General features: G+C 44.4%; 2 protein-coding genes and 1 pseudogene across 3 annotated transcripts; 1 reads left to right on the top strand and 2 right to left on the bottom strand.

Annotated features, from left to right (window-relative positions):
• Positions 1 to 78,268: 78,268 nt before the first annotated feature.
• Positions 78,269 to 126,375, bottom strand: Snx4 (sorting nexin 4). Its single transcript, NM_080557.2, has 14 exons — positions 126,230 to 126,375; positions 113,451 to 113,572; positions 110,946 to 111,081; positions 109,664 to 109,813; positions 108,128 to 108,175; positions 100,834 to 100,889; positions 97,126 to 97,198; positions 93,360 to 93,421; positions 91,779 to 91,844; positions 90,050 to 90,139; positions 87,633 to 87,732; positions 85,945 to 86,090; positions 83,076 to 83,190; positions 78,269 to 79,400 (listed from the first exon to the last, which is right to left on the bottom strand). The coding sequence occupies exons 1-14, from the start codon at positions 126,368 to 126,370 to the stop codon at positions 79,353 to 79,355; spliced, it is 1,353 nt and encodes a 450-aa protein (NP_542124.1). The 5' UTR covers positions 126,371 to 126,375; the 3' UTR covers positions 78,269 to 79,352.
• A 5,946-nt stretch (positions 126,376 to 132,321) lies between these two features.
• Gm52274 lies at positions 132,322 to 132,454 on the top strand (annotated as a pseudogene).
• Positions 132,455 to 134,518: 2,064 nt separating this feature from the next.
• On the bottom strand, positions 134,519 to 208,068 carry Osbpl11 (oxysterol binding protein-like 11). Of its 2 annotated transcripts, none has more exons than NM_176840.3 (13): positions 191,831 to 192,760; positions 181,689 to 181,757; positions 172,984 to 173,159; positions 171,829 to 171,908; positions 167,729 to 167,905; positions 163,288 to 163,489; positions 160,972 to 161,117; positions 153,151 to 153,291; positions 150,476 to 150,974; positions 148,683 to 148,869; positions 143,226 to 143,408; positions 141,423 to 141,576; positions 134,519 to 136,095 (listed from the first exon to the last, which is right to left on the bottom strand). In NM_176840.3, exons 1-13 carry the CDS (start codon positions 192,025 to 192,027, stop codon positions 136,033 to 136,035), a joined length of 2,274 nt encoding a protein of 757 aa, NP_789810.2. In that variant the 5' UTR covers positions 192,028 to 192,760; the 3' UTR covers positions 134,519 to 136,032. The 2 variants fall into 2 exon arrangements, with proteins under 2 accessions (NP_789810.2, XP_011244099.1); XM_011245797.3 differs by lacking the exon at positions 191,831 to 192,760 and adding an exon at positions 207,813 to 208,068 and having other exon boundaries at positions 134,565 to 136,095.
• Positions 208,069 to 212,024: the final 3,956 nt, after the last annotated feature.

Genomic DNA, 212,024 nt, shown 5'->3' with positions numbered 1-212,024 from the left:
CACATAGAGAAGCCCTGTCTTGAAACAACACCACCACCACCCCCCAAGCAACCACTCTGATCACAAAAGAACCCCCTCATACCACCTGTCTGTATCTGAATGTTCCCCTACAGCTCATGTGCTGACTTAGTACTCGATGCAATGGTGTTCAGAGGTGGGGCCTTTGTGAGGTGATTAGATCCTGGGGGCGCTAACCCTAGCAAGGGATTGCTAAAGCATCATAGTTTATCATATCACTGAGAAATAGAGTAGGAAACAAACCCTGGTTGAACAAAACAGGCTGTGTGCCCTTGAAGGATGTGTTTGTTTGTTTGTTTGTTTGTTTTTTAAAGATTTATATATCTAAGTACACTGTAGTTGTCTTCAGATGCACCAGAAGAGGGTGTCAGATCTCATTATGGATGGTTGTGGGCCACCATGTGGGTGCTGGGATTTGAACTCTGAACCTTTGGAAGAGCAGTCGGTGCTCTTAACCACTGAACCATCTCTCCAGCCCCTGAAGGGTGTGTTTTATCCCTGGACACAGCCCTCTTCTCCCTTCCTTGGCCACCATGAGCTGAGCAGCTCGCTCTACCACTTGCCATGGTCTTCTTCCTCACCATGTCCAAAATTTCTTTGGCACAAGCCAAAATCAACGTTCCTCCCTTATATCAGGTAGCTATTCTCCTTCTCTTTGTTACTATTTGGTTTTTTGTTTTCAGTCCTTTTTAAAAATGCTAGATAAGCATAAATCATTTAATATATCACACACATACATATGTCACATATGTGGTTTTTTTTTAATTTATTTATTATATGTAAGTACACTGTACTTGTCTTCAGACATTCCAGAAGAGGACGTCAGATCTTGTTACAGGTGGTTGTGAGCCAACATGTGGTTGCTGGGATTTGAACTCCGGACCTTTGGAAGAGCAGTCAGGTGCTCTTACCCGCTGAGCCATCTCACCAGCCCACTCCTATGGTTTCTGAGAGCTGGGATTAAAGGCCATCACGCTCAGCAGCATACTATTCCAGGAACTGTTCTGAGTTGGAGATGTAGCACATCCCATGTTCCCAGCACTGAGCAGGAAGAGGCAGGAGGATCTCAAGTTCAAGGCACCCTCAGCCACATAGTCAGCCCAAGGCCACTTTGGAAAGTTCGAGAGCCTGTGAAAGAAGGGGGGGAGGAAAGAGAAGAGAGAGGAAGGAAAAGAAAGAGACCACTATGGTGTGTTCCTGAGTGAGTCTATCATTTAAAATAACTTTACTGTGTATGTTTATTTATTCGTGTGGTGGGGTGGTACATGTCACTTCAAATGTGTGGAGGTCAGAGGACAACTTGCTGAGGTCAGTTCTCTTCCTCTACTATGTGGGTGCTAGAGATTGAGTTCAGATCATCGTGCCATCGTGCCTGTCCCCACTGAGGCATCTCAGGCTTCTGTCCCTTCCAACCCAGTGACAATGTTTGAGACATCCAGCCATTCAGTCCTTGTAGTCATTCTCGAGTGCGCAGAGTTGACTTTATAGCATCTCATAAGCTAGCATTATTTCAGTGTAGCTCTTTTCCTTCAAAAACAAAACAAAGGCTTCTCCTCCTTTGTTAAGTGCTGAGTGGGGGACACACACACTCCCGATTCCCGCTTTCATCAATGGGCTTGTGAAAGTACACAGACACAGTTTGTTGAAAGATTTCCTTACAGGGAAAGGAATATCACTGATGAGTTAGGAAGTCTCTTAAAATAGTATAGTTTGGGTCTTTTAACTTTTTATTTTTTCGTGTCGGTGTGTGCATGGAGGTGGTGTGTGTGTCTGTGTGTGTGTGTCTATGTGTGTTGTGTGTGTTTCTGTCTGTCTGTCTGTGTGCAGCTTATGCGGCGTCACCCTGCGGATCTCAGATGACGATATCCTAGAGTCAGTTTCCCTGTCCCCCTTTATGTGGATTCCATGGCTCCAGGATCTTTCTGGTAAACGAATCCAGCACTGTTGGGAGGGAGGAGAACTAAGGTGTTCGGGGGCCACACAGGTAGCAAGCCCCATGTGCAACAAGCCACACAGGTTAAGGTGAGCAAGCGAAGCAGATGAAGCAGACGTAGAAACAACTGGTAGCGAAAGGGACAGAAGAGAGTGCTCCAACGAGCTTAACAGCCACAGCCACTCAGCATAGCTGACCGTGTCCAGGCAAGGAACAGGAAAATGAGGAAATAAGACACGTGAGGATCTGAACTGAGGGTGCACTAGTAACTATTTTTAGTGATTTTTTTATTTTTATGTGCATTAGTGTTTTACCTGCACATATGTCTGTGTGAGGGTATTGGATCTCCTGAAACTGAAGTTTCAGACAGTGGTGAGCTGCCATGTTAGTGGGAAATGAACCTAGGTCCTCTGGAATGGCCATCTCTGAGAGCTGAGTTGTCTAAGCCACCTCTCCAGCCTCCCCCTACCTCCACCTTTTTTTTTTTTTAAGTCTCATGTAGCCCAGGCTGGCTTAAAATTTGCTACAAAGCTGCTATGTAGTAGGACTGGAACTTCTGATCCTCTTGCCTCCACAGTTTGCACCAACATATTTGTAGTGTGTGTGTGTGTGTGTGTGTGTGTGTGTGTGTGTAGCTCAAAATGGCCATGAACTCTTGATCCCCTTGCCTCCAGCCTCCAAGTGCCCTGATATTTAGCACGTACTACTATACCCAACTTTCACTTCTGGAGAATACAAAAACTCGTCAGACAAAATGTGTCTGTGGGCTAGATTCAGCCTGCAGATACCAGTGTCCCCACCAGCACCCCCATGCGGCCCAACCCACCGAGAACAGCAGCTCTGGTAGAGGATTGCAGAGGCTTCCATGGCTACTCCTAGACTCCAGCTCTGGAATTTGTGCTCTTAGCTCTAGATCCCCAGGCTTCTCTCCCAGAGCAACGTACTTCTACCCCAACGCCAAAGAGTTCCCCAGGGCTCTAGACCCTCCTAAACTATCTTCTAAGCTTTCTGGGACCCAGGCTCAGGACTGTATGGGTGGCTACCTTCTCCACTCATTTGTTGGGCTAGCATAGCATGAAATTCAAGGTCTTCTAGAAGAGTGGGCCAAAGGAGCTTCCTCCACTAAACTGTCAGTCCCACAAGCTTGTCCTGATCCTAAGAGCCCCCTTTACCTGGCACACCTCTCCTAGCCCCTGCTTCAGATCTGAAGGGCAGTCCAAGGTCAGTGCTATATACTCAGCCCTCTAGGCCTTGTCAATGGACTCAATCAACTAAGAATGAAAAACACTTGGGAAACCCATTTCACCGTAGAGATTCTTTTTCCTCTTGACTTTATTCTAACACTGCTTTTGTTCAAACACTAGAGTATAAACACGTATGTTGTATGAGGTATTAAAGAAACTAGAGCTGGAGTTGGTGCTATTTTATATAAGGAATTTGAGCATCACAGATTCTGTTGTGTGTCTGTCAGACCCCTGGAACCACCCCTGACAGATACTAAGGGATGTGCGTGTGCATACCATCACTAAACCTACCTAAATGGGCTGCTCCCTCCTACTTAGGATACGAAGCATAGACCAGATCTTGAATCCAGGAGAGTAGAAAGCCCCTAGTCCCTAAATGACCTCAACGTCACACAAAGGAACACACAAAGAGTGGTTTGGCAAGGCAATCATTTTTGTAAAGGGTGCCCCAAAACCCAAACAACCTAGTAACACAGCAGGGCCAACATTTCTCCTGTCTTTAGTCCCCAACAGGGGACGGCAGTGTCTCAGCCCATCTGTGGAAGTTCTACTTCACAATCAGATGCCATTGGCTAATCAGCACAAGAGAAGCAGGGAAGGTTCAGGAAATATAAGTACTTGTTTGCTAAGTTTGGTGTTTGTTTGTTTGTTTGTTTGTTTCTCGAGACAGGGTTTCTCTGTGTAGCTCTGGCTGTCCTGGAACTCACTCTGTAGACCAGGCTGGCCTTGAACTCAGAAATCCACCTGCCTCTGCCTCCCGAGTGCTGGGATCAAAGGCGTGCACCACCACGCCCGGCTTGTTTGTTAAGTTTGATTTAACAACAACAAAAAAATTTTTTTACATTGACACCAAAGTATCAATGAGATTACCTTGATTTGAAAGAATCCGAGGGAAAGTAGAAGTTATCTTAGGGCTTCTGTGGCTGTGATGACACACCATGACAAAAGCCCCCTAGTGACAAAAGGATTGATTTCTTCTTACAGCTTGAAATCCATCCAGGCAAGTTGGAGTAGAAACCTGATGGAGAGACCATGGAGGACTGCTGCTTATTGGCTTGTCTCCCATGGCTTGCTCAGCTGGCTTTCTTACAGCATCCAGGACCAGCAGCCCAGGGGTGACAGAGTGAGCTGGTGCCACAGAGAGCTGGGCCCTCCCACTTCAATCATCAATCAAGAATGGAGAACAGGGGCTGGAGAGATGGCTCAGCGGTTAAGAGCACTGACCGCTCTTCTGAAGGTCCTGAGTTCAAACCCCAGCAACCACATGGTGGCTCACACCATCTGTCATGAGATCTGATACCCTCTTCTGGGGTGTCTGAAGACAGCTACAGTGTACTTACATATAATAAATGTTAAAAAAAAAAAAAAAGAATGGAGAACAGGCTTGCCCATAGAACAATCTGATGGGGGGGGCCATTTTCTCAATCGAAAAAGTTTTCCAACATTACTGTGGCTTGTATCAAGTTGACATAAAACCAGTCAGTATACATGTGAAAAGTCAAGTTATATAAGAAAGAGAGGAAGAGAGGAAGAAAGAGAGAAAGAGGAAGAGAGGAAGAGAGAAAGAGAGAGAGAAAGAAATAGAGAGAGAGAGAGAGAGAGAGAGAGAGAAAGAAGAAAGAAAGAAAGAAAGAAAGAAAGAAAGAAAGAAAGAAAGAAAGAAAGAAAGAAAGAAAGGAAGGAAGAAAGGAAGAAAGAAAGAAAGAAAAGCCTTAGGCCAGGCTGGGTATTAACCAAATGAAATGTGAGGAGCAACAAAATAAAGATGCTCTCCTCTAGGGCCCAGCAGTTACCACGGGGTAAAATGCACAGGCTCCCGCTGAGCCTCCTGACTGTCCACTTAGTGGCTGTACAGTCTGCCTCTCTTACTTCCTCTGTGCTGTTAAGTACCCTGACAACAAAACTCGGCCGGTGTTCTCTTAAAGCTGCAGTGAGTATTAAATATTAATACTTGTAAGTATTAATAATAGCTAGTTACATAGTTGTATGCCGTACATATTGTTGATATTATTAAGAACACAGCAGGACAAATTTCCTAAAACTAACACTTATGAATTCGGGAGGGAAAAAAAAGTTCTTGCAAGTAGATAGGGATGAGAGCAAAAGACAAAAACTATACAGATGTCTCCCCAAGCCCCATGAAAAGAACATGAGAAATATGCTTTGGGTGAGAAAACATGCAGAATGTTTAGCATGGAAGTCATATTTGGAGCTGAGGGCAAAATAAACAATGAAGCTGCAGAAAAAAAAAGCTGAACAGTTTTCAGAGGACTTATTGAGCTTGTTCTCTGGCTGACCAGTTCAGTGAGGCTCATTGTGAAGTTACTTCTATGCTGTGCCAACACACCCATGCATGCCTTTATCCCAGCACTTGGGAGGGAAAGGCAGGTGGGAGTTTGGGGCCAGCCTGTCTACATAGTAAAACCCTGTCAGGAAAAAAAAAAAAGAAGAAGAAGAAGAAGAAGAAGAAGAAGAAGAAGAAGAAGAAGAAGAAGAAGAAGGAAGTAAGGATGGAAGGAAGGGAAGGAGACCAATGAATCTGGTGCCTGCCAAGGGTTTAACCAAATAAAGACAAACTGACCACTCTTTTATACATTAGAGCTGTGGATTTCTGTTAAGCAGAAATGGTATCAATCCAAAGCGTCTCTTTTCTAGACCGTATAAACCCCACTTCTGTAAGCCACTAGAGAGGCTGAGGCAAAAGAACTGATTGAGTCTAGGATTCTGAGGCTAGCATAAGCAAACCAGTCTTTTTTTTTTTTTTTTAAGATTTATTTATTTTATATGAGTACACGGTTGCTGTCTTCAGACACACCAGAAGAGGGCATCAGATCCCATTACAGATGGTTGTGAGCCACCATGTGGTTGCTGGGATTTGAACTCAGGACCTCTGGAAGAGCAGAGAGTGCTCTTGACCACCGAGCCATCTCTCCAGCCCATACAAACCTCTCTTAAAACAACAGACAACATTTCAAAGCCTGGTATAGCAGTGCCCGCCTGTAAGCCCAGTCCTTAGGAGGTGGCGGCAGGGAGATCTGGCACTCAAGGGTATCCTTTAGCTGCATATGGAGTTCAAAGCCAGCCAGGACTAGGAAAGATTCTGTCTACATATAAGATTTCTGACAATTAAAAAACAGTAAACATAAATAAATAAATATTCCACACAATTGTTTATTGCTATTGTGTGACTATGTACACAACATCTCTATGGGTCTGTGTGCAGGCGTGCACTCCATCTGGGTGTGCTTACCTGTGCACACGTGTGGAGGCCAGAAGGATCATGTTCTTACCAACAGGATCTCTTCCCGACTCCAGAGCTCAAATCATTTAGCAGGCAGGTAGCCATCACATTTTAAAAAGGTATCAAAGCATATTAAAGTTACCCTGCTACTAAACAATTGTTTAGATCAACACAGAGGCTAGTTGGTTTGGAAAACAACAAAACAAACAAACAGACAAAAACCCAAACTTCCGGCCAGCCAGTATTCAGTCTAGGTATTAGAAGCCACATGAAAGTGAAAAGACTCTAAGAAGGGCTAAGCGAGGTACTGGGTTATGAAGTCCACAGTGTGATGTTGGAGGGCACCGGAAGAGCAAAGGGCAGGGAGGGGGCAGGGGCGGGGAGTCGGCACAGGAAGCCATGGGGGCTATTTCACCTTCTCACTCATTGGCTGGTTATCCTCAGCAGCAACCATCTCATACCTTCCTAAGGAGAGCTCTGTGGCCACAGGGAACCGAAGGGCAAGGCTAGGAGCATAGCTCAGCACTAGAGCAAGCTCTGTCTGGGTTCAACTCTAGTAACCAAATCCTAAAAACCAAGGCCAGAAAGGCCTCCAATGCTATGGTTCAGAGAGGAATTAGACTAAACTCACAGACAGCTGCAGGAGACAGAGAGGATTTAAAATGTCTAAACCCCCAGGCAAATCCCTTTCACACACCCCGTGAAGTGACTCACTTCTTTTTAATAAATACTGCTTCCTGGAGGCAGCCATTTTATTCTTTCGGAAGATTATGCATCTCTATATGTTTTGTTCTTCCCTTACAAGAGGGAGAGAGTGCTCAGAAAAAGTTCAAAAGCCAACTGGTTTGAGATGTGCTCTGTTTGTGAAAAGAAAACTTTCAGGCAAGTGTGGTGGCTCACACCTATAATCCCAGAACTCTGAAGGCTGAGGCAGAAGAATCCTGAAGGCTGAAGGTCAGCCTGGTGGACAAAATGAGTTCTTGGACAACCTGGGCTATAGAATGAGAGTCTGGCTCTAACAACAAGAAGGTAAGTTTTGGGCTGGAGAGTTGCTCCGGTTAAGAGCACTGATGGCTCTTCCAGAGGTCCTGAGTTCAATTCCCAGCAACCACATGGTGGCTCACAACCATCTGTAATGGGATCTCATGCCCTCTTCTGGTGTGTCTGAAGACAGCAACACTGTACTCATATATATAAAATAAATAAATCTAAAAAAAAAAGTTTTAGTATTACTGTTAAAATCATTACCAGGAGCTGGAGAGATGGCTCAGAAATTAAAAGCATTGACTGCTCCTCCAGAGGACCTGAGTTCAATTCCCAGCACCCACGTGGCACTCACAATTGTAACTTATATGTTCATACTAACAGACATACGCGCACGCAGGCAACAGAACAAAGCACATGAAATAAAAATAAATAATTTAAAATCATCACCCACCTGGCCTCAGGCCACACATCATCTGTTTGCATATGTCTAACCCCACATGCCCTCTCTAGCAGAGGTAGATATGACATACAAACAGCCAGCATACACAATGATAGTCCTATCAGCAAGGACAATTACTATTTAGAACACTCTGTTTTGGAAAGTCAGTGTGGGAGTGCAGAGTACTGGGAAAGTTTCCATCTCTTTCGTTTTTAAATGTTTTGCTGTTTATAAAAGTCAAGGTCAGCGTTCTGTGGAATCATTTACTCCACATTCCCCACGATGCTGGGTTGTAGGACCACCACGGAAAAGAAGCGCCAGATCTGTCCCTCTCATTATCTATCCATGGCACATCGTCACCAGTCCTACAAATCACCTCACACCGAAGGGAATAATGGTATAAAAGTCTGATTTATATATACATATATAATGTATTATGTATATATTATATATGCTATATATTTAGTATATGTATATAACACTATATACAATATAAAAATATATATGGTAACATTAAATGTACTGAAAATATACAAGAAGTATTGGCTTTACTATTTAACCAAATGTGTGATATTTGCCTGATAGCTTCTATGCACCCAAGAGGACTGCAGAGAATTCAGAGACTGTCCACATATCTGCTGTGCCCTCCCCTTCTCTGCCAGGGCAGGCTTGCATACGGAGAAACTCACAGCCTCCTAGGCTGCAGATCCACACTTTACTCCATTCCTGACCTCTGTTCAAGCAGAAAGGAGGGATAAGGCCACACAGCACAATACACTGGCACTGGAGACCACCCTCCATTTTTCCAAGGCTCCTTGGGTGAGCATCAAGACTCACATCTGTCCCCCACTCAGGAGTCGTCCCTGAGTGCTCCCTGTGTGTCGGAGAATGGACTGGTGCTGAGAATAATCATTCCACTGAGAATTCTAGACATTTGTTCTTCGATTCACAGAACAATGCTATTGAGTGTCTGGTAAGTGATGCTAGAAATACATTGACAAATAAGAGCACCTCCCAGCACAGAAAGAACCTACAGTGTCCAGCGGGAGGAGTAAAACATGTGATTCAGTCCAGGAAGTACACGCTAACCCAGGAATGAGCACAGGATGCTGGAGGAGGATACAGCCCAGCCCAGAGCCAGAACAGCTTCCCCAAGGTGACATTGAAGCTGAGACCTGAAAGGGAGTGGTAGGCAGAGCTCTGGAGGGAAAGAGAAAGGCCTGTGTAGAGCCCTATTGAGAGAAACTATACTGTATTCAGGGGCCTACAAACTATTCAGAACCTTAGGGAGTGGGAAAATGTACATATATAATAAGAAATTACTACACATAACACTATATACAATAGATAACTTTATTATATACTTTAATAGCAGTATATTATATAGCTTTATAACATATAAAATATATAACTTTGTATTCTTTCCAATTATATATAATACTATAGACTAACAATAAAAAATTATTCATTGTATAATATATAGTTATATAAAATATAATACATTTATGATGTTAGTATGTTACACAATAAAATATTTTTATTGCTACATAATAAAAATTTTAACTTTATATGTATGTGTGTGATATGTGTGTTATGTGTCAGCAGAGAACACCAACAAGTACCAGTGTACCTGAGACTAATTTAAAACAACTGACAAGGTCTCAGTGTGTATCCCTGGCTGTCCTAGAACTCTCAATAGACACCAGGCTGGCCTTGAACTTACAGATCTGCCTACCTCTGTATATCAAAGAGAGAAAGAGAAGGAAGCACCGACTTCCTTTTCTCCACCAGGCTCCCACTCTTCTTTTTAAAGGCTTGTTTTATTTTTAAATCACATATAATGTATATGTGTGTGGGTATGCCACATATGCCTCTGAAGGCCAGAGAGGGTGTTGGACTGCCTGGAACATGTAAAGGAAGCTTAATCCAGCATCCTGGCTACTATGGCAAGGTGTCACATCCAAAGACCTTCTAGGCCTATGTGATAGGCTGGAATTCTGACAAGCTCTGGATTACAGTATGATCTGGCTGGAATACAGACATACCTTTATTACACACCTTTAATCCTTAACAATAAAGGTAAGATTAGTTTGTAGAAGGAGGCAGCCATGTTTAAAAGTGATCCCTAATAGAGGGGCAGACAGAATGACAAATCAGAGAAAGATTTGACAAAATGAGTCAGAGAAAGGATATGCCCAGCTCTTCACAAGAACAGCACAGGAAAGGGAGGCGACTTAGAGCAGCGAAGAGAAAGAGAACAGGCTAGACACGGATGGTGGTATGTGATGTGTGTGTATGACAGTTTACATGAACATGTTTACAGAGACAGGTTACAGAGAGAAGAAGCTAGACACAGTGAAGACAGAAAAGGCCAGAGAATGAGAAGGAGCCAGAAGATGAGAACAGATTGTCAAAGTTAGTATGAGGCCAGGCGGAGCAATTCTGTCAGAAGCCGAGAGAAGCTGGATTGAATCAATCTGCTTGGAAGATTGGATTGTACAGAGTCTAGAAGTTTCCAGGTGTAGGCCTGGGAATGATTAGAACAGAGAAAGAAACACTCTGATCTCAGCACAAGCCACGGGCTTGGGTACAGTTCTCATCTCACCCATCATCTGAGGAAATAAAAGTGACATTTAGCTGGGTGGTGGTGGTGCACACCTTTAATCCCAGCACTTGGGAGGCAGAGGCAGGCAGATTTCTGAGTTCGAGGCCAGCCTGGTCTACAAAGTGAGTTCCAGGACAGCCAGGGCTATACAGAGAAACCCTGTCTCAAAAAAAAAAAAAAGTGACATTTATAGGAATAAGTGGTTGTTCACTACCCAACAACCACTGGGAATAGAGCTCAGGTCCTCTCCAAGCGCAGTACTTGCTCTTACCATCTCTTAGACTGCCACTCTTAATGGATCCACCATTTCTCAATGGTGCTCATAGATCAGGGTCCAAACCACTGACACATGGGCCTTTAGGGACATACCTCCAAATCACAATATACACACCCCGGCATACATGCATGCATACGAGCCTCTGCTCCCATTGTAACATACTATTCTTACCTTGGGACAGGGTCAAAGAACATTCATTTTTCATTACATTTTATTTATTTATTGGAGGTGGCACACCATGGTGCACATGTGGAAGTCAGAAAACAACTTGTGGGAATAGGTTCTCCTCTTCTGTGATATAGGTCCCAGGGAGTGAACACTGGTCCTTCAGTTTGGCAACAGCTGCCTGTAACTGCTGAGCCACCTCTCTAGTCCCACAAAGAAAGTTTCAAGCTATTGGAGTGAGATCATCCAGGAGACTCTTGCAGTTTTTCATTCATGTATTCATTCAACTAGCAGTGTTAAAGGCCCTGGGGTTAAAGATAGTGAGCCAACTAGTACTCCGGCTGAGTTTGTGATTCTTCTGGTGCTAGGGAACTAAGATCTCACATGTGCGAAGCACACACTCTCCGGCTGGGCTACACCCTAGCCCCCAAACTTCCACTTGGCTGAGAAGATACTACCGAGAGCAAGTGAGCAAATGAAGCCTTATGCAGTGTAAAAGATGACGAGCTCTTAACAAGAACCAATTCAAGCTGAGTGTGGCCGTGCATGCCTGAACCTAGCAGGCTGAAAGCTTCTGTGAATTTGAGGCCAGCCTGGTCTACATAGTAAGTTTTCCAGGATGTCAGAGGCTACATAGTGAGACCCATGCCTCAAAAGAAAACAACAACAACAATAGCAACAACCATAACAGTAAGAAATTCAAAGGAGAGCATAGGTGTCACAAAGTCAGTTTGTCATTGCTGTGCCCAAAGCTCCCAAGCCTGGAACACCATAGCCAGTCCCTCCGTGTCACCGAATGAATAATAAAATCAGGGGTGTGGCCGGTTTGACTTGAGAAGCGACAACAGAAATTGGGAGAAGCAGATGGCTCGCTACATATTTAAGAGGTGAAACAAACAGGTGAGAAAAATAGACTGAGGGCTGAGAGATAAAAACAGAACAAGGACAATTTCTCTCCAGCCCAGGCTAAACATAGTAGGCAGCGAGATCATGTGACTCCTCTGAGCAGAGCCCTCCCACAGGTCCCTGTAGTACTCTGAGTAAAAACCCCAAACCCTTGCAATAATTAAGGTGGTCCATGGTCTGGACTCATTAGTTTCCTCTCTGGTAATCTCCCCTGTTTCTCTCTGTTCTGCTACTCAGGCCTCCTTGCTCTCAAATTCCCAGTCAGGGTCCTGCTCAAGGCCTCTGACCTAACTGGTCCTTTTGCTCCAAAATATTCATAGAGCACAGTCTTGGTCTTTTAAAGGCCTCTGGTTTTTAAAGAGATCTATTTTCACCATCTGCCTGATGCTTTAACAAACGGTCCACACCATCCCTCTACCTGCTCAGTTTTCCTCCATAGCCCTTCTCGGGAGATGGATGGATAGATACATAGATTCTAACAGGCTACATAACTTTGTATAATTATCTCTCTCCCCATAGAACTTCCCTTGAGCCTAGAGAGCGACTTGGCACCTTGTAGTTTGATATCTCTCCCTCCTTAACCCCTGCAGTGGTGTGTGTGTGTGTGTGTGTGTGTGTGTGTGTGTGTGTGTGTGATATGAAGTCTCACTATGTACAGCAAGCTAACTTGTGGTGATCCTACTGCCTCCACTTCTCACGTGCTAGGATTTCGGGCATGCACCCCCAAACCCTACAGTAAACATCGCTGAATAAACAAAAGGAAACAGCTTTCTACCTTAAACAACCCAACTGAGTGACAGTCATTTGTGGAGCCGGTGTTAGAGGATGGGGAATTGGAGGGAAGTACAAATTCAGGTTTGGACAAGTTGTGTCTGGGTGTCCTGTGAGACTAGAACACAGGTGGGAATATCAGTGTGGCCTTTCAATGTATAAATCCGGTGAACCAAAGATTCAGAGATAGATTTAGGGTCCTTGGCTTATAAGTGGAAAGAAAATTTAGAGTCAAAGAAACAAAGAGAAGCTTAAGACACAGCAGGAGGTAAGAGAGTGCAGAAGCAGAAGGGAGTTAAGAGGAAAGGAAGTTGTAGCTGACCATGGAAAGTACTTTTAGAATGAAAGCCAGCACTGGGAGGCAGAGGCAGGCGGAGCTCTGTGAGTTGGAGGCCAGCCTGGTTTGCATAGTGAGTTCCAGAACAGCCAGGGCTCCACAGAGAGATCCCATCTCAAAAACAAAACAGCAACCACAAAATCAAGAAAAAGAGCTTAAAATAAAACACAATTGTCACCTAATTGTCTAATAAGACAGCCTGTTTCTGTACACTTACACTCAGAACACTCCTAATACCAACTATACAGGGTTTTCCCCCAACAGCCAATTCTCTGACACCAGCTAGGCATTCCAAACATCAATTCTGACCCTATTTACCTCACATCAAGGCCAGAGTTCACAATCTAGGGGCTCAGTACCACAGAATTCCCCTTCACCCTATGTCAAATGTCAATTTTGAGTCTAATCTTCCTGGATTGCCATTTCCTGGGCCTCCCTCCTCAGACAGGATAATTTACTAAATAGCTCACAGCTCTCTGTCCCACCTACCAGATTATTATACAGGACAGACAGACAGACAGACAGACATGCGATGAGGCTCACATGGTGAGCCCTAGGAGAGTCTGGAGTGTAGGAAACTCCACCTCTGTGGAGTTAGGATACGCTGCCCACTTGGCATGTGTTTGTGCACGCCAACCCAGAAACTCATCAAGTCTAATAGTTCAAGATTTTTTTACTATAACTTCATATCCAAAATATTACATTATTTGGGGTTGAAAGAAGGGTTTTGTTTTGTTTTATTTTGCTTTGCTTTTTTTTTTCATAACCCCACGTGGATATGAGTTAGCTCAGGGATATGGACTCTCTGGGTGTGATTTAAAAGTGGGAGAGGTGCTCATATGGGCTGGTAAGATGTCATAATGGGTTAAGGTTCTTGCAGCCAAGCCTGACAGCCTGAGATCAATACCCAGGATCCACTTGGTGGAAGGGAAAAATAATCCTCACCTGCAAGTTCTCCTCTGCACTCACACTGTGGCACATGTGCACTTACACACAAAATAAATAAATAAATGTGAAAAAAGACGGCTCGTTCTAAAGGACAAGAGACATGCTGGTCACTCAGGAGCAAGGGATCTGGTTCAGTGGTAGAACACTTCTGCTAGCGTCTTTCCTGTCGCTGTGATAAAATACTCTGACAAAAGTAACTTTAGGGGGAATGGGCTGATTTCAGCTCACAGTTCAAGGTCACAGTTCAAGGTTACAGTTTATCTCCATGAAGGAGTCACAGAGGCAGGAGCTTGAGGAAACTGGTCGCATTGCAGCCACAGGAAAGAAGCAGAGAACAGGGGATGAAGGCACGCATGTGCTCAGCTCCCTTTCTCCATTTATACAGTCTAGAACCTGGGCAGGGGATGGCGCCGCCCACAGTGGGAAAGCCTTTCCATCTCAATTTAAGTTAATTCCCCCACAGCTGTGCTCAGAGGCCCACCTCCCAGGTCATAGTAGATTTTGTCAAATTGAAATCATCATTTACATTAATAGCTTGCCCAGCAAGCTCAAGTTCTACAGCACCAGACAAAACATAAGGGGAGGGAAAAGAAGGTGGTGATGGGGAGAGGGGAGAGAGGACAGAGAAGAGATTGGGAGATAGGAGGTAGGGTGCATTATTCAGGAGACTCTCAGTGGCTTATGTCCATGGCCAGAACCTTATACAAGAACCGAACTTCTTTATTCTTCCACACACAGTTGTGTGGGTGAGGAATCTGCATTGCTTACCTGGATCCTCTCTTACAAGGTCTCTTATTAGCTGTCAAAATATCAATCAGTCCTACCCATGGTGTCATCTGCAGGCCTGACTGGAAGTGGCTCTTTTTCAAACAGTTGGCAGCACTCTGTTTCCTAGGGGTGTCAGATTGAGGACGAGGGTTCCTTCTCATGTGGGCCTCTCATGGAATAACTCACGGGGTAGGGTTGGCCTCCTCAAAGCAAAATCAAGAAGAATGAGAGAAAGAAAGCAAGCACATCTAACTAGCCTGCTCTCAGCAGGGCTATAGAGAGCAGGCAAGTCTGTATGAGTCAACGCTCTGCTGCTGTGACAAAGTACCACAACCGCAGGCAGCTTAAGGAAGAGAGAGTTTATTTGGGCTTAGATTCTAGAGGGATAAGAGCCCATCACGGTGGGAAGGCATCTCGTCAAAAGGCTGGCATGGAGGCAGGAGCTGGAAGCCCAGAGCTCATAGCTTCAAAAGCAAGTTCAAAGAAGAGAGAGCAAGCTAGACATGTGTGAGGCTATACACATACGTCTCAAAACCTCTCCTCAGTGACGTACTTCCTGCAGCAAGGATGTACCTCCTGAACATCCCCACATAGTACCACTACCAGAGACTAAATATTCAAATACCGGAGCCTATTGGGAACGTTTCTCAAACCAGCACAGAGTCTAATAGAGCCTGCTCTCGACAGAACAATGCCTTCCCGTGGCACTTTTGTCTTACTCTATTTATTTGAAGGGAGTTATTAGGTTTAGCCAACACGGGGGAAAGAGATTACAAAAGGGAGAGAATAGGAGGCGAGCATTAGGCAGCCCTGTTGATAGAGCTTCAGTGGAAGATGCATCTGAAATATTTTAAGAGCAGCCAAGACATGTGGCACTGGGGAGAGCACTCATTGCTTTAGAGAGAGGTGGAGGAGAGTTTGGGGGCAAAGGGCACACTGTGATGGATGGGCTAAAGAATGAGTCAGAATGAAAGGGGCAGAGACAGACAGCGTAGACATTTTCAGAGTGTTTTCAATGTGAAGAAAAAGACAAAGGTAGGAAGAAAGAATCCAGTTAAGGCCAGCCTGAGGATTTTAACTTTAGAGATTTGAATGTATTGGGATAATATTGAGTAGATAGAGACTGGGGGAGGGGGCAATAGAAAGCCAAGCCTGTGATCTCAGCATATGGGCAGTGGACACAGGAAGATCAAGACTTTAAGGTCATCCTTGGCAGCATGCTGAGTTTGAAGCCAGCATAGGCTACATAAGACAGAACTAAGTATAACCACCATTTAGTGGGTCTCAGTCAGAAGGACTGAGAGTTCAAGGTCACCCTGGGATGATGCATAGCAAGTTCAAAACCAGTATCACAGACGACATAACAAGAGCCTGTCTCATAAAAAGGATGGGGAGCTAGAGAGATGGCTCATCAGTAAGAGCTCTTGCAAAGGGTCCAGGTACAATTCCCAGCATCCCCTATTAGACAGTTCACAATGATTAATAACTACAGCTCCAGGGGGGTCAATGCCATCTGCTGGCCTCTGCTGGCACCTGATACATACAAATCCACATATAGATATGTACATACATACATAAAAAAATAATAAAAATGAATAGAGGAGATGGCCCTGTTGGTAAAGTACTTGGTTCATAAGGACGGGATCCATATTCAAGTTTGGGTCCCCAGCACCTATGTATATGCCGAAGCCCAGTAGTACACATATATAACCCTAGCACTCATGATAGGAGTGAAGGCAGGCAGATATCGAAGCTCACAGGCTAGCCCGCCTAGCCAAGTGGTAGCTCCTGGTTCAGTGAGAAACCTTGCCTCAAAAAGCAAGGGGACTTAATCCTAGCACTTGGGAGGCAGAGGCAGGCAGGTCTTTGTGAGTTCAAGGCCAACCTGATCTACACCAGAGAAACCTTGTCTCAGAACAAACAAACAAATAACCAAGATGGCTAGTGATAGAGGAAGACACCCAGTGTCAAGCTTTGGCCTACACACACACACACACACACACACAAGTGCACACATATGTTTGTGTGCTACATGCAAACATGCATACCCATACATGCAGACACCAAGCAACTATGTATCATACAAATAAATAAAGGGGGAAGGCTGGATTAGCTCAGGGGAGAGTGCTTATCTAGCAAGCCCAAGGCCCTAGGTCCAATCCACAGTATTGCAATCAATTAAACAACTGATTAATTAAACTACACGTTCTTCAAGAAAACAAATAGGATACAAGTTCCCACAGAGTATGAAGTAATGGTGTGGCCGTATGGCATGGTATCAACGCAGGAGTCTGAGGAGGAGGAAGCAGGCAAGCAAACAGGAATTTCTGTTTCAACTCTCGTGAGATCACCTGTCAAGGGGAAATGGAAATAATACAGCAGGGATTTTCTGCAGTTTGAACAAGATGTAACCTAAGTGGAGTCAAACAAACAGTCACAACAAGACAGCAGCGTCTGGGAAGGTGACTCCGTGGGTAAAGTGCTTGCTTTACAAGCATGAAGACCTGAGTTCGATCCCAGGAACCCTCATAAATATGCCATGCTTGCAATCCGGTGTTGAGAAGGTAAAGATGGGCAGACGCCTGGGGTTTGGTGGCCAGCCAGTTTGGCCTAACTGTCTCAAAAGAAATAGATGGTACTCCCAAGTATGAGACTCAAAGCTATCCTTTGAGACTCTCTCTCTCTCTCTCTCTCTCTCTCTCTCTCTCTCTCTCACACACACACACACACACACACACACACAAAACAAAACAAAGGAAGGAAATTCATGGGAGCTTCAAGGCCTGGGTGGCAGTGGTTTGGAGCTGTCTCTGTCTGTCTGTCTGTCTGTGTATTGTTTTTCTGGCTGCACTCTGATGCTCAGGTTTCATATCGGAGATGTCACATTGAATCCAAGTCAAGGTTTCATGGGAAAAGGGGGTTCAGCAAGAGTTGTAGGGAGGACAATCAATGATGTTGGCAAGAGGGACCGATACTGTGGGCTAGTTAGTGTTGATGCAATAGTGATCTGAATCGCCAATAAAGAAAGAATGAAAATAACAAAATCAAGTAGTGACTGTTTAAATGAAGAAAGTAGCTTATCCCAAGTCACATATAAGTGGCCATGGTCCAGGGACACAGACTCACAAGTTCCTCTGAATGACACGTAATACAAGAGGTTACACGAGCTTTTATGGTCACAGAATTCATGGCAGGAAGTCATAATTCAATGCATTTGTCAACTGCGTTGTGGAGCATCAGCTAAATGAGCTACAGGAGAGCGAAAGCTCTCTTCTCTATGGTACTTTCTAGTGTTCCTAGCATTACAAGTGGTGGAGGCTAGAATCCAGTCAAGCTTAATGATACATCACAAAAGCTTATCTGTGGGGTGGTGAGCTGTGATAGGCAGTCTGGTCCCTGGTCGAGCTCCTGCTTAAAACCCCGATGACCCAGAAGGTGACTGCAGCCTGCAGGGGACAGTAGGTGTTTTACCACATGCTCCTAGGCCCCTAGCTCCTGTCACATAGCTACAATCCACCCCCCCACAGTCCCCTGTAGAGAGGTCTGTGGCCATCAGTCACATAGGACCAGCACCCCAAGCCCTCCCACATGCAGGTAAAGTATCCCCAAGCTCTCAGACCAAGCCAATGGGAAGTACCTATTGTCAGACCCTAACCTATCCCAAAACTGTATATAAGAATCCTATCCAGAAGGAATAAAGGTGTGTGAGAACTACTGAGAGCTTCTGTCATAAGAGCTGTAACACTGCTGCTTGGGAAGAGGGTCTGCTCTCCTGAAACACCACCAGAAGCTCTCCCCCCCCCCCAACTCCTCGCTGGCTAGTGGGCCTCACAATCCAACTCAGTGCAGAGCCGGGGCGACATGGAGCAACTGAGATGGTAATGGTAGACTGAGGTGGAGCAGCGGAGGCAGCGGAGACGACTCCCCCTTCCTGCTCACACTCTCCCCCCTTTGCCTGAATCCTCGCACCTGGCCAGGCTAAAGATCTCCGTGGAAAGCCTCCAGTGCACAGGCCCACACTTATCCATCAGCTACAGCAAGATTAAACCAGATATAATAGTTAAAAGCAAATGGCTAGCAACAAACAGTTCAAGACTGCCAAGAGAGAATAACTTTGGCTCTTAACCTACAACATTCCAGTCCTCCACAATCATGATGGTCTATCCCATCAGCCAAGGTGAGGCAGCCAGTAGGGTCTTTAACACTCATGCAGTCTCTGGAGAGAACTTAGACATTAAGCTGGTAATGAGAAAGTAGCATACAGAAGACAGTCAAGAGCCAAACCCTCAATATAACTAGACCAGGCACAAGGAAGAAAATGTCACAAAGCTGAAAGTCATAGACATTGTGCTCAGAAACAGGTAATAACATGGATTCGGGCTTTATAAGGGGCAGGGAAGATCAGTGATAAGTCTGGAGAAAGATAATGAGGGCTTTAAGCCCTTACTTGGCTAGGCTTACAGCGCTGGTGTTTGACCTATATAATCTCATTTAAAAATAGTATTTTACCACCAAGTTAAAGATGAGAAAGAAGGCCAAGAGGAACTAAGGAACATGCCCAAGTTCACTCAGGATAGATGGGTAAATGTTGATTATTTATTTGTTTGGTTTTAGTTTTTAGTTTGTTTTTGTTTTTGTATGTTTTGAGACAGGGTTTCTCTGTGCAGCCCTGGCTGTGCTGGAACTCACTTTATAGACCACACTGGTCTACAACTCAGCAATTTGCCTGCCTCTGCCACCTAAGTGTTGGGAGTAAAGGCATGGCCACCACTGCTGAATTTTTTGGTTTTTTTTGTTTGTTTGTTTTTCGAGACAGGGTTTCTCTGTATAGCCCTGGCTGTCCTGGAACTCACTTTGTAGACCAGGCTGGCCTCGAATGGCAGCTGCCTCTGCCTCCCAAGTGCTGGGATTAAAGGTGAGCGCCACTACCGCTCGGCCACCGAGTTTTAAAAACTGTACAATTTGAAATCCACCTCTAGGTCATGGAGTCTCAGAGTGAGGTTGCAGGTTAGCGAAGGAACCATTCTCTAGTAGAGACTCTAGTGGACTTGTTCAGAACGTGCTGTGTCAGATGTTCAGGTATAATCTGCAGGTCAGTGCGCCTTTCAGAAACGGAAGCACTCAGAAGCTAGAGGTGACTTAGCCTCCCGGAGCCAGGCTGGTGCAGCTGTGATAAAGATCAAAGCAAAGGGCAGATCAGAGAATGATCTTAAAAGTTACAGGAAGGTGACTGTGTCATAGTTAACTTCAGCTGTCAACTTGACAACAAATCTAGAGCCACCTGCGAAGAGGGACCCTCAGCTGGAGAACCAGGACTCTGAGGCATTTGTCTTCATTGTTAGTTGATGTACTAGGGTGGACAGTGCTGGCCTGAGGCTGCCTATGGGAGATCACCAAGCAAGCCAGAGGAAACTAGCCAGCAAGCAGCATTCCTCCATGGCCTCTGCTTCTACGTCTGTGTCCAGGAATAGCTTTGAGTTCCTCCTGTCTTAGCTTCTTTCAATAACGGACTATAAGCTCTAAGTCAAATAAACCTTTTCATCCCTCACCTTGATTTTGGCCAGTGTTTATGGAAGCAACAGAAAACAAACCAGGGAAGACACTGACACCAGGAAATTGGGGTATCACTGTGGTAGAGCTCACTCACCATGCTGTTTGGGGAAGGATTATGGAGGCATTTGGAACTTGGGACTAGAAGTGTTGTGTGCTCAGAGCTTAACGAGTTGTTAGAGACAGGAATGATGGGAGAGATGCAAACCACGGAGGCCTGGCTTGTGATCTTTCAGTGGGAAGCAAAGACTCTTTGGGAGTGAGTTGTGTTACATTCTCCATTACAGACCTGCGGAAAAGTCTTGCCTTCCCAGGGACACCAGATGCTGGTTAACTGGAGCTGAAAAAATATCCACTAGTTGGTAGGAAGCCAGACCAATTGATGGAAAGTAATTTGTTCAAAGTCAGCACATGGAAGGTGTGGTCCAGGGGATGGCAAGTATGCCTCTCAGGCTGGGAGCTGAACTTGGCAGTGAGTGAGTCCCCCACATCCTGGATTTGAAAGCATAAAAGGATCACAGAAAGCCAGTGAGTCTTGGTGTTCCGAGAGACCAGGAGAGGCCGTGGCAAAGAGACAGCCTCAGTTGCAGTGGAGACCCCAGGATATTGGGAATTCCAGGACTGTTGGGTGATGACCAAGGACAGTGACACTTACAGACTGAAAACTAGCTGTGTGCTGCGGATGGCAGAGCAGGACTAGTGGATCTCCTAAGCCCTTTGAAGGCCGGAGGAACATGGGTAAGTCCAAGGCACTGAACATCGAGCTACAAGATGTGATTTAATCTACTGGATCTCGGTTCGCTTTGATATGACTCTAACTGTATCCTGGCTCTCCTTTTTAAATTAAAAGAATGTATTTATTTGTTTGTTTGTTTGTTTGAATTTAGCCCACAGTTACGAGACTGAATATTTTAAAGTGAGATTGAACCTTTAAAGCATTGAATTTCCCCCCCTGGGGGGGTGGGGGTGGGGGTTGTCCAAGACAGTGTCTCTCTGTAAAATCTTGGCTATCTTGAAACTCCCATCTATAAAACAGGCTGGCCTTCAACTCACAGAGATCCACTTGCCTCTTCCTCCCACATGTTGGAGTTAAAGGCATGGGCCACCACCACCCAGCAATCATTGGAGTCTTTTACAGAACTACAAGATTTTTGTTTGTTTGTTTTTTGAGACAGGGTTTCTCTATGAAGCCAAGAACTATAAGATTTTTAAAGTTGCATTGTATTTTATATTGTGATAACATGACATCTTGGGGACAAACAAGAAAATGAGAGGTTATGGTTTTAAAGTGACACGTTGTGTGTTGTGCTGGTTAGTCTTTATCAACTTGACACAAACTGGGGTCATCTGGAAAGAAGGGATCTGAAATCTGAAATTACCTCCATTTGATTGTCTTGTGGGCATATCTGGAGAGCATTTTCTTGATTAATGATTGGTGTGGGAGGACCCAGTTTACTGAGAGTATTGCCACCCATGTAGTCTTGAGTCATATAGAAATCAAGCTAGAAAGCTATGAAGAACAAGCCAGTAATTATCATTTTTTCCATAATCTCTGCTTCAGTTCTTAATTCTGGGCTCCTTGCATTGTATTCCTGTGTTGGTGTCCCCGAAAGGCAGCCTATAACCTAACGGCCCAACAAATTCTTGACTCTCCACTTTGCTTTTACTTACGGTGTTTGTCACAGCAACAGGAAACTTAAGTAGGACATGTGTCAAAGTTGACAAGAATGTCATAGTTAGCTCCAGCTGTCAGCTTGACACAAAACAAAAGTTATATGGGAAGAGGGAACCTCAACTGAAAAAAAATTGCTCAGTTCAGATTGGCTTCTGACCACATCTGTGAAGCATCTTCTTAATTGCTAATTGATATTGAGGAACACAGTCAACTGTGGGCGGTGTCATTCCTAGACAGATGAGCCTGGACTCAACTAAACAGGCCAGAGGAAAAGAGCAGGCAAGAAGAATCTCCTGATTCTTTCCTGATTTCCTTCAGGCTCCTGCCTTGAGTTCCTGCCCTGGCTTCCCTCAGTGGTGGACTATATAGCCTGTGAACTAAATAAGCCCTTTCCTGCCCAAGTTGGTTTTGATCAGTGTTTTTTCTTTTTTTTCTTTCTTCCTTTCTTCCTTCCTTCCTTCCTTCCTTCCTTCCTTCCTTTCTTTTTTTTTTTTTAATCAGTGTTTTTTCAAGGCTACCAGATAAACTAGAACCACCTAGGTATGGATACCAGGACGATGGTGAAGTCTTCAGAAGATGAGAAGATGAGAAGGAAGGTCCATCATAGAAAATGACTCTAAAGTTCTTATAGGCACTATTAAAGAAGTGTGTGTATATATATTCATCTACATGAACATATAAAGAAGTGAGAATATATATTCATAAAGAAGTGAATACTCATCAGAATATAGGAAGAATAGAGCTATTGAGATGGATCCGTAGGTAAACAGCACTTTGCCATACAGACAAGCTGAGGTCCATCCCTGGAAGCCGTGATGGAATGAGAAATTAACTCTCGAAAGGTGTTCTCTAAGCTCCACATATGTGCACACACACACATACACACATTAAATTTTATAAAAATGGATATAGGAAACATATGTGAAGGAAAGGCCTTGACAGAAGTGTCCTGTCCATAACATATAGAGTGCCTGAGGCAAGAACCCAAAACCTTCATAACAGACCTAACCACCTATAAATTAGTTATAAACCAAATTAATACAACACTTTTTTTTTACAGGACTAGGGATATAACTGAGGACCTTGTGTCTCCGCCACTGACCTATACCCCAAACTCTAACTTATTCCTAAATCAAATACAATGTACTCTTTCTTTTAATAAATGTATTTTATAATGATGAAATTTTTAATTAAGTCTAAAGCAATGGTTTTTTTTTAAATATGAATGGAAGTTGGGAAAGTGTTAAAGAGAAGCTAGGAATTTGTCAATGGGCTAGCAATTTTGGCATGTTTTATAAGGCTCACATAAGTCATAAATTTTTATATATTTCTTTCATTAAAGTTATTGTTTTCACTTTAGAAAATATATTCAGTATTTTATTTTTTTAAAAAACAACTAACTGTCCTGGAACTCACTTTGTAGACCAGGTTGGCCTCAAACTCAGAAATCTGCCTGCCTCTGCCTCCCAAGTGCTGGGATTAAAGGCGTGCGCCACCACGCCTGGCTTAATTTATTTTTTTACTTTATGTGCACTGATGTTTTGTTTGCATGTATATCTGTGTGAAGGTATCAGATCCCCAGGAACTAGAGTGACAGACAGGGATGAGCTGCTGTGTGGTTGCTGGGATTGAACCTGGGTCCTCTGGAAGAGCAGCCAGTGCTCTTAACCACGGAACCACCTCTCCAACCTTAATTTAATTAAAATTAAGACTTTCATATAATTTCTATTCCATTGACAAAAGGAACTTAAAAGATTAAAATGATGTGACACGGGGACAGAGAGATGGCTCAGCAGTTTAGAGTGCTTGCAGTTCTTCCAGAGAACCAGGGTTTAGTTCCCAGCATGCAAATTGGGCAGCTACCAACCGCCCGTAATTCCAACTCTTGGGCGTTTAATGCCTCTGTGAACACCTGTATCTATGTGCATCAACACGTGTACACATGCACGCATTCACACACACATAAAAATAAATCTCTAAACAAAATTATGTAAGCTCATTAAAAAATATATATAAAGGAATATGTTTTCACCAAAAATGGAAGTCAAAAAAATGAATAAATTGAAATATATCTTTTACTTATTTTTGAGACAGTCTCAAACTTGCTAGGCAGATATTACCTTGAACTCTTTGTTTGTTTGTTTGTTTGTTTGTTTGTTTGTTGAGACAGGGTTTCTCTGTATAGCCCTGGCTGTCCTGGAACTCACTCTGTAGACCAGACTGGCCGTGAACTCAGAAATCCACCTGCCTCTGCCTCCTGAGTGCTGGAATTAAAGGCATGCAATGAGTTCAAAGTCAGCATGGGCTACTAAGACTGTTGTCTCAAAAACAAACAAACAAACAAACAAACAAACAAAACATGTCTTCATTTGCAGGATTGTCGGTGAAATTAAAATTATAAGAAGCAAAATAATACAGATTCAGAAATACCACATCTCTCATATGTGGCTCCTAGATTTTAAGTTTTATATAATTGTATGCCTTTGGGGTGGGGGTGGGGGGAACCCTGAAACTAGCAGAAGGGTCAGGAGAGGGGAAAAAGGGTCTCGGGGGTGGAAAGGGACAATGGAATACACATGGGGGGAGGGATAGGATGAAAGAGTCCAGCAGGCAGAGGCAAGAGAGGAGGACAGGGAGGGGAAAGGAGGACCCTGTTCGGAGACTCTATTCTGTGGATTGTCGTCCTACTTTCTTGATAACTGTCTTTAGAAGAAGATTTTTTTTAAAACTTCTATAACATCCAATTTATAGTTTTATATATAAACATCATAATAAAACAGTTCTTTACATACTAACTTAAGGTCAAACATTTATGTCTGTACTGAGCATGTATAGACATCTTTTCTAATCACCACTGTATAAACACCACAAAGTAATTTGCATGACACTTACTTTCTATCAGTATAAAAACCCTAGAGGATTTTATGCAAATACTAATGTATGCAAATACTAAGCCCTTTTCGTTGTTGTTGTTGTTGGCTTTATTTTATTATTATTATTTTATTTTATTTTATTTTTTGCTTGTTCACAATGGCTAAGGATGCTGAACAGAGGGTAAAGGCACTTGCTGCCAAAACTGATGACCGCATTCAATCCCAGGACTCACATGGTAGATGGCCCTGTGTTCCAATTTATAGATGACTGTGAGCATCTACTTCTGTATTTGCCAGGCACTGGCATATGAGACAGCTATAACAGGGCCCCTTCAGCAAAAATCTTTCTGGCATATGCAATAGTGTCTGGGTTTGGTGGCTGATTATGGGCTGTATCCCCGGGTAAGGTATTCTCTGGATAGTCCATTCTTTCGTCTTAGCTCCAAACTTTGTCTCTGTAACTCCTTCCATGGGTATTTTGTTCCCTATTCTAAGGAGGAATGAAGTATCCACACATTGGTTTTCCCTCTTCTTGATTTTCTTGTATTTTGCAAATTGTATCTTGGGTGTTCTATGTTTCTGGACTAATATCCACTTATCAGTGAGGGTTTAGTGTTCTTTTGTTGTTGTTATTTTGGTTTGGTTTGAGACAGGTTCTCACTATGTAGTCCTATCTATCCTGAAACTCACTATGCAGACCAGACTGGCCTCAAGCTCACACATATCCTTCTGCTTCTGCCTCACAAGGGCTAAGAGGAAAGATGAGTGCCGTGTCCTTCTTGTTCATCTTAAGAGAAACTTACTGTCTGTGATGGTTTGTATATTCTTGAACCAGGGAGTGGTACCATTTTGAGGTGTGACCTGGTCGGAGTAGGTGTGTCACTGCAGGTGTGGGCTTAAAATCCTCACCCTAGTTGCCTGGAAGTCAGTCTTCCACTAGCAGCCTTTGGATGAAGATGTAGAACTCTCAGCTCTGCCTGCACCATGACAGCTTGGATGCTGCCATGCTCCCACCTTGATGATAATGGACTGAACCTCTGAACCTGTAAAGAAGCCCCAATTAAATGTTGTTGTTTTTTTTTTTTTTTATAAGACTTGCCTTGGTCATGGTGTCTGTTCACAGCAGTAAAACACTAACTAAGACACTGTCTTAGGGTTCTATTTCTGTGATGCCATGACCAAGGCAACTCTTATAAAGAAAACTATTTCAGTAGGGCTGGCTTACAGTTTCAGAGGTTCAGTCCATTATTATCATCATGGTGGGAAGCCTTCAGCGTCCAGGCAGATATGGTGCTGGAGATGGAGCTGAGAGTTCTACATCTTGATCCAAAGGAGAGGCTTTCTTCTACACTGGCTGGAGCGTGAGCATAGGACCTCAAAGCCCACCTACCTAGTGACACACTTCCTTCAACAAGGGCACACCTCCTAAGAGTGCCACTTTCTGTGAGCCAAGCATTCAAACACACAAGTCTATGGAGGCCAAACCTATTCAAACCATCACACTTACTCAAATACTTTAATTTATTTATTTATTTTGGTTTTGTCAAGACAGGATTTTTCTGTGTAGCCCTAGCTGTACTGGAATTCACTCTGTAGACCAGGCTGGCCTCAAACTCCACCTGCCTCTGCCTCCCGAGTGCTGAGCTTAAAGGTGTGTGCCACCACTACCCAGATTTTTATTTTATTTATTTATTTATTTTTATTTTTTTGGTTTTTCGAGACAGGGTTTCTCTGTATAGCCTAGCCTTAGCTGTCCTGGAACTCACTTCGTAGACCAGGCTGGCCTCGAACTCAGAAATCCGCCTGCCTTTGCCTCCCGAGTGCTGGGATTAAAGGCATGCGCCACCACACCCGGCACAAGTAACCCAATTTAAAAAAATAATAAGCTGGGCGTGGTGGCGCACACCTTTAATCCCAGCACTCGGGAGGCAAAGGCAGGCAGATTTCTGAGTTCGAGGCCAGCCTGGTCTACAAAGTGAGTTCCAGGACAGCCAAGGCTATACAGAGAAACCCTGTCTCAAAAAACAAAACAAAACAAAACAAAAAAATTGGGTTACTTGTGCTGTTGTTGTTGAGTAACAAAAATTCTTAATATATTCTGAATATTAATCCTTTATCAGATTTACAATTGTCCCTTTTCCTATTCTGTGGATTGTCGTCCTACTTTCTTGATAATTGTCTGTATAAGCACATTTTTTAAAAACTTCTATAACATCCAATTTACAGTTTTAATTGCTGAAGTTTTGAGTTTATACCTAAGACACCATTGCCTCATCCAAAGCCACAAAGCACACATCCACTTTCTTATGAGAATTTTATAGTTCCATGCTGATCGCTTTGGGTTAATTTTTATAATGGCAATAAGGCTTCATACTGCTTGTCACAATTTGATGAGGTGACATTGCTGACTATAGGCACATAGTGAGCTCTCAGTGGCTGGCAGCTGGTGCTACAATGACCTAGTCCTTTTAAAAGAACTGTCAAGCCTACAGTAATCATTGAATGGGCCACATGAAAAGAGCAATATCCCTCTCTCATGGTCATATCTTCTTTTCATAGCTAGTTCATCTTCCTTGGGTAACTCGTAATGGTTTCAAAGAGGAAGACTGGCTTCCTGTGGAAAACAGGAAACCCGGCAGCTCCTAAAGGTGACCTAGCACTGTCCTAGGTGGTGGGAACCATCGGACAACTGTATTCCAGGAAGACCATGGGAGGAAAAAGCACTTTAACATGGTTTGTTCCCAGGATGCTATGGTTTCATGTTCCATCTCTGTGCACATAGAGCCTCGGCCTTGTGCATAATGAATCAACTTGGGGGGATTCACCTGGTTTCAAGAGGCCCCAATGACAGTGTCCCAAACAGGCTATATATTCGCTCTGATCTTAGTATTTCTGTGGCCACTCTATATGGGTCTTTACATCTATACAAATTTTTTCAATATTTTAATAGGCCTTTGCCCTCAGTCGGGGTATATCTAAGAATGTCTGAGGTATGTAGGAGCATCATGAGAGGGCGCTGCTGGCCTCTGGTGGGTGAAGGAGAAGGGCACTGCCAAGCTAACAGGGTCCAATTTACCCCCCACCCAAAACTCCCCAGCCCAAGGTGTCACTGGAGCTCAGGTGAGAGACTGAGTAAGCTGACTCTGCTCACACTGACCTGGGTTCAAGTCCCAGCTGTACCACTTCCCACTTCCATGATCTGGAGTATTTAGCCTCTGGAAGCCATGGTGGTTTTTTTGTTTTGTTTTGTTTTTTGTTTTTTGTGTTTTGTCAATCTAATGCTCACTCTAAATCCACTAGCATACCTTTCAAATGTGTGCACCATGGTTGGTAAATGACAAACATTAGCCCATGCCAAGGTAGGTGATAACACCAGCATTCTATTGGGAATGCAACTTTAGAGGAATTTTCTTTCTTTTTAGATTTACATTTTGTGGGTGTGCATATCTTGCCTGCATGTGTGCATGTGCACCATGTGTGTGCCCAGTGTCTAGGGAGGCCAGATGAGAGCATCAGTCTCCCTAGAAACTGAGTTAGCAATGTTTCTGTGCCACCCTATGGGTGTTGAGAATAGAACTCAGGATATCTTCTGAGCCATCTTTCCAATCTCTAACTTTAGCTCTTGAAAATTACACTTTTATTTGCTTGTTTGTGTGCAGGGGGTGGGAAGAGCATGCTACATCACTGTTTGTGGATCAGAGACCAACATATAGGTATAGTACTCTCTTCCTGCCATGTGGGGCCTGGGGACTGAACCTGGGTCACTAACTTTGACACTGAGTCTTTCTCCACTGAGCCATCTTGCCAGTTCCCTTGGGATATTTTTTTTAATTAGGTATTTTCCTCATTTACATTTCCAATGCTATCCCAAAAGTCCCCAATACCCTCCCCACCCACTCCCACTTTTTGGCCCTGGCGTTCCCCTGTACTGGGGCATATAAAGTTTGCATGTCCAATGGGCCTCTCTTTCCAGTGATGGCCGATGACTAGGCCATCTTTTGATACATATGCAGCTAGAGTCAAGAGCTCCGGGGTACTGGTTAGTTCATAAAGTTTCCAGGGCTGGAGAGATAACATAGTAGGTAAGAATGCTTTCTGTTTTTCCACAGGGCCCAGATTCAATTCCCAGCACCCACCGTGTCTGGCAGCTCACAGATGCCTGTTAACTCCAGTTCCAGGAGATGTACATACTTCTCTGGACTCCACAGGCACCCATGCACACATGGCAAAATTCACACACACCCCCACACACCTTCTCCCACATGAAACAAAATAAACATAAACTATACTTTAAAAATTGATGTATGAGCCGGACGTGGTGGCGCACGCCTTTAATCCCAGCACTCGGGAGGCAGAGGCAGGCGGATTTCTGAGTTCGAGGCCAGCCTGGTCTACAGAGTGAGTTTCAGGACAGCCAGGGCTACACAGAGAAACCCTGTCTCGAAAAACCAAAAAAAAAAAAAAAAAAAAAAAAAAAATTGATGTATGATATTTAATGTATAGAGGATAACACTTTTTAAAGACAGAGTTTCTCTGTATTGGCTGTCCTGGAACTCGCTCTGTAAAACAAGTTGACCTTGAACTCAGAGATTCCCCTGCCTCTGCCTCCCGAGTGCTTGGATTAAGGTGTGGGCCATCAATACCAGGCGTCATTCATCTTTTTAAGTAAAATTCTTTCATTGAGCTCTGACAAATGTATACAGTTGTATAACAGATTAGCATCACCAGATTACCCTTGCAGAACATCCTCATCGAAGCCGGGGATGTAGCTCAACAGTAGCACAGATGCCCAGGGTGTGCGAAGCCCTGGGTTTGAGTCTCACCAAAAACGAAACCCCCAGTCACAGGCAGCCACTGATGGCTTCCTGTCCCTGCGGGTTTTGAAAGGCAGCATGTGAGCAGGATCCTAGAACAAGCTTTTTTTGGTTGGTTCTTGTTTTTGCAGTAGTTTCCCTATGTAGCCCAGGATGGACTTGAACTCACCCTTCTTTGGTCAAATTCTGGAATTACAGGCCCTGCCACCACTCCAGCTAAGCGTGCAGCCCTTTGGATCCGACTTCTCTTACAAGTTTAGTCTCCTCCATGGCTTTCTTCGCTTGTGGCAGTAGCTCTGCTCTTTTATATCTGAAGAGCATTTCATGGATTGCTCCTGGATTGATTTACAGTTGATGAACTCTTCAGTTACTCAATAGGAATAGGACTGCTAAGTCCTTTATTAAGGGATGGTCAGCTTTATAAAAAAATAAAATAAAATTGCCAGATTGTTTCCCAAGTGACTATTGTAAGAAACAGGTCTGAGGTCTCCAGAAGTATTCAAAGTATTTCAGTAAGGCAAAAAGCTTTGCTTCTGCAGAAGGGTGTGGAGCCACGCTAAATCAAGCAAGCAAACACAATTAGGGTTGCCATTGCTATGAAGAAACACCATGACCAAAATCAACTTAGGGAGGAAAGAATTCACTTATCTTATGCTTTCACATCATGGTTCAACACTGAAGGAAGTCAGGACAGGACCTCAAGCAGGGCAGAAACCTGGAGGCGGGGGCTGATGCAGAGGCCATGGAGGGTGCTGCTTACTGCCGTGCTCCTCATGGCTCAGCCTTTCTTAGAGAACCTGGGACCACCAGCCCAGGGATAGCCTCAATGATTAAGCGCTGCACAGTCCGACATTATGGAGGCTCCTTCCTCTTGGATGACTCTAGCTGGCGTCAAGCTGAGAGAAACCTAGGCAGCACATTCATATAGGATTGGCTAACACAGATTGGTGCTGTCTCCAGGGAGAAATGAAACTTGAGCACGTATTTTGGTTTCAAAAAGTGCTGACCCTGGATAGATTTGAATTGATGCCAAGTGACTTCTTTCCATTTTTTAAAATGGAGTTTTGTCTTATTTAACCCTTTGATAGGAAGACTGTTTACATTCCCCAGGCTTATACTTTGCTCTGTCAATCCACATCCCTGATGACAATGAAGGATTCAGAATGTTGTCTTTATGTTTTTTTCAAAATTCTTTTTTTTGAGATCATAATATAGTTATATCACTTCTCCCTTCCCTTTCCTTTCTCCAAACCCTCTCAGATATCCTTCCTTGCCCTCTTCCAAATTCAGTCTCTATTGTTATTGAGTACATAACATATCTACATCTAAATAAGACCTGGTCAGTTTATATAATATTTCTTGTATGCCTGTTGTCTTAGGGCTTTTCTATTGCTTTGACAAACACCATGACCAAAACACACGTTGGGGAGGAAAGGGTTTATATGGCTTACACTTCCACATCATTAAAGGAAGTCAGAAACTGAAACAGAGCAGGCATATGGAGGCCAGAGCTGATGCAGAAGCCCATGAGGGGTGCTGCTTACTGGCTTGCTTTTCGTGGCTTGCTCAGGTACTTTCCTAGAGAACCCAGGACCACCAGCCCAGGGTTGGCCCCACCACAATGGGCTGGGCCCTTCCCTATCATCCACTAATGTAGAACCCACTGTGAAGGCTTGCCTCCATCTTTTATGGAGGCATTGTCTCTTGGCGGTTCCCTCCTCCCTGATGACTCTGGCTTGTGTCAAGTTGACATGAAACTAGCCAGGACACACGTTTTCAGGGCTGGCCTTTTGGTACTGGGTAATTCACTGGTGTGCTTTTCTACTGGGGAACATTTTCTCTCCTGATGTCAGCATTCCTTAGTTGTCTGTTTCTTTGTGTAGGGTCAAGACCTTGTGGGCTTCCCCACCCCACCCCACCCCCACCCCTGTTCACTTTGCAATGTCTATTGGTGTCTTCCTTGTCTAGCTCATGACGAGGTGGTCGTATTAGTGAGACTTTATGGGTAGAGATTCTGTCATTTTTAGGAGACACAATATCACAGCAAACTCCCTGGGTTTCTGGCTCTCACAACCTTTCTGCTCTGTCATTCTCTGAGCCTTAGGTGTTAGAGTGTTGTCCACTGGGACTGAGATCCACAACTCTGCATTTGGGGTTGTGGCTTTCTGTAGTGGTCCCCATTTGTTGGAAAGGGAAGTTTACTTAATAAATGTTACTTTTTATTTTAAAATCAGACAGCAATTTTAATTCTAGATGGCAAATTGAATGATTTTTTTTTTCCCCTTCAAGACAGGATTTCTCTGTGTAGCCTTGGCTGACCTGGAACTCAAGTTGTAGACCAGGCAGTCCTCAGACTCAACAGAGATCCACCTGTTTCTGCCTCTGTTTTTTGTTTGTTTGTTTTTCAAGACAGGGTTTCTCTGTATAGCCCTGGCTGTCCTGAAACTCACTCTGTAGACCAGGCTGGCCTCGAACTCAGAAATCCACCTGCCTCTGCCTCCCAAGTGCTGGGATTAAAGGCATGCGCCACCACTGCCCGGCAAAAGATTTATTTATTATTATATGTAAGTACACTGAAGCTGTCTTCAGACACAGCAGAAGAGGGTGTCAGATCTCATTACAGATGGTTGTGAGCCACTGTGTAGTTGCTGGGATTTGAACTCAGGACATTCAGGAGAGCAGTCAATGCTCCTAACCACTGAGCAACCTCTCCAGCCCCCTGCCTCTGCCCCCTGAGTTCCTGGATTAAAGGCACATGTCACCACCACTACTGTGGCATTTTAGTGGGGACTGTGTTGTGCACAGGCCTGAGTCTGCCTTATATGGGTTCCAGGGATCGAACTCGGCTTGTCTGCCTTCCAGGCAGGCGTGTTTACCCACTGATCTGTCTCAGCAGCTCCATCTTACCTTTTAGACAGGGTCTCTCAGCTGAGTCTGGACATCAATGGATTAGGTAGATTGGCTGTCCAGAAAGCCCCACAGATCTTCTCTCCACTTCCTCAGGACTGGGATTACAGGCTGTGGTGTCTGGACTTCACAAGAGTGTTGACTCAGGTTCTCATGCTCCTTACTGAGCTGTCTGTCACCTCAGCCCCGCCCCCTTCCTGAGACACTGCTTCACATAGCCCAGGATTCCTGATTCCTTTAACTTCCCTAGTGCTGGGATTACAGGCATGTGCCACAGAGCCTGGCTCAGTTTTGAGACATGTAGTCAGCTTGACTGGCCTTGAACTTCTGGCCCACTGATCTTAGCCTTCCTATTGCAGAGACTACAAGATCAGAGTGTGCCCGGCTCGCTCATGTTATGTTGTTAAGTTGCATTCTCCCTAATGTCTAGAAATGTGAAGCTACTTGGTTTTGGTTTCGTTTTATAAAACACAGACCATTTTGAGTGCTTTAAAATCTTACAGAGAAACAAACAAACAAACAAACAAACAAACAATTCCAGTAAGTAGACAGTTACACACATGTTCACATTGACAATAATGACATTTCCTCTGCCCTGTTCTCTCCTTTCCAGAGGAGCTGCATCCCCGCCTCCCAGAAGGAGAGAGGCGGCAGGCTTTGTATGCTCTCAACCCGGGCTGCAGCCAATCTGCGTCATCCTCGCTGTGTAATTAGAGGCTGGAGGTGCCCACGTGTCTCATTTTTAGGATCCTGTGGGCTACATTTGGCCCAGATTGGGTTATACTTTAGGCACTTCACTGCGGATACGTCTGTGTCTTCTTCGCCACTCAGTGCTCCATGCCTCAGAAGATGCTTCAAAGGGCAAATGAATGCAGGCTGTGTGCAGAGTCCCATTCTCTGAGGACAGTGGGATGCAGAGGCCTCTGTCAGGAGCATTTTCTAAAGCAGGGAAGCAGAGAGACAATCCCCAGCCCTTGATGGCTCCCAGCCTCAGACTCCAGCTGCTGCGCTTACTAAAACTGGCCCTGTGCAAAAATCTGGTTTGTTTTACAAGTGGGCACTGGCCCTGCTCATACTGTCCCCTTTCCCCTCATCTAGAATAGAATTTGTCACCACCAACTGCTGTTCCTCCCCATCCCGGTTATGGTGGTCCCCCCACCCCAATACAGAATGCCCATTCCATTTGCATTTATTGTGTGTGTGCTGGTGCTGATCTTACACTTCACAACAGAACTAGATTCCCAACCTCAGTGTAATATCTGAGTGCAGTATCTCATGCAGAGCATGACTTCATCCACAGTAGCACTCGGGGGCCAGGTTCTCTTTATTCACAAAGTTCAGCCTTTCCTTTGGGGGCAGACAAGAGCCTACCTGACATCTTGTAGACCTAGGCTTGCTTGCTTTCAGGGACACAGGGGCTAGCTACCTACTACTGCTGTGTCTGCTATGAGGCTTTAGCAGCCTATAAAGGGCAATGACCCCTTAGAGTGTCTACCTTTCAGGAATGCACGATAGAAAACCAAAAACGTTAAGTTACGCGGAGAGGCAGGTGCAAGACTGATCACGTGGTATGGCCAGGGAAGGAAATGAGCTCATCTTTATCTTGAGACCACATCAATTCATTTCTAGGAGCCGCTCAACACAAACTCATTGCTGAAGTCTAATACTTCTAAGTCATTGCCCTGGCTAGTGGCTAGCGGCTAACAACCCTGCTGAGGTAGCTCCCTCACAGGTAAGGGTGTTAACAACAATGAGCCCTCAGCCCTTCTCCCCATAGTTCATAGCAAAGAAAAGTAGAGTATAAGTTAGTAGAGCAAGCAGCATATTTAGTGAACACCTCCTGGGAGCCTGGTCCCCTCTATTATTTCAAATATCTGAATTGAGGCTGAATTGAGTACTGGAGCCCAGTTGTAGAGCACTTGACTCTGCAGGTTTAATACCCAGAATGTGCATGTGCACACACAAACCTAACAGACCTGTAAATTGTTTGTTAAGAGACTTTGGACAGTTAAAGAATCTGCCTAGTTGGGCAGCTTGGAGTTGAGTTCAGATCAGTCTAATTCTGGGGTCAGAGGTCATCAGGGATCAGAGGTCACCTTGCTAACCCATAGAGGTTTCACACCACGCGATCATCCAGAAGAAAATAGACACTTAGGGGAAGACGGCTCAGCAGCATCTGGGAACCATCGTACTGGACCCAGCTCGCAGTCCAAAGGCAGAGCCCAGCAAACCCCAGAGCCCAGCAGGGCAGACACACAGTACAGTAAAGGGGGGCACGGGTGCCCTGGCTGACAGTTCAAAAAACAGATCCGGGCCTCCAGCAAAGGGTAGGAATAGAGCTGTTGTCCAAAGAGAACTGGTACAGGGGACAATGCAGCTGCCCCGTAATGTCCCGAAACTGAAGGAGGGGAGAGATGAGGAATCCAAGCATCCTTCTAGCCACTGAGGTAATGTCTGGGCCAGCCATGGCCAGAAACCGGGACCAGTGTCCTCAGGTGCAAACACCAAAAACAACAAAAGGGAATACTTCCCCTGGGGAGGGCAAAGGGGCAGGGGCTAGGAAGTGAGTGTGATCCAGGTGTATTATATGGAATTCCCAAATAATCAATAAAAATATTATGTTGGAAAAAAAAGAAAAAGAAACCCTTTCCCTGGACAAGCTCTGCTCTGAGAGCTGCAGATCCACTCACTCATTTATTTACAACAGTGCTTTGAGATGAATTCTCTTTGTTGGGTCTCGGATGTGGACAAGAGGCTGAGGTGCATACTTTACATACCAAAGCAGACCTGGCCTCTAGGGTCTCCCAGCATCCCTCAGTCCCTACCTGGCATTCCACACCCTCTACCTTAACCTTCCCAGCCCAGGGTCTGGGCTGTCCTTCCCCCAGAGGCTCTTCCATATATTTTCCAGATATCATTCATTTTGTTCTCTCTCTCTCTCTCTCCCCCCCCCATCCCTCTCTCCCCTTCCCCTTCCTCCTCCTCCTCTGCATGCTCTCTTTCTCAGCTCCCTCCCTCCCTATGGCAACTTCCCTGAATGGCACATTCTTTGGGCCAGTGAACGCCCCTAACCGAGAGCCATTTCCCAATAAACCTGACTTTATATATATATTAATCTGGCTTGGTTTGGCTCATTTTTACCCACAGAGAAAGAAATTATCATCCTTTTTAAGAGTATAATATTTGTATTAATTCTTTGAGAATGATATACAATGTATTTTGGTCATATTTACCCAATTCATCTTATTGACCCTCCCCTCCCCCAGATCTAACCCAATCTCCCTATTTCCCCCAATTCCATATGAGAGAATTACTCTCATACTCCTATTTGTTAATGAGGAAATTGGTGCAGAAGAGCTAAATAATCCAGGCCCCACAGTGAATAAGCAGCAGAGATGAATTCAGTTAAGAATCTTTCTAAAGGGCTGGAGAGATGGCTCCTGATTCGCAGCAACCACATGGTGGCTCACAACCATCTGTAATGGGATCCGATGTCCTCTTCTGCTGTGTCCGAAGAAAGTGACAGTGTGCTCACATACATTAAAAAAAAGAGAGAGAGAATCTTTTTGAGAATGGTCTATTTGTATCGATGTGCCTGCCACATGCATATGCCCTCTGAAGCCAGCAGAGAGTGTCGGCTTCCCCTGGAGTTAGAACTAAAGGGTTGCGAGCCTCTGACTGTGGAGGCTGGGGACTGAACTCTTGAATAGTGTAAGTGCTCTTAACTGCAGAGCCAATCTCTCCAACTGTCTTATTTAAGGTTCTATTGCTGTGGACAGACACCGTGATCCTGGCAACTCTTATAAAGTTAAGTATTTACTTGGGGCTGGCTTACAGTTTCAGAGGTTCAGTCCATTATTGTCATGGTGGGAAGCATGATGGCATGCAGGCAGAATGGTGCAGGAGTAGCCAAGAGTTCTATACCTGGATCCAAAGGCAACCAGGAGACTCTATGCCATGCTGGGCAGAGCTTGAGCATAGGACACCTCAAAACCCACCTTCACAGTGACACGCTTCCTTCAAGGCCACGATTCCTTATGGTCTTTCCTTATGTGCCAAACATTCAAACACGAATCTGTGGGGGTCATTTCTACTTAAACCACGACACTAACCACAAATAAATCCTAACCTTCAGACCAAACTGTATGTGTATGCATGGTTGTCCAGGAGTGGGAACAAGGCCATGTTAGTAAAGTCTACAGAATAGTCCGGGCAAGAGTCAGAATCAGCTTCCCACAGAAGGGCACGCATGTGGAGGAGGGGTCAACAGAGAATGGCTATAGATAAAGGAAGAGAGGAAGAAGGGAAAGCCACCAGGAAGGCTTGTGTTATCAATGTGCATCAGGAAGGGGAACGTTGGCTACAGAAATACAGGGAAATGGGGGAGAGATAGGCCTGGGACAAGGTATGGAATTGCTGAAGATCTGAGCTATTGTTCAAGAGTACTGGTATATTTACTGTAATAACCAACTACTAATAACTGAGGAGTATGTCTCCTCACAGCCTACAGTACAGCATAGCCAATTTGGAGCAGGGCAGTGTTGTTAGGGGCTCATTAGCCACCTTTCTTGTCACTGGGACAAAATACCCGGTAGAAGCAACTTCAGGTGGGAGAGCCTGATCTTGGCTCTCAGCTATGAAGGGCTCAGTCTATCATGGTGGGAAAGGTGTGGTGGCTACAGTGGATCAGCATAGAGTGGCTGGTTCTTACAGTGGTGGCTTGCGAAAGGCGCAGAACGAGAAGCAGAATGCTAGCCCAGCAGCAAAGGGAAGCTATACCTTCAAAGGCCCACCTTCAGCATCACACAAGCCAGGCCCCAAACCTCCCAAACATCACCACTAGCTGGGAACTAAGTCAAACCCATGAGTCTGTAGGGGACATTTTACATTTAAAAGGGGACAGGTTTCATCTTGTTAAAGTCAGGGTCTCACCATTTATTCCTGGTTGGCATAGAACTTGCTGTGTCGTGAACCAGGCTCACATTGAATTCATCGAGCTTCCCCTGCCTCAGACTCCTGTCCACCACCATGCCTGGCCCATGCTCCCCTTTCCCTCCATACTCCATCTTTTAAAAGTTATCCATTTGATTTGTTATGTAGGGTCTCACCCATCTCAGGCTGGCTTAATCTATGAAGCCAAGGATGCCCTTGCATCCCGATTCTCCTGGCTCCACCTCCCAAATGCTGAGATTAGGGGCACAAACTACCATATCTGATCTAACAGTCACTGGTGTTAGGAATGTAAGGCAAGCTCTCTATCAGTTGAGCTATTGCTCCCCACACCCCGCCCTTATATTCCTTCCTTCTGTCTTGTCCTGCAAGCTGCAGTCTGATGCTCCGATCTCAGATCTGAAATGATCGATTCTGGTGTTCTTTCACATCCCTGTCTCTGTGGAGATGAAAGAGAGCAAACATGGACAATGTCCACTTTCCTTTTATGGAGATGACCCCAGAAGGACAAAGATGGCAGCAACTAGCACAAGGGAACCTGGGAAACAGTCTGTTACACAGCTGGAACTGAGGGGTCTGTCTTTAAAGGAAGAGGAGAATGACAGCCAGAAGGAAAATGCTCTCTCTTGAAAAGCCAGTAGTCACCTTTGCAGGTCTGGTCCCGCTCTCTAGTCTCCAGGGAGGGGATGGACTGAACTGAGACAAAGTAGTCTCTGAGAAAGCCTGGGCTGCCTGGTAATAGAAAAGCTTGGTAGTTTGAAGAGTAACAGAATAGCAAGGTTGTTTGTGTAAGAAAGGGGGGAGGGGTGGGAACTAGGTCTGCTTATCAAAGTCAGGGGCATGGAAGAGAGAAGACAGTCCAGATGCTGGCAAGGAAGGAGTCGGTTGGTTGGTTGGTTGGTTGGTTGGTTGGTTGGTTGGTTAGTTGGTTAGTTGAGAAGGGGCTCAAATTAATCAGAAGGGGAAAGACCTGAGGACACATGGAGTGGTTAGCATTCTACACTTCTTTCTTGGGATAAAAGAGAAAGAGTAGTAGCTGGGCAGTGGTGGTGCACGCCTTTAATCCCAGCACTTGGGAGGCAGAGGCAGGAGGATTTCTGAGTTCAAGGCCAGCCTGGTCTACAGAGTGAGTTTCAGGACAGCCAGGACTACACAGAGAAACTGTCTCAAAAAAAAAAAACAAAAACAAAAACAAACAAACAAACAAAAAGAAAGAAAGAAAGAGAGAGAGAAAGAGTAGCCTATGCATCAAGAGATGGGTCCAGGGCTCAGAGACGGCTCCAAGGTTAAGAGCACTTGCTACTGTTGCAAAATACGAGCTTTTGCCTCCCAGCATCCACGCTGGGAACTCACACTGCCTGCAACTTCAGCTCTGGGGGGTCAAACACTCCTAGTTTCTGAAGACAATTGTACTCACATGTGAGCTACACACACAAGTAAAGATAAATTAAATCTTTTTAAAAACAGAGAGATGGAGACACTTGAATATAGAGTGGGAACACTGAGCAAGCCTGTATTCGGGTCATCTAATCACACCCATGCATGCGTTTCCTGCCTGCATTTGTACACATGGAGGCTGCTAAGAGCTCATGAAATTTCAGAGGGAATGTGCCGTCTTAACCAGGACTACCCTGCCCCTTGCAGAATATAAATAAATATGCTGTCCCTCCCTCAACAGAGCGAGGGACCTGAAAGCCAAACAGACACTGTGGACACAGAGTTGCCCTCAATAAATATTTGTTAAACAAGCACATGCATGAATGAATGAACAAACACATCTTGCTTCCTGTGACTCTGGACAGGCCCACATGCTCAGCACATTTAAATTCCTCCTCAAACACCATTGTTCCTCTGGGCCGATGCTCATCTCACAGAGTCTGTTTGCAAGCCTGCCTCCTTCTCTCAAAGGTGAACCTGGTATTACTGAGATAATATGGATTTTAGCAGGCAGTATTTAGGCCGCGTGTTGGAGCTATTAGAGATTGGAAGGATCCACTTGGGCCAGATGCCAGCTTCGTATGTTTAAAACCCTGGTATAGGTTAGGACTGTAGGTAGGTGGGAAGGTGCTTATGAAGGGCACAGGTTCAAGTCCCAACATAAGGGGTACAGATTTAAATAATAGGTTGAGCTTGCTGTGGTATTTTCCCCCTCCAAAAGGTGACTGGCCCTTGATGGAAGTCCTCTATGGCGGTTTCTTTTGTTGTGTTTGTGTGATTTTAATTTTTGTTGTTTTTGTTTTTCTAGACATGGGTTCTCTGTGGAATAGCCCTAGCTGTCCTGGACTTGCTTTGTAGACCTGGCTGGACTCAAACCAGCCTGCTTCTGCCTCCTGAGTGCTGGGATTAAAGGCATGCGCCACCACACCAGGCAAGATTTAAAATTTGTACTGTTATATCTACTTTGTATTTTGCATGTGCGCTTGTGGGCAAGAACTGGTGAATGTCATGTGTATAGAGGTCAGAGGCCAACTTGCAGGAACCGGTTCTTGCCTTCTAGCTGTGGGTTCTGGGGGTAGGGGTTGAACTCAGGTCATCAGACTTGAGGGTGGCGTTTGTGGGCTGAGCCCTCCCACAGACCCTGCTTCCGTCTGATTTTGAGACAGTGTTTCATGACCTCGGCACACTCAGGTAGCTCAGAAACAAACAATCAAACCAAACCAAAACAACGTCCCCCGGCACCACTTTTGCCTTCGGTTCACCTACCTTTCTTGTCTGCGCTTTTTAAATTTAGGAGAGTATTTCCAGGAGACAGTGATCCTGGAGGGAAATTAGAACAAACGCTTCCTGATCGATTACGAGTCACTCGCAAAACCAGGAAATCTCGTATTATAGAGTCATTGTAGATGGTGACGTGTTAGAGATCAAATATAAACAAACAAAAGATGGACTTGGTAGTTGTTGCTTAATGGGCTCAGGGGCGCCCTCCTGTGGGCCAGTCCCTACCCCGGGCCTCCAGAGACTGCGGCCCTCCCCTGAGCTTCCATCTGGAGCCTGGTCTGTTGAATGAAAGGTATGCACATCCTCACCGTAGAGGGAGAGTCGCCAGGTTCAGCTTTCAAACTGCAGAAATGAAGAGCAAGCCAAATGATGACATCACCGTTGGTTTGCGAGGCTGCCTGCCTCCTGGTGGAGGGCACAGAAGCTTCACTTTTGTCCTTGCTGTGGGACTGGCACTGACTGGCCACTTCTGGCTGAAGGTCAGAGCTGAAGCAGACCCACTACCCTTGGAAATCCCTGTCTTGTTTCTGTCCAGACCAAACCTCCTCCTCTTCTTTGTTTCTTTTTGTTGTGTTTTTGTTTTTTTTTTTTCAAGGCAGAGTCTCATGTGGCCCAGGCTGGTCCAGAACTTGCTTTGTAGCTTTGAACTCCCTGATCATTCTGGCTCCACCTACCAAGTGCTGGGGGTTTCAGGTGTCCGACACCATGCCGTGTAGACAGGACACTCTCTAGGCCAGTAGTTCTCAGCCTTCCTAATGCTGTGACCCTTGCATACAGTTCCTCATGTTGTAGTGACCCCCCAACCATAAAATTATTTCATTGCTACTTTGTAATTTGGCTAATTATAAATCACAGTATAAATATCTGATAGGCAACCCCCATGAAGGTCACAACCCACAGGTTGAGAACCACTGCTCTAGAGCATTCTTTAGAGCCCTGTCTCTCTGGGGCAAGACAAGAACAAGGGAGTGAGGGAGCTAAGAGAACCACCGCTTACATTTGTGGGGGGCACCGCCTTAGCCCATAGCCTGCTTCCCAGTGTTCCAGGCAGGGGGATCAGGAGACCAAAGCCAACACCCACTATTGCTCTTAGTCCCTGCCTGCCTTCTAGAATATTCTACCAGCTTCTGGCTAGGGACCAGCTAGTGATTCTATATCATTTCTAGTTTGACATCGAAACCTCTGAGTTTTCAGCCAACATCACAGCAAGGCCAGTCTCCTCCATCCCTCCCTCCCTCCCTTCCTTCCCCACACCCTTTCTTCCTCTCCCCGTCCCCCTCCCCCCCATCTCCCTTCCTCCTGTCGCCTTCCTCATTTTTTATCCTCCAGAGACTATACCTGAATAGACCACACACATTTTCATGATATTTCCTAACGAAAACTAAAGGAGTAAATTGCAAACCTGCATTCATAACTATTTCTGGGTGCTACAAATTGGTGCTAGCCCTTAGCTGTTTTTCTCTGACCACATAGTTTTCCTATCCTTGAGTGAGACCGTCTCAGTCTGCCTCAGCGCATGCCATTGTCCCAGGACTGACCCAGCCTGGGATTGGCGTCCTTTCTAATTACAGAGAAGCACACACACACCCTCCCCCGCCAGGTCCGGTGCATCTGATATTTCATACCCAGTGTTTGGTTCTGGGTGTCAGATTTTAAGATGCACACTGACAGATTGGAGAGAACAACCAGGTAGTGAGGACTCTGGAAACCATCTTATACCAAGAAGGGGAAGAAAGCAAAACAAAACAAAACAAAATGCTCACCCAGGGCTGGAGAGATGGCTCAGCGGTTAAGAGCACTGACTGCTCTTCTGAAGGTCCTGAGTTCAAATCCTAGAAACCACATGGTGGCTCACAACCATCCGTAATGAGATCTAACACCCTCTTCTGGTGGGTCTGAAGACAGCTACAGCATACTTATATATAATAATAATTTAAAAAATCTTAAAAAACAAAGAGTCAGGCAGTGATGGCACATGCCTTTAATCCCAGCACTTGGGAGGCAGAGGCAGGCAGCTACACAGAGAAATAAAAACCAAAAGTAAAGGAAGGAAGGAAGGAAGGAAGGAAGGAAGGAAGGAAGGAAGGAAATGCTCAACCAGAAGAGAGAGTTTTTTTTGGTTTTGTTTTTTTGTTTTGTTTTGTTTTGTTTTGTTTTGTTTTGTTTTTTGGTTTTTCGAGTCAGGCTTTCTCTATATAGACCTGGATATCCTGGAACTCACTTTGTAGACCAGGCTGGCCTTGAACCCAGAAATCCAGCTGCCTCTGCCTCCCGAGTGCTGGGATTAAAGGAGTGCGCCACCATGCCTGGCTAAGAGAAAGGGTTTATTGCTTGTGTCTGCATGGGTGCAGCATGGTGCTACTTTGAGGGCATCTTAAAGGACCCAGTTTAACTCACCCAGTTCTATTTAAGTGGTGTTGTGTGGCAGTTTCTTCCAAGATTAAAACCTTTCCTCCTGGAGGGAAGCTCACTGTGAGAAAGGATGCTTACAAGGAAGTGAAACACACGGAAGCTCATTAAGCTAAGAAGTGAACACCTGTAAGCTTCAGGAAGTTCCTAAAACTGATCAGATTCACTAGGCCCCTCTGTCCCTAAGCAAACGCAAGCCGTTAGAACAGAGAGACGCTCAGGGAAGCCTGGAAGAGGCTCAGACCAACTTAACTACTAGAAAGGACATTCTTCATCCTGCTGAGCTGCCTGCAGGCTGCGCAGTGCACTATAGTATTCATGAGCCGTCACCCATGCTGGGTAGGCTCTGGTGATGCAGCTGTCTCTGAGTAATTTCTGCTTCTATAAGTAACCCCTCAGCCATATTCTTTTATGCAGTATAACTCAATGGTTCTCTGAGTTGATCTCTGGTGGTATCTGATCTTTGGTCAATCTTTGGTTCCTTATTTGGGGTGAGTACATATTTGTTCACATTTCCCTGGGGAATAGTGTCACATGACAGGTAGCATGGACCTTTCTAAGAAGACATTAAGGGTCTTTTTGCTGAGACTGTTCCTAGGTCTCATCTGGCCCTACAGAGGAGTGGTTCTGGACAGTTCTCTTGTCTGGCAGAAGGCTGTCCTTGCAGTCCTATAACTCATTTCTATGCATTAAACAGAGAGACCTGGAGGTTTGGGGCGACTGTGGTCCCGTTAGCCCTTGCTGCCTCTAGACATCAGTCAGTTTTCACCTGTAATTCTTCTCCTTTGAAATCCTGACAAGCTCTTTGGGAATTTCAAATGTTCCCTTCCGTAGGGTGACACCCCGCTTGCTTTACATTTTAAACTTCAAAGCTGCTTTGGAGCATAAAGGTTTGCTTTGTAACATCTTAAAGGTTTCTAGCCACAGGGAAAGTGACTTGAACTCTTTGCTTTTGAAGTTGATACCTTGTCCACCAACTTCCTGGTTACCTTGGCCATCCTTTCAGGATGTGGAGGCATCCCTGTGAACTTGCCTTTGCTCTGGAAGAAGAGGTCTGCCTCTGACCCATCTAGCGCATCTTAGGGCATTCTAGAGCAGGGGAGGCCGGAGGTGCCCATCCCACATCTCCAAGAGATCTCAAAAGAAGGTGACTGAACACACTCAACAGCTACCCGACTATCTTAGGAGATCTGGCTTAGGCTCAGGCACGGACCCTTTTTAAACTCCCCGAGTCATTCTCATTTGCAGCCAAGGAAGGAGAAGTCCCTTCCTGAGAGGTTAGAGTCACTCCGTGGCCTATTTCCTCTCAGACATCGCTTCAGATCAGCCAGTTTACTTGGGGTCTTAGTTGGGTTTTCATTGCTGTGAAGAGACACCAGGACTACAGCAACTCTTATAAAGGCAAACTTAAGTTTAATTAGGGCTGGCTTACTGTTTCGCAGATTTAGTTCATTATCATCATGGAGGGAAGCATGGCGTCGTGCATGCAGATAGTGCAGGAGAGGTAGCTGAGAGTTCTGCCCCTGGATCCACAGGTGACGAGAAAGGGACTGTCAGCCAGTAGGCCTGGTTTGAGCTTCTGAGACCCAAAATGGTACACTTCCTTCAAAGCCACATCTATCCCAACAAGGCCACACCTCCTAACAGTGCCCTTCCCTATGAGCCTATGGGGGTCATTTTTTATTCAAACCACCACACTTGGGTTCTAGAATATTAATAGTGTTCATCTCAAAATACTATTCAGGACAGATTTTGGTTCAGATGCCTTGGAACTTGTAATCTACTTCCCGAGGGGTGAAGTCATCGGGACCTACCATCATACCTGTTCTCGTGATGCCAAGGACTGAGCCCAGGGCTTTGTGCATGCTAGGGAAGCCCTGTACCAACCGAGCCACAGCCTGTGCCCTCTTCTTCCCTCTGCCGATTCTGCCCCCGCTGCCTTCTTTTTCTCCATGCTGTGATGGAACTCTGGACCTTGGTCATGAATAAGCAGCGTTTTACCGTTGGATTATGCCCTCAGCCTCCGATGGATTATTTTTGTTGCTGTTGTCTTCTGTTTAAGACAGCGATTTCCTCTGTGTCTCAGGGCTGGCCTTTAACTCACTGCAGAACTCATGCTAATTTCAGACTTGTGGCGAGCCTCACCCCGGCCTCCCGCGCTTATAATCATGGGTGTGGCCACCATGCCCAGCTACTGACCTTTTCTTTCCATTTGTTGTTTTAATCTTCAACGGACCCAAGCCTCGTGTCCACGACATCCAGTCTGACAGTGGGCTGAAGGGAGTGGAGGCTCGGGCTGTTTTGACATCTCTCCTGACAGAAGGAAGATCTTTTAGTCAACTTTAAAATACCTACAGGAGTTTTGCCGTTCCCTTTGATGAATCTTGACAAGACGGCTTTGCCTGCGTGCATAAAACAACACCTCTTCATAAGCCTTCCCTGTTCCACAAAGGGAGCGAGGGCTGAGAGATGGCTCGGTGATTAGGAGTACCTTCTGCTGTTATCAAGGACCTCCGATCAGTCCCTAGTACCTACATGGTGGCTCACAACTGCTTGTAAAGCCAGGTCCAGGGGATCTGGTGCCCTCTTCGGACCTCTGCAGGCTCCTAACCACAGGCTGCATGTACATACAGTCAGGCACATACACAGACACAGAACATAAACTAAACACGTCTTTTTTTTCGGGGGGGGGTTCGAGACAGGGTTTCTCTGTGTAGCCCTGGCTGTCCTGGAACTCACTCTGTAGACCAGGCTGACCTCGAACTCAGAAATCCGCCTGCCTCTGCCTCCCGAGTGCTGGGATTAAAGGCGTGCGCCACCACGCCCGGCACATGTCTTTTTTTAAAAGAGAGCACACCTCTCTAGGAGGCTTGTTATTGTTGAGGTGCTGCTGCTGTTGTTGTGGTTGTTGTTAGAGTTGTGGTTGTTCTTGCTGCTGCTGTTGTTGCAGTTGTGGTGGTGGTGGTTGTTATAGTGGTTGTGATTTTGCTGTTGTGGTAGTGGTGGTGGTTGCTTGTTGCTGTTGTTGTGGTTCTTGTTATCATTGTGGTTGTGGTTATTGTTGCTGCTATTGCTGCTGCTGCTGATGGTGGTTGTTATCGTTGTGGTTGTTGCTGTTGTTGTGGTAGTGGATGTGGTTGTTAAAGACAGGGTCCTGAGATGAACTCACAATCATGTTTCTTTTCTGATTAAATCTGTTTGTTTGTTTGTTTGTTTGTTTTTCAAGACAGGGTTTCTCTGTGTAGCCCTGGCTGTCCTGGAACTCACTCTGTAGACCAGGCTGGCCTCGAACTCAGAAATCTGCCTACCTCTGCCTCCCGAGTGCTGGGATTAAAGGTGTGCGCCACCGCGCCCAGCTTCTGATTAATTCTTGAGGGAAAGTCTGTGTATCTGATCAGGTCTCAAAAAAAAAAAAAAAAAAAAAAAAAGAAAAGAAAAGAAAAAAAAAGAAAGTTAATTAAAAAGACAGGGTCTCACTATGTAGCCTCGACTAGCCTGGAACTTTCTATGTGGACTAGACTGGCCTCAAACCCACAGTGTTCTGCTTGCCTCTTGCTTGGAGTAAAGATGTACACCATCCTACCAGGAAGAAGCCTTTTTTTTTTTTTTTAAGATTTATTTATGTTATTTGCATGAGCACACTGTAGCTGCCTCCAGACACACCAGAAGAGGGCATCGTGTGGTTGCCAGGAACTGAACTCAGGACCTCTGGAAGAGCAGTGAGTGCTCTTAACCATTGAGCCATCTCTCTAGTCCAACCCCCCACCTCCTTTTTAAAACTAGGTTACACAGGGTGAGTGCTTAAGAAATGTGTTCAGTAAATGAACCAATGAATAGATAAATGAGCCAAGCAATAATCAGGGTCTAGATAGAGCTATAAATACTATCAAAAGGAAAACAAAACATTTGCCTCTACCTCCTGGTTTCCCTACAACTTTACAGAAGAGCAGAGCCAGCAGAAAGCCTTTGAACATCTCCAGGCACCAACCAAGAAAGGAATACAGTGGCCAGAACGAAGGCCAGTCACCTCGAGAAGTCTTGGACCACTCCTAAAGCACCACTCCAGCCAGGCATACACTCCTGCTGTCGTGGCATCTGAGAGGCTGAGACAGGAGAGTTCTGAGTTCAAGGCCAGGCTGGGCTACACAGCCAGCTGCAGGCTGTGGTAAGACACAGTGAGACCTGTCTAAAAATTAATAAATTGGTGGGTGAGATATCTCAGAGAATAAAGACACCTTCTGCCAAGCTTAACAGTCTCAAGACTGTTCAATCCCAAGACCCCCATGGCAGTGAGGACTAACTCCTGCAAGTTGTCCTCTGACCTCTACTATGTATGCCAGGCAAGCACACATGTGTGAGTATACCCATACACAAACGATAGACAGACAATGATTTTAAATGGCTAACTAAATAACCAGACTGTGTTGTTTTTTAATCACTGTGGACAAAAGTCCTTGAGAGAAACAATTTAAGGGATTTATTTGAGCTCCTGGTTTCAGGGCTCTCAGTCTGAGATATCACTTCTAGATGCTACGTGACATTAATTCCTGGATGCTGTGTGACATTAACTCCTGGACACTGTATGATATTAACTCCTGGATGCTGTGTGACATTAACTCTTGGATGCTGTGTGACATTAACTCCTGAATGCTGTGTGACATTAACTCCTGAATGCTGTGTGATATTAACTCCTGGATGCTGTGTGATATTAACTCCTGGATGTTGTGTGATATTAACTCCTGGATGTTGTGTGATATTAACTCCTCAAGAGACATAAACACCCACAACTCCAGTTCCTGAACCAATGACAGAGAAAAAATATTAATACTATTAGAGTCCAAATTCATGTATCCATTAACATATTATAGTTAGTTATAGGAGTACAAGTGAGGAGTTATTTAAAGGAGCATAGACAACTCCAAGCCTACCCCATGGATGCTAAGTCACAAAAGCCAGAGTGCTCTGCACGACTTGCAGGCAGTTAGGCTGGTCAGAGAGTCTCCTCTCTCCTCAACAGTCTTTACTATTTGTATAACCTGTGGGAGGGGAAGTCCTTGTGAATCTGGTAAGTTTTAGGGGCTTCCTGAGACTTGTACATCCCTTACTGCCTGAGTCCTTTATTTTTAATTTTTTATTGATTCTTTGTGAATTTCATATCATGTACCCCAATCCCACTGATCTCCCAGTCCCTCCATCTTCACCCTGAATCTTGCAACCTCTCCTCTAAAAAAAACAAAAAATAAAAAAATTTTAAAATCTTGCCAGGGAAGCAGTGGTGTGCCATGATGTGTCCCACAGTCCACCTTTTTGCCCAAAAAGCTTTACTTTCAATGAGTCATTGGTCTAATTTGAGGCCTTCTCTTTCATATCATGCCACTGGGGCCAGTTCTCCAGCACTGTCCAGGAACGGGACAGGACCAGCTCACCTGAGTGCCACAGTTGGCAAGGGGTGGGGCCAGCTCTCCCAGGTACAGCAGCCAGTGAAGGGCAGGGCCAGCTCTGCCCAGGCCTCAGCCATCAACAGGGCCCTCAGCAACAGCCCAGACTACCCATGTCCACATGGCCTTTGGTGGTAATATGGAACATGGACATTGACATAGACCCCTGCTGAAGCAGGACCGTGAACCCAGACTCTGAGACTTAATTATACATGAATAAACGCCTAGGCCATAAGCTTGGGTGTGTTCCCAGCTAGATCTTAGCTACCCAACTTAATCCTGTATAAGCCTGCCATCAGTCTAGTTACCTCTCCTCAGTTTCTTCAGTCTTCCTGAGTTTGGGGTGAATAGCTTCCTGTGCCTAATTCCATCCCCAAGTTCTCTCTCCCTACCAGAACTCCCACCTCCTATTTCCTGCCTCAACTCATTGGCAATCAGAATTTTATTGACAGGTGATTCTCCCTACCGAGCACCTCTGTCCGTGATGGTGGGTGGAATCACTGCACTGTGGTGGACTAGGAAGCAAAACAAGGCTAGAACTAAGGGCTAGCCAAACCTTCAGGGGCACACATCTTTAATCTCAGCACTTGGAGGCAGACACAGGTGGAATTCTTTTTTCTTTTTCTTTTTTGGTTTTTCCAGACAAGGTTTCTCTGTGTAGCCCTGGCTGTCCTGGAACTCACTCTGTAGACCAGGCTGGCCTTGAACTCAGAAATCCACCTACCTCTTCCTCCTGAGTGCTGGGATTAAAGGCATGCCCCACCACTGACGGGCATTTCTTTGAGTTAAAGGCCAGCCTCGTTTATATAGTAACTTCCATGCCAGCCAAGACTACACGATGAGACCTGCTAAGGCCTTCATGGCTTTGGGATTGACCTGACTGGGGTAACACTTTCCACAGAGACCCTGTCTCAGAGCTTATACATCCCAGTGGCTGCACAGACCTCTAAACACAGCCGCACAAGCATCCAAAACACAAGTCTATGGGGGACATTTCAGATTTAAATCACAACAGCCTGGATTCTGTCCTCACTGGACTCCCATAGCCCCAGGCCCTTTTAGCCTCAGCATCCCTAAAGATCCCTCCAGAGGTGCTTCCCCAGAGACAGCATTTCCTGATGCATTAGTTACCGTCCCCCTTACTGTAACCAGAAACCTGACTAAATCAACTCTGAGGGGACTGAGGTGGTTTGAATGAGAATATCCTCAAATTGGTCCTGACATCTGAATACTTGGTCCCCAGTTTGGGGAAGCTTAGAAGGTGTGGCCTTGCAGTGGAAGTGAGTCACTGGTGGCTGTCTTGAGAGTTTATAAAAGACTCATGCCATCTCAGGTTAGCTCTCTCTGCCTCCTGTTTGTGGCTTAAGATGTGAGCCCTCGGGCTGGAGAGAGTGCTGGCTGCTCTTCCAGAGGTCCTGAGTTCAATTCCCAGCAAACACATGGTGGCTCACAACCATCTATAATGAGATCTGATGCCCTCTTCTGGTGTGTCTGAAGACAGCTACAGTGTACTCACATGCATTAAATAAATAAATCCTTAATAATAATAATAATAATAATAATAAAAGATGTGAGCCCTCAGCCATCAGTTTCTAGCTCCACTTGCCAAGCCTGCCTGCTGCCTCACGTCCCTAGTGATGAACTCCTATTCCTCAGGAATTGTAGCCCCAAATGAACCCCTCTTCCTGGACTTCTTTGGTCCTGGCAATAGAAAAACACCTAAAATGGGATACAACCATGGTAGCTGGGAGTCATGGTCACAGGAGTAGGCAGTTGATGGTTATTGTTCATCCAAAGCCAGGGAGAGAGGGAGAGAGAGGGAGAGAGAGGGAGAGAGAGAGAGAGAGAGAGAGAGAGAGAGAGAGAGAGAGAGAGAGATGTTTTTCCTTTTCCCATTCTTATTAAGTTGATATTCTCAGCCCATGGAAGGGCCCTACCTTCTTTCAGGCCGAGTCAAACCTCTCTGGAAGTATCCTCAGATATCTGGCCACTTCTGTGTCTCTTAGGTGATTTAAAATCCATTTTAAATGACAATAAAGATTGACTATGCCAGGCAGTGGTGGCGCATGCCTTTAATCCCAGTACTTGGGAGGTAGAGACAGGCAGATTTCTGAGTTCAAGTCCAGCCTGGTCTATAGAGTGAGTTCCAGGACAGCCAGGGCTACACAGAGAAACCCTGTCTGGAAAAAAAAAAAAAAGATTGACTATTACACTCTATTTTTAAAGGCTTACATGTATATATGAGTATGTGCCTTCATGTACAGATGAGAACTACATCAGAGTAGTACCCAAGGAGGACGGAAGAGGGCACTGGATCCTCTGGAACTGGAGTTACATTTGGTTGTGAGCTGCTGTGTGGGTGCTTGGAACTGAACTGCCAGATCCCCTAAAAGAACGGTAACCACTCCTAACCAATGAGCGTGTCTGCAGGCCCTCACACTCTGCAGGAGTAGGACTGATGTATTCCCCCTCCCTCCATGCCTCCCTCCAGTGGAAAGCCCCGCTCCAATCTGCTTACTTTGCTCAGGTCTTAAGTCTGATCTCCACGTTGGCACAAGGCCAGTTTTACCAATAAGACCCTGCTTTGTCTGTCTATGTGATGTCTCGAATTCTCAAAGAAAGCTGCTCAAGAATTGGCACACGCCTTTAATCCCAGCACTCGGGAAGCAGAGGCAGGCGGATTTCTGAGTTCGAGGCCAGCCTGGTCTACAAAGTGAGTTCCAGGACAGCCAGAGCTATATGGAGAAACCCTGTCTCGGAAAAAAAAAAAAAAAAAAAAGAATTTCGTTATTTTAGTCTAATGAGAGAGAAAGAGAAAGAGAAAGAGAAAGAGAAAGAGAAAGAGAAAGAGAAAGAGAAAGAGAAAGAGAAAGAGAGATGGGAGGGAGAGAGAGAGAGAGTCATGTCCAGCCTGGCAGTGTGAGTACTTTGCTACCAGAGAAGCAGGAAATTTATTTGGGGGAAAAAAAGCCACACAGCTGCGTTCCCTCTGTTCAGGGCTTAACACATTCCTCACAGTGAGCAGACATTCTTCCCTAGGATACGGAATGTGGCATTCAGTGAGCATATTCCCCACCTGCTCACCTTCCTTGTGGCTCTCACATTACTCACAAGGAAGAGGCCTGTCTCTGAGAGGGAGTGTTTGACTCAGTGCGGTCTAACTCTCGATTTAGCTGGTTCTGGCCGGAGAACTTGGCAGCTTCGCCAACGTCCTTGGCTGGCACATGGAAGACGTTTTCAATGTGAGGCTCAGTGGGGACGTAAGGGTTAATGTGTACATGCAAATGGGCACACGTCAAGGGTGCACATGCAAGTGCACACATACCAAATCCCATGTTTATCATGTTCTCTGGCTGCGATTCAAAACAAGGGACTACCTGTTGCCGGCTAGGTGCTCATCTTCGAAGTGGCTCTGGAGAAGTCCCTGCTCTGTGTCATTTTAAAACGGAAGGTTGTTCAAGTTGCACCACGTCTTCAGAGGTGTGCAGACCAGGAGGGGAGCTATTAAATCCAGTCGGCCTGCATCAATAGCCCGTGGTTGCCAACTGCAGGTTGGTTGGTGTTCTGGGAAGCACAGCATACAGCTTTCTAATCAAAGGGCCCATTGTTCCAGATCCCAATTATCCCAGCCCGGCTTGTCACGAACTCTGAGGTGCACACCCTGCCTACTCTGGAAAGTGGTCATGTGTTTAGGAGATTCAAGCCTTGTCACGTTATCTCAACCCCTTGGAGGATTAGGATACACGCAGAGGCAGCTAGCTGGCAGCTTCCTGGTAGAGCTTTTACCAGTTTTCCCCTAAATGTGCACAGACTCAAAGAGGGAAAGGCCTCTCAAGTCGATCAGACAGTGAAAGCACGTGAATCCAGCAAGTACCCAGTAAACAGTCACTGCCTTTGAAAAACCTCCAGACCAGGCACTCCCCCAACCTTTGTCTTACTATTACTGTGTAAGAGATTACACGCCCCAAATTGGCCAGGTGTGGTGGTACACATTGTTAATCCCAGCACTCAGGAGGCAGAAGCAGATCTCTGTGAGTTCAAGGCCAGCCTGGTCTACATGTTGTGTTCTAGGACAGCCAGAGTTACACAGACAATCTTGTCTCAGGAGAGGAAGAAAGGAAAGGAGGGAGGGAGGGAGGGAGGGAGGGAGGGAGGGAGGGAGGGAGGGAGGGAGGGAGGAAGGAAGGAAGGAAGGAAGGAAGAAAGGAAGGAGAGAGGGAGAGAGAACAGAGAGGGAGAGGAGGGGAGAGGGAGGGGAGGAAGGGATGAAAGAAAAAGAAAACCTCCTCAAAATATAGTGTCTTAAAATGACACAGTTCTTACCATCTTGAGTCTCTGTGGGACTGGAATCCAGGTGCAGCTTTTCTGGATGCGCTGGCTTCAGGTTCGTCAAAAAGCCACAGTTATGCCAAAGCTCCCTTAAAGACATATCTTTAAGATTCAGTTCCTCGAGGGCTTTGGCACTGAGGGTCCCTGTTTCTAACAGTGCAGGTCAAACCACACCACAGAAACTTTAAATCGAGGATAAGCAGCAATGCCCCACTCACCCTCCCCACCCCCAACACACTGCTTCGAGTCCAAGGATATCTTAAAGGTGTAGAACTACACAATTGCATTTGTATCTCTTTCTATGATGTCTTCAACGATTCATCCACTCGGTGACTAGACTTGGACTTGTCCAGTATCAAGCACTATTCTCTTCCCCCTTCCCTTTCTCCCTCTTGCTCTGGCCCCGCTTGCTCGCTCTGGACTCTGCTTGCTCCCGGCTCTACTTGCCCTGAGCCCTGTTCAATCCGGGGCCCCGAAACAAGCACCATTTTGGGTAATAGGAATAGAGAAATAGGATGATAAAACAAAGTAACCTGATTATGGAGTTCACAATCCAAGAGAGAAGATAGAAAATATACAAGGGGAGAAGGATTACATAGCAACTAGTCTCTCTGTCTGTCTGTCTTTCGGATTTATTTAGGGGGCTGGAGAAATAGCTCAGCAGTTAAAAGCACTTGTTTATTCCTTTTTCTTTCTTTCTTTTTGAGAATTGGTATTTTATTTATTTTTATGTACACTGGCATTTTGCCTGCAATAGGTTTGTGTGAGGGTGTCAGATCCCCTGAAACTGCAGTTAAAGACAGTTGTAAACTGCCATGTGTGTTCTAGGAATTGAACTCAGGTCCTATGGAAGCAGCCAGTGTTCTTACCTGCTGAGCCATCTCTCCAGCCTCTGGTAGAAGACTTCACAGCCAGGCAGTGGAGGCACCTGCCTTTGATCCTAGTACTTGGGAAGGAGAGGCAGGTGAATCTCTGAGTTTGAGGTCAACTTGGGCTATAGAACAAGTTCCAGGACAGCCAGGGCTACACAGTGAGACCCAATTTGGAAAAACAAGCAAGCAAACAAGAAAGAGGACTGGAACCACTCTTTCCCCTATAAGTCCTAGTTCCTTTCCCTAACAAAACAGGAATTGAAATTATGTAGCAGATGAGATTATAAGAATCAGAAAGCTGGTTGAAGATGACAAAGACATCAATTAGCGATGCAGTTCAACTGCTGTCCACAGAAATCAGAACTGACGGAGAACCTGTCACCGCAGTCTCTCCTGTTCCTACTGACCTACTGAGCTGGAGGCAATGGTGGATGCCTCAGCAGACGGCGGCAGACCAGGCTGGACAATTCTGTCTCACTGGTTCCACATGTGCAGAACCTGGGAGGGTGAAGCCTGTGAGAAAATGCTACCAAATAAAAGAAAGGTCGAGTCTTCTCATCTCTAAAGAACGAGTCTCCTATACACACACACACACACACACACACACACATCAAATTACTGCAAAACAAGAAGAAACTGTTAGGGAATCATTTGGCGTCATCACTAGAAAGGAAAAAAAAAAGACGTCTTTCATAAAAAACAATGAAAAGAAAGCAGGGGAAAGTGATAGGTTTTCAGCTGGGACCATGAACGCCTGTGGCCAACAAACGGGGGTCATCTCAACAGCCCAGCTGGCTAATTCTAAATACATGGCTTCTCTCTCACCCACTACACCCAACAAACTACTAGAATGGGAAATACAGACTCTCTCTTCCCAACAAAATACTGTTGTTTGCACCTAAGAAGACATAAGAAATATGTTTCCGTATGTCATTAGCTACTTTTTTCTATGATATTTCTATGGCCAGACAGCATGGGCGAGTCAGCATATGCACATATGGAATTTCATTTAATTTAATCTCTTTTGGTGGAAAATTATACATTATTTGGGGCTCGGGAGATGGCTTTATCAAAAAAAGTGCTTTTGACTCAAATAAAAGAACCTGAGTCCGATTTCCCCAGAAGCCATGTTAAAAGCTGCTCAAGGCAGTGTGCACCTGTGCTCCCAGCTCTGGGGCGAGGGCAACAGGGACAGGAGGATCTCTGGGCTTGCTGCCCCGCCATCCAGCTGAATAAGCAAACTCCAGGCTCACTGAGAGACCTTGTCTCACAAAAGCAAGGTTGAGTAAGACATGGGATGTTGTCTACACACACACACACACACACACACACACACACACACACACACAGAGAGAGAGAGAGACAGAGAGACAGAGAGAGAGACAGAGAGAGACACAGAGAGAGACACAGAGAGAAAGAGAATAACTATATACACACACAGTCACACACAAAGGCACAAATATACATAAGTGCACACATACACAAATAGCCACAGGCACACATAGAGGCACAAACACACACAAGTGCACTTGGATACACACACAGACACTTACATACAAAGGCACACATATACACACAGAGGCACAACCATACACAAGTACACACAGGCACTTGCATACACACAGGCAAGGCACACATACACAAATAACCACAGGTATCCACATACACACACAGGCAAAGACACAAACTTGTCTTCATAAGTAAAGCTGCACCTCACTGCCAGCATCCTCTGCTCGTCCACTGGCCTTGCCTGAGCGGATGAACAGCTTCCTAAATGGTCTCTGTACTAATTGCGATGGGCTCCAATCCAACAGGCATTGAACTCTAGAGTTCTTCTAGAAAATTGTGCTTTATTTAGAATTAGTTCTTAAACAACACGAAGTGTACACACCCTTATACACCTGGTCCCTGACTCTGTGGCTATTTATCATCTGGTGATAATTGCACAGCGCTGCGGCTCATGACAGCAAAACCCAAAAGGTCGATACATCTTCTGTCTTCAGGGACCTTATGATCTAACAGTAGAATTCAAGAACTGACAATGATGTTTTCAGTTTCTGTGCTAAGAAGAGTATGTGTTGATAAGGAGCCATGTGGCCAGAGTGGCCAGAAAGCCTAATCTGAAAAAGTGACATCAACTTTGAGATCAGGAAATCAAGAGTCAGGCTAAGTCAGGTGAAAGGATGGGGAAGAGGGAACATCACGTTCAAAGGCCCGGCCATGGCACCCCAAGATCAAAGCAGCTTCGTGGACGCTCACAAAAGACTTCTCCTCTGAGGGCTAGAAGGGCTAAACTATTTTTACCCGTGATGTAAAAGAAGAACTCTAGAGTTCAATGCCTGTTGGATTGGAGCCCATCGCAATTAGTACAGAGACCATTTAGGAAGCTGTTCATCTGCTCAGGCAAGGCCAGTGGACGAGCAGAGGGTGCTGACAGTGAGGTGCAGCTTCTGTTTAGGAGATGCCATTTCATGTTGTGTGAGGCTTAGGGGACCGGGATCAAAGCTGGTCCTCTCCTTTCTGACCTGAGCAGCCAGTGGCACCACAGAGCACACATAAGACAAAGATTCATGAATTAGCTGAGTGATGTCCAAAGACCCTACAAAATCCCCAGCTGGGAACGTTCGCTATATGGAGCTGGGACTCTGCAGGTACAGGGGTTGCGGGTGAGGGGGTGGGGGGTGGCAGCTCTGCAGGGGGTCTGAGCTGGGAACCTGCCTGGCGTCTGCCAGGGAGAGGATTATATTCGTTACTTTACTCATGGCTGAGAGGAAGCAGAGAGATGGAGGCTGTGCTTAGCTCATTTCTGTTTGTTCAGGACAGGATCCAGGCCAGTGGACTGGCACCACCCACATTTAGGATGCAGCTCCCCATCTTGATCACCCCAACTTAGGGGACTCAGGCACACACAGGGATGGGTCTCCTGAGCAATTCTCAACCCTGTCAAGTTGACAGTCAATATTAACCCTTACGGGGCTGTCATCGGAAATCTGGGAATGAGTATAGATCTCTCAGAGAGAACATACGGAGGGAGGAGAGAAGAAACTAAGCACAAAACCCTGAGGAGAGCCAAAGTTAGGAGGCGGTCAAAGGAAAGACCTTAGAGGGAGTAACCGGAAAGGTTGGAGAAAGCCCAGAGAACACCCAGCGGGAGGCAAGGGCAAGCAGGGTGAGTCCCGGGGAGTACCCACAGGATTTCATATACAGTACTCCCTGCTCTCAGCCACAAGCAGGCCTTGGAACACCCTGCTCTCACTTCCTAGAATATTTCAATTAAATATTCCCAAGAGATTGAGAAAGACAAAGGCAGCCGGGCAGTGGTGGCCCACGCCTTTAATCCCAGCACTCAGGAGTAGGAGGCAATTTGGATCTGAGTTCAAGGCCAGCCTTGTCTACAAAGAGAGTTCCAGGACAGCCAGGACTGTTACACAGAGAAACCCTGTCTTGGGAAAAAAAAAAGACAAAGGCTAAAAGTGACCAACTATGTGACCTTCAGTTATTGTGTTGAGAACAATGTACAGTGGCAAGTAGCTGAGATACAACCAGATTTCATGGTAAAGGGTTAGTTGGCAGAAGGAGAGGCAGCCAGAGTCTGTCAGCCACTTGGTCTGTCCCCCAGCACCTCCCAGTGTGTGTGTGAGTGTGTGTGTGTGTGTGTACATGTGGGTAGGTGTAGACTTGTATGCAGGTGTGCTATATGTCTCATGACCCAAAGGTCCTCACAGATACAGCAAACTAATTTGCTCTTGTAAACATTAACACCAGGGCTGGAGAGATGGCTTAGTAGTTAAGAGCACTGGTCATTCTAGCAGATGACCTGGGCTCAGTTCCAAGCACCTACATGGTGGCTCACGACCACCTGTGAGGACAGTTCCAGGGCATCTAATGCCCTCTTTTGGCCTCTTCAGGGACACCAGACATATACTTAATATGTCTACATACATGCAGGCATTCATACATGCACATAAAATCAAAATAAATAAATCTCTTTTAAATACTAACACCAGATGAGCAAAAGGTGAACTTCCGGAGCCATCTGCAGCCCTGAGGCGTCGCCTTGTATACTCCAGGCTGTCCTCAAACTCAATATGTAACTGTGGAACTGATGACATCTGGTCTCCCTCACCAGGGCTGAGGTTCCAGTGTGCACACAGCATTGGGTGGTGCTGGGGACTAAACACGGGGACTCAGTTATGAATGCCAGGAAAACACCACACCAAACAGAGCTATACCTCTAGTCCAGGAGTGGATGAATTCTAAAGAGTTTTTAAAATATTTATCATTCTTAGGGACCTGGAGAGATGGCTCAGTTGGTAAAGGCAATGACTGCTCCTCTACAGGTCCTGAGTTCAATTCCCAGCAACCACATGGCAGCTCACAATGGTCTGATGCTGTTTTCCCATGTGCAGCATGTACATGCAAAGTACCCATATATATATAATACATACATACATGCATGCATGCACACATACACCCATATACATAAAATACATACATACACACATACATACATATATACATACATAAATCTTAAAAATATTTATCACTCTTAGCCAGGCAGTGGTGGCACACACCTTTAATCCCAGCACTTGGGAGGCAGAGGCAGGTGGATTTCTGAGTCCGAGGCCAGCCTGGTCTACAGAGTGAGTTCCAGGACAGCCAGAGCTACACAGGGAAACCCTGCCTCAACCAACCAACCAACCAATCAAACAAACAAACAAACAGACATATTTGTCATTCTTATTTCATGTGTGTTTTCCTACACAGCGTCAGAAGCAGGAAGACGGCTCCAGCCTAGGAGCTGGGGGTTTAGGTAGTTGTTGGTGCTGATGTGGGGCTGTAAGATGAAGAAACAGAGCCATCTTCCCAGCGTTCCTCCCCTCTGAAAAAAACACCTCTAGGAACTAACCAGGAAAGTCTGCACATTGGCCTTCATTGCAGTATTTTTACAAGAGTAAAAACTATTTAAATCTGCCCAAGTTTTCCTTTTGAAAAAATAAAAAATCAGGGACTAGTGTTGTAGCTCAGCTGGCTGGCAGCTTGCTGGCCCGGCATGCACAAAGCCCTGGCTTCCATCCACAGGAGCACCTAAACTGAGCAAACAGGCTGTAAGCTCAGTGCTTTGGAGCTAATGGCAGGGGGATCAGGAGTTCAAGGTGAGCCTGGGCTTCACATCAAGGGCAGACAGGACTACGTGGGGTCAGGGTAGGTGCTTCTCTCTGTTGCTTGACTTCTTTCCTCGTCTGTGATAGCTGAATTTCTATTATACTTTATCCTTCTAAAAGTTCACTGAAGCATATTTACACTAAAAGCATGCCCCCCTCCCACCCACCCCACCCACACTCTGCCAACAGTTTACAACCTAGAGCCAGATCTAGTGTACAGCGGGCAAACTGGTGGCAGGGCTGTGCATTTTCTGGCGCAGGATTGAACGTATTACAAAACTGGAGAGTTTGCCTCAAAGCTGCCTGGTAAGAAAGCAGAAAGAAACACAGTAAGTTATTTTCTTTGTCTGACGAAGACAAAGAATTCTAACCCATTGCGTGGAGGCAGCAGTGGCGGAGGTCCAGGGTCAAGTGGGGATTTATAACGTGGCTCATCACTGAGAGGGCCCTGAGGGAACCTTGGACATCTCTAACAGTTACAAGGAAATCCCCTTACAGTCATCCACCTGGGTGGCTTCGCGTGATGTGAGGTATCGGCTCCTGAGCGAGGCGAGTGTTTCTGTGGGGGAGCATTGTCTGCACGCCATAATTCACCCTCAGAGTCCCTCACCTCCAAGGCTCTTCCCCAGAGCCCGCTTCCTCAGTTTTGCCACGAAGGCACCCTCCCATGCAACCAAGTTGGAAGAGGATGAGAAGAGGCTTGTAGCCCAAAAAAAAAGGCCAGCTGTAAGCTAAAAATTTCTTTGAAAATTTGCAATTTATATTTTAAAGACCCATGTGAGTTTTACAGTTGGTTTCATAATGTGTTTATAGCAGAAAAAAAAATGTGTTTTCTTCCTTAAAACTTAGACCATAATGGGTGCTCTGAGGTTGGGCTGTAGTTACCCAATTTGAGCATCCCATGGCAAGTGATGTTGGACCTTCCTCCCCAATCCCCCACCTCCACAGACACATCATGGTAATCTGATGCTGGGCCAGGACTCTAGAGGACCAAACTGTTTCTTTTCCTTTGTTTACTATCTTGGAACAGAACCTTGTACATTCTCTGGACATCTAGAGGGAGAGGCTACAAGCTTTGGCCTCTCTCTCTCTCTCTCTCTCTCTCTCTCTCTCTCTCTCTCTCTCTCTCTCTCTCTGTAGCACTTATGAGTTAGGCTTACTTTCCAGGCAGCAGAACAAGCTGTTGTTGCACCACACAGTACAAACATCAGAGTGGTAACACAGGCACGAACCAGTATTTATTATGCAAGAAGGATCTGTGGAGCCCTGGTGTTTCCGGCCGACTGTTACCTACGATGTCCCCTGGAGAGAATGTGAGGGTGGCACTGGGTAGGGCTGACCTCACTCAAATGACAAGGCTCTGAATGAGAGGGTTGAAGGTGCCCATTTGGCACAGGCGCTGCATAAAACACGCTAAGAACTCCTATGTGCCGACCACTGAGCCTATCTACTCAGCCCCTGTCTTGGGGGCCCTTTTTCTATCCAGGACTTTTGGGTATTAAAAAAGAGAACTGTGGGATTGGGGAGATGGCTCAGTTATTGAGAGCACTAGCTGCTCTTGCAGAGGACCCAGGTATGGTTCCCTGTACCTACATGGCAACGCAGGACTGCCTATAACTCTAGTTTCAGGGACATGACGCCCTCTTCTGGCCTATTAACAACACTGCATGTACATGGTGCCCAGGTATTCACCCATACACAAAAGTAAAATAAATATTTTTATTTTATTTTATTATTTGGGGGAGGGGGTTCGAGACAGGGTTTCTCTGTGTAGCCCTGGCTGTCCTGAAACTCACTTTGTAGATCAGGCTGGCCTCAAACTCAGAAATCCACCTGCTTCTGTCTCCCGAGTGCTGGGATTAAAGGCGTGTGCCACCACGTCCGGCAATAAATATTTTTAAAACTTAAAGAGAGGGAATTGGTTCAAACAGCTCAAAAGGGAAAACCATTATACAGATTCTCTAACTGGATTCAGAGCTGATCTGGGCTGTCTACAAGTGTCTGTGCCTGGATAGACCCTAGACTCAAGGTGAGGGCACGCTCTCTGCCACCTCTTTACAAGACTCTGAGAGTGCAAAGAGTGCACCTAATGAAAATGAAAACGGTCTCAAAAAACGCCTACAGCTGATGCCGCATACATCTTCCCCAGAAGAGCCTCCAAAGGGCCAGAACAGTGTAGCTATTTTAAGCAATACTCACTGTTAGCAAGCCATCAGGATAAGTAAGCTAGCGGCGAACTGCATCCCTGAAGATCAACAAGCATCGGGTTGAACTCTGCCATACCACGTTTAAAGAGTCACTCATACCAACCAATACCTAGGACGACATGGCTGCCCAGTGGGAAGTGCCACTAAGAGGCCAGAGGAGACGAGGGCTGGGCAAATGCTCACCCCATCCCTTGCATGGCTAAGGGTTGGCAGGAGCCACGGTTTTCTTCCTTCCTTCCTTCCTTCCTTCCTTCCTTCCTTCCTTCCTTCCTTCCTTCCTTTCTTTTCCTTTTTTAAAAGATTTATTTATTTATTACATGTAAATACACTGTAGCTGTCTTCAGACACACCAGAAGAGGGCATGAGATCTCATTACGGATGGTTGTGAGTCACCATGTGGTTGCTGGGATTTGAACTCAGAACTTTCAGAAGAGCAGTCAGTGCTCTTAACCACTGAGCCATCTCTCAACCCCATGTTTTTCTTTCTTTAAAAGTATTTTTTCCATCCCATTTTTGTTTTGTGCACATTTGTGTGGCAGTGGAGAATGGTCACCAGAGCATGTGCTTAGAGGCCAGAGGACACTTGTAGGAGTCGGCTCTCTCCTTCTACCATGTGGGTCCTGAGGACGGAACTCTGGCTTGTCAGCGGGCACTTTAACCCACCGAGACATCTCTCTTGCACCTGCTGGGTGGCCTTCTCCTGTCCCTAGGATTCTCAGCAAGTTCTGACTGTGACTCCATCCTGCCCCTGCAGGCTTGCATGTGCTGATTCATGACCCGGTGATGATGTTACTTGCTGTCTTTTGCTAACCTGAACCACATCTTCCTACCTGGTCCTGTGAATAAACTCCTCAACCCCCTTTCTGTCTGCTCCAACTTCCTGGGATTTCCCCGAGATGATGTCATACCTGGGCTAATCCCATGGGAGGAGGAAGTCCCTCTCCTATGAAACAGACTTCCTGAAGGAAGCCCTGTGCAGGTGGCACTGAGAATATCATGTCGGCCCTGCATTCATAGCCTTGGACTCACTTGGTGGGTGCAGCTAAGATGGTAGCCCTGTAGCCACCTGTACCACTGGTAAATCTGAAGAGAGAGGGACTTCCAGAGAGGCACCCTGTAAACTCCGCCCTGGATCCAGTTCCCCACTTTATACCATGATTGCATTCATCTCCCACCTTGATGTACTGCATGTCTGATTTCACTGGGGAAGTCTTATCTCAACTCTCCATGTCACCCTTCAGACAGAGCACCAAGGAGCAGCAGTGAGAGGGGAATGGAGGGATGAAATGGAAGGAGGGAAGAGGATGAGGAAGGGGAGAGGAGAGGAGAAGGCTCTAGCTCCAGAGCTGCCACCCGGCCTAGCCACCATTTCCCCATGAAAAGAGTCTGCTCTTATGACTAGACAGAGATGCTGGGTTATACTTCATTAACATAGCTGGCATTTCCTCACTATCAGCTCCACACGTCTGCTTGACACACCCCACTCCAGCGGTCAACACAGCAGAAGGCAGATCTTAGCCTGGGCATGCAGATGCCCAAAGAATATGTGGTTATTCCCAGGCATTGGACAAGGAACCCACAGCACTGGAAGGGATCTCCAGGCTAGGGTAGGAGCTTTTGGAGGGCTGGAAACTATATATCTGCTGTTTCTTCTTGTGAGCACCCAACTCGCCAGCAAAGCAGAAGCCACACCAGGATCCTTCTGCACACGTTTATTGGGAGAGCTGGATTGCAGAGGCGAAAAGACCTCAAGCCCAGAACTGGTGCTGCTTATATAGGCCTAGGAGAGGCGTGTCTCACACCCGGATTGGTTATGCTTTCCACCTCATTTGCATGTTCCTCATCTGATTGGTTATTCTCTCTCAGTACCTCACTGAGCCTCATTATCATGCCCGAACCAGGCAGTGACTTGGTGAAAAACTTTACTGCATATGTACACAGTGGTTGTTTACCCAAACTTATGCGTGGTGGCCAGCGGTAGCCAGCACCACCCTGCAACGGCACATGTGGCTTCCCACAGTTTCTGAGGCAATAAAACAAAAGTTCTTTTCGTCTTTGGGATCTGGCTGTACTTCCTAGTGTCCCACCTGACCCTAAGCAGGTACTGGTCATAGCCTGCCCAAGGCTTAGTACAATGGTTGCTTCCCATTTGGCCTTTAGGCTCTGGGAACTGCAGAAGCGCCTATGCTATGACAGACAAACATAGTTTGTGACCATCTTAGAGTTTCTATTGCTGTGATACAATTCCATGACCGTGGCCAAAGCTACTTTGAGAAAGAAGAGTGTATTTCATTGTACACTTCCAGGTTAGAGTTCATCACTGAGGGAAGCCAGGGTCTAGAGGCAGGAACTGAAGCAGACGCTTGCTGGCCCACAGTGAGCTGAACCCTCCGACATCGTCCATCCATCGATAGATAGATAGATAGATAGATAGATAGATAGATAGATAGATAGATATAGGTAGGTAGATAGGTAGGTAGGTAGGTAGGTAGGTAGGTAGGTAGGTAGATAGATAGATAGATAGATAGATAATCACCACAGGCCAATCTGGTGGTAGCATTCTCTCAATTGAGGCTCCCACTCCCCAAATGACTTCAGCTGTGCCAATTTGACAAAATGGTAACCAGCAGAGGAACCAAGGTGCTCTATGTGATGAAATCCTGCTGAGTTTCTCGGTCGTGTCCATCAGCGTGAGCACAACCCACTTGTCCCCAGATTTTCTGAAAGCAACAGTTATTTCTCAGTATCTGTCAGTCCTTACCGCCTGCATTGCCCCAGGCAGGTTTCAGAACCATGAAGACCAGGACAAGGCACCTAGTGATAGGTGCTGCTTTGTGTGAGAAAGTAGGATTGGCTTCAAATTAACCAGCCAACCTCCCTTTCCATATCCACTTTATGGCCTTGTTTCTGTCATACACTGGGAGAAGGGTGTTGTCATTTGGAATGGCTTTGCATGTTGGGAGAGAATTAGAGGTGACTTTCTGTTGGGCACAGTGGTACATACCTTTAATCTTGGCACTCAGGAGACAGAGACAGATGGATCTCTGAGTTCAAGGACAGCATGGTTTATATAGCCTGGTCTATCTCTGAGTTCTAGGAGAGCCAGGGCTACATAAACAGACCTGTCTTAAAACAAGACAAACAGGCAGGTGACTTCTGTTAGAATGCTTTGCAGCTCTCAGAGACTCCCATCCCCAGGCTGTAGTAATCTTTTTGTTCAACTTAATGCTGTTGCAACATTGTGAACTTGTTATTTGCTTGACCTGGTTTTGTTTGAAGACAGGGTCTCACTATGCAGCCCCCATCCACCTGCCTCTGCCACTCTAATTCCAGGATTAAAGGTATGTGTCCCTATACCTGGTCACTTTTTTTTTTTTCTTTTTTGAGTGGGTGACAGTCTTGAGATCAGACCACTCTATGTAGCCCTAACTGGCCTGGAACTTGCCATGTAGATGTGGCTAGCCTTAGACATGTAGCAATCCTCCTGTCTCGGCCTCCCAGTCATTAGTATTAAAGATGTGAACTGCTTGGCCCTCGGCCAATAATCTTCTAGCCAAAACATGAGTGAGCCATTTTGAAACCGACAGCCCAGGAACACTGGCGAGCTGTCCCCACAGAGTCCAGCCTGTGGAATGACATTGAGCGAGTCTGTGGTGATGGTGCTTTAAGGTACTAACTTGCTAGTGGTTCTGCTGTCACTAGTAACTGGTACAGTTACTAAGGTCCCCCATGAGACCCCTCCACAAGGTGGGGCAGGCAAACAGCACCTCTTCTTTTACACATTCAGAGTGGATGGGCTGCTCCAGGATGGCTACCGATCTCATCAAGAAAGTGTCTTTGCAATTGTATCCAACTCTAACCCTGTCTTCTTCCACCTGCTTGGAGAGTTCAAGACAAACAGAACTGACTTTTTGTTTGTTGGTTTTGGTTTTGGTTTTGGTTGTGGTTTTTTCGAGACAGGGTTTCTCTGTGTAGCCCTGGCTGTCCTGGAACTCACTCTGTAGACCAGGCTGGCCTCGAACTCAGAAATCCGCCTGCCTCTGCCTCCCGAGTGCTGGGATTAAAGGCGTGGGCCACCACGCCCGGCTTAGCACTGACTTTTTAAGATCATTTTATTCCTGTTTGTGTATATGTGTGTATGTGTGTATGTGTGTCTGGGGGCCAGAGGGGAGATTCCTTGGAGCTTGAGTTACAGGTAGCTGTGAGCCACCTGATGTGGGTGCTGGGTGCAAGAAATGTGTGCTCCAAACCACTGAGCCGTTTCTCTAGAGCCCAAGAGGTCTCTTCCTCTCCTCTTCCTCCTCCTCCTCTTCCCCTTCTTCTTCCTCTTCCTCCTCTTACTTCTCCTCTTCTTCCTCTTCTCCTTTCCCTTTCCTTTCTGGATGGTGCTTTAGTTACATTTTGGTTGTTGTGGTGATAAAATACCAGGGCAGGGGCTATTAGATGGCTCAGTGGTTAAGAGCATTGGCTGCTCTTCCATTGGACCCAGATCTGATTCCTAGCACCCACACATGGCAGCTCATAATTGTCTGTAACTCCAGTCTCAGGGGATCTGATGCCCTCCTCTGGCCTTCACAGGCACTAGGTATACACATGGTGCACAGACTTACACGCAGGCAAAATACCCATACACATTAATTAATTAATTAGTTAATAAAAAGCAAAACACCACAACCTAGGCAACTTATAAAAACCAGCACTTAATTAAGCTTATGGTTTCAGAGGGTTAAAGTCCCTGATGGTGGAACAAAAGTTTGGGGGCTGAAACTGCTGAGAGCTCACATCTTAAATTTAAATTAGGGCAGGTGTCCTGGCACAGGGAGGAGACAGAAAGAGAAACTAGGAATGACAAAATCTTTTGAAACTTCAAAGCCCACTGACAGTGACTCACCTCGTTCAACACCTCCTAATCCTTCCCAAACAGTTCCACCAACTGGGACCCCACATTCAAACGTATGCGCTTTCGAAAGCCCATAGGTAGGTGTTCCACCACTGAAGTATAACCCCACTCCTAAAAATCCATTGAAAAGAAGGTTGTTTTGTTTTGTTTTGTTTTGTTTTGTTTTGTTTTTCAAGACAGGGCTTCTCTGTGTAGCCCGGGCTGTCCTTAAACTCACTTTGTAGAGCAGGCTGGCCTCACTCAGAAATCCGCCTGCTGCCGGGCGTGGTGGCGCACGCCTTTAATCCCAGCACTTGGGAGGCAGAGGCAGGCGGATTTCTGAGTTCGAGGCCAGCCTGGTCTACAAAGTGAGTTCCAGGACAGCCAGGGCTACACAGAGAAACCCTGTCTCGAAAAAAGAAAAAAGAAGAAGAAAAAAAAAAAAAAAAGAAATCCGCCTGCCTCTGCCTCCCCGCCCCCAAAATTTTTTTATTATGTATATATAATGCTCTGCAGGCCAGAAGAAGGCACCAGATCTCATTATAGGTGCTTATGAGCCACCGTGTGGTTGCTGGGAATTGAACTCAGGACCTCTGGAAGAGTGGCCAGTGCTCTTAGCCTCTGAGCCATCTCTCCAGTCCCTGAAACTCCATTTATAAAATGCTTACTTATTATGTATGCATTCGTGTGTGTGTGTGTGTGTGTGTGTGTGTGTGTGTGTGTGTGTGTGTGTGTGGTGTATGTGTGTGCACTCGCACGTGTGCATTCATAACAGGGCATGTATGGAGTTTACAAGACAGCTGTGGGAGTCAGTTTTCTCCCTCTACTATGTGAGTGAGTCCTGGGATTGAACTTAGGACATCCATCAGGCTTGACAGCAAATGCTTTAACCTGCTAAGCTACATTGCTAGCCCCTAAGATTACATTTTCCAATTCAATGTACACAGGAATTCTGCCTATGATCACTGATACACCAGATAGCATTAAAATTAGTTTTTCCAGTTAGAGGGGGACCCAAAGACCCTCCCTCCTTTTCAGTTTCGGTGGCAAGAGTGGAGGATTGCCCGGCTTTCAGGATGCAGGTCCATCATGCAGAGCAGTGATTTTTTGTTTCTACTTCTTTTTTTTTTCTAGACAGAATCTCATATAACCCCATGTTAGCCTTGAACTTCTGATCTTTCTGCCTCTAACTTCCAAGTGCTAGGATTATACATTTGTGCCACACTTACACCCAGTTCTCCTCCTCTTCCTTCTTTCTGCTCCTCCTCCTCACCCTCTCCCCCTTCCCCTTTCTCCCCTGTTCTCCTCCCCTATCCTCTTTCTCCTTCTCCTCCTTCTTTTTCTTTTTTTTAAGTAAAGTCCTGGCCAGATTCTACTTGAAGGCTCTGCTGTATGTTCAGGAGACATGGAGGTGACCACCCTTTCATACGCCCACAGCGGTCCCTGGAGTGATAAAATGCCCCAAGTTCCACAAATCCCCACCTGTGCAACCCCAAGGACTGGGACTGAGTGTAGGCCAGCCTCTCTGAACCTCAGTTTCCTCATGTGCAAAACATAGAGGATAACAGAGTCTGTCTCATGCAGTGCCTGGGAGGCTGAGCTGGGTGGTCCTCAGGTGTCTGTCCTCTCTCCTTGCCTCTCACTTGTGTGTTTAGTCAACGGCAACACTGATTGACCTTCCTGCGCTGAGGGGGTTTGGGTGGGGGCTAGCCTGCTTCTGCATCTCCAGGTCTCTGCAGATCACCATGGAGGGACCGGAACAGACCAGAGCCAGGCCAGGGCTGGGTGGAGGGCGAGCAGGTTAGGTAGCCAGTGTACAAACTGCGAGGAGGCTGCCTCCTAGGGATGGCCTCCTTCCCACCCCAGCCCTAGGTGTCCCCGTCCCCCAAATGGCCAGGGGCAAAGTATGGTGCAGGTATGATGGGTGCTGAGCCAGCAGACTTACCTCTATAGCTCTGGGTGGCTTTGTACACCTTCAGTCACCTGGCCACTCAGAACAGCACAGGGCTGGGAGCACCCCAGCTGCGCTGGACCCACAGGTGTAGGCGGGGCTGGGGGCCTGCTGCTCTAACTACATCCCAGCTGGGCTGACTTTGCTGATCCAGTTGCCTTATTTTACCTTCACTGACCCCATGTGGCTGTGACTAAACGCCTGGGGAAAGCAAGTTAGCAGAAGAAAAGGTTTGCTTTGATACGTGGATTCAGGTCATTGTGGTTTGGCTCCACCCCTTTGAGCCTGTTGGTCAGGCAGTACAGCACAGGGGAGAGTATGAACCAGAGGAGAGCTGTTTCCCTGTTTCTGGGCAGCCAGGAAGGGTGGGGGGGGGGGGGCTAGTGTCCCAGCATTCCCTTTAAGGGTGAACATCCATCACCTGACTTCCTTCTGCTAGGCTCCACCTCTTAAAGGTTCAACCACCTTCCCATAGTGAGTGCCATGGCTGGCAACTAAGTATTAAAAGCAAAGCATAGGGCTGGTGAGATGGCTCAGTGGGTAAGAGCACCCGACTGCTCTTCCGAAGGTCCGGAGTTCAAATCCTAGCAACCACATGGTGGCTCACAACCATCTGTAACAAGATCTGACTCCCTCTTCTGGAGTGTCTGAAGACAGCTACAGTGTACTTACATATAACCAAAGCATAGGTTAACAAGATGGCTCAGAGGATAAAGACACTTGCCACCAAGCTTGTCAAGCTAAGTTGGATCCTTGTCTTGGGCTCCACATGGTGGAAAAAGAAACTGACTCTCAGTGGTCCTTTGATCTTTGAATGTGTGTGGTGGTGGTGGTGGTGGTGGTGTGTGTGTGTGCGCGCACACACACACTAATAATGATGATGATGATGATAAATATTCTTTTAAGATATGGTCTCACTATGTAGCACTGGCTGATCCCAAATTGTCTATGTAGACCAGGCTATCCTTGATCTCACAGAGATCCACTTGCCTCTGCCTCCCAAGTGCAAGAATTAAAGGCATGCGCTACCTTGCACAGTTAAATAAATTCTTTTTAAAAGATCCAAAACATAGCAAAATGGAAGGAGTAGCTCACCTCTCAAACACAACTCTACTCTCTAGCTGCTTCTTAGCTGGCCTACCATGAAGGGCTTCCAGATGGTGCCCCTCCCCCACCTTGAGACACTCCAGCCTGAGTTCAGGCCCCCAGGGCTCATGGGTACCCAGCACCTTGAAGCCAGATGTTCTAAGCTGCTCCAGGGTTCAGGGAATAAAGCAAAGAGACGGGCCTAGGGTTTTGTAGCAAGTAGATTTCAAGTTTTACCAAGGTCAGGATGAGCAGGTGGAGTGACCTGGGAGTGGACCCATCTGCATGCATAGGACTGCACGATGGCCCCAAGCTGTTTGTAGCCAAGCTTAGTTTTCTGCTTTTTGCAGCTCAGCATTGACTGGGAAAAGAACTCAATTGTCAAGTCCCCTTCCCTCTCCCCACTCCCTCCTCATGTAATTGTTCTGTTAGCACTTGCAGACATTTGTACTAATTAGTTAATTTCATTTTATGCCTAGTTAGGGCCCCAAATGGGGAATCTACAAATTAATGTCAACTCACGAGGCAAATCAATGGACTCCAACAGCCCCCAGCCTTCTGGTTCTGGTTTGAGTTTCTAAGCAGCCAGGATGGGATATTTCCTTCGAAATCCTCAAAAAGGCAATGTTTCAGATTCATTGAGTGCCTAATTGCACGGCTCATGAGGGAAGCTCCCATCAAAAATGAAAACGCAGTCTCCCATGAGCCTCTGCTCCTCTCTTCTCTAGCCTTCACCACCAGCAGGCTCAGCCTGAGCCCAGTTCCAGACACAAACCTCACTGGCCTGCCCTTCCCTGACCCTTCCTCCCATTCTAACAGGGACTGGTTATCATATGAGGAAGACCTGTGTGTAAACATAGCAAAGTCACTTTCCCTCTCTGGCCTCAAGCTTTCTCACAACTTCTGGGGAAATGGGGTTGCTTTCTCAAGGAAATGAGAGGCCCTGCTAGGAACACAGAAAATGCATGGCTCTTGTGATGTTGTTGCCTGGGTTAGCCTGGTACTACGTAGTTCAGGATGGCCTCAAAGTCACATAGCCTCTCTTGTTCAGCTTCTCAGGGGCTGGTATCAGAGGCATGGGCCACCATCCCCAGACTGTCAGGTTCTGGACTAGGATGTGAAGAGAGCAGGGGTGGCCATGGCTCAGGGGAGAGCTGATGCCAGCCGAGCGACTGGCACTTGTGGACCACTAGGCCATATTTGACTTGTGCTGGCAGCTGCAGGGAGGAGCAGCCTCCAGCTTTACAGTGATGTCTGGGGCCTGAAGCTTCTCCTCTGGCTGTGGAGTAGACAGACAAGCACGATGAGACCGGCACCTGCCAGTGACCAACCCATGCTGTGAGTTCAAAGATCTCTGTCCGCAAAACACTGAGTGTGGGGCCGGGCTGCTCGTAGGCTGACCATGTGAAGAGAGATGTCTGTGTGCCAGTCCCAAGTACCCTGTCCTCGAGGCTTGAGTGGGTATGGTCTGGCTCCGTGCCAACTGCTTTGTCAGCAGAGGCAAGCAGAAAAACAACCTTTTAAGTCCTTCATGATGTGTGTGTGTTGAAGAATATATGGTGAATCTTGGTTTCTTAAAAAAAAAAAAAACCCAGTTATGCTATGTGCATGTTTTTGTTTTAATCTCAGGTGTGGGATAGAGGTTCCTTTAGTTTGTCCACAGCTGCTGTGATTTTTTTTTCATATTCTAGGAGGGGTGTGATCTTTGCCAGCTAAAAAATTGTTTATATTTGGAATTCTGGCGACTCTTGAGAGGGTATAAATGCGAGAGCCCTGAGCACGCGTGTGGAGGCTGCTTCTGGTTCCTCCTGCTTCCTCCTGGGCTCTGCTGCACTTGCTATTGCTGGATTGCTGGTTGGAGATGTCCTGAAGATAGAGATTGGATTTGCCACGGAACCCAATGCCCCTAGTCAGCAGGAAGTAGTATAAAGAGGTCTATACCTTTCCCTTCTAAACCTCTTTCTTACCTAGTGTTGCGGTGGGAGGATGGAAGGCATTAAGGTGGAATAAGGACTGGAAGTGTGGTAGGTATAAGAACCCAATAAAATAACAACAACAAAAATATCCAAGACAAAAACACAAGGACATACTATACCATCTTTCTAATCTAAAAGTGTGAAAACTTCTCATCTCTTCATTCTCCCAAGTGGAGTGTGTATTTCTCTTTTTGAAATAGTTTTTGGAGGCATTCGGGTATATTCCCAGCCTGGACAACATGACAAATCCTATTCTCAGAAGGACTGGGTTAGGATGTGTGGCTCAGTGGTAGAGCACCTGGATTCTCCCTGGAAGCCCTCCTTAGAGGACAGGCAAGCTCAACTCCCCCTCAAAAGGCTTCACTGCGTAGGACAGTGAGGTATCATCCAAGCCTGGTGAGTCCCCAGAAGACAGTCTCCTCTGAGTAATTACATTGCCAAAATGTAGGTAGAAAGGTCCAAGTTTAAAGGTCTGTTTACTTTATTGCCCTTTTACCACATGGACTGTGCCTGCTTGGTTAATGTTTATTTTGTTGAATAATCTAGTTTTAGTCACATCAATAAAAGTCCGTGCTACTTTTATAAAACAAAAACCAGTTTCAACCAGAGGTTTCTCCTGGGTCCGTTAGCTTTGCTGCCACCTAGTGGCACACTCCTAGAGTGCAGGGCTGGCCATATGGGACAGCCACCAGAGTTCCTTCCCTGGGCTAGAGTTCAGGGACTGCCTATAAGTGAGGTAGCCAGCCTGACCGAGGTTTACTCTAAATTCTAATTTCTACATACTAAAATAGAAAGTTCTCTATATGGGGGCAGGAGATTGTCACAATCAAAAGAACCAATGACCATCAAATGCCTAGTGTCCTGTAATTATTCAATGTCTTGGTGGAGAACTTGCTCTCACGGAGTGGTTTCCAACTGTTTATTATTATTAAGTATTATTATTAGTCTGTTTATTTAATGTGCATTGGTGTTTTATGTGCATGTATGTTGGCATAAGGGTGTCAGATCTTCTGGAACTGGAGTTATAGACAGTTATAAGCTGCCACATGGGTGCTCAGAGTTGAACTCATGTCCTCTGGAAGAGCAACCAGTGCTCTTTACTGTCGAGCCATCTCTCCAGCCCCTCCCAGATGTTTTTTTATAGATTCCTGGTCTCATGGTTTCTGTCACTGACCCCAGTGATATTACAGACAGGCACTACATTGTCAGGCACAACCTAAGTCTACGTTGGTCAGGCACTGTGGACCAGAGGTGAGAGAGAGAGCCCGATCAGGAGGGGTGTGGGTAAATCTAGCAAGTGATATTTAACAAATAAAGAGAAAGTCAGCCAGGAGCCCAAGGACTGGGAGAGGGCTGCCTGGATGGCGGCACAAGGGGGCACTAAGTCAAAAACACTGCAAGATTTTAAGAATGAATGACTCAGCAGAAGACAGCTGAAGATTCCAATTTTATAAATCTATAAATGAATTGAGCATGGTGGCACACATCTGTAATGCTTGTAAACTTGAAGGCTGAGATGGGAAGACTTGGAGTTTGCTAACCTGGGCTACACAAGATGCTGACAAAAATAAGGGGTGCAGAGGTAGTTGTCGCTAATGCGCTTGCCACACAGACACAAGGGCCAAAGAATCCACCCCAAAAGCTGGGCACACTGAGGATCCCATCCCATCACTGAGGAGGAAGTAACCGGTGAACCCCAGAGTTCACTGACCAAGATTCAGGGAGGGAGCATGGCTATGGTTGCCAACTGGACATGCCAGGGAGGCGGAAACCCCAGTTCAAGAACTGCCTCCATCAGACTGGCGTATGGATATGTTTTGGGAGCATTGTCTTGACTGCTAATTGATGCGGGAAGGCCCAGCCCATTGTGAGCGGTGCCTTCTCTGGGTAGCAGCCTGGGCTGTATAAGAAATGTCAGCTGAAGTGCTCCTGTGGGAAAGCCAGTGTTCCTCCATGGTCTCCACTTCAGTTCCTACCTTGAGCTCCCTTGATGGATTGACACCTGTAAGCCAAATAAACCTATTATTCCCAAGATGCTTGTATCACAGCAACAGAAAGCAAAGGACATATACCTTTAAGGTAGGTTAAAATGGAGAAAAGAAAACGAGAAATTAGGCAGCTGGGTGTTGCTGTAGAAGAGAAGCACTATTTGTTGAGACAGAGTCCCACAGTGTAGCCCAGGCTGGACTCAAATTGCTTGCTGATCCTTCTATTCCAGCCCCCTAACTCCTAATATGACAGATGTGCACCACATCTAATGATGCGGGAGATTCTGACACATCTACACTATACTTGATAGATGAGGGAGAACAAAACAGATTACAATAAGGAAAATACTTGGACTCCAGTTTAGAGGCTTCCATAGTGGCCCACAGGGTGCACTGACCCCTGGTCCCTATAGCTATCCTTAATGCATACCAGGATTTGATCCTCTGAGCTCTTTCCATACTTACAAGCCAGCCATTTCAAGCACTTCAGGCTGCGTCCTCTCCAGGGGAGCTTCAGCAGTTTCAGGCCATGGTGTTTCTGAACAGAAGCATAGGGAAGCTCTCCCAGAGGAGGTAATGGGGGAGACCGTACGTCTAGGCACAGGAGGGGACCGAAGCTGAGCCAAGTCAGGCAATCGAAGTGGCCTTTCCAAAAGCCTGAAGCAATGAGAAGCCGATGCTGTGGTGCCCCAAGTTTGTGTGCTTGGATGTTAACCCCCAATGCAACAGTGTTAAAAGGTGGTTGGGCCGGAAGTGGTGATGCATACAAACCTGTACCCTCAGCACTCCGGAGGCACAATCAGGAGAATCTCTGGGTTTGAGGCCAGCCTGGGCTGCACAGAAAGACCCTATTTCAAAACAAACAAAAAGAGGCGTTGGGCCAGGAATTGGTTAATGTTGATTATGGAAAGGCTTTTAGTCACCCAGTCTCTTATGCTATCCTCCTACCCACCTGCCTGGCCGCCCACCCAGCCACCCATCCGTTTTTTGAGACAGGCTGCATCTAGCCCAGGATGAATTCATACTCTACATAAGGAAGGGTCCCCTCCACTTCCGATTCCCCTCTTCCTCTGTAGTCTGTCTTCTACCATGTGCTGACTCATCAAGATGGCAGATACAGCCTCTCCATCTTAGGCTTCCCAGTCCCCAGAGCTGTTCTGCTTTTCTGACCCAGGTATTGCTAAGTGGCCCCAGGTGGCCCGTCACTTGTTGTGTAGACCCAGATGAGTTCAAACTCACAACAATCCTCTCATCTCCATCTCCCGAGTGCTGAGATCACACCCATACCTTCCCCTATCTAGAATTTTTGTTATGATCACATAAGTTAGGCCTGAGGTCTGCACACTGCCTCCCAGGTGTGCCCTTTGCTGCTTCCTTAGCCAGCCTTCGTTCAGGCAGTGTCCCTGTCATGGATACACAGGTGCTCCCCCAAGAGCTTCAGTTTCCACCTCTCCCAGAGGACAGGGGGCTTCAGTTACTCCTGGGCTGGTGTCCATCGCAAACTGAACCTGAGCTGCCCAGGGCTCCAGGGTCAGGCGGATATGGGCGATTCCTGAGGTCCCTCCAGTTCCTAATGGGGGTACTAGGAAGCCTGCTGTTTGGGGCCTAGCTCATGTAGGACAACTGCTCTAAAGCCACCGGTAAGAGGTCACTGGCCTCCAGCTCACAGGCCAGGGTGTCATATACCAGCTCATGTTTAGGAAGGAACTGGAGAGTTATCGTAACCGTAACTGCCTGGGTAACTGAGCAGCAACGTTCATCCCGGCTGCACTTAGTCACCTGTTTCCTTGAGTCCTTCCCATACCCGCCTCACAGTAACCTTGGCCAGTCTCAGCTCAGCCTCCCAGGCTGTTGGAAAGGCAATGGAAGTGGCAGCCACAGGCTCTTGGGGGAGCTACACAGGCCAATTGACTAGGAGTCATTTCCCTCTAGTCTTAACTACTTAAGGCTTTCTGTTTGATTGGGGGGGGGGGCATGGTGGGAGGTCTAACCATGTTGTCTACGTTGGTCAGGAATTCACAGACTCAAATGATCCTTCCGCTCAGTGTCTCCTGAATAGCTAAATTATAGATGCAAGTAGGTACTGTACTTAACATCTAGGCTTCAAAGATCCTGGAATCCTGTCTCTGAAAGAACTGCTTCTGTCTCAGGGCTCTGTAAGTTCTCAATCAAAGCCTCTGCTACGACAGGAGTGCACCACGTCTGTCCATGGGGGAGATCTTGACGCCTTGTACTGGCTGGTTTTGTGTGTGTCAACTTGACACAAGCTAGAGTTATCACAGAGAAAGGAGCCTCCCTTGAGGAAGTGCCTCTGTGAGATGCAGCTGTAAGGCATTTTCTCAATTAGTGATCAAGGGTGGGAGGGCCCATTGTTGGTGGTAACATCCCAGGGCTGGTAGTCTTGGGTTCTATAAGAAAGCAAGCTGAGACTATGCCGGGGCCTAGCAAACACAGAAGTGGATGCTCACAGTCAGCTAATGGATGGATCACAGGGGCCCCAATGGAGGAGCTAGAGAAAGTACCCAAGGAGCTAAAGGGATCTGCAACCCTATAGGTGGAACAACATTATGAACTAACCAGTACCCCGGAGCTCCTGTCTCTAGCTGCATATGTATCAAAAGATGGCCTAGTCGGCCATCACTGGAAAGAGAGGCCCATTGGACTTGCAAACTTTATATGTCCCAGTACAGGGGAACCCTAGGGCCAAAACGTGGGAGTGGGTAGGTAGGGGAGTGGGTGGGGGAGGGTATGGGGGAACTTTTGGGATAGCATTAGAAATGTAAATGAGGAAAATACCTAATAAAAAAAAAAAAAGAAAGAAAGAAAGCTGAGCAAGGCAGAGGAAGCAAGGCAGTAAGTAACATCTCTCCATGGCCTCTGCATCAGCTCCTGTTTCCTGACCTGCTTGAGTTCAAGTCCTGACTTTCTTTGGTGTTCAACAGCAATGTGGAAGTGTAAGCTGAATAAACCCTTTCCTCCCCAACTTGCTTCTTGGTCATGATGTTTGTGGAGGAATAGAAACTCTAAGACACGCCTGCCTCTATAACTGATAGATGAAACAGAACAAAACAAATTACAATAAAGAAAGCACTTAAACGTCACAGTTTAGAAACTTATTACTGGCTGGGCCAGCACTCGGGAGGCAGAGGTGGATTTCTGAGTTTGAGGCCAGCCTGGTCTACAGAGTGAGTTCCAGGACAGCCAGGGCTACACAGAGAAACCCTGTCTCGGGGGAAAAAAAAAACCAAAAGAAAGGAAGGAAGGAAGGAAGGAAGGGAGGGAGAGAGGGAGGGAGGGAGGAAGAAACTAACTTATTACTGGCCTAGACGAATCCCTACAGCTATTTTAACACATACAGGACATTTTTATACATTGAACTCTTCCATCTTAACCCTTCACTGCTCTTCGGATGTACTGCACAATGGAAAGAAATGGAGATGGAAGGCTTTGCTGTGCCAAGACCATAAGGTAGACCTCATGTGAGCTGCCCCAGATAGGGGGATGAAGCCAGCTGCTTTTCCAGTTATTTGCAGCCAGACACAGCATAGGGACACTGCTGGTTTTCTTTGGGCTGGGCCAGTATCTCTGATGTGATAGTTAGTCCTAATGAGGTATAATCTGTTACATAAATTTACTCACTATATAAACATAGATACAGATATAAAACCAGGACTTCTCTCCTTTCTCTATACCCACCCTCACACCCACATAAACTGTGTGTCTGCCAGTGAGGCAGGAAAGCCTAGGGAGTAGCTCAGCGACCTGGGACTCCGCTTGGTTTGGGCTCTAGCACTGCACTGGGCACCTGAGACTCTTACGTGCATCGACTATGCACACATCCCTCTGAACAATGCACCTATCAACCTGTTAGCAATCTGGGTCCTCCAAAAGCTCTGAGCTGTATACACGCCCCACTGTTTTGTTTTTAAATAAATGACTTTAACTATCTAAGGATAGTTTAGTGGTATTCATTACATTCATACAAAATGATGGCACTGATTACTTAGTTCTTTTCACTTTTTAATCTGAAATTCCACCTCCAGTCCTGGCAATCACCCTTCTAGTCCCTGTCTCTATGGTTGGGACCTCAGTGCCACATAGCTGTGACCACAGCTATTTGTCTATCTGTGGCTTAGTCAATACTATAGAATGCAGTAAAGATTAGCCCACATAACAGCATCTGTTAAGAGTTCTTTCCTTTTCAGTGCTGAACAATACTCCACTCAATGTATCAAAAAAAACCCTGATACCTAATTTTTTAAAACCCATTTGTCCATCAATAAATATTTATGCCAGCGGTGGTGGCGCATACCTTTGATCCCTACACTCCAGCACTGCCGAGGCAGGTGGATCTCTCTGAGTTCAAGAACAGCCAAGGGTACACAGAGAAACCTAGTCTCAAAAAATAAAATAACCAAAACCAAACCAAACGGCTGGAGATGGCTCAGGGGTTAAGAGCACTGACTGCTCTTCCAAAGGTCCTGAGTTCAAATCCCACAACCACATGGTGCCTCACAACCATCCACAATGAGATCTGATACCTTCTTCTGGTGTGTCTGAAGACGGCTACACTGTACTTACATACAATAATAAATAAATCTTTTAAAACAAAACAAAACTCAGCTGCTTCCATGTTCTAGGTGTCATGAGTACTGCTGCTGTGTGCACAGGCGTGCTCTCCTTTAGAAACCCTGTTCTCCATTCTCTCAAGTATTTACTCAGAAAACGGCAATACTGGATCATATACTGGTTCTTTTCTCCTTTCCCTGAGGCAGCGTGGTCCCTTGCAGTCCCGTCTCTAACTCTCTAAGTGACCCAGGAGGTCCCCTGGGCTTCTGATCCTCCAGCCCCCGTCCGCCTCCTGAGCCTGGGCTTACAGGCCAGGTCAGAGTTCTCAGTGCTAGGACTCAATGCCAGTACTTCTCTCCAGCTAGGCAAGCACTCTACCTAGCTGCACTGTGAGCTCCTTTGTGGGCTGAAGGGTCCTACTGTTTCAGCCTTATGCAGCTGTGATTACAGGCACACACACCAGCACATTTGGCTTTAAATTCATCTTTCAAAACACATATTATAAATCTAAACATACAAAACAGATACCCCCCAACCCCACCACAAAAAAAACCTTATCACATTCTGTTAAAAGTCATTTTATGAAAGAGGTTTCTTTGGGGGTCAGGGGTCAGGGGTCAGGGGAAGGCTTCGCTTTGTAGCTAGCTCACGCTGGCCTGGAACTATGTAGCCTAGGCTGCCCTCCCTCCTGAGTGCTGGGATCACCCGAGTGAATGACGCTTGTCTTCTTTACTTTTCTGTGGTGATAGGAATGGAACCCAGGGCCTGGCACACACGGAGGAGCACACTATGAGCTACAGCCCGAGTCCTAGGCTGTGATTTTAACTACCAAGTAGAAGGGTGTTTTGTTAATCAACAGAGGTTGGCACACATAGAAGAAAATGTGTATCACATTGAAAAATTTTGCTTCTACCAACCTTATCTTTTCGAAAACCATAGCAAAGCCAAGAGTGGCTCATGCCTTTAATCCCAGCACTCACTTGGGTGGCAGAGATAGGTGTTCTTTTGAGGCAGAGATAGGTTTTTGTGTCTAGCCTTATCTATAAAACTACTTCCAGGACTGGGCCCCCAGGCTACATGAAACCCTGTCTCAAAAAGAATCAAACCAGAGCAAAACCATAACAAAAAAATTTAAATCTTTTCTAATTTTAGTATCTTGTTTCTCAAAACACCAACATCAGGCCACTTTAAAACATAATATGGCATGCATTATTTTCTCACAAAAAATCAGGTATTTACATACATGGATCATCTTAAAATAATACAAATCTTCTGGAAATAAACACAACACTTCCTTTATTATATAAGTTTGGCAAACAGCACAAAAATCCAGCAACATTTTAAACATGTAAAAAAGTCAAATGTCAAACAGTACTGAGTATAGTTTTAAAACATTAGAAATAATGAGTGCACGGTTAGGAGGAGTCTGCAAGCTGGCAGAGAGTGTGCTTGGCTTCTGAACATGTGCCATGAAACACACACTAAAGCACAACAACATCATTTATCTTTACAAAAATCACAGCCAGGCAACAGAAACGCACATTAATGGTGACGGTACCGCTCACATGTGCTCACTACGAGTGTCTCACACATGGAGATGCTACACCTCGTACCCTGAAACGCCATGAGCACAGAGCCGAGCAGAAGAAATGGAGGCTGCTGCCGAAGTTAACACTTCTTATCTGAGAATAATAATGTTAAATTAATACTCTCTATATAGCAATTTCTAGATTATAATAATGTATCTATTCCACTGCAAATCTGAGAAGCTGAGACTTCGTTGTTGGCAGTATAAAATTTCTGACCAGTATCAAAATTTTGGTGAGACACAAACTGAAGGCATTTTCTAGTGTTGCAGATGGTACAGGATCTAGGAACACAGAAGAAAACCTTAGACTTCACAACAAGTTTCTGCTGAGCTTTGTCAAACCAAACAGCTCAACTCTAAGGCAAGATAAAATAACTGTATAGCAGAAGTGGGTCCTACAAAGTAAATCTGGGCGTCTGGTCTGGGAAGAACTGCCCGTGAAGAGATCTGGACAGTGGGCACTGAGAGGTGCACATGGAGATTAACTCACATCCTGACGGAGGCACTGGATCAGGAGCCTGACTAACAATCTGTTGGTTATCTTATTAAATTAACTTTTTTGGAATCAGCACCAGTCCCCAAAACTTCAAATTATAATATTTATTCTTCATTAAAATGTATCATTTGTGCTATATGAACACAACTATGCTTAAAGAAAGCTGATTTGTTCCATGTACAGTATGCTTCTATGTATAAGGTAGCAATAGATTTTCTTTTACTTGTGCTTCGTTTTGGGGCTTTGATTGCAGAGAAAAGTCACTTCATGGGGTTACATCTTGCTGAAGCATTCTTTAGCATTGGTCCAAACCTGAATTCCCTGAGAACAAAAGAAACTTTACAATGTGATTCTACACAGCAGACAGACCCACAGCCAACATCACAATGGCTGGGCATCTGTACACATCCCTCTAACGTCGGAAGACTGCAGGGTCTCATACTCTTGTTGAATATGGTCCTTGATCTTAAGAGAAATAAGAGGAACTCAAATGGGATCAGGGAAGTCCAATTATCCCTGGTTGTAGATGATATGACCCTGTGTTTGAAAGACAGGAAGGCTCTACCTGGGCTAGCACTGTGAGGCCCTCTCCTAAGAGAAGAAAATGAAGAGAGGTGAGGTGTCTCACCAGGACCCACATGCACATGTCCCCCTCCCAGGATGTAAATAAGTGATTTTTAAAAAAGAAAACCATGGGATGGAGAGATGGCTCAGCAGTTAAGAGCACTAACTGCTCTTCCAGGGTTCCTGAGTTCAATCCCAGCAACCACATGGTGGCTCACAACCATCTGGAATGGGATCTGATGCCCTCTTCTGGTGTCTGAAGACAGCTACAGTATGTGTATATGTGTTTGTGTATACACACACACACACATACACACACACACACACACACACATTTTTTTTTTAAAAAAAGGAAACCATGCTAGACCTCATCACTGCTCTGTAAGAGTCCACATGAGCACATATAATCCAGTTTTCTCTGAGGGAAGGAGAAATGTGTGTATTTTCTAGGTGACTATAGCTGCCAAAATATCCCAAAGGATGCACACTAAAGTGTAACAGAGATATTTTTAAAAGGCATCTTGGTGGTGGTTGGAGGACTTTATTTAGTATGTTCTGAGTCACTGAAATTTTCATTATATCTGTGCTATTTTTATAATACTTAAAATCTGTAAAGAACATGAAAAATTGCTGGGCAGTGGTGGTGCACGCCTTTAATCCCAGCACTTGGGAGGCAAAGGCAGGTGGATTTCTGAGTTCAAGTCCAGCCTGGTCTACAGAGTGAGTTCCAGGACAGCCAGGGCTACACAGAGAAACCCTGTCTCGAAAAAACAAAAACAAAAAACAAACAAACAAACAAACAAAAAGAACATGAAAAATCAATTTTTAACTTTTTTTTTTCTTTTGAGACAGGGTCATATTATGTAACCCTGGATGGCCAGGAACTCACCATATAGACAGCCTCAAACTCACTGAGACCTGCCTGCCTCTGCCTCCAAAGTGCCAGAATTAAAAGGTGTGCACCACCACACCTGGCCAATTAGTTTTTTAAAATGTTAGCCTAGGGTTGGAGAGACAGCTTAGTGGTTAAGAGTGTACTACTGGTCTTGCACAGGACCTGAGTTTGGTTCCTAGTGCCCAATGAGGCTGCTCACGACTATGACCTCCAGCTGTCAGTGGCACCCATGTGCACAACCCCCCCCCCATACGAATACACTATTAAAAGTAAGCATAAGTCTATTTTAAGGAAAGAAAAAAGAAAAAAAAAACCCAAAAGCTTTAGCCTACTTGATTTGATAAATTAGATGATAACTCACTATATAAAGGTTAATCAAAACAAAAGTGCTATTTACTTCTGTTTTGTTTTGGAGACAGGAGAGGGCTCCTGTAGCCCAGGCTCCTCTTGAACTCAGTATGTGAACTTCTGATCTTCCTGTCCCTGATGTACCTCCTCAGTGCTGGGACAGTAAGGGGCGTTAGCATCTTACTGTATGTGATGCTGGGGACTGATCGAGGGCTCCGAATGTGCTAGGGAAGTGTCTGCTACCAACTTTAAAATGCTCTATGATTTGTAAGCTTTTTTAAAAAAAGATTTGTTTATTTTTATGTATGAATATACTGTAGCTGTCTTCAGATACACCAGATCCCATTACAAATGGTTGTGAGCCACCATGTGGTTGCTAGGATTTGAACTCAGAACCTCTGGAAGAGCAGTCAGTGCTGTTAAACACTGGTCCATCCCTCCATCCCTCCATGCTGATTTGTGAGCTTTTGCTTTGTTTCATCACTGCTGCAATTCAGTCATCTAATTACATCTAATTAAGAGCTCGAGTTATAGTTTATTAATAATGATGTATTAAGAATGACATTTTAGGGCTTGTGAGATGGCTCAGTGGGTAAGAGCACTCGACTGCTCTTCCAAAGGTCCAGAGTTCAAATCCCAGCAACCACATAGTGGCTCACAACCACCTGTAATAAGATCTGACACCCTCTTTGGTGTGTCTGAAGACAGCTACAGTGTACTTACATGTAATAAATAAATCTTTAAAAAAAATGGGAAAAAAATGACATTTTACATATGTAAACTACATATGTAAAATATGGCTACTTTGACCAAGGTAAACTAATACCAATCTTTACCAGCTGTGGTAACACCTGGGAAGTAGAGGGAGGAGTGAGAGTTTGAAGTGACCCTGTGTGTCATAGTTTGAGGCTCGCCTGGGATACATAGTGAATTCAAGTCAAGTCTGGACTATATAGTGAGCTCAGAGCAGTTAGTTTGAGCTCCATGACTTGACTTTGTCTGGGATGTAGCTCAGTGGAAAAACTCCTGCTCAGCATAGGTATGACCCTGGGGGAAAAGATGTGTGTGAATGGATATAAATAACTTAAAAATAAAAAGAGGCCTGTCAAATTTCAAATATAGACCTCTATTATACTTAAGCATATACACAAAAAATGATGGGATTCTATGGTATCACTCTTAAAAAATAAAAGGAATAGACAGTCTTATTAAATAAGCTCTTGCAGTAGTTATTCTAGAATATGCATAGGATTTATCTGTGTGGTTTGTGATAAGAAGACCAGACATACAGACTGTTTTAGCTACTACATTCTCCTGAGCTACTGCAAGTTAAATTGCTTGATACCCTAGACAGCGATGCTCAGACACTGGTAACATGTTTCTGTAATGGGGAAGGGAACACGAGGTGTACGAATGAATCCTCGGCATCACAAAGCACACACATAAACAAGTGCGCAGATGCCACAGGCTCTGGCCACCCGGCAGATCTAAGCAAGGATACAGAAGTGAAGGAGCGCTTGCTATTGTGTTCCGAATGCTACTGCGGAAGGTTTCCTCCAGCTCCCAAGGGCATCTTTCACTACTGAGTGTGGCTGTACTGTCTCTGTAAAACTTATCTTATTGCCAAGCCATAACCACAGCTCCCCATAACGCTTCTATTATCTGTCACAGCATCTAACACTTATGAGAAATGGTATTCTAAGGTCCTGTTCAAGAACAGCAGGTACACAACCAAAGTCATGGCGTTGGGTATACTTTCAAACATAGCCACAAAGAGGCACTAACTTGGAGACACAGTAACTAACATTTGGGTAATAGGAGTTTTTCCAAAGTTTAATTGTGAAATTAGGAAAGGTTAGTAAGAGAACTTACATAAGCACATAAGCCTTACTTACTTCTCTCTCTGTGGCACCCAGATGCCACAGAGTGTGTGGAGGTCAGAGGACAACTTGCAAGAGCTGGAGTGGGCTCTGTGGGTCAGGCTGACAGTAGCACTTGGACCCAGGAAGCCATCACTCGGGCCCTTTCTGAGCTAGGTTCTCACGTGTTTTAGGCTGAGAAAGAACGACCTTACATTTCCAACTCTCCTGTCTCCATCTCCTGCCTCACGTAGCACTCCACTAATGAAGCTACTTCCCTACGCATGCATCCCTGACTGAAGGAAGCTGCATGCTCACACGGCTGCCTACCTTTTTGCACATGCTGATCTGCATGACAGCATAGCTGATGAGAGCTTCCTTTAGGTCCCGGTTCTTTTGTTCTTTGAAGCGTTCAATATCAGCCCATGCATTTTTCACAAATTCTCTAAAATAAAAATACAGAGTCATGTTTATTCTCATATAAAGACTGTATATTACATGCACAATCAACCCGTTTGTATAGCCATTTTCTCCAACCCTAATACAGGGGAGAAGGAAACTAATGCCACGAGTAAGGATGTGGATTCAGGAAGCTACAAGACCTACACGGTCCCTTCCAAAGTCACAAAAGCAGTGAACAAACCCGGGGAAATCTTCACTTCTGTAGAGCCACCTGCAAGCTGGGCAGGGCCCATGGGTGTGTCCTGTAAGTAAGGCAATGAACTCAGTGGTCAGCAAGCGTCGTCGTCTCTGTGCTGTGTGCCCTCTGTGGCCTCACTGGAGCAGACAGACGTCTGTTCATATCTCCTCAGGGTAAGTTGTGCCATAGTTTCTTAAAACTGTCTATGTAGAAGAAAAAGCTGTTGCTTGTATAAGATAGGTGCTTTTCCTTTTCCTAGATGTATGTCCGAGAACAGGGGTATTTGGATACTCTCCTATATTATGCTTAATATTTCTGTGTACATTAATACTTTTAGCCACAACAGCTCTACCTTCAAACAGATAAGGATGGTTCCTTGAACCACTCACAACCTTACAGATGCCAAGAAATGCCTGCCTTTGGCCACTAGAAAGTTCACAGTGATGAATGCTGATTACCATGTGTGTGGCTGAAATGAAGTCCTGGGGGCTGGAGACACGGCTCAGTGGTTACGAGCACTGGCTGCCTGTACAGAAGACTGGGGTTCAGTTCCCAGCCATCACATGACAGCCTACAACTGTCTGTAACCCAGTTCCGGTGGACCTGACAGCCACTTTTGGCCTTCATTGGCACTAAGTACATACATTGTGCACACATACATGAGGCAAATCACTCACACATTAAACTAAAAGAAAATCTTAAATGACAATCTGGGTCCTTAAACTCTGCTTGCAGGGCTCCGTGCAGGTTCCTGTAGCTCCAGTTACCAGGGAGGCTGAAGTGGAAGGGGAACTGGACCCTGGGAGTTCACACAACTGTGTTTGGGTAACACAGTGTGACTGAACCCCCAACCCTAACCAAATGAACACGAGTGACTAATCCCTGTAGGCAGCTTTATTATATTAATACAAACCAACTTCGACTTTTTTAAGAGTACACAGTTCCAAAAATTAACAAACTCATTTTAAAAACACTTTCATTTATTTGTTTGCTTGTTTTTCAAGACAGGGTATCTCTGCCCTGGCTGTCTTGGAGCACACTTTGTAGAGCAGGCTGGCTTCAGACTCTGAGATCTGCCTGCCTCTGTGCCACACCCACTCCAGTGAAAACCACCTGACAGGCCCAAAAGCTTGGACGCAGTTCTGAGGCAAAAAGTTTCACGGAAACTTAGTCTCCTGGAGTCTTGGCATCCCGTAGCACGAATGCTCCAAACTTGTCCCTACATCAGGTGGTGAACGGATCTGTGTGCTTTCTTTCAATATTGTTTTATTATAAGTGCCTCTAAGGAATGATTTGACATATAGCTAAGTTAGATTACCCTCTACCAGTGTTCCAATATCCTAAGAAATTGTTGAGCCAACCTTGGGTTTTAAATTTAGTAAGAATGCTACTCATTCAGACGAAACACCTCCAGTGTAGACAGTGAAAGAAATCAGGCATTACAATTTAATGGAAAAGAGCTAGAAATCTCAGGGCTAGTTCTACAAAGTAAATTTAAAATAACAGCCACTCCTATGTACAAGAATTTACAATGGTTAGGAAGAAAAAAGGTTGTGGTCTAAGAAGGAACTAGAGAAACTAGAGTAAATACTAAGAATAACAGCTGAGTCACTCCCATACACAGGAATTTACAATGGCCTAGGGGGAAGATGGATTATACAATAGACTAGAATTGGAACTATGGCAAGGGCATAAAGCCCTTGCCCCTGGCTTCTAAGAATAAGCTGACCTTAGTGGGGCTGCTTTTTATCCCGGTTGTAAACACTGCCTGGTTCCTCTCAGCTTTTATGTATGCATTTTCTGTTTTGTGTAAAGAGTCATTTTGCATCGGGTAACCTCAATGTACCTTGGATGACCTTACTGTATCACTTAACTTCCTTGTTTTCGATACTTGCTTTGACAAATAACACTAGATTCAACACTCTCTCTGGTGTTCCTGTCTGTTTGTCACCCCTCGGATTCCTAGCATACCTGAGAACTGGAACCCTGATTCTCCCCAAGGGTTGAGGGACCGATTGAGTCCAGTCCATGGCACCTCTGCCTGCTGAGTGTTGGAATTAAAGGTGCGCACTGCGATACAGCTGAACAGTGGACTGCCTGTGTTAATCTACGAGCTGAATGATGAAAGTGATCCCAAGCCTTTGTGGAAGGTATGAAGGGGATACACCTCTCATAGTTACTTACACTGAAGGTCCCATGAACCCAGTGACAGCCACTGACCAGCCACCACCCAGTGCCAAACAGGCACACTACAGAATAAGTTCCATGCCATGACAGTCTGGGAGGGTAGGACTTCCCTGTGAAGTGGGACCTATGCTGTGTTCTGCAGGACAATTGAGCGCAGAGAATGTGCAAAGAACACAAACCATGAAAAGTATAAGAACAATAAAATTACAATCCTGACACCTCCACCCCCACCCTTCATATCACAACTGTTTCTAGACTGTAACTTTGCTGTCAGCACACAGTCAGCATCCAGGAATGGCACAAAGCAGAAGCTGTCACTGCAGAATACCTGGTCTGTCACGTCTACCGTTGTTAAGCGTCACAGCATTTTACCTGCCTTCCAGATTTTTAGACTTCAGCTGCTGTTCCCCTTCATTTATCTGCTCCTCTAGCACCTTTATCCTGGCTTCTCTTTGCTCTGGAGTTTCTTGACCAAAGAGTTTGGTAGTCATTCCCTTCAACGAGAATGTTCTCACAGTCTACAGGGAAACAGAAACACATGAACAGCTGAGGCCTGGTACATACAGTGGAACATTATGTAGCCAAAGGGAAACAATTCCAGCATGTGCCACAAGCCAGGTGACTTGAAGGGCATCCTGATAGGACAGCCAGAGACAAGCACTGTCTGACTCTACTAAGGTGGGGTATCTAGGAGTCAGTCAGAGGCAGAAAGTGGACTGTGGTTTCCAGGACTGGAGAAGACTGGAGCTTTCAACAGGAATCGTTTTAGTTTCAAAATATGCAAATGTTCTGAGATCAGTTGTAAACAATGTAATTATACCCGACCCTACTTGAAAACAGTCATTGTGGGCAGTGGTGGTGCACACCTTTAATCCCAGCACTTAGGAGGCAGAGACAGGTGGATTTCTGAGTTCGAGGCCAGTGTGCTCTACAGAGTGAGTTCCAGGACAGCCAGGGCTACACAGAGAAACCCTGTCTCGAAAAACAAAGCAAAGCAAAGCAAAGCAAAACAAACAAACAAACAAAGTCATTATGGTACTATCTTTTGGAGACAGGGGCTCACTCTGTAGAGCAGATGCTTCAGACTCTAGAGACTGCCTGCCCTGCCTCCCTGAGCTGCTTCCTGACGAGTGCACTGAGACTGAGCACATGCCGGTGAGCTGAGTGCCCTTGCTGCTGCCCGGTTTCTAGATCCTTCTCACAGCCTATCAGTCAGTTTATTCTAACCAACTGGCTGGACTGTACAGAGAGGTTTATTCAAGATACTGAGTTTTATTTACAAGAACATACCACATCATTAAGCATTAAAGAGTACAACACACTCCCTTCTTAGCAGAAATGCACTGATTCTGATTGGGTAAAACTTTCCAAGGTAAACTAGGTTTTAAAAATGTTTTAAAATTTAAAATGTATGTACATAAGTGCCCAAAGAAGCCAGAAGATGGGATCAGATACCCCCTGGAGCTGGGGGTAAATGTGATTGTGAGGTTCCTGACTTAAGTGCTAAGAATCAAACCTGGGTCCTCTATCTACAAGAGCAAGTACTCTTAAGCCCAGCCTCCAAACTAAAATCCCTATAAAGCACCTTGCACAGTTTTGAAGGCTGTTATCTTTTTATATCAAGAAAGTAACCAAAGGGGAAGGAGAGATGGCTCAGTGGCTAAGAGCATCTGTTGCTCTGTCACAGGACTCGGGTTTGGTTCCTAGCAACCACACTAGGAGAACATTGCCTGGCAACTGCCTGTAACTCCAGTTCTCAGGTATCCAATGCTCTTTCCTGGCTTCTGCAGGTGTGGCACACGCACATGCACACACAGACACACGCACGCATGTGCACATGAACACACACTTGTAATAAGTCTTTTTTTTAAAGGTGAGGGAAGTCAAGACACTCTACTCTATGAGCGATTCTGTAATTTGTAATAAAGCTTCCAGAAAAAAAAAATAAGGCACCCAATCTCATGATTCTAAGGCACAGGTATCTTGCACATTACAACCGCAACCCCCCCTCCCCCGCTACTCCAGCAGCAGAGACTGAAGAGCACGCACCACGCACTCACCCCGGTGGCCAGCTCCTCGCACTGCTGCTTCTTGGCAGCCAGGTCTTGAGCAGCTGTCTCCAGGTCATACTGCATAAGCTCATGCTTCCTGCACACAGCCCTTAGGGGAGCAAGAACAACCAGCAAGGGGTTTTGGCTTCTTTAACATATCAGAAATGTTTTTAGGGGCCCAGGGAGAGGCAGTCAAAATGTCTAACTAGTTTCAGACCTTTTCTGACCATAACTTCCGAGTTTAAAATGTTGCAGCCCAATCCTGAACATTAAATCTAGGGAAACCTAAGCGTAAAAACCTTATATATCCATAAGCAAAAGATGGCTTGCATAATTATTTTAATAAATGCACTACTAATTGTTTAGTATGCAACAGTCTTTTTTCTGAAACACTCTCATTAAGTGTGGTCAAAGCTATCTTTGAATTTCAAGCCCTCTTGCTCTGCCTCCTGAATGCCTTCTTATATGTAGGTCCCACTATGCTCAGCTCAAGAGCTCACTCTGGGGGCTCATGTGGCAAGTGAGTATTCTTTGAAAAGGCAAGATCTCAGAGTTGTCTTCCTTTTCATTCTAGAAATATCTTAGCCTTAGATCACCATCATAATGATCTATGCTTATTATAAAAAGAATTCTAATACAGAAGTGCACAAAATAGGAACAGTACCAGATCTCCCCATAACCCTGCTGTGCACACATAATCCACACACAGAAATGTGTCTGACCTTCCAGAACTCAGCCAGGCATTTATGACCCCTGCCCACAGCTCCACTGTGTCAGTACCTTCACACTTAGCCATGAACCATGGACATCTTTTCATGTCAACACACAGTAATCATTTTAATAATCTGTAGGAACTACATAGAATTTCAGTGTTCAGCAACTTTCTATGGTGAAACTTGCTTCTATGTAAGGCAGGTAGGAAAAAAACTAACTTCCTGCCAGTGTTCTTATGCTGACAAGTTCAAGAATACAGCTCTTCTGTATTCCCAATAGATTTTTTTTCAAAGATATATGCCTTACCTTCTGACTACGGTGAACTAGAGGGGCGCACACCATGCCCAGCTTCCAACAGAATTTTTATACAGCCTTTCAATGTGATAGAAAACTAATCAAAAGCTTACCCTTTCCGAAAAACTATTTTTCTAACTTGATTAAAAAAAAAAAAAACTGAGCAGTGATGGCACACGCCTTTAATCCCAGCATTTGGGAGGCAGAGGCAGGCAGGTCTCTTGAGTTCAAGGCCAGCCTGGTCAGCATAGTGAGTTCTAGGACAGCCAGGGCTCCACAGAGAAACCCCATCTTGGAAAAACAACAAAACCAAGAAAGGAAGAGAGAATGGTAGTCTGAATGAGAATGGCCCCTTCTGTTCACATGATCCCCAGCTGGTGAAACTGTTTGGGGAGATTTAGGAGGTGTGTCACCAGGGGGTGTGATCTGAGGTATCAAAAGCCCATGCCACTGCAGTTAGCTCCCCCCTCCTCTGCTGCTTGACGATCAGATAGTAATTCTCAGTCACTGCTCCAGGGGACCCGCCCGCCTGCCGCCCCGCCTTCCTGCGGGCATGTTCCCACGGCATGTTCCCACTTTGATGTGCGTAGACTAGCTTTCCAAAATCAAATGGTTTCTTTTGTAAGCTGCCTTGGTCACCGTGTAGAGCAACAGAAAAGTAACTTAAGACAAGAAGGAGGGAGGAGGGAACATACTGACTTTTTCTTATCCAGTAAGTCTATCTAGCAGAGAATTCGGTTTGTCTCTGTAGTGCTCTATACTCTGCCTGTATTTTGGGTCCAATTTTCAAACTGGAGAAAACAGGAAGAAACAGGCCAGAAGCACCCAGCAGGAAGCTCTTCTGAAGAAGATGCTTTATGGGGGGACTTCTTATTTTAATGCTTGTTTGGGGAATATACTGTGGTGCAGTGAGAATTAAAACAAACACACAAACAACCAGCAGTATTATTTTTGTTTGAATGCCAGTATGGGATGTGGGTACTTCAGCTGCCCACAGCAGCTATGACTGCCCCCTGCTTTCACAGAAGCAGGATTTTGCCAGTGGCAGATAAATGCTAGGGTCCTAAGAGGCTTAGAGGGTTGTTGGCTGGGTGCTGCTGGTCATGGTTTGTTAAGTTATTGTGTGCCAAAAAGAAACAAGAAATTAGATACCCTGATGGCGAGGATCAAACTTGCCCCAAGGAACAATGCCTCTAATCAGCAGGAAGTAGTTAATGAAAACGTCACCCCCTTTCCCATCTATCCTTTTTTTCCTCTCCTATTTAGTGTTAGGGGTTGAAAGCGTGGAACACTAATTAGTACACAGAAAATTAGCCAAAGTGTGGCTACACTGGGGCCTCACTACAGGGTCTGACACAAGGAAATCTTTTAAAAAGTAACTACTGCCTACATCTACAGGTCTGTCATTAGATACCCACCGAAGTGCTTCTGCATAAAACAGATACTCCTTCAGCTGATCTGCATAGTGCTCTTCATCTTCCAAAATATCATCAATAGAAGATGCATACCTGTGTAAGAAAGAAGGCATAAATATTCTAACTGTGTCAAGAAGTATTAATGTTTTAAAGAAGTGGCAGCTTACAAGCGCCTATAACTCCATCTCCAGAGGATCCCACACCCTCTCCTGGTCTCTGTGGGCATCTGAACATGCATGTCATATCATTCACACACACCGGGCATGTCATATCGTTCACACACACCGGGCATGTCATATCGTTCACACACACCGGGCATGTCATATCGTTCACACACACCGGAACACATCCAAAAAGATGAATAATTTTTTAAAAATCTTTTTAAAAAGCTAGTTAATTTGAATATGGCATAAAAATTAAATATTTAAAGAAACTATTTTCCTATCTTTGAGTAGTTCAAGGTGCACTGACTGAGTTATAATGTAAAAGTGAGGGTTTAATATAGGTTCACTATGGCATGATAGATTCAATTTAATTAACATATCCATTACCTGACATATTCATCTTGTTCATGAGGAGAGCATTTACCTTTTCTTTTTCTTATTGGTTTAAAAGAGCTATTTAAACATACGTAATTTCCTTTTATTGATATGAGGTGTGTGTGCGCGTGCACCGTGGTCCATGGTGGAAGACAGAGAACACCTTTCAGGCACTGGTCCTTTCCTTTCACGAGGTGGGACTCAGGTCATCAGACTTGGAAGCAAGGACCTTTACCCACTGAACCCCCTCATTGGCTTTAATGCGGTTTTTTGTTTTTCAATTTTTTTTTCATTTTTGTTTTGATAGGAACCTTCACACATGCCTTATATATAAATTTACATTCAAAGAAAAAATGTTTGAGGTCTCATCTAAGTGTCCTCAGACTCCCTGTGCAGTGAGGGATCTTCTGGTTCTCCTGCCTCTACCTTCCCAGTGCCTGCATGACAAGTGTGTCCCACTTGCCATGTCCTTGACCTCACAGCATGAGTCTGAAATGCCAACTTCAGACTATAATATTCTTTTACATTCTGCATGAGAAATGTCACTCTTAAACAACAATAACAACAAACCGCACTGTTCCTGAAGCATCTTCCCCACCCAGAGTGTGCTCTGCTCCTGAGGTCCTGCTCCCCCAGGAGACCAATCAGCAGACCTGCCCTGAGCACCACCTGCCCTGGGCTGGACTTTGCAGGCACTGGACATCATCCCTCCACCGCTGAATCACCCCACGGCGCCAGCTACGGTTCTGGTGTCTCGGGGTTAAAACCCTGGCGGCCCTCTCCAGTCTAACAGCTTTCAGGTTTCCAGGTTTGTCCAGCCAGAGAACTCAAGTTCGTTAGGAAGGACTCAGCCAGTTTTCCCTGCTCTGGCTGGCAGTGCCAGCCCTACCATGTGACATGGCAGCAGAGACTGGGAGGTGAAGGACCATCTTGAAAATGTTTATTATTGACAGTGTTAAAGTGTGTCAAATAACGTTTCTGTAGACACTGAAATGCAAATACAGATTTTTATCTTTCTTCTGTCACTACATGAATTAGACCAGTCTTGAAACACATGTATTAACTAACCTTGCATTCCTGAGAAGAACAAGTTCTATCTATATATGCAAAATGTTTCTATAAAACTTGACAGAGATCAGAGGGCAAGCAGTCCCCACCCCGAGCAGGCCCAGCTCTTAGCCCCAGGTACTCACACGTCCATGTGATGCCCAGCACTCTGCAGCCCATCCCCCATTTCTTTTTCGATGGCACTCCATTCACTAGAAGAAAAGAAAGAAAGAACAAAAATACCATGAACTAGCTCTATGGAATATTATTCAATGGAATGGGTCACAAGATCCTTTTCTAGCTAGGACTCATATTTGGATTTACTGTCTGTGATGCAAGTCCATTGGTTTTCCTTAAATTTTAATAATTAAAGGTAAGAACATAAGCACGCAGAGCTAGGGAGTATCTCAGTTGGTAGAATACCTGCCTATCTTGCTCCAAACCCCAAGTGTGATTCTCAGTACCATCCTAACTAATGTGGGAGCACATCCTGTAGTCCTAGCACTAGAAAGGCTGAAGTTCAAAGTCATCTCTGACTACAGGAAAAATTGAAGGCCAGCCTGGGGTACATAGTGAGTTCCAGGCCAGCCAGGGCTACACAGTAAGATCATGTCTCTAATGACCTAGGGATGAGTCCCAGCACCCACATGAAGGCCACAAACCCTAGTTCCAGAGGAACTTCTAGTCTCCATAGGCACGAGGCACACAGGCGGTACACATGTACATACACAGCAAAACACCCCAATATAAAATAAATTAAAAAGTATTAAAGATGATTTAAGTAACCAAGATAGGAAAGTCATACACATATATATCCATATACTCCTGAGTTTGGTACTGAGGACGGAGCCCAGGGCCTCAGACAACTAGACAACTGTCCTACCCCTGAGCTACACCTCCAGCCTTTACGCTAACCACTGAAACACTCCTCTTGCCAAAGTCTTCATATATTATAAAATAATAAAGTAAAAGAAAGAGAAAGTATCCAATTCTATTAGGTAGCAGTTTCTAGTGACTCTCCCCAGACAATCAACAGAGAAAGTAAAAGGCCTTGTGCCCCTCCAGTCAGGAATCTCACCCAGTATACAGAATTTCCTCCCCACTTTTTTGTTTACAGATGCCTTTAAAATAAAAATATTTATTTGAAAAGTGAAAGCTGTTGCTTCAGGACATCATTGAATACTGTTCTGTCAGGCACAATAAAACATGGCTGTAAATCTCAACACTTCGAGTCAGAGATAGGGGAATTGTTTTAAGCCTGAGATAAGCCTGAGCTACAATATAAGAGGTTCCAGGCCAGCCATAGCTACAGGGTTCTCAAAGCATCAGGAGTCTAGGGAAATGTAAGCCCAAGGACCAGAGTGTGGACAGCTAGCACACATTCACTATGACAGCCTGTCTGTGACCCCAGCACTTGGGAGGGAGGAAAAGAGGATTCCCAGTGAAAGCTGGCTAGCTAGACTAATCCAAACCGGTGTGCTCTAGATTACGTAAGAGAACCTCCCTCAATGATGAGGTAGAGAGTGATCAGAAGATATCCAGTGGGAACCTCTGGCTTCTACACACGTGCACACCTCTCAACATGTGCACACCTCCCAACATGTGCACCCGACCACACAAAGTTAGATATATATTCTAACAACTCATACACTATAAAAGCTTTAAAATACTTTTTTTAAGCCAAAAAGCTAATTGGAGCTAAATGTTTATACTCATATGATACTTACCTAAAAACTCTCCCATAATTCCCATGTACTTTATATACACCATAGAGTCGATCTGCTACTCTCTGAAATATTTAACAGAAATTAGTATTAGGTTGAAATCATATATAGATTACTTTTTTAAAAAATTCATATTCATTTTGAGATGAAGAAAATCATGCTTAGTATAATAAACCAAGAAAATAATCTCCAAGAGCCCATCAAACACAAATACACCATGTATTTACTTGGTGTTCCCAGTACTTTTTATCAGTTGCTAATTACCCCTTCTACAGTTCTGATAGCAAGAGAAGCAGGAGTCTGCCCAGCATGTTAGCACTAGCTTTAGCAACACATCCAACAGCTGTATTAAATCAGAGTCTTAAGTTCTTGTAGCTGGAGCTAAAATGCAGATAACCTTTCTGAAGGGGAAGAGGAGACAATGGAAAAGAAAATGTGACGTGCCATTAGATGGCGGACACACACAGTTTTTTCTCCTCTAAGTCTCCCAACATATTTCAGAGATTCTGAGACTTAAAACTCCTAGCTGAGCCTGGTGGCACACACCTCTAATTCCAGCATTAGAGGGGCAGAGGCAAGTGCATCTCTGTGAGTTCAAAGACAGCCTAGTTACTCTACAGACTGAGCCCTAGGCCAGCTTAGTCTCCATAGTGAGACCCTGCCTCAAAAAAAAAAAAGACTCCTGATAGAAATGGTTTCCAAAGGAGCTGTGCATGATCCTCTCCTGCCGCCCTCTCCGATTGAGCTGCAAATATTACCATATTTACAAACAATTATAAAATACTTATATGATGTCAATAACTATAATTTACATCTTTAAAATGCTAGCAGAGTAAACTTGTGTTTTTAGAATACTAGCAAGGTTATATTAAAATGTGATTCCATCTGGAGAAGAAGCAAGAGAGTGCAATAGGAAACAGAAATATGCTAAACAAGTATGAGTTCAGTTGTTTCTTGAAAAGATTTATTTATATGTATGTGTTCTGCCTATATGTATGTCTGTGCACCACATGTATATTCTGCATACACATATGTATATACTGCACAGTATAGAAGAGGAACTAGAGTTACACATGGTTATGAGCCACTGTCTGGTTGCTGGTAACCTACTGGGTCTTCCACAACAGCAACAAGTGCTCCTGCCCTGAGTCATCTCCCCAGCCCGGAGTGCAGCTGTTATGTAGAGCTGTGAGACTACATCAGAGTACTCCAAATCTTTACATTGTATCTTTAGGAGATAAGGGCATGTTCTCCCTCACTTGATGTGCCAACCAGGGTGACTCAGCAAGTGTCAGTTTTCTTCCCATCTTTTGTCCAGATATATCTGCAGGTGGCTAAGAGCATGGGCTCTTAAGGCAGGCTCACAGTCTCATTCTGGATCCCTGTATTTGTCTACTGAGCAGTACTAGAGTTTATTAACTTCATTGTGTTTCATATTATATAAAATGAGAATAAAAGGACCTTCCACAAAGGACAGTGCACAAACAATGGTCAAGAAAAAGTTTTGATTCCTTTGTGTTAGCTTACAAAATAAAAATGACCTTATAGGGCTTTAATCAGTACAAGGCATTCATCCATGTAAGAAGCGTTAGCACCCACAATGTGATGGGCAAGTACCACTCTCCTTTTTAGAAAATAAATCCTAGAAGGTTCCAGTATTTGCCTGGTGTGAACAGCAAAGACCAGTTTCAACCCTTCTTGGCTCTCAGGCCACCTGCTCTGCCTAAGGAGCTCTGCTCGACTTAAGTACTTAACTCATACCCAGCAGTCCTAAAAGAACTTTCCCCAACACAAAAGGTGACACTTCTATTTTTCCTTTCATTTCTTTCTTCCTTTTTCCCCTCTGTGTACCCTGGCTATCTTGGAACTCACTCTGTAGACTAGGCTAGCCTCAAATTCATAAAGATCCACCTGCCTCTGCCTCCCAAGCGCTGAAATTAAAGGTGTGCACCACCACCAACCTTAAACATCTGAGCCAGTGCTTCTCAGCCTTCCTGATGCTGTGACGCTTTAATACAGTTCCCCATGTGGTGGTGACCTCCAACAATAAAATTATCGTTGCTGTTACTTTATAACTGTATTTTGCTACTGTTATGAAGTGCAATGTTTTGGAGACAGAGGTTTGGCAAAGGGGTCCACTGATCTGAGCCATCTTCTACAGCTGACACTAGCTTTAGGAAAAGGCAAGTCCCAGGGGCTTTCTGTATGGTTTCAAGCCTATGTTCGTGTGGGCCTTTAGCCTTCCATCCCTATGTCTTGTCCTGCTGTTACTCTCCATGTCTCATGCCCTTCCTCCTAATTTCAGAACTGTTCCAAAAACCAAGTTAATCAGAAGATATCACATGGTCCCACTGATATTGTCAGAACTTCACAATAACTCATACTTAATGTGTGGAATTTCAAAGTCATGAAAGATCTAGAAATTTCAGCTCATCAACTTAAAATCCTTTCTAATATTCAGTTCTTGCTTCCAACTAGTAAGATAATAGTCACTCCAGTGTGACTTTCTTTACTTAGCATTTTACAGTATATTAAGGAATCTATTATGGTTTGACAGTTTCTGTTATGGCTTAGTGTGTTAGAATCTTGGTTTTCAATAAAGTGTGTGAGGCCTCATAAGAAGAAGATCACTAGGGACAATAACTCTGAAAGGACTTAATTATTATGGGACCCCAGCAAATGCACACTGAGAATGGACTGTTAAAAAACTGAGCAAGGGGGCCCTCTCCCCGGGCTCTGGCTTCCTGGGATCTTTAACATGCTCACACCATGATGTGATTTGTCATGTTGGTGGGCTCTTTTATATTCAATATATTCCATCTCAGGAGGATTTCAGTCAACATGTGATATGACCCCAGCCCTGGTGAACCTGTCTCAGGTTCTGAGAAGATCGGATGACAAGCTTCCAGGCACTCTATTTACTGAAAAATACTTTTCCCCACTTGCATTACAATGCATGTCCAAGCACAGTGCTTGCTCCTTAACCCTTTTGTCATTGCAGACTAGTACCTTATGTAAGATTATTTGGAATTAAAAAAAAAGATTTATTTATTATTATACATAAGTACACTGTAGCTGTCTTCAGATGCACCAGAAGAGAGCATCGGATTCCATTACAGATGGTTGTGAGCCACCATGTGGTTGCTGGGATTTGAATTCAGGACCTTCGGAAGAGCAGTCAGTGCTCTTAACTGCTAAGCCATCTCTCCAGCCCCTATTATGTGGAATTTATTCCATGGAGTACGCAATGGGGAAGGAGACGCAGGAAGATAGTTAAGCCTGGGCTGTACAGCAAGACCCTGTCTTATTAAAGGACACAGATATAAGATGTCCTAATAGCCACAAATTATCCCACAAAGCTTAAAAAAACAAAACCAAAAACAAACAAACCCTCAAAGACTCATGGCCAGCTAGGCTACCCAGATGGTGAGCTTTAGGTTCAATGAGAGACACTGAGGAATTTACTCTACTCTAAGGAGTCTAATACAACATCCTTCACTATTTACATTCCACTCTGAAATGACAGGCCTTTTGATAAGATGTCAGTTACACCATGACACACCAGGAAGAAAGTAATGGATTCAAACTCTTCAAACTGTTTCTAACAGAAAAGACTCCCATTTCTCTTACGAGGCAGTTTGTGAGATGAACACACTAGATTTGCATGTAAAATCACTCATCCACCATAAATACACTCAGTATTTAGAAGCATGTCGACTCAGTGACAAGCACCATCCTTGGGGATGTCACAGAGTGCCAGATCACTTACAGCTCTGACTCGAAGGAGATGCGAGATGACAGACTGCAGCTCATCACTGTAGTGCCTCAGCTCAGTAAACCTCCTGAAACAGGAAACAAAACTGCACTTAGGAAAACAAGTAGTCAACGTTTGTTCCTACACAAAATGGCAGTTCCTGAGAATAATGAAACTCGTTCTATCTAATCACATCCTGTCCCTGAACATTACAAACTAATATAAATAGAAAAATATTCTAAAATAAAATAGCATCAAATACATGCACAAACTCAAAGCCAAGAAAAGATGCAAAAAGGGACCAAGGTAGAGATAAAAATCTGTGGGTATAGAAAATGATTCTGAAAACTAACCAAAACAGGAAAAGTTTATGGTGCTGAAAAATATATACAACTTTAATAGCCATCTCTAACGTTCTTATATTCTTAATGATTCTCAGTAACCTTTATTTCCAATTCTCCACAAAGACCCCAAGCTTGTTTAAAATAGAGTGTTTTGCTCTAATGTGAATGTTGGTGCACACCTCTTGCACCCTCAGTGCCCATGGAGCTTAGAAGAGGACATTGGATGCCTTAAACTGGAGGGAGCTACGAGTGATTGTAAACCATTATGTGGGATCGAACCTGCGTCCCTCTGGAAGATCAGCAAGTGCTCTAACCTACGGAACCATCTTTCTAGCCTGACACCAAGAATCTGATGTCATTCTCCACACAGGGAACAGAAGCCAACCTGGGGAAAACCTCACTTTCATTTCTGCCAGTCAATTTAAAGTTTTCCCAAATCCACACTTCTTTAGATTCAGTTTCCATCTTATTCTCTAGATTTTATGCCTCGTTACTTCCCAACTTCTTTTCACCGCGGTTAACCCACTGCACTCTGTCACCTTGAAGGCTCTCCTGGAGTACTCTCTTTCTTCAGCCATATCTAAGAATTCCTGAAATGTCTGTTTTTAAGAACCTACTGAGGGGCTGGGGAGATGATTTAGTAGGCAGAGAGCTTTCCAGGAAAGCAAGAGGCCGTGAGATCAAATCTCTAGCACCGAATAAAGTCAGGCACGGCTGTAACTCTAGCAACTGTAGGACTGAGGTGGGTGGGTCCTGGAACCTCATGGCCAGCTAGGCTACCCAGACGGTGAGCTTTAGGTTCAATGAGAGACACTGTCTCAGAAAATCAGGTGAAAAGCAATAGAGGAAGACTAATGTCCTCTTCTGGAACCTGCATGTATTCACATACACCATGTACACACATGCACACACTATTGAGATATGAACAACTCCTCAGCTCTTGGGAAGCTAAGACAGATGGCTCACTGTGAATCCCTAGTGTCTCCCTAAGGGCCTTTCCTTTTAGATCAGGCCTAACTATAAAGTTCTTGCTGTCCCATTAGGCTAGGCGAAATTTCACAAGACAGTGGAAGGTCAGTCCACCAAAGTTACAAGCGGGAACCAGAGGTCCTAAGTGCCCGCCCGGTGACAGACTGTCCAAGGGACACCACTCTTTCACCACCCAAGGAACAGAACGCTGCGCTTTCTTTTAAAGGACAGGGGGGTTAGGGAGGAAACAGCCTCCCCACGGGATCAATCAGGTCACCAGAGCCAGCATTAGGATTCTAGACACCCATAGAGATGGTCAGAACAGAGCCAGCATCTTCAGGGACCAGATACTGGGAATGGGAAGACTTAACAGTGAAACTAAAGAATCCATCAAGCCTTGGACAGCGGTCTGTAAGAAATGGAGGCAAGGATCTTTCAGAAATGAGATCTAGAGTCTTTGGCAAAGGCAAAATCCAGTACTGTCTGCACAGCAAAAGAAGGACCATCTCAGAACCTAAGTGACATGGCATTGTTAGAGACTGAAGAAGCACACACGATCATGTCTGAATTCCATACTCTCACAACACCAACCATGTCCAATCCTTGAATCTGAGGCAAGAAGAGCTAATGTGTAAACACAGATTCCAATGGAGCCTGTGAGCTGGGGTTGTCTATACCAATGCAACTTTTATTCCTTTCTGAACACTGCCTCAGTCATTACAGCCCACGATGCCTTTTCTCTTCTCCATTCCTACATCCTTGGGCCTGTAGTCACTATACCCTCTCAACCTGGACAGGTACCCCAAGCAAATCTCACACAGTATTTTTGAGTCAGCCGTTACCTATTTTATATTGCTCTCCTATTTTCTTATGGTTTTGGTCTTCACTGTCTTAGTATACTAAAAGTATTAAGTCATACAAATTCTCTTATACTTTCTTCTTAAAACTTCTTTCTTTGTTTTCTTTCTTTTTAAAGTCAGGTCTAGTAGTGTACAACTTTAATCCCAGCACTCAGTAGGCAGAGAGCAGGTAGATTCAAGAATAACCTAGTCTAAACAGTGAGTTCTAAGAACCAGGTAATAGTGAGACCCCGCCCCACCTCAAAAAACTATCTACTCATTTTATGTGTGTGTTTTCCCTCTATGTATGTGTGTGCACCATGAGTATGGCTGGTGTTCACAGAGGTCAGATGAGAGTATGGGATTCCCTGGACCTGGAGTTACAGATGGTTGCAAGCTACCATGTGGGGACCTCTACAAGAGTTACCAGGTGCATATCCCCCTGAGCTGTCTCTCCAGGCCCCACTTACACCTTTACAACTTGTACAGTCAACAATCACCTAAGAAAAGAACCCAACCAAAAGGAAGCTCAGTGTATGTGTTAGTGTAACAAAGTGCAAATGTTAGACACATACTTATAATTAAAAATAATAAAGAAAAAAGAAACAAAAATTCAATGATTATCATTACCACTTCCTAATGGTAAAACTTTAGAATATTCGCTTTTATTTTATATTCAAAATTTATGTCAAAAATCAAGAAAAGCTACAGATTTAACTTGGTAGCAGAGGGTCTGCCTAGCACACAAGAGGCCCTGGGTTTCATCCCTACCACAAAACAAGTAAAACAGGGGCATTATTGTTAATAATGTCAGTTTGTAAGTTATAATCAGACATGACACGTTATCAAAATATGCAAGCTTAGGCTTCATTTGATAAGAATTTAGCCTACAGAGAAATTAGTGCTGAAGGCCTCACGAGAGAAATCTAACCACCTCCTAAGCCTAAAGACATGAAGCTACAAACCATCTCTAAAAAGCATGATTCCTGCAAAGGAGCATGCAATGAAGAGCCTGGCCCACCCACCAGATTCAGAGAGTGAGTGAACTCTAAATCTCTAGTGTCTGTCTCGTCCCAAGGAGGGACATCTGCTAAGGCCCAGCATCTAGGGCAGCAGCGCTCTCGAGCTAGACTGATGGTTATGAAGTCAAGGTCTTCAGTAACACAACACCTCGGGACCCTTACACTTCTGGACTTATCCTCGGTTTTTTGGCATGCAAACTAGACTGTTTATGAAAACATAATTTTCTTAAATTCTGCACATTTGATAAGCACCCAACCAAGAAAAATTACACAAAATTACTTCTGTCATTTTTCTTATATCTTCAGCACTTAATGAATCTTTTTAGGAGAAAAAGCAATGGTCTTATTTTCTAAAACTTTAGACACAACCGAACACCCAAATTACACAATCTCAAAATCAGTTTAGACTTTAAAAAGGTTTCACTAAATGTGAATTATTATTTAAAATATTCGGCAAATTAAGTGCATACATTCAGAAATGAAAAATTAAATAGATTGATAGGCACCATTCAAAACAACATTGCAAATGTTATTAAAGCAAAGCCTTACTTGTCTGGGTTTTTCACTCTGAATGTTGCATTAAGCGCTTTTAACCTGGAGTCTGCCTGGAAAAAATAATTTGTTGACTTAATACAATTATATTTCAGGGTATAAAATTCAAACATTTCTACTTTTCCTTCAAAATTAAAGTGCTCAAGTACTTTTTTAATATCACTTGTTGTAAGCACATTAAACATATTGAAGAGTAGCTTAGTAATTCTTTTTGAGAAAACTACATAAGCATGTTTAAAAATTAGAATGAATATTCTTCTATGAGTGATGGCCTTCAGTGATTCAAAGTACACCTGCAAACACTAATGTACCAGTAATGGCATCAGCTCTGCATGTGGTGAGTCACAGGACAAGTCTGACTTTTCTCGAAAGCCTTGCAAGAAAGGCAATGATCTGCCTGGTTCAGCTGTGACCCTGCTGCCTCATGAAGATCCTGTGCACTCTGAATGTAGTCCTCAGGCGGACTCCAAACCAACAAGCCTTCATTTTTCTTATCATAATCAATGTCTCAGAAAAAAAATGAAAGTATCTGTAGTACAGTAATGCTTTGCTAAATAAAGCAAGCTAGACAACATCACACTGCTATACAGCTGGTTCATCGCGTGAAGCCATCCCTTTCTGTTTGTTCTGTTTTGGCTTTTGAGACAGGGCATGATGGAGCCCAACTGCCTGTACTCCTGACGCTCTGAGCTCCAGCTCCACAGCACTAGGACTGCAGTGTGAGACGATGTGCCTGTGCTAGGAGACAGCACATCTTCCTAACTTATTTCTAGATAAGTGTTCTCTAAGAAGAGACAGGGAGACATACTAAACAAGGATTTCATCTCATCAGATGTACTTAACATTTTTAAATACTAAATTTTTACAAGAAAATTGAGCCAGGTATAGTGGCACACTCCTTTAGTCCTAGCACTTGGAAGGCAGGTAGACCTCTGTTTGTTTGAAGCCAGCCTTATCTAGATAGTGAGTTCCAGAACAGGGCTACATAATGAAACCCTGTCTCCAAAAACAAGAAAGAAAGAAAGAAAGAAAGAAAGAAAGAAAGAAAGAAAGAAAGAAGGGAGGGAGGGAGGGAGGGAGGGAGGGAGGGAGGGAGGGAGGGAGGGAGGAAGGAAAGAAGAAAGAAAGAAGGAAAGAAAGAAAGAAAGAAAGAAAGAGAAAGAGCGAGAGAGAAGGAAAGAAAAAAAGAAAACTAAATAACTTTTTTTTTGCTTAAGGCACAGTACTCAATGAAAATAGTAGTTCAATTATAAATCAATTTCAAAATGTAATTTGGTTTTTAAAAAATCTCTATCCTCATAAAGACTTTACATTATTCCAATTTCCAAACTACAATTTCAAATACTCTCAATTAGTAAAACGGAGCAAACCAAAACCACCAGGACTCCCTATTCCCTAAGAAAACAGAAGCAATGTGGTAAACCTGCTCCTCTAGACCCGGCTCCTGCAACACCAGAGCCAAGCTATGAATACTGAAAATGCGGAAGGATTTATTTCTTTTATTTTTATGTGTATGAGTGTTTTGCCTGTGTGTATGTATGGGTACCACATGTGTACCTGGTGCCCAGAGGCCAAAAGAAGTCTGGAACTGGAGATACAGATGGTTGGTGAGCAACCTCTTGGGAACCAAGAACAGAACCCTGGTCCTCTGCAAAAGTAGCAAGTGCTCTGAATTGCTAAGCTACCTCTTTAGCCTCTCTAGCCTCACTTTAAAATAATAAATAAGCGTATTTATTCATGTGTGGGGGTGTCTTGCCTACATGCATGTCTAGCATGTCTGTGTACCATGTACAGGCCTGGTGCTTGTGGAGGCCAGAGGAAGGCCTGGATCCTGGACTGGTTACAGAAAGATGTTTATGAGCCACCACTTGGGTACGGACACTTGAAGTTGGGTCCTCTGGGAGAACAGACAGTGCTCTTAACCATAGGGCCATGTCTCTAGTTATCCCAAGTCTCATATTTGCTTGTGTATTTTGAGGCAGGGATTCTCTGTATAGCCCAAGCTGCTCTCAAACTCAGAGATCTGCCTGCCTCTGCCTCCTGAGTGCTGGGATTAAAGGTGTACACCACCATGTTCGGCTTCAAATCTCACTTTTTTTTAATTAAAGATTTATTTATTTATTTTATGTATATGACTACACTGTCACTGTCTTCAGACACACCAGAAGAGGGCATCAGATCCCCATTATAGATAGTTGTGAGCCACCATGTGGTTGTTGGGCATTGAACTCAGGACCTCTGGAAGAGCAGTCAGTGCTCTTAACCTCTGAGACATCTCCCAAGCCCCAAATCTCACTTTTGATCCTATAATTTTTTTCCTTTTTTTTTTCTCCCTCAGACAAGGTTTTCTCTGCTGTTCTGGAACTCACTCTGTATTCTAGGCTGGCCTCTAACACACAGACATATGCCTGTCTGTGCTTTCCCCAGTGCTGGGATTAAAGGTGTGCACCGCTGAACAGCTGGAATATATTCTTAACAGACCACCAGCTTCCACCAACCCCAAGACTAAGAATGTCATCAAAAAGCACCTGAAGCCTCCAGCACCTTTTCCTGGCTCTCCTGTAACCTGTCCACCTGCAACATTTTACAAAAGGCACTAAGGTATGACTATCTTTTGTTCTGTGACTCTAAAATCCATGCACCCTCCACAGCACAACGTAGGCAACCTACTTGTGTGTTTCCAGGCCATGCTTGCTAACGTTTGCCTCAGAATATTTTCTTATTCCTTTCTGAGAAAGAAATGTGTTTTGTGTTGCTAGCCACTATACCTGGCTAACACTCACCTTAAAGTAATTCTAGAAAATGAACCCTGCTGTCTCATTAACAATGATCATAGTAGTTTCTTTATGCTACTTATCACTCTTCAAATTATTTTCATTTAAATAATTTACCATCATTTATCACATTACACGCTCCTTAAGAACATGTCAGTCAACATGTCAGTTGGGCAGGCAAGATAGTTCAGCTGTTCAGAGCACTGTATTCAAATCCCAGCAACCACATGGTGGTTCACAACCATCTGTAATGAGATCTGATGCCCTCTTCTGGAGTGTCTGAAGACAGCTACAGTGTACTCACATATAATAAATAAATAAATCTTTAAGAAAGAAAGAAAGAAAGAAAGAAAGAAAGAAAGAAAGAAAGGAAGGAAGGAAGGAAGGAAGGAAGGAAGGAAGGAAGGAAGGAAGAAAGAAAGAAGAAAGAAAGAAAGAAAGAAAGAAAGAAAGAAAGAAAGAAAGAAAGAAAGAAAGAAAGAAAGAAAGAAAGAAAGAAAATGTCAGTCATCACGGCCTGCACAGCACTTAGAGGAGTGAGTACTCGCATCTGCAGGCACTCAGAATGTGGAATCTCAGAGACTAGCAGAGGCCCACACCTTGTCTCTGATGCTCCAAGCAAGAGGAAGGGTTCAGACTCTTCTCAATCAGCCTCTACACGTGTAAGACGGGGGCACACACAACCGAGTGCTCTCATAACAAAGTTAACTGCATGTCCTCCCTGAACTGCCCTGCTTCCACTCAGTTACTATCATGAGTATTCACACAAATACGCAAGACATAAAGTATAGCAGTGAGCTATGTTATCTTCATCTGAACACTGCAGAGTGCAGTGTTGTCTAATCTTAGCTTATATGATATATGACCTTCATAGAAATTAAATGTGACCTTATATGTATACACCTATGTATGTACACAGCGTTATATATGAATAGATGTGTGTATATTTATGTTGTGAGGCTGTCCAAAAAACCCACTTCCTTCATGGAAGACTTGAAACAAGAAGTATCCATGATAAGAATTAAAGCAAATGAGCCGGGCGTGGTGGCACACGCCTTTAATCCCAGAACTCGGGAGGCAGAGGCAGGCGGATTTCTGAGTTCGAGTCCAGCCTGGTCTACAAAGTGAGTTCCAGGACAGCCAGAGCTATACAGAGAAACCCTGTCTCGAAAAACAAAACAAAACAAAACAAAAGAAAACAAAACAAAAGATTTAAAGCAGAGAAAAAAAAATAAGATTCTGAAATATCTCCAACTTCTTTCAGCATGTGGCTTTTTGAATTATTAATTTAATGCATTATGTTATTACTTTTCAAATATTTTATTGAAGATTCAAGTTTTTAACCACAGGCTATACAAAAACAAAACATTATATAAATACTTTAAAAGCCATCTGACCACACAATTTAAAGGCCTGTGTAAATAGCACATTCTTTAATAACAGACAAATCAGGTGCTTTCTCAACTCACCAAACTTGAAACAAAAATGAGTACAAGGATTGACAAATAAGTAACTAATGGCACAATCAGTGACTTAATATCATGTAATATATAAAAACTCACCCAAATTACGTGATTTTAGTAATGTATTTTACTTACGATATAGCTTACAATATTTCTTAGAAAACTCTTCCAAATACGAGTCTTAAAAAGTTTCAAATTATTTCCAATTCTTTCCTAAACTAAAATCATAACAGTTCCTCTAAGCGCCACCAAGTGCTGAATTAACAATCAAGAACTTGGTATTGGAGCCGGGCGTGGTGGTGCACGCCTTTAACCCCAGCACTTGGGAGGCAGAGGAAGGCGGATTTCTGAGTTCGAGGCCAGCCTGGTCTACAGAGTGAGTTCCAGGACAGTCAGAGCTATACAGAGAAACCCTGTCTCGAAAAACCAAAAAAAAAAAAAAAAAAAAAGAACTTGGTATCTGGCAATAACATACTCAACTAGTAAGAGTCAGTTCATGCCGGGTAGTGGTGGCGCACGCCTTTAATCCCAGCACTTGGGAGGCAGAGGCAGGAGGATTTCTGAGTTCGAGGAGGCCAGCCTGGTCTACAGAGTGAGCTCCAGGACAGCCAAGGCTACACAGAGAAACCCTGTCTCGGAAAACAAACAAACAAACCAACAGACGAGTCAGTCCATGACAGAGCAGACACTTGATGACATTTCCTGTTTACCGGTGCTGAATTTCAAATTCACACCAATGCATGAGGCTGTAGGAGTTGTTTGTTTCTTTTTTGGTTGGCTTGTTTTTTGAGGTTGAGTTTCAAGTAGCCAAGGCTATCTTAAAACTACATATAGCTCAGGATAACCTTCAACTTCTGATCCTCTGGCCTCCATCTCCCAAGGGAGTTTGAGATATCCTACTAAGCCTAGCCTGAGGTGTTTTTAAGATACTGAACTTGTTTTTCTTGCCTGGTACTACTACTACTACTACTGCTACTACTTCTTTCTTCTTTCTTCTTTCTTCTTTCTTCTTCTTCTTCCTTCTTTCTTCTTCTTTCTTCTTCTTCCTTCTTCTTCCTTCTTCTTCCTTCTTCTTCTTTCTTCTTCTTCTTCTTCTTCTTCTTCTTCTTCTTCTTCTTCTTCTTCTTCTTCTTCTTCTTCTTCTTCTTCTTCTTCCTTCTTCTTCTTCTTCTTCTTCTTCTTCCTTCTTCTTCTTCTTCTTCTTCTTCTTCTTCTTCTTCCTTCTTCCTCCTTCTTCCTCCTCCTTCTTCTTCTTCTTCCTTCTTCTTCCTCCTCCTCCTTCTTCTTCCTCCTCCTCCTCCTCCTTCTTCTTCTTCTTCCTTCTTCTTCCTTCTTCTTCTTCTTCTTCTTCTTCTTCTTCTTCTTCTTCCTTCTTCCTCCTTCCTCCTCCTCCTTCTTCTTCTTCTTCCTTCTTCTTCCTCCTCCTCCTTCTTCTTCCTCCTCCTCCTCCTCCTCCTCCTTCTTCTTCTTCTTCTTCTTCTTCCTTCTTCCTCCTTCTTCCTCCTCCTTCTTCTTCTTCTTCCTTCTTCTTCCTCCTCCTCCTTCTTCTTCCTCCTCCTCCTCCTCCTCCTCCTTCTTCTTCTTCTTCCTCCTCCTCCTCCTCCTTCTTCTTCATTTGTTTGTTTTAAGGGTTTTTTTTATTTTGTTTTGTTTTGTTTTGTTTTGTTTCAAAACAAGGGTCTCACAATGTAGCTCTGGTTGCCTTGGAATTGATTATGAAGACCAGGCTAGCCTCAAACTATTCCTGCCTCTGTTTCCCACATTGGGATCAAAGATGTATACTAGTACACCTGGCTATCATTTAAGATCTTATATTAAGGGCTGGAGAGACGGCTCAGCAGTTAAGAGCACTGACAGCTCTACCAGAGGTCCTGAGTTCAATGCCTAGCAACCACATGGTAGCTCACAACCATCTGTAATGGGATCTGATGCCCTCTTCTGGTGTGTCTGATGACAGCTACAGTGTACTCACATATATAAATAAATAAATCTAAAAAAAAAATCTTATATTAAATACAGGTCCAGCATCTCTTATCTGAAATGCTTGGAGCTTTACATCGTCTTCAGCCTATGTCAGCTGAGTATCCCTTAATGTAATAGATGAATACAAAAGACTCCCAAACCTAAAACTAAATGATGCCACTAAAATGTTACTTGAGAATTTTTCAAATGTTCAATTTAGGAATATTCTTTATTTTTAAACTTTGTGCTGTTTGTCTACCCGACTCATGTGATTAACACTGGAGAAATCTCTTTCAGTCTGTGATACCCTGTGCTAGCTGTCCGTCAGGAAGGTCTGGAGAGCTCCACATCTTCACTACTGAGCTTTTTGATCTTCAGGCAACCGTCTCATTCCCAAACCCCACTGCATCACTAGCAGATCCCGCTTCACAGTGACTCCTACTTCACTTCACACTGGGTCTCGTGTTCCAGAAGCATCCCAAAGTCTCACCCTTTAGCCGACCAATGTTTGAAAAGCCAAGCGTGGGGGCTGGAGAGAAGGCTCAGTGGCTAAGGACACTGACTGCTCTGCCAGAGGTCCTGAGTTCGATTCCCAGCAACCACATGGTGGTTCACAACCATCTATAATGGGATCTGATGCCCTCTTCTGGTGTGTCTGAAGACAGCAAAAGAGTTACTCACATATATAAAATAAATAAATCTTTAAAAACAAACAAACAAACAAACAAACAAACAAAAAAAAAGAAAAGCCAAGCATGGGTTTCCTAAGCATCTTGTCTCACAGGTAAGCAAATGTGGGAGTCAGAGAACAAGTGAAGTGCATACTAGGATACTGTAGGAAAAGATTTACAAGCTGCCTTTAAATTACTGATTTAAAGTATCTTCTGGTAGAATTAAGAAACTGTCTATTGCAGCCCAAACAGCACTAAAACTACACAGATCAAAAGTGACCTGAGTGTGTCTCTGAAACCCCACCAATGATATTAGATGCAAAGCTGATTGTCATCATCGGCTTGTGACCTCCAGTAAGTTCATGGGACCATGCTGGGAACTGAAGGGGACGTGGAGAGTTAGCCCATTGACTGTCCTTACCTTCAGCTGAAATCCAGTCTCATTCACAGTCTCCTTCCAGTTACCTTCCTAAAAATCAAAGTCAGTTTTAGACACCATTACTGCAAAACCAACCAAACAATACATAACATTCCACATTAAATAAACTGAGTCTCTATCATTCTGTTCTTAATTCAAGTGATATGGGAGAAGTTAAAAAATTCTCTTTACCTCGAAACTAAACATACAATGAAGACTCCAAACATTTGAAAAAAACACATGTCTGAGATTTTAGACACCTGGCCTCCTAACACTAAAGATTAAGTTTTTTGCAAACAAGAGCTTGCTGACAGGAGCCTGATATAGCTGTCTCCTGCAAGGCTCTGCCAGTGCCTGGCAAATACAGAAGTGGATGCTCACAGTCATTGGACGGAGCACAAAGTCCCCAATGAAAGAGCTAGAGAAAGTACCCAGGGAGCTGAAAGGGACTGAAGCCCCATAGAAGGAACATCAATATGAACTAACCAGTACCCCCAGAGCTCCTTGGAGCTATACCACCAATCAAAGAAAACACATGGTGGAACTTGTGGCTCTAGCTATATTTGTAGCAGAAGCTGGCTTAGCTGGTCATCAAAGGGAGGAGAGGCCCTTGGTCCTGTGAAGGCCAGGACCAGGAATGGGAGTGGGTGGATTGGGGAGCAGGGGGAGGAGAGAAAAGATAGGGGGTTTTTGGAGGGGAAACTAGGAAAGGGGATAACATTTGAAATGTAAATAAAGAAAAAAAATATATATATAAAAAAAAGAAGTGTTAAGCTTTCCCCAATTTTTCTAAAAGAAAGCCACATAGTAAAACCCAATCTTTGTAACAATAAGTTTTCTGTCTAATTAAAAAAAAAAAAAGATTAAGTTTTTATTTAGGTAATTGTAAAAAACATAAAGTCTTTAGCATCCTTAAGTATAAAAATTTAGCTATGATGGGGCTGGAGAGATGGCTCAATGGATAGGAGCACATTCTCTTTTTAGCAGAAGATCCAGTGCTCACACTGTAGGTTAGCATAGCTAACTCCAGTTCCCAGAGATCCAACCCTGATTCTGACCTGCACACGTTGTGTATACACACACACACACACACACACACACACACACACACAAAGTAATTTTTTACAAGCTTAGCTATGGAGTAGGTGATATGGCTCAGTATCTAGGTAAAGCATTTGCCATGCTAGACTGGCAACCTAAATTCAAATCCAAGAACCCATGTAAAGGTCACAGAGGAGGCCAACTCTACAGAACTGTCCTCTGACCCCGCCTTGTGTGCCATGACAGGTGCGCGCTTCCCATAGCACACTCACGAGAACACATGCACACTAATGATACATAAATTAAATGAAAATCGTAGTTAATGACATAATCCAATAACTCAAATTTCAAACTAAACCAAACACAATAACCTGCCTATCAAAAGCTGATTCGAAAGACCCCTGAGGATTAGCATTTTGTAATTTTTTAAAAGCCTAACTCTAATGAATATTTGTTTTCTAATGAATATTTTTAAAATACTAATTTGAAGAAAAATACCTGGGTTAAAAATGAATAGAAGATTTTGTCTCTACAAAGGACAGGATGTGAAGCAACCCTCAAGAGGAAGTTTTCTAAGCCCACGCGTCGTCTCTCCACAAAGTCTGGGTCCATGTTGTCAGCAGAGAGTTTATGCCACACGAACTCTGCCTAGGTAAGCAAAGCAACCATTAGGAACGGGCTCAGCCACAGGGACTCACTCGTAGCTCTTACCCGCCGTCTTAGCCAGGATTATCATTGCCACAATGAAACACCATGACCAAAGCAACTTGGGAGGAAAGGGTTTATTTGGCTTGCACTTGCACATCACTGTTCATCATCAAAGGAAGTCAGAACAGGAACTCAGACAGGACAGGAAGCTGAGGCAGGAGCTGATGCAGAGGCCAAGGAGGGCACTGCTTACTGGTTTGCTCCCTATGGCTTGCTCAGCCTGCTCTCTTATAGAACCCAGGACCACCAGCCCAGGGATGTCGCCACCCACAATGGGCTGGGCCCTCCCTTCTCAATCCACATCAGTCACTAATTAAGAAAATGCCTCATAGGCTTGCCTATAGCTTCATCTTCTAAACACATTTTCTCAATTGAGGTTCCCTTCACTTAGATTACAGTAGCTTTTGTCAAGTTAATATGAAGTAAAATAGTCTGCACACTCTCATAAAAGAACCTTCTCTTTACAACAGGAGGAGACCATTAAAGAAAACCACAAGTGATCAAAACACAGAGAGGGAGTGAGCCTGTGGTGCCTAAGGAGGGAACATCTGAGCCAAAGACCGAAGTCTGCTGGGAGACTGCATCTCCCCAGAGTGATAGGGAAGCTATACCTATGAACCTGACTGCCTAAACACGACCCACATAGGGACTACACTAAGAACAGGCTAACATGGAAAAGAGAAACCTTATGGGGCCTTGACCCTATGTAAAAACTTTGGGCAACTAATAAATGCTAAAAATGAGAGAAAGAGTCTTTCCAATGGAAGAACCCAAGTGGTTACCCAGTACCAAATGGTCAGCCTTGAAATAATATACATACAAATAACATTATAGAGATTGAGCAAACTGTATCTATATCTATATAGCAGAAATATATATGGGAGGCAGAGGGAGGTGGATCTTTGAGTTTGAGGCCAGCCTGGTTTACAGAGTGAGTTCCAGGACAGCCAGGGCTACACAGAGAAACCCTGTCTCGAAAAACCAAAAAAAAAAAAAAAAAAAAGAGAAGGAAAACAAATAAACGAATGGCTCACTGCAGACTCCTCAGCTCCTCCTGCTGTCTATGTCTTACCCGCTTTTCTGGGAGAGGTGGCACAACAACATGTGGGTAGTACACTAGAAGGTAGTTTCTCAACAACTCGAACTCACTGTACCGCCTCCACAGCGAGTCTGTGAGCACACTCTGACCATCGGCATGCTCAACTGACCTGGAAAGAAACAAACAGCACCTCTGTTATTTAGAACACACAACACAACACCACCTCATTCAAAACCAGCCGTGACACAGTGAAGAACTTTTCATGTTTCTTGCTTAGCCCTTACAACCCAGAGAAACAGGGAGGATGAGGATGCAGCTGACCAGATCCACCCCAGTCCAAAGCTCCCACGATGGCTCCCTTCTGTTAGAGAAGACCTACCTGAACTCTTGAGAAAGAGCTATGTTAGAGACATTCTAAAAGCCCAAGTATAATATCGATTTCACAACATAAAAGGCATTTATAACATTACTACTACCGCAAAGAGGGAACAACTTCATGACAAAGACTAAGATACCACAAAACCTCAGTTCATGATATGAATAAATCAGATGGCTCTGAATACCAGGAGAGTCCACAAGAGCAAACTTAGTCTGCTCTGAAAGGGCAAGAAAACTCACAACTCTGTTTTCCTTTTAAAGAGCCGGCAAGCACCTCATGCTTTATCTACATAAAAGTCTAAAGTACAGTTGGGAGAAAATAAGGGTAAAATAGTGTAAAGGTTATGTTAAGGCACTAAGGATTTCTGTTACCCTCAAGAATGCAGTATTTTGCTTGTTGTTTAAGGTGGGGTCTCACTATGTAGTTCTGGCTGGCCTGGAACTCAAGGCCACCAAGCCCAGCCACAGAAACGTCTGAGGCACTATCAAGACTTCCATTTTTTCCAACTATTCACTTGACAATAACTTACTTGCCCTCTAAGAAATGCACATACAACCACAATGTGCACTTGTCCATTAGGACAAAGTGACAGAGAAGCAAATCAGTCTTGGAACAGTCCTTTGAAAACTGTGTCAGGCTCAGCATAATAGCTGCTCATCTGTTAGTTTGTTTTGATTCTTAGATGGGTTCTACTATGCTGGCCTAGCTGGCCTCAAACTCCTAAATTTAAGTGATCCTTCTATATGGGCAGGTAGTAAATGAGGCCTTAGGTTAGTGAGAGAAAGAAAAGATATTAATTTTCCCGCCTTAGCCTCCTGAGTAACTAGATTTACACTACTGTGTAGACCTGGATGTCCTGGAACTCACTGTGTAGACCAAGCTAGCCTCAAACTCACAGAAACTCACCTGTCTCTGCCTCCGGAGTGCAGAGATTAATGGCATGTGCCACCTCGCTCAGCTACCAATGTCTCTTTTCAGAAGACTTATTTTATTATTAATTATATGTGTCCTTGTGTGTATATGCCATGTGAGTGCAGGTGTTCTCAGAGGCCAAGGGATTGGATTCCTGGGAGCTAGAGGTACAGGCAATTGTGAGATGCCTGGTGCAGGTGCTGTTAAATGAACTCTAGGTCCTCTGCGAGAGCAGTATATGCTCTTACCATTAACCTATCTATCTAGGCCCCACACTACTGGTCTTAACAATTATTGCTTGTTTTCACCATTACTATTTTGAGACAAGGTATCTAACTATCTATCTGTCTGTCTGTCTGTCTGTCTGTCTGTCTATCTCCAAGGAGGGTCTTAAACTCCTGGTCCTCTTACTCTTGGTGCTAGTATTACAATTGTGCACCACTAGCCTACGTGTAAGTAGTAAGTAAGTAAATAAATAAATAAAAACACACACGTATATACACACATACACACATACGCATAATAAATATAAATAAATATAAACACACACGTATATACACACATACCCACACACACACATATATGGCTGGGCATGATGGCACAGATGCAGATACAAGAGGTGGATCTCTGCAAGTTCCAGGCCAGGCTGGTCTATACAGCAAATTTCAGACAGCCACGGCTACATAGAAACCCTGCCTATTTATTTAAAACAATAAATAAACAAAAAACCAACAATAAATAAACAAATATATTAAGCTTATTGCTAAGCCTATTAATTACATATTACTAAAAAGACAACACAATAAGAAATATAAAACACATTTTTTTTTCGAGACAGGGTTTCTCTGTGTAGCCCTGGAACTCACTCTGTAGACCAGGCTAGCCTCGAACTCAGAAATCTGCCTGCCTCTGCCTCCCAAGTGCTGGAATTAAAGGCATGCACCACCACTGCCCGGCTATAAAACACAATTTTAAATTTCCAACTTGAAATATTTAATTTTATCTCAACTTACAAGCAAATGTTATCATTGGGTTTGCCTTCCAAATTAGAAGGCGTTAATAATGGCATACAGTTTCCAAGACACTGAAGCACTCCCACATGTTCTAAAAGACAAAGTTCCACACTTCTAACAACATCCTACCACAAGAGCCAACCTCTGAAGGAGATTACAGTTATTCAGCCTCACTCTGCTCAACTGTTTGTTAGAGAACCTTTCCATCTGATGCAAGCCATCCTTGCAACCCACCGAGTCTCGATGAGGTAGGCAGTGTACGTTTCTTGCATGTTCACGGCGTTCCTTCCGGTTCTCTTCTCTGCTTCTGAAACACTGATTTCTATTTTCTTCAACCAAAAATTATTTCCCGTCATCTGGACAAAAAATAAATAAATAAATAAATAAACGGAACAGTAAAAGCCCTTAAAGATGGTACTGATAGCTGAGGTAAGAGTGGGTGAATGCGATCTCAACACAGTATAACAAAACTCCATTATTCTGTGCAATTAATATAAGACAGTGAAAATGGTATTGGAAAACCCATAGCCATACGAATAATACCCAGTACTGGTAAATGTTGGTATTCAGTCATAGGACAAACAGCTGAGGCACATATTTTACATAGCAAAGTAGATCTGACCTTCAGGTTACCCCTGCAACCCTTAGTCCCTACCTGTTATGAGGCATGGCTGGGAACAACATCCCTAGCCTCGTTCCCTGAGTCCAGTGTACCTACCCCAAGAGCAGATTCCCAAAAACCCTGCATTTATAGACTTTAATTTAGCCTGAATTGGCTATTTCACCGTTGGAGAGTAACTTATCACCAAATATTTCAGGATAGTTTGTGGGCTCAATGGGTACAGTGCTTGCCGTGCACACATGAGGCCCTGAGTCTGGATCCCAGGTCCTGGGAAAGCTGCATGGATCAGCGTATGTATATCTGTAACGCTAATGTTCCTTCCATGGCACAAAGGGAGGCAGTGACAGGAGAATTCCAGAAGCTCGTGGGCCAACTAGCCTGGCCTATGCAATGGAGAACTATGAGACCATGGTTATTCTCTAACCGCCACACACGTGCACCACAAACACACACAGATACATTATTTGAGTTGTTACAGCTTACACAACTGCAGCACATCAGCTTCTTGAGAGGCATTTTAATGGGTATCATCCATTTAATGTGTAAGCAACCAAGAATAAAGCTATACAGGAACATATAAGAAAAAGTCTTCAGATGGGCAGCAGCTAAGAGATAGATTCCTGCTTACCATGTTTGAGGCTCTAAGTTCAAGTCTCATCATTATAAAACCAAAAATCTTTAGGTTATATTACAAACTGAGGATTCTGGGAAGACTAGTAGATTATCAAGTACCAAATACCTACTAATCCATCAACACAATACATGCATAGATTCTGTCTTGTACAAAAGTATTTGCAGAGGTTCGGAATTCAGCTCAGTGAATTGTGGAACCCTTGTCTAGCAAGCACAAGGCCCTGGGTTCCAGTCTATCTTAGTTAGGTTACTATTGCTGCAATGAAAACCTTGACAAAAAACATGTTGAACGGGAGTAGGTGTATTGTATTTTGCTTACACTTCCATATCAGAGTTCATCATCCAACTGATACACACATACACATGTGTGCATAACCCTTTCATACACATGTATGCATAACCCTCTCTCCTTTTGTGAATAGGTAGCAGGAGAGAATATGTTAGAAAAAAATATAAAGATACACACATAAAAAAATGCCATGCCGGGCATGGTGGTGCGAGCCTTTAATCCCAGCACTTGGGAGGCAGAGGCAGGTGGATTTCTGAGTTTGAGGCCAGCCTGGTCTACAGAGTGAGTTCCAGGACAGCCAGGGCTACACAGAGAAACCCTGTCTGGGAAAACCAAACCAAACCAAACCAAACCAAACCAAACCAAACAAACAAAAAAACCCATAATGATATTCATTATTTTTTGCATTTGTTACCTTAAAATTAATACATAAAAAGAGATCTGAAAACAAAGAGAGTAGTTTCTTTTATTTTTACTAGAAGAACTTCAAGTCTATATAAAAAAAAAACACAAAAGAAGTGGTGGTTGACAGGTGGGAGAGTATGAGTGTGTGTGTGTGTGTGTGTGTGTATGTGTGTATGTATTCTGATGTTAATTCTGCTTTCTCAAGAGTGCTGCCCCATGAGCAGTTGATCATGTACTCAGGTGATCACATATGAACCCTCTCCCCATTTTAATTGCCCAGAGCCTATGACTGGGCAGTGGAAGGGATAGGTGGGACAGGATGTCTTTGAGAGGAGGGCAGGGAGAGAAAGGAGAATGAGAATGGAGAAGAGGGCAGAAAAAAGGAGGAGGAGGGGGAAGAGGAGGAGGAGGAGGAGGAGGAAGTCATGAGGGAGCAGAACCAAGTGGCCAGGAGAAACCACAAATAGCAAAGGGTCTTATAGCTGGGGACTAAGTTAGTATGTGTTAGATCTGCCCAATCTAGACATATATACTAACTGGATTGAGTATTTTTTATACGGGCTTATTTGGGTTGGAAATTCCAAGGACAGTCCACAGCCATTATCTATGATTGTCTTGTGCTCTTGAGTGTTGTGATTTTTGCCAGCTGCAGATAGTTTCATGACTTGGCAGATTTGAGAACCCTGAGAGGGCCTGTTGCAACTGTTGCTCCCCTTGCTGGTGTTCCACACACACACACACACACACACACACACACACACAACCCTCAACTGCTGCTGGTTCCTCCTGCTGTTGTATTTGTTATTGCTAGTTTGCTGGACTGCTGGATATTCTGACAGCAGACTGGACTTGCCCCAACAACCCTAATCAACAGGAAGTAGCCTATAGAAGTCTATGCCCCCCACTTCCCTTTCCCTTTCTAACCTACCTAGTGTTGGGGGTGTTAGAACGGGTTAGGGTGGAGTAACGGCAGGAAGGGTGGTAGAGATAAGAACACAATAAAGTAGGCAAACCCACACCAACACTCCAGTGAGAGAGTACAAGGGCAACACAGATTGAGCTTTTTTTCTTTTTTCTTCTTTCTGTTTGGGGAGGTCTCAAGGGTGAGAGTGAAGCTGGGAGGACTCAGAAGTGAGTGTGCTCAGTGTTCATGATATAAAGTTCCAATAATCAAAAGAAATATTATAGGGAGAAAAGCTACACAGGTTGTGGCGATGACTCAGTAAAGTGCTTGCTATTGATGCGTAAGAAACTAGGTTTGGTATCCCAGTACTCACAAGAAAAGCCAAGCAAAGTGCTGCACTCTTAATTCTAGCACTGGGGAGGAGGAGGCAGGGGGATCTCTGTGGTTTCTAGCTAATTCAATTTGCTAGCTCCAGGTCAGTTAGAGACATTGGCCCCTCGCCCCAAAAAAGGTAGAAAGCGATTCAGGAAGATACCCAATACGAAAATCTGGCATCTACAGAAGTCCATGTACACGTGGACACACACGAAATGCTACAGGAAAAGCAAGAGTTACGTTACATTGAGAAAACTAGAGTTATGCATGACTTACTAAAAATGGATTCGATGATGAAAAGCAGATAATATACTTAGGAAGCATGCCCAGGAAAACGCAGATAGTGATGGGTATTTATATACACAAGAGAAAGTAAGAGCCAGAAAGAAGCCCTTCAGCCAAAAGCAAGCTCAAGAGATTACCTAAGACAAGCCGGTAACCATCAGGATGGTGAAAACCTCACTGGCTGAGATGCACATACCCTAAACTAAACCTTCCGACTCACCACCATCTGCTCCAGGGAAAACTCTCTCAAATTTGAAAGCACACACTGATAAAGCAAATTCCTTCTCAGCCCAAACAATAATGCATTCTCATGATGTTAGTCTGTCATACTATCCAGTTAGAATAAACACAAAATCTTTAAAAAGCACAAGTTCAAGAATAATAAAGCTGTTGGGCAGTGCTGGTGCACACTTTTAACCTCAGCATCAGAAGGCAGAGGTGGGTGGATGTCTAGCTAGCCTGATCTACACATCAAGTGTCAGACCATCCAGAGACAATACAGCATGTTGGCAAACTCATCTCAAACAGTTTCTGGGAAAAGGCTCTTCACAGTCTGCTTATATTATGGTTTGAATCCGCAACGTGTCAGTGCTCCCTCTCACCCATCACCCCCTCAGTCCCCTGCTGGTGGGGTAACTCTGTAATCTGGTAAAACCTTAGGAGGTTGTATTATGGAGGAACTAGGTCACTGGGGCAGTGTCTTTGAAGTGGCTTCTCCCTGCCTGATGAAGGGGCAGCCTCCTTCACATGCTCTAGCCACTATGACACTCTGCCCCAGGCAGAATGGAGCCAAGCAGTCAGGTACACCAGGGAGCCATGACCAACCCTCAAGTTGTTTCTGTCACGTACTTACTTGGTCACAATTACACAAGTACAGGGCTGGAGAGATGGCTCAGTGGTTAAGAGCACTGACTCTTCTCCCGGAGGTCCTGAGTTCAAATCCCAGCAACCACATGGTGGCTCACAACCACCTGTAATGAGATCTGACGCCCTCTTCTGGTGTGTCTGAAGACAGCCACAACGTACTTATGAATCAAAAAAAAAAAAAAAAAAAAAAAAAGATACAGGTACAAATTATAAATGTGAGGTTTCAAAATGCAGAAAGTTTCCTGAGACCAAGTCTCACTTTGTTCTAAGCTGGCTTGAAACTCATGATGAGGCCCAGGCTGGCCTTGAACTATAGGCATAAGTCAACATACTCTAACTCAAAACAATTTTTAAAAAAGAATTATTTATCTAATTTATATGAGTAAACTTTAGCTGTCTTCAGACACACCAGAAGAGAGGGCATCAGATCCCTTTACAGATGGTTGTGAGCCACCATGTGGTTGCTGGGAATTGAACTCAAGACCTCTGAAAGAGCAGTCCTAACTGCTGAGCCATCTCTCCAGCCCTCAAAACAATTTGAAATGGTCACACATAACACATAAAAAAAAAAAAAATTGTTTCTGTTATGTTTCAGGAAAGTAAAAACTACACAGCCTCCAAATCATTGCCGAGGATAATACTAACGCTATCTCCCATTTTAGTCTGTTATGGATAGAACCCTAAACAAAAACATAAGTTACGAAGCATTAAATATGACAGAATAAAATTAAAAATAAAGTCAGTTAAGGAACACAAATACTTCAAACTTCCTGTGTGTGGTGTTTATATGAGAATGGACCTCATACACTCATTTATGGGGTCCCTGGTTAGTGGAACTATTTGGGAAGATTCATTAGATGTGGATTTTTGGAGGAGTGGGTGGAGGCTGGCTTTAAGGATTCAAAAGCTGATGACATTCCCAGTGTCTCTCTCATTGCCTGGTGCATGTGATATGGGTCAAGATGTAAACTCTCAGCTACTGCTCCAGTTCCATGCCTATCTGCTACCATGTTCCCTGCCGTGATGGTCATGAACTTGAACCCTTTAAAACTGCGAGCCCGGGCTGGTGAGATGGCTCAGTGGGTAAGAGCACCCGACTGCTCTTCCGAAGGTCAGGAGTTCAAATCCCAGCAACCACATGGTGGCTCACAACCATCTGTAACAAGATCTGACGCCCTCTTCTGGAGTGTCTGAAGACAGCTACAGTGTACTTACATATAATAAATAAATAAATCTTTAAAAAAAAAAAAAAAAAAAAAAAAAACTGCGAGCCCCAAATTAAATGCTTTCCTTTATAAGTTGCCTTAGTCATGGTGATTTGTCACAGCAATTAAAAACTAAAACATTATGGTAAACAACAGAAAAAAACCACTAATTATACAAGGCATAAAATGGTAAGAATGGGTGAATACAAGAATAAGGCAAAGAAACTAGAAGAGAATAGCACATATCCTCAGGCCCAACCGACAACTAATACCAGGGAAAGATAAAGCTGTAAGAGAGCTCTTGAGTTCAAGTGAGTCTGAACAGTGCTTTGACTTCTCTGCCTCCACTTCCTCACGGTAGAGTGTTAACAGATCCTCAGTGTAGTATTCCCCCAGCTCACAATTCTAACCCCAATGTGATACTAAAAGGAAGGCCTGAGGTTGCACAGATGGTCTCTGTAGGAACACTCCCTCTCCCTGACCAGAGAGTGGTTCCTGACACCGATATCGAGTATGCTTATACCTGCCTGCATCTCCAGCTCCAGGGGAGCTCTTCTGGCCCACAGGCAGCCACACACATGGCACAACTCACAAAAAAACAGAAATGAAATAAGTACTGTAAACATTTTTTAGATTATTTTATGTGTACAAGCATTTTGCCTTTATGTACTGTCTTAGTTTGGGTTTTATGGAAGTGAAGAGACACCATGTCCAAGGCAACTTTTTTTTTTTAAACATTTATTTATTTTATGTATGGGAGTACACTGTAGCTGTCTTCAGACACCAGAAGAGGGCATCGGGCCGTTTGTGGTGGCGCACACCAGTAGGATTTGCTGAAGGAGGCAGAGACAGGAGGATCACGAGTTCAAGGCCAGCCTGGGCTACACATTTTGAGCCGGGCAGTGGTGGCGCATGCCTTTAATCACAGCACTTGGGAAGCAGAGGCCAGCCTGGTCTACAAAGTGAGTTCCAGGACAGCCAGGGCTATACAGAGAAACCCTGTCTCAAAAAAAAAAAAAAAAAAAAAAGAGGGCATCGGATCCCATTACAGATGGTTGTGAGCATCTGTATGTATCCAGCAACTATATGCTGGAAATTGAACTCAGGCCCTCTGGAAGAGCAGTCAGTGCTCTTAACCGCTGAGCCCTCTCTCCAGCCCCTAAGGTAACACTCACAAAGAACAACATTTAACTGGGGCAGTCTCAGAGTCCATCATCATCATGGTGGGAACATCACAGCATCCAGTGCTGGAGAAGGAGTAGAGAGTTTTACATCTTGATCCAAAGGGAGCAGGGAATGCAGAGGGAGACTGTATGTCACAATGGAATGAGCATGTATGATTTCAAAGCCCACCCCCACAATAACAAACTTTCTCCAACAAGGCCACACCTCCTGATAGTGCTGTTCTTCATGGGCCAAGCAATTCACACACGAGTCTACAGGAGCCATACCTTCTCAAACTACCACACATATGAAAATGCCTCACGACACGCCCACAGGCCAATCTAACTGAGGCAATTCTTCAACTGAGACTCCCTCTTCCAAAGTGATTCTAGTTTCTAAGGTTGACAAAAACTAACCAGCACACAGCCTTCCCTGTGACTTCCTGACTTCAAAGACCTGGACAATGGATGATGGATGGGGTCAGGAATTCAGAATGAAGCATATGCGTCCCAGCTTTCTAGCAACTTTTATTGTTGCTCTTCTATGTTTTGTTTTGAAACAAGGTCTGTCTCTCTATATAACCCTGGCTGTCCTAGACTATGTAAACCTTGGCCTTGAACTCAACAGAGATATGCCTCTGCCTCCCAGTGCTGGAATTAAAGGTGTTGTGTGACCATGATCAGCTCCAATTTTGCAGCAAGTCTTTGCCTTTCTAAAGAAAAGCGATGTCTACCTGATCTTTGAGTACTGTCAACTGAGGTCAATGTCCCAGGCTCATGTACACACATATGCCATGTATTGTATATAGTATATATGTATGTATACATACACATGTCAATATATACAAAATGTATTGTTGACTGTGTGTTTGCACAAAGGTAAAATGTATCATTGGTGTGCTGTTTAAAAATAAAGAGTTACAGACTAAGCATGATGGTTAAAATGATGGAAGAGATCGTGGTGGGCAAACAATGAAGTTCAAGGCTAGCCTGGACTACACTGTACAATCTCAAAAACAAACTCATACAAAGAATTGTGTTGCCTGGCACTTAGCAAGAGCTCACTATTATTTATTACCCAATAATTGTAGGTCTAGGTTTTTCTGATAAAAACTAATGCATGCATGTTTACCACATAAGTATTTGAAAGTATAAAAAAATGAAATAGCTTACCACATCCAAAGCTAATCACTGTGCTTTTATTAATCAGGATGTATCCTTATAATCTCCTTTCTAAGAGAGATACCTTTTCGACTAAAGTGAGTTCCTTGGGGCTATGACTACACTGATCAGAAATGATTGTATTAATTAACCTTTGCACTACAGTTAGCAAACCCCTAAGAGAATCAACGTACAGAATGATTGACTTTGGAAGTTCTAGCTTATCAAAACTGACTGCACTGGCTTTGGTCCCAAAGCAAGGCAGTCCACTGTAGAGGGGGAGCTATAGTCCAATACTACCATTTACCTCAGGGCTAGGAAGGGAAAGAGGCTGAGAGAGCCTCTCATTGAGGTCCCAAATCATCTCAAGGACTCACACACACACACTTCCCACCTCTAACTGAAAACTGCACAACACTCTAAAAGCACCTTAGACCAAGCCTGCAACAACTGCACTTCTGAAGTTCTTACCCAAACCACTGCAGTGGTTCTGGGCATTTTAAAAGATGGTATGGTATCTTTGGGTATAATGAATAGTGGAAGTATAGTTAACTAGCTTAGTTCAATTTGTTACTACAAGCTAGTAGCATCCTACTTTACAGGATAGAAGGAAGGCACACAAACAATGCAAGCTTTCTGCTCAGTTGAGATCCTGGGAAGTACAAAGGATCAAGGTGCCGGGAGACTTGGTATTTGGGGAGATCTTGCTTCTAACCAGGAACTTTTGGGAGACATTCAAAGTCTAAGCTATAGGATGTACGTATAAAATTTCTCTTCGTTTTTACATTATCCTCACCTGCAGACCCACTTAGATCTGCTGTTCAGGAAGGGAAGGCGCTAATTATGCATTAGGATGCCTAAGTACCAGCTGAGCAAACTCTCGTGGTTCTGTCAACACTGCCAAGCCTAGGGCACATTCCCTTTTAAACTGCCACTTATGAGTTCCTGGGCAATGACGCTCAGTGAACATCAGCCCCTGCACCAGTCTCTTAACTCCCGAAAGCTTTCAATTGGAAAAGGAGTGTCTTACCTCCATTCTCTCCGGTTCCCCTTCCATTCTGCTAGGTTTCCTTACCTTCTGACTATTTACTACTTTTCTTAGAGATTGGGTTTCTTTGTTTCTTCCCTTTTCTAAAATATTGTTTTTAGTTTTTTGTTTTGTTTTATAAGATAGGGTCTCTATATGTAGTTCTGGCTCTCTTGGAACCAGGCTGACCCAAACAGGGAGATCCACCTGCCTCCGCCTCCAAAAGTGCTGAGATTAACCACGTGTCACCATGCTCCCAGCCTTTAAATCATTTTAAATAAAACTGACTACAGCTTTGTTTTGTTTAAATGAATGTGCTCTTAGGTACAGGGTAAGAATAAAAAGGAAATGAGATAAGATTTCTAATTAGCCAATGTTAGTATTTTGTCTAAACTCCACCCCCACAGTTACCTGGCAACAGCCAGGTAGGCCTGGCCCACTATAAAAGGGGCTGCTTGCCCCATCCTCTCTCTCTTGCGGTCGTGCCTCTCTCTCTTGCTCCTTCTCTCTTCCCATTCCCTTTCCCCCTCTTTCTACATGGTCGGCCTCTATTTCTCTACTCTCTCCCTCTCTCTGCTTTTCTCTGCCTCTACTACCCTATTACTCCCCTCCCCACGCCCTGAATAAACTCTATTCTATACTATACCATCGGTGGCTGGTCCCCCGAGGCCCCTCCTCCCCCCACACCTCACCACACCCCCACAGAACATATTCTTCTACTTCTTTATCTTTTTATAAACACATCAGCTGATGGCAAAGGACTAGAGAATCACAGAAGGAAAAACAAAAGGAGGACATGCACACACAAACACGTGCACATGTACATACATGAACACATATACACAAATTAACATAAAGGTCTAGATTTATACTGTAAGTTCATATTAATTCAACATGTATGCTCACAAAATAATAAAATTTTATCATCATGAGCAAAATCAAAGTCCTTCTGATGCCTGGAACCGACACAAGGGTTGTGTGCAGTTCTGTAGAAAGCGTTTGCCTGGCATGTGGCAAACTTAACATTCCATCCCAGAACTTAAACAGGGCTGGGCATGGGGTCATAACCACAGGATTGGAGAACATTTTAAATAAATCCTGACAATCTTCAGTATTCATGGACACATCTGGCACTATTGATGGGAGGGAGTGTATACTGAATAAACCACCGTGGAAACAACCTGGCACTGACGGCTACAGCTCCACACACTACTACCACCTGTGACCCTGAGATCCCACTGCTAAATGTAGACTAGAGTCTTAGACATTTCGAAATAAGAGATATTTAGGAGGAAGCTCATGTATAATAACTCTCTAAAACAGCAAAAATTTCATTATCCAACTCTCCATGAACACAAGAGATAAATAAACCATGGACTACACAGAAAGACCAAACTATAAAGCCATAAAAATCAATTAGCTAAAACACTTTAGAGATGATAAATCCCAAAAGAAAGAAGACATATGGAAAATATTTCATTTATGAAACTTCAAAATTGAGTAAAAGTAAAGAATGTATTATTTAGAGATACAGTCATAAAGTAAGAGGAAGTATGGAAGCTCACATCTGTAATCCCATCACTAAGAATCAAGAGAAGGGCTGGGCGGTAGTGGCGTATGCCTTTAATCCCAGCATTTGGGAGGCAGAGGCAGGTGGATTTCTGAGTTCGAGGCCAGCCTGGTCTACAAAGTGAGTTCCAGGACAGCCAGGGTTATACAGAGAAACACTGTCTCGAAAAACCAAAAAACAAACAAACAAAAGAATCAAGAGAAGGATTCCCAAAACTTCCAGGCTAACCCAGGTAAAGGTGAGAACCTACCTAAACAGAGCAAAAATATCACAAAATGGTGGTTCTTGCCTGTAATCCAAGAAAATCAGGAGTTCCAGAATGCCCTGGGCTACATGAAATCTTGTCAAACAAAAACATATAGAATAGTCTAAGTCTGGGCTGGATAGACAGCTCAGTGATTAAGAACATTGTGTGGCTAGGTGTTGGTGGCACAAGCCTTTATTTCAGCACTCAGGAGGCAGAGGCAGGTGGATCTCTTGTGTTTGAGGCCTGCTGGGCCTACAGAGTGAGCTCTAAGACAGCCTTACGTGGCCTTGCAGAAGACGCAGATTCTGTTCACAGCATCCACCTGGTGGCTCCCAATCATGCTTACTGCCACTTCCAGAGGATCTAATGCCCTCTTCTGACCCTCACGGGCTCACAAATGACACATGTGCACACACACACACACACACACACACACACACATACACATGCACGCAGACAAAATACTCATACATACAAAATAAAATAAATCTTCAGAGTACATACTGCTCTTGTGAAGGACCCAAGCCCAGTTTTCAGGACCCATGTCAGGCAGTTCCTATAACTACAGCTCCAGACAGTCACACCCACAGTCACAGAGTGATACCCACACACAGATACATACAAAATAAAAAAGAAACTCATGTCAAAACTATGTATTAGGGCTGGCAAGATGGCTCAGCAAGTAAGAGCACTGACTGCTCTCCCGGAGGTCCTGAGTTCAAATCCCAGCAACCACATGGTGGCTCACAACTACCCATAATGAGATCTGATGCCCTCTTCTGGTGCATCTGAAGACAGCAACAGTGTACTTATGTATTATAATAATAAATAATTATTTAAAAAAAGAAAAAAAACTATGTATTAGCCAGGCATGCCTTTAATATCAAGGAGGCAGATCTCTGCATTGCAGGCCGACAATGTCTGGGGCTTGTAGGGAGGGCTACATATTATATGATGACAATTATAGGACATGCCTGAAAGGGAAAACAACAGGAATGAAGAAAAGAAAAAGGAAAGAACAACAGGAGAGGGACAGAGAAGAACAGGCAGCGTAGAGGATTTTTTAGGACACTTAAAAGTTCATGTGACAGTGTGTAAACTATGGACTTTGGGTGACAACCTGGCCTCACCGCGTATAACATAAACGAGTCTGGTAAGAAGCGTGGACAAGGCACAAGTCTGAATATGAGAACTGAGTATACGGGAAAATCTCCCCATTTCTCTTTCAATTCTACAGCGACCTTAAAACTGTTCTCAAAAATCAAAGTCTTAGCCGGGCGTGGTGGTGCACGCCTTTAATCCCAGCACTCCTGGGAGGGGAGAGGGCAGATTTCTGAGTTCGAGGCCAGCCTGGTCTACAGAGTGAGTTCCAGGACAGCCAGGGCTATATACAGAGAAACCCTGTCTCGAAAAAACACAAAACAAACAAACAAACAAAAAGTTAAAGTCTTTAACTTATAAGCACACATAAATGGTTTAAGTAGTCAAAACCTCCAACTGCTGAGAAGTTCCTGGTTAGCTCTCTCGAAACTTAGTCCTCTCTAGAGACGCATCAATCATAAAAATGTACGGGTTACCTTAGCATGAATACCTACTGGGGGTGAGGGGGCAACAGCAAAATGGCTGGACAGGGGCTGAGCAACTGAGGGTCAGGGAGTTCAAATACAGGGCGCTAATGAGTTTCCTAAACATTTGTTCATCAGAGTCTACAAATCCGTCACGACCCTTTGGATGGATGCACTCACAGATTGACAACGCGACACTCCCTTAACTCAAAAGGTGAGAAACACCAGTTATCACCGAGGGGCGGGGATTGCAGGAGGAAACATTATAACGACATTACAGCTAAATGGAGAGTTCAACAAATGTTTCTTCCTCTGTCCCTTCTCTTTAACGTGACGCTGATGTCTATTTCCCGACGTGTCCATAGGCCAAGCCCCCCTTACTGCGCACACTCGCCTCTCACCAAGGGTGTAGCCGCCTCCCAGCGACCCCCTCGGCCGGCCGGAAACAGCAGCGAGCCTCTTCAGGGCCAGACCCCGGGGGACGCGCCCACTGACACCGCGGGCCACGCCACCACGGACACGCGTGACAACGCCCACGCGGCGCTCCGGCACGCCGCGCCTGTGAGTCCATTTCCACTCCGCATCGGGTCATCCTCCGGTCTCGGGACCGCACCCACCAGACCCAGCCAGGGCGGCCCGGCCCGGCCCGCTAGGCCCGGCCCCAGACCGGAAGCCTCCGCCGCCCCTCTCCTCACCGTGTCGACCCCTGAGCCGTCTTCTCGGGTGCCCTCGTTCTCCTCACCGACCGCGGCCTCCAGCACAGCGCCAGGGCCACCCAGCGGCTCCAGGGGTCCAGGCTGCAAGAGCTTCTCGGGGTCCGGAGGTGCCTGCTCCATAGCTGTAGTTTGGCACCGCGAGTCCAGTGCGCCTGCGCGGGGCCTTGACTCCAGCCGCCCCGCCCTCTGCTTGTGGTAGCTCCGCCCTGCGCTCTCGGTAGTCCCGCCCCTGCCCACAGAAACTCCTCCTAGGCAGCGGAGACCCCAGAACGCTGGACCACCAGCCAAGACCTGCGACCGAGGGAGGTAGGGGAAAGCTAGGGCGACTACAGAGGGTTGGCTACAAAACTGGTAATCTGGGAGAGCCGGTAAAGACATAAAGAAACTAAAGTGAAGTGAACTCAAGAAGTGCAGAAGCCACTCAGATTGGCGATCCCCTCAAGTAATTGTGTCATTAAAAAGAAAGGGAGATTGTCTTGTGACCATCGCCCTTACCTTGCATTCACAATTCCGTTTCCCCTCGCAAAGACCAGAGCAGCATCAATTATTAACTTTTAGAGAGTTGAGTAACGCATTCAGCAAAAGATAACGCCTAAAGATTTGAGAGGTAAGATGGCTGAAGCAGGCTGGAGAGCGCCATTGTTAAGTAAGTGTTTAAACTTTAGACGCTAAAGCAATTTAATTTTCTACAAGTCTCTTGTAATTTCCTGAACCTACCCCTTGGCAAGATTCCCTGTGGTGACCTGAAGAGAAATGTTCACTGACTGTAGCCTAAATATGGGACCTTTGGGTTGGTATTTTTGTACAAAACCTGGTCTCGGACCAAAACTGATTCTTGCCAAACATCCTTTTCCGGGTTGTGAAGCACAATTTCTTCCTCCTGGAGTTTTCTCCCTGGCTTGGTGGCAAAGTTCCATTCATGCTCAAAGCACTTTCTCTTGTTATTTTACAATAATTTGTTCTAAATCCAGCTTCCTCCAGCTAGACTCTAGACTTCTTTAATGCAGGGACCCCTTCTCCTATCCTTTCCCTGTTCCTTCCTTACAGAGCCTGGACTATTTATGTATTTAGGTATTTTATTGTTCGCCAGGGATTAGTTAGGTCCGGCAAACCCCCAGAAAACATGTTTTTAAATCAGAAGACTTTTTTTTTTTTTTTCCGAGACAGGGTTTCTCTGTGTAGCCCTGGCTGTCCTGGAGCTCACTCTGTAGATCACCAGGCTGGCCTCGAACTCAGAAATCTGCCTGCCTCTGCCTCCCGAGTGCTGGGACTAAAGGCGTGCACCACCACCACCCGGCAGAAGACTATTTTATTAATCACACAAGGATAGATTTGTTCTCATTATCTTGTGATCTTTTCCCAGTTTCTGAGATCTCAGAAAACTAGATCCTAAAGCCGGCAGGATGTTCGTTGTGAGCTGACCAGTGGGTGACAACGAGGAAATGACACCTGGCTTTGTAAGGCCTGAAGGAGACCATATTATTGTCTACTGTTTTGTTTTGTTTAAAAATAAAAGCTAGAAGCCGGGAAGTGGTGGCGCACTTCTTTAATCCCAGCACTTGGGAGGCAGAGGCAGGCAAATTTCTGAGTTTGAGGCTAGCCTGGTCTACAGAGTGAGTTCCAGGACAGCCAGGGCTATCTAAAGAAACCCTGTCTTGAAAAACCAAAAAAAAAAAAATTAATTAAAAAGTAAATAAATAAATAAATAAATAAAAGCAAGCTAGTCTGGTGGTGGTGGCAGTGCATGATTTTAATTCCAGAACTTGGGAAGCAGAGACAGGAGGATCTCTGAGTAGAGGCTATCTATATAGTGAGATCCAGGACAGCCTGGGCTACATAGAGACACCCTGTCACTAAATAAATAAACACTTAAATATAATAATAATAATAAACTAAAATGAATCAGACCTCTATCCTCCACTACTGAGTGCTGGAAAAACAGGTTGAGTGCCACTACCACACTGGGTAGAACCTCTCTGCCTAGAAGTCTATTCCGGAAAAGCCCTGCCTTATTCGGAGAAAGGCTTCCTGTAGGGAAGGAACACTTCGTCTGGAGGAGGTGATTCTGGCTGTAAGCAATGGCTTCACAAATCCCAGAGTGGGTTTGGATTTTCCCCCACTGGAAACCAGGATCCAGAAGAGGCTCATAGACTCGGCCTCTGCCCTGACTCCCTGTGCAGCGCAGGGTTCAGGGAGGGAAAGGAGGCAAGGATGGTGCTGCATGCTTTTATAACCCACCCCATGTACGCATGTGCACAAATAGGGAATGGATGGGAAAAACGCTAGGGGAGCTTTGGGCTCGCCATACTGGTGCTGTTTCAGAGAGGGGCCACATGAGTGACCCCACTTGGGAGCTTTCACTTGTTACTTCTATGGGAGGGTCCCCTGCAGGCTTTACAGCAGGCAGGAAAAGACCATCAGGGTGAGATAAGAATGAAACTTAGAACAATGTTAAACCTGAGAATCTCAGAAAAAGACCAGTACCATGATTTCTGAGCCACATTTGAAGCAAGCTTTAATTAAATACTGGCAAGGATGACAGATACTGGCGAGGTCCTTTCAGGGATTCTGCAGAGGCTTGTAAAGGGAAACACATAAGGCGCCCATATTTCCCGTCACAGCCAATCAGAGGCAAGTGTTCCTCCCTACATCTTTCATGCCTGAGTACCTCCCGACTACACGTGATCAAGCACATCTAGTATGATCAAATAAACTTGGTTAGGGGAACAAAAGTATGTGGCTTGTTACCACCCATATACAGTAGGCTCCAGCGTCTCTGGAAGTGTCTATCCTTGGGGAGGGGCTCATAGGTGAGACATTTTTGTTCATGGCTCTTTCAGGCACAGTAATTAAACCTTAAAACATAACTCAGAACATTACTTAACCAGGATCCCACCTAACACAGAGAACAAAACTGTACATTCTATATGATTTCATCATACTAAGTTCACAGAAAACAATCTGTGATTGATTGGAGAGTGGTTGCCTTCAGGGTAATGGGAGGCTCTGGGAAAGGTAGGCATGGCAGCAAATGCCGGTAATCCTAGCACTTGGGAGGTAGAAGATGGGAAGTCCAGGGCCAACATGGGCACTCGAGATCCTATCTCTGAGTCTGTGTCTGTCTCTCATACACACAACAACAAAAGTCAACAGCCAGGTGGCAGGAGTGGCACACACTCGTAATCCTACCACCACTCAGGAGGCAGAGGCAGACAGGTCTCTATGAGTGGGAGCCCAGTCTGGACTACAGAGCAAGTTCCAACAAAGCCAGGGATTTGTTATACAGACAAACCCTGTCTATAAAAACAAACAAACAAACAAACAAAAGATTGACTAAGGAGAGTAAAACTACTCTGTCGTCTGTGTAGAAAACTGGGATCTACAGAAAATCTGCATGAAGTATTTAATAGGCTATAAGATGTCAGTACATGATAAAATTAAATTGTATTTATTTTTAAAAGATTGACCTACTTACGTATGTATGTATGTATGTGTGTATGTATGTATGTATCTGTGTTGTCTTGGTCAGTGTTCTATTGCTGTGAAGAGACACCATGACCATGGCAACTCTTTAAAAAGGCAGCATTTAATCAGGGCTTGCTTACAGTCCCAGAGGTTCATAGTACATTATTATCATGGCAGGAAGCATGGTGATGTTGTATCAGGAAGTGTTCACCAACCTCAAAGAACACCAAGTAACTGGCTCTGATTATTAGGGTCTCTTTATTACAAACTCTTTATTACAAAGGCTTCCCGGTACTTTGTCATATATGTCAGGTAGTCAGGTAGTGAGACTTCCAACTCTGTCCTTAAGCACTGTTTGGCTGTTTTAGATCTTTCTACTTTCACATAAACGTAAGAGCAAGTTTGTCAGTCTCTACAAAAACCTCCTAGGACCAGGACTTTGATATCTGATCAGGTTGTAGCTCTCAGCCACTTCTCCAGTGATGTGCTTTGGTTTTGGCTTTGATTTTCCCCTTAATCTGTAGGATTGTAAGGGTCAATATAAGAGCCTATGATTCACCAAAGAATGATACCCTGGACTCTTACAACAAGTATATAAATACAAAGAGTATTTTATTCTGCAGAAGTCCAGCATGCTGGGCTCTCCCATTACCAAGGTAGAGAGACAACCAAGTGAGCTCACAGGCCTAATTTAAAGCACATTAGGGGATTTGGGTGTAGGTGACCTTTATCTTGCTCCATCTCTAGGGATAGTCCATTACCAGGGCATGGAGGCTGGAAACTGTTGCTGAGGAAGTAGCTGAGGAAGTCTAGAAACTGCTGCTTAGCAATTGTCCTTGCCTCAGGCCAGGTGGCAGGGTAGCTTCTGATAGCAGGGCAGTTTCTGACTAGCTGCCTGAAGCCCGGGTTTTTTTCTAGTAACTGACTTTCCTGAGCTTGCCTGGACTTGCCCAGGTCTTAGGCCTAGTCTCCTGGACTGCCAATTTGAAGCCTATCATGGAGTCAGCCTGTCTCGGGGTATCTATGGAATTTGAAATTAGATTTATATCATTCCATTCTGGGAAATCAAAACTATCTTCTCTTTCATTCAGTTGGGATTCCCCCCACATACACACTGGGGGAGCACTGCAGGTTGGATTTCTGGGATTCTGCCTATAAGTGATCATTCATTGGCTGGACTGATGCCTAGATTTGTGAGAGCATTTCCAGAGATGGCTGGCATTGTAGGTCAGTGAAGTGAGGGGAGACCTATTCTCATGTGGCCAGCACCATCCAGTGAGATGGGGCCTGGGCAGAATGAAAGGCAGTAAACAGATGTTCATTTGCACACACGCCTGCCAGCTGTGGTGGTTTGAATAAGAATGGCCCCCACAGCTCATATTTTGAATGCCATTATTTGTAAAGGATTGGGAGGCATGACCTTGTTGGAGGAAGCGTGTCACTGGGGGTGAGCTGAGGTTTTAAAAGCCGATGTTAGCTGGAGAGATAGCTCAGCGGTTAACAGCACTGACTCTACTTCTGGAGGTCCTGAGTTCAAATCCCAGCAACCACATGGTGGCTCACAACCATCCGTAATGAGATCTGATGCTCTCTTCTGGGGTGTCTGAAGACAGCTACAGGGTACTTACATATAAATACATCTTTAAAATAAAAGTCTCTCTCTCTCTCTCTCTCTCTCTCTCTCTCTCTCTCTCTCTCTCTCTCTCTCTCTCTGCCTATGGATGTAGCTCTCACCTACTGCTCCAGTGCCTGCTTGCTCCCCACCATGATAATGGACTAAACCTGAAACTGTAAGCAAGCTCCCAACTAAAATGTTTTCTTTCATAATAGCTGCCTAGGTCGTGGTGTCCCTCCATAGCAATAGAACAGTGACTAAGATACTAACCTCATTCATCTTCAACTGGTGCAGATTGGTTGCTGTCAAGGCCCAAGACTCCTCTGAACTTCTGATGTAGATTCACACCAGCAACCCTCCAGGAACGGCTAGGCTCTCGGGGCATTGCTGGGGCTGCAGCACTGGTCCCTTCAGCATGAGGCTTCCAGCTTCTTAGACTTTGTGCAGAGGTCAGAGGACAGCTTGCAGGTGTCATTTCTCTCTTCCACCATGTAGGTAGGTCCCAGAGAGAAAATGGAGATTGTCCAGTTGTAAGTCCAGACTGTCTCAAACTTGAGATGCCCCCGCTTCAGTTTCACAAGTACTGGGATTGAAGGCCTATGCCCATACCCTAGTTAATTGCATTTTTATTTTATTTAGTGAGCATGCTAGTTAGGGTTCTCTAAAGGTATAGAATTGGTAAATGAAAGTGTGTCTCATACATATAAAGGAGGTTTATTAGATTGGATTCCATAGTACACTCCATGCATTCTTGCTTCTGTATTAATAGTTAAAAATAGTGCCCTTAAAAACTCATTAAATGTTGGTGCTGGTGAGATAGCTCAGGGGTGAAGAGCACTTCCTGCTCTTCCAGGGGACTAAAGTCAAGAGGCTTATGACTAACTGCCTGTAACTGGTTCTAGGGATCCAACACCCTCTTCTGGCCTCCACAATGTGCACATGAAGCTCCATAGACATACATAAACAAGAATACAATTAAAAGCTCATTAAATACCCCGGCAATGGGCAAAGAGACACTGTTGGTGGTGGTGTTCTTCTATCAGTTAGGAGCAGAGCAGTTGGCAGTCCTCCTAGCTTGATGCCTGGCTTGGTAGCCAAAGTTGCTTTATGCCTAGGACTCAAAAATCCAATCCAGTCCAGTCTAGGCAGCGCAGTACAGGAGCAGGAAGACAGAGACTTGTGGACTCTCATGCCACCAACAGACCTGCCCTCCTGCACAGGCAGGCCACAGACACCTGCTTGCTGTCATATCACGCAACACAGATGAATGATGTCACCCAGGGACCAGCCAGCTGAGTGGCCAGCTTGTATCGGGAGCCACCACAATGTGCACGAATGTGGTGGGCAGATGGGAGAGAAGGAAATGGAGCAGCTTGAGCATTATGATGAGAGATGGAACTGGAGACTCAAGCCTGTTGTACATGGCGAGCCCCATCACCCGGGGCCATGGCGAGGCCAGGCCCAGATGCTACTGAGGGCCGTGTCTGCGTCTGTGGCTAGTGGCAGGGACTGTTGCCAATGTTCAAGGCTCATTATTACCAGTACACAACATGGAGATGTTCCTGGTAGGATATCCAGGGACTGTGCAGCACTCTGGAGAGCTGGCCCCATTTTTTTTTTTTACCAGCTCTGGCACTCAGAAGTACGCTGTGCACCTCCCCTGGTAGTGGAGGCTAGGTGAACCAGCTCCAAGGATGAGACAATGGGAGAGCTGGTCTCTGAAACTCATCTCCTGTGAGTGTTGGTTCAGGGTTAATGGCTTCCCTACCTCGCCCCTTAACACCTGTGGTGGTCAGGAAAGCTAGCCCCAGAGTCATGACAGTAGAAGTGGCCCTGCCACTCAGTGGCTGCAACACTCAGAAACGCAGGCCCTACATCATGTCTGACCAGCACAGTAGAGCTGGCCCTGATGGTGGAGAGTAGAGGGGGGCACGAGTGAGCTGTCCTTGAGGGTATTATGGAGAGAGGGATGGGAAAGCTGACCCTGGGGTCATGAGAATGGGTGACCTGTCCCTGTCCCTCATGGGCTGCAGCATTCCTCTCAGTACAGCGGGCCTTGCTTGGGCAACACAGTGGAGCTGGCTCTGGAGGTGTGGGTGCAGGTGAACAGGCCCCAAGGGCATTAGAGCCGGAGAGCAGACTGCCTCCTGCCCATGGTGGTAGTGTATGGCCTACAGGAAGCAGTGCTGGAGAGCTCCCCTGGTGGTGCAGATGAGAGTTGGCACATTGACCAGCTTAGCTACCTACCACCCAGGCCCAGATCCAGGGCTCTGAGTTGGCTCAGCCCAACATCTGTATCATCCGCTACCAGTTGGGACACACGAAAAGCCCAGTCCTGCTGTTCCAAAAGCTGCAGGATCTCCATGACACAGGGCAACAGCAGCATAAGAGGTAGGAGTCCTGAATAATACTGATGGTGTCACGCAAGCCAGAGATCTTGAACCAGACCAATGAACGACTCACTGCCATGAACATTTGCAAGTGAAGATGTGCAGACGGGGATATACTGTGGGACACACGGTGACACACTACAGCTTCCACAGTGAGATGTTTTCTATACTTTGTTCTGTTGCTACTCGTGTGTTTTATGTTGACAGGGAGGTTGCAAGAGTGAGGGGCAGATGTGAAGGCCCAGGGTGATTAATGGGAACATGATGGGAAACCCATAAAGAATTAAAAAAAAAACAAAAAACAAAAAAAAAACCCTCATTAAATCTAGCCAGGGTGGTGCATGCCTCTAGCTGGAGAGGCAGAGGTGGGTGGCTCTGAGTTGAGAGCTAGCCTAGTGTACAGGGTTCCGGGTTAGCTAGGCTTTATCCTGAGAACCTGACTCACAAAAACCCAACAAGTAACAACAAACACTTATGAGTCTACATTTACTCTGTAAGCTTCCCACCGTGGTGATAAAGGACTGAAGCTCTGAGACCGTAAGCCAACACCAATTGGAACATATAGATACTGAGACACACGGTTGTTCAGGAATCACATAAAAATACAAACCGGAAGATACCACTGAGTATCCTGTGTTGGCCATTTGGGTTCACAAGTGTTTAGTTCCCATGTGTAATTCCCTAGGAGAGAATTAATTTTTCACTTGCGAGTGGCTGTCAGTTGGAGACAGCTTTTGGGTTGAGGTGTGTGTCACCAATACAAACTCTTTTCTCCATTTATGAAAGAGACGCCAACACTGCTGGTCTCTATTTTTATTGTTTTTCAATTTTCCCAACACATGAATGACAGCTCATTTTGAAATTTATTTTTCAGTGCACTTCACAGCAAAAATGAAAACGGAATCATTAAAATGGTTGAACACAGACCAATTCTTTTAATTTACAATTTGCTGAAAAATCATTGTCGCTGTTTTCACCCTATGAACCCTACTAAGAGAACGGTTTCTCAGAGCGCAGCCGCAGCCGCCTGGCACGGCCTACGAGCGAGCGCCAGGTGCATTTGCACACTGACTGGAAGACCACGTGGGCAGGAGCAGGGTAAGGCACCACTCTGGACAGTAAGGTAGCTTGCAGTAACAAGAGTCAGCACCACGAGTGGGTGCTCAGCAAATACTTGAATAAATGAAAACCATAATTAGCACGATTCTGTTCATCGCCAGCAATTCTTCAACCCCAATAAAATACCTATAAAAAACCAATTTTTACCTGAATGCAGATTGCTGCTTTTTAGTTCATACTCTTTCTTCAGTGTTTACATTTCCTTGAAAAATAAAATAAAACCATATGTTACGTGTACTCAGCCACAGACATAATTGAATTACTGACAGACATGAACAGGTTGAAGTTTTAACTTTTGAGTGAACAGAGGTCAGATAAAGCAAACTTGCTCAGGATAGCACATAATACTGAATATGAACCTACAAGTGAAAATAGGTAAGGAAAAGTAACAGTTTTCTTCTTAATATTTTCTATTTTTTTAAATGCCTTAGTTCTTGAGAAAGCCCAAAATCTCATATTGACATGAACACATTTTAAAAAATTGTCTCTTAAGTATAATATTTAATAAAACTAGGTATTGAAAAATGTTCTGAAATTTTTCAAGTCAATGTTGTTTTCAAGTATATTAAAATGTTCAGAAGAAAAAAATTCCTCCATGGTTACAATTCTAATTATAAATACACTTTTAAAAGAGAGTTCCAACAGAGCACTGACGGCCTTCCTCAGACACAGGCATGGCCTCCAGAGGAGAGAGGCCTTGGTACAACAGCCCAGTGATGTGTGAACACTGACTTCAGGCACAGCGGCTGAATCCACTTGGAGGTCACGTTCCTCTTCCTCTTGGCTGGCTTACAAGAGCAGTGAACACTTCAGCTATGGACAGAAAGCAACACAGATGCTGCAAGAGACGTTACTTCTGACTCCACAGGAACCCAAGTCATTGAGTTCTCTCTGCTGTCATCTGTTGCCCCCGAAAACACCAGAGGCTTGAGCAGCGTTCAGAGCAGATCAGATGACGCAGGAACCGGTAGGTGGAAGGCTCTGAGATGGCACTGCTCGTGTTGGGGAGCAGGCTGGAGGCCCATCGGCTGTCCTTAACACTTTGGTCTTGCTGCAGGGGGATGGGCTCAGTAGGGACATTCGTGTTCAGGCTGTACAGTTAGCAAACAGGTCACTCAGTGCAAAGACTCCATCTGAGAGGGCTTGGGGTACACAGAGGAGAACCTCGTTTGTCCAGTCTTAGAAAGCGTGTGTCACTCAGCTGGTTGTGATGGAATTCCTTTCCACAGGGGTTTGTGATACACCCAGCCATCTCCCTGAAACAAGTGGAAAGGGAGTCAGAGCACCATCCTGCCAGCATCTCCCATTCAGAACCCAACCAGAACCAACAGTAACATGGAGTTCCCCAGCCTCCACGCTTGAGACCTCAGATGAGGGGGGAATGTTAGCTATGGTTTGCATGTGAACTGTCCCCCACTGTGGGTATGTTTAGGAGGTAGGGGATTGCTGGATCCTGGGAGGATTTGCCCAGCTCTGCCTCCTATGGACCTGACTGCCAAGGTGACAACCAGCTTCCTTAGGCTCCCAGCAGGCCCCGGCCTGCCACCAAAACAGACTATAGCCCCTGAAGCATAAGCCAGAATCCTCCCCTCTTCAGTGGCTTGTCAGATATTTTGTCCCAGAGGCAAGGACAGTGACCATGGTATGTGGAAACTTAGTGTGTGACTCTTGGACATGTAAGTTTGCAGAGGCCACTTCTAGCAAATAAACCATCTGCCAAGGTGCTGCAGACGGAGGCAGAGTACGAGGAAGTGTTCATGAAGTCAACACCAAAGAGCAGGAGGAGGAAAGAGCTGCGGCAGAAATGCAGACATGCAGAATGCTACAGACATGCAGAATGCTGCAGACAGAGCAGGAATGTGGTGGGCAAGGTGAAGGTGATGAGGCCTGCAGGCCAGTGTGCAAAGGGTTAGCCTTGAACTCTGCCTTTATGCTCTCAGTCTCTTTAATTTAGTCAGAATTTAACTAAATCAGTCAGGCTCCTTCAGGCTGTCTTGAGTAAGCTTTGTCTTCATGTGACCTTATCTTAACAATGAATCCTAAGGACTAGCTATGTGAATCTACCAAACCTAAAATCCAACTCCTTCTCCTATACCCCAATACTAGCCAACCCCCAGCCATTCTCACCCATTCTTTTTGTTTGCCTTGTACCTAGAAATCCCCACTTGTTAGCCTCAAATTCAGACCTGAGTTACTCTCTGCTCTCAGCTGCCACTGTTTTTAATGGGGTCTCACTTCATGTCTTTTTTTTTAATATTTTATTTTATTATTTTATGTATATGAGTACACTGTAGCTGTCTTAGACACACCGTAAGAGGACATCAGATCCCAATACAGATGGTTGTGAGCCACCATGTGATTGCTGGAATTTGAACTCAGGACCTCTGGAAGAGCAGTCGGTGCTCTTAACTGCTGAGCCATCTCTCCAGCCCTCCCTTCATGTCTTTATCAACAGCCAACAACTGGGCTGTTCATTATATGAAATTATCTGGTCTACAGACCTCGGCAGCTACACTGCTCTTTGTCGACTAACCACATTATACAATCATATAAAAATTATGTGCCACTCAATTATCTTACTTTATAGACAAACCCCAGAGGGTTTGAGCTCAGTAGGTGGCACACATCTATATCCTCAGCACTTATAGGCTGAGGCAGGAGGACTGAGTTTGAGCAGAAAGGAAACAGAGGCTGGGAGAAGTAAAAATTCTAACTTTAGATGTTGAGGAAGCATCTGTGATGTGCTGTGACCACCCTCAGCCATACTGGTACCCTGGTACCCTGCAGTGCTCTCGCATGTGATGGCACATGGCCCCATGCAGTCGAACAGAACAAGGGAGGGCATTAACATCACGCTGTCTGATGTACTTGTGTACCAGCACCCTCAAAGGGACCCAGATTTAACCCTGCACGCTAAACTATGATCCCAGAGGCAGTTACCAAAGAACTTCTAGGTTCTACCAAAACAATTCCATTATTTCATTACACTTGTTATTTTTTTCACCTGTCTACCATCACAGCACGTGGGGATTTAAAAAATAAAAAGTGGCGCACTGAGCCATCTCTCCAGCCTTTTCTCTCCTCTTCTTCTCTGAGACAGGGTCTCACTTTGCATTCCTACCTGGAACTCTACATCAACCAGGGCTGCAGGCAGGAGGCTTAACAGTTGAGAGCACCTGCTGCTCTTGCAGAGGACCTCATTTAGTTTCACAACTGTGACTCCACTTCAAGGAGACCTGGCACCCTCTTCTGGCTTCTGAAGCACCAGGCACATTGTGCACATACACATTCAGATAACCACTGACACATGTGAAATAAATCTTCAAGTCTACTCTTATGAACAGGCTCTCAATAACTCATCTAAGTGAGATGTTTACATGTTGAGGTGGTTTGAATGAAAATGTTTTCCATAGGCTCATAGGCAATGGCACTATAGGGAGGTGTGGCCTTGCTGAAGTAGACATGGAGGAAGTCTGTCACTGGGGGTGGGTTTGAGGTTTCAGGACCTCAAACCAGGATCACTGTCACCCTCTCTTCCTGCTGCCTTCAGCTCAGGATGCAGAACTCTCAGCTACTTGCCAGCACCATGACTGCCAGCAAACCATCATGCCTCCTGACATGACAATCATGGACTTAAACCTTGGAACCGATAAGTCAGTCCCAACTCAATGTTTTCCGTTTTAGGAGTTGCTATGGAGTCTCTTCACAGCAATAAAACTCTAAGACACTTCAGTAGCAACAATGTCAGGGTGCTACTAGGCATGGTAGTACAAGCTTTAAGCCAAGCACTTGGGAGACAGAGGCAGATGCAGATGCAAGAAGATCTCTCTGTGTTCTAGGCTAGCCTGGTTGATATAAAGAGTTCTAGCTAGGTATACAAGGAAACACCCTGTCTCAAAAAAAGAAAAGAAAAGGCTCAGTGGTTAAGAGAACTTGCTGCTTGCTCTTCTGAAGGTCCTGAGTTCAATTCCCAGCACCCACATGGCAGTTCACAAATGTCTGATTCTGTCTTCTGGTGTGCAGATGTACATGCAGACAAAAGACCCACATACATAAAATATATAAATAGATCTTTAAAAAAAGAAAAGCAAAAATGAATGAATGAATGCATGAATCAGGGCTACTCTTTCAATCTGTCAATGGCACTTCTTTTACAAAAGCAGAGCTAGCTCCCTGTTCAGAAAAGAGCTACTTTGAAATAAGAGATAAATTTGTTTCTGCTATACCTATTTCTTTAACCCAAGGTAAGCTGTATATACTTCTGAATCCAGTTACAAATGTCCATTTGTTCATATAAACATACAAGGATGGAGCTGGTAAGATGGCTGAGCATGTAAAATCACAAGACCTGGCAACCATCCTGCAACCCACATGGTAAAAGGAAAGAATCAACTTCACAAAGTTGTCCTTCTCCTCCACATTAGATCATGTGAGTCCCTCTGGCCACAAAAGAACAAAATAAAAAACAAAGAAGTAGGGAGTTTAAAAAAATGTTGTTTATTATTCCTACAAACAACTTTGTATACAAACAAAGGATTAGAAAAATAAAACTACACAAATTATTAAAATGAATTTGGATTTTAAAAAACTTTAAATATAAATAAATGGGTATATATGAGTGTCCGGCCATATGTGTGGAACAATGTACACATGGAGGCCAGAGGGAGTGATCCCAGATCAAGCTTAGATTATCAACATCATGAGCATGAACTATGTCACCAGCCTGAAGGATAGATTTTTTTTTAAAGATTTATTTATTTATTATATGTAAGTACACTGCAGCTGTGTGCAGACACTCCAGAAGAGGGCGTCAGATCTTGTTAGGGATGGCTGTGAGCCACCATGTGGTTGCTGGGATTTGAACTCAGGATCTCAGCAAGGGCAGTCAGTGCTCTTAACTGGCAAGTCATCTCTCCAGCCTGAATTATGGATTTTTTTTTAAAAAATTATTTTTTATTTTTGTGTATATGTCTGTGCCTATATGAATTTATGAGTACTGTATGTCCAGGTGTCCAAGGAGGTCAGAGGGCATTGGCTCCCCTGGAGCAGGCAGCTGTGAGCCACCTGATGAGGATGCTGAGAACTGATCCCAGTCATCTGCAAAGACAGCAAATGCTCGGGAATACTGAGTTACCTCTCCAACCCCAAATTATGGGCTGTTTTGTTTTTGTTTTTTCTTTTTTCCATCATTTAGTTCAACTGGAAACTACTGTCTCCAAATCTATGAAAGGGGTGGTATGTTCTAGTGGCCAGAGATACATTGTGTCCTATTTTTGTTTTTTCTAGACTGGGTTTCTCTCTGCAGCCCTGGGTATCCTAGAACACTTAAGATCCACCTGCCTTTGTCTCCAGAGTTCTGGGATTAAAGGCATGTGCCACCATACCCAGGTATCAGAGATAGATTGTTTTATGTTCTTACTTTGTTATTTCCAAGACTTGCCACTGATAAAAGTCTCTATGCAGGAGGCCCATATACTTTGAAGAAAGATATCACAAAGTATCCCTGATTTTCTTTCTGAACATCTCTGTATCTAGCCACTTCGCCTCCTCCGAATGGCCAATGAAACTTCTGTCTCCCTTAAAATGTGATGCCTGGAAGTGAACAGTGTAAAATGTGAAGCGAAGACAGCCAACTACACCCTGTGCCCACTTCAATCTCCAAATATATTTCATCTGAGCTGTGGACAAGGTGTAGTACTTAAACAAGCTGTGGAAAGCTCACGAGAAAGCTCCCACATAAGCTAAAGCTAGATTCTCTGTGCGTGTGTGTGTGTGTGTGTGTGTGTGTGTGTGTGTGTGTGGTGTGTTATGTATGTGTGTGTTATTTGCATGAGGGTAGAAGCCAGACCAAGTTTAGCTTTTTTTTTTTCTTTCTTTTTGAGACAGGGTTTCTCTGTATAACCCTGGCTGTCCTGGAACTCACTTTGTAGACCAGGCTGGCCTCGAACTCAGAAATCCCCCTGCCTCTGCCTCCCGAGTGCTGGGATTAAGGGCACATGCCACCACGCCCGGCTTATTTTTTTAAGTTTTAAAAATTACATTTAATCAATCAGTGAATTGATTTTGTGAGCATGTGGGTGGAGGCAAACCTGGGGAGGTGAGTCCTTTCCTGCCACCATGTGGGTTCTGGAGATCAAACTCAGATCATCAGGATTGGTGGCAGGCGCCTTACGTGTGGACCACCTCGGTGGCCTTCTCCTTTGTGGGTTTTTTTAAAGATTTATTTATTTATTTTTATGTATATGAGTACTCTGTAGCTGTACAGATGGTTGTGAGCCACCATGTGGTTGCTGGGATTTGAACTCAGGACCTTCGGGAGAGCAGTCAGTGTTCTTAACCACTGAGCCACCTCTCATTGAACCTGGCGCTCTCTGAGTCACTGGACTCACTTTCTCAGGGTTCTGGGGATCTGAACTGGGCATCATGCTTATTTAGACGTGCTTGACTGACTGGACCATCTCCCCAGCCCTAGCTCTACTACTTTTAAAAATAAAGATGCACAAGAGCCAGCAATGCAACAATAACTAGACAGGGTTCTCACTGGGTACACAATGAGCCATGGCCGAATGCATGCAGGACATACCTCTTTAATAAAATATTTGGTTTTCCAGGGTGTGCCTGTTTCAGTCCGCAGCCTTTCTTCTGTTCTCTGGCGTTCTTCCAGGGAACGTTTGTGCTCTGTGGCCTTGTCAATTTCAGATTCCCTCAGAGAATCTGTTACATTTTTCCATAATCGCCTAAAATGAAAATGGCCTGTTTTACGAACATCCTCCTCAAAAGAGATAATTTAGAAGTCACAGTAATTTCCAATATTTACATTTCTAAGTCAGATCTGCAGTCCAATCCTGAGTTCTGTCTGAGAGCAGAGACACAGACTGTTTAAACTGTTGATCATTTTTAAATTGAGAAGTTCAATTAAGAAGCATTTCCTCAAGCTACAAGAACAACACTTTGATTTTAGGAGACTTTCAGAATTCACAAGTGACATGAGATACTTTAAGAGGCTGAGACGTACGAGGCTGAGGCTGTGGCTCAGCTGCTGGGGGCTTGCCTAGCAGACTGTGGTGCTGCCTTCCATGCCCAGCTCCACAGAAAGCCGGGTAAGGGGAGTGGAAGCCTGAAGAGGAGATGGTCAAGGCTACAAAGAGTTCATGGCCAGCCTACGGTACAAAGACCCTCTAAACACAGAGAAGACAAATAATGCAAGAAGAAGAAGATAAACTATAAAACCATGCTAATGCCTCATTAGCTTCAGATTGACATGAAGTATAAATTATAGTATGGGAACTTTATTCGATTCAGTATAGGAGACAGATGATGGGGGATGTGGAGGGACTGGAACTATAATTCAAAGCCTTTAAGTCTTTAGTCGCACTGATGGGGCAGGGTGGGTGGCTAGGGGGGGATTTAATATAAAAAAATGAGGACGGGGAGCCACTAAATATCCTAGATAGATCCATAGGAGTAAGGTAATTAATAAACTACTGATAAATTTCTTAAAGATACAAACTTGCCAAGCTGACTCAAATGGTGGTTCACACCCTTATTCCCAGCACTTGGGAGACAAAGGCAAGTGGATCTCTGAGAGTTCCAGGTCAGCCAAGGCTATACTGCAGTGAGATGCTGACTCAAAAACATGTAGGTAACTATAAAAGCCCTATACATTGAAGATGCAATTAAGCTTTACTCCAAAGAACACTACTGATAAAATAGCCTCAAAGACACATGCAGAAAACCCTTCAATAGAAATTTTATGAAATACAATCCAGCATTGTCTCTCCAATGTCTGGCTTAGTAGCAGAGCCATCCATCTGTTTCTATATTCAGTCTACTGTGATAGGCTCCATGGTGCAAGCAGACAATCTAGTTGAAAAAGCTGACTTTAAACAGATACAGTTGTAAAAGACTGTACTTTTAAGTTTTCAAATAGTTAAAATATTTGGTATTATGAGAAGACTTGGTCAGTGGTAATTTGCTTTTTAAATTTTGAACTCATCATTGGGAAAAGGAACTGCACGGTGCATGTAGAGGTCAGAGGTCAGCCTGTGGAGTGGTGCTTTCTCCTTTTCTCGTGGGTTCAGAGGATCATGCTGTCAGGCACGCATGGCCAAGTGCCTTCCCTCAGAGCCAGCTCCCAATCAGGCATCTGGTAGCTTTCAAAGTTAGTTTTAATAAAAGAGACAAAACCTTTTCTATTACCTTTTCATGCTAAAATTATGCACCATAAGATGCTGTACTGGCAAAGGGTTTTTGGGTGGAGGAAATCAGACCAAGTCTTTCATTCTACAGATGGCACAGCTGCTATAAACTGTAAAGTGACTTAGTGACATGGCTTAACTAGACTGCAGAGCTCCCAGCCTTCCTGCCTGGCTATGAGGCAACACACCTGGATTCGAAGGGATCCTGCTTCTCCAGAGGCCTCACTCTTTTCTTTGTCACGGCCAGTTTAGCCAGGTCCACAAACTTGGTCTCTCCGTTGCTGTAGGTGAACTCCAGAACGCTGTTCCATTCCCCCTGGACTCTGCACACCACAGTGTTGGTAAGGTTGTATTTCACTTCAGCTGTGACTCTAGAGCAGGCGGGAGGCAAAGGTTTCTTCCTTAGAATGTGGACGCCCAAGGACACATCTGGAAACCCGCTGTATAGAGCACGTTTCGGCCTGTCAGCACCTAAGCCAGCCGAGTCCTAGGTAACCACTCAGATGCATCAGCTTCACGCTTCAGAGCACACCGGGCAGCAGCCTGGGCTTCATTAGCATAAGTGGAGAATCTCGTCTAACCTATTTATTACAGTCTAAACCGTTAAGACATTACAAGGCTCTGGCCTTGAACTCCTGATCCTCCTGCTTCTACTCTTGACTGTTGGTGTCGTAGGCATGACCCACTCTGCCCAGCTGAGAGGCAGCTTTCGTTTAGAAGCCAATTCTCACCTCTGACATGAGCTATGTGCTTTTACTGTATGCACCTGGGCAATCACATCACTGTTACTATAGGACTGCCATAGCCCCTACCTAGACTGGACACTCCTTTGTTATCTGTTTGTTTTTAGACAAGATCTCATTAGGTAGTCCTGGCTGGCCTTAAACTCACAGCAATCCATCTGGATCTGCCTCCCCGAGTGCTAGAATTAATGGCTTGAACCAGCATGTCCAGCATGACTGGAATCTCAACAGGCACGGGGTGAGTGCATAAGCAGGTTTATGAGAAACATTGCCTGCATCAATAAATGAGAAAACAAAACCTGTAAGGGCTCAAATAACATGGTCAAAGTGATAGCACTACCCAAAACAAGCAAGAGTATTGGAGTGCCCCAGGGACTGCCAGACTGCTTAGCAGCTACTAAATACCTCAAAATGCTGGCATTTTAGATAAATCAACTCATGTGCCAAGCCTATGTCTATCCTATTTCTTTAGATGAGGAAACAGAAGTAGAAAAACAAACACGTAAATTGTTCCAAATCACACAACTAGTAACAAAGGCATGATATTAGTACAGGCTTGCATGGCCTCTGAAGTCAAGCTCTGTCTGACGCGTCCAGGTACACATTCCCATAAGTAATCCAGCCTGATACAAGCCATTGCTTTGTAGCAGTAACGTGCACATGGGGATAAAGGACCTCAAAGAACTACTTTACAAGACCAAGGAATTAAGGAACCAACTCAAGGAATGGGGCTGTGCTGGTGTGAATGAGAGTGGCCCCCACGGGCTCGTAGATTAATACGTGGTCACTAGGGAGTGGCATTATTTGAAAGGATTCAGAAGTGTGGCTTTGTTGGAGGAAGTGTCACTGGGGAAGGCTCTGAGGTTTCAAAGAGACACCAGGCCCAGAGTCTTCCAGTTGCCTGCATGCCACCATGCTTCCCACCCTGATGATAACTGATGAAACCTCTGAAACTGTAAGCAAGCTCCAATTAAAATGCTCTCCTTTACAAGAGTTGCTGTGGTCACGGTGTCTCTCCACAGCACTAAGACAGGGGTCAAGCTCTGGCATTCTTTCCTGACTCAAAAGTATGACAAAGGTAGAGGTGAGTGATTTGGTAGTAAAACTTATACCAAGTTTTAAAAGCCACCATCTAAAAAGTAAGAAAGTTGGGCAGGAGAGATGGCTCAGTGGTTAAGAACACTGACTGCTCTTCCAGAGGTCCTGAGTTCAATTCCCAACAACCACACGGTGGCTCACAACCATCCATATATAATGAGATCTGATGCCCTCTTCTAGTGTGTCTGAAGAGAGCGACAGTATACTCACGTACATAAAATAAATACATCTTGAAAAGGAAAAATAAAAGTAAGTAAGTTCTATTAGTGGTAGATATGAGGTTAAATAAATTGGGATATTGTAACTGCTAACCTTGGGCAAAAGCTAAAATTATCAGTCTTATTATTAAATACTTCTGAGGGCCTAAGAGAGACTTAATCTTTTCATCCACAAAATGGACAAACTATCACCTTTCTCTGAAGTACTCCTGTCAGATTTTATTTTAAAAGTATTTCTGTGTATGTATCTGTATGTTTATGTATGTGTGTGTGAGTGCTCATATGCCTGAGTGTATATATGTGCTGTATATCTGTGCTGTATATATGTGCATCATGTACATGCCTGGTGCCAGCAGAGGTCAAAAGAGGGCACTGGATTCCAGGAATTGAAGTTACAGACAGGTCGTGCACCATACCCTCTTAACTATGCTCTTAACTGCAGAGCCATCTCCAGCCATATTTGACAGGTATCTACTTGTTTTAAGTAAAGTTCTGTATGTGTCTATCCACAGCAGACAAAAGAAACTCCACCAAAAACCCCCAAACCCCTGTATTAAAGGCTCTGGCTTTGCTGGAATCTGTCAGCTGATGTGGCCTCTTCCCTGTTGGGTTCTGACCCTCTGGACATCTCTGTTGTCTAGAAAACTTTCACTGATTGACAGTCATTGGTTTAGATTAACTACTTCAAATAAGTTACTTTCCATAAACTGTACAAGACACAGAGGTCTTGTGCTCATAGATCAGCATTAAGAAAACCTGAAATGTTAAACACACGGGGTTGTCCCTTCGAAAGAAGGATCACTGTATCTGGTACTCCTACAGAAGGCTGGGAATGGGTGTAGTTACTAGCCTTGTGAACTTCACTCTATCTTTGTGACTAGAGAATTTTCTGGCACCAGACCCTTGTCATAATTTGTTTCTTTCAGTCAATCTACAGAACCTATATTTATGGACTTTACAAATAATATCAATGTAGTCACCTCTGATCTGTATTTAGCTTCCTCTGTTCCTCAAGATTTCAGTGTGCTTTGCTGTTCACATAGCACTGAGTTAATTATCACCAGGATCGTGTTCTTTACCAAATAGTGCTGTGCTTTATTATATATGCTTAAAATAAATTACTGGGGCCAGTCTCCCAAAGTTTGACCCAATGCTGGCTAGTAAGCTGTGCTATGCTGTGTTCTAGCTTCCCATGGATTATCTCTCTGTGTGCCTGTGAAGGTTACAGAGACCCTGAAATTAACCACTCTTTTGATGAGTATCCTTCCTTCCTTCTTTATTTATTTATTTATTTATTTATTTATTTTTAAAGATTTATTTATTATACGTAAGTTCACTGTAGTTGTCTTCAGACACTCCAGAAGAGAGTGTCAGATCTTGTTAAAGATGGTTGTGAGCCACCATGTGGTTGCTGGGAATTGAACTCAGGACCTTTGGAAGAGCAGTCAGTGCTCTTACCCACTGAGCCATCTCTCCAGCCCTGATGAGTATCCTTAAGAGGTAAGAGCTCGTGCAGTTTTTCCAGAAGACCTGGGTTCAGCACACACATGAGGACTCATAACCACCTGTAATTCCAGTTCCAGAGAACTTGATGCATTCATTCTTCTTGGAAACCAGGCACACATGTGGTGCACATTCATACACGGAGGTAAAACATACACAGTAAGTCTAGAGATAAAAACATCCCAAATAGTTAACTATCCTACATAAAACAGTTATCCCAACTTAAGACAAATACATCTATAAAAACTCAAAAGTGTTTGCCTCGGAGCTAGAGAGCTGGCTCAACAGTTAAGCACACTGGCTGCTCTTCCAGAGGAACTGGGTTCCATTTCCAGCACCAACACAGTGGTTCACAACCATCTGTAACTGACACCTTCACACAGACATATATGCAGGCAAAACACCAATGCACATAAAATATAAATACTTTTAAAAACTGAACAGTATCATGCAGATACTGATGCAGATCAACATTCAGCAGACATGGTGGTGTACTTGTAACCTCAGCGTTTCAGTTAGGACCCTGGGCTCAGGACAGGCCTGGCATGAACGCCAGAGACCCTGATTCAAGCGGTAAAAATAATAGCAAGGTCTACATCTCCACAATTCAAGCAGGCTTTCAGAACACAGTGGCTTCATTTCAAATACAAGATTTGTTTTGAAAGCAAAAGAAAAGATTTCTTGGCCTAACTCACAGTATCAATAGATATACAGTGGGGCTGAGGAAGGTACCTCAGTCCCCTGTATGTAGAAAGCCTAAGTTCGGTTCTCAGGACTGCATCACTCAGAGTGTGGTGGCACATACGTGTGAGACCAGTGCTTAGGAAGAGGCAAAAGGCTTAGGAATTCAGGGTCATCCTTAGCCGCAGAGAATTGTAGGCCACCCTGGGCGACACCAGATCCTGTCTCAAAAATAAATGGCACAAAATATAGAATATGCCGAACTCAAGACATTCAAAGCTAAATATTACACTGAATGACTGGTAACTGATAAAGGAGCTGCTCTCACTTATAGAAACTTGACAGTGAGAAGTGTCTAGTTGTAAAAAAAAGAAGCGACACTTTGAGATAAACTAAAATTGGGTTTAGCTATTTGGGATACCAACAAGTCTGTGGACCTAGCAAATCAATACAAGTAACAGAGCTTTTACTCAAAGTTAAAGCTTTGCCTTTGGGTTGTATGCATGGTATATTAAGAAATATCTCAGTTTTATACTGCACCAGACACCATCTCCCTCCCCACGTGTTCCTCAGGGCTGGGACGGAGAGACCTATGCAAATGCTTCTAGAATATAGTACTAAGCCCCAGCACTTTGCTCCTCTTCTTCTGGAACAAAGGACATGCTTTCTTTGCCAGAATGAGAAGCTTATTAAGCACCACATTTTTTTATATTTGATAAGCCAACCAGAACTGAATTTCTTTTCTTTCTTGGGGGGGTGGGGTGGAGGGTTCAAGACAGGGTTTCTCTGTGTAGCCCTGGCTGTCCTGGAACTCACTCTGTAGACCAGGCTGGCCTCAAACTCAGAAATCCGCCTGCCTCCGCCTCCCGAGTGCTGGGATTAAAGGCGTGCGCCACCACGGCCGAGAACTGAATTTCATTTCCAGTTATACCATTGACCTAATTAGTTATGGAAATCATGGTATTTTCCTCCTTTATTAGTTTAACTTGTTTTATGTATGATTTTTTTTTTTCCTAAGAGAATTCTCCGGAGTATTCTGGTCTCCAGACAGGCCTGGAACGCATGATCCTCCTTGTTCAGCCTCCCTCGTGCTGAGATTAGAGATGTGTGTGTACACCACAGCTGGCTTCTAACAACAGGCCCATTCTGCCCTCTTCTTTCTCTAGAGCACAGAGATATGACACATAATTGATTGACTGCTTGCTCATGGTTCTAGAGACTGGACCCAGGGTCTCAAACATTCTAAGTGAGCACTCACCACACACCAAAACTCAATCCCTGAAGTCTATTTTTTGGTTATTGGTTTTGTTTTTGAGATAGGTAAGACAAAACAGAAAAAGAGTCAAAGAGTTATACTATCAAAGAGCAGAACCAGAGGCAGACATCATTAAAGCGCTCTTACCGGTGCAGTTTGCCACCATAGAACGGCTTAGTATGAAAGGTGATGCTGGCTGAGTATCCCGTCTTTGCACAGTTGACGCTGACTTTGCCCCCTAGTTCTACCCACGGGACAGTGAGAATGGAACGGGCATATGCACAAGGCAGAGAAAATGTGTACTCCTCTCCGTGCTCCAACAGACAAAGGACACCTGAGTGTGAAGGCAGGAGGGTGGTTACAGCTCTTCAAAGACACAATTTAAAAATCTCCTTTTCCTATCTAGCACTAAGCATTATGACTTTATATTCATTAATCTCTTGATAGCGTGACTTCATTTGAGAGCAATTCCTGATCACACTGAATCGGAGCTACTTTCACTGTGACCTTCCTGCTCCTCTGGGGCTCCTGAGCCCTGGGGCTGAGGTGGCTGCCTGGTGTGGAGCACCATGCTAAGGCCTGGGCACAGCTTGGCAGTCACTCAGATGGGACGACAAGAAAGTGTTCTGCATTCTAGTTTACATATTTGAAAGAAAAACAAAATGCCATCTTTTTAATCAACTATGATCATCCTAAATTTTGTCTGCCAAATTCTGATGCAACAAAATGTATAAGAGAGCCAGGTAGTCATTTTCAAGCAAATATATTTATATTTGGGGTTTCTATATTAACTGATGTTACACTAAAGAGAGCGAAAAAGGGGATTATACTAGTGAATAACTGATCTGTACAAGATAACTAAGGCACACTAAGCACACACAAGCTATATTACTGCCCTAACGTTTTATTTATTATATTCCATTTATTTGTATGAGCATGTCTATGTGTGTCTGTATAAACATGAAGGCCAGAAGACAACTGGGTGTTGTTCCTCAGGTATCATTCAGCTTTTATTTTGGAGACAGGGTCTCTTACTAGCCTAGAACTCATCATGAAAGTGAGGGCGGCTGGCAACGAGCCCTATGGATCCACTTCTCCTGACCTCTCCAGCAATGGGATTACAAAACTTATTTGCGCCTTACTCTTACAAGTTAAGATATTTAAAATGTTAAAATAATTAAAGACAAACAGAACTGGGTGTGGTGGTGCATGCTTTTCATCCTGGCACATGGGAGGCAGAGGCCAACCTCATCTACACAGTGAGCGGCAAGTCAGCCAGGGTTACAAAGAGACCTCATTTTAACCAGATTTGAATAAATATAGTGAGAAGAATCAGAATCCTAAAATCTCAGGGTTTTTTTGTTTTGTTTTCCCAAGCCAGGGTTTCTCTGTGTAGCCCCGGCAGTTCTAGAACTTGCTCTGTATATCATGCTGGCCTTGAACTCAGAAACCAGCTGCCTCTGCCTCCTAAGCACTGGGATTAAGGACATGTGCCACCACCTCCTGTCAGTTAGCAATTAAACTAATTTCTCTCTAATGTTGAAGAACATAACAAAAGCAGACCGAATTGATCATAGATCCCATTTCAATTGTGTGTGGGGTAGGAGGGGCATGCATGTATTTATGTGTGTTTGTGTGTATGGAACAGGAGGCCTGAGGTCAGCATGTAGCATCATCCTGTAACATGGCTGACCTTGAAATCATATAGATCTGCTTGCTGCTGCCTCTAAGTGTTGGCATTAAAAAGTGTCTACCATACCCAGCTTCCACCTTTACTATTATTTGTTTTGTTTTCTGTTGTTTCTCTGTGTAGCTCTGGCTATCCTGGCTATCCTGCATCATACATACAAATAAACCTTAAAAACCCTATAGGTAATACCTATAGAGCCTTTCCAAGCTTAGCTAATCTGATATAAAACTGGAGAACATTTTCTACTCACCTTCTCCAACCATTGTCACACCTATTGACATGCCCAAGAACTTGCTTTTAGTCCAGACATGTGCATTTACACACATCTTCCTTTCTGCACATTCTGCATAAAATCCTGAGACTGGAGGATGATGGGAAACCTGCTCAGCAACGAATCTGACAGTGTAGCAGTCTGAGACACTCTGGGTCGGAGCCTCCTCCGGCAGAGGAGCATGATCAGTGATGGCTGGGGTAGAAGAGCTGCTGCTCACACCAGATGCCACTTCGCTCTTAGGCATCCTCCAGGAGCAGTGGAAAGTTTCTCCAATGATAGGGTTGTACGGCTTCTTAGCAATGGCTCCCTTTCTGCCTTCATGAAATGAGGTAAGGTAGTACTCAACAAATCGAATCATTCGGTCCTCTGGCGTGGCTCCATTGGTGATGCCTATGAACAGGTCTGGATGCGACATGAAATCTGCGTACATCTCCAGTAAGGAACGCTTCTCCAGGATAAACGTAGGAAGCACCACCTAAAACATCAATATAAAGCAATTAAGAAGGGGGATTAATCCACATACATATTTGCAAAGTAATGATCTCTACCATCCAAGAGCATCTCAGACTAGACAGGTATTGGAAACAGAAATGCAAACCAAAGGACCTGGTCTTATTAAAAAAAACAAAACAAAAACAAAAACAACTCAAGCAGGAAGAAGCCCTAGCATGTTTAAAAGGAGGTGAGGCTCTGCCTGAATGGTTAAGATTAAATACAAATTCAAGATGAAAAAACAGACAGAAGGACTGACGTGAGTTCCAGAGCAGCAAGGACTGTTCCGGGGCTGTGTCTGACCCTCTTCCTAAGGCTCTCAGATTCCAGGGTGCGTGAATATATCAACACATAGCACACTACCAAACTATTAGATAAAACATGGTTTCTTCTCCTTTCTTTTTTTTTTTTCTTTTTTATCTTTTCTTCTCCTTTCTTTTTTATTTAAAGATTTAATTTTATTTTTTTAACTCTATGTCTATATTGTACAGGCAAGTGGAAGCCCAGTGGAAGCCAGAGCAGGGTTTCATGTCCCCTGAATTAAAGATGGGTTTAAGCTGCCTAACGAGGGTTCTGGGAACCAAACGGAAGTCATGTGCAAGAACGGTACCCACTCTTTACTGCTCGGGCATTCACTCCAGCCCACACCCCCTTTTCTCTTTAAAGATAAATTGTGCCAGGCGTGGTGGCACACGCCTTTAATCCCAGCACTTGGGAGGCAGAGGCAGGTGGATTTCTGAGTTCGAGGCCAGCCTGGTCTACAAAGTGAGTTCTAGGACAGCCAGGGCTATACAGAGAAACCCTGTCTCGAAAAACAAAAACAAAACAACAACAACAACAAAAAAAGATAAATTGTGCGAAGCTGAGCATGGCAGCACACACCTACAATCAAGGCACTCGTGAGCATGAGGCAGCATTCCTTCAAACGTGAGCCAGCCAGTATGTGCTAGTTCGTTTTTTTTTTTTTTTTAAAGATTTATTTATTATATGTAAGTACACTGTAGCTGTCTTCAGACACACCAGAAGAGGGAGTCAGTTCTTGTTACAGATGGTTGTGAGACACCATGTGGTTGCTGGGATTTGAACTCTGGACCTTTGGAAGAGCAGTCGGGTGCTCTTACCCACTGAGCCATCTCACCAGTCCTGCTAGTTCGTTTTTATAAACTGGACACAAGCCAGGATCATTTGGGAAGAAAGAACCTCAATGGAGAAAATGCCTCTATTTGATTGGCCTGTAGGCAAGTCTATAGGGGATTTTCTTGATTAGTGATTGATTTAGGAGGGCCTAGACCATTGTGGGAGGTACCATCCCTGGGCAGGTGATCCTGGATGGTATAGGAAGGCAGGCTAAGCTAGCCACGAGGAATAAGCAGTAAGCAGCACTCCCCCACAGCCTGGGCTCCAGTTCCCCTCTGCAGGTTTCCGTCTCAACTTATCTTCATGACAGACTATGAGCTGTAATCGGAAATAAACTCTTCTCCAAGTTAGTTTTGGTCATTGTTTTATCACAGCAACAGAGGAGCAAACTGAGATACAGGGCTACACAAACAGACACTGTCTTAATCAAACAAAACAAAAAGCTGTAGGTAAGGACCTCTTCACTGCTCATGAAAACTTTAGTAAGCAGCTCTCTTGACAGTGTGTCCTGCAGTGTCGCACTGCAAGCCTGGCCACCTGAGTTTGACCCCTCTAAAGTATGCTGGAAGGAAAGAACGGACGCTTGCCTGTAGCACCACACACATCATATAGACACACACAGGTTCAAAAGAAAAGGCTCCTATCAAGTGTGCAAGTCTAAGTTAAAAAACTAAAACCAACCAAGCACAACACCCCCCAGACAAACAAATGAACAAAGAACAGTTTTGACTTTTCAGTGATGTAGAGTCAATTCTAAAGACAAAAGGCTTTCTGTTTAAAGTGCCCTGACAGGTATGTATGGAAAACAATCTTTCACCTCTACATTTACAGCTTTCCATGGAACCCAAATCTCAGGTTATTTATGACAGATGTCTCCTAAGTAGCTCAGGCTGGCCATCTTCCTGCCTTGGTTTCACCTGTGCAAGGATGGCAGCCATGAAGCTCCCCACGGGGCTGTCTCCTGTCAGTCTGAGGCTTGAGGTACAGAGCCCTGGCCTCCCAGGCGCTGACCTGTCACTTACTCTGGTTAAGTCCATGCCCAGCTTGAGCTGTGACAGAAGGTGCAGGATGACACTGCGCTGCTCCTCCACGGCCCCCAGGTCATCCTCCTTGTTGTCACAGGTGTCCTCTACCTCATCATCTGCATTGATGTCTTCAGGTTCCTTGATGTGGGAGAAAGCAGAGTCCACTATTAAAGGTACTCATTAACGCCTACTGAGAAAAACAAGTCAGCCTTGGAGACATTTATACTGAGTCTAAATAGTCAGAGGGTAGGCAAAACCCTGCTGAAAATACAAATCCCATCATTAAGCCAAGAAATAAATTCCCTTTGGGGAGACCATAACTCTGGGATTAGCAGACGGTAGTCCTGTGACATATGTAACATGTGTTTCTGTTTACTCTTTGTTTGGCTTGAGACATCATCTTTCTGTGTAACCCTGGTTAACCCTGCCTTCACCACGTAACCCAGACCTCAAACTTGTGCCAGTTCTCCTGTCTAGCTTTCTAGGTACTGAGACCAGAGAAGTATGTTGACATGCCCAGCTAAAATATACTTATTTTTCAGGAACAATATTTTTCAAAAAGAGCCAGAAATGTCCCCTGAATAAATTTATCTTTGACCCAGACCTGGGAATCACCACATCTACAATATTAAGTGTTTTTTGTTTGTTTTGAGACAAAGTCTCTCACCATATAAGGCAAGCTGGCCTTGAACTCAGCCTCCCAAGTCTTGGGAGTACAGGCATAAGCCACCAAGTCTTGATAAATTCAGGTTTTGCTTTTTATTAATTGAAAAAAAAATTTGTGTGTGTGTGTGTGTGTGTGTGTGTGTGTGTGTGAAAGAGAAAAAGAAAAAGAAAGAGGGAGGGAGGGAGGGAGGCAGGCAGTCAGTGTGTCTGTTGATGCGACTGTGAGTGTGCAGGTGCAAGGAAAGGCCTGAGTCCATCGATTCCCTGAATGTGGGGTTGTAACCACCCAACCGGAGACCCACACTCAGGTCCTCTTTAAGAGCAGTATGCCCTCTTAACTGCTATGCCATTTCTCCAACCCAAAATTCAAGGGATCTAAGGATGAAATATGTGTGCTTGTTTAAGCTAAAGCCATAAAGTAAAATTTAAAGGTGAATGCACACCACGTCAAGTCTAACCACTGTGAACTGTATTTTGCTATTCAGTTGTGCCTGAGAAGATCTGTGATTGAAGAGAGACCCTAGATATGCGTAAAAACTCTACCTTCTCAGGCAGTCACAGTGCCACCAAAAGCATTCTGTATTGTAATCAATAACACCTAGAAATTGAAAATGTGTACTTCCATATCACCAGTTCCTAATGACTGCTCACACAATTGCATATTTATTGCTAGGGTTTATGGTCTTTGGGTTTTTGAGATGATGGAGGAGAGCTCCACTCTACAGCCCAGGCTACATGCCTATTAATACTTGGTAACTTTTGTTTGTTTAGAAGTGTTTTGAAATGGCCCAGGCTGGACTTGAACTTGTCTCTGAACTCCTGATCCTCTTGCGTCTGCTTCCTACATAATCGTACAGGTGAGTACCTATTGTGCCTCTGACTGTGTGCACACACGTGAAGGCCACAGGCGATGTCAGAGCTCTTCCTGTATTGCCTTTCATTTATTTTTTAGACTAGCTCTCTCAATGAGCGGAGTTCACAGATTCATCTAGGCTAGCTTGTCAGTGCGCTCCAGGTATCTGCCTGTCTCTGTCTCCCTACCCCTGCTCCCCACACTGCAGTTAAAGACGCCACTGCCCCTGGATTTCACAAGGCTGCTGGGAAACCCAAACTCAGACGCTCATACTTGCACAACAGAATCGGCTGAAGGAGCCAGGTCCTTAATGCCCCTGGCATTTATTTATTTATTTATTTAGCCAGGGTCTTATTTTGTACATACCTAGGCTGGCCTGGAAACTCACTTTGTAGTCCAGGCTAACTTCGAACTTGTGGTACAAAGTTCCACATGAGTACAAAGGTTTAAAGTACAGAGTTTAAAGGCTGACTATCACACCTGCCCAGCTTGCATTGAACAACAAATATACCGAGGTTCAATAGAACTTGATCAGCAGTCAGCATGTTTATGCAGATCAGACTGTTCACATCTTTCTGTCAGAGAGCTGTATATAGGATACTATCTTTTAGCCAGGCAATGGTAGTGTGGATGCCTCACTGTAGCCCAGGCTAGTCTTAAACCCAGAGTAATACTTCCTCTAACTCAACCCCACAGAGATGGAAATATAGATATAGGCCATCATGCTTGAATAGCTAGGATTTTTAAAAAAAGATTTTATGTATACGAATACACTGTTTTTATCTTCAGACACATCAGAAGAGGGCATCAGATCCCATTACAGATGGTTGTGAGCCACCAAGTGGTTGCTGGGAATTGAACTCAGGACCTCTGAAAGAGTAGCCAGTGCTCTTAACCAACTGAGCCATCTCTCCAACTCAAGCTATGAGGATTTTGTTGGTGACATTTTTATTTGCCCTACCACAAGTAAAAATTCTATCAAACAAGATACTCATCTGTTTTTGTTCTGTGTAGCTAGACTAAAACCAAAGCATACACACACACACACACACACGGGGGGGGGGGGGGGGGGCGAGCACCTGTGCATACACACTCTCCTAAAGAACCTTAAAGTCCAATCCGTAAAACAACAATCAAGTTATAAGAGAGTGGGCTTCTAGCCACTATTCTTTAATTATTACTTGTGTGTGTCGCACATGTATGCGCCCTCACAGGTGCAGGTCAGAAGACAGCTTTCTGGATTCAGTTCTCTTCTTCCCTAGGTTCAAAGTACCAAACTCAGGGCAAGAGGCTCATGTAGCAAGCCGTGCTGTCTGGCCAGGGTTCTAAGCATCACTTTGCTTTATCTTTCTCCTCGTGTTTTGTTGTTGTTGTTGTAATTTTTTTTTAAAAAAAAAAGTGAGTATGTATGTGAGTACACTGTCACTGTCTTCAAACAAACCAGAAGAGGGCACCAGATCCCCTTACAGATGGTTGTGAGCCACCATGTGGTTGCTGGGAATTGAACTCAGGACCTCTGGAAGAGCAGCCAGTGCTCTTAACCACTGAGCCATCTCTCTAGCCCCTATTTTCTTCTTTTAGGGAATTCTGTAAACTCACATTATGACAAGTCATTTATGGTCTTCTTTGTTTCCTATGTTAAGAGTGCACACATTTTGTATGTGACACCAGAGAGACTTCTGTTTTTTATGACCTTGAAGAGAGATGTCAAGCCCTTCTTCTGTCCGTCTTTCAGTGAAGGATCTACCTGTCAAGAAGCTGCTCCTGCTCTGGAGCCTAGATCCGCTGCACACAGTCTGCTCAACATTCGCTCTTAAAGCAAGGGGGTAGAGACCGCCTTTTCTACACATGAACACCAAATCACACCACTGTATGAGCTGACTAATCACATGAATCCTCAGAGAAAGCCTTTCATAGTTAGATAATGGAGGATTAAATAATGTCCTCCAGCACTGTGAAAGGTACCATGACATCTAGGTTGGAGCTTACAGACTACAGATGAATAAGGCAAATCCAGCTTTAGCTGAGTGTCACTGGAGGGGGCACCTGCTCAGCTCTCTGAGCCCTTGGCACGCTCAATCTCAGCACCAACCAGCAAGCAGCGATGAGAACAGCAAAGCCCAGTTAGTTCCCGATCTAAACTTCATCTACTGGAGGTAGTATTAAAGAAAAACAACCATGAAGAACAACTCTAGAATAACAGTTTTCAGTATTAAACTATTACTGTCCATTTACTTACTTTGTATGTATGTATACGTTGTACATGTGCATGTGTGTATATGTGTGGGCACATGGTCTACATATGGAAGTGGGAAGACATTAGGGTATCAGTTCTCTCCGCCTTCCATGTGTGTTCCATGGACTGAACTCAAGTTGTCAAGCCTGGCGGCCAGGACCTTAACCACTGAACTATCTTGCTGGCCCAGTTTTCATTGCTTTAAAACAACAAACAAAAAAATCAAATAATTTATTGGAATAGGAAAACAAAATATTTTTTAAAAAATTTTTGAGGGCTGGAGAGATAGCCTAGCAGTTAAGAGCACTGACTGCTCTTCCGAAGGTCCAGAGTTCAAATCCCAGCAACCACATGGTGGCTCACAACCATCCGTAATGAGATCTGATGCCCTCTTCTGGGGTGTGTGAAGACAGCTACAGTGTACTTACAATAATAAATAAAGCTTTAAAAAAAAATTTTTTTTTTTGAGACAGGAACTTGTAATGTAGACCAGACTGGCATGGAACTCAGAGATCTCCTCTCTGCCTCTGCCTCCCAAGTGCTGGGACCAAAGACAAGCACCACCATACCTGGGAAAAGAAATTTTAACAGCTAAATGCTAACTTTAAACCTTGGGGTGAAGAATTCAGAAACTTCTCTTTTTCTCTGGCCTGTCAGAGGCAGCACAGGACAGCCCTGAGGTTTGTGTTTGCACAGACTAAAAGTGTGTGCTGTCACACCTAGCCCGGTGCTCTTTTTATTTTTTAAACAAATATTAATCATTATTATTATTTTTTTTTTAAAGATTTATTTATTATATGTAAGTACACTGTAGCTGTCTTCAGACACTCCAGAAGAGGGAGTCAGATCTCGTTACGGATGGTTGTGAGCCACCATGTGGTTGCTGGGATTTGAACTCTGGACCTTTGGAAGAGCAGTCGGGTGCTCCTACCCATTGAGCCATCTCACCAGCCCCATTATTATTTTTTTAAAGCTTAAACTAAAAACGCACTACCAAATTTCAAAACCCATGCTCAAATATGAAATCCCTACAAACACAGATGGCTAACAGTGACGATGGCCAAGAGTGAGTGTCTAGGAGCTCGAGCCATGTGAAGATGGCCCAGGGGCACAAGGTAAAAAAACCACCATTCTACCAGATCAAGGCTTGCTTCTCTTTTTGTCTTGATGTCAGCCTCAGGGGCAATAAGAAGTCATAGAATGAATGTGCCTGTGTATGTGCTTAAATGTATGTGCATGTGCATGGTACACGTGGAGGGAAGAGGAAAGCGGGTTTTCTACTTCTAATGTTTGGACTCTGTGGGAAGAACTTGGGCCATGAGGCTCTGCAGCAAGTGCCCTTATCCACTAAGCCATCCTGCCAGCCCAGGATCTATGGCTTTCTTTATTCCAGTTTGATGGAGGTGCACTTTCTCCCTTAGCTGACAGCACACTATTTACTACTATATCACAGTGAACAGAATGCACAAAGGTCCATTCTAGAGTGCTTGAGCAGAGTCCAACAGCCTTTACAGCAACAACTGTCTGCATATTTTCTGTCTGCACTAGGTGATCTGGTCACATTAGAAGGATTTGGAAATACAGCAGTCTCCTCCCAGATCCCGTGTCCCATTCCTTACGAAGGTTTTATTTTACTTCCACCATGCTTTGCATTCTTCTTTGGAATAGCATGCTGGGTTGCCTGACCTGCAGTATATGGTCTTTCACTAATGCATCCCGTCTCTCATCTGGCCCTCTCCAGAGCTATGCCCATCATCTGAAGTGCTCCTCAGAAGCACTGTCACATCCCTTCCCTGTAACATCCAACATGCCCAAAACCAGCTCAGAAGGCACTTTCTGATTTTCCTTGCTTTGTGATTAGTAACACAATTTTATTTTGTTATTTTGGCTCAAAAGCTTCCAATCTGGCATAGTCATTTGAAATGACTGGCTTTTGTCATTTGAAATGCATGCTGCCGATTCATTTGCCTTTATTTCTACTTCCACAGTCTTCTATAACATTTTAATTCCAAGCCACGTTATATACCAGTCTTCCACACATCCCTCTCCCAGGCACATGGCCCCACTGTCCCGCGTATGAAGTCTATGTTCTTGTTCTGCCTGAGTTCTTTGGAAGCATGGATCACATTGTATGCTATGAAGCAATGCTGCAGAAAGTACCACTTTATCCTGAGTACATGACTATAGCCCGTAACAACCCTGTGATTGGTTCCTGTAAGCTAGACACTCTGCTAAATCAGCTGTATCTTTCACAGTTTCACAAGGCTTAAGCAGCACGACTTTATTAGTGAGGACACTGAGGCTCAAAGTGGCATCATTATTGGTTTGCATCATTTTTAGGTGTTTTTTTGGTTTGGTTTGGTTTTTGGTTTGTTTGTTTATTTTGAGACAAGGTCTCATAATATAACCATGGCTAGCCCAGACCTCAGTCTGTAGACCAGGCTGGCCTTAAACTCATAGAGTTCCACATGCCTCTACCTACCAAGTGTTGGGGTCAAAGGTGCACATTACTATGCCCAACCTTAGGCTCACATTATTAAATGGAAAATTCTGAGTTCAAAATCATCAGGCAGTAAACACACACTACTCAACTTTATAGACCCACCCAGGTTTCTGTCATTCTGAATCCACTTATGCCATCTACTTCTCAAACCCTGCCTCTGTTCACAGCCATTTAAAAGCTTTGTCTCCAAAGCATCCCTCTTCAACATCACTCTATACTCCTTGTCTGTCTCCGAAGGGCCAGGTCACAGGAGTGTAAGTCCTATCAGTTAAGGAAAGATGTTTCATACCACCACCTGCTTGCATTAGTTAGTGTACAGAAGCTGTGGCTACAAGCAGAGTCCACTTTCTTCAGTGAAAGCATTAACTTCTCATTTGTGCCTTTCCTCTAATTCCAGACAGCCTGGTAATTACTAGTGTGTGTGTGTGTGTGTGTGTGTGTGTGTGTGTGTGTGATTTCCTTATTTAGCCTGCTTCCCTGAACCTCCCTGGACATTTCATGTTCCTGGCTCTAGGGCTACGTGTGTGTGTGTGTGTGTGTGTGTGTGTGTGTGTGTGTGTGAGATTTCCTTATTTAGCCTGCTTCCCTGAACCTCCCTGGACATTTCATGTTCCTGGCTCTAGGGCTACGTGTGTGTGTGTGTGTGTGTGTGTGTGTGTGTGTGTGTGTGTGAGATTTCCTTATTTAGCCTGCTTCCCTGAACCTCCCTGGACATTTCATGTTCCTGGCTCTAGGGCTCTTTCATAAAGTCAAAGATTTTGCCAGGTTTGAAAGTCCTAGTGTTTTATCTTTAAAGAAAGAACTTACTAGTTTATAAATAACTATAAAGCCTTCATTATTCTTGACTAAGTAATTATATTGGCGGTATAATGTAAAAAATAATCAAAAATCACAGGAGGGAAATAATAATTAACAATAGTATTTTTATAATAATAAGAAAGTTAAACCAGATATTTAACAACAGGGACATTAACTCAGCATCTTATTTTGACTTTCAAACATTAATTATATAGGTCAGAACACAAGATAGAAAATAGCTTCAACTACCTATGTAATTATGGTAGCCATAAAAATAGCAGACGTGAACACAGAAGGCAAAGCAAACAAAATGAAAAACAATGAATTTATAACAACAGTACAGCTACAGCAGAATCCAGCACTGTAGCTTCTGGAGACAGAATGAGCACAGCTTTATCTAATGCTACAGAGTAACATCTGTAACCCTACCTTAGTGAGCAATGCCTGCAGTCTCAATACAACTCTACGTTTATAAATGTAATAACAATGATTAATAAACAAAACCAACCAAACAAAACAAATATGTGTATTAGGCAGAAGAAAACCCAAACTAAAACAGGGACATTATTCTACCTGGAAAATCCATGTTCAAGTTCACTAAGTAGGACAACACTTAGAAGCTGCAAGCATGCTGATTACTCTCACTAGAGTGAGAACACAACACCTCTGTTGATACAATTGCCTTAACAACAAAACAACACAGTTCCCTTCCTAAGGAGTCCTCATTTATTCCATTAAAATCAAGTTTTCATATTACCTTACCCTGGCTAATACTCCAGACTCTGCAACGCACTGCGCTTCCGGGGCTCCCATGGGCTTGTTCGGCTCCGTTGCAAAGGGCTGCTCAGCTCCATTTTTATAGTGGTTTGATAAAGGAATCTTTGGTTCCAACCATTCAATTGTTGTCCCTGATGAAGTAAGAGAAATATTTTGCGAAGGCTTGCTCATAATCTGGGTAGGTGAGCAGATTTGGATTTTATTAAACAATTTTGTTTGACTCTCCAAGACTAAGACAGTTCGACCTGCATTGAAAGGAGACAGCTGCTCAACCTCATTAGCATGAGCACTATGATTGGGTATTCACAACAGGCAACTTGCAACTTGAAATGAGACACTATGAAAAGAAATCAACCCTGAATAGGGCTGATCTTGCTTCTTAGACGAGTCTGTGAATCATGAAAACAGCTCCCACTCAATTAGCCGTTGGTATCAATTATGTCCCTCTAATAATCAAAGTACATATAATTAGACTTTAGTGGGGAGCCACTCCAGGAACCTGAGATGGTAAAACAGCATAGTTTGTTTAAATTTGGGGTTACAATTTTCCTAACCAATCAAAATAACTCACTAGCTCTAACTGAAATACCATACATATATATCCTCTATTTAAATCATAAACAGCCTAATATAACTTTTAAACTGAAATTCTTTTCTACTGAATAAATAGAGCTGACCTAGTGAAGTCAGTAGTCACATTTAGAGACCTGTCATCTTCTCAGTTAATGAGTCAATGGTCTCTTGTTACCCTCAACTAGTCTAACAAAGTAGATTCTATGCCTAATCAATAATGGAAATGTTCCATTTGATTTCAGAGGCTGATCTGGGTTTCACAGAAGCTAGGTTATGGACTACAAGAATAAGGAATACTCAGACTACTAACAGGAAGAGAACAGGAGGACATTCACTAAATCAAACGTCAGATTGCAGAAGAGAAATAAACGCCAAACTACCCACCAGGCTAGTAATGTCTGCCTTCTGTAATGGCAGTCGGCACTAAGCGGGCGGGGGCATTGAGACTGAAGGAATGTCGGGCCTATTGTAAGGCTGTACAGAAATGAAGACACGTTCCCTCTAACTTAAATTTTGCTATCACTATCCAGATTTTTTTCTAAAAATAAAAGACACATGACTATTAATTAAAAGACCCATTTTAGAAGTCTACTGAGCTAACTAGAAACTATAATGAGACTTTATCAAACCAATGATCTGACATCAAGCCCCTCCAAATCAACACACAGACAACCTAGTCTTTAGATAACATCTACTCAGGCCCTATGGTCTAGGCACAGTAATACACACTTGTCATCCTAGAACTTAGGAAGCTGGGGTAGGAGTAGCTAAGGCTAGCCTGGGACGTGGAGTGAGATTACAGTCAGCCCATACTAATTACTGATACCTTATGCATGAATTAATGAGATGAAAATATGACTTCATGGAGTTAAACATTCTTCTGAATAGAGATTTCATTTTTCATGTCATGGAAGAATTTAATTTACTCATACATCTTTTCTGAGTCATGTATAAAACATCAAAAAATAAGACTGTATTAGTTTAAGCCACACTAAAGTTTCCCAAATGTTTTACATGATACATTCCATTTAATCTAGTATCCAGCACTAGTGCTGCCTGATAGACTTTAAAAGATTAAATAGTATTGACTAGAAAGAAGCTGTTTCATTTTCTTAGAAAACTCATTAACTGAAATTAGCCCACATTTCTTATATCAGGGTAACTCATCTAATGTTTAAATTAGGGGGTAAACCAAAGCACTCACTTAAGTATATAATACAACCGGTAAAATGCTACTTAGCATAAGAATGTAACCTGAAAAATAGTCCTGAAATTTAGTAAAAGCACATAATAGGCTATGATATAATATGATATAATACAATGTAATACTAGGGAATAAGTGAGCATCGGACAGAGCTGAAGGTCGGGACACAATTGCAATAGCTCTGCCCTCAGTACCTGAAAACAATAATAGAGTGACGCCATGCATTTTAACAGAAACTGAGCTGGACATTTATCTTCTGACTTGTTGAATTTGAGGTCTCTAAAGGCATATCCCATAATATTAAACATTAGAACTAAAATTACTCTGAATTTCAAGAAAGGACACAATCAGGAAGTGTGCGAATCACACTAGTGTGTCAACCAAAAACCAAGAGATGCAACTGATTTTTTTTCCTTCCTCCCTTCTTTTCAAACCCTACTTTCCCAGCATGAGAGCGACCCAAGTGCAGCCTTCCCGTTTCCTCAGGCCAGTGTTAAACCCTCCCTAACCTGTGACTGACTCACCTGAGGGCAGTGCACCCTTCTGGTGTGAGGCATGCTGCAGCTGCAGAATGTGAAAGCAGTCATTTAAGCAGTTCATAGTTGCCATGGAAGTAGCTTTAAGCATCAAGAGGTCCTGGTCCAAGGAACTGAGAAGGCCAGAAGCAGGAAGGCATTCGATCCGTCTAATTAGGTCTCGTTGTTGTCCTTCCGCATGAGACATCATCTGAGGAAATAGCAGTCCTGTGGGTCTCACTCACAGCATGAATGACACATGTGAATAATAGCATTCATTCTCTGAAGCATTTCCAGGCTGTATTGGGCTTGGAAACTTATCTAAGTTTGCTAGGCTATTTTCTTGCTTTAAAAAATTATTTTATTATCTTGTGTGTTTGGGTCTTTTTGTCTGCACACATATATGTGTACCACATGCATGTAGTGCCCCCAGAGGCCAGAAGAGTGCATCAAATCCCTTGGGACTGGAGCTACAGACAGGAGTGTGCCACATGTGGGTGCTAGAGATTGAACCCAGGTCCTCTGTAGGAGCAGCCAGTGGTCTTCACCACTCCAGCCCTGGCTAGGCTATTTTCGATTAAAGGGCATTTAATGGTGCTCACCAACTGAAGGCTGTGACCTTTGACAGCTGTACTTTTTCTCTGGAAGTAATAAAGCTCAAAATGCTTGCACTTTCTGCTAAGTGTATTACTTGGGGGGAGGGGGGGGGTCAAGACAGGGTTTCTCTGTGTAGCCCTGGCTGAAAACTCACTCTGTAGACCAGGCTGACCTGGAACTCAGGAATCCACCTGCCTCTGCCTCTCAAGTGCTAGGACCACTCAAGGCATGCACCACCACTGCCCAGCTCAACAGTATTATTTATCCAAGTCACAGAAAGATCATTCAGAACACTGTCAACAGCAGTACTGAGTTTGTAATTCCACAGTCTAGGCCCTCCATCATTTCCTCTGATACTTTAATTGGGCTTGTTGTGAGCAACTGTGAAAGCATTATAGTCCCCTGCCTCATCCCTCACCTAACTTCCTAAACAGGAGACCTCTTGTTCTTGCTATTGTTAGTCTGGTTTTAGAGCAAGTGCTACAATAAAAACTTTTCAGAAAAAAATATTTTAATTAAGACGTTGTTTGATTAGGAGCCTTATCCACCACCACTACTTCTGCCTACTTGCCACCCCAGGTCTCTTTCTGTAATCTGGACTGTCCTGGAACTCACTCTGTAGACCAGGCTGGCCTTGAACTCAGAGATACCCCTGCCTCTGCCTCCCAAATGCTGGGATCAAAGGCATGCACCACCGCTGCCCAGCTCAAAATTTAATTTTTTAAATTCTTATTTTATGCGTAGATGTGTGTGCACCTGCTAATCTATGTGTCCAACACATTCATGTAGTAAAAAGGGCATCAAATCCCTTGGGAGTGGAACTACAGACAGACAGTGTGTGCCACCATGTGGGTGCTGGGAATGAACCCAAGTCCTCTGCAAGAGCAGCCAGTGCTCTTCACCACACAGAGGAGCACACAGCTCATGCACAGACAGAGGAGAGTAAAAAGTAAACAAAAGCGTTCAACAAAGACCGTCTAGGACCATAAGAATTCACTGCTATATTTAACCAGACTTCTTGTTTATTTTGAGACATAGTCTCACTGTGTAGTGCTGACCACCTAGCAACTCACTATATATATATATATATATATATATATATATATACCAGGCTGGCCTTGAATTTACAGAGATCTGCCTGCTTCTGCTCCAAGAGTGCTAGGATTCAAGGCATGCACTACTATGCCCGGTGCTTAGCCAGACGTCTAAGAAAGAATTAAGAGCAACAGTCCTGAAAGAATTCCATTAAAAAAAAAGGGAGGGGACATCTCCACCCTTGGATGCCTGTTACCCCATGTGGTAAGAACATACCACAAAAGGAGAAGACAGAGCTGGGACACAGGAGCTCAGTGGTAGAGCATTTGCTTAGCATGAATAAGTCCTGTGTTCACCCTAAGGACTGAGGGATGGGTGGCGGTGACTACAGGCTCTAAACAACACAGATGCAAAAAGAAAACCTAAAGCATTCAATCCTTTATGATAAAGTGCCCTGTTAAGTTAGGTATAGGATCATACTCAGCATGATAAAAACTACATACAACAAAGTCATGACCAACATCCTATTAAATGAGGAAAAAATCTGAAGTATTTCTGCTGACATCAAGAACAAGGAAAGTGTGTCCACTCTCATTACCACTTTTATTTAATGTAATTGTTGAAATTAGGACGAAAGAAATAAAACATGGGAAATCAAATTGTTCCTTTTGCTCATGATATGTTTCTATACTTAGAAAATCCTAACAATCCTACCAAAAGATTTTTAGAACTAAAAAAGGGCTGGAGGTGTAGCTCAGTGGTAGGGTGCTTATCAACCATACAAGGGATTCCAGGTTCATTCTCTAGCACTCATTGCAAGACAAGAGTACAGAATGCCTGCAACAGCAGCACTTGGGAGGTCAGGGCAAGAAGACCTAAGTTTAGAAATCACCCAGGTAGATATTGCAAGACTCTATCTCAAAATGATGATGGTGGTAATAGTAATGACAATGAGGACATGGCAGGTGGAGAGATGGCTCAGTGATTAAAAGCCTTGCTAATCTTCCAAAGGACCCAAGTTTGGTTCCCAGAACCCATAACAGGCAACTCCTAACTACCTACAGGTGAATCAGACATTTCCTGACCTCTAGGGGCACCCACACATGTAACACACACACACACACACACACACACACACACACACACACACACACACACAGTGGCAGTTAAGGGCACTTTTTGCCCCGGCAGAGGACCTGCATTTGGCTCCCAGCATTCCTGTGGTGGCTCAGATCCACCCACAACTCCAGTTCCAGGAGATTCAATCCCCTCTTCTGTAGCAGCAGGCACACGCATGTGGTAAACTTACACATGCAGGCAATTCATACCATACATTTTTTTTAAAAATCGTATAAAAACATGGAGGTGGATTAGTGGCTACGATCACACACTGGTTTTCTAGAGGACATGATCAATGCCCAGCATCCATTCAAGTGGCTCACAGTCACCTGTAAGTCCTGCTCCAGGGACTCTGACAGTCTGGCTCTGAAGGGACCCACAAACATGTGACACACATTTCTCCAGATGCATGTACTCAGAAACATAAAAAGGAAAAAAGGGAATTGATGGAGTAACCAAAGTAGGTAGGTCTGACAGCATATGCACTTAGGACGTTAGGGCATGAGGACTGCCTCAAGTTCAAGGTCAACAAGGCTGAATGACTGACTTCAAGGCCAATCTGGGCTATTTGGCAAGACTCTGCATCAAAGAATTTTCACCAATGAAGGGACACTAGCCCACTTGACCATGTGGCTCTAGCAGGCCTTGTTCTTCTCCCCTATTCCCTCTGCCTTGCTAAAACCATTAGATTACATTCCTAAAGCCAGCTACCAAGGTCTCTTCCTTTACTGGACTCCTAGCTCCTGAGCAATGACACAGACACTAAATTTTTTTTTTTTTTTAATTTTAAGGATGTCTTTTTTTTTTTTTTTTTTTTAAATGAGTACACTGTAGCTGTCTTCAGACCCGCCAGAAGAGGGCATCAGATCCCATTACAGATGGTTGTGAGCCACCATGTGGTTGCCGGGAATTGAACTCAGGACCTCTGGACCTCTTAACTCTCCAGCCCCCAGATACTAGATTTTATTAACAAGCTGGTAGAACTATGCTGTGTAGATTCTGATCTATTCTATCCTGACTAGGCTGTTAATACCAAATAAATGCCCTGTTACTTGACAATTTGTCCCACCTAGGCAACCTTCTTCTTCCTCTCCTTTCTTCCTCCTTCTCCTCTCCACTCGTGCTCTCTCTAAGCCCCCTCACTTGATCACCTGTCCCTCCTTCCTATCCTCTTTACCCAGGTATAGGCTCTAGCCTTTGACTGACCAATCAAGAGATTATTGGCGAACATTCTTTAGAGCATACTGGATAATACAACGCCCATGTCCAGACTGCAGCTTGGATTTGGGGCACAGAACTCAGTATCTGAATACACAGCACATTAAGACCAACTTCAGCAGCAGCTCATACTGGCGAGTCGCTTTCCTTGGCATTCCAAGTGCTGTGAGATGACAGGCACAGTCTACCATGCCCAGACTAATGACCCCTTCATAATGAAGGAACCAGTAGTTTTATTTGAGAATGAAAAAAGCCAGGCACAGATTTTTGAAAAGAAAACTAAAAAACATATAGATTCTGGGAAAATGACAGTATCTCCACACATAATTGTAAGACATGAAGAATTTAGAATATCTATCAATCTTACACCTTTATCACATATCCTAGCAGAATGTGGGAAGCCCTGAAGGGCCCTCAAAACACAAAACAGAGAACCAGGCACACTGCTGCTCTGAGTACCTGGCCTTCCAGTCATACTTACTTCTCTGACCTCCACCAGATGGTCTGGATGCAAATGGGCTCTTTTGTTGACTGACTGCAGTTTGGAATGTCCAACATTAAAAAAAGACATGGCATTCTGACTTGGTCTCCGCTGGGATATGGGAGAATTACCACTAGATGCCAGCGAGAAGCTCCGGGACTTCAGGGGAGGGTTATTCTGTCAGAAAAAGAAAACAGTTTCTCTTGTGCTTTTCACAGTTTTGGCTCTCTTGCCATTATATTACCATATACTTCAGGCTTTATACAGGTACAATTTTGAGACTATATTAACATTAGATTTGACTTAGGCAAATTTCTGAAGATGAATTTTATGCTACTGAAAAATTATAAAGTTGAAATTTGCAGTGTATCATTCTGAAAGAATTTTTATATTTTTTTTTTGAAAGTCTATTAGAATAAGATTTTTCTTATTTTCTATTTTAACACTAAACCACAAAGACAACACAATAAGGAATATACATGTTGTGTATGTAACAATATAGCACATTTCCTAAAAGAAACTTCAGTCCCCTGGAACAATCTGGTACTTTCTGATCCCTGCCACCGACTAGCAGTTTGCACCATAAGGAGAATATTACTCGCAGACTAGGCCACAGACCTAAACACAATGTTTTGTTTGCAGTATTTTGTGAAAGGGTCTAGCCCAAGCTAGCATCAAATTTATAAAGCCTCCAAAATGCTATTATTACAGGTCTACCATTCCCAGACCTAAGTCATAACTAAAAAAGAAAAAAATCAGTGGGGGAAATGCTAAGAAGAAAAAAAAATAGAAGATAAAATATGGTGAAAATATTGTTATCCTCAGATATGAAATCCTTTAAATGAGCGACTCATGCACCACTGCTTAGACCCAAATTCAACAATTCAGTGCCTCCTTATCTTAAACAAACAAAGGACAAAAAACACTCTAAACAGCCAAGCATGGTAAACAAACAAACAAAACACTTCCATAAAAGGACATAAATTATGGGGCTGGTGAGATGACTCAGTGAATAGAAGCATTTGCTGCAAAGCACGACAGCCTGAATCCAATCTCTGGAACCCACGCTGAAGGAGAGCGCTGACTCCTAAAGTATCCTCTGACCTCCACGCACAAAATGGGAGGGATGCGCGTGCATTCCATGTGCACACAAAGAAGAATAATCAAAAATCTTTTTTAAAGATACTTAAATTAATAACCAACAAGCACATGAAAAGGTAATCAACATGATCAATCATTTGAGAAATAAGTTGAAAATCATGCGATCACTGGAGAATACAGAAAAATTAGGGGCCGGGGGAATGGCTCAGTCCATAAAGTAGTTACAGCTTTAGGGTGACAGAGCGGAGTTCAGATAGCCAGGGCCCACATAAGAAGATGGGCACAATGGGGAACGTCTATAATCCCAACACTTGGGAGACAGAGACAGGTGATCCCAAGAGCTCAGTGGCCTACCAGAAAAGCCAAATTAGTGAGCTTCAGGCTCGATTCAAGAACCTGTCTCAAAAAATAAGGTAGGGAGTGACTGAGGAAGACACTCAGTGTTGATCTATGGCCTCCACATGCACATTCACCCATATACAGACACATAAATATGAACTTCCATATGCCCCAGAAATTCTACTCCTACATACATACATACTTCAAAGAAATGAAAGAAGGGGCTGGCAAGATGGCTCAGCTGGTAAAGTGCTTGCCAAAAAAACATGAGGCTCTGAATTTGATCCCCAGCACCCGTGTTAAATAGGCAGGCATAGTTGTGTGAGTCTTTAATCCCAGAGCAGGGGAGATGAACGCAGTTGGATCCCTGTGGCTCACTGGCCAGTTAGTTTAGTCAAAGCAGTGAGCTCCAGGTTCACTGAGAGACCTGTTTCAAAAAAGAAAAGGTGGAAAGTGATTGAAGAAGATACCTGGCTTTGAACTCTGGTCTCCACCTGTATGTATGCACGCACACACACACACACACACACACACACACACACTCTGTAGTGGCTATTCCTGGTTGTCAACTTGACAATATTTGGAATGAACTACAATCCGGAATTGGAAGGCTCACCAGTGACCCTTATCTGGAGGCTTGGAGATCCTTATCTGGATCTTGGTTTGAAGATCTTGAGCCATAGTGGCTATGGATTCCAGAAGATTGAATCTCCGAGTTTAAGGAACACACCTTTAATCTGGGCTACGCCTTTCATCTGGGATTAAAGGTGTGGTGGAACACACCTTTAATCTGGGCTCCACCTTCTGCTGGAGACAATATAAGGACATTGGAAGAAGGGAGTCTAGCTCTTGCTCCTGCTCCTTCGCCTGCTTGCTGCGTGAGACTGAGTAACTGCTAGATCCTTGGACTTCCATTCACAGCTGTGACTGAACGATTGTTGGGAATTGAGCTGCCGACTGTAAGTCATCAATAAATTCCTTTATTATCTAGAGACTATCCATAAGTTCTGTGACTCTAGAGAACCCTGACTAATACACACTCTTACAGAAACATAAACCAAATATTTATAGTTCACCTCATTCATAGTATCTATCAAATGAAGACACTAAGCCAAATACGGGGACTCCCCCCGTAATCCTGTCACTGAGGAGGCTGAGGCAAGAAGAGCAGGAAAGTGGCTGTCAGTTAAGCCTGACTGTGAGGACTGGAATTCAGATTCCCTGCACCTACTAAGCAGCCAGGCTTGGTGGAGCATTCTATAACTTTAATGTTAGGAAAGAGGAGACAGGTGGATCCTGGAGCTTACTGGCTAGCTCGGCTCCTTGAATCATAGAGCTGATCCAGGCCAAGAAAGAAAAGGTAAAGAGGGATTGAAGAAGATAAACATGTAGAGACGCCACACAAATGCAGCTGCATGTGCACTCACGTGCTTGCACACATACATACAAGGTTGAGACAAGAGGAGTGCTGGGAATGTGGCTTAACTGGTAGAATGTCTAACACGGATGAAGTCCTAGATGATGAGGGTATCATATAAACCCAATGTGGTAGAGTGTGCTTATAATCCTAGTACTTGGAAGAGAAGCAGGAAAAGCGTACATTCAGGTCAACATGAAACACATCAGAGCCTATCTCAAAAAAAAAAAAAAAAAAAAACCCAAAAGGTGAGGCAGGAAGATTGCCAAGAGGAGAACTGCCAAGAGTTTAAGGTTTAAGACCAACCTGGGCCATACAGTAAGTTCTAGGCCAGTCTAAATTAGACTGAGACCCTGTCTCAAAAAACAAATTAAAAGAAAGTGTATTAGTAAGGAAGAGGACAGCTAGGCTGGCGTGGTGGCTTGCATCTATGACCCCAACACTTGGAAAGCTGGGGTAATTTTCAAGGCCAGCAGTGTGAGTAGAGAGGGGCTTGGGGGACAACTCTTGTTATGTATAAGTGTACATGAACCTTGAAAGGAGAAAAGCCAACACAAGAAATTACAGTCATAAGTCTTCACAAGTCAGAGCATAGATTAACTGCTCACCCCGGGCTTACACAGAGAACAGACGTGGCTAATTACTTCGGGTTGTCTAGGGGTTGATAGAAATATTAGGTAGTTACATGGCTGCCATGGCTGCACAATTTTTTTGTTTGTTTGTTTGTTTTTAAAGTTTGTTTGTTTGTTTAATGTATATGAGTGCACTGTCACTGTCTTCAGACACACTAGAAGAGGGCATTAGATTCCATTACATATAGTTGTGAGCCACCATGCGGTTTCTGGGAATCGAATTCAGGACCTCTGGAAGAGCAGTCAGTGCTCTTAACCTCTGAGACATCTCTCCAGCCCAAGGTTGCATAATCTTATTGTTACTACACTGACACCACAGGATTATATTTTATAGTGTATCAGTTTTATAACGTGTTAATGGTATCTCGATGTATTTTTTTAAACAATCATTTACTTTGTGTGTATAAGCACATATGAACATCAGCAGCGTGCATGAGAAAGCAAGGACATTTATCAAGAGACAGTTCTCTTTCAACCCCGTGAGTCCAAGGGATCAAACTGAGGTTGTCAAGCTTGGTGGCAATCACTCTACCTCCCTGGCTCTATTATCTACATTGAGAAGCATAAAGCCCATATTTCCTGTTTTGTGCATAGTGTACAAACCCACGTACCTTTCCAATAGCTTCCGTGTGGTGCTGTGTACATATCTGAAGTCTGCTCACCCAATGCTGCCGCTCTTTAGCATCTGTGGCTGATAAAAAGAATACAGACATCACATACTTTTCTATTTATTTGGGGAGCACAACTGTCCACAGCACAGGGATGGATGAATAAAAAGCAAAGGCTAGCACTACTTTCCTTAAAGAAAATGTCACTGACCAGGAAGACTAAAGGGTCGCCCTTGCTAGGAGTGCACAAATCCCATGTAACCAGGTGAGGACATGAGGCAATACATCTTTAAGTTCCTCCTGGTGGTATGCCCACGTTTGTTTCTGTTTATTTACTTCTTTTTGTTTTTCAAGACAGGGTTTCTCTGTGTAGCCCTGGCTGTCCTACTACTCAGTCTGTAGACCAGGCTGGCCTCAAATGCAGAGATCCACCGGCCTCTGCCTCCCAAGTGCTGGGATTAAAGTTGTGTGATACCACTGCTAGCTGATTATGTCCTTTTTTCAAATAAACAATCTTGATTAAGACTCTGAAATATCAGCAGTGCTTTCAGACCTTAGCAGAATGGTAAGCAGGATAACCACTATACTTTATGTATATTTATTCAGTAAAACCCCCACACATTTCTTCATAAATTAATCTAGACAGAGGTTATAAGCCAGGCATGGCAGCACAGCCTATAACTACAGCTCTCAGAGGCAGAAGGTAAGCATTTGAAGCCAGCCTAGGCTACATAGCAAGACCCTATCTTTAAAAAGCTCAAGCAAGTCTATGGTCATATTACCCTGAACATTCCAGATTTTATCAAAAACCAGTATGAAAATCCAAACCCCAAACCAAACATGGTAAATTATAATTTATCTTAATGAATATGGATATTTTAATACTTCCAATTGTAGTTATGTCACTAAGAGATGTCAAAAGGACAATGGGCAAAAAAGAAAAATTCCCTGAGGCAGACAAAAAACAGTAATATTTAAATGTCTAGGTTGTACAGTTATCACTAGTCAGGGTTTCATTTATAAAATAATTCACTAAACAGACTCATTCACTGGCCAACTTGAAAACCATTATTAAAGTAGATTTCACAATCAGTCAGAGCAGTTCTAAGACCATCCTGTGGTGTGTCACCGGTGGCAGTGGTGCTGAGGGGACCCCACCTCTGAGTTTATACTGCTCCCCGCTGGCGGCATTCACTGTGAAGGTGTGCGAGTCCTCATCGCTGGGAGAGATCACGGCCCCCGCAAGCTGCAAAGTCCCTCTGGGTTTCTGATTTCTAGACTGTTCATTTACAAAGTACTCCAACAGCCCAGCTTCATTGTTTAAAACAAAAAACCTGCAAAGATGTTTAAAATGTTATAGTTTTTAAACATTTGCCTTAGCTAAAACTAAAGTATGCAAACTTCAAACATGTAAAAACTACAGTGGTTTTTATTGAAAAACTCAAAACAAACAAACAAACAAGCCCCCTAAAACTAAAGCATGCCAACAAGTACCCAGAAACACTACACCAAACTTCCTAGGATAAAAATTATTATAAAACTGAGCACATGGAATACAAGGTACAAGCTGCAGAGCTGAGGGGGAAGCATTTATTTTAAATAATTTTTTGTGGTCCAGAAGATCAAACCCAGGACCTCATATACCCTAGGCAGACAGACACTCCACCGAAGCCCCATCGCTAGCCCCAGAAGTGCTTCTCAGGCTAGAACACAGTAAGTACAGAAAGAAACAAGACACAGCCCTCCTTTGGAGGAACATCTCTCCCCGATAAGCTGCAGACAAGGGACATACTATGGTCATACTATGACAAAATATGAACTCTAGGCTGGCATAATGCCAGGTAAGACGTGAATATGGGAGTTGCAGAGATGTCCCCGTGGTTAAGAACACACGCTGCTCTTGCAGATGACAGGAGTTTGGATCCTAACACCTAACTCCAGGGGATCCAACACCGTTTTGTGGTTTCTACAGTTACCTCCTTCCTATCTACCTACCAACCTACTCACCTCCCCACCCACCCACACAAAAGAATAATAAATCTTAAAAAAAAAATAAGCCTCAGTAATCAAAGAGATGAGTGTGATCTAAGATGTAACCAGTGAAATATACACTGGGAATAATGTCACACAGAAGGATGTTGTGACTGAACCTTTAGATAGGTCACAAGTGACTTGCCCTGTTTAAAAATGAAAAGACTGCAACTAGAGACACAGAAACTCAGGGAACTTGAGATTAAATGATGAAATACTGATATACCTTGGCAAAGAATTTGATGGAACACTGGTGGACTTTGGAAAAGAATTTAATGTTCTGATTCAATTATAGACTGGCTAGTTTAGGATGCACCAATTCAGATCCCAATTTAAGTGGTGTTAATAGATCTCTTCTTTAAAAGTTACAAAAAGGTTTGAATTTCTCAAAATTTATGCTTGGGTTTTTTCTGGAAGGTTTTTTAGCATTCTACAGAAAAGCCACATTCATAAAAGAACCTGGTGCAGAGTGTGAGCCAGTTCACGAGCCAGGAAGACGTTCACCGTCTCAAGTGACAGAGAAAGATCGCATCAAAGGAGTCAAAGAGAACGGAATCAGCCTTGTGTTGATAAAAAAATAAAAAGGTTAAAACTGCTTAAGAAGAAAGATAGAACACAGACTTTTTGACTAAAGTTTTTTATTGTTTTGAGACAGGGTTTCTCTACACAACCCTGGTTGTCCCACCTCTGCCTCCAGGACGCTTGGATTAAAGGCGTGTGCTACCATATTCAGCTTCCTCCTAAGCTTTTGAACCTGGAAAAATGTGTTTTCAGATTTTAATAAAAATTTAACTTGAATAATTCTGCAGCTCCTTGTTTCTTTGGCTTTGTTGTTGTTTTTTGTGACAGGGTTTCATATATCCCGGGCAAGCCCCAAACTCTCTATGTAGTCAAAGATGACTTTAAATTAGGATCTCCTTGTCTCTGTCTCCAGGTATACCACACAGCTGATTGTGGCTCTGAGGATCTCATGCAGCACCTCATGCATGCACAATAGGCAAGCATTCTACTGACTGAGCTCCAACCAGTGACATTTTTGTAATCTTAAACTCACATTTCATTAATTATTGGCGGAGTTGAGTTCAAAACGTTTTCATGTGTGTGCTAAACATTATAAACTGCCAATCACATCTTTGCTCATTTTTAAGTTATTTTTTTCAAAGATTTAAAGGGATCGTTTGAATTAACATAAAGCAGCTGTGGGGAGTCCACATTCCGACCAATCACCACTGGGCTCAGCTGCTGGGACAGCGATTCTGGGAGCGTGACTGAAACTCAGGGAGCTTAACTGCACTTATCCATATCCTACGCCCCCAATGTCTGGTGCTGGGCTTCAGGGAAGTGCTGAGACCACTCTCCAGGGGTGGAAAGACACAATCTAAGATGTTGGGATTCTCTGACTTCTAGGCCTCCTGTCACTGCTGGAGAGCTGCACAGAGAAGTTGGGAAATAAGCATGACAGTCCCTGGGCCCACAGTAAGACCTGGACTAGGACTCCCAAACTCCTGGGCATCTAGGCATCGCTGAGTCCCAAGGAGCTGGGAGCGGAGTTGGGGGCCTGCAGGCTGAGGATGGTGTCTAGGCCAGGTCTGGGGGGAATGGGAGCTCCAGTTTAGCTCATCAGTGATTGTCCTTAGCTTGGTGGAAGTTGTCTGGAGGCTGTCTGGAAGCGCAGAGGCCTTCCACAAGAAGCTTAGGTTGAGGCTCTACAGGCGGAGGCCTTATCTATGCACCCCCACAGCATTTCTTGATGAAACAGACAATCCATGTCTATCCATATTGCTTATTAACTCGTAGAAAATAGATATATACCAACTTCTCAGGGTGGACCAGAGATTAAATACCTTTCTGTTGAAAAGAATGTCTGGGAAGGGGAGATATTGGCTAAACCCTCAGACCTCTAGGTTACCTCATTAGCATGGACAACTCTGTTCTGGGCCTACATGACCTCAAGTTTCCTTATGTGGGAAGTGTAGCATGTGTTCCAGGCCAGGAGTCTGGCAGGGAGCAGGGAGCCGCCTGCCATCTCAGGTGTGTACCTGAGTTTCCGGGGACTCAGACCTACTCTACCGTACAGTTTCCTGGCAAGCTCCACTGTCCCACAAGCAGCCATTAATATGATCTTAAGTTTCTAAACCTGTTTTTATAAAATGTCTATATGAATCTTCCACTAAAAAAAAAAAAAGGGAGCCACCTTAGCCAACCAGAAGCCCACCCCTGCCCATGCTCATGATGCCCAGGCCAACCAGCAACACTAGGAAGAAACAATATGTGACCAAGAAGCTGTGGAGAGAGGTGGAACTGGAGTCATCAGGGTAGTGACAGGTGTGAGAGCTGAGGTCACCAGGGGAACATGTCACTGCCCAGTGGAGTCACAGGATGGTATGCAGTAGTAGCCTGCAGCTTACACAGTAGACTTAGCCCTCAGGTCCTCAACACGGAGTCTGACCTTGGGAGTGACAGCAATAATGTAGGCCCGGAATGAGGAACAGTTCACTTCATGTCCTGGATCTCTTCCCAGGACCAGTGTAGCCCATGGTGCCACTGAGGCCTGTGTGAGGGTCAGCAGCCCTGTGGCAGCCAGGGCCTGTCCAAGTTGATGTCTGTGGGCTGTGCTGTAGTTGAGGTGTCATTGAGTGGCTTGTACTGCCACTTGAAGCCATGGTGATGTCAGGTCCCATGCTGCCACCAAAGACCACCAATGATCTGTGGTCTTATTAAGGCCGGGGTCTGTGCTGATGTCTGTGGCCCCTTTTACCACTGAAGGCCAAGCAGCTATCTGTGGTCAGTGCTACAGCCTGAGACCATGCTGATGTGCACAGGTTGTATGTTGGTGTGAATTGTCTATACAGCCACTGGAGACCATGTTTGATGTCTGTGGTCAGGGCCTCTGAGGAACTTGTCTGAGTCCATGGTCCTATTGCAGGCAAGGGCCATGTTCATGGTCAGAGCTGTCACCAAAAACTATGTGGAAGTCCATGATTTGTGTTCCCGCTGACTGTAAAGAGCAAGGAGTCTACCTTGGCAGTGACACTGATAACTGCACACGCACAGTTGAGAAAAGAACACAGAAGAAGGCTTCCCTGACGACTCCTTCCCCTTCACCACCCCAACCCCCCAAAAAGTAACAGTCTAAACAGGAAGCCATCGAAGAGAAGTCTTACAAGTGTGATAAGGGCTCTTAAACTCTCACTTTTACTCTCATCTCTAGCCTTGCTTCTCTCTCTCCCTTCTCCCCTCTCCACGTGGCCATGGCAGGTTTCTCTGTCTTTCTATCTTCTCTCTTTCTCCCTGCCTTTCTACAATAAAGCTCTAAAACTGTTTTTTAAAAAAAGTGTGATAAGGACGATGACGTCAGCTCTCCACACCTGACGGCTCTGGTGGGGACTCGGGAAGCAAATGACTCAGTTCTATTTGAGAGGCAGGCCACTGAGAGTTTGACCATGTACCAGTGAGTATACAGGTAACACGAAATGGACTTGGTTGTTTTTTTTTTTTGGTTTGTCTGTTTTGGGTTTGCTTCGTTGTTTTGTTAGTGGTGCAATGAGAGAAGTGGGGACACTCCCTTGGAAGGACTAGGAAGCGAGTGTAATCGGGCATATGATGTGAAATTCCCAAAGAATCAATAGAAATATTATATTGAAGAAAAAAAAAATCATCCAAGCCAAGTGTGTTGGTTCTTTGGCCATAATCCTAGCATTTAGAAGGCCGAGGCAGATTCCAAATTTAAGGCCTGTCTAGGCAACTTACTGAGATAAAACTTCAAAATTAAAAATAGACAAAGGCTAAAGAGACAGCTCAGTGCAGAACTTCCTTAGCACATGCAAGGCCTGTGGTTCAAGGCCCCTGTAGCAGGAGGAAAAAGAAGTGTACAGACTAGAGAAAGATGGCCCACACAGTGAGGGAGGGAAAGCCAGCCAACTTCTTCAAAGGCACTAGACTCTTCATCTAGGTATGTCCTAGCAGGCTGGCCTGCGCGATACACTAGACAGGTCTGAGTCAGGGCTGAGTCCACTGGAGGTTAACATTCTGCACAACACTCACCATTCTTGTTAAAGGGAGATACGGCAAGGTGCTGTGGGTTTGGTTTGTTTGCCTTTACAACTGCAGAGTGAAAGACCGCTAGTTTGAAGAAGTAACTATGTCATGCTTCAGGGGCATCCACTCCTTAAACCTCACCACACACAACGGTATTCTAACTCAGAAACAAACAAACACTAGTGATGGCTCTAACAGGAAGACAGCTGCGTGCTCCTCTGCTCCGACCTTCCAGAGGCTTCCAGAAGCCATGCATAGATCCTGAGATGCCTTCAAGGTCTAGAGTCCAAACTGAAAGCAAGTGGGGTCAGGAAACTATTCCGGAGCCAGCCATTCTTTCGGGGGTAGGGTGGAGGCGAAAGAGCACAGACAGGGCCACTCCTCACTGGCCTCCGACTCCCTCCGTAGCTGTGGACAGTTCTAAACACCTGATCCTCCACCTCAGTCCTGGGTGCTGCAATTAGACATATAGCACCATGCCCAGCTCAAGTTATTAACTGTTTCGTGTAAACTGTTTGCAGGCTAGGCTAGAGACAACCTCGGGTATCATTTCTCAAGAATGCTATCCACCTTATTTTTGAGACAGGATCTCAAAATGGCCTGGAACTCTCCATTTTAGATGGCTGCCCAGTGATGGTATTACAAGTGTGAGCCACCATGCCTGGCTTTTAAACATAGGCTTAGAGGATCAAACTTGGGTCCTCAAGCCTATGTGGCTGGCAAGTGATTTGCCAACTGAGCCATCTTTTTTGTATTACATCCATTCATGTATGTGGTGTATGCACGACTGTGCCATGGTGCATTTGTAGAGGTCAGAAGACAGCTTGCAGGAGTCTTTTCCTCCCTCCATGTGGGTGCCCCTGAGCCTTCCTGCTGGCCTGTCAACTGAGCTATCTTAGCAGTCATCAAGCAATACTTTCTAGAGCACACTCATGCTAGGTAGGTATTTCCAGCCTGCTCAAAGCTGCTTTTGGTCAAAATAGAAATGACTTAGAGGGAAGGACACTGCCTTGAATAGATGGCAAAGGCCGAATGCTTTTGTCCCTTGAGAATCTTTTTGCAATGCACAGAAGAGGTAGCTTGGCAAGCCACAGAGCTCCCTAAGCCTCTGGCTTCTCAACAGCGTCTTAATCCCTCCATTCCCATCTCATCCTTCAACCTCTCCATCCCACACTCAAGAGCTAATCTGTTTATGCAGTGCTTCACGACCTCCAACACAGCGGTCAGAAATGCAATGTGAAGGCGTTTTTGTTCTTTTTAAGAAATGAGCCGGGCGTGGTGGCGCACGCCTTTAATCCCAGCACTCGGGAGGCAGAGGCAGGCGGATTTCTGAGTTCGAGGCCAGCCTGGTCTACAGAGTGAGTTCCAGGACAGCCAGGGCTACAGAAAAACCCTGTCTCAAAAAACCAAAAAAAAAAGAAAAAGAATAAAAAAAAAAAAAAAAGAAATGGTTTTGTCCTTATTTGTATGATTTGTGTGTATGTCTGGTGGGAGGGTGGGAATGTATGCGCCATGGCTTCTTTTTAAAAACTCCTATTTTCCATGGGCATTTCTGTTATTCTTTACAGTGTATGAAAAACATTCTTTCAAAAAGAAAGAAATTCTTTCATGTATTATTTCTGGTTGTGTTGTTTTGAGGTAGGAAGAAAAACACAACTCGTGTTACCCCATCATGGTTGCAGAATCTCCAAACGCATGCGAATTATAAACAGCATAATACATGGTTCTGTGAAAATAATCTGTCTATAAAAATAGACTTTGGACTCAAAATTAGTTGTTTATGAATTTTAGTTTTATTACTTTAAAGAATAACTGAGGGCTGGGAGATGGTTCAGTGAGTGAGAGCATGTACTTCCAAGCACAAGGACCTGAGTCCAAGTCACTGTCACCCACATAAGTGTCTGGCATGGCTGTGTATGCCTGTACCCCAGCATTGAGAGGGGGAAAAATGAGGACCCTGAGAGGTAAGGGGGGTGCAGAGAAATAAGAACCCTGTGCACAAACTTTTGCTGGTTAGAATAAAAGGATAGAAATAGGCAAAAGTACACATGTCTATAGTCCTAGCGACCGACTCCAGATACTAAGGCCAGAAGAATTATTTGGGGTTTAAGAGCTTGGGCTCATCCTGGGCCACATGGAGAGAGTTCATCTATTTATTTAATTTAAAAAGTTATTTAATTCATTTTATTTAATTTTATTTTATTATTATTATTTTCTTTCTTTCTTTCTTTCTTTTTTTTTTGAGACAGGGTCTCTTTATGTAGCCTGGCTGTCCTGGAACTTACTACATAGACCAGGTTGGCCTCTGCCTCCCAAGTGTTGGTGTTAAAGATGTGTGCCACCATGCCTAGCAGCAGTTTATTTCTTTAAAACCAAAAATAAAAAAGTAAACACCAAAAAAAAACCACTGTATTATCTATTAGTTCTACTTCCTGACATAGACACAAAAATGTAGAGACTTGAACAGATACTGGCACAACATTCACAGCAAAGCCTTATTTACAATTGCCAAAAGAAGAAAAACCCATTGTCCATCAATATAGGGATAGATAAATAAGAAATACAAATGCTGGAATATTACTGGCCTTTAAATAATGATGTGGATCAAGGAAATGGTTTATTGGGTGAAGGTACTTCTGCCAGCCTGATGCCCTGAGTTAAATCCCAGGACCTGAATGATGAAAAGTAAAAACTTATTCCTGTAAGATTTCCTCTGACACACACACACACACACACACACACACACACACACACAATGTAATTTTAAAAAATGGACCAACAAAATGGCTCAGTGGATGAAGGAATATTGTCATGCCTGAAGACAGTTCAATCCCTAGGAACCACATGATGGAAACAGAACTGACCCTGATCTCCACACTGTCTGTGACACTCAGGCACACAGAGGTATACTCTCGGACACATCCATATATATAAATATAAAAATAAAGTGAGAAAAAACAACACCAAAGAGCTAGGTGGTGTGGCACATGACTTTAATCCCAGCACCCAAGAGACAAAGGCAGGCAGATCTCTGAATTCTAGGACAACCAAGGCTACACAAAACAAACAAATCACACCCCCACCAAAGTTATGATGTGAATCTGAACCCTATGCAGAGTGAAATAAAAAAGTCACAAGAGGTCACACAGCGTATGTTCCCTGGGCACGAGGCATAAGGAGGGGTAAAGTCCAGAGACTATATAACAGAAGGAGGCTGGAGGAGGAGGCTAGTATATGAAAGATATGTAGTTTCAAGACGATGAGGAAGGGTCTGGAGATCGGCAGTTCGCACAGTTGTACAAAATGGTGAACATATTTAATTACACTGAGTTAGATGACTTAAATCGTATTATTTAATGTCAATTTAAAAAGTAAAACCTTAATACCCTTGCCCTGCAACTATTAAGTCTACAGTGTACTTAGCACAGCTGGCTTCCCTACTCACCAACTGCCTATGTGGCTGTGGGCTGCTTACTAACCCTCCAAGGCCACAGCCTGAGAATCAAGCAGAAATGCCCACTCTCCCCACTAAGAGCCTCACCTCTGCACACAGCAGCAGCACGTGGCAGGTGAGCACACCTCTCTATTCCTAACGACAGTGCTGAGGCTTAGAGGCTGCCACTGAGACACAGGCCAACTCCTCCATCCCTAAGGAGAAAGCCTTCCCCTGTGTAGGAGAGACATGGTAAACCATCCTCTACAAGTCCCACAGCTCTGTACCAACAGCAGTGTGTAACAGAACCAACTCCCAACCTCTTAGGAAGGAGACTGCCATCATAGGACCGTCAGCTTACCTGTACTGCCACCCGGTGACAAGGTTGGTGTACTTCATTAAATAGCCATTAACACTCTCCATGTGGTCACTGTTTCAAAAAGAACAGAGCTGAAGTTAGTGGAAATATGAGGAAACAAAAACAAACAAACCCAGACAACTCTTCAGTTTTGAAAATAGCTGCAGAGACAATAATTCATTAAATTTTCCAGGCATGATCATGAACGTCTTTAGTCTCTGTCCTCAGGAAGCAGAGGCAAGAAGAATCTCTGTATGTTGGATCGAAGCCAGCCTGGTCTACATATTGAATGCCAAGCCGGGGAGGGGAGGGGAGGGGAGGGGAGGGGAGGGGAGGGGAGGGGAGGGGAGGGGAGGGGAGGGAAAAAAAGAGTCAAGCTTACTAATTTCTTCAAAACAAGTACAATATTCCACTTATTATTATTTGAAATATAGTCATGTAAATATAAAGCTACATAAATACAAACACAAATATACTGTGAATGTTCTATTTAAAACAACTCCCCAAAAATTATTTCCTAAAAAGTCTTTCTCTGCTCTGGGTGCTTAGCATATATATAGTCTGCTTTCCCTGAACCGTTTCTGTCCATGAGACTTACTCTTTTGTCCAGTCCTGTAGCCCTATAACCTGAGTGTTGTACTCTGCATTAACCCTGCAAAGCCCCAGGCAGAACACAACAGAAATTATTTCCTCAAAGGATCAAGGTGTCCATAATTCACCATTTGGAAAGTCATTTCTTAGTCTGAGTTCTCCACACCAAGCCTTGTCTCTGGAAGGTGTCCTCCCCTGCCTGGTGGCATGTCATAAAAGCACTGCAGCTGAGCATGTCCTGCAAGAACTGGACTTCTAGGGTTATCTAGGGAGGTTATCTCCATATCTAGTGGATTATGGGGAAAAACTTTCCTAAAATCTTACTATACAGCTGGGCGTGGTGGCGCACGCCTTTAATCCCAGCACTCGGGAGGTAGCGGCAGGCGGATTTCTGAGTTCGAGGCCAGACTGGTCTACAAAGTAAGTTCCAGGACAGCCCCAGGGCTATACAGAGAAACCCTGCCTTGAACCCCCCTCCCCCCCAAAAAAATATTACTATACTAACCACCTTAAGAAAAGCATAGACATGTTAAAGCCATCAAAGGGGGTCAGAAGATATGGTTCAGTGGGCAAAGGGCTTGCATGTGCAAGTATAAGACCTGAATTCAGATCCTTAGCTGACATTAAAAAAAAAAATCGCAATTGCATGCCTTTAATCTCAGTGCTGGAAAGAAATGGGAAGTCATCCCGGGCTTCACTAGACAGACAGTCTAGCCAACTGGTGAGCTCCAGGTTCAGTGACAGACCATCCCAGAAATGAGGTAAAGGGCTGGAGACCTGGCTCAGCACAGAAAGGCACTGGCCAACAAATCTAATGATAGGATTTCCAGCTAGGAGCCTACACTGGAGAAGGAAACAGGTCACTCCTGCAAGTTGTCCTCTGACTTCCACACACACACACATACATGGCACATACTCATGCTTTGTGCATGTATACACAGACACACTAAATGTGTGTGTGTGTGTTTATATTTAAAAGACAAAGGTAGAGGGTGATGGAGGAAGTCACCTGTCACTGACCTTCACGAACCCACATGGCCTCTATTCAGTCACCACTTTTCCTTTCTTACTAATGGTATTCCTCATTTGCAAGTTACTGTACCAGTCACTTAATAGCCAACAGTAATCACAATATAGTGATTTGTGTTCTAATGTTATGAATTCTTTATTGGTGAATACATATAAAAAAGTTAATTTTAAATAAGGCATACTAGCACATACCTGTGATCCCTGAACTCAAGAGGCAAAAGAATCAGGAGTTCATGGTCAGCTACCAGGCCAGAGATAAATAAAACTACAGTCTCAAAGAAAGGTTTAGGTTTCTCATAAAAATTACAAGAAAGATGCTGATGGTGATTGACTTAATAACAGCATAAATCCAGTCTCATAAGAAGCAGATTCAAGCTGGGCATGGTGGCAACCTGCCAGAAGTCCTAGCCTTTGGAAGGTTAAGGCAGGTATATGAATGAGTTCAAAGCCAACCTGGGCTACATAAAAAAGAGACCCTGTCTCAAAACAGCAACAGAAGAACAAGACTCAAATAAGTGTAGACTACTGCTTGTCTTGATATATGAAACACCAGCCCCCAGACTGTACAGAAACAACTTGAGCACTATTATCCTTTGGCATGGACAATCGCGGGCTCTCTTTCATCTCTCCCCTTCTCTGTCCAATAACTAGTTAGCACAACTGTTTGATGTGGGAAGACTGTGCCACCTGCTGGCCATGAGAAGATGCTGTGAGACTCAATGTTTTGCTTTGGGAGCTGTGGGTATGCTATAGCCCAGACTGGTTTCAATGCAAGCTAGCATCCCCTAATCCAACTATCCCAAGTTCTAATTCCCACCATACATACACCAAAATCTGAAAGCTCTCAGCCTGAAACACTGCTGACCAAGTTTCTGACGGAAGCCTGTGTCTGAGTGTGTGTAACCTTCTACCTCACGCTCTACTCTTTAGAAGTGTATACATTTTTGCAGATCTTAATAAACATTTTAATATTAAGACAATCTGGTTGCTAATTGAGGAAAACATTACATACCTCATTTTATCATGATATTTCATGTTCCATGAATCAGGTGATTAAAAACAAGACACTGGAAACTAAGCTATGAAGAAGTTATCTTCAGTAATACCACTGCCCACAAATTGGATATATTTCTGATATTTCAAAGTATCATCTCCTTGGAATTCGTCCTGGAAGCTGTCTAGGGAAATAGTTGGTGAAGGGGCTTGGTGGTTGCTCTTCCAGGGGCCCTGAGTTCTCTTCCTAGCACCCATGTTGGGTGGTTCACAATTGGCTGTCTGCCCAGTGGTATTAATACATTTAGTCTGACACTCCTCCTAGATTGTTTCAATTCCCAAATTCCATTATTACTCCATACTTACTTCTTTTTGTTTGTTTGATAGTCTTGCTATATACACATTCACAGACAGACAGATACACACACACACACACACCCTACCTACCTACCTCCTAGGCTAGCCCTGAACTTCTCAAGCCTTAACTCCCTAAGGGGTGGTGTCACAGGTGTTAGGCTCCAACCATTAACCTTTATCAGACTTAAGTTACATAAAATGTTTAAAATCAACCTTGCTTTAAACACTTTCAGATCCTTTCAGTTAAGAACAAGCGACTCCCAGGCAGTGGTGGATTGCCTCTTTAGTATCAGCACTTGGAAGGCAGAGGTAGACAGATCTCTGGGTTTGAGGCCACCCTGATCTACACAGCAAATTCCAGGACAGCCAGGGCTACACAGAGTGAATCTGTTTCAAACAAACAAACAAACAAACAAACAAACAGGAAAAAGAAACAAGAAAGGGAGGGAGGGAGGGAGGGAGGGAGGGAAAGGGATTATTACAAAGCACTCTGAAAACCCACTGAAAAGTAAGAGAAATTCCCCAGGAGAAAAACGTCACACAGAGAAAACAGCAGTACGGGTCTCTGGCACTGGAGCACATAACAACAGGAGTATGTTGTTTAAAGACCTTTCTTCTTTGCCTTTTCAAGTTTTCCTTCAAGTGTCCAGTGTGTATGAGCTCCCTCTCTCCATGCCCCTCCCTCCCATCAGTCCCCTTTGTCCCACTGGGCAGTGTTGCATCTACTTTCACATCACAGTCACATGCATCTATTTTATGTATCTATACACAATCTAGGAGCTACAAACCAGAGACTATGTATTATATCTGTCTAAAAAGAATATCTCATCAAACAGAGTACAGGAGGCTATGGTAACAGGGCTGGGGTGACAGGACCTGCTGACTGAGTAGATGTGAAATGAGAAAGGGACAGCGTGAGAGAGAAAAAGCCACTGGTTTGTTCCAGCACCCAAACTGATCATTTTCATTATTGTAGTATTCTCCAGTAGATATTCTACTAGAACTACAAAGGGTCTCAGGATTGCCCTATTCACAAGCTAGCAAATTAACAGGCTACAATTTCATAGGGAAATGGCCGACTCCTGTGCAGGAATGGACACACTGACTTCAGTCCTCAGGGCAATAGCAGCACACCGGTCACAAAGAGGGCAAGCAACACCTACACCCAAGACAGAGTGTGTTAAAGGGCAGAACTTCAAGGCCTGGCTAGAACACAAGTCTTATCAAAAAGCAGCAAGCTGTACTACTGACTCTGCCAAATAAGACTTTGTTTCATCACATAAGACTTAAATTTCATCACAATAAAAAGATGTAAGCAATGGCACACATGATCTGTCTTCCAAGGAAGCAGTGAGCAGAGGGACTGGCTGCCCTTTGCTCCATAGTTGTTTTCAAGGCTGTGTAACAGCAGCCTAGAAGACAGAGGCACATTCCAAGGCTTCCGCCAGCCCTTCCTCTGAAAAGCAAAACTGCTTGCTAATGCAGAAAAGAGACCTGCCTTTTAGCTAGCTGTCGTTAGCAGGTAGAAAGCCAAAAACACAAGGTTTGAAGTGTTTAAAGTTTGGAGAGGCAGTCCCTACCACACATGCCCAGCCTGCCTTTTAGCACTTCCTTTGGTTTGTTCCTTTCCATCCATTTCAATAAACAGCGAAGTGTCGGATTTGTAAGCCTGCCTTTGCACAAACCTTTAATCCTGGCACTTGGAAGGCAGATGAAGGTGGATCTCTGAGTTTGAGGCCAGCATGGTCTACAGAGGGAGTTTCAGGACATCCAAAGACTACACTGAGAAATCCTGTCTCAAAAAACAAAAACAACACAACAAAACAAGCTGACACAGAGAAGAGAAAAATAAAGAGAAAATTCATCTATGAACTGCCAGCTTTCACAGTGAAAAAGAAGGGACCCTGAATTAAAATGACTCTAAAGGAAAGATAACTTAGGGCCAATGGAATAAATTCAACCAACTTTTTCCTAGAGTAATCAAGAGACAGTCAGCAAACACGGAAGAGGTTCTTTTCCTTCCCTGATTCTTTTCAATGACACTGAAAATGAAGGCCAGAGCTTCCGACTTCCATTCTGCTGGGTATGCACTTAATTGGGATCTGAGTAACAGAGAGGCTCACACACTGAGCGGTCTCAAAAATCATTGTTATGAGTTAGAATCGTAGCAAAACATGAGACAAATCATGTATTAAACTAGTTACTACTATCAGTAAAAAGCATCCATTCATTTACAGCCTATCTTCTTTTAATCCTTCTATGCAAATAACCAGTCATAAAAATTTTTCTAGTTACTAGCTATGGGATCCTGGCCAACTCATTTCAACTTCCATTTTCTTCTCTGTTTACAGAGACAGTGCCCATTACCTTCCTCTGAGAACTGTGGGAAGTCCACGTCCCTTCATTCTGAAGCAAGCTGAATGTGAGGCATTCACTCAGGCATACTGAGTTGGACACATCTAAAGCCCAGGGTATAATCTCACTGCCCCAGATTCATTTATCCTCCACATTTTCAGAATTTTAAATGTGGGTGACAACTGGGGTCAACTGTCCTTCCTTTCCTCCATGAGTCCCAAGAGAGAGCTAAAAAGCAGACCCTTCCTATTTAAATTCAAGGTTCTGGGTGACCATGACTTCGAGGAAAACAGAGAGAGGACACAATTGGCTTCGCCAAAATACTCAACCCACACACACTGTGAAATAATAAGTGCCGCTGCTTTAGCTGGGTATGGTGGTAACATGTCCTTAATCAACTTGGAAGGCTGGAGGCAGGAAAGTCTGGGGTTCAGGGCCCCAGCCTGGGACAAGGAGACCTACTTGGTCCTCCTGCCACCTCCCTCAGAGGTACAAAGGTATGGTTTAGTAAACTCCTCACAGATTTGGTGAGGCAGAGAAAGGGGATCCCTGGGTTTAGAGAGACCTTAAAGTGGAGACGGCTGCAGAGAAAGCAGGTAAAAGCATTTGTCACATCACGTAAGTCTGGCAACTCAAGTTCCATTTCTGCAACCCACAAGTGGAAGCAAAGAACTGACTGTCACAACTCCCTTCTGACCAGGGTGACATGGACACCCTGGTACACGTTCACACACACACACCATTACACACCCCCTAACACATACACACACACAAGTTTTTTCTTTGTCATTAAAAGTGCTCTAAGGGGCCAATGAGATGGCTCAGTAGGTACAGGCACTTGCTGCCAAGCTTAGTGAACTGAGTTCAATCCTTGGAATGCACATAGTGGAAGGAGAGAGCTGACTCCTGGCTCGGGCCTCCACATGCCCATGTGGCATACATGCCTACACACACAGACATGTATCATTTTATTTTATTTAAAGCTAAAATATTGTTGGCTTACATGCTTGCAAGGTTCTAGGTTTGTCTCCTATATTGCTAAAAGTAAGTAAGTGAAATCCTAAAATATATTGAATATAAGTAAGTACTTACTAAATAAAGAAATAACACAACTTTATCTGGCACTGTAGCTCACACCTTTGATCCTAACACTCAGGAGACAGAGGCAGGTAGATCTTTGCATTCCAGTCCAGCTTGGTCACAGAACTAGTCCCTAGTTCCAGGGTAGCCAGGACTACACAGAAAAACCCTGTTTCCAAACCCAAAAAAACAAACCAGAAAGAAACAGGGTTGAAGAGCCGGGTGTGGTGCTGCATTCTTTTAACCCCAGCACTGGAGAGGCAGAAGAAGCAGGCAGATCTCTGTGAATTTGAGACCAGCTTGTTCTACCTATAAATTCAGGCCATGCAGGGTTACATAGTAAGACCCTGTCTCAAATAAAGGGGGTAGGAGGCAAGGGGCAGGGGCTGGAGATGGGAAAGTGGTTAATACTGCTTGTTACATAACCATGAGGCCTGCTGTTCAAATCCCTGTACCCACTTAACAAGCCAATTCCACAAATATCTGTACCTACAGCTCTGAGGACCCCAATGCCCTACCTGGGCTCCTCGTGCTCACAGGCATGCATACTGCACACACATGAGAACATGCTTACAAAGACATGCACACACACAGATTAACAAAAGAAAAAACACCGGGCAGTGGTGGGGCATGCCTTTAATCCCAGCACTCGGGAGGCAGAGGCAGGCGGATTTCTGAGTTTGAGGCCAGCCTGGTCTACAGAGTGAGTTCCAGGACAGCCAGGGCTACACAGAAAAACCCTGTCTTGAAAAACAAAAAAAGAAAAAAACAAAAACAAGAAGAGGAAAAACAAATAAAACAAAACAAAACAAAACTTGGGAGACAGAGGCAGGTAGACTGCTAGACATCTGAGGCCAGCCTAGTCTACAGAGTGAGTTCCAGGGGTACACAAAGAAACTCTGTCTCAAATAAAACAAAACAAAAAGAGAAATCAGTAAAAATACTTTCTCCAGGGAGGGAAACTAGGTGGCTGGGACTAGCATTTAAGGCAAATATGTAATCCTTCTATCTATATTTTTAAAAAATAAATTAACAAAATGTTTTAAATATGATATTAATATTAGGATTAGGAGGATAAGGAGTTCAATATCATCCTCAGCCATTCTCAAATCAATCAATCAATCAATCAATCTCTCTCTCTCACACACACACACACAGTGTACCCAACTATGTACATTTTCAAAACTGAGATAGTATCAAATTACAGTAGAGATTAAAGCTACTGGTGAGATTTGCAATGTTCAGACAGGTAGTTAAAAACCTGGCTCTTGAGTTCCTGAAAGATTTCCTGACTCGGACTCCATTAGCTGAGGTCAGAAAGGAGAAAGAGATAGAGTCCACAACACAAGTAAGACAGCCTTGAAAAGGGGAAAAGCCAACCTAGGCAACTAAAGGAGAGAAAAGCCAACCACCACCGAGACACTGAGGACAAACAAAGAGAAAGTTCTGTCAGGAAGTCAAGAAAGTGGGGTGCCAGTGCAGCTGTGGCCCAGGGATGAAAGGGCTGGCTTTCTCAGAGAACTCAAGAAAGAATTCTAAAAGCATGTGTACTTACAGGGAACTCAGGTGGAAGAAAGACGTAAAAGTACTCATTGTTCCTTAGTAGGGACAGAGCAAATGGCCTGAGTTGTTTGAGAAGCAGTAAAGGATTAGGTCACTTTTTGTAATTGTTATTATTTTGTTTTAAACATCTTTAGACTCTAAACCTGGGGGAGAAGCCAAGAAAAGGAGACCACGAGTTGTTTTGTTTTTTGGTCTGTTTTTTTTGGGGGGGGGTTTCGAGACAGGGTTTCTCTGTATAGCCCTGGCTGTCCTGGAACTCACTCTGTAGACCAGGCTGGCCTGGAACTCAGAAATCCACCTACCTCTGCCTCCCGAGTGCTGGGGTTAAAGGCGTTCGCCACCACCTCCCGGCGAGACCATGAGTTTTGAGCACCTAATATTTGCTCTAATTCTACTTCATTTTTCACTTTAATTTAGAGTGGTTTTCAGAATTGCTACTATAAGACTGACCTCTGGTTATCTTGAACTTTTCCTTACTTCCTTGAATGATATCAAAATATCCCCACAAAAAAGAATTTTCTTATGGTTCATCTTAACACATAAATTGAGAGGGGCTGGAGAGATGGCTCAGCAGTTAAGAACACTAGCTGCTCTTCCAGAGGACCTGGGTTTGGTTCCCAGAACCCATGTGGCAGCTCCATGATGAGTCCAGGTCCAGAGGATCTGATGCCTTCTTCTAGATTCAATAGAGCCAGTGCACACATATGCAAACATACATACATACATACATACATGCAGGCAAACATTCACACCCATAAAAAAATAAAATGAAAAAAATCACAAAGGGGGAGAGTTACACTGACTTGACTTCAATCCCCATTGCCAATTACAAAGTTAGCTACTCTTCTCACTTCTGTAGGTTCATGCCTGCATATTTCACATAGACATATATTTGCATATTAGGTGATACAGGGTGATATATAGTCCTAGCTGTGCTGGAATTTACTATGCAGATATGAGGCTTGCCTCAAAACTCACAGAGATTCTCCTGCCTGTCTCCCATGCTCCAGGATTAAGAGAGAGCACCACCACGCCCAGCCCACATCTGCATATTGTAACACACGCGCAGTTCATACATATGGATAGTACTCATGATAAATATGTAGCTTTCACAACATCTTGGTTCCTACCCCTTCCAAGTCTTACAAGTGTAGTCAAAGAGTTTAACACAATCAAAAACCAAACCAAACAAACAAAACCAACTAGAATTAAACATACAAGCAGTTACCCAAAATTTCAGTATTCATCAGTGTAGATCCAACATTATAGGATGCCCTAATTCCATTCATTCTTAGAATTATGGGTAGTAATCTCTCCCTATACTATATATATATATATGTATATATATATATATATATACACACACACATACATACATATACATATATTTTTTTGTTTTACAAACCCTTTATACATATATTTTTTAAAGCACCAAAATGAAGCTTTTGATATTTCTCCAAGTTTTTCATTTACATTAATAAAAACTAACAAATGGCCGGGCGTGGTGGCACACGCCTTTGATCCCAGCACTCGGGAGGCAGAGGCAGGCGGATTTCTGAGTTCGAGGCCAGCCTGGTCTACAAAGTGAGCTCCAGGACAGCCAGGGCTACACAGAGAAACCCTGTCTCGAAAAAACCAAAAAAAAAAAAAAAAAAAACTAACAAATGTAGAATTTCAAGAGTTTTCAAGTAGCCTGATTACACTCTACTGCTTATCAGCCTCTGTATTTAAGTCCCTCCCCTTCTCTAAGTCACAAGCAACCAAAGGATAAGATCTTCTCTGACTCTTGTTACTCGAATCATTCCACAAGTTTTGAAGACCAGCATTTGCCTCTCAAAGCGCTGAGTTCCACAGTTTCTGCTCTAAGAGACGTTCAGGCTTGCTTGTAAACAGATTACAACAGAGGCAAAAACCAGAAGTGAGTGTAGAGATAAATCAGAGGAAGAATAAGCCCTTGGATAATCGAGAAAACTCTGGGGTACATTTCTGAATTCCTCAAAGGGCCTCAAAAAATTACCTGTTGAATGAATTTCTGAAGAAAGTCAATCCTGCTCACGAAAGCAGGGTTCTATCTCCAAGTCAGATCATCAGCCGCTTTGGAATTGGCCTTCCAACTGGGATATGCAGACCCCATCACACTCCGAGCCACCCCAGAACATCACTTTGGAGGGCCATACCTGTACTGCCAGCCTTTCGCACTGCCACCGCGGCTGCTGTTGCTGCTGCTACTGCTGATGGCACCCCCACAGCTGCTGTTGCCGCTGTTCTTGTTCGGGGTCACTGCTGTGGCCAAGCCCTCCAGCTTCCCTTCACTCTCGGAGACTTTCATCACCGATGCCGGCTCACCTCCCTGCATCTTAACTCCAAAGTTCATCTGCCCTTCTCGGGCGAGGGACACCAAGTGCAGAGTTATTTTGTAAGTACTTTTCCCCCTTTCTCTCTCTCGTTTTTTTACTCTCAACGGGATCTCAGACCTCGGCTAGAGTGGAAATCGACAGTGGTCCAGAAAAAGAGGACACGCATTTCCACTTTGGTTAAAAGTTTTAAAGAGCACGGGTACCCTTCAGATAGATGCCTCTCCCGAGCAAGAACAAGGAGGACAAATCACCCCGCCAGAGGGCTCGGTGCCACACTCCGAGGAGCAGCCGGGCGGCGCGGGCGAGGTCGCGGATCCTCTGCCTGGGAACGCGGGGCAAGGACGGGGTCCACGGCCCGGGAGCCCCGGAGCCCACGGCCTGACCTCAGGACTCGGGGGTCGGGCCAGCCGCGCCGCTTCTTCTCCTCAGCCGGGTCCTCGGGAGAAAGGGCCCTGTCCAGCCAGCTCCGCGGTTCCCACCGCAGCCCCGAACTGAGCCGGAGCGGTCGCGCGAAGCCCGCGGAGGGTCGGGCAGACGCCGCCGGGCAGGACGCGGGCTCCGAGGCCGCTGAGCTTGGGCCGGAGGCGAGGGGTTCACCGTGGCCTCCTCCGAGAGCGCTAGCCCTGGAGCCCCACGGAGTTCACAGGAGCCGACCGCTCCCTGGAGCTTCCTTAGCCCTAAACGTAAAAGCCAGAGCCAGGGCCCGGGCCGCCGCCCCACCCACAGCCGGTCACCCACCCGCCTGCTAGCTCTCCCCGCCTTCCTTTCCGGTGTCGTGTGAGCTCATTTCCGCTAGCATTGAAGCGGCGGCGCCATCTTTGATTGGGGCAGACGATCCCGAAAGGAGGCGGTGACCGGAGCCTCAAGGGAGAGAAGGAGCTGAAAGAAGCAGTGGGGAAAGAGGCAGCAGGCGGGAGGGAGGGAGAAAAAGGGAATGAAACGGTCTTGCTAAACAGGTCCTATACTCTCTTGGGGAGCCCCATTCCTTGCCTTTTAAGGGAACCTAAAAAAATAAGAATTTACAGAACAAAGTGGGGAAAAATAACTGATCAGTCATTTTTGAGCAACAAAAAACCCAACATGATATTGGACTAAGGTAAATCGTCTTAAAGAAAAGGAAATTGTCTTGGAAATTAGAGCTCTTGGTGATGCTGGAGAAACTTGAAGTAGATTGATATAAAAAGGATTTACTAATAAGCTTACTTAAAAAGGACCAATAACACTGGAAGAAAAGTAGTTTATTGCCACGTTTGTTACAAACTGTAAGAAAGAAAACTTTTACCATAATTGAAGTTTGGGGTCTCTGAAGAAGTTTCTCTTACTGTTTATCCCCTCAGCTTGACCTCCAGTTAGGCTCCACTCCCACAGCAAAAGGAGACAACCTGCCATTATACCCATCAAAGAGCATTCCTAAAACAAGACACAGGGGCAATGCAGGACCACAACCATCTGCAAGGCCCAGCCTGCCATTAACTCTTTGTCTAGGCACAGGGAAAGTTTACCTCTACCAGGTGGGCATGATTAACCTGGGTAACAACTACTTGAAAGAACCACACTGGTGTACTTAAGAAATAATCCTTAGCCGGGTGTGGTGACACACGTCTTTAATCCCAGCACTTGGGAGGCAGAGGCAGGCGGATTTCTGAGTTCGAGGCCAGCCTGGTCTACAGAGTGAGTTCCAGGACAGCCAGGGCTACACAGAGAAACCCTGTCTCGGAAAAAAAAAAAAGAAATAATCCTTGTCTTAGGGTTCTCTGGAGTCATAGAACATATGGAGTGTCTCTATATAGTAAGGGAATTTATTGTAATGACTTACAGTCTGTAGTCCAACTAACCCAACAATGGGCAGCTGTGAGTGGGAAGTCAGGCCTGTGAGGCTAGTATAAGCTGGTCTTCTGTGGAAATAGATTCCAACAGACTTGCTAGCAAGTAAGTACAATCAGTTGAAGAAGAGTGAACCTTCTTTCTTCAAGGTCCTGATGTAGGCCTCCAGTAGAAGATGTGGCTTAGATTAAAGGCGTGTGCCACCATACCTGAACCTAAAACTTGCTTTGTCCCAGGCTGACTTTGAACTCAAAGATTTGCTTACCTCAGTCTCCTAGAATTAAAGGTGTGTGTACCTTGCCTGGGCCTAAGATTTTCATGGCCACTATGGCTCAAGATCTCCATGTCAAGATCCAGGTCAAAAACCTGTCTTCCAGCCTCAAGATCTGGATCACAGGTGTGCCCTCCATTTCTGAATTGTAGTTCATTCCAGAGGTAGTCAAGTTGACAACCAGGAGTAGCCATGACAATCCTGATGATAACTTTGCTGTGCAACTGTCCCATTTGCCCAGAGTTGCAGTCTCCTATTTCCTCTTAAATTGTTCAAAGTGTGACCTGAAAAGGATTTAAGGATGATGGCCTCTGTGGAATGCAGAGGCCTATGGTATATCTCAGTTAGCAGAGGAGTCTTCTATTCAAGGCTATCTCCTCTTTAGCAGGAGGCAGAGTTGGATTATTACTAAAGAACATTGCTCTTGGTCTCATATAGTGTCAAGTGAACCACATGGAGTTCTCTGTCTACCTAGTCCTGGGTCTGGTGGTTATGGTGAGTGAATGCTATCACTGGGTTCTGGTTATCAGCCTTGGGTGTAGGGGAATTCTTGTCTAAAAGGCATGTTTTACTATGTTCATCTGGACAACATGGAAGTAACCCCTACAACTGAGAATATAAATAAATACATACATACATACATACATACATAAATGGATTTGGGGAATGAAACAGATAATCGGTGAAATGTGGTGGAGAACCTGACTTAGAGAAGGAAAACGTGTATAAAGGGATGTCTCACAAGATAACTTTTAAAATGAGAGGATGAGAGACAAGGATGCTAAGGGAAGAACTGTGTTAGGAGAGAGAGCTCCCACATGATGGAGTCCTGAAGGAAAACCTTCAAATCCCAGAACCAAGGAGGTTTCCAAGTTCTCTAAGCAGGTGGCAGGGTTTTCCACACCATGTGACAGCCAGCCTAGCCTACTTGACTCCTGGCACAGAAGTAGGCACCAGGTAGGACCATAAACTTTTTTTTTTCAGTTTCCAGGGAGAAAAACATGATTTGTTTTCCAGCCGTAGCTGAAACCTGTCAATTTTTTGTCTCAAGGACAGACTTTAGGGGAGCATGGCCCGACTTTCCCAAGGCTACCTACCATATCTGGCCTCTTAGACTGACCGGGTCTTCAAGCAGCAGGTCTAACCAGTAGAATGTCATGGAGATTTTTAACTGGGAGGGGCCTGTGAGCTGATTAAGAGTTTTAAGTGGGCTGGAGAGATTGACCCAGAGGGTAAGAGCACTGACTGTTCTTCTGAAGGTCCTGAGTTCAAATCCCAGCAACCACATGGTGGCTCACAACCATCTGTAATAAGATCTGATGCCCTCTTCTGGTGTGTCTAAAGGCAGCTACAGTGTACCTACCCTTAGCGCCACAAAAACGAGGCATAGTGGCACCCCTGTAAAGCCAGCACTTGGGAGGTGGAGACAAGAGAACCGAAAGTTCAAGGTTACCCTCAGTCACATAATGAGTCTGAGGCGAGACCAGGATACATGGGACCATGTTTGTTAGAAAATAAACTCGAAGTGTGTATAGAGAGTTGATTTTAATGAAAGAGAAAGGGAGACTGGTTATTAATAGCAGATAATTATACAAAAGTAGGTCATAAATGATAGTGGAGTCATAGCAGGTGTGATGAGGAATACGTCAACCCAGGGTTGACATGAGGGTAACATGGACTGTTGTGGCAAGAGTCAGAGAATGACCGCAGGTAGCCAGACCCACCATGGAATGCAGTTACTGGGAAAGCCAGTGCCAGGCTAAAAGAATGCAATTTGAATGTCACTACTTTGTTTTGTGTAAGAAGCTCACCAGGATAAGTTATAATGAGAGACCCTTGTGGAATCAGAACGAGAGAAACTGTTTGCATGGATTTGGGCTTTTGTTGTTGTTGTTGTTGTTGTTGTTGTTGTTGTTGTTGTTGTTGTGCTGTGATACTAGGGATCTAGCACAGGACCTCAGACATGCTAAGCAAGTGCTTTACAACTGGGCTATACCCTCAGCCCTGTTTTTCTTTTTATTTTACCTTGGGGGTCTTAAGTTGTCAAAGCTAACCTTGAACTTGTGATTTCTGATCTCGGCATTCCCCCATAGCTGGGATTACAGCCTGCATCACCAGGCCCAGCTAGATATTTGTTTTTGCTTGTTATTGTGTATTAGGGTCTAAATCTGACCTTCACTCAGTGTCCAAGGAGAGGGGAAGCCATGATTTGAATAAAGAAGATGAATGCACTTTTCTGAAACCTTCAGTGGGACGCCGGATGCTGGGAGGTTGGGGTGCCTTCCATAGCAATCCTGCTGGCCAGTAGATCTCCTCTTCTGTGGGAGAAGCTTCAGAGTGGCTTCAAGAGGTAAAACTGACATGAGCTCTGCCCATGTGACTTTAGGCAAGGGACCCAATAAACCTCTCTGGATCTGTTTTCCCTCATCTGTCAAGTAGTAACAACATCTCTGTGGAGGACTGAACTGTGTCTTCATTCCCACAGATTGTTGAAGCCCTAACTCTCCCTTCCGTGAGATGGTGTTTGGAAGCAGGACCTCCAAAAGATGATTACAGTTAAATCAGGTGGTGTGGATTAGTGTAGACAGTTGTCCTTGTCTTAGGAGTTACTGTGTAGGAAGAGACTGAGAAAGCTAGATCTCCCATCTGAGGATGCTGGAAGAAAACAGTTACGTATGCTAGCAAAAGGGCCCACACCAGAAAGCACACACACTGTGCCTTCGTCCTGGACTTTCACCCTCCCAAGCTGTGAGAAAAGCCGTTCCTGCTGTTTGAACCATCCAGCCACATCCTGTATCTCTGCAGGTCAGCACACCAAAACCTTTTTTTTTTTTAAAGGCCACTTTTGTCCCCCAAATGAAATGTAGTTTTTTTTTTCTAGCCACATTCTGACTTTACAACTAGACCCATCTGTATGTCTCTGTAGGTGCAGAATCCTAATAATATTATGTGGAGTCACCAGCATGTGCAGTTGGTGAGTGTGCAGGGACAGTCACCTCAGCTTCTAGGTCACCATTCTCTCCTTACAGGCTTCCCCAGCCACTCTTTATTATTATTATAAAATATTTATTCATTCAGAGAGAGAGAGAGAGAGGAGACAATTCCCAGGAGTCATTTCTTCTTCCACCATGCGGGTTCTGGGGATGGAATTCAGGTCCTCAGAACCTCCCTCTGGCCCCTTCCCTTGCCATTCTTCATAAAGCATACATTCTTAAATTGTTCTATCTATGGCCTTGATTTGTTTAGGTTTTTTTTTTCACCAATGATGAGTATGTGTGTACACATGTATGTGTATCTGTGTGCACACTCATGTAAGTGTGTGTGTGTATGTTTATGGCATGTGTATGTTTATAGGACTGGAGACTGAGACTAGAGCCTGTGCAAGCAAGTCAAGTGCTGTACCACTGAGCTATGCCTCCAACCTTTTCATTCTCTTCATGGCATCACATATTATGTGCTTGCCTAGCCTATGTGAAGCCTTGAATTCAATCTCAACACCAAAAGGGAAACAAACAAACAAACACACTATGTACTTTGGCCTTAGGCTGCAAACTTCGTGGCACTGCATGTGATCTGAGCAAACTATTTTGGCAAGTTTCTCAGTTTCCTCTTCTGAGACTAGGAAGGCTTGTACAAAGTGCTTAGTACAGGGGTTAGGGAAGATGCTTCCATGGGGAGGAGTGCTGAGTAGCTGAGTTCCTTTCCCGACACACAAGATCAGATGCCCATAACTGCCTGAAACTCCAGCTTCAGGGTGACCAACACCCATTTCTGGTCTCTCGGGGCACCCTGGCATGCATTTACACAGACAGTATGTTACTTTGCTCCCTACTGCTGTGATGAATCATGATCAAAAGCAGCCTGGAGTGGAAAGAGTTATTTCGCCTACACATCCTCCATCACTGAGGAGAGCCAGGCTAGGAAGTAAAGGCACTGAAGCAGAGGCCCTGGAGGAATGCTTCTTACTGGCTGGCTCCTCATAGCTTGCTAATATACCCCAGGATCACCTGCCCAGGGGATGACACCACCCACAGTGGGCCTTCCCCCGCAGGAATCACTAATTAATCACTAATTAAGAAAATGCCTTTAAGCCGGGCGTGGTGGCGCTCGCCTTTAATCCCAGCACTCGGGAGGCAGAGGCAGGCGGATTTCTGAGTTCGAGGCCAGCCTGGTCTACAAACTGAGCTCCAGGACAGCCAGGGCTATACAGAGAAACCCTGTCTCGAAAAACCAAAAAAAAAAAAAAAAAAAAAAGAAAATGCCTTCATAGACTTACCTACAGGAAACATTTACTCATTTGAGGCGCCCTCCTCCTATGTGACTCTAGTTTGTGTCAAGTTGACACCCACACACAAATCTGACCAGCATAGACACACATAAAAATAAAATCTTTCTTAAAACACACGACGTAGTATGATGTATCTACCTTTTCTTCCAGCTGAGATGCTCGGAGCAGGGATGGAAGGATGGCTTGTTTCCTTGTAGCATAAGAACACCTGCTTTCTCTCTGAGCTTTAAACTATGATAGCATGAAACCTGGGGTGAAGATGAAGAAAAGCTACAGAGAAACTGGCTGAAAGGCAGGCATAAAGGCTTTGGGAAGCAATACGGATCTCATAAACGCAAGGCGGTATCGTGGTGGGGCGGGGAGCGGGGACAGTAATCTGAAAAAGGATCGAGGGAGGGAACATCACGTTCACATTCACTACAATGTACTCCCTTAGTAAAACAACTGCGATTCATCCCGAGCCCACGTTCTACCCCTCCCTGCCCATGTGGGCAGAAACTCCTTAGCAATTTCCCAGCCCGGAAGGGATGATTCTGCTGCCGGGCTCCAAGAGAACAGCTTTGCCCTGAAAGAACCTCTGCCAAGCTCAGAGTTTGTAGTCCTCGTGGGAGTTAAAGAAACAGAGGCGGCTGGTGCTTGTGTTTGGGAGGAGAAAGGAAAGTGAGGGATTGAAGAGGAGCTGCCGCCATGCTCCCATTTGGGTAAAATGAGATGTTCTCTTGCAGTGTCTTCCTCCTCCCTGTCCCAACGCCTTTGTGCTGGATGCTGGTCAACCTAAAAATACGGCACTACACACCCAGTAGTCAGCAACATTAGCTTTTCAAAGCTGTATTAGAAAAGGGGAACAAAGCCCTTTGAGAGACGGGTCTCTGGTCTATTTTTAGATTCTTTTGGCTAGTGGTACAGATAGTATTTTGCTCACAGAAGCCCACACAAACAACCAAGCCTGAAGTCACATGACTTCTATGGGTAAGTGTCAAATGCCAAGGGTTACCTTGGGAAAGCAAAGACGGGAAAAGCAACTGATGCCCATTAGTGTGAAGTTCAGGGCAGGGTGGGGAGGAATTCTGGGCACACTTGCGGCACAGCCTCCAACACAGCATTAGAAGTTGTTCCCATGAAGTGAGTCAGATGGCCGGAGAGGGTTGGTTTACTTAGGAAGATGTGTGCCCAGATCCCTGTGAAGAGAGCTCACCAGCTCACAGAAAGCAAATAGGGCGGGCCTTTTCATTTGTTCTCTACAGGATAATTGGTGGCTACTGATTTTAAAACTTTCTTGCAGTGATTAGATATATTTGAAACATTTTATTTTTAAAAATATTTTTATTAAAATATTTTAATAAACATATTTTCTTTAAGATAATTTAATAAATATATTTATTTAAAATGTTTTTAATAAAAATCAAAGTGAAAGTGGTTTTATTATTGTGTAACGCTTAGAGAATTTAATAGGCAAGACTTCACAAAAGAGAAAGAAAACTGAGCCTACAAAGTCCCTGCAGGCCAGGTGTCTTAGTCAGCGTTTTATTGCTGTGACAAAACGCCATAACCAAAAAGGAAGTTAGAGAAGAAAGGGTTTATTTGGCTTATACTTCCAGATCATTGGAGGAAGTCATGACAGGAACTCAAGAAGAGCAGGATCCTGGAGGCAGGAGCTGATGCAGAGGCCATGGAAGGGCTCGGTCACTGGCTTGCTCCCCATGGCTTGCTCAGCCTGCTTTCTTATGGAACCCAGGATCACCAGCTCGGGGATGGCACCACCCACAATGGGCTGGGCCCTCCCCCTACATCAATCAGTAGTTAAGAAAATACTCTACAGCTGGATCTTTCTCACGGAGGCATTTTCTTAACTGAGGCTTCTTCCTCTCCGGTGATTCTAATATGTTAAGTTGACACACAAAAGCAGCCAGTACACCAGGTATGGTGTCTAAAGCCTGTGATCCCAACACACGTTAGTTTGAGGCCAGCCTGAGCTACAAAGTGAGCTATTGCATCAAAACAAACAAACAAACAAGAGTGAGTGGCAGCCGAGGCCCTCAGAGCCATGACAAGATGCTGCTGTCCTCATCTGGGATTCCAAAACCTGCTAATATCAACCCGTGGGAAATGAAAGTGAGCCCAGTGAAGGTGTGTGTGGAAATGCCTTAGACAGTCTGAGAGGGGTGGTGGTTTACGGTCATGCAGAAAGATCTTGCCTAGAGGAGGAGGGATGCTGACCTCCTTCTCCCTCTCCCCCTCCATCCTGCCACAAATCAGTGTAGTTCAAGGAGAGAAGAATCAGGCTGGTGGGGATCTGTAGCCTCCCTCAGCCTTGAAGCAGGCTGATCCAGACTTTGACCTTGCTGCCACTAAGAAGGAGATAACTAGGGTAGAGCCTTCTGACCTTGATGGCTCTATTTGCTCTTCTCCAAGACTCTGCTTCCTGCTGAAAAGTCCCTGAGACGTTCCGGCAACACACCCTGTAGATCGCCTACGGGCTGCCTCCAGGCACCAAGAATGGGCTGGCAGGGGATGGGCCTACCCTCTTTATAAGCATGGACTCTCAGTAAACTTCAGAGGCTTTGAACAGAAAGGTTTGTCTTGGCCTGGTTCTTTTCTCACGGTCTGATCTCTTTCAGCCCCAGCCCGCCTTTCAGGGGAACCCAGTACACGTGGCTGCAGGCGGCTACAGGGATTCATCCCATAATCAGCCACCAAACCCAGACACTATTGCATATGCCAGCAAGATTTTGCTGAAAGGACCCTGATATAGCTGTCTCTTGTGAGGCTATGCCAGTGCCTGGCAAATACAGAAGTGGATGCTCACAGTCATCTATAGGATGGAACACAGGGCCCTCAATGGAGGAGCTAGAGAAAGTACCCAAGGAGCTGAAGGGGTCTGCAACCCTATAGGTGGAACAACAATATGAACTAACCAGTACCCCCTGGAGCCCGTGTCTCTAGCTGCATATGTAGCAGAGGATGGGAAGAGAGGCCCCTTCATATTGCAAACTTTATATGCCCCAGTACAGGAGAATGCCAGGGCCAAGAAACAGGAGTGGGTGGGTAGGGGAGCAGGGAGGGGGGGCGGGGAAGGGTATAGGAAACTTTCGGGATAGCATTTGAAATGTAAATAAAGAAAAGATCTAATAATAATAATAAAAAAAAAGAATCAGGATAGTGAAGTTGGGGAATACTGTGACAGAAACGGACAGAACTGGGGTCACCAGACCCTAGCAGCCTAAGCAACAGTGAATTGGGAGTTTGACAGGTTGATGGTTCTGCCCTGGGCCATCTTTTGACCTTCTTTCTCCTTGGGAGGCTAAATGGCCTCTCCTATGGGTTCTGTGTTTAAAGTCTATGGTCCACACTGGGGCTCTGTTTGTATTTGCTTGAATTACACTTTGATAACGCAGATCAGGAATTACCTTTCACTTAACAAGCCTCTCCCCTCCCACCCCTGCCCAGGCTGTGAGCAGTCTATTAGCTCCATGGGTCGTGTGAACCCCTACATGTAGGCTGGCAAAGTGGACCTCTGTAAGTGTGTTTCCCCACAGCAGGTCAGAACTCTGCAGTCCATTGGCTCTCAGATGAATGTTATTCTCTGGTATGGCTCATGGGAAGGCGGCTTTATTCCAGACACCAACGGTGTGGCGGAATTTATGATACATTCACACAGGGTCAGAGGATCAAGCCTTAGAACACTCCATGACGTCAGCCAGAGCCCTGCGAGGAGATGGTTCTCTAAAACCTGAATGGCTGTGCTGGTTTGAATGAGGATGATTCCCTAGGTTCGTATATTTGAATATTTGGTCCCCAGTTGATGGAACTGCTTGGGAAGGATTCAGAGGTGTGACCTTGTTGAGAGAGGCATGTCACTGGGCGTGGGCTCTGAGGTTTGTGAATTGAGATGTGAGCTCCCAGCTGTTCATGCCACTGTGCCCTTATTCTGCCATCATGAACTCTGACCATCTGACACTGTAAGCCCCAATTAAATGCTTTCTTTTCTGTTGCTGTGATAAGACACAATGGCCAAGGCAACTTAGAGAAGTAACCAAGATACAAGGAGAGTAGAAGGAAGTGAAGCATGGTAGTGAGTGCTCCAACCTTGGCACCTGACAGGTAGAGGCTAGCCTTGGCTACATAGCAGGCTCAAAGCCAGTCAGGATTCCATGGGACTCTGTGAGAGGAAAGGAGAGGGAACAGAGGGAGAGAGAGGGAAGGCGATGGAGGGAGAGGGGGGAAGAGGAGGGAGGAAGAGAAGGAGAAGGAAGAAGAGAGAGAATGAGAGAGAGGAGGAATGAGAGAAAGAGAGAGAGGAAGAAGGAGGAGAGAGAGAGAGATTTTCATAGAAAAGCAATCTACTTGTCATCCAGAGGGAAGCCAGAGAATGGCTGTTTATCAGAGCAGGAACCACAGGGAAGATATCAAATGGTTGATGATGCCAAAGGCAACTTTTTACAACAAGAAAACTGTAAATGCCACAGGCTTGGTGACATGCATAGTTAGTAAAAAAAAAAAAAAAAAAAAAAAAAAAAAAAAAAAGATAGATAAGACTACCCAGTAAAATGAGGATAAGATTATACCAGACCATCCAGAGGTTGCCTAGATGGAGCCCACAAATTTAACCAGAGGTTATTTTCTCTTCTAGGGGAGTTTATGTATTATTTCTTACAGGTCTTCTAGGATTTTGGCAGATCTTCAAAAATAAAAAGAGAAAAGATGGCTCAGATTGTCAAAACCATAAAAGCTATTTATTGTTCTCTGAAAGCTTTTGCTACAGTCATTGGCCAAATGTTTAAACAAAATTAAAAATGTACTTATTTTTAGGCATATGAGTGTTTTACTTATATACATATGTAAAACAAACATATATATGCATATATATATATGCACCATGTATGTGCATTAGATCCCTTGAACCTGGAGTGATGGATGATTGGGAGCCATCATGTGGGTGCTGGGAATTGAACCCAGGTCCTGTGTAAGAACAACAAGTCCTCTTAACAGCTGAGCCATCTCTCCGGCCCCATGAACAAATGTTTATGGATTAAATGCTGTCATGGTTTGTATATACTTGGCTCAGGGAGTGGCACTATTAGAAGGTGTGGCCTTGTTGGAGTAGGTGTGTCGTTGTGGGTGTGGGCTTTAAGACCCTCATCCTAGCTCCATGGAAACCAGTCTTCTCTTGGCAGCCTTCAGATGAAGATGTAGCACTCTCAGCTCCTCCTGCACTATGCCTGTCTGGATGCTGCCGTGCTCCCACTTCGATGATGATGGACTGAACCTCTGAACCTGTAAGCCAGCCCCAATTAAATGTTGTTTTTGTAAGAGTTGCCTTGGTCATGGTGTCTGTTCACAGCAGCAAACCCTAACTAAGACTGTGTTTTGCCTGCATATATGGATATAACCACATGCAGATGCAGGCCAAAAGAAGGCATTAGATGCCCTGGAACTGGGATGGTTGTGAACTACCATGTGGATGCTGGGAATTGAACCCAGGCAGTCCTCAAAAACAGTGTTTCGAGGTAAGGCCACCAGAGACCACCACACAGACTCTCTTACAACTGAAAAGAAAGTCTTAATTGAGGGCTGGTGGCTAGCTGCACAGGGAACCTGCCAAATCCTGCAGCCCTGAACCTTGCAGCCTTTTGTATTTTTTGTGTACAAGACCACATCAGTTAGCCAGAAGCAGAACTACCGAAGCCAAAAGCTAAGGGTGGTCCATTTAGGGACTTTCCTGGAACTATGGACTGGGTCTTTAAAGGATTGGATCTTTGTTCCCATTTAGGCAGGTGTTGGGCCTACATGCTGGGTTTTAAGGTCAGAATGGAGCCTCTAATGAGGCAGCAGTTGTGTTAAGGTTGTGTTAATCACCACCATGTCTTACTTAGCTGAATGTTCAGATATTCCAGGAAGATACGATGTAGATAACTCATGGAGAACATAGCCTAGGATATCAATCCATCTCAGAGAACAGAGCCTGTACCCTTGGTCCTGTACCATCTCTGATTCAATTTGCTTCTGACCCTGAGGGACTTGAAACCGTGTCTGTGCTGGCTTTTGGCAATCCGAGCAAATGCAGTTCCTGTCTGCATGCCAGGCAGCTAATAACTTAGAGCAGCTTGGTTGCCCGAGGCCAAATTCAGCTAGCCCTCTGATTTCCAGTCTCCAGTCTTCCCCAGGTTGAGCCCACCACCTGCTGGTGACCTTTCTCATCCTTACTACACCCACCAGTCCCTAGCCTTTATGTCAGAAGAAAAAACATGGAGTCAGTTTTTTCAGCAAAACAAAATACAAAAAAACGTTCAGCCTTATCTACTGAGACTTCTCTGCTGACTTCCCAGAGGGTGGATAGAAATCCATTTGCTAGAGCATGTTACACAGGAGGTGTTTTTTGCTTGTTTGTTTGTTTTTTTTGGTGACAGGGTCTCTTGTACCCTAAACTGAACTTCTTTTTTTTTTTTTAATAGATCTATTTATTATTATATCTAAGTACATTGTAGCTGTCTTCAGATGCACCAGAAGAGGGCATCAGATCTCATTACAGATGGTTGTGAGCCACCATGTGGTTGCTGGGATTTGAACTCAGGACCTTCGGAAGAGCAGTCAGTGTTCTTAACCACTGAGCCATCTCTCAGTTCAGTCCTAAACTGAACTTCTGATCCTAAATCTTTCTCTCTCTCTTTCTCTCCCTCTCCCCCCCCCCTCTCTTCCCCCACCTCCACCCCGGTGGTATCATTATATTATACAGTCCTCCCTCAGCCTGCCTAAAAGCTGGGGTTCCAGGTGTGTGATATGCGCAACTATGTCAGATTTTATTTTAATTTAGAAAATTCCATGCATCTAGACCATGAAATACGGTTGTCTCCACCCTCATTCCCTCTCCTAGCTCCCCTCATTCCTTCCCCAGGATGCCCCTCTGTCTAAATTCATGTCTGTTTGGATAGTTTGTTAAGTCTAGTTAGAGCTGCTCATGTATTCAATTAGACCTCATCTCAAGTAGCTTAGGAAAGTCTTTTCCCCATTATGTGGAGGATGAGTTTCAAGTTTTCATCCCCCTGCCTCTACCTCCCAAGCACTGGTGTTACAGGCACGCAACATCCTATCTACTTTATTATGTTCAGTTCTTACCGTCAATCTGCAGTTAGCGATAAAATACCATATTTTGATTTTTTGATGAAATATAAGCACTTATCTTAGTGGTGTCTTTTTATTTGGGCATTTTGAGAATTTTTTGAATCTTCTTTCTAGTGTTAGGCCTTGCACATGCTTGGCAAGTACTCGACCTTAGTACAGCCCTAGTCCTGGAAAAGGGTTGTATAAAAGCAACGTTTTCATTGTTATTTTACCATCTATATGTGGGGCCAAAGGACCAGTGAAAATGTAGCATATTTGCCATGGTTATTATAACAAAGTGCTAGAGACTGGGTGGTTTCCATAGCAACCGGTTGCTTTCCCATCAGCCTGAGTCGAACAGAGATAGAAGGGGGTTGGTTTCTTTGAAGGACTCTCTTTGTATTAGTTACCTGTCTCGGTGTTGTGATGAAAAAAATACCCAACAAAGCAACTTAAGGAAGGATTCCCTTTGGTTCCTAGTTCTGAGGTACCGTGCATCCATTGTCATGCCTCATTATTCTATATAAAAATCCTCCATTTTCGGGTTGGGGTTGTGACTCAGTGGTCCAGCATGGGTATAGCAGGTACAAGGCCCTGAGCTCAATCCCTAGAAAGCTGTTCCAAGAAATTCTAGACGCCAAGGTCTTCACTTCCCTCAACCCCTCTCTTTATATTTGGAGGTGGGATACATTTCCTTTGACCCAAGGTCTCATGTAGCCTTGGCTAGCCTTGACACCACTGTGTCAAGAGGGTACCACAGCTATTCCTTTTAAAATGTGGCTTCAAGCAAGCATTATTTTGTCTCAAAAAAAAAAAAAACCATCAGGAAAAACAAGCCTGTAATTTCAAGTTCTTTCACTGTACACACCTTTATACTTGTTATCTTAATATGTCTTGAACAGGAAACAGACTTACAGACGTGGACAGAGTGTGAAATAGACCAGACCATTAACCTCCCTGTTAACATCAAGCACTTGTAAACACAGTTTATAACCACCACAGTCCATCTCTCTGTGCTCCAACGCTAACCAGGGCTTTAATCCACTGCAGGTGTGCTCCAGAGATCCTCCTGCAGGCGTGCTACAGAGATCTGCCTGCAGCTGCCACCATTTCCCCACTAACCTTTACCTTGCAAGACTTTCTCATGACCCCAGTCTGTTGAACTTTGGATTCTTATTATAGTATGTTCTCTGGCCAATGTTTCTCTTGCCTTCACTTCGGCTAACGACTCTCATTAGTATTCAGGCAAGAGATAGGCAAATTTTTAACTAGGACAGAGCCTTCTGGATGTGTGGGGGCGGAGTCAGATGACACACCGGGGTGGATTGTCACTGTCCTTACCAGGTTATCTTTCTCCAAACAGTTGCCATGAAGCAAGTTGGCAGAGACCCTACCTCTACTTTCCCCTGTCCTGTGACAGTTGGTGGCTGACCTGAATCACTCTGGTGTGTGCTGTCCGATACCTCCGGCCTTTTTGGAGATGTGAGAAACACCTCAACACTATACCAGCCACTCAAATGATGGACACAAGAGGACTGGGTTTTACAGTCACTTGTCTGTTACCTGAGCCAAAGTACAGAGGTGTAGGTGAATTGACATCCATTTTCCTAAGCCTGGTGTGGCACACACCTCTAAGCCTGGGAGGTTGAGACAGGAGGATTGCTACATGTGGTCTGGTGTGTGTGTGTGTGTGTGTGTGTGTGTGTGTGTGTGTGTAGGTCAGAGGACAAGTTTTGGAAGTCCGTTCTTTTCTTTGACTGTGTGTGTCCGGGAAGGTAGACTCCCGTTGTCAGGCCTAGCAGCAGGAATTTTTACACTGGCCATCTCGCTGGCCAATCACCACCTTCCAAATATTTAACTATAATGACCACATTTAATGGTGGCAGCCTAAGCTTTTCTGTCACAACCCAAGCTCCCAAGGAAGGACAGCCCTTCACAGCTTGTCCTTGCTCTTGTCTGCCACCCTGCCCCCGCCCCCCCAGGCCCACACTCTGCTCTCTAGCCACACTTACTGTGCGTGGTCCTCGGGGCCTTCCTGGTCTTCACATACAGGTGGCCTTGGACTTGTGAGGTCCTCTGCTTACAGACTTGAACAGCCCTCTCGCTCTCTACCTCCAGGGCACTCTAGTTTGTTCCAGCAGGCCCCTTCACTCCTCCCCCACTCTGTGTCAAACTGCTGCTTTGAGGTACAAGCCATTGTAGGCTTCCTTTTTCAAAACCTACTTTTGATAAAGGTTCTTAAAGGCTTTATCCTCCCTTCTAGCCCACCACCCACCAGAGGGAGTGAAAAAGAAAGGTTGTTAGGATATGGGGAAGTGGACCTGTTTAGAATCCAATCTGCACTGTCAGGATGTCAGCAGTTCAGTTCAGCAGGGCAGTTCCATCCCCTCGCAGGCACCAGCCGTCCAGTTCAGTAGTGTCAGGATAGCAAACACGGAATCACAGAGGTGGCACAGCCCAGCAGAAATAGCCAGGCCTCAGCTGAATTGGCAGGAGTCAGCAGGAGCGGCCAGGACCAGCAGGGACACCAGAAGTTCTCTGCTGTGCCTTTCTCAACAAAGTGAAGATTAGCAAAGATGAAGACACAGGCCAACAAAGTGTTGCAAAGCTAGCAATGTCAGCCCCGCCCCGCCCCTGACCAATCACCCCCGTCACTGTCCATTGAGTCCTACTTATACTCTTTCCAAACATCAAATGTCCTCCCACAGGCCTTGCCTCAGCAAAGCACCATGTGAATCTCCCACGTAAAGAGCTCCCTCTGAATGCTGACACATCCAGAAACTTCCATTTCACTCTGTCAATCAGCCTGAGTCTGTGGAAGCAGCAAGAAGTTGCCAGAACACCACCAGAAGGTTTTTGGTGCATTTCTGTCTATGAAGTCATGACAAACAACGAGCAATATGGCAAGGGACACCAATACCATCCCTGGGCCATCCACCGTCTGTGGGTTATATTTATTTCCTTCTTAACGTCATGCGTACTTTCATGTATCTGCTTTAGCTAAACACCTGTGTCTGCTTCAGCAAAACCTTCCTTCATGTGTCTGCTTCAGCAAAATATCCTTTCACTCGAGTGTCCCAACAGAACATCATTTGACATAACTGACTTTCCAAAGAAATCAGAAATTTCCACTTCAAATCATAGTTTTGTCTTGTGGTCCCCACTAGAATACATGTGGTTAGAAGAGAAAGCTATGTTCATCTCAGCACTCCCCTCTGGAACACAGGCATTTCCAAGTGTTTTTTTTTTTTTTTTTAATGGATGAATGAATGAATACATGCGTGTGTAGCCGCCCACAGCTACACGAACCAGGTTCCTGAAAGGGAGGCTGGGGCTGCATGGGAGAAAATGGTGAGAGACCAAGACAAAAATACTGATCAAGGCCCAAAGTTTACTTAAGAGTCTGAGCTTATAAAGGGGGGATCCCATCCCCCACCACGCCAGGATCTCCTTTCCTGGGGACAGTGTCAGGAGAACAGGTTCAGCCTCTCAGTGGGTAGTGGCGTCTTGGAGGAAACCGCAGAGGTGGCAGAATAGACCTTATCTAGGTCGGAAGATTCCACCTCAGGTGGGCTAGCTGACAGTGGCAGAACAGTCTGAGCCAGCCTGCTCAGGCTGGGGACGGCGCCATGCGTGACTTGTCTCACACATGTTCTAAGCTTTAATCAATCAAGTACAGCATGCTTCCAAATGTTTGGCTGGGGGGAAGAGCCTACGCGTGATGCTCACAAAGTGGTAGCTTCGAACTGTCACGAGGATGGCCGGGTCCGGGTCACAGTACCAGAGCCCACCTGGTCTCCATGTCCTGGAGGTCCTGTGCCCTTAGACACTTCATAGGTCAAACCAACCTCCGGATTTGACACCACATTTGGTGTAACTTAGTCTTTTCATTCGGATATGTTCCAGGTTGTTGCAGGCTGGGGGGTCTTTATTGAATACATCTTTTTGCCCATGTCGAAGTATGAAACAATTCCAAGCATTTTGGAAATTAATTCCTATAGGATGCTCAGTCTGCATACGCACTCGAACTTGTCAGAATTCACTGCTGAAGGGAAGCAAGGCACTCAGCCCTGTGTCACTGGTCCTTCTGGTCCCTAACTGTGGAACGTCCAGAGGGAGCCCTTCAGAACCCCACTACAAAGTAAGCCCACAGCACAGACTCCTGTTTATAATCTATAAATTATAATCTTTATAAGATATAAAATATGATTATAGGAGAAAAGAAATCAGAATGTAGATCAGCGTTAAAGCACTCTAGCAAAGCCACAGCTTGGGGGGCAATCCCTAATACACACAACCTCTCTCTCTCTCTACACACATACACACACTCACACATACACATACACACACTCACACATACACACACATACATATATACACACTCACACATACACACATATACACATACACACACACATACTCACACATACACACATATACACATATACACATACACACTATAGCATGTGTGTAAGTAAGTTGTAGAACGGCACTATTTCTTGTCTTTTTTTTAAGATTTATTTTATTTATTTGAGTATACTGTAATTCTCTTCAGACATACCAGAAGAGGGCATCGGATCTCATTACAGATGGTTGTGCGCCACCGTGTGGTTGCTGGGAATTGAACTCAGGACCTTTGGAAGAGCAATCACTGCTCTTAACCACTAAGCCATCTCTCCATTCTCTCACATCTTTTTATCCCTAGGACGTAGACAAATGCTACAATAAACACTGCTGGGTGTGGTAGCACATGCCTTTGATCCCAGCATTAAGGAGGTAAAGTCAGGCAGAACATTTTGAGTTCAAGGCCAGCCTGGTGTACAGATCAAGTTTGGGATAGCCAGGGCTTTGTGGTAAGACGAAGTCTCTAAAACAAGACAAAAGAATGAATGAATGAATGAATGAATGAATGAATGAATGAATGATTCTTCTATGAGTATATACATCAGAAAGACAAACCTCCCAGATCAAATTATCTGTCTGTAGTCCAAGTGAAAGTAAATTCCTGACCGAGTGTATGAGAACACATTGACTGAGAATAATTATTCCCAGAGTAATTCTTTTCACCCTGTTTGGAAGCTGGTAGTCGGTAGTGTGGCCTTCGTCAGTCTCTGTAGTAGAGGTGTTATGTTCTGGCTGAAAGACCTTCACTGAATCCCTTTATCTTTCAATTTAACACTATTTACTATTGGTGTGTGTGTCTGTGTGTGTGTGTGTGTGTGTGTGTATTTATGACATATATGGGTGCACACATACCCCAGCACACATATGGAGGTCAGAGGACAACCTTGTGGACTTGGCTTCCTTCCACCTCTCTATGGGTTTCAGGCCTGGAAGTCAGATGGTCCAATGAGCCGTCTCAGCAGCCCTCAGTGTGAATCCTGACTTCACCTGTTTATAATTTCATGACCTTCTTCAAACTATAGCATCCTGAAGGCTTACTTACCACACAGAAATAAATATCTGATCATTTTACATCCTGTTTGTTGAGCTGTCACATGGTACCTCATAATATATATGTCATTATATGCTTGTAATTGCAGCACTTAGAAAGTAGAGGGAGGAGTTTGAAGCTACCCTGGGCTACACAGTGAGTTCCCTCTCAAACACGTGTGATTTTTAAAAATTGAGCTTTTTTTTTTTTTTTTTTTTTTTTTTTTTTTGGTTTTTCAAGACAGGGTTTCTCTATAGCCCTGGCTGTCCTAGAACTCACTTTGTAGACCAGGCTGGCCTCGAACTCAGAAATCCACCTGCCTCTGCCTCCCGAGTGCTGGGATAAAAGGCGTGCGCCACCACGCCCAGCTCAAGCTGTTTATTTTTATGTGTATATTTTTACCTGTATGTATGTCAGTGCACTGCATGCTTGCAATACCCTTAGAGGCCACAGGAGGGCATCAGATATACTGGAACTGCAGTTACAGATTGCCATTAGCCGCTGAGTGTGTGCTACTCAATCAGTCTGAGTCTTCTGCATGAGTAACAAGGGCTCTTGTCTGCTGAGCTGAGCCATTTCTCTGCTCCCATATGTATGACTTTTGTATAACAACTAAAAACTAATATACAGGGCCAGGAACTAGAGCCCTTTTGTCTAGTATGTACAATGACCCAAGTTTGATCTTTAACCCTATAAAAACAAATAAAATCATAATATAATAATAAAACGTACCACTAACATACAAAAAGGCGCGAGGGAATAATAATGCCTCTGACTGTTGTTGCCCTGGTTTTGTTTCTGTCACTATGATAAAATACCCTGACACAAAACAACTTTATCTCATAATTCGAGGTTGCAGTTCAGCATAAGAAGGAATAAGGCTGGTCATGTGACATCCTCAGTCTAGACTCTAGAGAAAAACCATAAAAAACCAAAGGCACTCATGCTGCTTGCTTGTTCTCCGCTTGATTTCTCCACGCTTACACCTGTCAGGATACCCCACCACTACCAGCAGCCTAGGAAATGGTGCCGCCCACAGTGGGCTGAGTCTTCCCAATCAGTTAAGGCAGTCACCACAGAATAGCCCATAGGGTAACCC

This window comes from Mus musculus, chromosome 16 (assembly GCF_000001635.26).
Source record: "Mus musculus strain C57BL/6J chromosome 16, GRCm38.p6 C57BL/6J".
Classification (NCBI taxonomy): domain Eukaryota; kingdom Metazoa; phylum Chordata; class Mammalia; order Rodentia; family Muridae; genus Mus; species Mus musculus.
This window is presented reverse-complemented; position numbering and strand designations above follow the sequence as displayed.

Excerpts from the sequence above, each read along its gene's own strand:
- Osbpl11 (NM_176840.3), bottom strand. The coding sequence starts at position 192,027 with ATGAACTTTGGAGTTAAGATGCAGGGAGGTGAGCCGGCATCGGTGATG. Across the intron at positions 150,975-153,150 it reads TGGGCATGGACTTAACCAGA|GTGGTGCTTCCTACGTTTAT; the intron begins GTAAGTGACAGG and ends TTGATGTTTTAG. Across the intron at positions 136,096-141,422 it reads CCAAATATTTTATTAAAGAG|GGAGATGGCTGGGTGTATCA; the intron begins GTATGTCCTGCA and ends CACTTGTTTCAG.
- Snx4 (NM_080557.2), bottom strand. The coding sequence starts at position 126,370 with ATGGAGCAGGCACCTCCGGACCCCGAGAAGCTCTTGCAGCCTGGACCC. Across the intron at positions 100,890-108,127 it reads AGACTGGATTTCAGCTGAAG|GCAGACTCCAGGTTAAAAGC; the intron begins GTAAGGACAGTC and ends TATTTTTTCCAG. Across the intron at positions 90,140-91,778 it reads GCTGGGCATCACATGGACGT|GTATGCATCTTCTATTGATG; the intron begins GTGAGTACCTGG and ends TTTCTTACACAG.